Genomic DNA, 280,950 nt, shown 5'->3' with positions numbered 1-280,950 from the left:
GCCAGCAGGAAGTTCCTGACCCTTTGATTACCAATGCTATATCCTGGTGGACTCCTGCACCCCATCCCCTATGCCTCTGTCCAAATCAAAGGTGACAACAATGTTAACGCATTCGCATTAACACCCCAGAGAAGAGTAGAGTTGATGGAAAAATCACTTTATGGGGTCTGCCTCATTCCTTGGCCCTCTCCCCAGCCAGAGGGCTTACTGAGAAGGCGGGCAAGGGACAGGGGAGGGCAGCCCAAGTTGGCGTTGGGAGACTGCATCCCTCAGCCTCCCATCAGAGAGATGGTGTCTCCCCCAGAATTGGCCAGTGTGGCTGTGTGTGCAAGGGGTGGGAGTGGGGGAGCAGAGGAGATTGGAGGTATGCACCTGCAGTTGTCATGGCAACCTGACTTGGATCCCAAGGGGGTGTCCTCTCCCCCAAAGCCCTATGAAGCCTGGAACACAAGAATGGAGACACACAGGCACACAGATACAACACACACACACACACACACACACACACACACACACGCACTTCTGGGTTTTGCAGAACTCTACTCCTGGGAGAGTGCTGCCAGCTTCCCCCCTCTTCTCTCTACTTCCTTGGGTGATGTTAAGGCCAGGGAGGGAGCCGAGAGAGGAGGATGTGACAAGGTAGGGGGAGGGGGCGGCCCTCCATAAGGAGGGTGCAGCTGTGTTTACCTCCCAAGTGGGTGGGTGGTATGGGATTTTGTGCGCAGTGTGGCCGGAGTGATGTCCCAGTATGCTTAGAGCACAGGTGACTCAGCTGACCCACCCCCACCCTGCAGCCTGACCACACCACAGGAGAGGAGTTTGGGAGGGAGAGGATTATTAACAAAGACAATAGTAATCACAGTTAATCTTAATTGAGCGCTTATTAAATTCCAGCTATGTGGTGAGCATTTTACAGGCAGTGTCTCATGTGATCCTCACAACAAAGGTACAAAGTAGAATTATTAGTCCCATTTACAGATGAGAAAACTGTGGTTCAAAGAGGTTAGGCAACTCGCTCCAGGTCATGGAGCTGCTAGTGACAGGACAGGGCTCTGCAGGAGCGGAGGAGGCAGAGGACAGGGTGCCAGCCCCTCGGGTCACTAGTCCTGTCCCCAGGCCCCAAGGGTCACTTGCGCCCATGGTACGCGAGTGCTCGGACAAGCCGGGCTGGGCTGGGGCCACACCACGAGGCAGGGCCTGGGCGCCTCGGTCCCTGCTGCCTGGCCGGGCCGGGCTGGGCCCGGGGGCGGCGAGGGCACCTGTGAGGGTGTGGGGTCTGCCGAGCAGCAGGCATCGTGATTGGCACGAGCCAGGGGAGCAGCCTTGTTCCTGGTAAACACGAGGAGAGGTTACTTCACAAGGAAACAGTAATTAACTTTAATTAGCACCTTGCATCTTGGAATATTATTAACATCTCAATTTCTCTAATCAAGGCAGCAGGAGAGGGGCGGCATCTGCCTTGCTGACTCCTTCCCAGCTTGGCTGGGTTCCTGCCCCAGGCCCCCCCACCCCATGGTGTCCTGGAGCACCTCCCCAGGTGCGGGGTGCCAAGGAGAGCCCGGAAGTGAGGGGAGCCTGCAGAACTCTACTCCTGGGCAGAGAGAGCAGGTGCCAACCGGAGAGGCCTGGGGGTCAGTCATGGGGCCATGGGGAAGGAAGGCGGGGTGGGGGGGGGGGGGGGTGGGGGGGGTGGGGGGGGGTGGGGGGGGGACAGGGCTCAGTATGTGGTCACCGGATGTTTCTGGGTAGACTTTAAGCACCATAAACAGGGTCAGACCTGTGTTCCCTAATCCCGAGAACCACCAGGGCAGCCTTGCTCTTTCCCCTTCCTCTCTTCCTCCCTCCCCTCCTTTCCTTTCTTCCTTCTCTTCACTCCTCTCCCGCCCTTTTCATTGAACTAGATTGTTCTCTGTCTCTCGTATGTCTTTCTCTCCCTTCTCTCTTCTCTTTTTTTCCATCTCCCCTCTCCTCCTCACCCTTATTCTTGACTTTAACAGTCATTCATTAAGCATCCCCTACAGGACAGGGACGCTGCTTCCACCGCAGGGGACAAAATCTGCCCTTGGAGAGTTTTGAATCCCACAGGGAGATAAGTTTCAAGTAGAAAGAGCTCCAATTTGGGCTCTGTACTGACAGGCGTCATAATGGAAATGCAAATAAAGGGTGGCAGAGGGTCCTAGGAGGGAGGCTGGGATGGAGGAAGCCCAGGCAAAGACCAGGGGCGGGCGGACGGTACCTCGAGGGCAGGAGGCCCCTCAGGCAGGAGAGCACCTGCTGATGTTTGGCTCTCTCAGCCAGAAGTCCCCGAGGGCACAGGAGGTGACTCTTTTTTCATGACACCCACCCTCAATGCGTGTTAACCCTGTCACGCGTCTGATATTAATAACTGACTGCCCTCCTTGGTCTAATTACAGGCAGCCTGCTGCTTGCGCAGTTTATTTATTTGGCAGTGTCCTTGTGGCAGTCCATCCAATTTGTATTTATTGAGCACCTACTATGTCTCAAGGCTGGGTCTGCTCTGGAACAGGAGACCCTCTCTGCAGTGACCTGGGCCAGGGGGTGGGGGTTTGGGGGTGGAGATGGGAGCGGGGCAGAGTGCAGGGTGATGGTGGTGGTCATGGTAGAGCTGCCCAATAACCCGGGCATTTCAGCAGAAACAGCCGTGTCAGCACAGGGTGCCCCATAAGGAAGATGCTTGTTCCGCATTGGCCTTGTCAGCACCCCTCGCCTGCTCCTGTATTGTGCAAAACAGTATTTGTGTCCCCACTCCCTTCTCTATTTTTATATTACCCAGAGCAGCGTGTAAGGAGACTAAGGTTCAACTGTAAATTCTTGTCCAACATTAACCCAAAGGGCAGGTTAAATGTTAAGTGGAGACACCAATGCTCAAACTCACCTAGTTTGGGTGGGCACACTGATTTTTTTATTTATCTGGTTCAGGAAACTGATCCTCACATGATGTGGCAAGGTACAAAGCCAGGCTGGTTATATATCTGCCTACCCTGCTAATGAGGGCCAGGAAACAGGGCTGGGTATTTGCTTTTCCTTTGCCATCAGTACTTACATTCGTCTTTTATTGAGGCCTACAGGATCTCATTTAATTTTCACAATAACCTGAAGAGACAGGGATTATTTTGCCTATCTTATAGACGCAGAGATAAGACAAAGGGTTGGTCCAGTTACACAGCTGTTAACTAGGGGGAGAAATGGATCTAATGTAAACTATGGACCATAGTTTATAGGATTTTTAAAATAATCTTTCATCAGTTGTAACAAAGGTATCGCACTAATACAAAGTGCCAGTAATAGGGGGGTATATGGGAACACTATTTTTTACATGATCTACAATTTCTCTAACCAAAAAAAATTTTTTTTAAATAATAGGACATTTCACAGGCCTGTGTATTGGGTGTTTTAAATGAGGTGATCCATGTGAATTGCTTCACCCAGGGCCTAGAACACAGAATCTCTCAATAATTGCTGGCTATGACTGTTAAAATAAAATAGTACAATTAGAAAAAAAAGTGCTATCGCCAATTGTAACGGACGTCCCACATCAATGCAAGGCGGTGGTGGTGGGGTGGTGTACAGGAATCCGAGATTTTATGCATGATTGTTCTGTCAACCCACAACTTCTCTAACAAACACATTTTAAAGAAAAGAAAAGAAAGGGGCAGCAGGGCAGGGCTAAGAACCCCTGTGGGCTAGACTCGGGGTCACGGTCTCGCCCCGGCCTCCCTCTATCGTGCGCCGCCTGCAGGAGCCGCGGGCAGAGGGGGTCCTGCGGGGGCCCGGCCGTCAGGGGGAACCGAGGCGCCGCCACCCGCCTCTCGGCAAACCCGAGCTCCCGGGACCTCCGGAGCGCTCCCTCTCCCCCTCCTCCCGCCCCTCCTCCACCCCCCACCCCCGCCCCCGCTTCCCGAGGGCCGGGGCTGAGGCTCTGTAATTGCAGAGTAGCCCTCCCGGGGCGGGGAAGAATTTGACGTTTCCAAAGGCTTTTTTGATGTTGATGATTATGGCGATGACGAGGCTGTCCGTCTCCCACCCAGACTCAGGGTCTTCCTTTGTTTCCCTCTCGAGCGGGGTCCCTCTTCCTGTCTGCCCTGAGGACTGGGCCTGTCAGCCCAGCCTTCGCTCCAGTCTTGGGGAGGAGGGGGACCGCCGGGGCCGCGGCGCGCGCGACCCGGGGACCGGCCCAGCCTCCACCTTCCAGGAGCTGGGCGCGGGCGCGCGCCGCGGCGCTCATTAGCATAGTATTTGCATGAGGAACAAACGAGGAGATTGGAGTTGCGCCTTGGAGGAAACACCTGCAAGGAACTGTGAATGAAAGCCTCTCGGCCCCCCGCCCTGAGACCCCTCCCGCCCCCCACCCGAGAATCCCCGGAGGCAGCGTCGGGAACTCAGCGTGACTAATGATGACGATGGCGAGCACAATGGTAATTCACCGAGTGCCTACTAAGTGCTCCCCAATGTGGGGTACGTTTTGTGACTCCCATTTTTCACAAGAGAAAGCTGATGCTCAACTCCCCTGAAATCACATAGGTTATGTTAGTGACAGAGCCGAGCTTTGGCTTCAGCCTGTCCCGGGGGATCGGGGGTGGGGGTGGGGTGGGGTGGGATGGGGGTGCTCTGAACTCATCTCAGGCGCCAATCTCCAATCCCATGGCCCGGGGGATCCTGGGAGGCTTGGAATAAAATCTCGAAGACTGGCGCCTCCACCCATACGTACACGCTCGCGCACACACGTGCACAGCCCCTCCCCCCCTCCCCCGCCGGTGCTTCTGAGGCCGAGGAGCTGGGCTGACTTGGTCCATAACCAGGTTAGCCAAGATCCAATTAACTAGTTAGCACAGGCAGAGCTGGGGTAGGCAGGCTGCGCAGGAGAGCGGGACGGATGGGTCGGGTAATGTGCAGAGACAGCCAGAGACAGCGGCTCGGCTCTAACCTGATAAGCAGCTCCCAACATCTAGGGGGCCGAGGGGCTTTAATCCCCTGGCGGCTGGTGGGGGGTGCAGGCAGCCCTCTGACCCCCACCTTCTGGCCAGCCCACCCCCCACTCCGGCTGCCTGGGCAGCACCCATTGTTCTCCCCACAGCAGCACTGACTCCTGCTCTGCCCCCTCTAAGGACTGTGGGGTGGGTGGCTTCCGGAAGATACATTTTCATCCAAATGAAGCTAGAGTAGAAAGCTGGGAATACCTGTCATGCAAGGAAGGACTAGGTGAGCTGACCACCCCATGATGGCAGTTAGTGAGCAGGGGGATGACAATAACAATAACCAGCATTTATGGAGCTCACCTCGCACCAGGCACTGTGCACTATCGAATTTAATACACAACCTTTTGCTGTGGGAACTATTACAATCCTCCTTTTGCAGATGAGGTTTGGAGAGGTTAAGAAACTTGTCCACAACCGCACACCTATCAGGATGTTTCAGGCTCAAAGCCATCACATTTTATACTACCCTTGAACGAGGTCTTGATCTAACAGTGACATTATGGCTAACGGTGTGTCTTGCTCTTGTATATCACTTTAGAGTGGACAAAGACTTCTCAGATTTATGCTGAGAGCAAGCCCACCTGCGGAGGCTTGGAGGGGTAACAGGGCTGGCCAGAAAGAAGCCTCCCAGCTGGTGAGTAAGAGGCAGAACTTGAACCCGGTTTGTCTGATTCTTCCTCCAGTGCTCTTGAGGAGACAATGGAAAAGAAAAAGCCCTTCCATCCTTACTCGAAAGGGGGGCCCTTCATCTATTTATATATCACATGCTTATTGGAAGTCAAGTGCGGGCAAGACGCTGTGCAGGGATGCTGACTCAGTAGTGGGCAAAGCGAGTGGCCTCCTGCCCGCATGGCACAGGTGGAAGAGGAAGCCCCCGAGGTCCAGTGTCTGGGGATTTGGGGCTGACCTGGTCAGGGACTCCAGAGAATGAAGGGCCATGAGATGTCTCTTCTTAGAGCACCAGGCCATCTTCTGGTCTGATTTCCTCAGAGGCTGCATCTGGGGCCCAGAGAGTTAAGCCACTCCCCGAGGTCATACGGGGGCGGGAATGCAAACCAGGTCTCCCGACTTTAAGGTTACCTCCTTTACCCTGGGCCCTGGGCCCCCCATTCAATGCAGGATGGAGATTTCCTCGCCCTACAACTCTAGGTTCTGTGTGACGTCCCCTCGCCCCCCACTAGTGAAGGAACTGACGCTTTGCCATCTATCCCTAGTAGAAGGGATTTCCTGTACTCTGTTTTCTAGGAGAGAAGAAAATCAGTTGAATTCTTGCTATTTCAGTCCATTTAGGGCTTTGGAATGGATGCAGGTATGAGCACGTCGAGCAGGACAGGACAAGAGAAATGCCCGAACCTGTGTGGACGCAGCCTTTGGGCCACACTTGCCAGAACCTGTGTGCCCATCTGTGCTGCTCTCCACTTCTCCACTTAATCCGATGCCAGCACCAGAAGGGTTAAGCCGTCCCCAGCTCAGGGGATGGAGGAGTTGTGTGTGCAGGAAACTGCTCTCCCAGTCCCAAAGGCCTCCGGGGAGCGGGGGAGGGGGCGATCTTCCCAGTCTCTTTCCCAGGCTTCTCAGCCTCCCCGGGGACCGGCTACATGCCTGAGAGGTAACCCTTGACCCATCCCCTTCCACACGCCCTCACCAGCCTGATCAAGTCTCGGAGCCCTGCTCAGGGCGCTGGGAGTGTGGGGTCTTCCCCCCCACACACACTTTCTCACCTTGTTTTTCCCCACCATCTCACTTGCTCTTTAGTGCCTAACCCCACTCATGCCCCATAACCAGACTCCCTCATCTTCCCCAACCCCAGGCCTCTTTTCCCGGCCCCTGCATTTGTAATCTTCTAAAAATAAAAGCCTGTGCTTCCAGTAGGCAGCTCCGGAAATATACAATCCGGCTCAGGCATCCGCAGGGTGGGGGACAAGGAAGGACCTGTGTACAGAGAGATGCCCTGACGCAGCAGCCCCCTACCCGAGGCAAACAGGTGACCTGAGCTGAGAGGTAAACAGTCTGCTCCTGAGGAGAAAGCAAGCAGCGAAGGGTGAGGGCAGGCGGGGCAATGGGGCGGGGGTGGGGAGGCCCTCTGCTAGTGGGGCTCTTGAGCTAGGGTCTTAGTCCTCTAACAGAGAGAATCTGGGGTCTCCCCATGGTCGCCTCTGTCTGCCATCATGGACAACTGCGTCTCTCCTAATTTCTCAGCATTACTTGGAGAAGTGCTGCCTAAGCCAGCCAAGACTGCCCAGAGTCAGGACAGAAATCCAGGGAGATTCTTGCAGGTTGTGTCCCTATGCAAACTACCCCACACACACACACACATGCACACACGCAGAGCATCCTGTTTCTGCTCCCCAGGAATAGGCAGGAGGACCACTTTGGGCAAAGCTGTTCAGAGACATCTCTTCCCATCCTCTCCTTCCTCCTAGACTCTGACCAGGACAGAGGCCAAATTGGGCCCAGGAACAGTATCGGCTTCTCCTTGCCCTTTCCAGTTGGGTGGTCACGTGGCCGTGGGAAATGGAGGCTCTGCAGGAGCCCCTCTGTGGCCGGGCTGGGGCACATCTTCAGGGTGGCAGAAGGACCAGGACTGAAACGTGCTGGACTTTGGTGAGATTCAGAGACATCTGGAGCCAGATGTCCGAGGAGCCCTCTCACACCGGGCCTTAAGGACTTCCTGGCTGGAATTTGTGTGACTCCTCGGTCACAGTATGTTTTTTGGGGACCTTATGAACAATAGTCATGATTAATTAGAGAAAAATAGCTAGCATTTGTCAAGCACTTACCATTTGCTGGACCTGGGCTAAATACCACACAAGTGTTGTTCTCACTTAATCCAATGAGAAGCCCCTTTTTCCCATCCCTAATTTACAGGTGAGAAAACCTGGGCACAGATTGCTTGCATAGCTGGCCCCAGGCCATACTAGTCAATAGCAAAGCTGGGACTTATACTCATGTCCGCTGACTCCACAGCCTCTTCCTCTTAGCTTCTGCTCTGCTCTGGGGATGTCTTGGCAGGGAGTGCGCTCAATGCTCAGGTGGGCAGCACTCATGTCCCAGGGGTGGCAGCGTGCTGGGGGCTGGCATCTCTTCCTGCGGTGGCCTGGGCTTCCTCTCTGCACCGCATGGGCAGAGACAGTGGCCACCACACCCATGGTCAGGTGCTCCCTGGCTCCTTCCACTCCTGGTAGAGGGCCGGAGGCAGAGAGTTTGGGAAGCCGCCCATCAGTCTCCCTAGCTCCCCGTCCCTAGCTGACTGGTGTCCCGACTGCCAGCCCGTGGACCTGGCTGCCCCTGCTGCCCCAACCTGGCCAGCCTTCTGCAGCAGCTTTACAGGAATCAACAGAAGTCTCCTTTTCCTTCCCATCTCCTTCAGCAGGGCCTCACCCACAGCAAGATGGCAAAGGAGACAAAGGCCGAGAGAGAGGACTTGCCCCTCTCTCTTGTCAGTGTCTTTGGGTGCTTTCCCAGTCTCTGTTCTGTGTGCTGTTTCCCACATCTGGATTTTACATCCTAGGGAAGGGTAAACATAAACAATCCCTACCCAAGTGCAGGCATGCCGTGATTGCAGCCTTTCGGGTTTAGACAGAGTTAATCTGTCCCATGGGAATTAGATGGCACACTTGGAAGACTCCACCACTAGGGTTGACACAGTAAATGATTAGCCTGGTGCCTGGCATGCAGATATGTGATGAGTGTGTTAGCGGGGTCGCTCATGGGGTCCCTTGGACCTGTCACCTATGATGTTAGCGACGCTAACACTACCAGCTACCATGTTTTATCACCCACAAGCCCCACACTGTGCTGAGCGCTTTACATGCATTCTAGTGAATCTTTCCAAGGACCCTGACAAGTGCTAGTCATTCTCATTTTACAGATGAGAAAACTGAGGCCCATCTCCCAGTTGTAAGTGGATGAACTGCGATTGATTTGAATCTAGGCCTGTAGATAATGGGGTTTTCTTGGGGTCACTTGGCTCCTGGCTAAATGGCCCTTGCTCATGTCCCACAAATGCTCATGCCTATCAGATAAAGTGGGCTGCATTTCCTGAAATTCTAAAACTGCTCCAGGCCATTCTGATGGGATAGATATTACTTGCAACCCGGGTCAGGTCTGGCTTTAAAAAGCCTCCAATTGGCAGCTGGCCAGCACCCATCTTCTTATGCCAACCTCTTCTAATCAATAACTAGTAGATGCTTTCACGCTCATGTGGCACCATAAGTCCCTCTCGTTATAGCAATTCTCAATAGCTCCCCAACCCCAAAGAATCCCTTTGCTCCTTTAGTATTTGTCAGCTGAGCTAGTAATGTATATATACCTTTTGTCCTTTTCTTTTACATCCTACCCGATCCTCCCTCCAGCTGTGACCTTGGGGTCCAGGGTAAATTCCATTCCAACTGCCCCACTCCGTTCCGTGGTCAAAGGGTTTAACTGTAATCTCTCTGACCATGCACCCTGTTATCTCTCTCTAGGTATTTCTCTGGTTGCATCACTCCTGCTCCTCCTCTGACCATAGCTGGTATCTGTATCACTGCCTCCCTCCCCTGAGCCAGTGCCACAAAACTGACCAACATGTGTAAGTGTGACTGCCTGGAAAATGTAACTTTCAAGGAGCCTGAGGTTGAGTGACAGTAAACAGAACCTTGGAGACCCAGACATAATCTATGATTTACATGGACTCAGCAGCGGGAACTTGGAAACGAGGCACGATGGGAGAGAGGAAAGGATGGGGATGATCAAAAGAATGAGCTGGAGGGGGAAATGGGAAACAGAGAAAGTGATATTGATTCAACCAGGTCAAAAGAATCCTTGACTGTCAGTGCTGGAAGGTCCCTTAGAGATCAGCCAGTCCAGGAGCAGCAAAGAAGTTTCAAGTCATGAGTTAATACTGAGTGATGAGTAGCAGCTGCCTGGAGTGCACCCTGAGAAGAGAGTGCTGTTGATTAGTAATGTCTGCCATGAGTGCAGGATAAGATGTGATGGCATGTGTACCAGAATTTACAATTCTGTCTGGTTTCAACCTCTTCATGGTAGAGTACTGAGGAGCCCAGAAGGGAAGGGACTTGTCAGGGTTTGCACAGTGAGTTGGAGGCCAGATCTCAGGATGCTGCTGTTTCCTAAAACCCAGTAGATATTTGAAAACTAGATGTAGGCAAGGGAGAGTGATGAGCTTAAGAAGTCTTGAGTTTCAGCAAAGGAGGAGCCACCTTCAAGCTGCATCACATCCCTATTGATGGACATTAAGGTTGTTTCTGATGTTTTACTATTGCAGACAGTGCCCCAGAGAATACTGTATGGGTGCTCAGTTCTGAGTGATTGGGTGACTGGATCTGCCCAGCAACTGGGTTGTACCTCCTCTAACCGCTTCAGTCCTTGTCCTCCCAGGGAAAACAAGGAGCAGGAGCAGAGGCCTTTGCTCTCTCTAGACAAAGAGTGGAGAATCCGGTCAGAGGGAGAGAGGAGGAGAGGGAAATGGGCCTGGGCTAGGGATGACTCCACAGGGCTAAAGGCACTGACTGTGAAGTGGTAGAAAAGGCCCTAAAAGAAGGCAGCAATTAAGAGGAATTGAAAACCTGGGCAGGAGGCTAGCACTGAGTCACCTTAGTGACTCAGTGACAATGTACGGCTGGCATGTGGACCAGAGAAGAAAGAACCTCCAGGTGATAAGCACTGGAGCGTGGGGACGGTGATGCTCTGACGACATTATGGGGGCTTGGAGCCCAGCTACACCTGCTCACCACTCATGGGCTGGAGAACATGGGAGGGATGGGAAAGCAGCCTCAGGGTGGCTCAGGACCAGGGCAACCTTTCGGATTTTCTCATGAGCTTCTGTCTCCCTCCCTTTTTCTGTCTCAGTTGCTCTTCCCTTCCGTTCCCATCCCACCTCTTACTTTCTTACTCTCTCCTCTCTCTCTCTCTCTTTTGTATGCTATATGGTAGGGATCACATTTCATTCTTTTTTCATGTGACAATCCTATTATTGCATTGCAGCACCATTTGTTACATTTTTTTGCTGGGGGCAAATTGCAGGAATCGAACCCTGGTCTCCCGCATGGCAGGCGAAAATTCTACCACTGAATTACCCTTGAGCCCCTTCTTACTTTCTACTTTCTCCTTCCCTAGCTCCATTCTATACCATAGAGCCTCCACTGGAAGTAAAAAATGGGGAAAGGAGTAGTGCTAATGGTGTTGACGTAGTAAGACCTGGGATCTGCTTTACTCTGGATCATCATCTCAAGACTGAAAAGAAACAAGGCTGAGAGAGTGTCTTAAGAGCAGAGTTGGGTCTGAAAAACACACAGTTATTGTTTTTTGTTTCATTAGAGAACTTGTGGGTTTACAAAACAATCATGCACAAAATACAGGATCCCATATATCATCCAGTTATTAACTTGCATTGATGTGGAACATTTGCTACAATTGATGAGAGCGCATTTTTATATTTGTACTATGAACTATAGTCCATGGTTTAACTTAGGGATTTTTTTGTTTGTTGTTTGTTTGTTTTTGTTTTTTAATTTTTTTATTAATTTTTAAATTTTTAAAAAATATATGAAAAGAAACACAAATATTCTTAACATATGATCATTCCGTTCTACATATATAATCAATAATTCACAATATCATCACATAGTTGCATATTCATCGTCATGATCATTTCTTAGAACATTTGCATCAATTCAGAAAAAGAAATAAAAAGACAACAGGAAAAGAAATAAAATGAAAACAGAAAAAAAAATTATACATACCATACCCCTTACCCCTCCCTTTCATTGATCACTAGCATTTCAAACTAAATCTATTTTAACATTTGTTCCCCCTATTATTTATTTTTATTCCATATGTTCTACTCATCTGTTGATAAGGTAGATAAAAGGAGCATAAGACACAAGGTTTTCACAATCACAGTCACAATGTGAAAGCTATATCATTATACAATCATCAAGAAACATGACTACTGGAACACAGCTCTACATTTTCAGGCAGTTCCCTCCAGCCTCTCCATTACATCTTGAATAATAAGGTGATATCTACTGAATGCGTAAGAATAACCTCTAGGATAATCTCTGGACTCTGTTTGGAATCTCTCAGCCATTGACACTTTGTCTCATTTCACTCTTCCCCCTTTTGGTTGAGAAGGTTTTCTCAATCCCTTGATGCTGAGTCCCAGCTCATTCTAGGATTTCTGTCCCATGTTGCCAGGAGGGTCCACACTCCTGGGAGTCATTTCCCACATAGACAGGGGGAAGCACTCAAATTTTAACGTAAGCAAACTGGGATCTAGAGAGGGGAAGACCTCCCCGAAGTCCGACAGTTGCATTGTTTGTCATCTCATCCTCCTGCCTTCCTTCTGCCAGCGAGCACACCCGGAGTCTTCCTAGGGCACCACGCTTTCCCTAGCTCTGCCCATGTGGTTTTGTGTTTTTGTAAGCTTTCTATTAGGAAAGAATTTCAAACTTACAGGAAAGTTACAAAAATAATACAAACCCATGCAGAGAACTCCATGTACCCCCATCCAGATACCCACCACATAGGCCACATTTGCCATATTATTCTGTCCATCTATTTATTTATCTATACCTACCTACCTACCTACATATCTCTGTCTATCTATCATCTATATTTATCTCTGTTTTTGAAACATTTGAGAATAAGTTGCATACACTATGCTCCTTGAACATTTAATACTTCCATGTGCATTTCCTAAGAACAAGGATATCCACACGTGTGACCACCTGAAGTGCGGTTATCAAGCTCAAGAAGTTTAACATTGCTATAAAGCTTATAGCCTATATTCCCTTTTTTTACCCCCATATATTTCAATAATGTTCTTTTGGTTTTTTTTCTCCTTTATTAGATCCTGTCCAGGGTCATGTATTACATGTAATTACCATTGTCTCTTTAGTCACTCTTTTTATTTTTATTTTTTTTTAATTTTGGAAACATACATTACAACTTAAACTTTGCCACCTCAACCACTCCCAAGTATACCATTCAGTGTGTTTAATTCATTCACGAGGTTGTGCTACCCCACCACTGTCTATTACCCAAATTTTCCCATCACCCCAAGCAGAACTCCTGCACCCAGGTGGCATTAACTCCCCCTCCCCCTCCTTCCACTCTACCACTGTCACTTGTACTCGACTTTCTGTCTCTATGGATTTGCATAGTGTAGCTATTTCATGTACGTGAAATCAAATAATATCTGTCCCTTTGTTTCTGACTTCCTTCACCCAACATGTTGTCTTCAAGGTTCATCCATGTAGTGTCATGCATTGGAAGGTCATTCCTTTTCTAAGGCTGAGTAACATTCCACTTTGTTTATATATCACATTTTGTTTACCCATTCATCTGCTGATGGGCGTTTAGATTGCTTACACCTTTTGGCCATTGTGAATAGTGTTACTGTGAATCTTTTGGCGGGAGGGGGGTTTGAACTCAATGTCTGTGCCTTTCTTTTTTTTGTATGCTCTATGGCGGGGTCACATTTCATTATTTTTCCATGTGAGCATCCGGTTATTGCAGCGCCATTTGTTGAATTTTTGTTTGTTTGTTTGTTTGCTTCTTTGCTTGTTTGTTTGTTTCGGGAAGTACATGGACCCGGAATCAAAGCCGGGTCTCCCACGTGGCAGGCGAGAATTCTACCACTGAGCTACTCTTGCACACCCAGTGTACTTTTTTTAAAATGCAATTTTTTTGAGATATATTCACACAGCGTACAATCCATCCAAAGTATACAGTCAAAGGCTCACAGTATCACCACATAGTTCATCACCACATTCAATTCTTTTTACCATCACATAGTTGTGTATCATCACCACGATCATTTTTAGAACATCTGCGTCACTTCATAAAAATAAAAAAAAGAAAAAAATTCATATTCCCCATTCCATTTACCCTTCCCTCTCACTGACCATTACTATTACAATCTACCCAATTTTTTTAACCTGTTATTCCCCCCCATTATTTAATTAATTTTGTCCTTATTTTTTTACTCATCTTCCATACCCTGGATAAAGGGAGCATCAGCCACAAAGTTTTCACAATCACGTGGTCACGTATATAGTTATACAATCATCTTCAAGAATCAAGGCTGCTAACTCGCCAGGTGAACTCACAGCCCTCCCCTCTACGTGGGACATGATTCCCAAGGATGAGGTAGGACCAGGCATCATGGGATTGAGAAAGCCTTCTTGACCAAAAAGGGGGGGAGAAAGAAATAAGACAAAATAAAGTTTTAATGGCTGATAGATTTCCAACACAGTTGAGGGTTTATCCTAGAGGTTTTTCTTATGCATTATACATATATCCCTTTTCAGTTTATGGTGTATTGGAGCGACTAGAGGGCAGTACCTGAAACTTTGAACTGTGTTCCAGTAGTGTTGATTCTTGCCCAAATTACTCTAGGATGTATCACAGCATCACACTAACCTGTACAAACCAACAAGATCTCACTCCCTAGTCAAGATACCACGTACTCATGGTGTTTGAATAAACTGGCCATACAAGTTAAATTAGATAATGTGCTACCAAAAATATACATTTTGCACCAAATAAACATTTCTTCCTTTGGTTTCACACAAAAGTTGAAGTTTTAAAATAGAGACCATATCATCCTTTACCCTGTATTCTGATATACCTTAGTCTTATCAAGATCAGCTTCATTCATATCTCTAGTTGAAATCTGATCACTGTTTCAACTTTTAAAATAGTTGTTGTGTGGGGTAATGCTGACTTTCGTAACTTCAGAACTCTAACTCTGAATCTCTGGCTTCACACAAATACCTAAAGTTCCAGGGCATGACCAGATTGTACACAAACAGCTCAGCATTTCAGACTTTAGAAATAAGAGTACCACTTGGAAATAGATGTGGCTGCTGTAAGACTTACAATCTAGGAACCTTTACAAGGGCCCCACCCTAATAGTGCATGCTCTTGACTTTGCTTCTCTGAGTTTGTATATTGTAGTTAGTCCATATGAGTGAGGCATGATAATATTTATCTTTTCTTTTGTGACTTATTTCATTCATCATACTGTCCTCAAGGTTCATTCCCCTAGTTGCATGATTCACAACTTCTTTCTTTCTTACAGCTGCTCAATAGTCCATTGTATGCATGCACCAGAGATCCCCTTCCGTTCCTCAATCGATGTACTATGAACATTGGTGTACAAATATCTGTCCAAACTGTCCATGTGATTTTGAAATGGTTGACCTTACCCCAAGATCCCCAGGGTATCTGACTTGGCCAACCTGTGCCTTCCACTCCTGTGCCACAATGATTTGATAAAAGTTGATCTGATAAGATCAACATTGGATCTTTTGCTGAACAACTAAGAAAGGAGTGCTTTCCTTCCACCGATTTTGCTGAACTAGTAAGTTAAAGCCTGCAGCTGCTTAAACCTCTTGGAAAGTGTCTACCAAAAAGCAAAACCAACACAGAGAAGAGCGACCTCAAGAGATGGAGAGAAGACAGAAGGAAACACCAGAATGATGTTGTGTGAGTTCCTTGGCTTTTCATTTATGTGAGCAAAAAAGCTTAAGCCGGTCTAAGTTGAATTTCCATCATTTGCATCCAAGAGACTCTAAGTCAGATTGGAAGAATAGAAGGAAAGAAAGACAAGCCAGAAGGAGGTGTGGAGGAGTGGTTCCTTGGGCTCACGGAACTGACATTCAACAGTGAAGCAGGAACACCAGCTTTATGGAAAGGACACACAGCCAAAGATGATTCCTCTGGGGTGGGGCAAAAGCTCTTTACTGCTGTATAGACTGTCTATCTAAGTCATGATAGCGGTTCCTCTGAGCTCCCAGTCTGCCCGAGGGTGGGGATCTACCCAGGGTGGGTAATGAGGCAAGATCCCTTGGCATTTCTTTGAGCAGTCGGCACCCATTTGCAACGGATGTCCCTATGAACAGTTTTTATGGTGTAGATCTTATTCCAAGATTGGTCTTTAAAGACAGATGAAAAAAATCCAACGAACCCTTGCTTGTTACATGTGCTAGGCGTCTCCCACCCCTTTCCTTATCAGATGCCCCCACCATACATGTGATTTACAGGATGCCAAAGCTTATGACAAACAAGAGAGGCAGGAGGAGGAACTAAATCACAAGCTCTCTCCTCCAGGTCGCACAGCTCTGCCATGTCACGAGATGGAGCTCAGAGCAGGTGACCCCACCTCTCCTCCTCACCCTGTAATGACATGATGTGTGCAAGTCCCACTGGTTTTAAGCTATTGAGATGACCTGCTGGTGGCACCAACCCGGTTCCTAGTCAGTGGCTGCTTGCAGGAGGTGCCAGGTGGAGAGGGAAGTCCTGCCCAGCCCTGACAGAGGTCTGTTTTGTTCCCATGTCCTGGGCCCCCTGTGATGTCTGCACCAGGAATCCTCATGGCCTTGAAGAAAGACAGAGAGAACAGAGGGGCTGGTGCCTGGAGGGGGGGGTGTCATTATTTCTTTCTTTGCCCTTGTTCACTTTCCTCCCTTCCTTTCACTGGGAAATAATAGATACCTTAAAAAAAACTGCATAGATGCAATACATATACATATAATGTATAGATATGTAAAATGTATGTAAGTATATAAATATTCTCAGTACAATTACTTTTCCCCTTAACTCTCTAGTTTATAGAGTTTGCCACTTAAGTCAACACAGTTAAGATCTAGCTCACCACTTCTAACAGCTACATGGTAATTCGTTTTATTTATCCACCCCCTACTGATGGACATTTAGTTTTTATCTGATTTTTTTATTATTGCAAACAGCACTCCAGTGAACATCTAATGCACTCATCCTTGTGCACATGTATGAGTGTTTCTTGAGGATTAATTCCTAAAAGAGAAATTGTTGGCTCAAAATGCGTATGCATTTTTTCGTTTTGAGGGGCACAACCAGATTGGAATGGAGACCTTTTTCCTGTGAAGGGTCCCTCCCTGGGACCGAACCTGAGATGAAAGGCACACAGAGGTGAGAAAATCATGAACTTTCAAATCAGACAAATTCAAGTTCAAATCCCAGTTCCACCACTTTCTCTCTTTGTGTCCTTGACAAGACTTGTAGCCTCTCTGAGCTTCTGATTCCTTAACTGTAAAATGGGGATCATAATAGCTGTCTCCCAGGGGTGTTGCGAGGATCAAATGGTGCCTTGTAGGTCAAGCCTCTAGCATAGGGTTGGCACGCAGTAGGCTTTTCACCAATGTTAACTCCCTGTTCCTGCCTGACTCCCTTCTATAACCATCGTGGGGGTCCAACTCTGGGGAGAGTTGGGGGATGGTGATTTATTAGTGAATGTCCCACAGAAGTCAGAACTCCAAGGTGGCTCCTTCTAAAGGCCACATGGGCAACTCTTGGAGGTGGGGACATTTCAAATAAAGCAAAGGATCTGCCTTTGAGAACAAGCCTGGGGAGGCTGTTCCACCCCCCCGCCCCCACCCAGATGACCCTTCACTAAACCCCAGTCACTGCAAAGGAGGAAGGGAATCCCGCCACAAGACAAACAGTGGGCTGGCTGGTTTTTATTATAGGGAGTGGCCGGACTGTTCTCCCCATAGAGAAGGAGAAAATGCACAGCAGAAAAGACCGAGCCTGGACAGCACCGAGAGACCTCAGTCTTGCAAAGCCAACATGTACGGAGTGAGGAAAGCTGCAGGGCTGCCCGGCTGGAGATCCCAGCCAAGGATCTGCGGATGGGTCTGGAAAGCTGGCAGGATGGTCCTTCTTTGGGCGCCCTGGCAGGTTGTGTTCTTCCCGGTGAGATGCTCAGCGATGCTGAGAGCACCTTGGCTGTAGGTCACTGTCTCCAGGCAACCCTGGTCTTCAGGGTATAGTTTCTTCCCCCTGGAGACTATAGACCGTGAGAATCCCAGACTAGGCTGCCATTCCTGGAAGAGGATGAGGGTATAAGCCCAGGAGGCTGCTGTGATGGGAATCAGGATGGTGACATTGGAGAAAGTGGTAGAGTTAAACAGGCATGACAGCAGTGGTGAGAAGGATTCCAGCAGATGTGGTCATGATGAGTGATGGCTCGACTGGGGAGGCTGTGAGGACCAGGCAAGAATGAGCTCTGTAACTGGAATCTGGACATTCGGTTTTCATTCCTGACTCCATCTATTATGCTGTGTAGTCTTAGGAAAACTTTCTTAAGTTGAAATCAGTTCATCAGTAAAATGAAGACGCTAACACCACAAGGCCTATCTTTCATAACATTTCCATCAGCAGGTGTCTAAAATGCCAGAGGGCAAAGGTGAATTCAGGTGGGGTTCCTGGTTAAAATCAGCCTCAATTAGGGAAGAAATGACCAGGCAGAACTGGTTGCATGATTCCCAGAACAGTTTTCTGCGTCCCCTGGCAACTCCTGTTGCTCTGACTATGTTTCCTGGTTCCCAATTCCTGGACTCTGGACTTGCTGAGAGCTTTTGGCTCACGTCTTATTTACCATCTCACAGTGATGGCCTGGCTTCCCGCCCAAGTCCCACTCACTGGCTCTGGTGCTGACCCGGCAGGCCCCGGCTCCCTCCCTGCCCAGCCTCAGTGAGGTCCAAGCTTGTTGGAAGGAACCAACAGGAAACTTGCATGAAAGTCAGGTATATTTAACAAATCTGATCATGGGGGCCGAGGAACTGGATCTGAGCAAGCTCACCCAGGGCACACTTCTCAGGGATTGGGAGAGTTTCGGCTCTGTGCCTAAGTATGGTTCTAGGCTCAGTGGGAGGGGAAAGCAAAGGCAGGGTGAGGATGGCGAACTGATGGCCCTTAACCCATAATGGAAGTGGGCCCTCTAGTGAGTAGTGTCCCAGCCTTTGAGCCAAGAACAAAGTGGGAGACAACCCAGGAGAAGCAGCTACAGGTTGAGACTGGAATTGAATGCCCCTCGGACACCCCTGCCCTCTCCCCCCACTGCAAAAAGAAGAAAAGAAGGGAATGGGATTGACCAGTGCTCACAAGTAGATGGGAGCACTGACCCCCAATGGGGAAGTGATAGGATAGCAGCTATTATTTATTGGGCGGGCACCTAGGATAAGCAAGATGCCACACATCTCATCCCATCCTCATGGCCACCCCAGGAGGCGGGTGCTGTCTTCCTAGCCCCATTGAGCAGAGGAGACTAAGACTCTAAGGGTTTAGTCACGCTGCTAGGAAGCGGCGAAACTGGACTCTAATCCCAGGACTGCCCACCTGCCTGCCGAATTGGTGCTTGTGCTCCGCACCTCCTGTCCCAGGGCGCCGGGCTGTGCATCCCTCTGCACATCCACCCCTCTGAGGCTCGGCCCGTGCCCCCAGCCTCCCTCCAACTGCTTTATCTCCCGAGAGCTCCTTGAATCTCCTCACTCATCCTGCTTCCTCTCTGGAAGCCAGCCACAGGCTTTTTTCTTCCATCTGAAGGAGAGAAAATGGTCACGTTCCCCGCCCCCAGGCCTCAGGCCTTTCCATCTTCACATCCATCCAAACCTAAGCATCTCCCTTCTCCCCTCTCCCTCTCCTCCCCCTCTTGCTCTCCCCCTCTCTCTCTCTTCTGTTTATCCATCACTAGAATCCACACCCCCCCTTCCCTCTTCCCTGTAGGTTCTGTGGCTATAATCAAATCATAACTTTTATTAAATTTAAGATTACTTTTTAATGGAATCAATTTCTTGTGTGGTGCTTCTCTGCCTGCCCTCGGGCTTCGCCAGTTCTGAGCTCAGCATCCCCACCCGCACAATTGTCTCTGCCGCTGGCATTTCTGGCTAAACTGTTGCGGAAGAAGGGGCGGGTCTGCCGTCCCTAAACACACATACACACACACACACACACACACACAAGCACACACACACACACACACACACCCCAAGGCGCATCTTCCTGCAAAGCCCCAGACACAAACCATGGAGCTTCAGATGCCCACGCTGAGTGGGGGTAGAGGTGAGGGAGCCAGGGAGTGAGGTGACAGGGGCAGGAGGGAGCTGCAGAGAGAAAGACTGAGGGCACAAAAACAAACCCAGAGCCGGGTAGACATTTCTCAGCCTGTTAATTTCCTTTAGTTCTGTTTTCCAGCCTCAGAAACAAGCTGGTTTCTGCCAGTCCACCCACCTCCCCCTGATTGCAGTGAGCAGCTGGTGAGCAGGGAGAACTTGCAGGGAGTAGGAGGGTGGGGTCCAGAGGAGCAGTGAGGCGACTTGGGTCTTCATTTGCTTTATAAAAGCACAGGCAAGATGCAGAGATGCATCTGAAGCTGTGACCCCAAGAAGCCCAACTGGGCATTTGCAGTCTGGGTCAATCTAACCCTACTGGTCTGGGGCTGCAGGAGAAAGAGGGTGTGACAGGGAACATTCTAGAGGTAGGAGGGGGTGACAGGGAAGAGAGGGGTTGGAGGGTCACTTTGGGAAGGGGCAGGGGCTGGGGAGAGGTATTGGGAGAGTGCTAACAGTGGGCTCGTGAAGGGACTTCTGCAGATAGGGGGTTGCTGACTCAACAGAGACTTGGCCTCTTCCCTGATTTATCTGCCAGCTTAAGCTCTGTTTCAGCTTTCTTGGGAGGCTTCCTGGACAGTCTCAGATCAGATCATTGGTGGACAGGTGGGCCTGAGGTCTGTGGGTGACCTTCCCCTTTTCTTACCATCCTTAGCCCACCTTGTTTACCGAGTGTCAGGCAGGGGGACCTCATGCCCATCCAAGTGGGCACAGCTTTTGGAATCAAGGTGGTCTGTGAATCTAGACTCTCATGTTTTCTAACTGTGTGACTTTGAACAAGTGACCTAACCTCTCTGAGCCTGCTCTTCATTTGATAATGAGGATTCAGTGAGATGATGCCTGTGGAACATCTAACATAAAGCCCAGCTCTTATTAAGAGGTTCAATAAGTGGATGTTAATATTTGTCTTATGCCTTCTAAGCACCACCCAAATGCATCCACACAAACATGCATCTCTCAATCCACAGTGCCTAGGTGGATTGGGACCTGAGCCAACAGCAGGCAGAAATGGCACGGCAGGCCTCAGCTCCGGGGCAAAAATCCTACTGAGGCCTTTAGACATCAATGTAAGTGACAGCTCCTAGGACTGGAAATCAGGGCATGAAGGGTGAATGGCTGACGCTGGGGGAGCACCACATCAGTAGAGGTGAGGGTCTGTCTAAGGCTCCTGGATGCTGAAAGCCAAGCCCATCCCCACCCCTGACTTTCAGGGACCAATGAGCCTGAAGCTGGGGCTCCCCTTGGGGCCAGAGGAGGGGAGAGCTTCCAGCAACCAGTTCCTCCCCTGCAGCCTCAGGCAGCCGCCTGTTGGTTCTGGAGGCATTAGAAGGCTCTGATTCCTTAAGCAAGGCCCAAACAAGGAAAGTCTATTAAAGATTTAATTAGGCACTGACCACGGATGATCTTTGCTTCTCATTCCTGCCCTCCAGCCCTAGGGGAAGGGAGAGACTGGAAGGTGAGAACTGGAAGGTGAGAACTGGAAGAAGCTGGCTCTGTTAGTGAAATCCAGTGTGCACTCAGCTTGGGACCAGATGCCCGCATGGCTACATTCACAGTAGACCCTGAATCTGTAGCTCAGCCCCATCAGGACTGCACTTGGGGGACTGGCAGCTTCCTCGGTGTGAGGGGCAGCTGGAGCCCCCTCCCCGAGGCAGGAGATCATCACTCATCTTTCCATCACCCTAAAAGGCTGGTCCAACCAGCTCAGCATCTCCCTCTGTTTGACCCCTGGTACAGGAATGTCTGCTGCACCTCCACCGGGACCTACAGACCTGTAGGGTCTTGTCTGGGCCTGGATGTTCCCACAGGGCCAAGTGTCAGCCGCACACACAGAGCGTCACTGCTCAAGAGGACCTTTGAGATCTGAATATCATTTGTGCCGCTTTGAAAGTCTTATGTACCCCCAGAAAAGCCAGGTTTTAATCCTGATTCAATCCTGTGGAGGGAGCCGTTTCTTTTAATCCTGACTCAACATTGTATGTGGAGCCTTTCGATTAGACTATCTCCGTGGAAATGTCACACACCCAATTATGAATGTGGCCTTTTGATTAGAGGGAGACGTGACTCCATCCATTCCAGGTGAGTCTTGATTAGTTTACTGGAATCCTTTGAAAAAAGGAAACATTTTGGAGAGAGTTAGAAATGACAGAAGGGACAGAAACAACAGAGCCAACAGGAATTTCAGAACAGAGCTGACACAGACATCGACGTTTGGAGAACAGAGACACAAATGTTTGGCGATGCCCAGAGCCTAGCTGATACTGCCATGAGATGTTAAACAAGCCAGAACCTGGAGAGAGCCAAGGGAAGCCAAGCGATGAAAGTCAGCCCCGGAGAAGCACAGTGAGGAGCCCCCACAGGAACAGAGACTGAAAGCAATGGAGCCCAGGAGCAAGGGACCAGCAGATGCCAGCCACGTGACTACCCAGCTGACAGAGGTGCTCCTGATGCATCTGCCTTTCTTGAATTAAGGTGTCTTTTCCTGGATGCCTTAGTTTGGACATTTTCATAGGCTTAGAACTGTAAACATGTAACTTATTAAATTTGCTTTATAAAAGCTGCTCCATTTATGATATATTGCAATTCTGGCAGCTTTTACAAACTAAAACAACCATTTATTCCAACTTTCCCATTTTGTTCACAAGGCAACCAAGAAGGAGGGAGTCAAATAGAGTGAGTGGTAGAGCCTGAACAAGCGCTCCTGAATCTAACCAGCTGTGCTTGCTGTGCTTGGCGGACCTCCCTCTGGATGAAGCTGTAGCTCCCATCTACCCCTATGGAGCACATCCTCACACGGTGCCTCACACATGAGCCAGACATTTACATGAATTCAAAGCAACCCTAGGAGACAGATACTACCATGATCCCCATTTTGCAGGTGGGAGCTAGTAAGTGGTGTAGCTGGAATTTGAAACCAGAATATCTGGCCCCTGAAACTGGGCTCTTAACCACTCTGCTGTGCGGCTTCTCTTCACCTGGAGCCTCACCTGCACCTGCCCACATTTATCCTCTCCTTTCACCGTTACTGTTACCATCACCACCACCTCCACAATCCATCACTTTCCTATTTCAGTCTAAGCCAGGTAATCGCCCCGGACACAAGGGCAGGCTCAGCATCATATCGCACTCCCCTTTCCCCTTTATTATCTTTGCTGTCATCATCTTCAACATCATTACGCTCACTTTCATCATCTACTTCGCCATTTATAAAATCTCCAATTGCAAGTGACTCTGTACGTACAGACCAAATGCAGACCTATCTCCTGCCTTGGAAAGGAGAGGAGGGGCGTACAGTTTGAGACACACCAGTGAAGAGTACAAAGGCTAGAATGAGGAAAGGCCACCTCCCCTCTTGAACGCTTTTCTGGAAAGAGGGGTGGGAGAAGTTGTAAACAGCCAAAGAGTATCTGTTAATGGAAATTAATCAATGGCCAAGGAGATTGCTTGTCATCTTTAGATACCTCTAGAAATAACAAGTCTCCAGGGAGGGGGGCTGGAGCTCTGAGGGTAAAAATGATCAGAGGATAAGCTGCCCGGCTTGTACCAATAACGAGCTAGGGGGAAAAGATGGAACCATAGGCAGCTTCCGCCCACTTTGAGTGTTGGCCAATATCCCATCTTCCCGAGCCACGGTAGCTCTCACAGTCCCTGGAAGCCAGCAATAACGCTGCCCAGTTTTAAAAATTGATTATTCTTTGAGTCCAAAAAGACCTCCCACCTCCCACCCCAAAATCCCTGCTGGGTGGCTCTCCGTGAGTGTTGGCTGCTGGTGGTGCCACCATCCTGCACAGGAGCAAGGGGCAGGGGCAGTGGCTTCCGGACCAAAGCCTCCACCCAGAATTCTAGCCAGGGACCCAGTGCTCCCAGGACCTGGGAGGATTTTTTTCCCCCTGGTTGTGTTTGGAATTGGCTGGTTTTCTGGGCACCAGGCCCAGCTCAGTTTAATTTTTGTTTATTTTTATGTACAGATTCTCTTCTGTTTGGGGAAGAGCTTTGTGTAAATTATTATTATTTATATGATAAGGAATAAATCACACCAAATAAAAAAACCCACAATCTCTTTTTTTTCAATAGAATTACTAAATTAGGGGCTGGAAGGAACAGCCGATAGATATGCTGGGGCTTGGTTTCAGGAAGCCGTTGGACATGAGCTCTCCCAAAATCTCCTAGTAAATGGGCTGCCTTATCCTGATGTGATGCTCTCAGCCACCCAAGGTTTACAGGGCCTCCGGGAGGAGTGAAGTGCTTCAGACCTAAGGGTTCTGGCTTCCCGGTCCTCCACACATCCCATCCCTCGGGAGAGGAGTGGGGCCTTTTTAAGTGATTCGCTAACTCAGAATGGGGAAGTAGGGGGAAATGGAGGAATTGGGGATTCTTGCCAGAACCATGATCAAATACCCGGGATGGGGTGGGGGTGGGGGACATAGGAGTTACTTGAATAGTGGCATTATTACATCAGGAGAAAACGAGCCAATCATTTCTTTGCCTATTCACTAAATTTGCATGCTATGAATCTATTGGTCAGAATGTAATGAGTCAGGAGGCAGGGATGCAGGTGGGCAGAGGACCAGCTTGGTCTGGAGAGTGTCCCCAAGTGGCCCCCATCCCCAGCCAGGGTAGGGGCAAGACGGCCCGCTCCCCCCTTACCCCACCCCCACAGGATTTAAAGTTCGGTTTGGAGACTGAAACGGGACATGCCTAGGACAGAGAATCTCTCCTGGGGCTAATAGCCTAAAGGCCAGAGGTAGGAAAAGTTGACAGGTGGGGGTTTGGGGAGGGTTGTGTTTTTTGCAAATCTACCAGTCAGAGCTGGCAGCACTGCATACCGGCTTTTGCTGAAGCTGTGGCTGCTTCTTGGACCAGACTTTTCCCGTCTGCCCATCCAAGTCCTACGTTTACTTTCTGCCACTATAAACGCCATTGCGGTTAAGAGCAGAGGCTCTGGAGTCTCTTCTTAACTCCTGTTTGAAAACCCACTCTGCCTCTTAATACATGTTGAAAATTTAGGCAAGTGGCTCAGCCGTCCTGAGTCAGGCTTAGTCTTCCCATCTGTAAATGGGATGATAATAGCAATCACACACAGAGACATGGGGAAGATTGAGTGAGAAAACCCATTGAAAAAGTGCCTAACATATAGTAAATGCTCATTGTGGTTGTTATTTTTAACACTATTCCAATAAGCTGACCCAGATCTCCTGAACAGGGAATTAATCCCCCACCCCCACACCCAACCTATACTCTGGAATCAGGCTTCTATCTCTAAGGTTTTCACCTAAAGCATTTTTCACCATCTGCCCTGAATCAGTTATGTATGAGTCTGGCAGTCCCTGGTCATGCCTCACACTTAGTAGGTATTCAGTAAATCAATAAATATTTGTTTAAAAGTTGCCCAACCAAATTCCTAAATTTAGTGGTAAAATACCACTAAATTCTAATCTCTCTGCTGTGACTCCCAGATAATGCCTGCTTCAGATTCTCCCCGTAGACCATGGGAGGTGAGTGGGTGGGGGTCCTGGGAGTGGGGGGAGGTGGGAAGCAGATGGAGCCTCTGAGGGGCTTTGCTGCTTCCAGGTCACATGAATCGATCTCTTTAGGTTGCCCCTCCCATAGGGCACTAAAAAGTCCACCCTCAACTTTGATTAACCAACAGCTGACCTCAGACATATCTGCTTGTCCAGGTCCTCATCCAGCCGGAGGAAATCGGAACTGTTAGCTGGACTGGCACAAGGAACTGACAGTCCATGGCTCTGGACGGTCTAGGAGGCCCCTCAAAAGTTGGTGTATGTAGGCAGGGAGGTCTCATACATGCACTTACCCATTAATATATATGTTTTTGTGGAAATGCTGGTCCTTTTATCTTGGCATACATTCAGCAATTCATTCATGTGTTCGTTTATTGAGGACTTACTATGTGCTAGTAATAAGCCAAATCCTATGAGGCAGTAATGACCAAGGAAGACAGACAATATTCCTGCCCAAACAGAACTTCTTCTCTAGTGGAGGAGAGCGCAACGGTAAACACACAAATAAATGAATAATTTAATTTCAGATTGTGAAAGTGATATAAAAAAACACCACCACCACAAAAATCCTTCCTACAGGAATATTGGAGTAGGGGGTGATAGCAGATGTAGAAAGAGCTCTTTCAGGCCGGCTGGTTTGGTCAAAGACCTGAAACGGATGAGAATAAACCAGCCTCAGAAAAAAGTGCAAGGGCTCAGAGGAACTGCACTGGGACCAGGAACTCTAGGGATCTGTGCCTTTTTGGGGCAAATGTCAACATGCCATTATTGCCCTTATGCATTTGTGTCTTTCCCTGAATAAAACGAGCACCCTCCTGTCACAGGACCTTTGCACAGTCTGTCCTCTTAGCCTAAAGTATTCTTCCTCCATCTTCTCTAGTTAAATCCAACTCCCTTTAGCTCTCAGGGAAGCCTAGGGTGGGCCACCCCCTCCCCTTCACACCAGATCATTTTCCTTTGTTAGATGCTTTCAAATTATCAAGTTCCTTTAGGCAGATCCCTTATCTCATTTAGTAATTATGCATTAATTCCTTTGTTTATTTGATTAACATCTGACTTCCCCACCAGAACACAAGCCTCCGGAAAGCTGGGATTTTGTCTGTATCCCTCCCTCTCAGCACAGTTCCTGGTACCAACAAATAAATACTTGTTGAATATCGCTGTGGGTGCTGGAGTTAGCTCTGGGCCCAATGGCTCAGCACCCCCAATCCCACATTGGGTAGCATGGAAGGGATAAGGTGGGGAAGGGACTCAAACCACTGGCTAGTGGGGCCTGGGAGAAGAGTTTGGGATGTCCAGCCCAGGAGAAAGGCTTCAGGGGATGATAGTCTTCCAGGGGGCCTGACCTGTGCCAGAGGAAGGACCAGCGGACCTGGAGGCAGGAGACCGGGCTGGTCACAGGGAGGCAGGGAGCCTCCTTCTGGGTAAGATCTTCTAATAATGAGAACTTTGAGGGATGGAGCACGTGCCTCATGAAGTCTGAGCTGCCCGTCCTTGGAGGTCTGTCAGAAGAGACCGCGGGGCCCCTGGAAATCTTGGTTCCAGGGCTGAGGTATTGTGATTAGGGGGTCCCCAAGAGGATCAGGACCCCAGGCCCACCTCAGGTCAGTCTTCTCAGATGTATAATGGGGCCCCAGGCTCCCAAGGGCAACTGCAGGGCAGGATCCAATCTGGACTCTCGGTGGCCACTCCTCCCCCTCCTCCTAGCCTTTCCCTGCAAGGGCTGGGGAAGGAGGGGAGGGGGGGAGAGGAGGAGGGGAGGCTCTTGTGTACTACTTAAGTGGCTCCCCAGCTGGAGCAAACTGTGCATATTTTAAGCTGAGTTTACAGACAATGGATCTTTCTAGGACTTGCAGGGGAAGGAAGCTGAAATTCAGGACCATTCTGTGAATTCCCAAGTTCTTTGTGTCCATTGTGTGGGGAACAATGCTGTTTGTTCAGCACAAGCACTCAAGGTGGGGGCTGGGGGGGGTGAGAGTCTTGGAGTCTTGGAGTCTCGCGGCTGCTCAGGGATGGGAGACCTTTTCAGGAGAGGCAGGAAGCTGGAGAGGCTGAGAGTAGAACACTGGGAAGAGGGAAAGCCGCAAGTCTGGTTGCGTGAGGCCACCCTGAGGAAAGGATCTCTTTCCCTCCACCCCTCCCCACCTTTCCCTGGGGATTCTAAGCCTCAGAAGCTTTTGACCTTGACTTGTCATCCAAAGCCTGCATATTATGGGAGGCGGAACAGAGCTGTCCCATCCACCACAAAGGTAACCTTGGACCAGTCGCTTCCTGCTGAGACCTTGCTTCTTGCTGGCCTAAGATGGTCTCTCACAGCTTGGATCTCTGTCAGCTTGGGTGTGGCTTGGTCCAAAGCTGGTCCCCCCTCCCCTACCTCACCCCCAGTCTCACCAAACCTTAGCCCCTCCCTCCCTGATCCCCAGCCTCTGTCCCAGAGAGATGCACCGTCCTGGTCACTGGTGGAGGCTGTGAATCCACAGAGTGAAGGCAGAATGAGAGATGTGGCCCCAGCTTAGGTCTTAGAACTTCAAGAATTTCCCCACTTACTGAGGACCTAAGCAACTGCTGAACTCTGTGCATATATTCTCCCATATTGCCTGGATACAAAGCCCTGCTTTCCCACTAGCTGAGTCTTCTTAACCCCTCTGAGCCTCAGTTTCCCTTTTGTAGAAGAGATGTGACAGTAATATCTACCTCCATGGGCTATTATGAGGCTTAAATTCGACCTCTAAAGCAATGTCTGGGAGGGGCCTAGGACTCAATATATAATTCATTTCTTGATTTTTCACTAAGGAAATTGAGACTCAGAGATAGTAGGTATTTTACCTAGCATCACAGAGAATAATTTAGGGTATTAGAGTTCAAACTCGGGCTGACTGATTCTGGACATGAGCAGCTGACCCTCACTCTGGCCGCCTGCAGAGTTCGGACTGATGCCCACCCCCAGCCCCTCCTGACTTCCCAACAGCTCCTGTCAACTCCCACTCCTCGCCGAGCTTCCTTCCTTCCGAGTGGGGTCGCCTGCTCGCCCAGGGCCCGGGGCCGACACTCTCCTGTAGCCCTTGTCACAATCCTGCTGTATATCGGAGGCCTGTCCCTACAGCTGCCCAGGCAAGGCAGATAGCACTTTCTATGTAGGGGGCGTCAGGGTCAGCGCCACCCTAGTGCTCGGGGTGGAGTTCCCAGGCAGAGCCGCTGCGCCTGGCCTCTGAGCCGCAGCTTGGCTGGTGCTGGGGAGAGAACCTGAACCTGGAGGCCCTGTTGTGCTTTGGAGCTGGCGGCCCCTCTGGGAGCCTATTTGACCCTTAAATCTTCAGAGATGGAGCTGGGAGAGACACAGGTCCGTAAGCCCAGGCAAAACCAGGAAGGAGGCAGCAGAGGCCTGGGCTGGGGTGGGGGCTGGGGGGTGCGGGAGGCTGTTGCCCACAGGATGAGAGGAGGGGCACTGAGTCATGGCTCCTTCCCATCCCTGCCTCACTCCTCCCTTCACCCTGGTCCAGCCTCATCCACCCCCACGCTTCCCACCCATCTCTCTCTCTGGTCCTTGGATCTCTACTGAACAAGAAAAGGGAGAAAGAGGATGGGGGAGAGAGAGAAAGAACTGGGGTGCAGGGGCGTCCACTCTGTTTGGCGCTAAACATTTCTTGCTCTATGAATGAAGGTGGTGTGGGTTTAAGGTGGAGGAGGCAGGGAAGGAGGAAGCACTGGGTAGGGCAGCCTGCGATGGGGTTGCCATGGGAACAGCAGCCTGTCAGGAGCCCTGTCTTCAAAGCCGAGGTGCGCGTGTTACAGGTTCCTGGGGGAGGCGGGTGGTGTGTGTGCATCTGGGGTGGGAGAGCAGTTCTGATGGGAGCCCCCTGGGACTTCAGCTCCTGGATTCCAGATCAAAACCCCAACCTGAGAGGGAAGCAGCATCGTGGGATGCTTCCTGGCAGACTCCCCTCGGCCTCAAACCCTCCCTAGCTGAGTGTAAAGCGGGGGTGGGGGAGGCTGCGATGGAAATCCTCTGCCAACACTAACCTCTTACATTCAAGTGGGGCCAGAGGGAAAAGCGCCCTTACTGGGTGGGGAAGGCTTGAGGGAATAGGGGGTTTGCTCCCTCCCTTAGGCCTGGATTAGGGTCGGGTCCGGCACTGACACGGTCTCCGAGGCCTCCCCAGGTGTGCCGCGGAGCCTGGGAATGCGGCTCTCGGAGACAAGCCCGGTGGGCCAGGAGAGAGACCTCCCCTGCACCGTCACTCCCCCTGCCCGGACCGTGACACCCAGGCCCTCTGGCCACTAGGGGGGGGCCGGGGCCCAGCATCCAAGGTGGCCCCGTGCGAGGTGAGGCTGGGGTGGGGCCTCACTGGCACTTAGCTTGTGTGGGGTCAGTTCAGCTCACTCGGGTCCCAGCTAAGTCCGAGGGCTTTTGGAAAACACACCCCCGATGGGGCACTCAGCACGCGGGCGCTGCCAGTTCAGGCTCAGACTTCTTGGGCTCAATGCCCGGATGCACGGATCAGGCCAGGGAACCCCAACCAGAGACCACCGACCAATTCAAAGCAGCTCCTAAGCCCCCACCTCTGGCCAACACTGTGCTGGGCACTGCAAGCGATTCTGAATCGGGGGGGGGGGGGGGGGGGGGGGGTGCTTCCGCAGAGCGCGGAGGCAGTTAGAAACCCGGGCACTGGATTGTGAAAACCTGGGTCTGAATCCTCATTTTGCTATTTCTAACTGGGTGACCTTGGGTAAGATGCTTCGTTCAAGCCTCAGTTTCCACATCTGCAGAATGGTGATGATAATATTAGTAGCCAGCTCATGGAGTTATGGGGAGGAGTAAATGCAAAAAGGCGCCTAAAGCTTTTAGTGCAGCGTCTGGCTGTGTAGTGACTATTGTTATTAGGGAGAGCCGTGATAAGTGCTGGTATGGAGGTAAGAACAAAGTCACAAGGGATTATGGAGGAAAGGAAAAAAAAAACAACAATCTGACTCAGAGAATCAGGAGGGCTTCTTGGATGCCGTGCATCAAGAAACAATATGATGTCTCTGGCTGGAGAAGACGCAAAAGGGTATACCAGGTAGAAGAAATTTCAGGGAAGAAAGGCGTTTAGGGCCCTTGCTTTATTTTTTATCTAATCCTCACAGCATAAATTGTCAGCCCAGGCCCTCTCTTTCTTACATCCTTATTTCCAGAGGCTCTCCCACCCACCAGAAATCCTGCTCTAGGCTCTCTCCTCCCACTCCTCCTCTTCCTTTTTCTCCCATCCCCACTTCTTTCCTGATCCTGCTGTCCCTTCCTCCTTCCCTGTAAGGAAGCCAGCCCAGAGAGAGCAAGAGACACCAATGGTGACCGCTGCCCGGGGAAGGCTTGGGCAGTGGTTCTCAGTACCCCCTCACCTCCCCACTATGGGACATTGGGCAATGTCTGAAAACATTTTTGGTGGTCACAACTTGGTGTGGTGGTAGGGAGCTTCTAATAGATGGAGGGGTCAGTGATGCTGCTAAACATGCTATGATGCACAGGACAGACCTCCACAACAATTATCTGGTCCAGAATGTCGTTACTGCTGAGACTGAGTAACCCTGGCTTAGATGGAGAACTGCAGTTAGGGAGAAACTCATTCCCCTGTCAGGCTCTGCTGCCCTACCTCCAAATCCTGAGCTCAAGAGTCTCTGATCCCCCTCCCGGTCTCTGCCCATCTCCTAGTGCAGTCCTCAGTGTCCCCTGGCCTCGCACCGCTTGCACTGCCCTCCCCACGCCCCTTCCCAGGTCTGGTCCCCCTCTTTATCCTCGGCCTGGGCAGGGGCTGCAGGCGGGAGTCAGCCTGCAGGCTGCACGAGGCTTCCGAGACCCAGCTGCCTGCTGCACTCGGTGCTTTCTGCCCACTGATTGGCCGAGGCTGCTGTTTCCATGGTGATCCTGGCAAAGCCCAGGCCCCCCCCACTCCCAACCCCACCAGAGGCCCTATTCAGTGGCGAGAGCAGCGACAGGCAGGTTAATAAAACAGGAGCCAGCCGCGTGAGGAGCCAGGCTGTGGGCTGAGGTCCCAGCGTGGTGGCCCACTCAGAGGAGAGAGGGAGGGATGGAGGAGCAAAGAGCCAGGTGCTTCTTTGCTGCCCAGCCAGCGCCCTCCCCACTCCAGCCAACAGCGGGAGCTCGCTGCGGGACCTGGGGCTGCCCCAGCCCAGGGGGATCTGGGGGTTCAACTCTCAAGTGCACCTTCACACGGTGGTCTCTGTGGGGAATGTCCCCTCCCCCATCAGGGCCACTGGACTCTGGAGCTGGAATGAGAGGAGTCCCGGCATTGGCGATCGGAGGGAATAGAGATGGGGTAAAGGAGAGAAATGGAAAAATGAGAGATTGGTGTGGGAATCAGGAGACTGAGGTGAGATGGGGGTGAAGGGTGAGTGGGTTCGAGGTTGGGCATGGAGGAAAAGATGAAGAGAGAGAAGGAATGAGTTCGATGAGATGGATGATGGGGTGGGTCTGGGGGTCCCTGGGATGGATGATAGGGAGGGGCTGGTGGAGCGTGCAAGGCAGAGATAGGGATGAGGTTGAAGATGGAAGGTGAAGGTGAGAAATTAGGATGGAAGCTGAGATTGAGATGAGAAAGAGTCGTCGGGTGGGAGGGGAGATGGTGAGGCAGTGAGGAAGAGTGAGATTGGGTGTCTCTAGTAGATAGTCATGGCCTCTAACCTGCCCACCACTTATCCTCAGCACAGGACCTGGCTCAGTTAGGTGTTCAGTTATGAGGCGCTTGTCACATAGTAGGTGCTCAATACATGCTTGTGAAATGAATGAATGGGGTGGAAACCGGTGGGTGGCGGATGCTGGGAACAAGCTCACTCTAGTATCAATTAACACAGCAACACCAATGCCTCACCCCAGCCCCATATGAACACTGAGTGCTTATTGTGTGCTCTGTGCCAAGCTCTTGCATGGATTGTTTCATTCAGGTCTCCCAACAATCCTTTGCAATGGGTGCTGCTACCATTTGACAAGAGGTTCAGAGAGGTTGAGTAACTAGTCCAAAGTCACACAGCTCTGAATCCTGCCTCAGATATAGTGGACACAGGGTCAGCTTCTCTTTGTGGAGTATTTGGGACCAGAGACCTGAATTATGCAGATTGGCAGCAAGGGAGGGCAGAGAGTTCTGTGCACAGCGACTCAAGAGTCTGGCTGTGATGCTGAGCTGGGGGTCAGGCCCCTGGATTGCTCATTCACTTAGTCCATGACTCAGTTTTCCCAGCTGGTAGAGATGCTGGTTTGCTGTGGCCTGGCACCACGTTGCAGTCATAGCCCCACGTGGTGGACACAAACCCTATAGCAGTTCCCACAGCATGATCCCTGACGTCACCTAACTAGCTGTTTGAGACAAATGGGGGAGCCCCCGAACTGGCACCCCAGGATCTGGAGTTGAAAAGGCTTTGGAATAAAATGGATTAACTTGGCTCTGCCACCTGCGTTATGGCCTTGAACAGATGACTTAACTTCCCCGAGCCTCAGTTTCCCCATCTATGAAATGGAGAAAGCAATACCTCCTAGGGTGGTGATGTGGATTAAAATGAGACGACAGCTGTGAAATGCCTGGCACAGGGTGAGTTCTCAGTAAAAGCCTGCCTTCTCCGTGTCTGTATTGTCATCGCTTCCAGAGAATTCAGTGTGAGAGTGGAAATTGAATTTCATAGGCCTGGAAAAAGAGGTGGCATGGGTAAGCAGCACCTGGTGAGGACAGACAGGGAGTCGATGGAGCCAGGCTAAAGGAATGAGGGGGAATTCCACCCCATCGCACCCACACGCACTCCACGGCCTTCTCCCCATCCCGAGCGAGGGAAGGCCACAGAGAGAGAGGCTGAGCCTTGGAACAAGAGCGCCGAGCCTGGCAGGCCCACCGCCCCGGCCTGCTGCCCCTCCAACCTGTCTGCGGCCACTTGCCTCTGGGAGGGCACAGCCGCTAGGAGCCCAGGCCTGGGAGGGCAGAGGTGGCTGCAGCAACCTGAGAACTCGATAAACCATTAATTCTTAATACACGACAGGCTGTGCATTATTTAACAATAATGATACTTTCTGTTCCATTATAGATTAAAACACCGGCCTCTTCTTATTAATCCCACATTTCAAAAGCTTGTAAATCCTGCACAGCCAGAGGAGATAAAAGCCGGCTCATCCGCATCCCAGGGCTGACATGCTCACACTGACATGCCAGCTCAGCGGCCAGGTCTGTGTGTGCACACGCATGTGACCACTGGCCCACCTAGAGCCTGGTTTCACAGACAGGAGTGCAGCTGCAGGTGTGGGGCTGCCCTACCTCTGCCCGCCCACTTGCCTGTCTCTGAATCTCCTCTCCATCTCTCATTTTTGTTTCTCTCTTTCAGCGTTTTTTTGCCTGATTTTTTTGTTTTTCCATTCCTTTCTGTTTATCTGGGCTTTTTTCTGTCTGTCTTACTCCTTCTACTGTCTTTATATCTCCCTATCTCTGCTGCTTCTGTCTCATCTCTCTCCTTTCTCACCGTGTACTCTCTCTTTCACACACGCACACACACACACACCACCCTGCCTCTCCTTCTTTTGCCTTCCCACCACTCAGCTAAACAGACCCACAATACACACAGCCTCTAATCCCTAAGTGGTCTCTGCCTAAGGAGGAGCACAGAAAACAAGCATGGGGGCGGCAAGCCGGGGCTTCTGAGCCAGCCCTCTGGATATACTCCAAGAGCTGTGCAGGAGGCATCCAGTGCATGGTCCGCTGATGCTCAGAGCTCCTCTGTGTCACCTCCAGGATCTGTCTACATAACCCCCAGGGACGGGGAACTCACTATCTTTGAAGGCAGCCTCTCTCATCACTGCAGAGAGCTTCTCAGTATTCAAGAGCTGCTTCGGTGGAGCCCGTGTTCCTTTCCAGACTCCTTCTGGCATGTGGCAGGTCTTTGGGAATCTGAGGGTTGCCATTCCAGGCCCTGAGGCCCCTGGTCTCACCAGCTGAACACCCCTGTCCTCCCCTGAGGTCTCAGGTGTCGTGCATTGAGTCCTTTTTCCATCCGGGTTCCCCTGGTCTATGCCACCAGGGGATGTCAGGAAACTAGTAAGGTGGTTCCGAAGCTGTGATGCCTTCCTGCGGTGTGGCCAGAGCAGAAGTTAGCTTCACCTTCGGGATCAGAAACTATAGCTGAAGGTTTGGAAAGAAAATTCACTCTGACCTTGAATGGCCCTCCCAAGGTCATTGAAAAAAATAATGTAATGGCAGAATCTGTCATCATTTACTGAACTTTTACTACATGCCAGGCAACCTGTTAGACTCTTTACATCCATTTTCTAGTTCAATCCTATGAGATTTATTCCATTATTATACCCATTTTACAGATGAGGAGACAGATTTGGAGTGATTGTGTCGACTTGGCCAAGACCACACAGCTAACTCGGTGGGTGAACTCGGCACCGCCTGACTCCGGAACCCTCGCTGCTGACCTCAGGACGCTCTCCCTGCCATTTAGCACTGAAGTGTCTTTCTGGCCAACTGGGTCCGAAAAGTCAGAGGGACTAGTGTCCCTGAAGCTAAACGCTCTCTCCGGGATAGAATTAAAGATGCCCCCCCGGGTAGGATCTCCAGGCCACGGGGCAGACCAGATGGAGGCTCTGGCAGCTCAGTTGCCCTCACTGGACGTTTCTTTAGGTCAGGGAGGAGGCGGTGCCTGACATTTGCTGGGCCTGCCCACCTGCCGGGCTGGTGTCCCCTTCCAGCCTCACCATGACCCTGGCCAGTGGGGTCAGTGCGTTCGCCCCATTTTAAAGAGGGGCAAACTGGGGCTCAGAGCCTGACCATGATGCTTCTCAGGAGGGGTGAGTGAGTGAGTGTGTGTGTGTGTGTGTGTGTGTGTGTGTGTGTGTGTGTGTGTGTGTAGGGAGTAAATGGCAGAGAAAGAAACCAGACTTGGGGAGGGGAGGGAAGCAGCTTTATTCTCTTTTGAAATGCACGGATGGGAAATTTAACTTGATCCCTTGTGGCTTCTGGGCCAATCCCCGTGTGAAGTTGGATCACTTTTGTAAAGGAAAATTTTATCCATTTTCTGGTTTTTATGGGGCTTCCTCAATGAGCAAAACCTCTCCTGTTGGTGCTTAGAGAGGATTTCTCTGCGTGGCCCGCAGTGATGCCGTGTAATCTCCCAAAAAATATGGTACTAATATTCGCCGGGTTAGGGTTAGTTATTTTTATGTCTTTGTCATTTTGTTTCTTGGCAGCTCTTTCTGCTGCCTGGAAAGGACGCGGTGGACACTCTATTTCCAGAGCCATATTTTTTAATTTGATCAAAGCAAATTTCACTCGTTCTCTGTATAAATTATTTAACTCATTTCTTTTAGGTTAAATGCCTCAATAGGAAGATAGAAAGTCTTTCCATCACATTTTCTTCCAGGATTTTAATCAGCTCCTCTAGATGGTATGAGCTTCATTCGCAGTCTTCCATCCTTCTCTGTCCTGAAGTCTCTCTCCTCTCCCTCTCTCCCCATCTGCTCTTCTCCATCTTCTAGCCGCCCCCCCCTCTGAGGTCCTATAGCCCCGTCCCAGCTTCCATTCCCCAATGCCTCTGGGTGGGAAGGGGCTGGGGGGAACGGGGGCTGAACTTGCAGGGCCCTGCTAGCATGCCCTGAACCTGTCCAGGTAGAAGAAGACACCAAAAGCCGTCCTGCCTTCCTTCCACTATGGCTCACGGTTTGGCCAGCAGAGTGGGGGCTAAATTCCAGGTCCTGCTTGCCCCCCTCGGCCTGGTCTCTTTGTAACATGTCCATAAGTTGCTGCTCCAGCCTCTTGTAAGACCGTGTCCTCCTCACCCTCCTCTCCCTCCAGGGCTGCCATCTCTTGCTGGATTTCAATGTAAGAGTCCCTCTTCCCAAATTCCGCAGCTATGTCTCCTAGGGAACACCTCCTGTCCTACTCAATCCATTGCCCCCCATCCTGAGCCAGCTCCCTCGGTGCCTTAGTTCACTCCTGCAGTCCCCTCCCCTCGGGTCAGAGGCCCCTACTCTGATAATGGTGCAGGGCTGGGGGAAACTGAGGCAGAGGTGTGGGGGCTGAGAAGTGGTGCTGCAGAGAAGCCCCCCTCCAAGAGGCTCTGCCAGGGTCCCAGGCCCCCTGGCTGCAGCCCCATCCCCGGCCCCAGGCACTGCCAAGAGGAGCAGCTTCTAGCGGAACAAGCTCATGACCCCGTGAACACGCTTGCTTCCCTCACATCACATTGTTTCAGCCAAGAACAAGTCTCCAGTGGGAATTCCCTTTCCTCTTACTTTTAAAATATACAGTAATTAACAAACTAATGCTATTAACTGCGACAACGAGGAAATTACAATAAAATCGCTGCAGAGTGCGCGAGCGGTGGGGCTGGGGCCGGTGGGTCTCGGCTCAGTCTGGGAGGGTGGGACCTGGTCCGGGCCCAGCTGTCCCCATCTCAGCCGCTGTGGGGTCTTCTCAGGCAGGGAGACTTCTGCAGGGGCTCGTGAATCCTCAGCAGGTCAAGCCGGAGCTCAGGCACAGCTGCTCCATTTCCTGCGCAGGAAGAGTCAAGATCCCGGCCATTCTTCCAGCCCCGGAGCTTTGCTCAAAAGAGCTCCTTGAATAATAGGGCTGTGGCTTGCTGCTGACCTGGGCACGTCTGCAAGGACAGGGCCCCTGCCCCAGAGTGGGCCCAATGGCTTCCCTTCAGGGTTACCAAGACTTCCAAGGGATGGAGCTCAAAGAAAGCCTGGGGGGTGGGCTGCTGCCTTCTCTCCCTGAGACTTCTGTACCGTGACCTCCTGGTCTGGCCATGCGGAAGCTTGTCCTTCTGTCTGTCTTCCTTCCAACACAGTCAGGCCAAGAGTTTCCTCTCAAGAGAGATTTTGCTCAGAAAAGATTCCAGGAAGGAGTGAGTTTGTTGTTGTCTTATTGTCTGGAAGTCTGTTTCCAGTCTAACTTGAGTCCTTCATGCTGCAGCCCAGTGTAATTGCCTCTGGTAAGTTCCCAGCAAGCCCTGCCCAGCCCCACCTTCCCTTCCCAGTTTTTACAACCTGCCCGCATGAGCATGAGGCAACCACAGTCACCAGACATAGCAACATGTTCTCATTCTCCCTCTCTAGACCTTGTCTCCCAGAGACCACTCATCCCCTTGCATACCAAGAAAATGTCTGCTCAGAATTTTTAGAAATTCTATTAAGAAACCCGCAAAGAAGTGTATGCATTTCTCCATTTCATAGATGTGGAAACCGAAGCCCAGAGAGGTTAGCCGACTTGTTTGAGATCACACAGCAAGAAGCAGCATCAGGACTTGAACTCTGGGCTATGTTTTACCATGTCTCTACCTTCCTTGTGTTTTCTTGACTCTTAAGGGAGTGGATATTTGCAGGGAGAAGAGATAAATCCAAGTTCCCTCTCTCTCCAGTTCTTTGTCAGCATACCTCCTGAGAAGGTAAATCTACAAACAAAGAAGATGACATCTCAATTTTTCTTTTGCAAGAGCATTATGAATTGGGAGCTATCATTGTGCAGATACTACACACGGGGAAACCAAGGCTTGGAGAAGCGCGGGGACTATGCCCAGGTCACATGGCTGGTGGTGACAGAGCCAGAACTTAAGCCCAGTTCAGTCTGGCGTGAGAGCTCATACCTGCCCTTAGCACCTGCCTGAAGAGTGAGATACAGTCTGACTTGAAGTCGGCAGCAGTGAGTCCAGCCAGGGTGGGTGGCGAGTCCTAGAGCCTCATTAGGAGAGAAGCTGCCACATGTGTCAAAAACCCCAACCGCCCTGCCAGCCCCACTTGCGCTTCCAGCGCAGCGTAAACAACTCACTAATTCACCAAACTCGATCACGTTACGGTGATGGATTTCCCATCATTACTCCTGAGTGAGTGACAACCTGCTCAGACACTTGCCTTCCCCGCTGCCTGTGGAGAGTTTCGGAAATCAGAATGCTTTGCTCCCCAGGTTGATTTCAACTTGTCCTAAAGTCATTTTAATTGGTGAAGTGTCGGATGCCATTTCGGTGAATTTCCGAGGACCATTCCGCCAGCACTGGGCTGGGGGTGGGTGGAGGGCGTGGGCTCGATTGCCACCCTGGCCCTCGGGTGGCACCTTCCCCTCCCCTGATTGGTCAGGAGCCTGCACTCCGCGCTCTATTTTCGTGCTTCTTGCTGAGGTTCCTACCGCTGGTTCCTGAGGATAACAAGATTCATTTTCTCAATGGCTCTGACAGATAGGATTGTTATTGTTATTACACTCATATACCACCTTTCCTCCAAGGAGCTTAAGGCGCTTTACAAATTTGAAAATTATCTAATAATCTTCCAGCAACCCTGAGAGAGGGGGAGAAGCGGCAGTTAGAGGCTGTGCAGTACAGCCCGAGAACCCCGCACCTGCACCCCCGCAGTCAGGGAGGGGGGCACCCGGGGCTGGAGGCCTCCCTGGGGTCCGGCTCACCCTGTGGAAGGGGGAAGGGGAAGATGCCTGCGTGGGGGGAGGGCGAGAGAGGAAGGGAAGAAGGAAGGAAGAGAGGGAGGGAGACCCAGCTCCAAAGGACAAAATCCAATGGGAGGGAGCTGAGGCAAGGAAAGTTTTCTTTAAAGACACAAGAAATGAGAGGAAGCAGGAGGCTCCCGGGGGCTTGCTGGTAAGAGAGCTGAAGTTCAAAATGGAAATCTACCAAAGCAGCAGTGAGGCCGGTTGCAAAGGACATGGCTCAGGCTGGGAAATAGTGTGAGAACATGGGCGCACGTATAAAGAGAGCTCAAACCGCAGATGTAGGTGCTTCTTTTATCTAGGTGGGGGTGGGAAGCCTCTGTGGACCTCTCTTTTTTTTTTCACCTGTGAGCTGAGAGGTAAGGCACGGGGTCTTTGTCAGCCTGACATCCTATGATTCCGTCTTCCTTTAAATTTCATCTTGCCACTGGTGGCCACAGTAACAGCAGCACCTTTACTAAGCGTGAAGGGAAAGCTACTATCAAAACGACAAAAGGGCTCGACGGCATCGCCCTTATTTTCTTGAGAAGGCAGCGGGCAGACCCCACCTTTCTGGGGGCTGCCTTTGGGGACTGGGTTCATGACGGCTCCAGCAGGAGCCTTTTGGGGACCAAGTAGAGCGTTGTGGTTAAGAGGCAGGCTCTGAGAGCAGGCAGACGTGGTGACCTTGGGCAGCTCCGAGCCTCGGTTTCCTCATCTGGGATAACGATAGTGGCCATGCTTGGTGGATGCTGGGAGGCTGAACCAAGATGCAGTGGGTAAAGTTCCCGCACAGTCAGCCACCAAAATGGTAAGATGAGCCAGGCTCGTGGCATGGCTACCCTTCCCTTGAGCTTCTTCTCAACTCCCATGCTCCCTCCAGGGCTGGGAAAGGCCAGGCCAGAGAGCAGGCTGGGGATTGGGGTGGGAAGGGTGCGGCAGGGTCTGGAGACCAGACAGGATGGGTCTTTGACACATCTACTCTCCATCCTTTTCCCTGCCAGACCCTGGCTCCTACCCTAACCCCCTTCACTGCTCTTTCTCCACTGCCCTTCTTGTCCCCTGCAGCCTTAACTGGTGCTGGAGCTGCGGGCGGCTGCATTCCCCTCCTGCCCCCCAGCCGGGACCTCTCCTAGCATCTCCACCGGGGTTCTGATGAAGGCTGCCCCATCTGGGTCCAGCTCTGGCTGCTGGGTGAACCCAGCCTGGAGAGCCCAAAGGAGGGCATTGGGAGGCGGAAGGGATGCGGCAGGGCAGAGTCTGAGGAGGTTGGGCCAGACGGTCCCATCAGCAGGGTGAGCTGGAGAGAGGGCAGAGAAGCCCATGAGGATCGAGAGAGAAGCAGGTCCAGGCTCCCCCTATTGAAATGAGGCATAGAACATGCTCACTAGATGGGAGCTATTGCTAATAGATATTTTTAAATAACCGAGAAACTCTCAAACACCCAGCCGTCCATGATGCTATGCAGAGTAGAAGCACCTACTCTGTGCCAGGCCCTATGCGAGGGCTTGAGGTACAACAAATAGCAACAACAACAAAGAGACCTGGTCCTGCCCTCATGGAGCTTAGAGTTTAATAAGTGAGACAGACATTCGATAGGTAAACACAAATGAAGAGATGATTCTCAATGCAATTTATTTCACCGTGCAGTTAACATCTGGGAGAGAGAAACCGAGAGAGCCAACTCTGGATGGCTGGGCAGGGAAGAGTGCTTTGTGAAAGTGCTGGTTAAGATGCCATCTAAAGGCCTAGTGGGAACCAGCCAGGGGCAGGTTGTGCTGAGAGGACAGAGAGTTCAGTGGGAGTGGGCGTCCCGAGGTGGGAAAGGAGCCAGAGGCTGGTGTGGCTGAAGGACGGTCATTGAGGCTGGGGGCTGGCCAAAGGAAAAGCCAACAAGAGAAAAGCAGGCCATGCAGGGCCTTGGAAGGAGGTGGGATTTGTAACGCCTAGATGCAGTGGGACGCAATTGAAGGGGAGTGATGTAACAAGTTTTTAATGATCCCTCTGGCTGCTGAGTGAAGAGTGGGTGGGCTGGGAGACAGCGGTGGAAGTCTTAGGACCATCGAAGAGGCCTTTCAGGAGCTAATGGGGTAAGGGGCTGGGTGTCCCTTCCACCGTCCACCCGTTTAGGGTCTAGAATACAGCGGCTGAACATTAGAATCGATCTTGGCTCATCCTTGTCTGACGGTAGAATCCCCTGATGTACCCTAGATCAATTAAATCAGAATCTCCTGGAGGTGCGACCCAGGCGTTGGTACTTTCTAAAGTTCCCTAGTGATTCCAATGCACACTTTCCAATCTCCAAGAGGATGGGGAGGAAATTCACATTTATTGAGCACCTACTATGTGCCTCTGGCTATGCAGTTTAGTTTGCTTACAAATTAAACTCATTTAATCTTCATGACAAGGGTGCACAGGTGGTTCAGTGGTAGAATGCTCGCCTTCAATGCAGGAGAACCGGGTTCAATTCCTGGACCATGCACCCCGCCCCTACCCCCGCAAAATCTGAATCTTCATAACAACAGTGAGAGATGGGTATTATTGTACCTGCTTTACAGAAGAGAGAACTGAGGTTCAGAAAAATGAAAATTATTTGCTTCCTTACCTCCTAGCCTTGGGCAAGTCACTTAAACCTCTTTGAGGCTCAGTTTCTTCATATATAAATCAGGGATAATATCTACTTCGTAAAATTGGCAAGAGAATTAAATGAGGCAGGTTTGCCCACATCTGAAACACCACAGGAGCTCCATGTGTGAGAACCATTACTAGCAGAGTTCAAGGCCCCAGAGTGACAGAGGCAGGAGCTGACCCACTGGACTGCAGCGTCTCCCCAGGCTCAAGGGCTCACTCCATGGAAAGAGGCTAGGGTTCTCACTGCAGGTGGCCAGAGCCCCAGGCCCAGGCTGAGCCCCAGCACCCATGCCTGAGCTCCAGCCAGACTGTGCACGCATACCCAGGGTCTCCATACAGCCTCCCTGCTTCCCTCTGAAAGGAGAGGGGTGGAAGTCTTCAGCTCCTTTCACAAGTTGGGAAGGGGGACTTGCCCAAAGGCATTACATAAGTTAGAGATGGAGCTAGGAATGACTCCAGCTCCAGGTCTCTCTCCTAAGGCATTTCCCTCTCCCCCAAGGGAATGGAGCCAGTGATGAGGCTTGATTCGGTACAGGGCTAGCTGCTAAGAGCTAGGGCTGGGGCACCAAGCAGGGTGGGTGGTCAGAGGGCAAAGACTGGGGTCAACCAGCCAACTCCTCAACCCATGCTCAGGGGGGGTCCAGGTCGCTGAGGGCCCCACTGTTGTCCCTTGTATCTCTGAGAGTCCCAGGTGGACTTCAGAGGTCTGTGCCTGGGTTATCTCTGCCCATGCCGGGTACCCTGTTGAGCTGGATGTTTCCCCCATCCAACTCAACAGAGCAGAGCCGCTACGAACAAGGCTCTGAAGTCAGGCAGATTTCAATTTAAATCCCAACCTGGCCTCTTGCAAGCTGTAATACCTTGGGCAAGTTTCTTCACTTCTCTAGGCCCCAGCTTCCTCTTCTGTAAGATGGAGATATGTGAAAAATAATGCATATCAAATTGACTGATAAGGAAGGAGCTTTGGAATATATTGTTTATTACAAATGAAACAAAATCAAGATGCAGAACCGTATATATAATATATGTATATATAATATATGTATATATAATATACACCAAGCTGAATTAAAAAAAATCTTTTTATTGCAATACCTTCATGCATTATACAGTTCATCCAGGATATACAATCAGTGGCTCACAATATCATCACATAGTTGTGGATTCATCACCAGGATCATTTTTTAGAACATGTGCATCGCTCCAGAAAAAAAGAAATAAAAAGAGAAAAGCAAAAACCCTTACATCCCATACCCTCTCCCCTTCCCTTTCATCGACCACTAGTATTTCAATCTACCCAATTTTATTTTTTACCCCTTATTATTTATTTATTTATTGTCTTTATTATTTTACTCATCTATCCATATCCTGGATAAAGGGAGCTTCAGCCACAAGGTTTTCATAATCACATGGTTACGTTGTAAAAGTTATATAGTTACAGAATCATCTTCAAGAATCAAGGCTACTCAAATACAGCTCGACAGTTTCAGTGTTTCCCTCTGGCCATTCCAAAACACCATAAACTAAAAAGAGATATCTATATACTGCATGAGACAAACTTCCAGGATAACCTCCTGCCTCTATTTGAAATCTCTCAGCCACTGAGACTTTATTTCATCTCATTTCTCTCTTCCCTGTTTTGGTCAAGAAAGCTTTCTCAATCCCGTGATGCGACATCCTGGCTCATCCCCAAAAGTCATGTCCCACATTGCCAGGGAGATTTACACCCCTGGGAGTCACATCCCACATAGGCAGGAGGGCAGTGAATTGTGGCTGAGAGAGAGAGAGACAAACCACATCTGAGCAACAAAAGAGGCTCTGTGGGGTTGACTCTTAGTCATAATTCTAAGTAGACTTAGCTTCTCCTTTGCTGAAACACATTTCATAGGGGTGAGCCCCAAGATTGAGGGTTAACTCTATTAAATAGGATGCCCCCACTGCTTGCAAGAATATCAGGAACTCCCCACATGGGGAAGTCTAATATTTCTTCCTCTCACCCCAGTCTCACAAGGGGACATTGCAAATACTTTTTTATTCTCTGCCTAGATTACACTAGGATGTATCGGGGCATCACACTAACCTGTACGAACCAACAAGATCCCTCTCTCTATTCAAGATTCCGTGTAATCATGGCATTTGAATAAACTGACCATACAAGTTAATTTATATAATGCACTACCGAAACTATAAATTTTGCACCAAATAAACATCCCTTCCTTTGGTCTCACACAGAAGATGAAGTTTGAAAATATAGACCGTGTCATCTTTTACCCTGTGTTCTGATTTACCGTAGTCCTTTCCAGATCGGCTTCATTCACATCTCTATGGTGATCAGTTGAAATGTGATCACCGAGCTGAATCTCTAAACAGGATACCGCAGATGGATGTGGCTATATGTGCAAAGACTATATCAGAAAGTCCACAAAAGGACTAAAGCGATGCGTGCTCTCTATGGAGCAGGACTGGGGCCAGGCCGGTACGAAGAGTTACTTTTGTTTGAATATGATCCGGTGCTATTTGAATTTCTTACCTTGTGCAGGTTTTATTTTTTCCAATTAAAATACCTAATTTTTTGAAATGGGGTTAATAATAATTGTAGGGTTGACTCAAGGATTAGATTAATGAATGCATGTAAAGTGCTTAGCACAAAGCTTAGCACAGAACAAGCACTCAATTCAAGCACTCAACAAATATTGATTTAGCATGTGGTAGGATCACCTGGGTCCAATTGTTCATTTCCCTGTGATAGTATTTTACTAATTACTTCAGCCAAGAAGGTGCGTTCATGGTTGGTCTTGCTTCTTTACGCTTCCTTCTTTTGCCACGAGAAGAATGCGCCTCAAGTCACTGCTGGTCCAAGGAGGACGAGAGATGTGTGGAGAAACACCTATAGCTTAGAGCTGAGCCCAGCCTCACCCAGTCCAGATCAGCCAAATCCAATCAACCTGCAGGAAATAATACTTGTTGTATGTCCCTGATTTCGGGGGGAGGGGGTAATTTGTTATGCAACATAATAATGGCAAAAGCTGACTAATACAGAGCACCTGCCATACACCAGGTCCTATGCTAAATAATAGGGATATGTGGTGAGCAAAACAAGACATTGTCTCTGCACCCATGAGTTTATATTCTAATGATGGGGCCAAGAGAACATTTAATGGCAAAGGAATGGAGAGGGTTTGATCTAGGGTAGGGTCCCTAAGGAAGTAACACTTGACTTGAGACCAGAAAGTTCAGTAGGAATTAACTAGGTACTCTTCTGGACAGAGGAACAGAATGTGCAAAGGCCCTGAGGTTAGAAGGGAATATGGCACCCACAAGTAGCAGGATACTGGCTGGATAACAGAGGGAGAAGAGTGAGATGAGGAGGTGAGGGTGAGGAGGTGGCAAGAGTGAAGATCATACAGGGTTTGTTTTCGATTTTAAAAGCAATGGAAAACTACAGAAGGGTTTGAGATGGAAGGAAGGTGGGAAGATGATCAAATTTACTTTGGAAGCGGTCATTTGGACTCAAATTATAATCCTAGAAGCTATATTAGTTGAGGTAACATCAGCAGAACTATGACGACCTCTGTGCCTGTCTCTGTGTCCCTGCCACATCCGTATCTTGATCCATTCTCTGTGTCCTTCTTCCCTGAGACTATAGGGCTCACAGATCCTTCCTAGATTATTAGGGTCCTTGAAAAGTTAGGGCCCTCTTCGTCCTCACCACATGTGTATACCTTGTGCATTTCCAAGACTCTTGCACAGCTGCTAGGGCATCATGGGGCTCTCCAAGGTGGAGTGACCTGGCCCCAGGCTGGTGTCTGTGGGTGGGAGAAGCTGAAGGCTGTGTCCAGGGCTCCTGAGATGAGGGTGGTGGCCCTTCCCAGGTGAGGGAGGGCAGGCAACGACAAAGGCTCTGGCTTCTACAAACTTCACATCAGTGCAAATCAATGCAAGATTAAAATTCATGATGGTTCTGGGGCACAACTGCAAACAATTTGTTCAGTAAACTTTGCTCTAATTGGCATTCGTAGAATTTCCTGTTAATCAGGCCCCGTGGGCTCCGTGGGGCTGGGATGCTCCCTCTCCCCATGACAGGACAGAGAGCCTGTGCCGGTGGGTGTGAGAGGAAGAGGGAGGAGGTGTGCTCCAGTGTGGGTATCGGTCATTACGTGCCTGACATGTCTTGGTGGGTGCACTCAAGTGCCTTTGCCCAGGGGGACCTCTGTGCCACTCCCGGTGAGTCTCTGCATTGTGGGGGTACAGTATGGATTTGCCTGAGTCAGTGTTCGTAGGTCAGCCTGTTGGGGAGTGTGTCTGGGGAGGTGTGTGCCTGTGGTTGGGGTGTGTGTCCAGGTGGGGAGGGTGTTCATCCATCGCATGTGTGTTGGTGTACATCCATCCATTTGCTTGTGTTGGTGCCTGCGTATCTCTCCAGGCATGGTGTGCGTCTGTGGGTCAGTGAAGTGTTGTGGGTCTGGTCTCAGATGGAAGCTTCTGAGCCAACGGGCCTTATGTTGCTTTCTCTCTGGCTCCAGAGATACTAATGGACACCCAGAGTTGGGTCCCAGACTCACGGGGGAATCCTGCCCATGAGTCTCTGGCCCATCTCTGCTGGCCGTCACCAAAGTGGGGCTGGTCTCCCCATGGCAACTCCACCCCCAGCCCATGTCCCCCACCCCTTTTCCCAGGGCCACTGTTATCCATCACACACATGAGGCCCAGGACCCACGGCCAAAAGGCTTTTGAGTATTCAGTTAAATAATATCAGTGACCTCACAATATGCAGAGAACAAATATGAAGAGATCACAAGTATTAGATGCTTAATTAAATGCCTATAAAATGCAACATTGCATCAACTGCAAAGCTGCTTTACTCCTGTGGTTAGGTACAAATCATATGCACGTAGGGTCCGGATGTGACTTCTTATGTCTGGTATTGTGTGAGGTGTAGCTTCCAGGAGTGAGAGGACCCAAGGAGATCAAAGATACCTTGGTCCCTGGCCAGTCCTTGAGCTCTGGGCAGGCGTCCCCAGTCCCCTCCCCTCCCCCCACTCCGGTCCTCAAGTCTCCGCTCACCCCCACGTGGTGAGTCCTCTATCCTCGCCCAGCCAGGGGTGGGGGGAGCATGACAGTAACACACATAAAGACTCAAAAGGCATAGCTGTGTGTGCGTGTGTGTGCGTGCACGTGTGTGTGGGTGTGTGTGTGCGTGTATATCAAGGCTCTGGGTGCCAAGATTGCCTGCAGCTTGTTTCTCTAAATGGTTTATACTTGAACACAGAAAGCGACGGCAGTGCTTGTATAGCTGTGTGTAAAGGACTGTGTCTTCAGCCCAGATGGTTATGCTGCGTCCTGCTCTCAGGGCGTGCATGCCCAAACAGATAACTTGCCTGTGTGTGAGGCCGTTTGAGGGGGGAGGGGCCGGCTTGGGGGTTGTGCGGGTGGCCCCCAGATCCAGCATCCCTCACAATCATTATCTCAGCAGGAGGAGATCTTGCCCCAGGGCGTGCCCTCGCTGTTTCATGCAGCTGCTGCTTTTCCCCAAATTAACCCCTCTGCTCCAGCTTCTCATTTTCCTGCCAGGGGGTTGCGGGCTGGCTGGGGAGGGGGCTGCAGAGGACAGAGCCCCCAGCAGGCAGGCTGATCTTGCACAGACCCCCAGCTTCCGTCCCCTATCCGCAGGGCTGCTCTCTCTTCTTGAGTCCTGTGGCTATGAGCAACAGGGACTGTGTGACTGGGCATCAGAGTATTAGTTCTGTGTGACCATGTGGGAGGGAGGAGGAGAGGGAAGGGGAGGCTGGGTCTGGAGTGGGAATGGTTCAGAAGCTCGCACGGGGTCCTGGCGGCCTGAGAGGAGAAGCTACTCTACTCTCCTGGTCCCAGCAAGGGGGTCCTGGGTCCCACTTGCAACGAGGAAGGGGCATGAGAGCCTGACATTTCAAGTGGCAGGGACATGGCTTTGCCCAGCTAGGGAAGTCATGAGCTCACCCTATGTTTTCCAGGGCCACCCAGGGAGACTCGCCAAGGGGGAGGGTACACAGCCCCCCTACCTACCCATAGGGCCAAATCCAGCTGAGGGAGACCCAGCAGTTTCTGAGGAGAAGGGGAAGGAGGGAGCCAGATGAAAGAAAGGAGACGGGAGGAAAGAGTTAATCCCAGAGGACCCTTATCTGAACTGCCCTGTCTGCCACCTCCCTGGGGCTGTGGAGGAAGGAATGTCTCCAGAGAGTCTAGGTGAAACCCAGCGAAGGGGCAGATAAAGGTGCCCGGGGGCGGGGAGGGGGTGGGGATAGGATAGATAACTATTTCCAAGCTGGGCTCTCTGAGCATTTGTGGCTGCAAGGAAAGACCCTCTGCCACAATGCAAATCTGCAGCCCATGCGATGGGGACAGGTGCATCGGCCACCAGCACCTTGGCGCTGACCCAACACTCCACGCAGACATTTCTGTCCTACCCTGTGCCCCTGGTGCATACAACCATGAGCAAGAGCCTGGCCAGCGTTGGACAGGCAGCCTGTGGGGGAAGCAGGGGCGCTACCTGGGCTGGGATTTGGGAAAACGCATGACCCAGCCTAGGGATTAGGAAAGCTTCTTGGAGGAGGCCACTTCTCAGCTGAGACATGAATGATTGTGATAATAACACAAATTGTTATTTGCAATAATAACAACAAACGACAACAATACCAGTATCTACCAGGGGCTAGATAGGTTATCTCATTTGACCGCCTGTGAGTTAGGTATTATCCCCACTTTACAGATGAAGAAATCAAGGCTCAGGAAGGTGAAGTACTTTGTCCAAGAACACATAGCTAGTAAGTGACAGAGCCGGGATTTTTTGGTATGCTGTATGGCAGGGGTCACATTTCATTCTTTTTCCATGTGAGTATCCATTATTGTAATGTATTACAATAATGTAATGTAGCACATTATTGTAATGTATCCATTATGTGTTGAAGTTTTTGTTTGTTTTTGTTGATTTCTTTGTTTGCTTGGGAAGTGCACCGGCTGGGAATCGAACCTGGGTGTCCTGCATGGCAGGCGAGAATCCTACCACCAAACTACCTTTGCACCCCCTCGGAGCCGGGATTTTAAGTCCACCAAAATTGGGACATAGTCTCCTGTGGTCCTGAGTCACCTTTCCTAATTTCAGCAGCAGGGGAGCAGCCTCCCTACGACCTGTGGCCCCGGAGGCTTCCGGCAGGAGACTGGGCGGCAGGGCGCCCGCAGCCCAGAGCCGGCGGAGACTGGCATCTACCTGGCCCTATTTTCATTTGCTTCTTAGTAGAGAAGGGAAAAGGCCCACGTTTTTATGACACCAGTTTGTGATTCTATTTTCTGTTTAAATTCCGGGTGAGGGAAAACTAAGAGACATCAGAGAAACCTTCAGAATCTCATTTTGAGAGTCTGAGCTGCAGATAAATGAGCCTCCTGCAGAAATGCTACATCAAAGCGAATTTTCTCAGCTATATTTTCTTTCTTTTAATAGGGCCATTTACTACATTAATATTCCAGGGAGTCATTTTAATTTTGTGTTTATCATGCATTGGGAAAGTTAAACAGGATCAATATGTAACCAGTGGTGAATTTGGGGGTCTTGGGAGAGAGGGCTGTGTTTGGGGGGGTATGATGATTCAACAATGGGGAGTCCTTAGGAGGGGAGGGGCTGGGGGAGGGAAAGAGATGGAAGGGAGTGGGGGAGGGGGAGGGGAAGTGGGGGGATTGTCTGAACATGCAGTGGATGATTATTGAACACCTACTGGTATCAGGCATTGTTTATGTCCTGTGTCCCTTAATCTTCACAACAACCCATGAAATAGGTAACCTATTCCCATCCTTACATATAGAGAAATCGAGGCTCAGAAACTCTGCACATGCCCAACATCTTACAAGAGAACTCTGATTCATTGTTGGATCATTCCTTTAATAAATATGTGTTAAGCACCTGCTCTGTGCCAGGCACTTACCTAGCAAGCTGGAGGATTTCGGGCAATAAAAGTCAATTCACCAAAAGCTTGAAGCTCCTCGTCAGATCCACTAAATGTCACTTCTGGTGAACCGCCTGCTTCTGGGGAAACAGGAAACCCTGTCCTGGTGGAGGTTACAGTCCAGTGTGGAAAGAGGCTTTCATCAAACACCACTGGAGGCAAGGTGAATCGCCCTGTGGTGGAGGCCCAGGGCTATGTGGGCCTAGAATCCGGGGTTTTGTCTAGACGTCAGGTCAGGGAAGGCTTCCTGGGGATGGTGGCACTGCCACGGAGACCTGAGGCCAGCAAGGAGGCAGCCGGGTGTGGGGGGCGGGCAGCGCCGGGGAGTAAGCGAAGGGAGCGCTGAAGTCGGGAGCAGGAGGCCTGGGTGGGGGGCACGGGGGCTGCTAAGGAAGACCCCACACTGTGAAGGGACCTCCTGAGCTGGGGTAAGGATCTGGGGGGTCCCAGAAGACCAGGAGGTAGATTTAGGCTCTGGGTCATGATCTGTTGAGCTGGCAAAGCCCTGGCAGTGGGGGCAGGAGGAGGTGAGCAGCAGAGGAGCTGGTATCTGATGACCCTGTGGGCTAAGGGTTATCTCGGAGGGCTTGAGAGGAGGTCGAGGAGGATAGAACTGTGCCTTCAAAAGAGGGGAAGGGTTTTTTGGGAATTAAAAGCTGAGGAAGGCAAAACCCTTGGAATCATCCTTAAGGCCCCTCTTTGTCTCACATTCCCCATAGTTGATCTGTCAGCCCATCCAGTTGGCTTTATCTTCAAAATACAGCCAGAATTAACCTGGTATCACCTTCTCCATCACTACCTCCCCGCACGAAGCCACCTTCTACTCTCGCCTGGATTATTGCAGTGCCCTCCTCACCCTTCTCTCTGCTTCTGCCCTTGACGGTCTACAGTCTATTCTCAACACCAGCGTTGGAGTGATGCCTTTAAAGCATAAATCAGGTCATGCCTAAACCCCTCTGGTGGATTCTTGTTTCATTCAGATGAAAGCTCTACTCCTCACGAAGGCGAGGCCCCTCATTACTTCCTGACTTCAATCCCCACTACTCTTCCTTTGCTAACCCGGCTCTTCTGGCCTCCTTGCCAGTCAAGAAGCAGCCCAGGCGTGGTCCCACCTCGGCGCCTTTGTACTTGCTGCTCCTCTCTCCGGATTGCCCCAAGTACTAACTAACCCAGTCCCTCCCTCGCTTCCTTCAGGTCTTTGCCCCCAGATCACTTTCTCGGTGAGACCCTCTCTGCCCACCCTGTCCTAACGTGACCCTCCCCACAGCACTCCTTCTCTCCCTCTCCTGCTTCGTTCTGCTCTACTGCATCTGTCATTTCTAACACACATTGCAATTTACTCATTTGTCTTGTTGGTGGCATGCCCACTAAATGTAAGCTCCTCAAGGACAGGGTTTGTGTCAGCTGTGTTCACTGTTAGACCCCAGTGCCTAGGACAGTGCCTACATGTCACCTGCTCCATCGGTGTCTGTGGAATGAAAGAATGAGTGAAGGGCACCCCCTGGAACCTTCTCATTATATTCTGTGTTTATGGCCGAACTCGAACTTATCCCCACACCAGCCCCAGCCGTTCTACCAGATAAGACAGGGCACCTCCCCTTCTGGGGAGGCAGGGAGCAAGGCTCTAAAGGGAATATTATTTCAGTGCTAAATTTTTTAGCAAAAAATTTTTGCTTTCTTATTTGATATTTTTTTCATGGCACATTTGGGTTTCTTTCAGGAACGCAAGGTGGCTTAACATTAAAAACTTAATCCATATAAAAACAAATCCTTTTAATTTATAAAATTAATAGAATAAAAGAGAATGATTATATGATGATCTCAATACATGTGTAGAAATGATTTGAGAAAATGCAATATCTTTTCATGATAGTTTGAAACATTAAAAAATTTTAACAATTATCAATTTATATCAATTTGCAAAAATAGTACAGAGAGGTCTCATTTCCCTCTCATGCAGTTTTTCCCAATGGTTATATTTTACATCACTGTAGTGTAATCTCAAAAACTTGAATTTTATTTGATTTTTCATTTTTTATTCCATTGCTTCTAATAGTATCCTTCATTATCATTGGCCTCATGTTATAGACGAGGCAGCTGAAGCTCAGGGAGGGAGTGAAGGAAGGCAGTCGAGCTGGGCACCTCTCAAGAGCACAGGTATTGGCACCAGGCTGCCTGGGCCGAAGCACCAGCACCTTCATGATTGGCTGTGCAGCCCTGGGCAAACTTCTATCCTCTCTGTGCCTCAGTGTCTTCATCTGTAGAATGGGAATGATCATAGTACCTACCTCCAGGGGCTATTGGGAGAGTTAAATAGGACAACACATGTACATTCTTCCTCCGGGGCTTCCTAAGAATGCGCTCAGCAAAGTTAGCTCCTATCACTGGAGCTGCCTTCTATTGCCCAGGGCCTCTGGGCCACTCCCCAGCCAGGGGTCTCAAGCCCATCTCCACAGGGGACATGGGTCAGCCCCAGGGCTCTGCCTCTAAATGGCAGCGCCCAGGCTTGTCCAGTCCCATTTGTTTAGGCAGAATTTAATTTCTCCATAAGCAGAGAGTCTTCTGCCCCGCCTGCCCTCTCTCTTGCTCTCATCAGCGGGAAAATGAGCTCCAGGAGGTTTCCCCCGGTCCAGGAATCCAAGGTGAAGAATTTCATTAACAATCAAGAGGACATAATCAACATTCTAATAATTCCAGATCCACACTCCCCCTTTTGCGGCTCCCCCAAAGCTCCCCCATCCTCCCACGCCCCCCTGCTCCCAGCTCTCCCAGACACTCTCACCTTGAGAAAGAAATCTCATTTCCTCTCCAGCCAAATCTGCTTTGCTATTAAATTCAGTACTTTACCTTCTGCCCTGGTGAGGACGGAGAGTGCCTCCGACTTCGCGGACTTCTGCTTCTGAAAGAAACGTGATGGGGACAAGGGCGTCCGGAGGGATACACTTCTGTTAGGCCCCCTGGGGTTCCGGGGTTGGGTAACACACTTTTCCCCTCGGGACTCAGGAGCCCCTGCCTGCGGCCAGAGAACTCCTCCTGGGGTGGGGGCGAGGAGGTGTCCTGGTCATCTAGATCCGGAGCTCATGGATGGACTTTCTGCATTTCATTTGAATTTTAGACCGTGCAAGGGCCCCCGCCTCAGGCACCCTGCATGTCAGCCCTTCAGAAGATCTGGCCTGCACCACTTGCTGGGCAGCTGAGCTTGAGTAAATGAATCTTTCTGAGTTCTCAGTTTCCTTATCTGTAAAATGGGGGTGATTCCGACACTACCGGTCAAGGCCGTTGAGGGGATGAAGTAATATTTAGTACTGGGCCTGGCATGGCAAGGACACCCACTCGATAAGAGCTGCCATTGTCATCAATACAAGTTGTAGTAGCAGTCACAATGTCCTTTGGTACTTGAATCGTGCCATCCTGTCTTTCTCCAACCTCCTTCATTCCTTTGACCACATGGACCACACTTATTGAGTTCTTATCGATACAGTAAAGCGAGGGAGATGAAGATGCTGTTACAGTACAGTGTGGTCAGCGCTGTGACAGGTGATGTTTTGAGGGGCTTGGGGAGCCTAAAGGGGGTGCCTGTATGGTGGCCACCAGCTTTAGGGAGGAGCTGAGACCTGAGCTGTGGGGGGCGGGATCTTCCAGGAGACGATGAGTGATGGGGACCCCGAGTGTGGCCACGGTAGATGCCGAGGCTGGGAGCTGACACAGGGCAACGCAGTTTCCAGGACCCGAAGAACTCTGGCCTGGCTGGAGAGGACATTCCCACGCAGTGGTGGCCAAGGCCCCGTGGGCAGCTAGGCCCTGTAAGCTGTGATGGAGAGCTCAGGTTCATCCTCGGGGCGCTCCAGGACCCCAAGGAGAGTAGTGGCCCGAGTGAATTTTCTTAGAGGAACCTCCGTCTGGCTACAGTGTAGGGGCTGAGTGGGAGAGGGGCAAGGGGGGGCGGGTACTGAGGGCGATGAGCGAGAAGCATGCTGCATTTGGCCACACGGGACATGACGGAGCCTGGGCCGTGAGCGCCGTGGAGATGGAGAGAAGGGGAAAGGCCAGGGGCGCTCATGGCTGGGCTGGCTGCATCCAAGGGTCAGAGACAGTGACCGGCTGCAGTCCGGCCGGGGTCCCCCACCCTGCAGGAGAGCTGAGTGCTGTGGGCTTCCAGGCCCGGCAGAGAGGCTGCGGCAGGAAGTTTCAACTTTCTAACTTCTGAACCCTCTGGAAATCCCTTCTGAGCCTCGAGCAGCCCTTGGGTGCACCTCTGACACCCTCCTATGTGCTGTTGTGTCCCCCACAGCGTTCCAGGCGCCACGGTGGGCCCCGAGGGAGGGTGATAGCCAAGGCCTGGGAACCCCCCCCCCCCCACAGTGGTCTGATGGGTCCAGGTAGGGTGGTGGGAGGGAAGCAGGGACCTTTAGGGAGTCAAGAAAGAGGAGGAGGAGGAAGACCTTGGAGGACCTTGGAGGCTCTGGGTTGTTACATTCCCAGCTCCTAAGGCTCACACAGAGATTAACCCCTTGGGGGAGGGGACAGCGCTGGGTCCGGGGAGGTGGCGCTACCTCTCCCTCCTGCAGCTGCTGCTGGGCATCGAGCCTCAAGACCACTTCCCTTCTAGCGCTCCTAAGCATGTTTGGCTCTGTGCATGTGCACGCAGACTGTGGGAAAAGAGAAGAGGGAGAAGGAAAGTGTCGGGGTGGGGGCTGTTCCCACAGTCCTTACGTCTGGGGAAGAAGTGGGGGCGATGAGACAGGTGGTTGGGAGTTCACTCGGAGGTCTCCCACCCTCACCCCTGGCCTCCATCCTGCCTCCATATCGCCTACCCACCCTCCCGCCCCCAGCCTTTTCGACAGTCTCCAGTGCCCTCAGAAATGAAGCCCACATTCCCCAACCTGACTTATGAGGCCTCTGTCTGCCCCTTCAGCCTCCACCCTGACACCTCTCCCTTGAAGGCCCCCAGGCCTCTTCCCGTGAGCTGTTCCCTCTGGATGTGGAGAGTCCAGCTGCTCCCTCCTTCCTGGGGCCACCTCCTCCTCATTCTTTAGGTCTCAGATCACCCCTCCACATTACATCAGGCTCATCTTTTGGGTACCCCAGTGACATCCGGTCTTCCCTCACTATCTCCAATGCTTCCCCTACATCAGCCCTGATGGGTCCGGGTTGTAACTGCCTGGCTTCTTGTCTCCCTCTCCGGATTGAGCTCTGTGAGGGCAGGAACTTGCCTTGACAGGCTCCTCCGTGCCTCACACCAGGCCTAGCATGCCTTCGACATTTGTGGAAGAAAAACCCCCAGGAGTTACCAAAACTGTCTTCACTTCCTGCTAGAACTGCGTGGTAATCACCGACTATCAAAAATAGTCCATCACCTATTTCTCAGGCCCAGGTGGTGGACGGGACTTGCCAGTGAGGGGGTTTCTGGCCCAGGAAAAAACCCAGGAGTCCTAACCGGTGGCAGCTCCAGGCTAGAAGTGGAGTCCTCTGGCAGGAGGTGCCCAAGGACACATGGCAGAGGGTCAGTCTGAGGACCCACAGCAGCAGGGCTGTGATGAGCATGTATAGGCACAGGGGTGCTGCCCCTGACTGGCTGGGGCCCCTCCAGGGTGCTCTTGGGTGCCCCATGGGGAAGTGACCCAGCTCCCTGCAGAGACACCTGCCCAGTGGGGGTGCTGGGGAGCCTACCTGACCAGGCCCTCAGATCGGAGATTTATGTCATTTTAAGTCATCTCAAAGCCCTGCAGGAGCTGAAAGGGATACCCAGGGGACGAGGCAGGCGCTGGGGATGCAATCACAGGCTAATAGCCTCCCAGTCTGAGAAGCAATTAGGGGCAAATTCCCGGTGGGTGCAGAGGCAGCAGGAAGGGCAGTTCACTGTCAGGAGTGGGGAGTGGGGAGTGGGGGCCCCATCTCTGAGGTCCTGGCTCAGGGTCAGAGAGGCTGGGGTGAGGGTCTGGGCAGGGTAAGGGCATCCTGAAAGAAGGAGGGGCAGGGGCATGGTGGGCGGTGAGGCAGAGAGGAGCACTGGGCATGGAGGTGGAGCACCAGGTGAGGAGGTGGAGCACCAGACGTGGAGGTGGAGCACCAAACGCGGAGGTAGAGCACCGAACGCGGAGGTGGAGCACCGAACGCGGAGGTGGAGCACTAGACGCGGAGGTGGAGCACTAGACGCAGGGGTGGAGCACTAGACGCAGGGGTGGAGCACTAGACGCAGAGGTGGAGCATAATAGTGAGCACAAAGGGGCAGGCACGCTCCCAGGCCCCACGTGTGGCAGTGGAAGGAGCCAGGCAGCCCTGTACTTCCCAGCTGGTGTGATTTTGGGTCCTTGGGCTTTCTGGTCCTTGGTAGTTTCCTTCCCTACCAGAAGGGAATAACAACAACAGCACCTTCGCAGAGGGCCGGTGCGAAGGTGAGACGACAGAATGCAGGGAGGGTGCTAAGGTCAGAACCTGGCCCTTGCCAGTGCTCAGCAACCCTTGGGGTGACGTGGTGACGGTGATGACTGCGGGAGGCGGTGACACACACTGTTTATTAGCGCGACTTTAGAATGGTGCAGACCTGCGTCCACTTCCCAGCCCAGGACTTCAGGCCAGTGACTCAGCCTCAGGCTTGTCGTCTGTAAGCAGAGCTGATAAGGGCTCTTACCTCAGCCAGAGGTGGTGAGGATTAAGGGGGGGCACCTCTCTGGGACTCAGGTTCTCCATATATGGTAGCTCCCCGGGGTAGAGCAGTGCCACCACCAGGCCCTATCTTCTCCAAGGTCATCTGCTCCCGAAGCCACAAGGCAGGAAGGTCACAAGCCCGCCCTGACTGCAGCGGCCTGACCTCGGGCTTCCAGAAAGGGCCCGGCCACCCACCAGTTCAGGACACCTGGAGCCTGGAGAGGGGCTGACAGGGCTGATGGGTACATGGGACTGGGGCTTGGATGGTGGGTTCTGTTCAGAAGCTGCCACCAGACACATCGCAGCTCTGAACTCACTGGACAAGTTCAGTCATTCTGGAACTGCAGCCCTAGGCTCAGCGTCAGCTGGGAGGCAAGAGGAGGGGAGGGGAGGGGCAGGGCATGACGCTCAGCCTAACCGGCTTTTACCCAGCAATTGATTGACATCATCCCGTATTATCCTTTCAACAACCTGTGAAGAGAGTACAGGAGCCGTCTCTATTTTACAAATGGGGAAGCTGAGGTCAGAGAAATTACGTGGCTGGCTCAAGGCTGCCCAACTAGTAACTGGCAGCTCAAAGATTCAAACTCAGGACTGTCCCAGAGCCCAGGCTGTGAACTGTTAGGACAGCAGTTGATGGGGCAGGGACCAGGCTGTGAGAAATGCTGGGAGAAGATCGGGCCTGGCGATGGCACTGCTCTCCCCTGGGGGGCCACCACGTATGGAGAACCTGGGGCCCAGAAAGGTGCCATCCCCCTAACCCTCCCCACCTCTGGCTGAGGTAAGTACTGCCTGAGGCTCAGTCATTGGCCTGAAGTCCTGGGGCTGGGACGCGGAGAAGCCAGGTCGAACCCCGGTCTGTGCCATTCTAAATTCTGAGTTACTAAGCAGTGTGTGTCAGTGCCTCCCTGAATCCGCTGCTGCAGGCCACTGGGGAAAGGTAGGCTGACAGCAGGCTGACAGCAGGTGCTCAGGACCAGTGTCTAGGGTACAAGGTCATCGACCGGGGCAGAGGTTTGGGTGTCCTAAGGGGAGGGGATTGTCCCTGTGCTCCAGCCTCCACGGTCCCTCCTTCCTTGTCTGCTCACCCAGAGGAGAAGCCCAGGTGCTTTGGGATAAAGAGGAAGTACAGCCCTGGTCTGCTGGGGTGGCTGCTTCTGGACAACTATAAACCTGGATTTCCTGGGCAGTGGATGACTCAGTGCTGCTGGGCCCAAGGATTTCCCTCCTTGTTTGGCAGGAAGGTCGAAGTCGGTGGGGCTCAACGTCCTAGAGGCTGACTTTCCGTGAAGAGGCTTTGGAAGAGAAGGCAACACCCCATCCCCAGGCTGCACCTGGATCAGAGCTATAGCCTTGCAGCAGTAAGAGCCCGGGCTGCCACAGCCCTGGGTTTAAGTTCTGCTGCTTAAAGCCTGATGACTCTCAGTCGCCCGAGTCCCTGTTTGCTTGTCTGTCAAATGGGGAGAATAGTATCGACCTCTGCAAAGATTTATGGAGAACATTTATGAGAAAAGCACAGATATTCTGCAAATGTTTATTTCCTTTCCTGCCCACCCCTCAGTCCCCAAGCCTCTCTGGCAACTGTAATCCACCATTAGCAGCAGAGCCATTCCCAGACTCCTCTTTAAAAATGCACAAAGCCAGGCAGAGAGGGACAGTTATTAAGTCCACCTGAGATGAAGCACGGGCAAAGCTCTTATGTGGTCTCTGTTATTGAGTCACTGATACCTGAGAAAAGCAGGACTCCCAGGGCCTTAGAAAGCAGATTCTGGCCTCACTCCTTTATTTTAAAAGGGGGAAACCAGAGAGGAGGGAGTTGCTAGCTCAAGGTCACCCAGAGTCAGAGATTGGTCGGGTCAGGACTTGAATCCAGTTTGCCTGTGATTTTGCTGCTTTGGTGTGAGGATAGGTAGGTCCTGGGAGAGGGGCCCAGGCTGCGCCAGAGGGGAGAGGCCCTGACAAGGGGGCCCCTAGGATAGTGCCTGGCATGAATGAGGTGGCAGGAAGACAGTGGCGTCCTTCCACGATGGGAGGTTGCCCCGGGGAGCGCAAGGTCACCTTGACAAGGGCCCTCATGTGCACAGGTCCACCTCGTGTCCTCAGGCCCTACTGACAGCTATGGGGCTGAGGGGGGAGCTCAGCCTGGGAGACAGACCCACCTGCAGCCAGGGGGATGGATGACAGCTGGCAGGTGGGCTCTGTGAAGGAGGGAGGGAGGGACAGGAGCTGGGTGGCTCCCATTGGAGCGCTGTTAGGCTGGAGTGGTGCTTTGGGTGGGGGGGAGGGGGCTCCCGTGAGAGTGGTGGATGTATGGGCAGGGTATGGTGTGGTGTCCTGAATCACGTGTCTTCAGAGCCTGGGACACCTGGGGGTGCTCTGTGGGCAAAGGCCACCTCTGCTCCTCGGAGAGCTCAGCTCTGGCTGCTCAGGAGCCTGTTGCCATGGAGATGCAGAAGTCTCCACTGAGAGCATGTGAGACGCAGGGCGTGGCCTGCCCTCAGCAAGCCAGGAGCCGGGGTGGGGGCACAGTCAGACCTGTAAGGGGGCTTGGCAGGACCCTGTCAGGCACAACACCTACCAACACGCCAACATGGCAGGCGCTGGCTTGATTTTCAGGCTGAGCCTGAAATCCCAATTACGTAGCTGGTGGCCTTGGATGGGGGACATCCCATCTCCGAGCCTCGGTACCAACCTGTAAAATGGGATCGATAATATCCTTCATTGTCAATTCATTGTGATATTCACACGAGCTTCTGTATGGAAAGCCGAGGGCTGGGTGCTCAGTGAAGACCCAGGCAACGGGAGCGGTTATTTCTGTAGCTGCTGTCAGGATCGGGGCTCTACGGGAGTCCGCCCCAATGGCGGCAGCTCTCTGCCCTCGGCCTGCACCGGGGGTTCCTGGCCGTGGCTGCACGGAGGGGCCTGGCTCACTCTCCGCGGACAGAGGCGATCAGGAGTCGGGAGTTATGTCATCCTTTGAACATGGGCCTGGAGGCTGTGCCGCAGGCGCATCTGAAAAATAAATAATAACAACGTGAATAATTCACAGAATCCGTGTGAATAATTCACCGCGGCCTCCCAAGCAGTAGCCGATTAGTCACCGCAGACCCAAGCTCCAGGCCTTTCTGCCTCTGGCCATCCCACCGGCCCTGGGGAGGCCGTCCTGACTTCAGGGACACTAGGAGGGGCCTTCCAGGGGCCGTGGGGTCCTGGGGGCGGGGAGACGGCAGCTGGGGCGGGGATGTAGAGCTGATGGTCCCTCTGGGTTCTTTCCCAGAAAGTGGAGTCCTTGCTGGGCATCTCAAGTCACTTCCTCGCGCTGGGCTGCATTTTGGAGGTCTTAGAAGAAGAGTTCCTTCCTATGATATTTCAGTGGCCAGCCCTGGCTGCTCCGATGTAGCCCCGTGTCCCCAGGGACCCCAGGCTGGGGGGTTTCTTAGCCCCGAAATGCATCCTGAGAAGCCTACGCAGCTCTCTCTTGTTTCTCTTGGGTGGGAGGACAAGGTGGGGATTAAATGGCTCAGCTCAGGACTCAGACAGGCCCCAGTTCGAACCCCGTACTTACTGTGCAACTTGACTAAATGGCTGAAACCTTCCAGGTCTCTATTTCCTTGTCTGTAAAATGGGGATTAAAAACACTTACCTCATGGGTAGCACAGGTGGTTCGGTGGTAGAATGCTCACCTTCCATGCAGGAGACCCGGGTGTGGTTCCCGGACCATGCACCTCCTCCTCCCCCCAAAAAAACCACCTGCCAGGCAATGCTATTATTGTTCTGTGGATAAAGCGGTGTAATGAGCATAAATTGCTTAGTGCAATACCTGGCACATAGTAAGTGCCAAAATACAGTTGCTGTTATAGATATTTATTATCTTTCTAAAAGACGGTGTATTGGGGACTCGAGGTAGAGAAAGCATTGTTCAGGGGTTGCAGGTATTCATATGAAATACGATCTGCAGGCCCAAGACATGGGCATAGACTGCTGGTCGACCCGGAAGGAAGACTGGCTATTAAAGCTTGGGGGGTGGGGAGGCTCCGAGATCTTCCGCGTAGATAGCCCACTCAAACCACTGATTATCCTGGTTATTTCCTCTTGAGCACTTGCCAAAATTTGAAATTATTGTGTTAATTATCATTTACTTTATGATTTTCTGCCTTCCCCATCAGACTGTGAGCTCCATGAAGACAGAGGCCTCCTCTGTCTTGTTCACCGCTGTGTCCTAATCCCTAGAATACTGCCTGGCACATAGTAGGTGCTCAGTAAATATTTGCCAATTGACAGAATGGATTCATCAACGGGGCAAGGCTTTAGAAAGCCTGAGTTCATGACGACCTGCTGGTACAGAGCCCCCGTTGTGGGTGGAGCAGAGGAGTTCTGGGGACAGTCAATGGAGGTCAGCTCAATGGGGGGCAAGAGCTTCTGGGGCAGCTCCTGCCCAACTGGCTGTAGGTGACACTGTACGACGACGCCAGGCCCATGTCCCCCTCTCTCCCCCACCTCCCAGGTAAGCCGTCCTGCGACCAGTGGCGCAAGGGAGTCTTGATGGTGGCACAGGCTTGCTGTGCCTTCCCCAGTAATGATTTAATCGCTTGTTTAGAATTTCCTGCGGCATTAATGATTATCCCCCAGAACAGGGGGAATAATTGTCAGGTTTCTTGCGGTGAGTGAGCTCCCTGTTAGCTAGAAACTAAGCCTGTTCTTCTGTAATCTTCTCCTCTCACCTGCCTGCCACTCACACGCAGGGTGATGGAGACGGATGAGCTCATGGCGCAGGCGAGCTGAGAAGCCACCTGGAGGCTGCAGGGCCTGGCTCGGGCTCGGAGGCTACAGGGGGTGGGAAGTGACAGCGAGCGCCAGCCACAGAAATGCTGGCACCGATGGAGAGAGTCCGAGAGTCAGAGAGAGAGAGAGAACGATACTGGGGCTCTGTATTCTTAGCCCGAGTAATCCCCAGACTCAGCTCTTAGCGTTCCTTCTCCCGAGTCACCTCACCCCTCTTGCTGTTTTGCCAAGGCCCGGGAGCAGGGATGCGCATCCTCCTGCCCGTGCATATGTGGCCAGAGCCATCGGGACCGGCAGGATCGCCACCCCCTGGGCGTTTGCTTGAAATGCACATTCTCAGGCCCGACCCCAGACCTGCTGAATCAGAAACCCTGGGGGTGAAGGCCAGCGCTCTAGTTTAATAAGCTTTCTAGGGGCTGCTGATGTGCTGAGGCTTGGGAAGCCCTGCTGTGATGCGTACCGCGTGCGGAGAGGCGAGGTGGAGGCAGGGGCTGTGTGGGGAGGTCCGTGCAGGGTGGCTGGGTGCGCACGTGAACCCCCACCCCCAGCCAGGAAGCTGCTGCACCAGAGACCAAGCGCGGCCCGGGCAGAAATCAGGCCCCACAGAGGGCCCCCGCGCTGGCTGCTGGCTGGGGAGAGGGGCTCATGCCCGACGGTTGACTCACCGCCCTAGCCACCCACCCTGGGCGGAGGGCCTGAGGGGCTAGAAGGGGCTGCTGCTCCTGTCAGGGCCTCCCTAAGGAAGCCTGGGGGGCAGGAGCTGCTGGGAGCTGCTGGCCTCAGGCCTCGACACCCCCCAGGGCTCAAAGGGGGATGGAATCCGGCCCTGCTAAGAACAGGGCCTTGGGGTCCTAGGGTCCTCTCCCCACTTTCCCTAGGCTGCTGCTGTTGGGCCTTGAGGAAATGAATTTTCAGGAATTAAGCAATTTAGGGAGCGCTGTGCAGGGGGAAAATGAATAATCAGCTGTGAGTGCTCAGCACCCACCAAACGGAGATGCAGCACAAGCTGGGTTTATGGATTATAGCTCAGGGAATCTGAGGCCGGGCAGGCTGGGGAGGGGCAGCCCTTGAGGCTCAGAGGGGGCACGGGCTGCGGGCTGCGCAGGTGCTGCAGGAGGAGGGGACATGGGGGGAGGGTAAAGGATGGGGGTGGGGGGAAGGAACCTGGGAAGGAGCAGGAGGAAGAGGAAGACATTGTGGAAGCAGAGGGGGGAGGAAGCCATGGGGGGGGGGGGCAGCCCGAGAGAAGGAGGGTAGATGTGGGGGCGGTGGGCGTGGGGCACGGAGCTGGCAGCAGAGAAGGGAGACGCTCTGGCTTGGGGAGAGGTGCTGAGGCGAGGCGAGGAGATCAAGACCAGCAGAATGAGGGTGATGTTCCCCAAAGCGTCTGGCTGGTTGGATGGAAGCCACCGGAGAGTGCCCGATGCCCAGGGAGGAGGGGCGCAGGCCTCACCCACCCCGGGCTCTCCTGAGGGGAAGGATACGGGCATAAAATTCACAATGAATCTGCAACAGGTGAGAAAGGGAGCTGCTTGTTGAGTTCTGTATTTAACAAGACAAACAAATGGAAGGAGTAATTAGAAAGTAATGAAGACCTTGCAAAAATAGTTTTTCTTAAAAAAAAAAAAAAGGTAGCAAAGATAAAACTCAGAAATACAGAACATATGCGAACTGCCCATCATGGGCAGGTGAGTGAGTCGGGAAGCCAAGAGGCCCGGCCCCTAACCGCTCCTGGGCCTGGGGAGGGGGAGGGGGAACTGCCCAGGCAGCCAGGCCACGCGTGCGCGGGGTGGGCTGTGGGCTGAGATCGCGCACCTTCCCTTGTGTCCCAGCCCTGGCTCTGTGCGGGGGCATCCGGGACCCATTTGGGGGAGAGCACGGAAGTCCCCAGCTGTGACGCTGACCTCAAATGTTGAGGCCCAAACCCCCAGCCTCTCTCACTTCCTTTAATTACCACCGGGGACCCGTCATCCATTAATTTTGTGCAACCCTTTCTGAACTCCTTTCTATTTTCAGCTTGTGAGGACCCCTTGGGGGTAACAAATTCCAGAAGTTGGACAGCAGCTGTGCAAAGCAGGACTTCCCTTTGGAATTCCTAAATTAAATAACGGTGGCTTTAGAGGGGGCGCTGTGGGTCTGGGCTGACGCTTCCAGATCAGTAACGTGGGAGGTGTGGGTCAGCGCCCCCCACCCCAGCCCCGGTGTTCCCAGTGGCCCCTTTGTCCCCTTATTCCAATTTTTCTGATTTTGGGGGTCAGAGAGATTGAGGTCTAAAGATGCTCCACCACTTCCTGGCTGTGTGACCTTGAGCTAGTCGCTCATCTTTCTGGTCCTCAGTGTTTCTTCTGAGAAATGAGAAATAATTACCTGGCCTATTTCAAAGACTGTTGGGAAAATTGATGAACTGATGCATGTAAAGCATGTCAGGTAGTTCTCTGCGCATCGTAAGTCGCTGTCCTGTTGCACACCTACTGTGGGCGAGGTGCTGATGGTACAGCAGTGAGCCAGGCAGAGAGGTGGCCGCCCTCAGAGAGCGCACATTCCAGGGGGTGGGGAGGTGACCAGAAGCCAGTAAGCACAGCAATAAAATAATTCCAGAGAGTGATAAGTGCAGTAATGTAATGGCAATAAAAAAGATGGCAGGAAGGAAGAGGAGGGGCTAAATGACTGATAAGGGAAGGCCTTTCCCTTGAAGTTTGGGCTGAGAAGAGCCAGAGAGAAGTGTGGATCTGGGCTATGGTGGGGTGGGTTTTTGGTTCTTAGTCTCAGGGTTTGTAAGCAGTTCCGGCTCACATTTTCTGTATCTGCATGGTGTCATAGAATTTGGCTCCTGTCTCTCCCCGCCCCCGACCTCACTCTTTCTCAGGTTTCCCCTTGTGGCGAGTACATCCCCTTCTGGTCAGTTAATGGGCTCCAGGCCTGAGAAATTGGCTGAGCAATGGGTTGGGCTGGCCTCAGTCTCCCCCTTCCCGTGTCCCTCACCCCCTTGCTCCCACGCTGCCCCTCGGGGTTCTCTCCCACCGATGGACGCCTCCTTCCCAGGGCTGAGTCATGTGCGGCCTCTTACAAGCTCTGGGCAATGTCTCTGCCATCGGCTGCATTCCCCGCTCCACACCCGGTCCAGGGGGAGGCAGATTTATAGGGGGATTCCTTTGGGACCACATGAATATTCTGCTTTAGTGTGGCTCTGAGGCTGCAGGAGAAGAGGCCTCAGAGACACGTTCTGCAATGCACACACGAGGGAACTGAGGCCCAGAAGGGAGAAGGGACCTCCTAAGGTTGTGTCTCCCGGCAGTGGCTGAGCAGGGGCCTGATGCCAGATCTCTGGACTCTGTGTTCAGTGCTCTTTCTCCTAGCACACGTGAGTGCCTGCCTACATTTAGGGTCTTGTCGGGGTCTTACCTTCTCAAGTTCCAGAGCTGGGTCTGTGCGGGTCCCTCCTAGCAGCCCTAGCCCAGTGCTCTGTGAACTGGTCGTGACTGCTTAGCTCACATGTGGGAAAGCTTCTGATGCTGAATCAGAAGTACTGTTATCGCTTGGTGGTTCTCAAACCAGTGTGCGTCAAGAGGCTTGTTAAAACACAGATTGCTGGGCTCTACCCCCAGCGTTTTTGTGCTCAAGGGGTCTGGAGTGGAGCCTGGTAATTGGCAATTCTATCAAACTTCTAGATGGTGCTGACGCTGATTGTCTGAAGATCACTCTTTGAGAAGCACTGCTGTCGTAGATTAGGGCTGTCTGCTGTGGGTATGAGAATGGGGACTTAGGGCAAGTATGGCATCTATTTGTCATACATCTTCTGGTAGGACTGCTGAGTATTTTTGTCAGAAATTGCCAATCCTTTTTCACAGAGCAGCCAGAGTAATCTTTGCAAATCTGGTCATGTGATTTAAAACACTTGGAAGATCTCCCATATAAAGAGAAAATGCCATGATGGGACCTGCAAGGTCCTGTACCTTGTGGCCACCGCCCACCTCTCCAGCCTCATCTCATATCACATGGCTGCCTATATCTCCCTTCAGTCCCTCTCATTGGCTAGCATCCCTCCTGCCACAGGATATTTGCACATGCAATTCTCACTGCTGGGAATGTTCCTACTGCCAGCTGGGTTCCTTGCCTAATAAACTCCAACTCATCTTTCAGCTCTCAGGTCAGTCATTGTTTCCTCAGGGAAGGTGTCCCCAACCTCCCGGACCTGGTCAACCCCCCACCCCCACACCATCATTGCTCTCACAGCCAGGTAACATTCATGTTACATGCATGTGAGTATTTGCTTAACACCTGTCTCAGGCAACAGAGCTCCGGGAAGGCAGGGGCCATACAAGTTTTAACTTATCATTGGTTCTCTAGAGCCCAGCACGATGCTTGTCACAGACTTGGGGCTCAGTAAATATTTGTAGAAAGAGAGCAAGAGAAGACATTCTGAATTTCCATAGAGCTTCTCTTTAAGGTACTATAGAGGGAGAAGGGGCGGGGCATGTCAGCCCAGCCATCGGAATTGATGGAGCTCCTGAAGAGAGACCTGGGCCTCGGCGCGCCCTCAGACATTCGGCTTTGGACGAGAACAGTCAGTGGAAAGGGGGAAGAGAAATTTTCTGAACCCCCATCATGAGTCGGCCATTGCTTTCGCGTATGCTGTCTCCCAGCATTCTCAGAATAGGTCAGCGTTATTATTCCCATTTCCCATATGAAGGAACAGAGGCTCAGGGAGGCCAACCGAGTTGTGTGTGAGGCCTGTGGATGCGCCCGCCTCTTCTTTCAAATGTCGGAAAAGTCTGCAGAGTGGGGCGGCCCAATAAGGGAGAGCACTGACATCGGGTGGCCGAGAGGAGGGACTCTGCATTCTGGTCGGGCGATCAGACCTGTTCATTCAGCCATCCCACCGACCTCGGTGCAGGAGCTGCTGGTGCTGCAGCAATGGAAAGACCAAGTCCCTGCCCTTGTGGTGCTAACATTCTAGTCACAGCAGGCAGAACACGTAAACGACTGAACGCGATGTTGTCACACAGCTCTCTATGCTGTGAAGGAAATAGAGCAGGGCAATGGGCCAGAGTATGGGTATGGGGGGGGGGGATATTTTAAATGGGGTGATCAAGGAAGGCATTTTGGAGGAGGTGACATCTGAATTCAGACCTAAATTACCAGAAGGCTCCACACAAGGCTGACTTATGCAATCAGGACAGTAGCCCACTGCCTGGGGCCTGTGAAAGTTGCAATGCGACTTTAGCTCCAACCAGGAAAAAAACCACTGCAAGAGCATTCCAGGCAGAGGGAATGGCAAGTGCAAAGGTCCTGGGGTGGGAATGAGAAGGGCACGTTTGAGGAGCAGAAAGATGACCCAGCCGCTGACGCGAGGTTGGAAGACTGGAGAGAGTGACGGGAGATGAGGTTGCAGGGTCAGCTCATTAAAGGCCTGTGTGTTGAGAGAGGTTAAGTCAGGGTCTGGAGGTGAGCTGATAACTGCTCTTAAGAGCAAGGGGTGGGAGACTGCTTTTCAGAGTCGGAGGGGCTGGAGCCATCCCCAGGCTTGGGGCCCAAGGCTACACCCTTATGGGAGGGTCTGAATGAAACTCCTCTGTTGCATCCTTCCAGCCAAGGTGCAGGCCCCAGAGCGAGCCTGATGACTCACAGTCCCTTAAAGCAATTTTCTGGACCCCCTCGCCAAGAGAAGTGGGCTGTGCCTCTCAGGTACAGTGATGCACAGGTGTTGCTTGGCAGGTGTTTCCGTGACTGGAGGATGTTTCTGAGATGGGTGGGGAGGGCTGGGTCCCTCCGTCTTGGCCTCATTTCTGGGACCCACACAGCCCCTCCCTGGGGCAGCCAGACTTGGCAGGGGGGCGGGGATGGGGCTTCGGTAAGTGAGATACAGCGAGGAGCTATTTAAAGCTGCCGGCAGCTCGCCCCTTCTGTTCGCGGCTCCGCCGGGTGGGAGCTGCCGTCGTCACGCACCCACCGGCGCCACAGGAACACAGCAGCCCAGCGCACCCACACAGGGACACGTGGGGCGGGTCTCCACGCGCCGGCACAGGCTGCCGTGGGGTCCTGCCGCTCGGAGGGCAGGCCTGACAAGGCAGGGGAGGGCGCTGGACCAACCTCACCTGCATCTCAGGCTCCCCTCCACCGCCCAGGGAAACGGACCTCAATTTAGGTCACTCCCTCCCCCGCTGGCTACAAGTGTGAGCAGTTAGCAGCTTTCTGAGGGTGTTGGTGGAGGCAGGGGGCTCTTCAGGCCCACGTGGAAGTGGAAGTACTTCCCGGACGCTGGAAGGCTGTCCCGGCCGCAGGGGAGGAGCCCGGAGCCCCCCGCTAGGAGCTACAGCCCCTAGTGAACACCCTCTGGAATGCGCTGGCCCCACCCCTGGCTCCATCACTTACACCTCCCAGGGGCCCACCGCGGGGAGCTGTCCGCTGTGGGAGCTGCGCAGTGTCTGCGGGGTTAAAAGCACAAGCTACACAGGCAAATGAGGTTGGGTATAAATCCAGGCAGGTGACTTAACCTCTCTGACCCTCAGTTTCCTTCTCTGTAATGGGAGGATAAAAATAATGCCCACATCATAGAGAGTTGGGAAGATTTTATTTGATTTTTAAAACGCACACAGCTTCCCTACAGCCTAGCACAGGGTAAGTACCCAATAAGTGGTAGCTCCTGCCGCTACTATTATACTTACCATGATATATTATGAAATTGATCTTCTCTCCCCCAGACCTAAAGGTCCTAATTGCTCCTTCCAGGCCCATTTGGGTACAGACGCACCGAGGCTTCTTGGGAAGGGGAAGCAGCAGGCAGGTGTGGCCTCACGTGGCCTGGAGGCACCATCTGTGGCCTGGACGCACCCCGGCCCCTGGGTACCTACTGGGATTCCCTGTTAAGTCATCGGCTAGCAATACCGCCTGCTGGAGAGCCCCTCCGTGCTCTGACCTCACCAGCAGAGCCCCAGCGCACAGAGCCCCAGTTCAGGACCTACCACGGGCCCCTGACAACCGCTGGTTCAGCCAGGCTGGCGTAAGTGGAAAGTTGGGTCTGTCTTTCTAGACCAGATGGACAGACAGACCTCTGCAGGGGCAATGCTGCAATACGCCTGCCAGCGGCAGGGTCAGATCACAGCGATGAGGGTAACCATAAGGGGGTGTCCTAGACGGAGGAGTGGGGAGCTCTAGCACTTCTTTGCACAGGTGAGAGGAGAGATGGGGAAGCCGAGGTGTGGGCCGGTAGCAGCGAAATGAGGAACAGAAGCAGAGAGGGCTGGCATGAGGCACGGGCTGGGGAGAGACAGGAGGGGACCGGCACAGGGAGGACCCCACAAGCCCCGTCTAATGGCCCTTCACCACATGCACATCTCTTTGCGTCACTGAATGCCTCCTTCTCACCCAGCCTGTACCCCCTTTCCTCCCATCCACAACCCTTTGAACCCTCACCCAGGGTCCTGTCACTCCCACCTGGGGGCCCGTCACCCCATCCGGACCGAGCCATTGCATCCAGTGGCGCCGTGACCCACACCCTCCCTCTCCAGACCCCCCCAGGTCTTCTGCCAAAGTCCCAGGACTCTCCTTTCGGCCCCGCTGCTTTCTCCCCGGGTCCCCGTCACCCCCCTTCCATCATCCATGTTCCGTGGCGGCCGCCAGGAAGCTGAATCGGAGCCAGGAGCTAACATTTTGCACACACGTCTCTCCAGATGACAAGCAAGCTGGGCCTTCTGCCCTCGGCCCACACACGCCCGTGCGCAGGAAGTGCCGCGCGCCAGGGCTGCACTCCACGGCAGGGTGGGGGCGCCCCTCCTGCATGACTGGCCTGGCCTTGGTCCCTCTGGCTGCACTCAAGGCTGGACTCACCTTTCAGAGAGCAGAAAAGTTGCAATGTGAGATGGAAAAGGCAGGGGCCGGGAGAGGGGGGCAGCGAGAGAGCTCCCATCTGAAACAGCAACAGGGCAGAAGCAAACGTGACAGGAAAACAGGGAAGGAGAGGCAGGGAGAGAGACTGACTTGGGACAGAGATCAGAGACAGGGACACACGGCGGGGGGCCCAAACTCCTAAAGGGACTGCAACCCAGAAAAAGAAGCAGAGATGAGCAAAAGGAAGATGAGATGATGAGGCACTTGCGAGAGTGAGGGAGGGAGAAGAAAAGGACCCTGAGCGGGAACAGGCTCCCCTCCAGCCCAGGGGAGCCACCGGCAGGCGGGTCCGGAGAGGCCATGAGTCCCACTCAGCTCTGTCCGGGCACACCCGGCTCCAGGGCCCCTGCTCAGGAGGGTAGGCTGGTCCCCGCGAGGCCTCCTGACCGGAACCCCGGGGCTCTGGCTGCTTGACTCTGCCTCCCGCCCAGTCATATTCATAAGAGCCACTGGTCATTTGAGCACCTGCCATGCACCAGGTACTTCCATCCGTCATCTCTGCTAATCCTCTCACACAAAGTGCTGCGAGGCCAACGCTGTTGTTATCCCCATTTTACAGATGAGGAAACTGAGGCTCAGAACATGAAGGCCCTTGCCTAGATCTGTGTAAGTCGGTCATGTTATCTACGACCCTACGCCTCTCTCTGAACCTCTGTTTTCTGGCAGTACAATGAATTTCCACCTCGGCTCCAACATTTTGCAATTCCGCAGCTTCCCCCTCACCAACAATACGCATGGGGGTGGGCCTCAGGAGCCGCGCGCACACGCAGGTGTTCCCAGAGGAGCCAAGGCATCTGTCCGTGAGCTGCCCCAAGTCTTCCCTGCCGCCCCCAGCCCAGCTCGTCTGGCTTCCCCACCCCAGTCTCTCAGCTCACCTCCCTCCAGCTCAGCAGCGAAGCACGAGGATGACGTCATCCCTTTTATTTAAAGAAAAGGGCTGAGCTGGAGCTCAGGGATGGGGTCCATGGGGGAGCAGGAGCCAAGGGGCTGGCATCCCCATCTCCCAGGTAGCCCCTTCTGTCACCCATCTGCCATCTGCTGAGCTGCGCATGACCCCCGCGCCACCCCCTGGGAGACCCCTGCTCGGTGTGGGAGCAGTGTGGACAGACCAGTGAGTCCAGGAAGCAAGGGGCAGTGTCCGGGAGGGTGCGCCTGGCTTTGTTACGGCCCTCTGTGGGACCCCCTCCCACAGACCCAAGGAACGTACTTTGGTCAAAGCCAGACTTCAGGGGAAAGCGAGGCTCCGGAAGTCACTCCAGGTGGTGGCTGCCTGTGTGGCATTCCAGTAGAGGGGTGGCGGGGAAGGAGGATCAAATGGGTAACTTACTCGCAGCATCGCTGGATCTAAGTTCTTTCTCTTTCATCCTCTAGCAGTCTGAGTCTAAGCACCTGTACCTCTCTGGAGCATCTGAGAAAGGGCATCAGCGAGGAGGGAGCCCCGGGCCCAGGGGTGGGATCTGCTCCGTGTCCCCTGGGCTCCAGTTTCCTCCTGTGTCCTGCCCTCCCATTCATCCACGCCAGGGTCCCCCGCGACATCGCTAACACTCTCTGGCCTCTGCCTCACCCTCTTCTGGGTGGAAGTGGGGGAGTGGGGTTCCTATCTTCTGAGGCGGTGTGGTACATTTACTAACTCATTTAAATCTAAGAACATCACTAAGAGGTTGGTGGTACTATTATCACCCCCATTTTACAGATAAGGCAACTGAGACTTGGAAAGGCCAAGCAACCTGCCCATGTCTAGTGTCTAGTCATGTCCCAAAGCCACTACCCTCTGCTTCTCACTGTTCTGCAGGACTGTCCCTCAAGAACCCCCCCCAGCTTCCCCATGTACCCCAACTCTCTAACAAGCCTGAGCAATCTATTAGGTGTCCACAAGTCACTGTTCTGTGTGACCCGAGAGGTTGCAGGAAGAGGCTCCTGTCTGGGGACGGGCACCCTCACCTCTGTTCCCTGAACGCTCAACCCAAGCAGCCTTCAGAAGCAGATGCAGGCAGAGATGCTCTCTGTGTGTTTTCTTTCCATATTTTATTTAGCCATTAATTGCCTGCATTTAAACACGTCACAGTGCCACGGCCGTCCCCTGCTTCATGTCCTGGTGCGTGTTTCTGCATGAAGGGACACTGGGGCAGGGGAACGAGTGGAGGAGGGGCCACGGTCTCCCCAACGACAGCTTTAAAAGCCTGACCCCAGTGCTGAGTGCTGGAGGATGTCAGGTTGTCACCCTGAGAAGCGAGAGGGGGCAGTAGGGTCTGGGGCCTCTGCAGAAGGGAGGAGAGCGGTCAGGGCCCCGGCAGGGCCAGGAAGGAGGGGGTCACTCCGTGTCCGCCCCCTCCCCTAGGATGAGGCTGCAGCTGAGGAGCCCTACCCAGAATGCCTTGGCTCCAGCCTCACTCCTGAGCCTGGAGGATGCGGCAAAGTAGCAGCTGCCTAGAAAAGGACACAGCACAGGCCTTGGAGAGCCACATCTGTTGTGATCAGTCAGGAGACAACATTTGCTGTCTTGGCTTTGCCCGAGAGCAAGTGATGGCTGTCAAGGGAGATGGGAGTAAGTGTGGGAAGGTGGAGGTATGTAGATGAGATGTGGTGGGTGGCAAGTAACTTTTGAGGTGGCCCCAGTATTCCCGCTTTGGGTTTCTACCTGCTCGGAAAGTGGACACCCCTTCCCACACTGCCCAGTCACCTCCAGTTCTAACCCCGAGCCAAACTGTAACCTCATTCTGACCCCAACCTTCACGCCAACAGCAAACATATAATCTAGCCACAACTCATGCCAGCACTGACCTCAGCCCATCTCTAACCTTAAATCCAATCCTCGCCTCAACTACAACTTCAAATCTAATCTTTTCCCTAAAATCAAAATCAACCCGAAGCCCACCCTGAATTGTAACCCTAATAGCAATAATAATCCCAACCCATTTCCAGCTCCAACCCTAACTCTAGCATCAGCAGTACCTTCTCTCTAATTTTAACCTCTCCTCAACACAGTCCTCACTCTAGTATCCACCCCAGATGGAAACCCATCCCCAGTCCTTATTTCTCACCCTACCCTACCCTCTCTCCAAACTTGATTTGACCTAACTGCAACCGATGCCAGTCCCTCACCCTGGCATTGGTCCAGCCCAGCCCCTAGTTTGGTCTCGTGGCACCTAAATGCTGGTTAGGGTGCTGCTGTCTTGAGCCACACCACCAAGCCATCGGAACTTTGGGGTGGCATGTCCCACTGCTCAGCGTGCACAAGGCCTCAGCTCAGTGCGTAGGAGCCTGGGTACCTCCTGCGGAGTTCAGCTCCTGGCAACTGGCCCCGGTGACTCCAGGACATGGGTACAGGCTTGACAGGCCCCCGGCAGCAGGACAGAGCTGTGGAACCATGCTCTTTGGGGGCACGGTAGGATACTGGCACTCTGCTGGGGCAGCGCTGCCAGCACTCACACCTCGCTGGGTAAATTCTACACGGCCACAGGCTGAGCCTAATGGGCCGCCTGCTTCCAGCCCGGTGGACAATCGGGGAGCACAGCTTTCAGGGTGTCCCACAGACTGAGGGTCTCTGTGCTCTGCTAAAAGGATGACATTTACATTCGTCAGGAGAGAAGGGCACTCTGAAAGCTTGGAATCCTGCAGCCACTGGGAAAGAACGACCACGTGCCTAAGAAGCAGGAGAACTTGCTCTATGGGGCAGGCATAGAAGTCATCATCCCTGTTAGTGGCTTCAGTGCCAAGGAGCCACTGTCTGAGCTCAGCAAATGTTGAGTGATTAAGCTTCCAGTGTGCAAAGGCTCCCAAATGGCTCCTCCAGGAACAACTCTGTGTTCTCGCGCCCTGTTCCCAGGGCCCACAGCCGTCCACCCTCGAGCCACCCGGTGACGAACACCGACCGTCTCCACCGCATGGGCTGGCACCTTCCCCCAGCCCACTATCGGCATTGCCTCTCTTCCTGGGGTCTGTCTGTCTGTCTGCTCAGATGGGGAGCTGGGTGGCCGGGCTGGCCGCCAATTCTGCATTTCCTGCTGAGCCCAGTGCGCTGTGGTTGTTCACCAAACACTAGCTGAACAGTCTGAACTTTCTCCAGCTTCATTTCCCAGCAACCTCTACTTCCCAGGAGGATGAAATGGCGACATCCATTTCACCCTGCAGGAGAGGTAACATGGCCTAGGGACTAGGAGGATCAGAACCTAGAATCAAACAGATGTACCTGAGCCCCAACCATACCTCCAGCCCTACCATTTGCAAGCTGTGTGACCTTGGGCAACTGTCTTCACTTCTCTGAACCTCAGCTTTCTGGTCTGCAAAATCAAAATAACATGGTAACTGCCTCAGAGTTGTTTTGAGAATGTAATGAGGCAGCACACAATAAATATATGTGTGTAAATGTTGACATGGTGCCTGATACGTGGTTGGTCCTAAGTAAATACAATCTGGGATGAGGATGTGGCTACAGATAGTGAGAGCTTAACTTCAAGATAGGGTCCCAAAAGAAAAGGTCAACTTGGGTCCTCTCTCCTGGGGGAGGCCCCAAACTTGATAAATTTACAGTTCTGTCTAAATCACCCTCTCCCCTTTCTCTTCATCCCACCATTGTCTCTTCTGTCTCCCCCACGGTAGGCCAGGGAATCCAATCACTTATTCATTCACTCATTCATGCCTTCATCTAACAATTGACTAGAGAGTGACCACTCTGGGCCAGGGGCTGGTTGAGGTCCCCACCCTCCCCGAGCTCAGGCTGACGGGGAAAGGGGCTGGGTGTTTTGTCAGTGCTGGGGTGGGGGGTGCCAGGAGGGCCACCTGGTCCAAAGGGGAGGCTCCCTGGAGGTGCGATTGCCCAAGTGACATCTGGAAGACAGGTGGGAGTTAGGTGGGTGAGAGGGAGAGTTTTCCAGGAAGAGGAAACAGTCTGGAGAAAGGCCTAGGTGGGGGGAAAAAGGCAGATTTAGGGCTTCAAGTGTGTTCAGAGCTGCTGGGGAGTGGTAGGAGTTGAACAGTTCCTCAGAGCTCTTCCTTCATGGACGGGGTCTGCTCTTTCCTCTCTTCCCTCAGAGCCTCGTATCCCAACAGAGAGACCTGTCCTGAGCCCCTGCCTGGTTGTTGGGGAAGGAGGAGAGGTGGGGTGAGCCCAGGGTTGGGGGGCCTGGGGTGGAAAGGAACCAGGAGAGGTAACTCTTCAGCTGGAGATCATTTCCACAATTACCAGCACTGCCAAAGCAGTAACCCTGTTTTCTTGCTCACGATTCAGAACAACCCTACAAATAGACAGCCTTATAAATACCATTTAATAAATGAGGAAACCGAAGCACAGATTCTCAGTAATGAGTCCAAGGTCTCACACCTATAGAATGGGGCCCAGAGCTGGTGCTCTCAGCGCCCACCGCCCTGGACATGGGGTGACACCGGGGAAGAAGACCAGGGGACAGGAACAGAGGGAACGGAGCCTTCTTAAAGGTGACCTGCCTTGGCCTCTCGACCAGCCAGTCTCCCAGAGGCAGCCCCAGGGAGCAAACGCTGCCATTGCCTGGAGGGACAAAGCCCCCCATTCAGTGCTCTGACGATCTCCGCTCCCAGCTGCTCAGCTCCTTGCAAAGCATTTTCCCTTAATAGCCTCCCGTTCAGCCCGCATCTGTGGAAACCAGGCCATGGCGTCTCCTCCCACCAGGCCGGCAAGTCTGCCACGGCCACAGTCACTGCATCTCAAACTTCGCCTTTCCCCTCAAAGTCAGGAATTTTCCAAGCGCCTTCCATTCCGCCCACTACTTCCACAACTCAGCCCATAGTGGAGGGACAGAGCTGAGGGCCTTTGTGTCGGGCCCACCTGTCTCTAATGTTTTTCCACAAAATACGTCTAAGGGGTAGGGCTGGAGAGCAAGAACAAAAGAAGAGCTCCCAGTTCTAATTCCACCTCCACCTGCCGACTTCCTGTGTGACCTTGGGAAAGTCACTTCACATCTCTGGGCCTTCTGTTTCCTCAGCAGTTGAATGAGGAGGTAGCCCAGCGGCAGATTGACTCAGATTCAGACTGCTCAGGTTTGGACCCTGTATCTGCCACCACTTAGATGTGTGACCATCTCTCTGGAGCTCAGTTTTCCTCATTCGCACAAATGAGCTCACCTACCCCAACAGCTGTTGAGAGAATTAACAGAGATAATGCATATGAAGTGCTTAGCACAGTGCCTGGCTCACGGTAAACAATTAATAAATGTTAGCTTTAATTTTTATCATCATCATAATTGGTATCTTTAAAACCTTTTAGCTGTAGAATTTTTTTTTCTTTTCATATACAACTTTAAGTAGCATCCTGATACTTTACATAAAAAGTGAAGCGAGGTGCTTATCCACCCAACTCCAGTTCTTCCCAGCTCTGACCCTCAGGGGCCTCTGGTTTGGGCCCGTAAGTCCCAGACCCGGCTGACTATCAGACCCTCCTGGGGGTGTTTTACAACCAGTTTCCCAGGCCCGACCCTTGAGATTCTCCTGCGGGAGGGCTGGGCTGGGCCCACGAGCGTTGATTTGTAGAGTCATCCCAGGGCGTCAGAATGATATTCCGGGGGCGGGGGGGGGCTCTACAAGCCAGGACCCCCCTGGCGGCCCTTTCTGGCTCTGACCGGGACTTGGGGAATAGGGACCCCCATCCCCATTGCTCACCCTCAGGCCAAGAACACCCCAAGCACACCCAGATGGGTCCTGCCATTCTCACACTCTCTCCCAGCTTCCAGCCCGGTTCCCGCACCCATCAGGGCTGCCTTCTGCGATCTCTTTCTCTTGGGGTGCTGAGCAAGAGAGGACCGGAGGGGAAGGGCTCCCTTACCCCCTCTAAGCCCAGCCCGCAGTCCCCATGCTTCTGCCCCTCCTTTCCGCATCTGCCTCCTTTGGTAAGTGTCTTAACAGTTACTGAGGGGTCTACCACGGGCCAGGCAGAGCTCCTTCCACGTGTCATCTTGTTAGAGCCTCACAGAGCCCCGTGAAGTGTGAATTATTATCCCCACCTGACGGATGAGGAGACCAAGGCTTCGAGAGGGCAGGCGACCCGATCAAAGTCACACTGCTGCGACCAGTCGAGGAGAAATTCTACCCTAGGTCCATCTGACCCCGTAACTTCTGCTCTTAATCTCTCTTCTGATGTCCTCCCCACAGCGCCCCCCACTGCCAACCCTTCTCTATCAAGCTTGGCTCTCTGCCTCCCACAGCCCCAGGGACCTGTTGGCACTCCTCCCAGAAATGTGGTTTCTGGCCACAGCCCCAAAAGCCAGCAAGAAGCACCACAGCCGGGGCTGCTCTATGATGACTGAGGATGCCTCCGGGTCCTGATTTGGGAAGAGGAGGCCAGGCCCTCCCTTGGGAGAACTCAGATGAACGGGTGAATCCAGTCACCCGGCCAGTCCCTGCTAGGCGGGTCCCCACTGGACCCTCCATCTGCCACGTGGCTGTCACCCATCCATCCATTACCAACCCTGATCACCTGTCAGCCTTCCTTCTGACATCAGGGGCCACCAGAGGCTCCCAGCTGGCCTCTTCGTTCATCAATCGATCAGTCCCTGTCTGCAGACCGAGGTCCTGGATTTGTGAGTCTCCGGGGTGGAGCTCCCTGACTTGGTCAGTGACAGCAGACCTAGCCACTGTCCTCACGGGGCTTCGGACCGTACACCCTCAGGACCGGCATTCACTCAGCATCCCCTTAGGTCATGAGGCTGAGCAGGGTGTCCCTTCCTGCCTCCCCTCACCACCTCAGACCCCTCCCCCGGGCCCAGCTGCCCCCACTGTTAGGGGGCCTTTCCCTTTATGACCTGCCTTGGTAATTTGGAAGGTGATTAACAGCAATCACGCTGGAGTTTGACATCCAGGCACTGCCGCTAAATTGAGGCTCACAAAGCCTCCTTGACATCCAATATGTTATATGCTTTTCCCCTTAATTAGGAGCTAAAGTGGATAAATATGAAGTTGCCATGGCAACAGCCTCCCAGGTTGGTGGAGGGATGCGGCTCCGCTTCTGTAGACTGGTTGGCTGACGTGTTGGCTGCTGGACCACGCTGGCTCCTGGGAGGGGTGAGAGGGGGCCCCCTCCTACGCTCCTGGGAACCTGACCCCCAAACTCCAGTTCTGATTGTTCCCTCTGCCACTGATCATCCGACTCTACGGAGCCTCAGAGTGCCCCGGCTGGACCATAGACTCGGTCCAACCCCCTCCTGGGGAAACTGAGAAGGGTAGCTGTCCAGGGAGTGAGGGTTAGATCACACACCCAGATTCCCGGCTTCCAGACCAGAGTCTGCAGTGGCTCTTAACTATTTCAGGGTCCTAGGGCTCGCAGAAAATCTGCTGAAAGCTATAGATCCACTTTCAGGGGGTCTGTGGATCCCTGAAGCTGCACTGTGTATTCTACCCAGCTATTCCTTAAAAGTTTTTACCGCTCGCAGAAAATCTTGCAGAATGTAGTAGATGCACGCTGACTCTTCACTCTTTCATTTCTGCCTTCTCCCCTTCCCCGTCATTCTCTCAGATGCCCCTCCACCTGCTCTCCCTTACCTAACCCTTGACAAGTTTGCTGCGGTCATTTCTTCACCACAGTGCTGGGTATGTGGCTGGCTGGCGCTGGGGGTGGGGAGCAGGTAGGCAGGGGTGGAATGATGGGCTGGGAGCCCTCAGGCAGGTGGGAAGGTACCGGTTACTGGAGGGAACAGCTTTCCAACTCTGGAGGTAAAAGGTCAGCTACTCATTTGCTCTTTGTCTGGAAGTCAGAGGCCTGGGGCATTGGGGGGGCAATAGTGGGGGCAGGCAAGGGCACTCAGATTTGAAGGGAATCCCTGCAACATGGGCCTGGGATCAGCCACACAGTCCTTCAGGCGCAGAACTGGGCTGAATCAGCTTTTTAAATTTTATTAACTAACAGAAGAGAACTTAACTGCGTGCATTTTTCTCACATTCTCATTAAACCTCAGTAATCCAATAGGGGCAGGTACAGTGATATCCCCATTTTACAGATGAGGAAAAAGAGGTTCAGAGAGGTCTAGCCACTTCCTCAATGTCACATAGCTAGCAGGAAGAGGAGTCAGGATTTGAACCCAAGTCTGATTCCAGAGTCTAAGCTCTAACCCTACACTCTGCTGCCACCTTAACTGCCATTCCCTGAACCACAAGTAATGACTTAGCTGTGAGGTTTCAGCCAGAGCCAGGGAGTCCTGCTCCTGCCTCTGGTGGCCAGAAAATTGGATTAGCTGCTTTACTGGGGCAGTGGGGACACTAAAAAACTCCTTCCTGCCTGCATCCAGCCTTGCTGTTGCAGTGGGTGGAGAGAGGCTGCTGGCCCCTACCTCCTGCAAGGTGCCTGCCCTGCCAACACAGGTCCTGGTGTCTACGCTTTGAAGAGGCAATGGGGGCTCCACTCAAAGAGCCCACCTCAGAGCTACCAAGGCCCCATTTTCAGGAGCTGGGTCTCTCTCCTCTACTTTCTTCTTCTCTGCCACGGCACAGCCACAGCCGTGTGCTCAGGAAGGGGAAGGAGGCGTCCGGGCACTCCCTCCCCACCACCAGCCCGGAGCATGTCCCACACTCTGAGACCCCACAGGCCCAGCGTCTGGGCTGGTGGGCGGGAGGGGACGACGACCCATCTCCCTGAGGAGCTGGGACTCGGGGCTCCTCTAGCACCCCCGCCCCATGTGGCGTGGGTGCCGACAGCGGGAGCCGGGGCTGGTGGCTTGGCCCCCGAACTTCCTTTCCTTCCAGTTCCAACTAAAAATAGAGATGGCAAGTACGCAGCTCATTCTGTCAGACAGGGTGTGGGGGGACGCCTGTGCAGACGTGCCCCCCCCCCCCCTTTTAGGCACGTGAGGCCCAGCTCCCAGTTTTCCCCACACACACTCCCTGCCTCCCACACAGCCTTCCTTTTCTGGGCGACCACTGCCCCAGGAGCCGGGTTTGGGTGGGGGTGGGGATCTGCCACTTCCCCAAAGTCTCAATGAACATTCTCATTGGCCTCTGTTTGGGGAGGGGCCTGTGTCAAGGCTGCAGTGCAGAAGAGTGGAAGACCTGTCCCCTCTCCTCTCCATGTAGGATGGGTGGGACTAGGCTATCAGGACGGGGGCCCTTTATACTTTTCAATACTGGAAAAATGCCAGAGCACAAGCAGCCGAGTGGAGCGGCTGGGGGCAGGGGTGTGGGTACGGTGGGGTGGGCCTGTGTTCTAAGGATACTTGCCCATCCCAGGGGAGAGGTGGAAAAGATGGCTTTCCAGATGCTGAGTCCTTCCTGCTTCTTGAGCTTCCTGCAGATCCCTTTCCCAGGTGATGGAGAGAAACCATTGTCCCAGCCCCGCCCATCAGAGAGGCCCAGGAGGGGTCTGGCATCTTCTGCTGTTTCCTCATTACTACTGCATGGCAGCTGACCCCAACCCCTGCAGCTTCGCTCAGGGAGAAAGCAGTCTCCGCACAGCCTCCTCCTTGAGACTGGCTCACACACACACACACACACACACAGCTTCCTGAACGCGGCATGAGTTTGCACGTGCACAGTAGGTCCTAAGGGCAGGAAAAGCTGGGGGAATAGGAGAAGGTGAGGGGCCTGGAAGGGAAAACCAAGGAAGCTGGTGCTGGGCTAAGGACAGGCACAGAAAAGATCACTGTACTAGAGTGTTTCCTTCTGGGGGCAGGGACTGAGCCCGAGATCTCTTCTGACCCATGCCCCCCACGCTACCCCCTCACCCTGCCCCAATGCAATCTAGGCACACAAGAAGCCTTGGACATCTACCGGTCTAATTGCATCTTGCATGTGGGTGAGAAGTGGAGGAGAGGAAGCAAGCGGTGTGCTGTTATATCTCCCCAGTGCCTGAAACAGTCCCTGGCACACAGTAGGTGTTTAGAAATATCTGTGGAAAGAGTGAATAAATGAATGAATGGGATGCAGTCACAACCCAAGTCAGGAAGGGAATCATTAAAGCTCCATTTTGCAACAGAGCTGGACTGAAAAAATTAGAAGGCCAAGGACAGGCTAATAATTTGGTGCCTCTTCAAACAAGCACTCTTTCAATATTTGTTCAATATTTATTTGAAGGAGAAGCTGCTCAGGGCCTGGGGAGGATGGGGGCAGTGGTAGGCGGCAGCCCTCAGCCTCTCCTCCACCAGCCGGCACAATTCAGTCCTGGCCCTTAATCTGTAGCCCCCAAGAACTGGTTCTTCAGGACCCTCCCCTCAGAGGGGAGTCTAATGAACAATTGTTGAAGCCTGAGCATGCCCGCCGGGAGCTCACCTGTGCGCAGCTTACAGAAGTGTTCCTGCCAACCCCCCACGGCTTGTGCCTGGTAAATATTTTTTTCTCCAACTTGTTAAGTGACCAGTGAAGCTTTGGCGCCCCTTAGAGATGGGTGCCCTGGGCAGCTGCCTGGTGGGTCACCCCCAAATTGGGTCTCTTCCCCAGGTGACCAGTGCAGGAGAGAGCCATGGAGGCGAATCAACTCCACGCACCACCCCACCCACCCACCCCCCTCGCCCCGCAACTCCCACCCCCACGCGGGCGCAACCTCAGCTGTCACAAGCCCCTCCCCCCTCCCCAGGTGCCACCGCTGCCAGCTCTGAGCAGGTGAGAGGAGAATAAGGAGCAGCCAGTAGAAAATAACTGCTAGCCAGAAGGGGGTCCACACTCCCTCCCAGTGAGCTCCGGGGTCAGACCAGCTGCTCAGCCCCCCCAGTCTGCACCGTGGCGTCCTGAGCCCCGGGAGCGAGCCAGCCAGGGGTGGATGGCATTAGAGCCGCTGAAGTAATGTTGTCTGACTTCCAATCCCTGGGGACGCCTAGGAAAACCAGATGTCTGGCCAATGAGGCGATCACTGGAGCAAAATCTTTAAGTAAATACACAAGCATCCACTTCCGTTTCCTCTGCTCCGCTTGCCCCACCCTCCCCCGCTTTCAGCATCCAGCCCCCACCTCCCGCTTCCTGCCCCCAGCAGCTGCCTCCCCCGCACCCACCCCCACTACCGGCTTCTCCATCCCCTCCCCCTCACCTGAGCAGGTGCAGATGAATAACTAATAACAATATTCACATTTCCGAGTGCCTCCTGCGTGCTGAGTTGCGTGTCTCACTCCTCACCGCGAGCCTGCGATACGGGCCCCACGCTTCATTCAGGGCGAGGTGCTGGGGTCAGAGCCCCATCCTGGGCACTTACCCGCTGTGTGACCACAGGAAAATCACTCAGTCTCTCTGAGCCCCTGTTTCCTCGCCTGCTAAATGGGGAGATTCAGTGTCTACCTTATAGGGTTGGGTGAAGATATATAAAAAAAGAATTCAGTGCTTAGCAGAGCTTGGCTCATGCTGGCCATTTTCATTATTATCATCCCCTTTAAAGATGAGGAAACCGGTCACGTGCCGGGTGGAGTCAGGAGTCTAATGGAGGCCTCCCCAGGCCTGTCTGAGGGGCTGGGACAGGGGTAGGGGTAGGGGCAGGGGCCGGGGCGGGTATTCCCCACCCCACCCCACCCGTCTTCCTCCTTGCCTGTGGAGAGGATATAAAGGAGCCGAATGAACTGGGCTAGCCTCCGCCTCCCTAGTAACAGCCCAGGTCCCCTAATGCTCGGGAATGTGCGCAAACGCCCACCTGCTGGGCCGGGAGGAATCCAGGCTTCACCTCTGAGACGTAATTCAATCCCACGGCGCTGGGTGCTGGCGAGGGCAACACAGACCCATTTTCAGAGGGCCCAACCCCCAGGTGCAGAGCCGAGGGCACACGCTCGCCCCACGCACGGACAGCCCCCGCCCACCCCGGCTGTAAGCACACGCTCCGCACCACCCGGGGTCGGACGCTCACCCACCCTTCACATGCCCACCCGTGGTCTCCCAAACCCTCTCTGGCCTTCCCAACTTTCCATCCTTTCTCCAGCGCCCCAGATCCAGGCTCCCCACGGTTCCACCTTCCCTGCCCCTGGCCCTCCCTCCCGTGCCCCAGGGCCGGGGCCACCTCTCATCTGGGTGGACACTCGTCCCCTGTGTATCCTCCTTCACCCCTAACCTCCACTCCTTTTACTACCTCTGTTTCTCTCCACCCATTGGCCCAGCTTAGCCCTGAGCTCCTGCCAGCTGCCCAGCTCTTGGGGCTGGGGCAGGAAGAAGCTTGGAGCAGTTCAGAACTCCTGCTTAATTAATAATGAGTAATAAGTCAACGTGTAATTAGAGAATGAGGGCCTGTGGCTGTCCTCCGTGGGCCCCACCCTGGGGGAGCAGACTGGAGCCGGGCCACGCATGCTCTGGCCATACCCACTGCCCAGGCCCGTCGGCGACCCCAGGCACCCAGGACCCGCCAAGCCCCCGCTAACTTCCTCCTCCATTCCTCACCCTCCCAGATTCCCACTGGGTCCCGCAGCCCCCAACTCAGCCGTCAGGGCCGTCCCCACTCAGTTCTGTCCAGCTTTGCCCCTAGCTTTCCTACTGGGCAGAAGGAGCCCATTTCTGGCAGTCATGGGGATCCCCAACTCACAGTCTCCCAAGGGACCAGGTGAGCACCCCACCTCCACCTGGCCTTGAGTACTTACAAGAAGTCAGCCCCCCAAAGAAATCCATAGCAAGTCAAGCCCCACACCCCTCCTGCCTCCCCTATTTTTGGCTTCTACAGTGTGTCCTCAAGGCTCCTTGGACATCCTCCCCATTCTCCCCACCTGCCCAGCAGGCGGCCAGCGATGCCCCTCCAGGGTCCTTCTCCATCCCAGCCACTCCCCTGTCCTCTTCTCCCCTCCACCTCCGAGGAGAGGCCCTTGGGTGATGGGAGGGCAGCGTCGCCTCCCACCACCACCCCCGCCACACCCCCACTGTCCTCGGGAGGGAGCAGGTTGCCCCCCAGTGGCTGTGGCTGACAGCCGGCTAAGGAAAGAGTGTCCAGGCTCCTTGGATGCCACAGGCTCAGTCTTGGGAGCAGGAGCTGGGGAGGGGAGCCTTGCCCCCACGGCCACACCAACCCACCTCTGTAAGGCCAGGCGCCACCCACATTCCCCAGCAGCCTATTTAGCTCTTATCAACTTTATTCCTGCCCTGGGGGCCTGCGTGATCAGACAGACCCCACCTGTCCCCCCCCAACTATATTTTAGTACTTCCACAAACTCTTCAGATCCAGCACAGTCTGCACACACATCCCCAGGCAGCGCACAGCCTGGCACAAGGTGCCAATGAATTACACAAATGGCAATAAACGTGATAGGCCCCACACCGGCATTGGCCCAGTCGGTCCGCAGGGGTCAGTCCGCGGGGGTCAGTCCGCAGGGGTCAGTCCGCAGGGGTCAGTCCGCGGGGGTCAGTTCCACTTTGCAGACGAGGAAATGGAATCTCTGAGAAGTCAGGTAATTTCCGGGCATGCCCAGCCGACAGGGGCCCTGCTGCTCGGTGGTGGAGGGCAGCCAGGAGGGGAGAAGGGCCGAGGCTGGGGGCGGGGTGGGGGGGCGCCCCTGGCAGAGGAGTGGAGTGGAAGGTGGGGGCGTGGCAGGCACAGACGAGGATCCCATGAACTGAGGCGAGATGAGGTGTGCCGCGTGGGGAAGGGGTGAGAAGTGCAGGCGGGAGAGTGTGTGAGGGGGTGACGGGGGCGAGTCATGAGAGGTGTGAGCGCTGAGGAGGAGTGAAGGGGTGAGGTGTGAGGAGTGGAACTGGAGGTAAGGGGAGTGTCAGGCATGTGAGAGGGGTATAAGGCGGAGTGGGGTGGAGGTGTGGGGGTTATGAGGAGGTGAGAGGTGAAAGGGTGGTCTGCGGATGAAGTAGGTGGGGGGAGTGTCAGGTGTGTGTGGGCGTGGGAGGGGGTGGAGAGGGTGGGGGGAAGTCACGCGAGAGGGGTGAGGGGGTGAGGGGTGAAGAGGGCCTGAGGACGAAGTTAGAGGTGGGGGGGATGTAACAAGTATGCTTAGGGGGTGTAGGAGGGCACCCAGTGGTTAGGAGAGAGAGTGAGAAGGGCGTGAAAAGGTGTGAGGACTGCCTGCGTCCCTGAGTATCTGGGGGACCTGAGCTGGGGGGAGGGGTGGAGGAGGGGTGTGGGTGCTATGGAGAGAGGTGGGTAGGTCTGAGGGGCTTCAAGAGATTGGCATTTGTCCTTGTCCACATCCCCAGCTGCCACAGCCCCCCACCCCACCCCCAAACCCCCAGGCTTGGCCCTCACTGCCAGGCTCATTTCAGGGATGGGTGGAAATTTCCATTTCAGCAAAATCCATTTGTAAAGCCCTGGAGCTTTGAGCCTCATTCTGCTTTGCGTGCCTGGCTCTGCCCTGCCCAGCGAGCTCCACTCTCCACCCCAGACTTCCCTCTGCTCCTTCTCTCCAGCAGGCCCAGGCCTGTCCTCCCCCAGACCCCACTCCCACCCCAGCACTACGGTCTACAGAGGACCCCCACCTCTGACAAGCATCTTTGACATCCTGGGATGCCCAAGGATGCAGCAGGTGTGGGGGATTTGGCCACTGCCTTGTCTTCACCTAAGATGCCAGGACACAGCTTAAAACACTGACCCCTTTCCCAGGGCTGAGGGGGATGGTGGCATCACAGGATAGCAGAAGGGGCCAGGCTCTTCAAGATTGTACTGATGGGAAAATGGAGGCCCCAAGGCGAAAGATACTGATGGGCTTAGGGCCATGCAGCTGGTTGGTGTGCAAAGTTGGAACGGTTGACTGCCTGGAGGAGGAAGTGTAGGAAAAGAGGCAAGGAAACTTAAGTTCAAATCCTGGCTCTGTTAAAGAGATATGCATTAAATAAGTGATTTTACTTTTCTGTACCTCAACTTGCTCATCTGCCCAATGGTGCTCATCTCAATTCCCCCAGGCTGATGTGAACGTGGTGAACTGACCACAGCCAAGAGGCTGGGCCCTTGGGCTCATGGGAGAGGCAAGAGCAGACAGCAGTTCTAGATTCTGGCCACAGATATCCAGTCCGCTTTGCCTGCTTCTGCTCCACAGTTTCCCAAGAACCATAGTAACTGGAGGAATCTGCAGGGACAGCATGGCCAGGGGTTGAGACTCTAGGTGGGAAGATGAGCTGTGGTCTCCCAGGGTAGAAGATGCAGGGACAGTTTGGACCTGCTCACCCAGGCCTCAAGGCTTTCCTCCCGCAGTCCACAGGGAGAGGTCGTTCTGGCCTCAAGGCAGAGGGGTGGGTTTTATGGACCCAAGCCACAGTGCTACACTGGGATGAAAGACTGAGCTCTCCAAGGTCAGGGGCAAGGTGTTTGATGCTCACCTCTGAATCCTCAATGCCTGGTGTAACACCTGGCACAGGAGTGCACACTTCAGGCCCTGCCACAGCTGGAGGCAGCTCGGGACAGATCTTAGTAGTTGGTACAAGAAAACCACTCAGGGCCACCTGACTCGGCTTGCTTTCTGACCAAGCCCCATACCCTAGGCACACGCTGCGGCACATGCCCAGGCACATGTTAGCTCAAGCACATGCCCCATTATATATCCTCCAACTGCTGGCCTCCTCTCACCCCAGCCCCCATAGGAATCCCAGACCCCATCTGCTCCACTTCTCTACATTTCCCCTGAACATCTGGATTGCTCCTGAAATCTGGCTCCTGGCTTAGTCCAGGAGGAGCTGCTGGAAGGGAGACAAGACTCCTGGGTCCCATTAGTCCTGAGCTGAGGCCAAGGAAGGCCCTGCCTGACCCCCCACTCTCAGCCTGCAGCTGCCAGAATGGATAGGCCCAACAGGACCCTGGTCCCTATCTCCCACTCCTCCTACCCTTGGGGTACACACTTGCCTGAAAGGTTACAACTACCCTTCTCACGCACACACAACACATCCTACCCAGTGTCCCCAATATCTGCCCAAGGGTCATGCCGTTCCCTCAAAGGAAAACAACTTTGCTCATGTGCTTAGCTTTCTGTTCTATATGCAAAGGTTTGGACAGCTTCCTAGCAGGGCATGTGCTGCAGAACTGCACACACCCCATAGGGCAGGCAGCTTCTCCCTCTTCCCACTCCTTGGTGGTGGCAGTGGAGGGAGAGGACCAAAGGCTTATTTGGTCCAGGTGCAAAAATTCGGAGTCCCCAGTTCCGAGACACCCAGCCGAGAAGGGCCTGACCCTCACCTGCACCCTCCCCTCCCCTTCCACCTCACCTGCTCCCTTACCCTCTAAAGGGGATCCAACAGTTCGTTTGGTTTGTTTTGTTCTCTTCTGGAATGGGGCCTCGCCTCTGCAGGATGCTCTCCATGGTCCTGAATCTGCAGGCCTGGGGCAGAATTACTTTTCCTAACCTTGAGGTCTGGTCGGTCACTCCCGGGCCAATGTCTCCGAGGTACACTGACCCAGGTAAGGCAGGGCGTGACAGGGGGAGAGAAGTAGTAAAGGAACACACAACAGAGATAGACAGCGTGTGTGTGACACATACAGACACAGAGAGAAAGGGGCCAAACATGAGACGGCCTGAGAGAAAAAAACAATAATTTTGTTTTTCTTTCCAAGAAAGGCAGTCCTCCCTCGGGAAACTTGAGTGCCGGTCAAGGCCCCTCCCCCACCCTGTGCATCTGTCAGCTCCTGTTTACACCTGCAGCCCTCTAGCTGTTCTCTCTCCCTGCTCCTTCTCTCACTCTGTCTCCTAATCCTGCTGGACTTGGGGTCCTCCTGTGTTGGGGATACTCCCAGCCCTGACCCCAGAGGCTCAGCTGCCACTGCTGCCTGCGCCTGAGAAGCCGTCGTAGGAGACCTCTCCAGACTTCCTCATCCGGTGCTCCCTCCACCAGCAGGTGGGGAGCACAGAGGCACCTGCCCACTGGGTCACCCTAAGAGCAGCCTATCACCCCCTCGGCCCTGGTCGTCTCTTGAGTCGAGGGTCCCCTACGGCGCTAGGGGGAAGCAGGAGGGCACTAGAGATGACCCAACTCGGGGGCCCCGGGACTGCCCCTGGAAAGAAGGAGCTGAGGAACCAGAAAGAAGAGTGGCAAGCGGTTTCCCGCTCGATTATGGATGTTATTATTTATTTAGTCATGTATTTTTTATTAAGGAGGAGATGTCTGCCTAATGAGCGGCCCGGAGGGGCGGAGCAGGGGGTGTCTGCCGCCACGCGGGAACCTCTGGGCCGCTCCCAGCCCTCGGGTCCCCTCGGAGGCCGTTCCCGGCGCCCAGCCCCGTGCCTCTGCTGGTGCCTGAAGGTCCCCCAACACACGCTGGACGTTCCTCTCTCATCCCCACCCCTAGGGGGTTCTACCCACACGGGAGCCTGAGCTGCAGCGGTGCCTCTGCTTCTCGGCGGAGAGCCCCTTGCGTCCAGTCCCGTGATCCCCACACCCGCCACACACACACACACCCCATCTCCTTGAGTGCAGAGCCCGCTCCCAGCTCTTACCAGGTAGGAGACTAGCCCAGCCTTGCCCCTGCTGGGGACTAGATTTAACCTCAGCTTCAGCTTTCCATCAGAGCAAGCTTCAGGTCTTCAAGCCCAGCTCTTAGCAGGAGGCTGGCCTCAGACCTGGCCTCCATCCTGGGGCCCTGGACGTGGAGACAGATGCAGCCTGGCCCCGGCTCCCAGGCTCTGGGAAGCTGGCCTCAGACCCAGCTCTAGAAACAGTTTGAAAAAGCACAGGACTGGGCAGCACAGACAGCGAGCCCTGTTGTAAATGATGGATTATACTTAATAGTACAATTATACAGATGTTCTTTTGTGAATCATCACAAATGCACTACACTAATGCAAGGGGTTAGCAGTAGGGTGGAATATGGGAACTCTGCATTTTATGCATGATTTTCTGTAAACCTAACAAGTTCTTTAATGAAAGAAAGATAAGAAGGAAGGAAGGAAGGGAGAACCGGTTCCTATAGTAGAGATCATCTTAATCCCAATCCGTGTTGTGGGATAAAGTCAGATCTGACCTCTAGCCCCTGACCCAGCCACCAAGTTTAGGGTAGTGCAGGAGGAGGAAGCTTTAGGAAGCCAATGCCGAAAACAGCTGGGGTTGGCTGGGACTGTGTGGCCTAGGCGGGTAGTGGGGGTGGTGGGGGGAGCTTGCTGATCCCTCTACTCAGACCTCTGCATCTTCACTCCACTGGCTGAGGATCGCTTTCTGCTCGTTCTAAGGCCCGAGCTGAGGGCATGCGCTGGAGGGTCATGGAGGAGAAGGGCGGCCTCCGAGGTGGGCTTGTGCCCGTGTGCGCACAAGGCCATAATTTCCATCACGCTTCCCTAGATGTCCAACAAAGGCTGAACCAAAGGAAGCGATTGTTCAGCAAACATCAACAGAACCTGGCTTTGTGCCAGGAGCAATGGAGGGGAGGGGGAGGGGGGACAGGGGCGTGGGGAGGCATTCCTAATAAACCAGCTTTGCCCTAATGGTGGGTAGGGGTGAACAGCACAAACATTTTAGCAGCACCTAACTATTGAGCACGTATGTATGTCAGACCTTGTGCTTCACAGAATGATCTCATTTCATCATTACAGCCTTACAAGGTACACACTGTTAGTGTTCTCATTTTATTTATTAAATAGCCTTTTATTATTGCAGAAGCAATACATGTGTGTTGTGGACAATTTAAAAATGCAGAAAGCAAAAAATAAAAACATCATATTCCCACAACCTACTATTAGTACTTTAATGTATATCACTCTAGATCTTTGTTTTACATTTAAGTATCTTTTTACCAAAACAAGACTGTGTTGTACAAATTGCTTTATGTCCTCCTTTTTGTCAGTTAACAATCTCTACCTTTCCATTTCAGCAAATTTTCATCCCTTCTAATACCATAACCATATTCAAATTTCCCCAGTTGATTCCCCAAAAGTCCTTTTACAGTTGGTTTGTCAGAATCCAATATGGGGCCATGCATGGCATCGGATCATTATGTGCATTAGACTGCTTAATATAATACATTCCCCCATTTTTTCTGACCCATTGAAATGTCCACATCAGTTTTCCTATAGATTATCCCTCCTTCCAGATGTGTCTGGCTAACCCCTTGTGATGTTAGCTTTTGACACTATTCCCATGTTTCCTATAAACAGGAAGTTAAATCTAAAGGAAAGAATGATTCAAGTTAAACATTTTTGGCCGGCACACGTGCTCAGAGTTGTGATATTCTCCGCATCGACCACATCAGAAGGCGCAGTACATCCCATTTGCCCACCACTCGAAACGCTCAAAAGGACTCTGGGAGATGGTAGTTACGATTCCCCCACCCCGCCCCACTTCTAGGATACATGGTTGGTGGGTTACTCCAATACCAAACAAATGTCCATTTCCCCACCAGCCTTTTGCTGAATGGTTTTTAATACTGATCCATAGTCCTTGCCTGATTATTCCCATTTTTAAAGATGAGAAAACTAAGACTCAAGGAGGGGACCAGAGTTGTTCAAGTTCACCCAATCAGCAAATTGGGACTCTGAGATGAAGTCAAGTTTTCTTCATCTTTTCCATCATCCCTAATTCACACCGGGTGCCTGGTGCACAGGTAAATGCATGGAGACCTGCAGGGGGTGGGGTGGAGACTGCTCCTCTATGGATCAGGTTGACCAGAGATGGAAAAGGTTCCTGGTGAGGCCCAACCTGCCTCCTGGATCTGAGCACTGACGCCACTGATACCGGCCCCCTTGTAAGCGATTTGATTAAGTACCCGTTATGTGGCAGTCCTGCGCTAAGTGCTTTACAAATATTAACTTCTTTAATTTTACTAACAAATCAGCATTACTGCCCTCCATTCTGCAGAGGAGGACAATGAAGCTTAGAGGTATGAAGTGTCTTGCTTAAGGTCAAGTAGCTAGTTAGTGATCAAAGAAGCCCGGATTAGATCTAACTTTGAAATCCAGGCACTTTACCACCAATCCTGAAACTGAAGAGTAAACTGATCAAGAGGGGTTTAGTGCCTCCTTGTCTGAGCTGTTTCCTACACTGCCACAGCATCTGTCAGCATCAGCCAGTTCTCTCTGCTGCTTTCTCCCCATCAGGCAGCTTTCTCCAATCTGTGAAATTGCCAGGGTCTGACTTGGTGTCTCCAGCTTCTGTATCCCATTAATCCCTTCAAATACAACCCCCCCCCCATATACCCCAGGGCCTAATGCCCCTACCAGAGACCCTCATCATTACACAACTCACACCTCATAAGACACTTCCCTTTTCTTGCATTTATCAGAGATTCACAACTACCCTTTGTAGGAGGCAGGGATTATGGGTCTCCAGCTTACAGATGCACACCGAGGCTTCGTGAGGAAAGCTCTGAGCCCAGAGCTGCCTCGCAATTCCCTGACCAATGTTTTCAACGTAGGACCTTGGCCCCTCAGCCAGTTCTAGACCAACCTCAAAAGACGGTGTTCTGCTGCTATTTGGTATGTGACACTTGTCCCGGGAAGGGGCCTGTGGCCTGAGCCTGTGTGGAGCAGAGACCACAGGGTCAGCCACTGCCAGGGCTCCAGTCTCTACGGGGAGCAAGTCTCTGAAATGCCACCAGCACTCAGGCATCCTGGGAAATGGCAACCAATGCTGATTTGGGTCACTTGGCAGAGGGTGGAGCCAGCCTTTCTCCGCAGTGTCCTCCCTCCACTGTCTTCCTTTTCCCAACAGCAGAAGGAATAGAAGCCAATGAGCCCTTAGAGTTTGTCAAGTCCAACCCCACCATTTTATAGATGGGGGAATGGAGACCAGCAGCTCACAGAGCCAGCCAGCTATTTCTGCTCTGGGAACACTGAGGATTACTAGAGTGATAGATCTCCACCTGCCCACCCTCTCCACACTCCCTACCACCTCCTACCTTCCTCTAAGTCCAGACACCCTTGAGTGACGACCCTGATTCACAGCAGCCAGGGGGCAGGGGGAGGGCCTGAGGAGCCAGCTCAGGGCTGCGGGCCCCGCCTTAGAGGACACAGTAAGGAGACCAGGTTGAGCCACTGCCACATGGCCTCTGCGGTCCCACCCCCTCAAGGGACCAACACCTGCACCAGCCTCTACCTGCCACCTCCAGAATGGAGAAAAAGGGTGTGCTGAATGACAGGGCACAGGCTGAGGCTGAGACTCGGCAGCCTCCACGTGCTCTGGGGGCCTCACCGCCCTCTCCATGCCTTGCACAGCTGCTGGTCCTGCCTCTGCCTCTTGCCTCCTCTCTGTGGGAGCCCCTTGTCACCTTGTCCCCAGTGCCCTCACCAGGGAAGGCTGCTTGCCCCGGCTGTTCCAAAATGCAAAGGAACCTCTGGGACTCTTCCCCAAGGCCCTGGGGAGTCGGGACCCCCTGTTCTCTGCCGGAGCCCCCATCCTTCTCTCTCCTGGCCATGCTATCCTTAGAGTATGTAGCAAAGGCTCAGAGTCCTCTCTGGGCTCGCCTGTCTGTCCATTTTTATTGACAGTAGGAGCCGGGTCGGAGGAGGGCCTGAGGTGGTTCCAGGCTTGTCCTCCACGTCCCTGCACAATAAATACTCAATGAGTGAGTAAGTACTGGGGTCCCAGATCAGGCCACACCTGCACCTAAAATGTTTTTACCTTGTCCTGGAAGTACTTCAGGGTTGTTCTTCCCCTCGGGTAAGCTTCCTGAGGCCAGGGAACAGGCCTTTTTTATTCAGCTCCGCATCCTTCCTGATTAACCCAGTATCTGGCCCACAGTGAGTGCCTAATATGTGAATGAATGAATGGATGCACAGGCAAATGAATGAATGAATGATCTAGGCAGGCAAGGATTTTTATAAGGAAATGAGGCTCAGAAAGAAATCTGGCAGAGGCTTCCCAGATGTTATATGGTAGAGTCAGGATTTCAGTGCAGGGAGAGCTGGCCAGGAGGCTTAGTGCTACTGACCAGGGAAGGGGGAGGGTGGCACTGGGTGGGTAGCCTCAGGCCTGAGGCCCAGGAAGATGGACCCTCTGCCCAAGAGGAAGGACTGTCTCGGAATTATCCTGCCTCCAGCTGGAGAAACAGGGAAGCCTAATTGGTCTCTTTTCAGCTTCTGGAGCCAGGTCCATAAATCACAGCTCCGTTTAAGACATGGGTGCCTCCTCTCTAGAGACCCGGGTGCCGCTTGATGTGCATTCCTGGTGACATGGAAAGGTTTGCAGCCTGCACGTGCAGGTGTCCGTGCCACCCCTGCTTAGAATAGACGGCTGCAGTGCGTGAGGTGTGTGTGCCCGGGGGCGAAGCAGGGGAGGGAAGGGGCTCAGGAATGGCAGCCGAGCCCAGGGAGGGAGAGCTAGAGAGTGGCGACAGTCCAAATAGCCTTCCTTTGGTGAATTCATCCCATTTACCGTGTAACGGAGTGCCCAGCTTGTGCCATTCGCTGCGCGGGCACTGGGAACCCTGGACCAGCTCAGATGTGGGAGGGAGAGAGGGAGAGGCAGCTACAGAGACAGCAATCCCAACACCAGTGATACGTGCTTGAGAGGATGTACAAAGTGCTCTGGGAGCTCAGAGCCCCTAGTCAGAGCACCAGGCCATTTGTTCTTCTCCTGGAAGTGAAGAGGGTTTGAAGCCTTCACTGAGGAGGAGGTGTTTCAGCTGGGTTTGGGCAGCTCCAGGGTCGGAAGGGAGAGGGCAGGGCACTCCAGGCAGAGGTGGGCATGTGCAAAGGCAGGGAGGGAGGAGAGAGGAACCAGGAAACTTCTGTAGGGCTGGAGCCGAGGGGGAGGCAGAAGGCGACACTGGACAGGGAGCCTCAAGTCAGACTTTGAAAGGCCATGAATGATCCTACTAGAGAACTTGGGCTCGATCCAGCCGTGGGTAAAAGGGAGCCATTGAAGAATTTTAAGCAGGGGTGTGACAGGACCAGGTTTGTGTTTTAGAAAGACTTCTCTGGGGGAGATAGCATGAGCCAGGACTGCGGCCAAGGCGCAGAGAGGAGAGAATGGATCTTGGGGACACTTTGGAGGAAAAATAAACAGGACTTCTCCTTCCCAAGTAATTCTTTTGGGCTTCCTTGCCTTTCTATCCAGGCCATGAGGCTCCCGGGCCTGGGAGCTGTTCTCCTTCCCGTGTGCCTGGTGCAGGCTTCTGCATTCGCGCGGCTGAGACCGTGGAGCCTACTGCAGACGAGAACAGGGTAACAGAGCCGACGCCCGCTGGCCAAGGAGCCTTGCTCCAAGGGGGAGCTGGACTTCTCACTGACTCGTCTGTAAGCCCCAGAGTGCGGCAAGGCCTAGCCCAGGCCTCTGGAGAAGGCCCAGGAGGGCCTCCCCTCTCTCCCTTCCCCCTGCTCCCTCTCTTCCCTCCTCCTCCTCCTCCCCAGAGCCCGAGCTTTCTTGCTGGAAGGCTTTCAGAGCCAGCAGAGCTGGGGATGAAATGGTTCGGTGGCTCCAGCCCAGCTGCTGCCATGGCAACCAGGCTGCCTGCCAGACCCACAGCGAGGAGCAGGCCCGGCCCTCCTGCTCCAGAACTACCGTTCCCAGGATGCAAACTACCCGGAGCTAAGAGAGAAACCTCCTCCTACTGGGTGTCCAGCCGGAGCCCTCCAGACTGGGCCAGGGCACACACCCAGGGCCCCTCAGAGAACATGGAGCAGAAGGAGGGCACTTATGGGGGGTCAGGGGGTAAGGAGCATTTTGGGGGGACGCCTGGGTATGCCTCCTTATGATGGCCCAGACTGAGGGCCCGCGGCTCGGGAGGGGTACTAGCCCTGTTTCTGCCACCAACCTGTGGTGGTGCTTGAACGTTTTCTCTCAGAGCCTGCCCACTCCTCTTGATCTCTACCACCACCGTCAGGGCCCAACCTGAGGTGGCTGCAGTGGAGTGCTCATGATCGGTCTCCACTCGAAGCCCTCCCTCTCTTCTTAACACTGAAACTTGCATGGCCCTTTCAAAATGCAATTCTGATCATATCTCTGCCTTGTTTGCCCATATCCCTGCTGTTTAAACTCTCCCGTCTAAATGCTTTGCTCATAGATGGAGAAACAGATTCCTTATCTCAGCTGACAAGGCCCCGCACCGTCTGACCTCTGCCTGCTTTGCAGCCATCCTGCTCTCCTCACACATCCCAACCCTCCTGGGCTTTCAGAAGCTCCCTCCTGCCCCAGGGCATTTGCTCACACTGTCCTCTCTCCCTGGAACGCTCTCTCCTCCATATACACGTCTCCATCTCAGAGAAGAAAATCTTCCAAGGAAACCTTCCCTGGCCTCTCTGACTTGACCAAATCTCCCTTTTATGTACTCATGTTGGCAGCATGAACTCCGCTTTTGTGTGTGTGTGAACGCTACTTCTACTAGCCCCTGTCACAGTTGGGATCTTACATCAATTTGTATAATTATTGGACAACTATCCATCTGCCCCCCGTACACACACACAGATGGCGGCCTCTGTGAGAGGTGGGAGAGTGCCTTTTTGCCTGCCACTGTATCCTCGGGGTCTAGTACCTTGCCTGACATATTGCAGATGCTCCAGAACCATTTGTTGAAACAAATGAACATGTCTAAGCCTCAGTCTTCCCATATGAGCATCCACCATGTGCCAGGCACCGTGGTTAGTGGTGCTAGGGCCTATGCAGTAGGCAAGCAGGCAGATGCGGGGGAAGCCAAACACTGCATTTGTAATGACGAGTGCTACTGCAAGAGGTAAAGGATGTGGAGCTCTGGGAGCACAGAGTCAGGGGTCTGGAAAGGCCTGCCGAGGAAGAGTTATCTGCCAGCGTAAGAGTTATCAGGTAAAAAGGGTGGAACAGTGTTGGAATGCATTGCAGGCAATGGGAACAGCATGGACGAGGAGAAACTACTGAGGCAGAAGAGAGCATGGAGTGTTTGAGGGATAAAGGAAGGCCAGAGTAGCTGGGGGATACAATGAGCAGGAGGTGATGTGAGCTCTGTTTAATTATCTGGACAGAGGTGGGATGGGGCGAGCTGTCTTTTTCAACAGGCTGGCCCTTGTCTTCTGTAGCCCCCTTATTCTCAGACCCAGGCTGGGGTCCAACATGGAGCACCCCAGCCGTCCCCTGCTCAGGCACACTGTGGCCCACCACTGTAATTCACATGTCCTACGGGGCCTCTGCCTATATGTGGTATGGTGTCTGTTGTGTGTGTGTGAGAGAGAGAGAGAGAGAGAATAAATGCTGGGTAGCAGCCAATCCTGGAGCATGCATTGCTGACAAATCTGGGGGAGGTCTCCTGAAGAGCGAGAGAGCTTGGCCTGGAGCTTGGGGGTGGGTGCACAGCTTGCCTGAGAAATGAGGCATGACTTACCAGCTGCAGAGACTTCAGTGGATAAGGGGAGCAGAGCCCCTGGGCACAGGGCAGGGAGGACCCCCCCCATCTGTGGCTGCCTTCCTCTTCCTCGGGGGTCTTGGGAAGGACGGGAGTGGGGACTACCCCAGCCGGTGGAGTCCTTCCTCGGAACTTGGGGGCTCCTCAACAAGTCGTTCCTTCGCGGTGTTTGTAGAATGAATGGCACCTGGGTGGAAATAGCAACCGTTAGCTTCCTCATGCCACTCCGTAGTGGTATTCAAATCACTAACGGTCCCCCCCACTCACACGCTCACACAGGCAGCCCCAACCCCTGGTTCTGCTGAGGTCTTCTTGGGGCAGAAGTCCCAGTTTTCCCTTTTCACAGAATAGTGCTCCTCACAGTGTGAGCTTTACACCAACTGCACCCGAATCACTCGGAGTGCTTGTGAAAATGTAGGTTCCCGAGGGACTCTGAGGCAGGTGGTTCACAGACCACATTTTGAGAAGCTTTGTTCTGGGGGATGCCTAATTCTCTCTAGGAAACTACTCAAGCATCCTCTTCCCCAAAAGTGTCACCCCAGATACAGCCAGTGACGGTGTCTCTGGTGAGCCAACCCTGGGCCTCCCACGCGGCAGACCTCTGCCAGGCAAGCCGGCCCTGCCCTCTAGACCCTTCCAAATCTCCACTTCCTCATCCATTCAGTCAACACTTCCCAAGTGTGTGACATGTGCTGGATGCTGGGCCCTGCGGGGAGGGGCCGTCGTGACCCCGGCTCTCAGGAATGAAGACAAATTCATCGAGGCAAACAAATAAATAAACACGATAATTACTGTAAGTCCTCCGAAGAAGATAAAGGAGAATTGTCTGAGAAACGCCTGGGGGACTGGCTTAATCTGGGGTTTCAGGAAAGGAGGTTACTTTGCTGCCTGTGGAGCCCAAGTTCTGGAACTGAAAGGAAAAACCCTTCCTCTCCCTTTGCTGCTTGTTTCTCTTCTTTTGTTTCTGTACCTCAGCTCGGCTCTCTGTTTCTCTGTTTCAACTCCCTCTTTGTCTGGTTCCTTCTCTCTCCTGTTTCCCTCCCTCCGTTTCCCACTGGCTCCCTCTTCCTTCTCCCCAGCCTTTCTCCCTCACTTCTCTTCCCTCCAGAGAAACTGCAGAAACCAGATCCCTCTCAGGCTAGCCCATTCTAATTGAGCTGTGGGCTCGCGCAGCAGCTGGGCTTGAGCATAGGGCTCGCCAGAGGGGAACCGGGAGGAGACGGAAGCAGGGAGGAGGGGAAGGGGAAGGGGGAGGGGGAGGGGAGGGGAGGGGGAGGGGAGGGGAGGGGGAGGGGACTCGGAGGGGCTGGGGGTGGCTGCTGAGCCAGCTAATCTAATCAGGGGTGGGTCATAAAGATCACTCACTCCCGTGCACAGGAGCGGCCTAGGAAATCACATTAATTTGGAGAGGGTGTAAAATCCACGGAGAATTCCCCTCTCTCCACCACCACACATGAAGATAAACTGTCTTCAGCCTCCAATATGATCTTACCACAGCTTGTCAGTGACAAAACAGCCTCAAATCCTCCCATTTATCAAATGGCCAATCCTGTTAGCAGCTTAAAAGAGACATAATTACCTGCAGCCTTTTGTGTGATTCTTTATACTAATGCCGCTTCCTTCTTCCTGGCGGCATTCCAGAGCATGAGCTCAGAATTCATTCCTGGTAACTGGGGTGATTCTCACAGATGTTAAAGTTGGGGGGCAAAAGGAATGGTTGAGATGAGAACCATGTTCTGAACCGTGGGCATCTCAGGCCAAGATACAGATTGGACCACGGACAGGGCCAGGAGCTGAGGGAGCCTGGGGGTGGCCCCGCGGCTCGTGGGCGAAGGGGGAGCTGAGCCCACCCCCTACCAGTGGAGCCCCGAGGGCTGGCAGGGACCTGGCCGGCATCTCCAGGACGAGGCTCCGAGTCTCCGTGCCTTTGCAGAGAAGGTCGTGGAAGCCTCAGCCCTTGGCGCAGTAGCACCGGCGGTGGGGGGCAGCGCCTAGAACCCAGCTTGGCCGGTAGATGGAAAGTTTGGGTGGAGTTCTTCACCCGCAGAGCCAGGAGTCCCTCTTCTTGACTCCAGAATGACTGACACATTTTTTGTTTTCATTCCTATGGAGCCTCCTCGTTTTATTTAAAAGATAAATTGCAAATGGAAGTCCTCCCATGTTGAGCACAGATATAGAAGTCCTGACATGTAATGCTTTTGGATTGCTCATTACGGTGGATTGCTCACTTCCATTGAATTTATGTTGTGAGTTTTTCATTCGGCATGTCATCAGACAAGCCACTAAGGGCTTGCCTATGAAGGTGACATTCTTACGGGTTCTTTCCTGTGTAAGTTTTCTTTCTTTTTTTTTTTCTGACACATTTTCATATCTAGTTGTTTTTTGGGGGTAGGGTGGGGTGGGGAGGGAGTACATGGTCCAGGAATGGAACCTGGGTCTCCCGCATGGAAGGCGAGCATTCTACCACTGAACCACCCATGCATCCCTATTTCTGACACATTTTTAAATCTCCTGATTTCAGAACTTGCTATGCTGCTACCAGGGAGAGCAATAATGTTCTGGCTAACATTTACTGGAGTGCTTGTTATGGACCAGGCAATAAGCACTTAATTACTATAAACCTCATGCAATCCTATTATATCATCCCATTTTATAGATCATGAATCAGGAGATGAGTGAGGCTTAGTCACACGTCCAAGGTCACCGAGAGCTGATTCAGACACGTGTTCTATGAGCGTCACTGTCTCCAGGGCAGCATCTGGCCATGAGGAGAGATCGGTGCTCTGGTTCTGGGTTGGCCTCTCTCCCCCTCCACACTGCTTTCTATTCCTCAGGGAGCCCACTGAGGCAGGTCTCTGCTCTCACTGCCACGCAGGAGAGATGGGAGAACCACATGGCAATGACCTTTCTCTCCAGGAGGAATAACATTCCCTGGAAACAGGTTTCGCTCTGGCCTGCCAAACTCACGTCTGCATTTCCTAAGCCCCTATCCCTCTCCCTGCTGGTCCTGGGTCCTTGCTGCAATCTCACCTCCATCTGTTTCAGGAGACCCCTCTCCCCTCTCATCCTGCTTCCTACTGCTAAGCCCCTACCTGCTACCAGCTTTCCCCACACTTCTTTCCATTTTTGGGGGGGGGGGGGGAGCCCAAGGGAACCCTCTCCTGGGAGGAAACCATTGGAGTCAATTGGCAAGACAGATGAAGATGCAGACAATGAGACAGACAGCAAGAGCCAGACCAGAGAGAGATCGAAAGGGAGTTTGAAGTGTTGTTGAGTTAATGATTGTGGTCAAATCCTGTTGAGAGACAAGACCAGGATTAGCTATCCAGGGGTATATCACAGAATTTCTAGGACTTAGCTTTGACGGCCGCAGCCTCCCTCTACCTACCAGCCCTCCATCCTCTCCTTTCCCCTTGTCTGGGCTGCCTCCTTCTCCCCACCTCACCCAGCCTTAGGCATTCATCACTTGGTTAGTGATTTATCAAAGGCTCCGACAGTCACTGGCAAAAATCAATCTGTGAAGAATGGGACCAGCCCAGGACCCCCTGTTCTCCTGAGCCCCCACCATCAATCTGTCCCCAAACAGTTCCATGGTTATGACGTCAGCACTGCCCCACACCCACCTCAGCCTTGGCTGGGAGGGCCTGGCTACTCTGAGTCTCTGAATCCCTTCCCTATCTTAGAGAGAAGGGAGACAAGAGGAGGGGGGAGAGGAGAGCCTGGGAGAGGGAGGGAGGGGAGGAGGGAAGGAAGGAGAGAGAGATGGAGGTGGGGGGAGAGAGAGACAGACATCTTTTAGATGTTTATTTTGTTGTTTTTAAGTGAGAAAGTTCCAGCTCTATTAAATGCAATCAATACTTGGCCCAAGAGAATCTTCCCTTCTCTGAGACATTTGAAATCTGGTCAAATCATTTTGCCCCAATACAAAGTAATTTATCAATTTCAAAACCCTTCTAATCAGTGGAGGCGGTAGAGTCCTGATTCCTGCCATCTTCTGCTCTTCGGCTGAAAGACACACACACACACACACACACACACACACACACACACACACACACACACACACACACTATGAAACTGGACAAACTTCTCTATTCTCTCCGCAAAGCCCTCTTCCTCCCTCCCACGTCCCAGGGCCTGCAGAGTGTTTTCCCCTCAGCTCACCCGCCAGCCTACGTGTCATCCTCAGACTCTCCAGCTCATCCCGTGAGCTCCTGGCCCACCAAGGCTGTAGGCACCTTCGGGTCTGCAGCGCCGAGCCCTGGGGAGCAGGAGGTGGGCAAGAGCCCAGCCCCAGCGTGCTGCCGCGTGTGATGTACCCTCCTCTTCAGCTGGTGGAGAAACAGCCGTGTGGGAGGAATCCCTATTAATAGGCAGGCCCAGAACTGGGAACAGGAGGCTGAAAGGGGCCTGGGGCTACCAAAGTCCTCTCCTAGGACCTTGGCCCAAGTCTCCAAGGGATAGGTAGGGATCATCTGGCTGGAGCTCATTTTGCCAGCTGAACCTGGGATGATGTCACAACCCTCTCCCGCCTCTGAAGCTACTATTTTTGCCCTCGAGGACAGACTGTGTCCAAAGGGAGATTGCAATGGCACCGAAATCACCTTGCAACTCACCCTCCCGCTCCCAGAGAGGCTTGAGCCTTTACCTCTTGCATTAGATTGGATTCTCTGCAGGTCTTTTGTGGCCGCCAGCTGGGGTGGCCTGATAGGCCACTGATGTTTGGGGAGAGGCCACCCACTGAATAGGTGATTCAAATGCTCTCCCTACAATGGGCTGTGCATGCTCAGCCCTTGAGGGAAGTGACTCAGGGAGCCAAGACCTGCTGCACAGGGAAACCTAAGAGCAGATAGAGCACATGAACTTCCTGAGGCGTCCGCCCACGAAACAATCAATCCAAGGGCCTTAGTGGGGTCCTCGTGGCCTTTCCATCCTCTCCAATAGATCTTTCATGCCTGGTGCTTGGAAGGCACTCCATAAATATGTGTGCAATCAATGAACGGATGGAACTCTGTGTAGTTCTGCCCCCTGCTTTGTGCATTCTCTCCCCAAATCTATCACAGCTCTGTAGCATCAAGGACTTAGCATATCTTTGAAGCCCTCATAGTTCCTTGCCCAGGGCTTTGCACAATGTAATATTAAACTAGAGTGAACACAGAGCCCTATGGTTTATGAGGCATTTTAATATTAGCTGTCTAATTTAATTCAACGGTAATGCTGTAGGGTGAGTATTATCCTATTTTATACTGGGAGACCCCAACACTGAGAGGTGAAGTCACTTGCGCAAAATCACACAGGGAGTGACAGGTTTCCCTATCCAAATTCTCTGAAACCAAATACTAAAATTTTTCTGCATTCATTCATTCATTTATTCATCATATAAATATTGAGTACCCTCTTCATGCCAAACATTAAGCTTCCCTCATGGCAATCTAAAACAAGATGACATTTCCCTTGTCTATAGATTGGGAAACAGAGACTTCATGGTAAAATGACTTGCCCAAGGTAGCACAGCAAATAAGAGGCAAAAGCAGATTAAACCCAGGTCTTCTGATCTCAACTTGGGAGTCTTTCCCACTATACCACATATAATTTTTGCAGTAACATTCATGGGGAGGTGGGGGGTGGGAGGATTGCTATGTGCCCACTTAATCTTTACAACATCTGACCTGGGTCCTACTGTCACTCCCTTTTTACAGATGGAGTAATCAAAACTTTGAGAAGCCCAGTATCTAGTGGCCAAGCCTAGGATTTGAATTCTTTCTTGGATTCTAAAATCTGATTGCTAGGTTCTACTGGCTTACTGGTGATAATAATAATAAACACTTATTATACATCAAAATAATCAATGTCGATTGAGTGAATGACTGGTCACTGTACATATGAGGGTCATAGCACGGCTGGGAACAAAAGCTGTATGTTCTGGGCTTCCAAGCTGGAAGCTGGCTCTTGGCCCATATCATCTATGGCTCACAAACCCCTTTAATAATAACTGCCCCATTTCCTGAGCACTCACTTCATGCCAAGTGCTGCGCCAGCCTTCTGCATGCACTCTCTTTGCATCCTCATACAACCCTATGTCATAAGCATTATTTGCCCCATTTGGAAGATGTGGAAGCTAGAGAGGTTCAATGATTTCTTCCTGCTACCCAGCATATCAAAGACATATCAAAGTAAAAGGGCCAAAGTAAAAGGGTTTGCAGGGCTAAGCTGTCTCCTCAGCCCTGCAAACCACCTCAGGATGCCTGCTCAAGTCCCAGCTTCCCACGAGGATTGTGGCCATGAGGAGGGACTGTGAACACTATTCCCCTGGGGGGGTTTGGGAAGAGAGTAGGGGCCTGGCACCCAAGGGCTACAGCGGCTGGAGGCAGTCCCCCATGCCAATTAGAAAGGCGGTAGATAGGGTTAAACCCAGCTTGGGGAAATCGGGAGTTTTGAGGAATGGTTAGAAGGTTGACTGACTTCTACGACTGCAGTGCTTGGATCCCCTCAACCCCACCCTTCCAGATCTGAGAGCTCCCCAAGCCTCCAGGAGGTGACACTCCTTACAAAGAGTGGCTGCCGCGCCAATCAGCTCCGGACGCGCTCCGATTGCACCCCAAATTGCTGGTTGGATGCGCCTCTGCACACTGGAAAAATAACTACCATGCTGTTACTGGACCCTGCTGCCTGTGGGTGAAGGGAACTCTTCTGGGTTAACCCAAGAACTGGGAGGAGTCAATCCCCTGAGTAACAACCCAAAGCAGCTTTGGGGAGGGGCTCCCAGCCTAGTAAGGATGGATTTACATTTCCTACAGAGTATTCTCAGTGTCACCTCTCATCACCATAATATTTACATCAAATACAAAAGGTCTCCTTGGAATAGAACCCTGAGGTTGTAAATGCCAAATCCAAGAATGTCAGCAAAAGGAAAAGATCAGGCTCTTCGAGGAGTGAATTCCCCTCCCCCCTCCCACCCAGCAATGCCTGCTGCAGCCCCGGGGGCCGAAAGGGGAGGCTGCAGAGCTGCCGCGGAACCAAACCCCGGTCTGGGAAAGGATGCAAGCCCTAGGTTTCCTATCTCTCTGGTGCAGGGACACCAGGGAGCCTTGTCCCTTCCACCAGGCTTCATGCTAAGTCTGAGGAAATGTGCTTCCACACACTCTCTGTGCAGGAAGGGCCGCCAGGCCACCTCACTGACAGACAGACAAGCAGACTGGCAGATAGGTGGACTCTTCTATGAATCCCAGAGCCTTGGCGATCAGGTCCGCGGTGTTCTGTAACTGGTGGCCGAACTCTCCCGCCACTGTGCTCCTCCTTCGTATCTGCCTGCGGGGGACCCAGCGGGCCTTTTCTGAGGTCACTCATTCATCTAACACTCATCCATCCCTTATGAGCACCTGAGCACACAATGGTGACCAGAGAATCATAGTTTCTACCTGAAGGAGCTTATTTTCTAGCAGACAGAAAGACAATGAACATATTAACAAGTAAAACTTATTTCAGACTTTAAGTGCTATGAAGAAAAGAAATTGGAATGGAGAGAGAGAGAGTGGGGGGAGGGGGGCTGCTATTGCCCGAGTAGTCAGGGAAGGCCTCCCGGAGGAGGTGGCATTTGACCTGAAGAATAGAAAGAGCTGACCCATGGAGATTCAGAGAAAGTGCCAAGTGCAGGAGCTCTGAGGAGAGAATGAGTTCATGTGTCAAAGGAACATCAATAACAAAGGCCAGGCGGCTGGGGCAGAGTCAGGGAGGGGTGTGGGGAGAGATGAGCTTAGGGAAGTGAAGGTGAGGGTCTCGCCAGCTGTGGAATGAAAACAATCCATGCTGACTGCACTGAGAAGCCATGGCTATGATGTGGGCAGGGCGCCACGATCTGATTTTTATTTTTAAATTTTATTCAGATAATAAAAATTTTGGTCTGGTTGTGGTCCCACTCTTCACTGTGTAACCTTGGGCCAGTTCCTGCACTTTCCTAAACCTCAGTTTCATTAAGCATTTCTTGGGGTGTTGGGAGAATGACAGGAGTTAACATGTATACTGGGTCTTGCTCAGGACCTGGTATCAGTAGGTGCATGATAACCATCACGTCTCTCTCTCTCACCTTGTCATTCCCCTGAGCCCCAGCCCAGGCCCCATGCCTCCTCAGATGTCATACCCTGGCCACATCCACGGGCCTAGATGGGGTCCCAGAGCAGAGGGAGGGGACTTGTCCGCTGGCATCAGGCCCTGTGTCCCCTTACCCAGTGCCCCAGCGTTTGCCCCTTGGGTCATGAGCAATTCGACCTTGCACAGGGACTTCCCAGGGGTCGGCTGCGGCCAGTGAGGTGGCCAGGATGCCAGGGCATGTTTGCATGCAGACACACTGCATTTTCATGTCATCTGCTCCACCCACAGGGCAGGCGCAGCATCCAGGGAAAAGGTTATTGTTGCAGCTAAGGTTGTGCTCCTCCACGCTCATCAGCATTCCTTCCCCAAGTCCTCGGTGCCCTAGCTTCGACCCCAGAAGTTACCTGGAGGAGATCTGGAAGAAAAAGGTGGAAGCAACTGGAGAGTCCATGTGAGATAGAAAAGCCTTTGTCAGGGGGTTGGAGAGGAAGCCAGGGCTGGGGGCACACAGCGTGTGCCTCCCGTGGCTCCTGCTTCTCCTCTGAGCTGGGCTCACAAAGCAGCCAGCTCCAAGGTAAGGAGGGGTGGCTGCTCTGAGAGAGGACCCACCCCCACCCCCACCCCCTCCCCCAGCAGCCACCAGAGTAGCCACACATCCACTTGACTGTCCTCAGGGGACAGGGCACTTCTCATCACCCCCCACCCCTTGCTGCTGCCCTGGGCTCTGCAGAAAGGATGTGATGAGGTTAATTGTTTGTAAAAAGTTCTTTGGAAGGAAGAGAAGGTGCTAGAGAGCCAGCACACCCAGGAGCCAGGGGGTCTCCTAAGCAGAGCCAGGAGTGAAGTCCTACCCAAGGGAGGACAGAGGGCAGGGTGGGAGGCTGTGAAGGGGCTCGGGCAGGCAGGGGGAAGAGAGTGCAGCCACACAGGAAAGGGACACGGCAGAGGCCTCAGAGCTCACGGCCTCAGGGAAAGCCCCAGCCCTGGAATGCATTGTTGGGGGCTCACAGGAGGAAGGAAGTTTGGTTGAGCAGGGGTAGCAAGGCTCAGCTTGGCTCAGCCCAGGGCCTGAGGAGAAACATAACCCACTCCTCAGTCACTTCTTTCCCCTGTTCCCCTCTCTAGGTTGCACATCTCCCTCCTCCCACTGGCTAAGATTGCAAGCTCTGGGAGCTCCCCCCTCTTGCATCCAACCTCCCCCCAGTCTTGGGGGATCCTCCTCCCTCATTCTATTGGGGTGCAGCACCCCACCTTATCCATTAGGCTTGCTTCTCCCCAACCAGGTTCTCAGAAACTCCTGAAGAGTTCTCCCGACGATATCCAGATCATTACATGTGGGTCCACAACACTCAGCATCTCCTCCCGCCACCCCCAACCCAGAGGTATTAACCCGGAGAGGGCAGGCTGGAAAATGGAGAGACCAGTGCTGTGGAATGCGTTGGGGTACTGACCAAGGTTCTGAAAGCCCCATTTCCTTCTCCAGAAGGACCTCCACAATTCCTTCTGGGCACCTCTCACCTTCAAGGTTTCAGCCTGGATGTGAACCATCTAAGGCTTGGCTAGTCAGGGAGGGTGGCTGACCTGGCTACCTGGCTGGCTCTTCCAAGTCACAAGTTAGCCCTCCTCATCAAAGCAGCAGCTTCTGCCCCTTTCTCCCTGTCCTTAACACTAGCTCCATCTGTGCTACCAGCTCTGTCAAGGACAGCACCCTGCAATCTGACCACGGCAGCAGCTGGCAATGCCTGGGGCTGCACTTGACATCCTGATCCAACCATATTCTCGGAGACAGAGCAGGTTGGAAGTTCCGCATGCTTGCACACACCTGCCCGTACCATGCACACACTCATACCCCCCGGTTCAGCCTAGACCAGAGAAATGGTTCTTAGATTTCCCTGGGTCATAAACCCTCTGACCACAATGGAAGCCAAGCACCCTCTCCCCAGAAAAATTCACATACACAACCTTTTGCACTTTCCACCAGGAGAGCCTGGGATAGGGGTGGCACTTCTGCTGACTCCTGTCCTCAGCAGGAACCTCGGTCCAGGGATTGGGGTTCTCTCAACAAGATGCCTTTTAGGCAGTGAGTATTTGGACAAACACAAAGTGCCCCTTAGTGGGCTGTGTTGGGGACTCCTCAGGAACAGTGCCAAAAGGGCTGGGCTGACGGGCAAGAGGAATCTGGACCACCTTCGAGGTTGCCTTCAGTTCTCAAACTCGAGGACTCAGAAATTCTGTCCTACACATGCCTCTTGCTAATGAATATAGTCAGGAGAGCCTCCTCTCTGCCTTTGTCTTATTAGGCAGGACAGATGAGCACCCACTGTGCAGACAACTTCCTGTGATCAGGCATGAACACTTGGTTTTGGTTCAGTGCACAAAACTGCAGACCCTCTAATATACATGCACTCACATGCAAAGCATGCAAAGCAAGGAGACACACCATGCCAGAACATGCAGCAACACTCAAATCACAAAAGCATTATGAAACATGCAAAACTCCAAAAAGTGCACGCAAGAATACATGAACTATTTGCACACACACAATCGCAGTCATGCAAACCATGTATACACACACATTGGCTGTACACGTAACCCCCCATACCCATCTCCTAGGCAACACTCCAGCCATATTGAACCTTCCATTTCTATCTGCCCATGTGTACTCTTCAAACCTTTGTGGAGTCTGTTTCCTCTGGCTGAACCACTCTTCCCTCCTTTTCCTCACCTGGTAGATTCCTAGAAAGCCTCTAAGTCTTGGCCAAATTGTTACTTCCTTCACGAGTGCTTCCCTGACCTGTCCCTCCAGACTAACTAATGTAAGTGCCCCTGTCGTGTGCTCCCCCATCATGGCTCTCAGCTCCCGTTATTGTTATTGCTTCTCTGGCAATCTCTCTTCTTAGCTCTGAGACTGGGACAATCTATTTCTCCCTCACCACTGCATCCCCAGCACCTGGCACAGTGCCCAGCTTGTGACAGAGTCTCAGTAAATGCTTGCTGAATGAATTAAACCATTTATACACATGGTAAAAATATGAATCATATTCATATGCATGAACACAAACTCTACATACATGCAGAAACATGTAAATCAGGCCTACACACAGACGTGTGCAAACTGCATGTGCAGGCAAATGCCAGGCCCCGAGCACAGTCCAGCAGATTCCAATTAGCCAACCAATAATGGCTGCATTCTCCAAAAATCCAACCCTTCTCTAAATGCACAGGGAGAGGCAAAAAGAAGTCACCTATGGTCTCCTGTCTTCAAGGGGCTGATGGGCTAATTAGAAAAACAAGACTAATGCACGATAAGAGATACTATAGAATTTAGTGCTATATTGTGAACTATGAGGGCTTAGAGGAAAGAATATTTATTCTGGGCTGTAGTAATCAAGGGAGGCTTCCTGCAGGAGGTGAGGGTTGAGATGGCTCTTTCTGGGCAGGTAGGATTTAGACAGAGTGGGGAGGGGAAAGAAGAGGAAATGGCATGTGTAAAGGGCCAGAGGCCTGCTCATGGGTCTGAACAAGGCCCCGCCCAAGGGGAAGAGCTCATGCTGGTATTTGGGATAGGAAGAAGGGATCCAGGAGCTGGAGGCGCCTGGTGCCAGGCTGAAGAGCTCCAGCTTGTGGTGGCTACTGAGTGGTCTAACTTCTTCCTGCCAGGTTCAAGGACTAATTTCTGCAGAGTCCCGTGACCCAGGCCGCATGGGGCTCGGAGCAGGCAGGGATGTGCTAACTGTGCATCTCAAGCTGTGGGCAGTCCCTGGCAGGGTTCCTCTCCTCTTTGGGTAGCCCCAGGAGGCAGCAACACCTGTCAGAAGGACAGGGTTAAGCCCAATGACTGAATCCTCCACCCACTCCTTCCCTGGCAGAGATGAGTGACAATTGGCCAAAAGCTGAGTGATGCTTTTGTTGGCCAAACAGTCCCTGTTAGCCAATGACGGGGTGGGAGTGGGTGGTCAATGGGGAGAAAGAAAACCTCTCAAACTGTTTCCCAACCCCTTCATTTCACCCCATAATGCCCTCCACTGTAGGAAACCCCCAAGAGGGGAAGGAGTCAGCCCTCAAAGCACTGACACCAGAAGGTCCCTAGAGCAGAGCTGGCTTCCCATGAGCCCTAGCTCTCTGGCCTCAGAACCCCAGCAGGGGCTGTGTGCAGCTGTGGCAGAGGGGATGGGCTTAGGGAGGTGCTAGGTTTCTTTGCTGTGAAGGTTTGTACAAGACGTAAAAGCTGGAGTTCAGGAGCTAGACAGATTTGGGTTCAAATCCTGGCTCCATCCCTTTTTTGCTGTGTACCCTTGGAAGAATACTTAACCTCTCTGAGCCCCCATTTCCTCCCTTGTAAAACGAGGTAATTGTAATAGCTCTCTCCAACAAGGTTGTGTGGCCTGAAGGCGTGAGTGACTCTCACTAAGTACTCAAGCAACGTGAGCTGTTTGCGTTGGTCTAAATGTTCCCGTTCCATCTGCATTAACATTAGAGACGGATGGCTGGCCAGTGTCCAGGAGACCTGACTTCAGCCCAAGTAGCAGGCGGAAAGCCATGCAGGCCAACCAGGCTGCGGAAGAGTACCTCAGCTGACAGACAGGTCACCCAAGTCCCTTTCTCAGCTCCTGCAGCAAAGTACAGTGATGCCCCCACCCCACCCCACACCCACACCACCCAGGGGCCTAGGTGAAAGCTGACCCCTTGTCACGCCCATGCTCACAGCAGGTCCTGGCCTGCCCTGCCTGGGCTGAGCCTGAGCTTTGTCCCCGCTGAGGGGCATCCTTGGGCTTCAGCCTGAGTTCAGATACGGCCAAGCAGGAGCAAAGAGAGGCTTAGCAAGAGGGGGCAGCCGTGCCGTCCCTCACCAGGGAGGGTGGAGAAAAGGCGAGCTCATTTTTTCAACAGAGAGAGAGATGATCGTTTGGCCTCTCAGTTGAGGTATCATCCTTCAGGGACAGAGAAGGGCAGCATTTGGGGCTTGGGAAGTAGAAGTAAGGTCTCTATCACCCTTCAGGCCTCCTCCCTAACCTTGAAATTGTCCATTTCCTAGGGATGTGGGGCAAAGAAGAAATTGTTGCCACGGGAGTTAAGAGAAGCCCCCAAGGAGAGAGTGGAGACTGTAAGAAAGAGAAGAGCAGCTTGGGGTTCAAGGAGGAGAAATTTTGTCTGAGCATTTTCCTGCTGTAGATTCCCCCTCCCCCTCCTTTCATGCCCTGCTCAGAAAGGCTTCCAGTGGTGGGGAGAGGAGAGCAGGGCAAGCGCTGCTTTTGGAAGGTGAAGGAATTTTCGTGAACCTGCACTCAGAGGGTTCTGGGAAGCCTTTCCCCCGGGGGCGTGTGGGAGTCGCTGCAGAGCAGCTGGGCAAGCAGGTGGAGCCGGAGCCAGGTGGCAGGGAAGGAACGTACACGCAGCCGGCTCTCCGGCTCTCCGGCATCCTCTCTGGCTGCTCTGCAAATGACACCGAGGCAGCCCTCCCGTGGGCAGCAGGAATGTTGGGCGGTCCAGCCCAAGTGAGGACTGGAGATGGGAGAATGGATTTTCACCCCCGCCGGAGGTCCAGGGCCCAGGGGGCTCGATGAAGAGAGAAAGGCAAAAGGGAGCCCCAGGCTGGACAAAAAGAGAAGATTGCAGGGCTCTGGGCGGGTGGGCATGACACAGGGGACCAAAGGGCAAGGGAGGGGGGCTTGGGGGCAGGCAGAAGGGAGAGAGCTCAGGCGAGCTGACGCCATCCTCCACAGGGACTTGGGGATGCCCACGGGGAGCCCAAAACCAGCTCACAAGGGGGCGACCTGATGGTGGCAGTCCTCTGCCCAGCCCCTCACAAAGACCTAGTCTTCTAACCCGATGGCATGTGCTCGAGTTTCCCCGCCCTCACCCACAGCTCACGAGTGACCAGGGAACCCGAGGGCAATTTTCTGGGCTCGCATTATGGCAGAGTGGAGCACTCACAGTCCTAGACAGCTGAGCTCCAGAACCCTACATGCCCAGAAATGCCACAACCCACGCCCCCCTTTCCTCCTCTCTCAAGATTCAGGCTCCCAACCCACAGCCCAGACGTGGAAGCTGCAGGGGAAGAGGCGGAGGCCGCTGCAGATGTGCCTTTCTCTCCTCCTCCACTTTGCCCAGCCCCAGGCGGCCCTGCCCTCCAGCGTGCTGGGCCCCGGGAACCTCTGTGAACCCCCTCTTCCTCTCTCCTCAGTGACACTGTCCCTCCCCTTGGACTGTCTGACTTCTGTCCCTCATCCTTTAGTATTTGGAGACCAGAACCTCTAGGCACCGGGACCACCGAAGCCTGCTGCAGTCCCAGCAGCTCGGAGCAGGCAGCAGTGCTAATTGGCATTAACAGAGAGCAGGACAGCAGCTCCCAGAGGATGCTCTCTTCCTGACCACGGCCTTGCCGGGGGCCCAGCCAGCCGCCTGCTTCTGGGGTCTAGCAGTGGGGAGAGGGGGTCCCGGAGGTTGGAGAGGGGGAGGCAAAGCCAAGACTTAAGTGGGGTGTTCTCACCTGAGGCTCAAATACAGGCTGCAAGAGGCTGACCCCCTTTCTGTCCATCACACAACCCCTCGGGAGGCACAAAGCCCACTGAGCGCTTTGTCCCCTTGAACCCTGGCCGCAGTGCTCATTTCAATCTAATCTCATCTGGCAAAAAAAGCTCTGAAATCAGTCTGCCTGGGATGATAACCTGAGTCTCACTGATAGTATGTGCGACTGTGGACAAAGAATGGTGCCTCTGTTTTCTTGGATGGGAAAAGGGGATGACAGTGCCTATCTCCCTGGGTGGCTGTGAGCATTGAATGCTACCCACAAAATGTTCCTAAGTGGGTAGGTAGTCAGCACTCACTCAGTAAATGCTAATTGCAGTCAAGTGATTGTAATTACTGTTTCCTCCACTCAGTTCCCTTATTTGTAGGAGTTTTCTATCCCAATGCTTTACCACTGAACATAGGGAATGGAATAAGGCAGATGCCCTATGGAAGTTTGTTGAATAAATGGAAAGAAGGGAGGGAGGTAGAGGCGGAAAATGAAAGTGGATAGATACATGCGTACATATAAACACATATCCACTCGTAGGGCTGTAAAAACAGTAAACAGGGATGACTCTCCCCCTCCCATATCCACCGCTCCATCCAGTAGGCTGGCTGTCATGGCCTAGAATTTCACTTGCTCATCTCTTTGAGTAAAGTATCCCCTCTCCCCATTGGTCCCCATTAAGATGCAAGCCATCACACTTTAGTTTGAATGAGTTATAGGATTGACTGGTGAGGTGAGGCAGCTTGAAAGCACTAGAGACTCCGTGGGGAGGACGGAGACTTTGACATGCAAAGTGCTAAAGGAATCCGTGCAATTTTGCAGGAGGCTGGCTCGAAGAAAATTGAGTGCAGGACACTGCAATTTCCCTGAGTAACAGTTCAGATGTGACTGAACCTCATATTCAAAAATGTCTTCTCAGTCTCTGTCCCGAATCTCTCATGCTGCGGATTATAGGCCAAATGATCATTCATTTCTCCATGTTATGGGCCCAGCCCAGAATGTATGGCTGCGTTTGCTCCTGCAGATTTTCTTTTTCCTTGTAGTAGAAACGATCCATATGCAATCTCAATCCTGAAGTGATTTTCATCTGCTGGGGAAATTTGAAGACTATCTCTTGCGAGGCTGAGGTTAAACACAGAGGGAAATCTCAATGCAATTTTCCCTTTTGAGAAGCAGTTATAATATTTATAAGCAATTGAAGCTTCCAAATTTCAAATTCAACATGCAGTTAGGCCGCAACCATAAGAACGACGGATTCTGCAAAGTTTACCAAATAGTGAAATTTCTTAGTGGCTTTTCCCCAAGTGCTGAGCCTCTGAGGGCTTCAGAAATGGAGATGTTCTGGGAGATTTGGTGCCGTTTTATTGGTGTTCGGCTTTTGGCTGGGGCCTTTTAAAATAAATGTTACACAGGAAAAAAGTGAGAAGAAAGATGTTATAACAAAGTGTCAGAGCAATAATACACTTTTAATACCATTATTTATCAACATTTATTGGCGTTTGGAGCTAACAAACACTCGGGTCCATCCCCAATGAACGTTTGCAGTAAATTTAAAGGACTTGTCTTGCCTTTGGCACAGTTAAGATGACCCAACCAAGATCCTTGTCTCATTCTGCAGAGACAACCACAGGCAGAAATAGACTGTTGGAGGCCAAGGCAGAGAGTGCAGTTCCAATAGCTTGTTTGCCTTTATCCTAGTCCATTCCCCAGAGTGGGAGAACCCGATCTGCTCCATGAGTCCTCCAGAGGCCCCTTCATGAGCTTCACCCACTGCAGCAAGCTGACAAGGGACTCCCAAAACACGGCATCCACGTTGCCTGCCCTGCCCACCGTGGCCACCAAAGAGGCGAGTGCAAGTGACCCATCTCCATAGCCACTGCCATTGGACCATTACCGGGCCCCTGACTCTAAGGCGGATGATCACAGGCCTGGAACCCTCGCTGTGGCCTGGCAGGAGAATAAAGGTAAGTTGGGTCAGTCAAACTGTCTTTTCAGGGAACTAACTAGGCAAGCTGAAGGTGAATGAGAAGTTAATAGGGTACAATGGAAATGGGCTGCTTTTCCTGACCAGAACTTATTTCACATTTTTCTGGTTGCTAGCACCCCAGTGTTGCTTGGGGAGCTACTCCTTTCCATCTCTCAGTCTCTAGAATTTAGAAGAGCTGTTTCCTCCTGCAGATACAGGGATAGATCCCCAGACCCAGGCCTGGCCAGTCAGCAGATTTCATCCCCTGACGCAGTGATGAATACCGAAGTGGGGAGTGAATTAATTAAGGCATTGGTTTAGCTACTGTAACAGAGACAACTAAACAGCAGTGGCTTAAAAAAGATAAAAGTTTCTTTCTCATATAAAAGCCCAAATGGTTACAACAGCCCTGTTCCTTGAAAGTTCTTGGGAGCCCAACTTCTCTATTGTCACTCTGCCCCCTTTGGGGTTACCTTTATCATCACCGTGACCACATTCCAGCCAGCCAGGGGACAGAAGAAAGGAAGGGGAAGCCTGATCTTGTCCTTTCCCTTTAAGGAAACAGCCCTAAAGTTGCACACATCATTTTCACTCACATCTCATTAGCCAGAACTAAGTCCCAAACCACATTTAGTTGCAAGGGAGGTCCTATCGCCAGCTAAAAACACTTTCACGTTGGAAGAAGAAGAGAAGGGCAATTGGGAGACAACCAAGGGCCTCTGAGATAGCAATGACAGCAGAGTCTGCCCAGAGATGAGTCAACGTGGAGGAAAGAATAGACGAGAGAGGGCAAGGGCCGCCGACGCCCACAGAGCCAGCACTGCTGAAAACTGCTGTGCCGTAGGTTTTCAGTCATGTGCGCTAACAAATTCCTTTTTTTTTTTTTGGCCTAAACTAGTTTGATTTGGATTTTGACATCTGAACCCAAAGAGTTCTGGCCAATTCATGCAGGAATAGAAGGTGAAAAGGTCATAAGGTAAAAAGGAGGCAAAGATACTATGAAGGGGAAGCCAAAGCCATAAGGAAACAGGAACAAGGCAGAGAAAATCAGAAGCCACAGGACATAGAAAAGGTACAGAGACTCGGATGGTGATGAGAAAGGAAAAGGCGGACTTACAGAGAGGCTAAGCTACCTCTGGGGTGTATTCCACCACCGCCTGCAAAGGTCCCTCTTGCCAAGCCACTTGGAGGTTCCAGTAACCTTTCAAGTCAATTAAAATGTGTGGCAGGTTATGTGATTTTCCAAAATATGTGCTGCCCGCCCTGGGCGGCCCCTTTTGGATGGAGGATTCTACTTCCCCAGCACCCTGGTGTCAGGTGTGGCCATGTGATTTGCTTTGGCTACTTAAGTGTGGGGGGCGCTCTAAGAACCAGTGAGCTCCTCCGTCAGCTGGGGTTCCTGGGTGAAAAGCACATGGAGCAGAGCTTCAGCTGTCTCATGACAGACAGGTAATAAAGGAGAGAGAAATATTTGTCATAGGCCTCTGAGATTTCGAGATTGTTACTGCAGCATAACTTTACTTAAGCTGACTGATAAATGGTGTCATTAAGGCCTGTATTACAGCTCATCTTGAAGCCCGGTTGTTTATCTTTTCCTGAATTTTTTTTTTTAATTAATTAAAAAAAAAATTAACAAAACATTTAGAAATCATTCCATTCTACATGTACAATCAGTAATTCTTAATATCATCACATAGTTGCATATTCATCATTTCTTAGTACATTTGCATCGATTTAGAAAAAGAAATAAAAAGACAACAGAATAAGAATTAAAACGATATTAGAGAGAAAAAAAAACCTATACCTCACATGCAGCTTCATTCAATGTTTTAACATAATTGCATTACAATTAGGTAGTATTGTGCTGTCCATTTCTCAGTTTTTATATCCAGTCCTGTTGCACAGTCTGTATCCCTTCAGCTCCAATTACCTCTTCTCTCTCTTTTTTTTTTTTTAATTAACGGAAAAAATGAAATTAACCCAACCTTTAGAAATCATACCATTCTACATATGCAATCAGTAATTCTTAACATCATCACATAGATGCATGATCATCGTTTCTTAGTACATTTGCATCGGTTTAGAAGAACTAGCAACACAACCGAAAAAGATATAGAATGTTAATATAGAGAAAAAAATAAAAGTAATAATAGTAAAAACAAAACAAAACAAAACAAAACAAAACAAAAACCTATAGCTCAGATGCAGCTTCATTCAGTGTTTTAACATGATTACTTTACAATTAGGTATTATTGTGCTGTCCATTTTTGAGTTTTTGTATCTAGTCCTGTTGCACAGTCTGTATCCCTTCAGCTCCAATTGCCCATCATCTTACCCTGTTTCTACCTCCTGCTGGACTCTGTTACCAATGACATATTCCAAATTTATTCTTGAATGTCCGTTCACATCAGTGGGACCATACAGTATTTGTCCTTTAGTTTTTGGCTAGACTCACTCAGCATAATGTTCTCTAGGTCCATCCATGTTATTACATGCTTCATAAGTTTATCCTGTCTTAAAGCTGCATAATATTCCATCGTATGTATATACCACAGTTTGTTTAGCCACTCTTCTGTTGATGGAGATTTTGGTTGTTTCCATCTCTTTGCAATTGTAAATAACGCTGCTATAAACATTGGTGTGCATATGTCCGTTTGTGTCTTTGCCCTTAAGTCCTTTGAGTAGATACCCAGCAATGGTATTGCTGGGTCGTATGGCAATTCTATATTCAGCTTTTTGAGGAACCGCCAAACTGCCTTCCACAGTGGTTGCACCATTTGACATTCCCACCAACAGTGGATAAGTGTGCCTCTTTCTTCTTTTCCTGAATTTTTAATCACATATTTCCTTATAGTACCCTTCACCTCTCCTTAGAACTCATAAGGAATGAACCCTGAACAATCACACCCTAATATATGATAACTTCGGATAGAGGGGCTCTATCCATTCAGGCAGCAATGCCAGGCCTGTTGTTTTCATTATCAAGTAACTCCTATCACCAAGTCCCTTTCCCATGCTCACGCTCTAATACTTCCTGTGACCCCCAAGAGGTCATGGAATAATCTATTATAATTGCAGGTAATTGCCTGATTTGAAGTTATTTCATTTTACAAAATGTCATGTTGGTTCATTTTACAGAATTCCTATAAAACAAAGTCAGAAGTGGTTCGTTTTACAGCTGTTGACTTCTAAAACTTAAGGATGCGCTAGGTTACAGTATATGCGACACAAGTGATGAGAATGACGGTGTCATAAAATTTGTGCAGCACTTCCATGTTTCTGAAGCGTGTCACATATTTGCTTGTTTAAGCTCACAACAGCCCTACAGATATTATCATCCCCATTTTACACCCAGGGAGTCTGGGGATGAGAAAATTTAGGTGACTTTACATGGCAGACCTGGAACTGTCTCCCCCCCCCACCCCACTAGCTGCCTACATTAGTTGTAGCAGGCACTCATGGTAAAGGGAAACACCTGCCTCTATGACAGGAGGGGCCAGAGAGGCCTCTGATTTAAATAAATAATGGCATGCATGAATAAATGGCTAAATGAATGGGTGGATGAATGGATGGAGGGCTGGATGATGTATAAATGGATAAGTGGATTGATGGATAAATGGATGGGTGGGTGGATGGCTGAATGGATGAGATTTCTGTGGTCTGAGGGGAAAAGGCCTGTTCTCTGAGAGCCTGGAGACTGTGCCCAAACTCAAAACACACTACCACCAGAATGCCTTTTACTTGGCCAATATCCTAACGCTGCCTGCCCACAGGATTTTATTTCTCCTTACCCCCAAGAAAATAGAATGTGCTTTACTCACTGTTCTATTTCTATCCTTCAACTTGTGAGCCATGTTCACTTCCCCTCTCCATGCCTCAATTTCTTCATCTGTAAAATGGAGATGAAAATAGTAGCTTGTTTATAGGATTGTTGCGTAAATGCTTGCATCATTTGATAGAGTGCCTAACGTACCATAAGTTCTCGATAAATAATAACAATCATTATTACTATTCCCTGAAGTTCAGATGGCCCCCTGCAGAAGTCAAGGCAAGTCCCCATTAAGCAAGGCGTATGGTGATTGTGGTCTTTAGCCCTTTTTCATTGGTAGTGGAATCTGTAATAATACAATAACCTTTATTTTATTATACAGCCTTTGGAAATTGAGGGTTTCATCCATGTCAATTAATTCCTTCACAGCCCACGTCGGCAGTGACAATCAGAATGTCAAAATGTCTCTGAGGAGTCCTAGGAAATCTGAGGCACATCAGGATGAGCCTGCCCTCGGCGAGAGACCAGCCGGAGTGAACTGTTAATGCACTCCGCGGGGCGGGAAGGGGAACCCTTCCGAAATGCTAATGTCATCAACCTGAAAGGCCAAGTTCACGCTTCCTGCCTAGCAACGGGACGGGACGGGACGGAGAGGCACTCCCAGCACCGGGGCACCGCCCACTACAGGGACCAGAGGCCCAGCTCCCTCACCCAGGGGGGCAGCAGTTGCACCCCAGCAAACTGACGCTCCCGCTGTGCAGACCCAGCAGGAACTTCTTGCAGCCGGCACCCTGCACCCAGGTCTGCTCCACGGAAACAGCAGATTTCTGGAGAAGTCTTAGCCAAAGAACCCCTGTGGGAGGAAAAAGGAGGTGTCTGGATGAATGAGGACATGCCTAACTCCTTGACTTTGGGACCCAGTTTGAAGTGTCCCCCAGGGCCAGGCTGCACCACTTCCTAGCTGTGTGGCCTGGAGCACATTACTTAACCCTCCCAACACCCGCCCACAGCATGCCTTAATTTTCTCATTTGTAAAGTGCAGATAATAACAACATCTACCTCCTAGGGTTGTGTGAGGATTTAATGATTTAATAAATGTAAAGCACTTAGAATAATGCCTGGTGCATAGAAAGCACCATGTAGATGTTACCTACTGCTATTCATTCTTTCTTATGTTCCTTCATTCATTCCTTAATTCTTCCAACCATCTGCTCATTCCGGTACTCATGCATGTGTGCATGCATCCAACCTTCCTATCTGAGCCCTTATTGACAGATGAGATCATGTTAAAAATGAATAATAATGCGAATTACTGATTATGTATATGTAGAACGGAATGATCATATGTTAAGAATGTTTGTGTTTCTTTGTTGTCATATTAAAAAAAAATTTTAATTAATTAAAAAAATTTTTAAAAAGAAGATAAAAATATGATAATAAATATCAAGATTAGCTTCGAGAGACAGAGAGCTCCCAAGGGTAGTCACAGAAAAACACCCTAAACTCCCACACCGTGCAGGCCAACATTCTAGAAAATCTCCAACCTCAGGCCTTTGCTCATGTGGTTTTCTCTCCTTGGATGCTTCTTTCTCTCTTTCCTTCCCTGGAAAACTCTTACTCATCCTTCAAGGCCCAGTTCAAGTGTCACCTCCTCAGTGAAATTTTCTAACTCCCAGGCATAACAATTCACCACCTCCTCTATAAATATCTGTTCTAATGAGTAAATGAATGGATTAAGGCTCCCCAAGTTCTTTGCTCGTATTAACATTATACCCTGAATCACCTCCTATTATAATTAGTTGCTTTTGCTCTTCCTCAGCCTCGAACGTTCTTCCCCCCTTTAGTAGACATTCGTAATTATCACTCAGATCTTGATTTAGAACACACTTCTTCCAGGAAGCCTTCATTGACTTGGGTCTCTCCTCCAAGCCCCCAGAGCCCCTGCCCTCTCCCATCACCACACAGGCAGCAGAATGACGTAGCTCCTGCTTCACTTGACTGTCCCCGCTACTGGATTGCATCTTCTGAGAACTCAGACACCAGGCCCGCCTCGCGCACCGCCTGTTCCCACCACTCACAGTGGGTGTCAGTTCCAGCTGTCTGCGGTGTGAATGGCGTCCCCAAGGGTTGTGTGGTGCGCACCTGTGTGCAGCCATCCTGCACTGCACAGGTACGGTACCTGCCGCCCAGTGTGCTCGGCTTCCCTTCAAACACACCGAATGGCTAGAGGCATTACCAAGAGAGAACTATCTTAAACCAGGCCACGGTGCGGCTGCTGAGCCGAGTGCCCTCTGACCCGAGGACGTGGTAGCTAGCCTAGAACCCAGGCTCATCAGTCCCGAGGACTTTGGGAATCTTCAGGGCTTTTCCCTCCTAGCAAATAAATCCTGAGTTATTTGCAGAGGTGGCATCAGGTGTGCTTACCCTTCCACGTTTTTCTCTTAAAGAGATCCTTGAGTTCTCATGGTCTTGCTTGGTGGAACTATTGAATCTAAACTGCTCAGAAATCCCAAGGTCTCTATGCCTGATGTCCCTCCATTGCTGCTCCAGGCCCCTCCAGGATGGGATGAGATATTGCAGGCTCTCTCCCTCCTCCTTCTTCAGGAAGTATTCTGTGTCTGGAGAGCTCTGGGAGGGTGTGGAGGTAAGTGGGATGCCGATAATGAATGGAGTGAAATGGGATGGGATAGAATGAGGATGGTGCCCTGAGCCAGAGAGTGAGCATGGCGCTGCTCTCACCTCGATAACAGAAAACACTGAGCACTTCCTGGAGATAATAGAGCCCCCTCGTCTTCCTCCAGCTCTACCAGAGGGTGCCTGAAGCCCCCCTCCCCACTTCTCAAAACATTTAAGTATCACAGGCCTGCTACCACACCGAAGGCAGAATGGGGCGTGATGAAGAGCGAGCCACGTTTCAAATTCCAGCCTCACCTCTATTACTGGGCCACTTTGGGTAGGTTCCTCAGCCTCTCTGAGCTTCCCTTCCTCATCTGGTCAAGGGTAATACTTCACAGGGAGGTGTGAGGGTTAAATGAAATGACATACGGGATAGCCTGGCCCAGAGTAAATACGTCATAAATGTTCACTATTAGTACTTTTTTATTTTTATTAATCATCTCATCAGAGTCAGATGGGAGCACAGAACAGATATGTCATGTGGCGTGGCTCCATCCCCACCTCAATCCAGCCCCCTTACTTAGGCCCAGAGGAGAATGGGGATCTGTCAGAACCATAATCTGGCATCAGAGCCAGAATCTTCTAACACTTCGCCACAATGTTCTTTCCATTGCCTCGTCAGTAAGATGTCACTGTTGAATGACAACTTACCTTGCTCCTTTCCTCGGCAACTGAGGCTACACATAGCACGCAGGCTTGCAAGCCCCGACTCTGGAGTGAAATTCTGGCTCAGCTGTGTGACCTCAGGTGAGATGCTTAGCTTCTCTGAGATAGTCTCCTCATTTATAAGACGAAAATAATCATAACAGTTTCTGCCGTAATGTAAAGAATCGATAAAATAATCAGGCAATGGCAGGGAGAGCACATAGTACACTGCCTGATTCAGAGGGCCAGAATGATGACTGTTCATTAGTATATTTTATCAGCAAGTCTCAGGGTATATGGCTGTTAAAGGAGGAAGAAATTTAAGCTGTATTCTAGACGGAGGCTTTTATTATTCCTGGAAGTCCAGGCTCCACGCTCCTAACACGGACCCAGCCCCATCTCAGGCCTGGGGACCCCCCTCCCCTCATCTCTCCCTCTCAGGCTAAACTGTGGTTTGCCTCTCCTTCCCTGTGCCCCACCCAGCCGGCCTGGCGCACCACGAACAGGTCCTCTCCCGCAGTCTGGGGACTGTGACATGGAATTCTTGCCCAGATGCAGAAGGGCCAGGCTCCCCCAGGATGCTGGCTGGCTGCGCAGGCGCTGTCTCCTGCAGGAGACCTATTCCTTGTTGGGTGGCAACATGCTGCGGGGCAGCTTCTGTGACTTTGCTCCACCTGTCTGCAGCCAGAGCCCGTGGGGGTCCTCGGGGGTGCCCGACTGGACTGCGTTTTGTTCCCATACTGGTATCACCCGCCCTCACTCCCGTGTCATCCAAGACATTCTTTGTCCCTCTGGGTCCCAGAGCAGCCTCTGTGTGTGTGTGTGTGTGGGGGGGTCCCTCTACTCCTGTCATACCTGGGAGAAGGCAGCCTGGAGGAGTGGTCTGGGGGGTTACTGAGGAAATCCCCTCCTGGCTCTCACCCCTCCCACTAGCCTCTCTTCCAGGAGCTGATGTGGGAGCCCCCTCTGCCCAGCGCCCAGAGGCCTGAGGAGTTGTCGGAACCGCTGAACCTGACAAGTGTAACTGCGGGAGACGCCAGCCATCTCCTCCAGATGCGGTCTAAAAATACAGAGGAGCGAGGGCCCTGGGTAATGGAGACTTTAAGAGCCTGTGACATGCGGCAATGGCTGTGCGGCCGCTAATGAGCTCCGAGCCGGTCGATGCCGGTGCCCTGAGTGAGTGCGTGGGCCGGGAGCAGGGACGGGGATGTCACTCGGCATTTGTCTATCCCGGCTCAGAATTCTGGAATGTTGGTGTGGGCCAGGAGCTTTGGGGCCAGCTCGAGTGAACCCCCTGATGTCCAGATGGGGAGACTGAGGCAGGAAGACACCAATCCAAGAGAGGTGGAAGCCTCAATACACTCCAGCACAGCACCTGGCAGAGGAGGCGCTGGCACATGGGTGATCACCGACTGACCAAACGACGGAACAAATGAATGAATGGATATCTTCCTTGCTGCAATGCGAGCTTCCCAATGATGGGGACTGTAACTTAGTCATCCTGTCACGCCCGCAGAGTGCCCGGCACAGCGAAGGCACACGGAAACAGCTTGCGTTGAATGAAAGAATGAAGCCCTAATCTGTTTCTCATCTGCCCCTTCCTGAGTATGAAGGCAAGGAAGCCTCTGAAAATTGTGCCTGAGATCTCTAGGTCACTTTTCCTTGGTCCTAACCACTCAGAAAGAGCCACGGTGTAGGGTCCCACCTACTAGAGAGGATAATAATTACAATAATAACAAAATAAAGGTGGCACTTTATTAAACACTTGGCAGGCGGAGTACCAAGAACTTCGTACAAATGATCTCATCTAATCTTCACGTCAATCTTACGAGTTAAGTTCAGTTTTTAGACCCATTTTTCAAAAGTGGAGGCTGAAGAAGCTCGTGACTTGCCCTGGGTCACACCTCCAGGATGAGGTGAGGCCAAGATTCAAACCCAGGCTAGCCTGACCCCACTGTACTGTCCCCCCTCCCCCTACAGTACAGCGGGCAAGAAGCCCAGGCCAGAGGAAGCCGCGTGGAGTGGAGGCAAAAAATACCTCCAGGGACCACAGAGTGTTTGATACATTCCAGGGGAAGAATGGGAAAAAATAATGAGCGTTTGTCAGAGCCTTTCATAGCGTGGAAGACACTTTTTCCTGCATGCTTTCATTTGATCTTCTCCACAGGCCTGGAAGGAAGGTATTATCATTATGTACATTTTATCGGGGAGGAAAGTGAGATTCGCACACCTCCCAGCTGGGTGAGTGAGTAATGGTGGTGGCGGTAATGGGGTCTGGCTTCTCATCTTCCTGGGGATATCTGAACCCATCCCTAAACTGTCCATTGGCTTAAATCCAGGCTGAGGTGCACATGGCATTTCTGAGCTCCCTATAACTACCAGGAAAAGGCTGGCAGGGATATAGGCCAGACCCAATGCCACCTCCTCCAAGAAGCCTACCAGGACTGCCCACCCTCAGCAATCTCCCTCTTCTCTGAGCCCTCCTTCTCTTACACTCCTTTGGCAGCTGCTCCCAAGGAGAGCAGAGCTTGTCTCTTCATTGTCTCCAAAGGTATTAGCCAACAACTAGTTACCTTCAGCAGTGGGAGAGCGAACCCTAGGGGGAACGGTTTGCTCATGCATTGGTTGTTGCGATGCTTCAAGGACAGACCCAGTGTGTGGAATGAGACCAGACTCAGGTTCTCAGACCCCTCTGACTTGCCACCTCCTTGCGTTCAGAGCATGTGGCTAAGGTTGGGCACAAAGTGGGTATGACAACACCCTCTCCTAATGCTCCCCGCAAGAACCACACATTCAGACGTAACATGACCAGGGACGGCAGTCCTAGGAAGTGACTGCATGTAATTGTTTGGCACTTTCTTAATTCAATAGAAGGTCAGTTTTATACAGTATATATTTTACCATCTTTACTTTACGAGCCTATTCACCTGGATGGATTAATATTGTTTCTCACTAACGCTACCCAAAAAAAGAACCCAAATTTTATGTGATTGAATTTTTTAGACGGCAGTTATTGCATACAGTGGGGTTTTACAGTCCTTGTGATTGAAAAGGGGGGGCCAGAGCAGGAATGTGCTTCAGTAGGATTCATGTTGGCCCTCAACAAACATATGTGGGCCCCTGCTATGTGCCAGACAGTGTGCTTGGCATGAGGACTCACCAGTGACCAGGCAGGCAGTGCCTGTCTCCACAGGTGGTAGGTGCTTGCAAGGGGCAGGGAGTGGTTGGTAAGCCCAGAGGAAGCACCCAGGGAAGGGGGGGCCTCCCGGACGAGGTGGCACCTGGGCTGAGTCCCATGGGATGCATAGGAGGCGGATGCCTGGTGGTTAGAGCTCCACATCTGGTGTCCGGCAGCCTGAGCTAGAGCCCACGCTCTGCCACTTGTAGCTGGGGACCTCAGGCACGTTACCTGACCTCTCCAGGCCTTGGTTTCCTCATGTGTAAAATAGGGTAATAACAGTAACTTCCCTCGCAGGGTTGTGAGGATTAAACAAGATAATGTTTCTGAAGTACCTAGCCTAGAGTTAAGCGTGCAATAAACGTAAGCTGCTAGGAGTGTTATTAAGTAGGCATTTGCCATTACTAGCCAGGTGGGTGGGAGGGGTGAGGGAGCCAAGGCAGAGGGGATAGCATATGCAAAGGCCTGGAGGCCAGAGAGTGCCTGGTGCATTTGGCAAACTCTAGAAGTTCAATTAGGCTGGCGCATAGCCTGGGTGCCAGGAGTGGTGCAGGATGGGGCTTTAGAAGTGGAGGCCGGGGATAGGTCTGGAGGCGCAGGGAGTAATGAGCCTTCCTCGCCACACAGGCAGCTCAGTGGAGAGTGTCTGAGCCGAACACCTGCCTAGGTTGGGGGAGGGGGCTCCTCTGCCCTCCCCCATCCCCACCCATCCCTGCCCAGCCACTCTGCCTGGAGCTGCAGCTGTCAATTAGGCAGCCTCTGTGCAAGAGGCTTTCTTTCCTCATGCGATACATGTCACATCCGGAACGATCAAAACAGCTTTGCTTTGGCAAAACGTCTTGTGCTGCGTGTTTGTTCTTTGGTATCTGAGTGTAACTCCTGTTGTTCCCGAGACACCTGTGATTTGTTGGTCTCTGACAGCCGTTACCTGCTCAGAGTCTCAGCCCGCCACACAACCCACCTGGTGGCACCTCCATTTCTGCCTCTGCCATCCCCAGGGCAGTAAATGCCTCTCCAGGCCCCAGGGACTGGGGGAGTACTGAATAGGTACATCTGGCAAGGACGGCCTTTTCAAATAATACCCTTCACCATTTGGGGAACACCTACTGTGACCTGGGGGCTTTCAATACCTTGTTTTAATCTGCCCAACAACCCCATAGTCAGGCCTTATTATCTTCATTTACCTGAGGCACGGTAAGGCTAAGGAACTGGCCCAAGTTTACCTTCGTACTGGTGAGCCAAAGACAGGATTTGAACCCAGGTCTCTAGGTCGCCACCATGCCAGGCTCACCAGGCCGCTCTCCAGCTCACTCTCTCCACAGCTGGCTGATCCTGTCTGGACGGGCTTTGGGATGACTGAGATTTGACCTAGGCAGCGGGGTCAACAGACAGGGAGTCGGCACACCTGCTCTCACAGCCCACGATCCCCGATTAGAGGCCCCCTCAGAGGTACAAGGCCCACCACACCCGTCTCCAGAGCTCAGGTCCTCATGTGTCTCTTCCAGATTGAATTGTTGCAGGCCAGACCCTCCAAGACCCTCCTTATGGTGATCCCTTGACCTTCATCCACCCATCTTGTCTCTGCTTTGAGTTCTTATTGCCAAGCATTCAATTTGAGTTGACTGTTATTAATATTATTATTAATTATCGGGGCAAACCAAGACTTCTGCAAGTCCTGAGGGCACTCCCCTGCCCCCCATACCCCCCTTCTCCAGTCTTGGGGTGCTCTGAGAGGGCAGGAGCCAGATGAGACACAGGTCCTCCATTCTGTGATAAGCTCCTGCCCTGTCTGTCTTCATCACCCTTGTCTCCCCAGGGACCTGAACCACAGTAAGTGCTCAGAAAATGTTTTTTTGAATAATGTCCACAGCTTCTGTTATTGATTGAGCTGCCCTGTGCACGTCACAGACCTGATCCCATTTAGCTGGGACAGTGACCACATAAAAGTAGGTGAGGAAACAGAAGCTCCGAAGGATCAAGTGACGTGCCACCACCGCGGCCGGGAGCCAGTGGAGCCGGGATTCAGCACTCAGGGCTTCTGACCTCCCGGCCTGTGCAGCCCCCCCTAGTGAATGGATGCACGTGTCCCACAGCCCCTGCCGCATCAGCTGGCCCTGGCCTGAGCCCTCCCCACCATCTCTTAGAATGCCGGAGCCCTCTGCCCATCCTGCCGCCGTCCCCCGGCCGACGGGCACAGTGCAAAGCCTCTTTCTCAGAAAGGCTTATTATTTCTAATCTTAGAAAGGAACCTTGGATCAAAGGCATTTTCAATTCCATTCAAGTCAAGGAACAGTTCTCACCTCGCCTCTCTGACCCCCCTACCACCTCCACCTTCTCCTCCAACTGGCACCAATAACACAAGATAAATCTTTCCTCAGAAATATAATACTTGTTCTTCCTCTTTCCGTTGAAGCCTCTGCCAGGTAATTAGCATACGCTGACACCTTGATAGACGAAAAGGAAGGCATGAGATAATTCCCTTTTTCTTTAACCATTATGGTATGAGGCAACCTTTCAATTTGCCAGTTATCCAATCCAGCATTCCCGCGCGCAGCCCACCGTGTGACATGTTATTCTAGCTGATCCTACCGAGGCTGGTATTCATCACCAACTCCGGGTCACACTCGATGGAACAAATTCTCCCTCTTCCCATTGACACTTTCCTGGCAGGAGGGGCGGCCGGAGTTCAGGACATCTGCAAATGCTGGGGATGGTGTGGGCCTCTCAGCTGGCGCCCCCCGCTGGCAGCCTGAGGCCTGGCGAGCGCCTGCTGACCTCCGGGGCTCACTTTGCCGGCTCCCCAACACATGGGGGTCCCTGCATTTAGTGCGACGGGAAGCTCAGCTTTCGGCTGGGGGTCTCCTCTTCTCTCACAGGCACGCACATGCACGCACGCTCACACCCGCTCTGGGCCCCGGGTCTGGCACCTGGGGGCCAGCCCCTACCTCTTTGGAGGGACAGACTCTCCTTGGCCGGATGTGGGCCCACGGGTTTGATTTTCTCCTTGTCCTTCTTGGGGGGGTGAGTGATGGGGGAAGAAAAAACTTAATTCCTTCATGTTACAAATAATTTATTATGTGCCTATCATACGTCAGGCACTTGCGTAGGCATCGAAGATACAGAGAAAACAAGATGGTCAGAGTGTCCAGCCTCGTGGGGCCTAACGTCCAGTCAGAGGAAGCAAAGAATTAATAAACCTGGTAAAATCCCAGGTGATGATATTTTTTAGGGAAACAACAACAAAATCAATGAGGTTGTAGGGAGGGGGTGGGGAGCACTAGCTTAAGACTGGGAGGCCAGAGATGGCCTGGGATCTGATAAATGGAGGAAGGCAGATGAGCCGGCCGCTGGGAAGTGAGGGAAACGTTACTGGAAGTGGAAGCAGCACGTGCAGGAGCTTTGCAAACACACACACTCTCTAGGTTTTGAGGGCTGGCTGGCCTGTGGCTGGACCCAGTTTCTTTGGAGGGGACTGTTCCACCCTGACATGCTTTGACTTCCCTAGTGTAAACGGAGGGTGAGATAGGGTGGGGCAAGCAGCTTCCTCATCCATTTGGTGAGGGTGGAGTCATAGCTGCCTGGGTCTCCCAGCCAGCCAGGACACCTGGAAGGGTGGAGACAAGGCTTTCCACATCCAAGGCGAAATCGGGTCAACCTGTCATTCTCCCAACAGCTGCCCAAAGAACTAGCCAGCTTTGCATCCCTTAACCCCTTCAACAAAGGACAGGTCCACTCCAGCCAGAAAGCCTGGCTGCCCCGACCTCTCCCCTCTCTGGCTGGCCCATCTTCTCCATCTCCTCGCTAGCACTGGCTCCTGACACCCTCTCATGGGCCTGGGGATGGGGGAAGGGAGTGGGAAGCTGCCAGCAAGCTTCCACCAGCACTTCTCAGCTCAGCTAAGAAAAGATAATAAATTTTTAAAAAGGAAACCCTTTTAACAAATAGAAGGAAGAACAAAAGGGAAATGAAAAAAGAAAGAAAACTGCAGAAGCTGGGAAAGGAGTGTCCAGATTGCTGAGGCTCCTAACTCTAAATCCATTCAAGAGTGGCCACAAGCCCAGTTCATGGGGACTTAAGGGTCTACCACTCCCCACCTCCTCAGCCCAGTGCTGGGGCTGGAGAAGGTCTCTATGGGGTGGCCCAGGACAACACTCAGGTTGAAAGCTGGGGGCTTACAGCTGTGCTTGCAAAGGCCTCTACATAAGAGCAAGATATGACCATGTTAAGGAATACAGGCTGAGGCGCTGGGGGGGAGTGGGATGCTGCTGGTGGAAAATGTGCTTAGGGGAAAAGCCCCCACCCCAAGTCTTCCCTTGGTACAACTACTGGCTCCAACCCTGTCTCCTTGGAGGCATATTTGGGTTGATCCCACTTCTGATGTGTGTGGGAGTCTCAGGTACCCCAGAATTTCCCTTCTTCTCTTCCTTCTATGAAGTTATTACTCCGGCCTGACCTATGACTTTGTTTATTCATTTATTTTGCAATGTTGAGCAAGTTCTATATATCCGGCACTGTACCAAATGCTTTCCATTTATTGTTTCACTTGAAACCTCATCATAATCTTATTATGATCCCTATCTTCTATAGGAGGGAGCTGAGGCCCAGGGTTGTTAGAGACCTGAGCAAGGCCACCCAGCTGCTTGATGAAGAAGCCAGGATTGCAACACAAAGCCCTGCTCACCTCTGCTCCGGGTGGGGAATGCCCTTCCTGATGAGAGGCCCCAGATTCCTGCCCCAGGCCCCAGATGGGGCTGGAGGCCTCTCTGGCTCTGGCCCCTGGAGCCCCATTCTCCTCCCTGAAAAGCTGCTCTGTCTTCTACTCCTCCCTAAAGTGAAGAGGCAAGCTGGTAGCTTAAGTTGAGACCACCCGGTACCCGCTCCTATTCTATGGATGTGGGGGTGAGGGGTGTGCATGTGCTCAGAGTCCGACTGAGTCACAGCTGGCCACCCTGCCCCAGCCTCCCCGCGGGTCCTGTCTGCACGTCCAGCTGCCTCACCATCCGAGCTGGTCAGCCTGCCCTCCCCCCACTGCCCCCTCCCCGCCCCTTCAATCCTTTCTCCACACACAGAAACCCAGAGTGACATTTTAGCAATTACCTATGAGTCAGATTATGTCATTTATGGTTAAAAACATCCACTGAATAAATGTTATGATGGGAAAAAAAAAAAAAGAAAGGCCTGTATACGTGTTGTGAAATTCAGCGTGTATCACCCAGCAGAGGGGTTGGCACCCAGGTGCTGGAGATGCCGTCGGCCCACAGCTTCCAGGTCTCGGCCTCTCCAGGGGTGGCCTCGACTGCAGAGAACCGCCCTCCGAGGCTGCTCCAAGTCCAGTGACTGACCCGTGCAGGAACATGGAGGAGGCCCCATCTCCACAACTCCCCATAAGTGCCTAGGGAAGGGCACTCCTAGCTCTAGAGCTCCCCATGTGCTCAGCTAGAGCTGTGGCTGAGTCTGCCTCTCACCTGACTTCTCTCTCTGCCCCTTCCTGTTTCCTTCCCCTCCCTTCCGCAGGCGGAGATCCCAAGGGAACACTTTAATAAAATCCTACACATAAAAACAAAAACAAATTCCACTGATCTCCCATAGCATCTTGAATAATATATAAATATATATATATATTTTTTGTACAATGCCAGCAAAATCTTGCATGCCCTGACTCCTGCCTGCCTTTCTCTTCTCTGTCAATGAGGCCTTCTATGACCATTTTAAAATTGAAAATTTTTAAAATTTCCACTTCATATCCTTTTATTTCTTTCTCCTCAGCATTTATCACTGTCATACTACCTATATGTATCTTTAATTAATTTATCCTTATTTTCTGTCTTTCTTCTAGAACATACACTCTATGAGGGCAGAGACTTTTGATTTTTGGTTTTTTTTTGTATGCTGCATGTTGGGGGTCACATTTCATTCTTTTTCCGTGTGATTATTCCATTATCGCAGCACCATTTGTTAAGTTTTTTTTGGGGGGGTGGGGTAACGTTCACAGACAGGGAATTGAACCCAGGTCTCTCATGGCAGGTGAGAATTCTACCACCGAACTACCCTTTGCACCCCTTTTGTCTGTTTTTGTTCCTATTATATCCCCAGAGCTTAGCACAGTGCCTGGCACATAGTAGGTGCTCAACAAATAGTTGTTGAGTGAATTAATAAATGCATCTTACTTATGCTATCTCATGCAGTAGCTGGAACATAGTAGGTACCAAATGTACCAACACACCGACTCAGAGAATGAATGAATGAAGCCATGTTCACCAGTGAGACTCCCTCTAAGACCCTGTTTTTGCTGTAAGGGGCTCCTTTCATTCCTCCCACTTTCCTGATTTCTCTCTGATGACCTCTTCAAGGTCACAGGGATCTGGTCACAGAACTGTACATGCCTGAAGCCTCTAAACCACAGACTCTCTGGCCTCGGGCAGGGTGACCAGTGGTTCCTGGCTAGGGCTCAGGAGTCAAAGTGCCGGGTTCAAATCCTGGCTTAACCACCTACCAACAGGGCGTGTGTAACAGCTGTGAGTCTCCCATCTGTAACATGGGGAAGGCGACAGCCCCTACCTACCTCGTGGGGTTTGTACCTATTGAATGTGTGTCTCCCCACTGATCCTGAACTCTCGGAGGGCAGAGACCAAGTCTGCAAATTCACAGTAGACTCCTCAACACTTAGTAGGTGCCTGATGAATACTGGTGAGTGAATTTTGGTATTTCTCAGTGTGCCTGACACCCTGAGAAATGTATATGAGCAAAACTCGTTGGGTGGCATGGCAGAGGCAGACCCCAGCTGGCCACACCCTGAGGGCTTCTCCCCAGGATTTGCCTTGTCTTCCCAGACTGAAGGTTCCCAGTAATCTCTCATTTGGCAGGTGGGAGGTGGGGAGGAGGTGGGGAGGAGGCAGGGAGGGAGAAATCATCATCGTGCAACCTCTGCCTGGGGGCCCCTGCTTACCCCTAGATGGCCAAGCTGCTCTGTGTCCCTTCTGCTCATAGTCCCAATTAACCCCCAATGTTTGCTCAGGTCCTCCCTGCTCCCTACTCTAGGATCCAGCCGAGTTCCCCTTCACACAGCCATCGTCAGCTCAGGCCACAATGTTCTCTCCCTTTCCTGACCACCCACTGCATTTATCGACTGAATTGTGCTTTCTGTCATTTGCTTCCACCCGGGCTGGGGTTGGATTAGATTGTGACGCAGGTTCTCGTCTCAGCTGCCTGTCAGATCTCCCCAAGCCCACTGCCATAATGATAACGCTGCTCCCTCACATCTGGGAACCCACTAGGCATTTGTACAAAGGGCTTCTAGATCCTTTATCTCTCTCCGTCTCCACAACCACACCAGCAAGTGGGCAGGGCAGGAGTCAGCCACCCCACCCTATAGATAAGGTAGCCGGGCACAGAGGCTCATGTCAATAACCCCTCACCCTGCCTATTCCGCATTCACCTCCGTAAGCAGCACCACCACCTACCAAGAAAATCAAGCTAGAAACTTCCTTCACTTTGTCCTTTCTTCACAGCCGGATAGATAGTCCCCAAACCCTACAGTTGACACGTCCTAAATCTCTCTCCAGACCTCTTGCTTCTCTCTGGCTGTAGCACCCCAGCCCCTGTGAAAGTGCCATCACCCTCCCCTGGACGGCCACAAAGGTCCCCCTCCCTGCCTCCACTATTGCCTACCTCACCCCATCCATTTTGTACCTTGTAACCAGAGTGACCTTTCTCTAGTGAATGGTCCATTCATTGCTTATTCATTCAACAAATGGCTACTGAGACCCTCCTGTGTGGGGGACACTGTTCCAGATGCTGGAGGTGCAGCAGTGAACAAAGCAAGGCCCTCGCCCTCATGGAGTTTATATTCCAATGGGAAGGTAGGGGAATTGATAATAAATAATCAAGTAAACATATAGTATCTAGATGGTGATAATTTCCATGGAGAGGGGAATAAAAAGAAGAGAAGGGAAACAGGGGATGCTCATACAAGATGGGGGTCTGGTATTTTATAGGGTAGGGAGAGAAGCCCTCATTGAGCAGATATCTGAAAGAACTGAGAGAGTGAGCCTCACTGATACCTGGGGTTGCTCCAGGCAGATGGAGAAGCAAGTGCAAAATCCGGAGGTGGGACTGTGCTTGGCAAGTTCAAGTTTGAGAAATTGCAGAGACCAGCATGGCTAAAGGAGTAAGTGGAAGGAGAAAGGATTAGGAGATGAGGTGAGAGATTCGGTGGGCAGATGCACCCTGCAGGGTTTCTAGGCCATTATAAAGATTTTGGCTTTGACTCTGATTGAGACGGGGAGCCATCAGAGGTTTGAGCAGAGAAGAAGTGACATGATCTGACTTTCAGTTTAACAGGGTCCCTCTGGCTGCTGTGTGGAGAATAGACTGTAGAGGGACAAGGGTAGAAGCAGGGAGACCAGTTAGGGGGTCACTGCAGTAATGCAGGGGAGAGCTGATGATGGCTTGGACCAGGGTGGTGGTGGTGGAAGTGGTGAGAAGTGATCAGATGCCAGGTGCCTTGTGGAGTTAGAAGTGACAGTACTTATTGGTGCATTGGACGTAAGGCACGAAAGAGAGGAGTCAAGAATAACACTAAGGGTGATTGCGGACTTGATCCCATCACTCCACTACTTGCCCCTTGCGCTTAGGTTTAAGTTCAACCCCTTAATGTGAATTATAAAATCCTTCATGATCTGACCCTCCCACTCACCTCTCACTCTCCCCATCCTGCGGTTTAATCGTCAGCAACAGTGAATAATGACACTATTTAACAGTTATTGAATGTTTGCCTCATGCCAGACCTGGGCTAAGCACTTGACATATGTCATCTCATTCATTCCCCACAACGATCCAAAGATATGGGTACTAAATTAAGCCCCTATTATTCCTATACCCATTTTACAGAAGACCCACAGAGTGGTTAAGTAACTTGAACAAGGTCACATAGCGAGTAAGTGGCAGACCCAAGATTCGACCCCAGACATCTGCGTCCAAAACTGTTTCTTTAATTACCATGGGAGATTGAAATTTCAGTTGCACAACAGGCCATGTGCTCACTCTCTTAACCTCTGTGCCCTCCATGTGCCTGGAACATTCTCCCTCCCATCACTCACACACTCCTCATCATTACCCTCCAGGCTTTCGTCTGGCTAAACTGCCTTCCTCGGGGAAGCCTGCCCTCGACCCCCGTTCTGGTGAGGCACCGCTTCCCTGTGCTCCACGGCCGCCTGTGGGCTCCGTTACAGCTCTGCCCACACAGCCAAGTAAGGGCCGGTTATGGACCCTCCCCGCACTAGTCGTAAACATTCTGTGGACAGAGACCAGGTCCACCTATTTCACAGCTGTAGTCACTGAGCTGAGAGCAGTGCCTGGCACACAGGCACTCAAGAATTATCTGTTGATAATGAATGAATGAGGCAGAGCTCAGAATCATTCTACTCCTAAAAGGAATGTGCTCTCCATAGATCCTCCTATGTCAGGGCCCCACAACTCTGCCTACTCAGGGCCCCTGCATCGTAGATAACAATAGCAGGCATTTATAGATTGCTGACTGTGTGCCAGGCACGTGCTAAGCACTTTGTATGCATGATCTCATTTAATCCTCCTGGCACATCTATAAAACAGAGGTGATTATTAGCTCCAATTCACAGAAGAGGAAACTGAGGTTCTTTGGGGTCACTGAATTCCCCAGGGTCAAAATATGGGACTGGAGTATTAGATAAACAATTGATGAATTGAACTGATGACACTGGCATCAATTAACCGGTGCCTCTTTTCTCCGTGTCCACAGCTCTCAACACAAAGCCTAGCACAGAGTGGGCATCCACTCAACAAGTGAGCAACCCCCTACGGTGAAGCCTTCGGTCCAGGAGAAGGGGCCTCCTGCCCCTCTCCCTGCCAGCTCCCTCTCTCATTCATCTCCCCTTCACACCCCTAAGAAAAGTCCTGGGATTGACCGATTGAAGGGTGTGATTTCCCCGGAGAGAGCAGCATCATTTACAGGGGAACATTCAAACAGGAACTGAATTCTTCCGCGAGGGCACAGGCTTCAGAAGACGGCTGAGGCTGCAGAGTTGTTGTTGGGTAGAGTGGAGCGGGTGGGGAGTGCCGAGTGATGGGGAGTGCTCCTTTTTTTAAAAAATTTATTTCCCTCTGGGAGACTTCACCTTTCATTAAAACAGCCTACGGGTGTAGGTGCAATCAAACATTCATTAGACAAGCAAGGAACATTTAAAAAACTAACAACGCCCAAGCACGCGCGCACATACACACACACACACACACACACACGCGCGCGCGCGCGCGCGCGCAGCCATAATCAATCCATGAAATGAAACCGGTCCTTCAGGCAAGAAAGGCAGGTTGCTTTCCTCCACCCCGTACTCCCCGGGCCCTGCATTCCCGGCCCCTCGTGACCGTGACTCCCGCCCAGGTCCCTGAGCGGACTACCCGGGAGCTGTGACCCCCGGCCGGGCACCTGCTCGCGGCCGGGCCTGAGCGGCGGCATGAGCGCCATCAGCCTTGGTCCCCGCAGTCGGTCAGCCGAGCCTGACACCTGGGGGTCCTTCCACTCCCGCGAGGGCGCCCGGGGGCGGTGCCCTCCCACTCCGCGCCCCGGCAGGGTGCGCCCGCGGCTCTGAAGCGCACCGCGTCCTGGCTCGCGTCTGTTCGCAAGTCCTGGCTCGGGACTCGGAGCTTGGCGCCGGGGCCCGGCTGCACCGGGCAGCAGGCGTTTCTCCGGGTCCGGGTGGCTGGGGGAGAGGCTGGGTGGGTGGCAAGCGGGTTCCTGGTGACGTTAGCTGTCTCCCTACCCTCAATCAAGACTGGCTTCCTGGAGGAAGGGACGGCGGCGAAGTCGGGAATGGGGGCAAGAAGTGGCTCGACAGATGGGGAGTGGGAGGCTCTTCCCAGCATATGGGGCCGCGTGGGCGGAAGGAGTCTGGGCCGGGTTGGGGGAGGGGGGCACCGGGCTGCGGAGACGGTCCCCCGGCTGCAGGAACGCGCGCCGGGGTGGGAGTGGGTGTGTGAACGGGACCGAAAGGGGAGGAGGTAACTCCCCAAAGGTGGGGGCTGAGGAATGGGGGTGGCCCTGGACGCATTCACTCGGCAGCCAGCGGAGGGCACAGCGCGCGGAGCGACTTGCACAAGGGCGCCCCCTCTTGGAGGCTCACGAGTCAGACACGGCTTCTATTTTCTAAAATCAATTTATTGTAATCCTTGATGGAGTGCTTCCTAGGAGCCCGGCACTGAGCGGAGATCTTTGGAGGATACTACAGAGCACATTTTACGGCTAAGAGAAGGGAAGGTCCTGTGAGTAGACGTGGCAAGAGCCAGGATTCCAACCCATGCATTTACTTGACAATTATTAAGTGCCTACTGGTATGCTGGACGCTGGACATGGTGCAGCACACAAAGATGGACAGGCCCCTGGCCTCGTGGGGCTTCTAGACTAGGTGAGGAGAGAGAACGCACACACGTAAACAAATAAGTGAGCAAAATGATCTCAGTGCTGTGAAGGAAATAAGCCAGGGTCTGGAGCTAGGCAGCAAATGTGCTCTTCCCTTCTCCCAGCCTGCCGCCCGCTGGCTGCTCCTTGGGGGGCTGGGATCTGTCAGCCTTGGCTTCAAGGCAGAAACCAAAGGAAGGTGGATCTGGGGGTGGAACCAAAGTGGGGAGTACAGATTTCCAAAGCCGGGAGCCATTCCTGTCGCTGATACCCCCTGACATGTGCCACCACCAGCACCTGCAGCCCCAGGCTCTCTCACTGTGGCTAGCCATCTGAATTATTTCCTCATCTCTATCCGATGAGTTTTTAATCTGTCATCATACAGCAACCCAGATGTCTGTGCTGGGGTCTTACTGAGTTCTCTGCATATCTATCCTGCCTCCCTTGGCCATCTGACTGAGTGAGGCTCTGAGATGCTGGCAGGTGGGGTGCCCACTTTGCAAAGATTTAAGGGCTCACCTGAGGAAGGGGTATGACGTGAGGGGGAAAAGCTTATAATCTGAGCTCAAGAGATAGAGCTGTTCCCGCAATATCAGGCTACTGTCTGTTTGGGCAGCTCTGCCGTTCTAAGGGGAGAGATGGAAAGGAGGGAGGAGGGGCTGAGATGCCCCTTGAGAGGGACAGGAAATCAAGAGGACAGGGTTCTGATTCCAAATCAGCTATTTACAAACTGTGTGCCATTGGGTAATTTAGCCTCTCCTTATCTGTAAAGTGGGGGCAGTTACTGAGGATATTTAATGAGGTAGTATATGCATGGAGTCTTCATATAGAAAACACTCAATAACGTCAGCTATTGTTATTATTATCAGTATCTGTAAAATGGGAATAGGATTCCTGGCTCAGCTTCGTGGACAGATCTCTTGCAAAACTCAAATGAATAGAGGCGCCAGGCCCGTGTGAGGGACTCTGGCTGTTGACCCACTGCCAGCTCCCCAACACTAATAGAGTTGAGGAGGCGGGAGGCAGAATCACAACCAGTCACTCTTTCATTCGGGCGGTGGCAGACCCATGCGGCCTCAGGCAGCCTCTGCATACCCTTCCCAGACTTCAGACCAGGCCTGATAGCGGGCGAGTGTGGACATAGGCTTGCACATCTGCCCACACTGTCAACAGAAACTTGAGAGTGGGGTTCCCCTGCCACCTTTTTCTGCAACCAGAGAGACGTTTCAAGCGTGCAAATCTGAATTTCTTGCTTGTTGCCGTTGGAAAGCTCCAAGCACCCTGGCGAGGCCTGGGACTGTCTCCCACCTCAGGGCTGCCTCTCACCTTCCCTGGCCCTTGCACTCTGAGCTCCCTATGGCTCCAATGATACACTTGAACACTTTAGGCTCTGCCTTTGTACATGCAGTTCCTTCTTTCCGGGATACTTTCCCCTTCTAAACCTTAATCTCTTGAGAACAGGGAATTTGTCTATTTGTTCATTAATAGCAGATGATCATAAAGATTTGTTGAATTGAATTGCATCCACCCCCACTCCAGCTGACTCCTTCTGGCTTCAACACAAACCTCACTTCTCAGAAAAGGCCTTCTCTGCTACTGAGGCTGGGCAGAGCCTCTTGTTTCCCCTTCTACTGCCTCCTGAACTTCCCCTTTGAAATGTGCATGTTTGGTGTCTGTCTCCTTTGCTAGATACTAAGCTCCACAAGGGCACAGGATGCTCTTTCTTGTTCACTGGTCTGTCTTTAGTACCCAACCTGTAGTAGATGCTCAAGAAATAATTTCAACTGAGTCCCTCCTTCTGGCTCTACTTCCCCCAGTCTTCAGAGGAATAACGTCTGCTGTCCTAGGACCAGCTCTTTGCTCCTCCACCCCTCTTCCTTCCACCTCCTCCACAGCCATCCACTCCCAGGCCATGCCTCTGCCTGGGCCCCCGAGTGCCATGGGCCCCTCTCCTTTCCATCTTCCAAAGAACACAGCTCTGGGTCTGCAAACACAGGGAGGCTGGGCACCCCCTTTCCCCCACCAGTGACGGGTCTAGCAAATGCCGAGTCATTGCCTGCCGCTGCCTGTCTCCAGCTCCTCCAGCCTGAGAAGTTGCTGGGAGCAAACCCAGAAGAGCTGCCCCTGGCAGCATCTGAAGCACTTCACACCTGAAGCCAAGGAGTTTCTGCTTCCCTTTCCTGCAGACTCCCAGCTCAACAAGGGTGGTTGGAGGTCCTAAAACTGGGAATCAGGGCAGGGATGCAATCACCAATGCTGTGCCAGCTCGGTGACCCCTGTCCACCCCTCTCTCCACTGCCAAGGCAACCCTGCCCAGGGAACCACATGCTGAGGACCACGGCCTCAGTTTCTCCTTGGGCTCTTCCTGCTAAGTGTCTACTAAGGGAATATTTGCAGGACTGCACAAAGCTGCAGGGCCTGAGAGTGCTGACTAATAATTAAGCCCCTACAAACTGCCAGTAAGATAATCATAATCCCTTGCATTATGCAGTCCTGAACACATCTCAAAGCGTTTTCACATATTATCTCATATGGTTTCCCACAATAATCCTGCTGGGAAGATACTGGTAAAGGAATTAATGTCCTTATTTTGCAGAGAAGAAAACAAAGACTCAGAGAGGGAAGAATCTTGCCGGACCTCACACAGACTGTTGGGGCCAGAGCTGGGCTCAGGACCCAGGTCCCTGACAATCCAGGGCTCTTCATTGTTCCCTTGCCAGGCCCTGAGTCTCAGGTCTCAAGTAGCCCGCACAGCATCACCCCCTTCTAGCTTTTCTGTCCATTCCCATTTCTTAACAACAGTAGCAACAATAACACACAGGAACTTGAATTTTGTTTTCTCATTTTACTCCCAATATGACCTTATGAGGTGGGCAGTATCATCAGCCCTCATGTTATAGATGAGGTAGCCAAATTCGGAGAAATTAACCTGTCTAGGGTCACACAAACTGTTAAGGAGCAGATCCAGGGCTCAATCCTGGCCTGTTGAACAACCTCAGATTTAAACCCAATGCTAGGCTTTTCCTGCTTTAATTGAGGCCCCTTCTCAGACCACAAACCTCTCGGACCTCTTCACTGGAGGCTGGAATCATTAAAGATGTTCTCTTTTTTGTGGCTCTGTGCATTGATAGTACTTTCATTCATTCACACATCCATGTGACAACCGGCCATGCATTGGGAATACTGCAGCGGGCAGTGACCTAATCTCCTGATCTAGAGGGGCTATTCCAGGCTGGGGAAATCTGGGAAAGCTTCCCGGAGGAAAGAACAGCTGAAATGAATCTTAAAGGTTGAGTAGAGGCGAGGCAACAGAGAGAAAGGAGGAAGAATGTTCTTCAGAGGGGAAGAGAGCAAGAGAAGTTAAGTTCCTGTTGAGGGACCCTATAAGTAGGGAGCTTGGCTGGAGTATAAACCACACTGGGGAGGAAAGAAGAGAAGTGGGACTTGTACCGTGTTGGGGAGGGACTGAATCAGTCGGATCTGTATTAAGGATGTTGTGGAAACCTGGGTGGAAGATGGGGGCTTTGGGGGGTGCTGTCCACTCTGACACAAGATCTTTCCTAGTCACCTCTATTCCTCAACCCTAGCTGCCAGCCTCCCAGACTCTCAGGATGGGGGCGGGGGTGGCTTACCAGCACACCCTTGATGCCGCGTGCTCATTGGCTCTGCTTTGGAAGTCTCTGGAGGGCCTCGGGGTGTAGTGGTTGGGTGAAGGTGTAAGAATTAAAACTCCCCCCAGCCGTCCCCAGTGACTGCGGAACATTTGAAAGTCTGTAGGGTGAGAAGAGCATCTGCAACAGCCCAGAAGCAAAAGAGACCAGTTGGGGAGCGAGAGCACTCCTATACGGCTAGAGCCGGAGTCTGGCGGGGTGGAGCGACTGCAGCATAAGACGAGTGAACTCAGGCCTTAATGATTAAGATGCCAAGGAATGTGCAGCCGATACACCTGGGTTCAAATCTCAGCTCTTATGAGCTATGTGGCCCTTGACAAGTTACTTAATCTCTCCGGTTCTCACTTTTCTCATCTGTCAAATGGGATTGTCATGAGCTTAAACAAAAGAATACACAAAGCGCTTAACATCTAATACATGTTCAATAAATGCCCCCAATGTTATGTATCACTATTATTAATATTATCATTATTAAGATTCCTTCACTGGAAAATCTAATGTGAGTACAATTTCCTAGGGGAGGAATCTCATTTTAAAAAATAAAAACAAGTTGCAACATGTGCTTATCTGTAATCTCCACCTTCGCAGATACGTGTGAAATTTCATCTGCAACTGTTTTTGCCGAGTGTCATCCCAGCCCAGATGCAGCGACGGATGCTGGATATTGCAGGAATGATTGTAGGAATTACAGCAACTGGCAGCAGGCGTGAGGCTGGGAGCGGGCCCAGGGAAGGGAGCCTCTTTCAGCCCGGGGAGGGCTGATGAACCCCGTGTTCCTGAGCTGAATCCATGTTGGGGGCCCTTTGGGGACTGAGAGCAGCTCCTCCTGCCCCAGTTCAGATGAGAGATGGAAACAGCCGAGCCCCTCTGGAGTAAGTGCTATGAGCAAGGAACAACCCAGCCCCTGCTTCTAGAAGTTTACAATCGTCTGGAGTTATGAATTAATCTCTTAGATTCTGAATTACATAAACTTGGAAATTCAAATTTTCAGGTGTTAAGCATGAGATACAGACCAACGTGGCAAGAAGTCGTACCAACCTGGTTTGGATCCTACTTCTATTCACACGGCAGTGAGCCTCAGACAAACGATTTCTCTGGGGCTTGGTTTCGTCACCCATAAAACCGAATATTCATTACACCTACCTCAGTTATGTGGCGTGTCAATGAAATAATGCACATAGCGTGACAGTGACTTGCATGTGATCACGATGTCCCACCCAGACTGTTCTCTCAGACAATGGAAGGTGGGGGTCGGAGTCCAGATCACTGGGCCTGGGAGAGCACAGGGACCCCTGACTGCAACTGGAGGGCAAATTGGGCCTTAACCTTGGCTGCGAGAACAGGGAAGGAGGTCAATCAGCTACGGGGCTGGCTGGCGACAAGGAACCATTGGCCCTGTGCTGCCCCACCCAGCACACAGGGTCTGGGGAAGCAGAGCTCAGGGCAGGGAGAGGTCTGGGTGGGGAGTTCTGACGAGGTGACATGGGAGAGGCAGGGAGCAAGACCAATCATTTTCCAGGCCTTCTGAAATTCAGAAACGTGAAGATTTTTGTTAAAAAGCAGCACACACACAAAGAAGTATTTCTTGCAGCTGTTTTGGCATTTGGGGAGTAATTTACCAACTTTGAGTTCAACTTAATGAAGTTGGGGGTAGGCAGTTTCCATGGGAGTTCTGCTTCTAGCACGCTTCCATCACCCCAGCCGGCAGAGAGCACCGCACAGGGCTCGGTGGGGAGCACTCACAGAACACGCTGTGCATTTGTCATCAGAATGGAGCCCCCGGGCACAGGGGTAGTGCCAACAGCCGCTCAATGGTATATCTGTCATGTGGCTACTGACACAATCAATTGACCCCCTCACACACCGGTGTTTATTAGCCATTGTATAAATATTTCACCCCTCCCTCCTGACACATAATCTCTTCTTTGCTGCCTCTGACAAATGAACATTTCTCTGTAGACTCTTAAATGAGTATGTGTCACAGCTATGTCACTGATTAATTTTTTTTACCACCACGAACAACGATGCATAGAAATGTAACTTAGATTCATTTCCCGGCCTGAGCCCAGCTGTCTACAAAATTCCACCAGCAGCTACGACTGACAGACAGCTATCCCAGCACTTGGGCGTGCTGACATGTGGTTGTGTGAGCGCCAGCTTGTTAATTAGGACTTTCTCTTCCGGCCTGGCTGAGTTGTAACCAGCCACAAGGAACTTCAGCACCGTTCAGGAGGCTCCAGGGGCCAGCTTCCCGCTCCAGTCCAACCACACAAGTTATTTCCTCCCAGCATTAGGCCCTGGTTTGGGGACATCTTTGCAGTCACACCAGTCACCCTTCGTCACCACCTTAAACTCTTCACCCACTGATTTGCAGATCCAGGCAGGCAGGGTCTGGGTCTTGTTTGCTCAGCGTTGGGTGATGCTCGAGAAATATTTGCCGCTATTCAATCAGCCAAGGTGCAATTATGGAATATGCCAGCCACTTGTCATGTATCATTCATTTCATCCTCTCAGTGGGTCTTCATGGGGCACCTATTCTGTGCTAGGTGCTTAGCCGAGGAGCAGGACAGATGCAGCTGTTGACCTGGACCTAGAGGAAGAGATGACCAGCCCTTGGAGAGAAAAAACCCATCTCTGGGCTGGAGTGGGATCTGGAATGGTCCTGGAGCAGGACCTTTTAGCCCAACAGCAAATAAGGACCTTGTAAGAGGTCACTGGGCAGCCAGATAGGAAGTGGAGCCAGGCCAGAGTGAAGTTTAGGTTCTAGTGGTGCAGGGCTAGAGGTTCTAGGGGTGGGTGCCATTTGCACACTGTTTGCAACTGTGGAAATGAAAAGACAGTTTCTTGCCATCAGCTACATGTTAGTGGGAGAACCGGGAGAAGAGCTTCCACTAGGGGACCCCAGAGCTTGTTCTCAGAACCATCCTCTAGCAACGCAGAGCTTGTTCTCAGAACCATCCTCTAGCAACGGCCGGCTCCCACTGTCCTTTCTCAGCTGCCTCAGTTTCTCCCTCACTGCAGCGCGCCTACCCACCTTCCCTTTTTCTCCTTCTCACTGTCCTCTCCTGGACAGGTTCTTGAGTCACCTTGGGCTTCCGAGCCGACTCAGCATTCCTGCCCATCCACCCCCGCCCCCTGTCCATCTGCCGCTTTCCCCTCCCCCCCACTGGCACTGAATTGAGCCTTCAGCAGGTGTTTAGGCTGCCCTCATCCCATCCCCCACCTCCATGCACCTGCGTCCTGTGCACTGTGTCCCTTCCCAGACATCACAGAACTGCTGGCTGGGAGCCAAGCGTGTGACACCTGGGGACGCTTCCGGTAGATTAGCTCACCCCAGCTCCATCATCAGGAGACAGACCCAAGAAATTGACTCTTCCCTGCCAAGGCTCAAGCAGTCTTGGTCAGGGAACTAATACTCCCTGAAGCCATCTCCGTTGAGCCCACATGAATCAGTCAAAAACACTGATGTACACGGTCAGGTAAAAAGAGCACAGTATGGGACTCAACTGGAATCCCAGTTTCTCAATTTATTCACCATGTGTCCATGGGCAAGTTACTCCTCAGTCTCTTCATCTGTCCACAAGGGATCCTGGTACCTATTCTACAAGGATGTGATGAGCAAGAAAAGAGCTCACAGGGAGGAGCGCCCAGCACAGTGCCCGGCACACAGTAGGGGCACAGTGAGCATCTGTGTTCCTCTTTTCCTCTTGGCCTCTTTGAGGCTCTGACCCATCTTGAGCCATCAGCTCCCAGAGAAGAAAAGCTGGTTGGACCCCATCTCCTGAGACTCACATGTGCCTATTGATGTCCCAGCCTGCACCAACCTGGGAGGGACCCTGTGAGACCCCAAGTACCAGGTAGCATCACCCCCTCTTCTTCTCTCCAGGCCTGAGAGGGGCAGGCGGGACGGGCAGCACCAGGGGCTGAGGTAAAACCACTGGGCATGGGGCTGCCCAGAGGTCCTGTTTGTGCCTTTCCTAAGATTATCCAAAATTATGGCTACCTATGAGCGTTCAGTATTACATGGCACTGAGGAGGCGCATGTTTCTGTGCATTATCTCATTGAAAGAAAATCACAAAAACCCTCTGAGTTAGGTATTGTTGGCCCCATTCTACCAATAAAGAAATTGAGGCCCAAAGAGGTTAAGGAAACTGCAAAAGGTCAAACACAGAGGCAGAGTCGGGACTTAGGCCTGGGGCTACCTCATTCCCAACACAGGGTTCTTAAACACTTCCCTCAGACCCTGGCCCCACCGCACCCACGGAAACCCCAGGGCCCTCTCTGTGATGCCAGGGCCCTCAGTGGGCCTGCTGGGTCTCAGTGGGGCCGAAGTTAGGACCAGAGGAAAGGGGAAGCCTTGATGCCATGGAGCTGGGGTGGGGGCCAGGCCAGTGGAAGGGCTGGGACGGGGGGGGGGGGCCATGCAACTGCCCTGGGCAGAGCCGCCAGGAAGGGGTCCACACCACTGGCTTGTCTCTGGGCAGCTTGGCTGTTCCAACCCCCATGCGTTTCCTTGTTCGAGATGGAGCGTGGAGCCCCGGAAATCAGGACAAAAGCACCACCCACAGCTCTGATCTCGATGACTCAGATTCCACCTCCCACAGCCTCCTCCTGGGTGTGTGTTTCTGAATGTGTGTACCCGCGTGCGCCCTGCCAGTGCATGAGGCTGTCAGCTGTGTGTGTGTGTGTGTGTGTGTGTGTGTGTGTGCATGTGCACATGCTTGTGCAGGGATGAGGACATATGTGCGCTCATGTCCAATCCTGCACATCTGCATAACTGTTCGAGCCCACAGCCTAAGATCACACAGTGGGTCAATGCTAATCATAGCATTAATAACATACCACGCTTCTTGTGTTCAAAGGCCCCGTGCTAAGCCCTTTGCATGCAGTGCCACATGGAATCTTCACAGCCGGCTTATGGGGTGAGGGCTATCATTATTCCCATTCTACTGATGACAAAACAGGCGCAGAGACGTTAACTTACTTTCCTAAGGCCACACAGCAGGATCTGGTGAAATGGGGACACAAACCCAGGCTTTTCAGACGCCAAAGTCTGTGCCCAGTAAGATGCTCTTTCCTCCCTGCTCCCTCTAGGGAGATTGGAGAGAAGACCCTAAGTGTCCTTTGTAACTAGCAGCCAGTGTGGGGAGCCCTGAAGGACAGGGGGCCAGAAGCCAGAGCCTGGAAGGAGGGAAAGGGGAGCAAATAGCAGAGAGACGCCTCAGCAGGAGGGGGCAGGGCAGCTGTCTCTCAGAACAGGTGTCAGAGAAGCTGTGACAGCCACTTAGAACCACAGTGGCAAGCCTCCTTTACATGGCGATTTGCATCTATTTGCATGTATTTGCATCACGGAATCTTTGGAATCGGCCCTAATGGACCCTTCCTCTGGAAGACGGGCAGAAGCTGAGAGGGTGCGAGTGACAGGGAGGGCCTGGGGAATTCGGGAAGGGCGCGGAGGGAAGAAGCAGTGCTGTGGAGGCCCTGGGAGGCGCTGGGCGCTGCTCAAGAAACACCTTCTAGGGGAGAGAAGGAACAATCTCCTCCAAGTGCCTTGGGAAGACCCCCGGGCCCCAGCCCATCCCCGGAGGACAGCAGGGGAGTGTGGAGAAGGAAGACTGGGGACCTGGTGGGGGTGCTGGACGAGTCCCTCGCACAGGTGTGGCGCCCCCAGCCCCGGGTCCCAGGCAGGCGGGACCGAAGCGAGCGGACGCCCTCGCCCTGCGTCTCGGCTCTGGAGGGCCGCCCGCTGGGTCGCCAGGGCCCAGTGGCTCGGTGTTGGGGCGCCATCTAGTGGGGATACGCGGGTAACACCGCGCTTCTCTCCCGCCCGGCCGCCCACACCAGACCCGGGGCTCACGCCCACGCGGGGGTGCTCCTCCTGCCGCCTGCGCTCCTGGCCGCCGTGGGAGGGGACCTCGGAACCTGGGTTTTTTTTCTGGGTATTGTGGGCAGGGAGCTTGCCACAGGACTCAGGCCAGGCCGAGGTGGATGGGCTAACACAGCTTGGTGGTGAAGCGCCATGAAGCCAAGTCAGAAAAACGTGGCTGGGCCAGTTACCAACTAGCAGTGTGACCCTGGTGAATTAACTTCTTTAAATCAACTTCTGGGAAACAAGGGTAATGCTGTCTCCTCGTGAGTATGAAGTGATTGGATATATGTGAAGAACTTTTAGCAGGACCAGGACGAGGTGCAAGATTTAAGGAGTAGGGGACCCTTCTCTTTGCTGGGCCCTGATTACTGAAGCGCACTGGGGGAGCACTCAGGCAGGAGCTGCTGTTGTTTTTGTTGTTGTGTTGTCATCGCTGTGAGCCTGTTAAGGCCTTGGGAGGCAGCCCCTGACCCCCAGGGCCCAGAAGAAGATAGCTCCCCAGCCCCCACCTGGCCTGGTCTGGCAAGAGTGTGCAGTGAGGTCAGAGGTCGGAGGGGTGAAAGGTCACTTTCCAATAATCACAGGCCAGTGGGAGCAAAGGGGGGATAATGGATAATGGGTCACAAACCATGTGTGGCTTCACAGATTCCCTACAGCCTCCTGACATATAAGGAAAGGACTCAGGCCCCGTTCACAGATGGTCGCTGGGGTGTGTCGGTGCGAGTTGGAAGTGGACTGCTGCCCCACTGAGGCCCTCTCGGGGTGGTCCTGAAGGACAGAGGGGAAGAGAACCCCCCGTGTGCAGAGTTCGTCATCAGGGACCCTGCAGTGTGGATGTTCCCTGACTCCTGGGCAGTGGTGACTGGCTTGGCTGGCTGGGCAGGAGCCTGGGAGGAATGAGACAGGATGATCCAGGACCAGGTGGATGGTGGATCTCTGGGAGTGAGCAACAAGTACGCAAACTTTCCTGCCTCAAGTGAACACCCAGCTGGGCGCCCACTGTGCAGAGGCTCTCGGCAAGGCAGCAAAGGGCACCTCATGTGGTGAGTGAATCTCTCTCCCTGGTCACCACGAGTGGCTGCACAATGAGCCTGTGAACAGAACGGAGCGGTCATCCAACAGAGTGGAAGGAGGCTGGCCATGGGCGCCCTCTCGCCGAGGATGACCGAGCTCTGCCACAGCGTGTGCTCGGCCAGCCCGCAGCAGAGACCAGCCCCGAGCTCTTAGCAGGACTCTTTCTCGGGACATCAGCCAACCGCCTGGTCCATTACACTGAGCTCCCTCAACCTTGGAGGGGACTTGTCCTTACGGATATGGGCTACAGATTTGAGTTTGTTTTCCTTGTCTACTGTGCCTCCTTTAAGGAATTGTATATAGTTTTAGCTCTTACATTTAGGTCTCTAATTCCTTTACCTATATGGTGGGAGGTAAAATATCGGGATCGGTGGGTTCATTGGTCGCGCTTTGTACCCCATCACCCGCAGCAGTGGGCCTGGCGGAGCCGTGGGGTGACCTGTTGAATGCTGAGCAGGGGCACAAAGCTTGTGGGTTTGGAACCTGAGATCCTTGATGTGCTATTTATTTTGAACAGTATTGTGTCCCTTGCACCCAGAAATTACAGGTCCTAGGATCAAACGGGGACATGGAAATGGCTCATCTCACTCTCACACTTGCAGAAGTTTGGCTTCCTGTCCCCCCCAATTTGGGGCTCTGCCACTTAAAGGTCCTAGGTCCCAGGGAGGGAAAACTTACACCAGGGAACACAGTAAAGTTTCCACTAAACTGGATGGAGCTGTGACTGCCACCTGGCCGCCCTAAACTCAGGCCAGTGGACAGTAGACAAAGAAGGGCATTATTTTATTGGCCAGGGTCGTCGATCCCCACTATGGCCAGGAACCAGTGCACAGATATGGTGAGGGCAGAGAGGGCGGCTTCCGGAGCCCAGCCAGAGTATCCACGGGGGTGGCCTTAGATTGGCACCCAGTGGTCATTGTCATTGGACATCTTCAATGACAATCCCAAAAGGGTGGGACAGCCAAGGGATCAGAACCCCCAGGATGAAAGCTGGTGATCCTATCAGGCAGGTCATCCGTACCTTCAGACTGCTAGTGGAGGGCAAGGCAAGGAGGGAGATAAGAATTATGGACTCAGGACCAGCTACAGCAGTGGGGGCTGTAGCTTGTTTCATTAACGTTCTTGCCTTTAGCTTCCTTGAGGTCATATCTGGCCCCTGTCTGGAAAGGAACTGTGTTACATGGTCTTGTACCTCCCTGTTGAGGAAAAAGTGATGACAACTTTGTTTCCATTGGAAAAAATACGGAGGCCCCATATTGTTGTATGGAAGTCAGATATAAAGGCAGGGCATGAGTGGGTCTGAGTGGCATGAGGAGTGGATTGTATTGAGACACAAACCTTTGCTCTCAATCCCCCTTAACACCTGCTTGTTCTCTCTGAGGTTACCTCTCCACCTCCAGGCTTAGATGAAGCAGGATACTAGGCTGCATGGGATCCGACTTCCACATGAGCACAGTGGCCAGAAAACAGAACCCAGAAGCAGGGGGTGTGAACTCTGGGGGCTGAATCTTGACCCATGGAGAACAGGTCATGGATGGGAGCTGTGGCCTTCTCCAAGGTGGGGCTCCTCCTTAGCCCTTCTGGAGAAATCCCATCTGCTACGCAAGCACACCTGCAGCGTCTCTTCCTGGTCCATTGGAAGCAGTGGTCAGGACAGAAAAGCATTGCACCTTCGCTTGTCAGGTTTCCCCTTTCCTCACCCTCAGCACCCTGGGCTTTCACCAGAGCCCTTGCCACAGGCTCCGCCTAAGACGAAGGGTCTGCTGAGCACTGTCTCCTCGGCCACCGAGTCCTGCAGTCTGGGAACTTCCGCCTGAGTCTGACCATGCCAGCATCTCTGCTGAAGCCCAAGAAACAAGGATTCTTGGGGGGAGGGAGAGCAGGACTCTCCTTCTCTCCACTGCTTGGGGGAGAAAGGGAGAGGACATCTGAGAGAGAGGGAGGAGGAGGCAGGAAGGAGCAGGAAAGAGGGAGAAGGGATCAGAGGGTAGAAAGTTAAGTGCCAGAGAAAGTTACCCCTGTAGGTGGGTTTGTGCAGGGAATTCTCTTGGGGGTGGGGATTGGGCCCTGGAGGTGAGAAGGGAAGGCAATATCCCCTCCCTACTAGGAGGGGACACAGCATCCATGCAGGGTTGGAGGCTGGTTCCCCTGAACCCCACTGTGCTCCGTGGTCCTGCGTGGGGGCTGTCTGGCCAGTGAAAACATCAGGAATGAGTGGCTGGTGCTGGGGGCAGGAGGAGGCAGCATGGGCAGATGGAACAAAGAGCAGAGCAGTGACCTTGCCCTCTCCCAGGGCAGGAAGGCCACGAGGGGCGGCAACAGGGGTGAAGGAGCTTCCTTCAGTCCTAGGACTCCCACCCTCTGGCAACTCCCAGCCCCCAGTTCATAATCACTGTAGGCGGAGGGCACAACCCCATCTCCAGAGCACAGCCTCATACTCCCAGTGGAGTTTGTGCCTCAGAGAGGGGCTGGTCCAGCCCACGGGCTCACCGGCCTGTGGTGAGACAGTACAGGCAGAGACCAAGGAGGGAGACTGAAAGTCCCTGATATCACCCCTGCACCGACCCCACCTTTCTTGGGATGTGCTGGTCCCTGAGGCCATCCTGGTCAATCTTCTGTCTCCAGGCAGAAACGGGGGAAGGAGGAGAAAAAGGTCCCCAGTCCCAGGGAGTCTGCCTTGTCTGCCTGAGATACATAAATAGGACTGGGGCAGGAATGGTAGGCTTTGAAAGTTGCATGCACAGGCCTTTTTCCAGGGAGGGGCCATAGCTGTCATCAGATTCTCAAAAGAGGTTTGCACTCTACCTGTGCTGTCCAATATAATAACCATTAGCCGCCTATGGCTACTTAAATTTAGGTAAATTAAAATGAAACAGAGTTTAAAATTCAGTTCCTCTGGCACACCAGTCACATTTCACACGTTCAGTGGCCACTTGTGCCTTGTGGCTACCATTTTGAACAGCACAGGTAGAGAGCATGTCCATCACTGCAGGTTATTGGGCAGTGCCACCCATTAACTTCTTAAAACCGAGACCCAAGAGGGGTGACTGGCCCAAGGCTCTGTGGGGAGTCAGCGATGGTGGCAGGACTAGATGCCTTTCATTGATTGCCTTGCAGAAAAATTGTCTTAAAATAGTTTTCTATTAGTACAGCTCAAGTCAGCCTGGGGTGGAAGGGTACCGGGTCGGGGGGGGGGGGGGGGGGGGAACTGAAGCTCTGAAGGGGGGGCAGGGGGCGGGGTTCTGGGTTTGTTCTCCCCTCCCCCACCCCAGGACTGCTCCAGCCCTGGAAGATAAAGGCCTGGCACACTCCCCTCCTCCCCCACGGTGACCTCATGCTCACAAGAATGTGTTAAACACTGAGTGGGGAGGGCAGGGGGGAGGAGCTGAGTGGAGGGTTTCTCTGGAGCCTGGGAAAATGGCACGGCCCTAACGCCAGAGGAATTGAGAATGGAAAAGGAGTTAGGCTAATCCTAACCAGTCTCTGTGTAGCCTCTCAGGCCCCCTCCAATCCCTTTGCCCCACTGTATCATAGCTGCAGTCATCTTTATAAAACTCAAATCTGAACCCATCTTTATAAAACTGAATCGTCCCATGGCTACACCCTTCCCTGGCTCGCCATGGCTCTTAGAATGGAGACCAATTCCCAACCCAGGACTACAAGGGTTTGCAAGGCCTGGCCAGTGCAGACGGGCTCAGCTGGCCTCAACCTCCCCCTCTTCTCCGCTCTGTCCCTGGTACTCACCAGGCTTGCTCCTGCCTCAGGGCCTCTGCACCTGTGTTTCTCTGCCTAGAACCTGCTCTCTCCCACCCTCAGTCAACTCCTGCCCATCTTCCTGATCTCAGCTGGAGCGTAGCTCCTTGGAGAAGCCTTCCCTGACTCCCTGGCCAGGTCAGCTTGTTCTGTGTTCATCGAGTGCTTTCTGTCAAAACATTCACCTCTGCCTGTATTTAGACATTTACGTTGGGGTTCTTTGATACTTGCCTCACTCTCCTAGGAGATCATGCTCTCCGTGCTCTGTTTATGCTGATTGCTGTATCTCCAAACTCTTGAGCGGCGGTAGGTCCAGAAGAGATAGTCAATAAAAATATGAGAAATAAATGACATGATTGAATAACAGTGCACTCCTTGGCACTGACAGCAATCAACAACACCTTCCTACCCAAAAGAGGGAAAAGAAATGTGGCTAAGAGAGTTCAGGTAGAGTCGAGAGGCTATTCTGGCAGCTGCTCAGAGTGCTTTTGCTAATTACCAGAGTTTGCCAAACCCCAACCAAAACCATTCTTGTCAACCCTAAAGAACACCTAGGGCTTTATTTGAGATTCTACAAAAGTTCCATTCAGTATGATTACTCTCCAGAAGCCTACAACCTCCAGATGGGTTCCTAGGCCAGGTAAGCCCCAAAACGCAGAGGGGCCAGCCTCTCCAGAACATCAACTAGTTCCATCCCCCTATCCCATATTATCAAAACCCCTTTCCAGCATGAGAAAGTTAGAATGGGCATACCCTAAATACTCCAAAAGATTGGGAGAAGGATCAAAGGAGGAGGAGTTATAACAGAGATGTTAGGATTTAACAAATGAGTGTGACTGCTGAATCATTATACTGATATTTCTTTCCATTTCCAGTGTCTTGGAGCAGCTAGAAGGAAAAATCTAAAATTGTGGAACAGTTAATCCATATCAAATTCTGTAATCTGTTCCATAACTACTTGTTACAATGTACTTTGAAATATATTGTTTCTTTATATATATATATATATATATATATGTTCTATTTCACAATAAAAAATGTGAGAAAGAAAGAAGAGACATGCTCCTAGAGACTCCCCAACCCCACTGATGGCCCATCTCATCAGGACCAAATGTGGGTGCTGGGTGTGCCCTCATCAGATGAAGGATGGGAGGCCGAGAAGGGGTTAGGACCTGGTAACAGGAAGTTGAATGATGGGGTAACAAAGTGTTGGGACTGATAAAATGACAACTGGGGACCTTGGGAGATGGCCAGAATAAAACAAGGGGTGCAATGTGGTCTAATTTGGCAAAAGGATGTCATGGCCTTTGATTAAAGCAAGATAATGGCATGCTCCAGGATGATGAGGTAACAGGCAAGCTGATTGTATTACAGAGTCACTGTGGAAGTGACTGGTAAAAATAATCAAAAGGAAGAGAAAGCATTTATTGAGCACTTACTGTGTGCCAGGCCCTTTCCACGTATTATCCACATATTGCCATGTATTAATCTTTATAGCAACCCTGTGAGATGGGCACTATTATCATCTCTAGCAGAAAACGAAACATAAAGGCACAGAGGTGTTAAGTAACTTGCTCAGGTTACATAGCTGATAGAGGGGGAGTCAGGATTTGAATCCAGGTCTATTTCACTTCAGAGCCTTTGTACATATTTACTACATCTTTCCATCTTTTTTTGGCTTCCAAAGTGATTGTGGCTAGTCTATGTTGACATGAAAGGGGATGCTAGAAAATTCCCTTCTATATCCCCCCCGTTGCTTGTTTTTGGCTCTTCCTCTGCTCATTAGTTCCCCTTTTTATGGTGTGTCAGAAGTTAAGATTTACTAATGTGACTTTCCTTCTTTCTCCTCCCTCCCTGCCAAATGTCAGAAAAGCTAAATCAAGCTGCATGGTAAAGAGCATGTGGGAGAGAAAGACTGACCTAGTTACGGGGACGACGTAGGAAAGGTGGGGTACTGAGGACTGAGAAGTCCCAAATAATTGAGGTTTGTGAGCAACATGTAAGTGTTAGCATAGGTTATAAGGTCTTCTGAAAGATGAAGTCTTGGAGAACCTGCTCATTCATTTTGGCTTCTGGACTGTACCTCATTGTTATTATTATTATTATTTTGTATATCCTACTTAATCAATATTTTTTTTCTTTTTTAAGAATTTAATTTATTTTGTATTATCAAAGCAGAACAACATACAAACATGAACATTCTTAACATACATTCTATGTATGGTGTATAGTCAATGGCTCATGATATCATCACATAGTTGTACATTCATCACCATTATCATTTTTTAGAATATTTGCATCACTCCAGAAAAAGAAATAAAAAGAAAAAAGTCACACATATCCCTTACCCCTCCCTCTCATTGACCACTAGTATTTCCATCTACTCAATACATTTTAACCTTCATTCCCCCTATTTTTTTCTATACCCCTTACCACTCCCTTTCACTGTTCACTAGCATTTCAATCTACTAAATTTATTTTAGCATTTGTTCCCCCTATTATGTATTTTTAATCCTTATTTTTTACTCATCTGTCAATATCATAGATAAAAGGAGCATCAGACACAAGATTTTCACCATCACACAGTCACATTGTGAAGGCTATATCATTATACAATCATCTTCAAGAAACATGGCTACTGGAACACAGCTCTGCAGTTTCAGGTATTTCCCTCTAGCCTCTCTAATACATCTTAAACTAAAAAGGGGATATCTGTAAAATGCGAAGAATAACCTTGAGGATAACCTCTTGACTCTGTTTGGAATCTCTCAGCCATTGACACTAGTCTCATTTCTCTCTTCTCCCTTTTGGTCGAGAAGGTTTTCTCAATCCCTTGGTGCTGAGTCCCAGCTCATTCTAGGATTTCTGTCCCATGTTGCCAGGGAGGTCCACACCGCTGGGAGTCATGTCCCACACAGAGAGGGGGAGGGCAGTGAGTTTGCTTGTCCTGTTGGCTGAGAGAGAGAGACCACATCTGAGCAACAAAGGAGTTTCTCTGGGGGTAATTCTTAGGCCTAATTTTAAGTAGGCTTGACCTATCCTTTGTGGGGATAAGTTTCATGTGAACAAATCCCAAGGCCGAGGGCTCAACCTATTGATTTGGTTGTCCCCACTGCTTGTGAGAGTATCAGGGACTTTCCAAACGGGGAAGTTGAATTACCCCCCTTTCTTGCCATTCCCCCAAGGGGACTTTGCAAATACTTCTTTATTCACTGTTCAGATCACTCTGGGATGCCCTATTCAAGGTTCCAATGTACCTTATTTTTAAACGGTGGCCTCCTGCATGTCCTGGGCCATGTGAGCCCCCAGCGTATACTTGGCTTACACCAGAGGAGACAGATCAGCTGATACGGTCAGTAATACAGTCTCTAGCCAGGGTGAACCGGGCCTGCGAGGTTCCAGGGTTGGAGTTTTGAAGTGTCCCTTCCTAGTCCCCTGTGTCCACCAGGACCTGAAGAAGCCACGAAGACACCCCACAAGGAGAAGGCAGCTTGTGCTTTCCCCAGAGTAGAGCGCGCCCTCGCCGAGCCTGCACTGCTGGTCTTGCTGGAAGGAGGTTCCTTGGACAGCAAGAACGAGAGAGGCCTGGGGAAAGGGTGGGGACTCAAGATGACCTTCCAGAGAAGAAGCCGCCGCAAGGGCCACCCGGCACCCACTCGGCCTTTAGCCTCCTTCCTGGGACCAGGCACACATCGTGTACCATCAACCCCTTTTCCTGCGATGCCTTCTAGCTCTAACAGGACATTCGGTGACCGCTCTCCTTCCCCAGTTTCCCAGGCCAATGACAACCCCTTCCTGCCCACCCAAATCATCCTGGGGGGGCATACCCCCCCCCACAAGGGAACACTTGACCTGGTGCCCTGTCCCATTCTTAAATATTCAGAGAAAAGCTCAAGCCTCCTAAATCCATGCTCCCTTCCTTGAGCTCCTGACCTTCCTTCTGCCCATGCATCATACAATCTGCTGCAGGCTTCCTCTGCATCAGGCTCATAAGTACCTGTGCTCAGTTCCGCTCCCAACCCCCTGCCCTCCCCCCCCCCCCCCACCGACCCACCCACCTCCCACCCTCCCAAGGCACGGAGAGAAAGAGGAAAGCCTCAGCTCCTGGGTTTCTGGACCGCAGCTCCAGAGAGTAGAGTTTGGGGAAAGATTCCACTATATCCAAGTTCAAGATCACAGAGGTTCTTACTTTTGTCTGCCAGAACCTGGGGTGCCTTTGTCCTAACTCAATTGTCTTAACCTGTGTCTGCCGTGAAGCAGCAGCATGAAAGGGGGAGTGAAGAAGAAAACATCTACGCTTCCCAGGCCAAGTCTGGGGCCCAGGGGCACCACCCCTTCCCGCTGCCAGTGACCCTAGACTCAAGGGGTTATTGCAGCCCAACTATGCCCAGGCTACAGGGATCCCCTTGACTCTGTCCCATCCCACAGACAGATTGTGGGTACACGAGACAGACACAGAGATACAGAGACAGGCAGAGAGAGAGACAAACCACAGAGAGATTCGGAGTGAAGAAAAGATACACACAGAGGAGAACAGAAAGCAAGGTAAAAAAAAAAAAAAGACAGAAATAGGAAGACAGACAGAAATAGAGCCCCAGAGAAAGAAAGAGAAACAGAGACAGACAGAGGAGAAACTGAAAAGAGAGATGGAAGGTGCACCCAAGGGACAGAGGCCTCCATCCACCCCAGATGGCTGAGCCGCAGAGGGGAAGCGGGGTCTGCGGGAGGAAGCCAGGGCCCCTCTCCGTGGCTCTGCCCTGACCTCTGGCCCTGGTATCTTTAACCTGAGGCCCATGAAGTGGGATGGGAAAAAACAAATTACGCTAGTTTCACTAACTTCTAGCTGAAATTTAGCATTTTTTAAAATTATGATTGTAGCAACAAACAAGTCATATTAACTATAATTATGGTGTTGTCACCAATAGAAATCACGTGTATTTTCATAACATATTACAGTACAGTGCTGCAGCTACTTTAAACATCATTCACACTCATCACTACTTCAAAATTATGTGAGGTATCAACCTACCATTAGATCTTGTTATTTAAAGCATTAATAAAGAAGCACATATAAAGCATTTTATAGCTGTAATACTGTAAAATGGGTTTCCTTTGTAATTCTATATATTTTATTTTAAGCATTTTAAAACATTAGTCTGCACCATGGGATGGACAATGCCTTCCTGACCAAAAGGGGAAAAGAAATGTAACAAATAAGGCATCAGTGGCTGAGAGAGTTCAAATAGAGTCCAGAGGCTATACTGGAGGCCACTCTTACTCTAGCTTCAGCTAGATATTGCTAATTTCCATGGTTTGCCACACCCGAGCCAAAACCATTCCGGTCAACCCTAAAGAACACCGAGGGCTTTATCTGAGATGTTACAAAAAGTTTCATGCACTGTAATTACTTTCCAGAAACCTACAACCTCCAGATGGGTTCCTAGGCCAGCTAAGTCCTGAAACCCAGAGGGGCCAGCCTCTCCAGGATATCAGCGAATCCCATCCCTCTATCCTATATTATCGACAGCCCTTTTCAACGTGAGAAAGTTAGAAAGGGCAAAGCCCAAATATCCCTAAGGTTTGGGAGAAGTATCAAAGGAGAAGGTGGAGTTATAACAGAGAAGACAGGATTTAACAAATGAGTATGACTGCAGAATCATTATACTGATATGTCTTTTAGTCTCCAGTGTTTTGGAGCAGCTAGAAGGAAAAACCTAAAATTAGGGAACAGTGGCCCATATTCTGAAATCAGTTCTACAGCTATGTGTTACAATGTACTTTGAAATTTATTGCTTTTTTGTATTTATGTTATATTTCACAATAAAAAGTTGTAACACACGTTACTCTGAAAAGAAAGGCTCATCTATTAGAGAAGACACGTGAGGCTTTGAGTACCTACTTGTGTCTAGCTCACGGGTGGCAGAAGACACAGGTGATGGCGAAGTTTAATTCACTCCACAAATTAGGAGCCAGGAAAGCAGGAAGCTGAAACTTAGGGGGCATACATAATGATGTGCAAAGAAGCTTACAACCCCACTCTGAGAAAACCAGATATCTCTCATTAGCCACTGAATAGGCTGTCTTTCCTTCCACATTTTACTTTGAAAAATTTTCAAGCCTCAGACAAGTTCAAATAATAAAATGAACATGTATATATCATAACCTGGAGCCACCGATTAACATTTTGCTACATGGTATTTTTCTCACTCGTGTGTTATGTGTGGGAGGGTGTATGTGTATACACACACACACACACACACAGACACACTTGTCACCAAAGACATGTTAAGACAGTCGCATTTGCAAAGCATTGCAGGATATAGTCCATGAATTAAAAATGAGCATAACTGTTGTAGTAACAGCAAATTAAGTCATGAAAAGGTGTTCAACCTCACCAGCAGACAGGGAAATGCAGTCGTTTAAATTTTTTTGTCTTTTTCATTTTTCTAGTTTGTTTCAGTATAACATCCCAAACTGATGAGAGCCAGGGAGAAATAGGTGATCTTATACACTGCTGATGGTAATGAAAATTGCTGGTGGGAGTATAAATTAATTTGGGGGGAAGCAGTCTAGCAGAATCTATTAGAATTAAAAATGTATATTCCACGATTCAGCAATCCTTCTTGGAATTCTATCTTACAGAAATAAGAGCATTTATTATTTTTACAGTATAAAAACAAAGCAAAACAAATTATCTTGTGATGGAATCAATTGCCAAAGGGGAATATGACACACAAAATGTTAAAAACACCCGAGTCTGGCCTCTGGCCAGCAGTCCCACAGCACCCATCTCCGTGACCACTCTGCACCCTGTACAGTCCCTTACTACTGTCCTCTATTGCTTCCTTAGCTTGGGTCCTCCAAGAAGCAGATACTCAGGCGGAATCAAATGTGCTAGGATTTTATGAGGGGAAATGTCCCTGAGAGGAAACGAGGTGGGAGCTGGGGCTGGCCGAGTCTTCAGACGGCAATGCAGGTCTGACCCCTACAGAAGAAGAGAGAGAAGGGATGCAGAGGAGTTGTGTCCAGACTTCCAGGCAGTGGACGGAAAGTTCAGCCAGGCCTGGGGGGACTTCTTGAGCTAAAGTCAGCTGTCAGGGGCGTCGCCTACCTCCCAGGAGCCGATCTGCCTTAGGATCTTGGCTCTCCTTAGAGCAGAGCTGACGGATTTCAGAGAGGAGCAGCAGGGGCTCTTGGTCCACTTCTCTCTTAGAGCTGAAGATTGTGAGGAGGATTCTTATGGCCAGCTCCATGGAGAGCTTGAGTCAAGAGTGTGGGCTTGGGGAATTGGCTACTTACTAGCGGCTGAGCCTTGGGTAAGTTACTTACGGCTCTGAGTTTCATCTGTAAAATAAGATTCCCTATCTTTTTTTTTTTTTTTTTAACTTTTTAAATTGTATAACATATCTACAAAGCCAAGAAAGAAAAACAAGAAATAATTCTTTGCTCTGTAGATATGTTATACAATTTAAAAAGTTAATAATTTTCAAAGGATTCTTCGACAAGTAGTTACAAAACAGATCCCAGATTTTGCCATGGGCTACCATACCACCATCTCAGATTTTTTTCCTTCTAGCTGTTCCAGAACACTGGAGGCTAGAGAGAATATATATGCATATATATATTTAATCAAGATTCCCTGTTTGAGAATTAATTGTTGTAAGGATTAATTGTAGTTTACAAAGTGATGTTTGCACAGGACCGGGAACATAGTCAGCTCTCAAAAACTGGTAGCCATTATTATGGCCATTTTTATTATTATCAGTCTCTCAAAAGGAAGGCCCTGGGGAAATGGGCTCCAGGAGGCTGGAGATGACAGTTCCACCCCCAGCTGGGGCAGTTGGGAGAGATGGGAACCACTTCCCCACCCTCCCCTCTCCTTCCCCAGTGGAAGGGGTCTTCCCCTAGTTACTGACAGTTCCTGCCTCTGCTGACTCACAGCCAACTTCCTCTCATACAAACAGGAAAACACAGGCGGCCAGCGACCCCCTCCCCCAACACCACTGAGCTCAGCCCCAGCCCAGCTTAGAGAGGGAAATGCCTCAGGCCCTGGGGGACGGGGCTCCAGGGCTGGAACTCCCGCTGGCAACACGGAGGGGCAGAGGTAGAGGAGCTGTTTCTCCCGTCCTGCCTCTGCTCCCATCCCACCCACCCTCCACTCTTTGCAGTTTTAGGTTTAGGGAGAAAGAATGAAATGGTCGCTTGCTTAGTCACCGTATCCCCAGAAAGGCACCCCAAACCCTGATTTGGGGAAGGGGTGATGCCTTGTTGACCTTCAACCTTAGGAAGAAACCTAGGCGGGATGCTGGGGAGGGAGAAGCAGCTAGAGGCTTCTTTTTCCCCAGCCCAAAACACTGAGCTCCTGAGAGAGGCTCCCCAGCTTGGAAAGCCGTGGCTGTCCATGACTTCCGACCCCCCCAGCTTCTGTCCTCCATTAAACCGAGTGCGAGCATCCAGCCACCCTGCTGGGCGTGAAAGAGGTGCCCATGGGGCTTAGGCTCCCACCTCCATTTGGCAGAACTGGGAGCGTGTGGGCGCCGCAGAGGGATGCGCTCTCGCGTTTTAGGTTTCTGCTGGGGTCCCGCCCCCGCCCGCGTCTGGGCTCTCTCCGTCCTGGTCACTGCCGGGGAGTGTCTGCCCCCAGCCGTGTTCCGGCCCTTCTCTGGATCCCCGAGCAGGCAGAGCGGGGCAGGGCCGGAGATAAGCGCGACGGTTGGGTAAGGAGCGCAGACCTTCCGAAGGCCGCCGCTTGCACAAGGAGTAGCCGGGGCCCCGCGGACGGAACCCGGCGGGCGGGGCGGGGCGGGGCGGGGGAGCGCTGGGCGGAGGCGGGGCCGGCGCGGACCCACACTGAGCCTCGGACCGCGCCGCGGGCACCCGGGAGCGGACGGCGGCCGCACAGTGAGGTGAGGTCCCCCGCGCCCCCCGGGCCCCTACTTCCCAGACTCCTCCCCGTCACCTCTCCCAAGGCCTTCGAGGGATCCCAGGCCCCCAGTGTGCCCGCGGTACTTCCCCCTCGCCCTCCCCGCCGCGGCCCGCCCTCCCTCCTGTCGCCCGGCCTCTGCCCCCTCCCCCCTCGCCCCCTCCCTCGCGCCCGCCGCCCGCGCTGCCCCGCGCCGCCCGGCTCGTCCACGCACTCCGGCAGCCGCGCACCTCCTGCTCCCCGGTCGCGTGCCCTCGGCCGGGCCTGAGTCACCGGGAAACTGGACCCTGAGTCAGGGGATGGGGCCGGGGCTGATGCTGCGACGGAGGGGAGCCTCGGCGAGCGACCGAGTGTGAGCAAAACCGGAGAACCCTGCAGGCAGAGACACTCAGAGTCGGATGGAGCTGAGAAGAAGGGGTTGGATGGAGAAGCCAGAGACACTGATTCAACTAAAGATCTAGTAGGAATTGGAGACTGAGGCAAGACAGGCTTAATGACAGAGAGCAAAACGGAGTGGGACAGGGAGAGGGACAAAGATGGATTTGGAGATAAAGACAGAAACTTGGAGATAAAGAGCGAGACGGAGACGGAGTGGAGTAGAGACAGTCCCAGGGCAGAGATAAAAGTCAGGGAAGACAGAGTCAAACATTGTTCCAGGGAGTAGAGCGGGGTCAGGCTGGCAGAATGGACCAGAGCTGAGCGTAGGGGCGTGGGCAGACAAAAAGACGGTTCAGAAAAGGAAAGCTTGGGGAAGGCAGAGGCATGGGGATGTCATTTCACACTGCTGTGCTCACGTGTGTGCGCGCATGCTTATGCGTGTGCGCGCATGCTTATGCGTGTGCTTGTTGCGGATGGGCCTAGAGTGGAGAAAACCCCCCAAACCCTGGAGCACCCCTGGTCTCTGGTGCCTCATCTCCCTGACCCAGTTCTCCACCCCATTCTCCCCGGGTGCCCTCTGACCAGGGCTGGGACCCCACACGTTGCGACTGCTTAGGGCTCTCTGGACAGCCTGACCAGGGCAGGCAGGATGTGGGGGCGGCCAGGGCTGGAGGCACAGGAAGGAAGTCTGAGCAGAGACAATAGGTGGAAGGGGAGGAGGGACTGGGAATGACCAGGATAAGGATGGCCCAGCATGTAGGGCAATTCTGGAAACCGGTGGGAGTGGAGTCTCCCTCCGTCCTCCTGCCCAGCCTGCAAAACCTATGCCACCATCATATCAGGCCCCATCAGTGGCCCTGTCCTCTCCACCAGCCCACCCATCTCCCTCCTCTTCCCTTGGGACTCAAGCCTCTTGTCCTCTGCCATGCAGGGGTAGAATTTTGACCTAGTTCTAGAGTGGGTCAGGAGCCTGGGGCCAACACTGCGGCCACGTGCTGCGAGCCTGGGGCAAGCCTCTCTCTGGGCCTCAGTTTCCTCACCTGCCAATGAAGGGCTTCTCCTGGTGTTCTAGGATGGCTGTGCCTCCAGATCTCAGACCTTTGGGCGTTTTTCTTTGGATGGAAACTGGGGTCTGGTACCCCTTGCCCAGGCCTCATAGATTTTGGGGCAGGGAGGGGGAACCTCAGCCTAAGCCCTCCCTTCACCCTGCCCCTCCCCCCAGCAATGGCCTGAGCCCCCATGGCTGCTCCTCAGGACCTGGACATCGCTGTGTGGCTGGCCACGGTGCACCTGGAGCAGTATGCAGACACGTTCCGGCGACACGGTCTGGCTACAGCGGGTGCAGCCCGGGGCCTGGGCCATGAGGAGCTGAGGCAGTTGGGCATCAGCGCCACCGGGCACCGGAAACGCATCCTGCGCCTGCTTCAGGTGGACGCTGCAGGGCGCCTCCAGGTTCCCCAATCACACAGTGCCATGGAGCCATTCCCCACCCCAGCCCCCAAGGCCCAGCCCTCCAAGCCTGTGCCCAAGCCCAGAACAGTGTTTGGCGGGATGAGTGGCCCTGCCACCACCCAGAGGTCTGGGCTGAGCCCAGCTCTTCAGCAGCCAGAGGTGTCCAGGAGCCCGGAGTCCAGCCCGAGAACCCCTCTTTCCCCCACCTCCTCCTCTGAGCAGCCTGCAGCCTTGGACACTGTGGAGATGATGCCTAATGCCATCTACTTCGGCCTGGACTTACGAGGAGGGTCACAGGCAGCTCAGGACACGTGAGTGGGGTTGGGATCCAACGCGGGATCCAGTGCGGGCGTGGGAGCGGGCGGGGGGGGGGGGACAGTGGGCCATGAGGGCTTGTCCTTCCTCCCCTCTCTCTTAATAACCAACAGGCCCTTCCCTCAGGGCCCCAGACAGCTCCCCGGCTGCTGCCCCCACCCCTTCCCTCAGGCCCACAACAGGCACAGGTAGGCAGGCCCTATCATGGGTTATGGGGAAAGGGACAGTGCCCTCTGAGACCTCAGACGCTCCTACCTGACTCCTTTCTTCTCTCTGCTCCCCACTCCCCTCCTGCCAGTGCACATCATGGACCCTGGTTGCCTGTACTATGGAGTCCAGCCTGTGGGGACTCCGGGGCCCCCCGACAGAAGAGAGGGCCGAGGAGTTTGTCAGGACAGGGTTGAACAGAGGTGAGTGCCGAGTAGGGTGGTGATGGGAGGAGGCGGGGAAGCTGAGGGGCAGGTGAGCTGGTGGCGGCCAAGTGTCAGGTCATTCTAGCATGTGCACGTGCGTCCGCTGTGTGCCAGCCGGGCACTGAGGGTTCAGGATGAATGGAACTGATGTGGTCCTCTCCTCGGAGAGCTTGTGGCTCAGAGGGGCAGGCAGGAAATAAAACAAGTAGACAGACAAAGGGAAATATGATTAAAAATTGGGAGACATCCCTTGTGTTCTTTTATTCAAGAATTATTAATGGAGCACCTATAGCATGCCAGATGTTGTAGATGTGGGGAATAGAGTAGTGAGTAAGTTTCCCTGCCCTTCTGAGGAGATGGTCAATGAATAATAAACATGGTAAGTGAGTTACACGGAATGTTCAGAGGTGTTAAGTGCCGTGGAAGGAAATAGATAAGGGAAGGAGCAGGGGTGAATGCCGAGGCGAGGGACTACAGTTTCTCATGAGAGTTGTCAGAATGTTCAGAAAATGACATTTGAGCAAAAATGTGAAGAAGGGGAGAGAGTTAGTCATGAAGCTATCTGGGGGAAGAATGTTCCAGGCAGGGGGGAATGGCCACAAGAGAGACTTCAAGGAGGTATGCCTGGAGGGTGGGGGGAGAAGTGCGGCTGGGGCCGTGTGGGGACAGGGGTTGGGGGGAGAAGACGGTGTCAGAGGTAAAAGGGGTAGGTCCTACGGTGTCAGAGGTAAAAGGGGTAGGTCGGTAGGACCTACCGCTAGGGCTTGCACCTTTACTCTGAGTGAAATGGGAAGCCGTTGGGGGTGTGTGTGTGGGGGTTGACTTAACATTTTTAAAGGACCCCTCTGGCTGCTGTGTTGGGAATAGGCTACAGAGGGCAAAAGCAGAAGCAGAGAGACCAGTGCAGGAGGCTATGGCAGTAATCCAGGTGAGAAACGTCAGATGAGGTTGATGGTAGTGGAGGTGGTGAAAAGTGGTTGGATTTGAGTTATACGTTGAAGGCAAACTGTCAAATTGAATGTGGGATGTGAGAGGAAGAGCCGCCAAGGATGGCTTCGAGGGTTTCAGTCTGAGCCTGCGCTGTCCAATACGTAGTGACTAGCCACGTGTAATACCGAGTGCCTGAGGTAGGGCTGATCTGAATTGAGATGTGCTGTTAGTGTAAGCACGTGCCAGATTTCAGATTCCTAGTTCCCCCAAAAACATGTACACTATCTTAATAATCTGTATATTGATTACATACTAAAATGTTGATGTTTTGGATATATTGGGTTAAATAAAAGACATTATTAAAATTAACTTTACCTGTTTCTTTTTATTTATTTTTCACGTGGCTACTAGAACATTTAAAATTACATATGTGGCTTGCATTGACTTCTTTTGGACAGTACTGGTGTGAGCAACTGAAAGTTCCCGGAGTTGCTGAATTTGAAGTGGGTATTATACGTTCAAGAAGAGGTGACAAATAGGCTATTGGATATACTTTTAGAGGTCTGAGTTTTAGATCTAAATTAGGGAGTTGTCAGCGTACAGATGCGTATGTATAGCTGTGAGCGAATATATAGAGAGTGGAAGACTGAGAGTGGAGCTCTGTTGTCCTCCAGTATCGTTAGTTACGATTCATGAGAGAGCATGTTTGTAATTGTACCATTTACTATATAGTCCATCACTCACAGAGGGGTCAGTGTGTTGTACAGTCCTATGGTTTTTTTTATAATTTGTATTCTAGTAACATATATACAACCTATAATTTCCCCTTTTAACATCCAAATATATAATTCAGTGCCACTAATTGCATTCACAGTGTTGTGCTCCCTCCACTGCCATTCACTCCCAAAACTTTTCCATCGGCCCAAATAGAATAGACGATGTTTTTATTTTTGATTAAAAAAAAAAATTCATCACCATAATCATTTTTAGAACATTTGCATCACTCCAGAAAAATAAAGAGAAAAAAGAAAAAAAACATGCATCCCACAGCCCCTATCCCTCTCTCTCCTTGACCGCAAGTATTGCAGGCTACCCGATTTAGACAATGTTTTGAGGAGTTTCTCTGTGAAGGAGAGCAGAGGATTGGAGTGATGGTTGAGAATAGAAATGATAGGATGGGGTGTTACCGATGTGTGTAGGCAAACAGGAGTGATCCCAGAGAGGGGGAAAATTAGCTGATGTAGGAGAGAGAGGGGAGAGGTTCTGGAGCCGTGCCCAGTGTGGGTTCAAGGGGGTAGGATCAAGTGCATGAGCGGAGGGGCTGGCTTTGGGTAGGAGTGTGTATAGTGACAGGAGGGAGGCAGCGTCTGCAGGTGAAATTGGGCAGTCTGGGGATTCTCTTCTGATGGCTTGAATTTTCTCAGCGAGGTGGGAAACATCTAGGACAGAGCCGAGGTTCTCAGCTTTAGCTGCACTTTGAAAAACACAGATGCCTGGGCCCCATCACAGAGATTAAAATGTAAATGGTCTAAAATGAGGTCCATGTAGTACTATCTGTTAAAGTTGCTCCTGTGATTCTGTGCTGCCAGGCTTGAGAACCGCTGCATGGTGATCGAGGACACTAGAGGCAGCTGTCAGGATGGCTATGGAATGCGTTTTTGAGAAAATGACATAAGCCAAGACCCAAAGGATGAGAGAAGGCAGCCCAGGGAAGCGTGTTCTAGGTAGAGAACAGCATGTTTTGTGGCTGGAGAGAGGATGTGTCTGGACTGTGTAAGCCAGGGCAGGGCGGCCTGAGATGAGGCCGGGGGAGTGGCCGTCGGTCTCGCTGTGCGTGGCCTTGCAGGCCATGGTAAGAAACTGGATGCATTTTAAGTGCAAACTGGAAACTATAGAAGGATTTAGAGTGGCGGGTAAAATGACTGGGAGGGAGGGCAGGGCTGGAAGCTGGTGACCAGTTAGGCAGTTTTCATCAGCCCAGTGAGAGCTGATAAGGACTTGGTGCAGGAAGAGGAGATCAAGCCATTTTGGGAAAAAAAGATCAATAAGATCAATAAGACCTTATCCACTAGGTATGGCAGCCTCAGCAGGGTCCGGCCCGTCCCCACGGAGCCTTCCCCAGCTTCCCACCCAAGCCGCACTAATGGCAGAGGAGAGGAACTGAAATTTTCCCCATAAAAAACTCGAGGCGCCCAGGGAAGAAGCTCCGTGCTTATCTTTTGGGTTCCCAGCCTCCGTGTGTGAAAAGCAGACCCGTAACCTGCCAGGCATTCATGTCAGTGCACGGGGCGGGTCAAGTTACCAAGAGGGTGTCAGGGCACTGAGGTTGTCTCATGTCAGTTCCTCCCTCTCTTGGCCCCCACAAGGCTCAGCCGACAGGATCTGGAGGCGCGGGAGGACCCCGGCTATGCCAGCCTCGAGCTGCCTGGGGACTCTACCCCCTCGCTGGCCGCCCTGGACACGGAGGAGACGAGTGACGACCTCATTTCGCCCTACGCCAGCTTCTCCTCCATGGCAGACCGTCCCACGCCCCTGCTCAGTGGCTGGCTAGACAAGCTGTCCCCTCAGGGGTGGGGCTGCGGGGAAGGGCAGGGAGGGGAGGGAAGCTGGGAGGCAGAGGTGGGTCGAGGGCCAGGAGCGCACAGAACCCCTGGCCCACCCGGGGATGCAACCCCAACACTCCCTGACCTCGGCCCCTCCCTTCCCCAGAAACTACGTCTTCCAGAGACGCTTTGTGCAGTTCAACGGGAGGAGTCTGATGTACTTTGGCAGTGACAAGGTGGGGTCAGGGAAATGGCCCATGGAGGCTGGGGAGAGGGAGGTTGAGCGAGGCTCCGGATGGGGATGAGGGGAACCATGGTGAGGCTGGCGGTGCCACACGCTTGAGGTCCGTGTTTAAAGTAGCTCCGTTTGCTGGCTGTCCCCACTGCTTGAGTGCTGATCTCATGGAAGTTGGTGCTGGACCCCAGGGCTAGTGCACCCTCTCACCATGGGTCACTGGGCTCTCCCTCCAGGACCCCTTCTCCAAGGGTGTAATCCCCCTGACCGCCATCGAGATGACCCGCAGCAACAAGGACAACAAGTTCCAGGTCATCACTGGCCAGAGGGTGTTCGTGTTCCGCGCAGAGAGCGAGGGTGAGGCCCAGGGTCCCCCGGGCTCGGGGCAGGGTTGGTGGGAACACAAAGCCCACTGACCTGCCTGCTCCCTGCCACCCACCAGCCCAGCGCAACACCTGGTGCTCCACACTGCAATCCTGCCTGAAGGAGCAGCGCCTCCTGGGCCACCCCCGGCCTCCCCAGCCACCGCGACCCCTCCGCACGGGCATGCTGGAGCTGCGTGGACACAAGGCCAAGGTGTTTGCTGCCTTGAGCCCTGGAGAGCTGGCACTGTATAAGAGTGAGCAGGTGAGGAGGGCCGGGCCAGGGCGGGGGCCTGGCACAGCCTAGCCTGCTCCTCACTGTGCCTGCCCCCACCAGGCCTTCTCTCTGGGCATCGGGATCTGCTTCATCGATCTGCAGGGCTGCAGCGTCCGGGAGACCAAGAGTCGCAGCTTCGACCTGCTCACGCCCCACCACTGCTTCAGGTAGGGCCCAGGCTGGTGGGGGTGGAGGTGCAGCTGGGAGATAGGAGTTGGGGGGAGGTACGGGGGTGCAGAGGGCTGGAGGCCCCCTCGGCAAAACGTTAGCAGAGTGCACTGATGGGACCTGAGCGGGTAGGGGCAGGAGAGACTAGAGGGCCTGGCTGGCCAAGATGTGGCCTGTGGTGGCTCCTACAGGAATGGCCAGTGGGATGGGACAGGTTGGGGGTGGGGGACCACGCCCACGGACTGGCTGTCCACCCCTCAGCTTCACAGCCGAATCTGGGGGGGCTCGGCAGAGCTGGGCGGCCGCCCTGCAGGAAGCAGTAACCGAGACCCTGTCTGACTACGAGGTGGCTGAGAAGATCTGGTCCAATCGGGCCAACCGGCACTGTGCGGACTGTGGGGCCTCCCGGCCGGACTGGGCCGCTGTCAACCTGGGGGTGGTCATCTGCAAGCAGTGTGCAGGTGAGGGTTGGCTTTCAAATGGAAATGGGGTGGGGAGCAAGGGGTGCTGGGCAGGGGGGCTCAGGGTCTGCCCATGCCCCGTGCCCTTACACCCTGGTAGGACAGCACCGGGCCCTGGGTTCCGGAATCTCCAAGGTGCAGAGCCTGAAGCTGGACACCAGCGTCTGGAGTAACGAGATCGTGCAGGTAAGGCGGCTGGAGAACGAGCAGGTGGGAGGGGTGGGAGGGGAGCGTTCGAGGAAAGGCCTTGGGCCCAGCCTGAGGCCAGGGCAGTAGGTTGTCTGGGGACTCTTGAGTTCCCGTCACTCACCTTTGCCCCTTGTCATCCTGCAGTTGTTCATTGTCCTGGGCAACGATCGTGCCAACCGCTTCTGGGCAGGGGCGCTACCCCCAGGTGAGGGGCTGCATCCAGATGCGCCCCCCGGCCCCCGGGGAGAGTTCATCTCCCGAAAGTACCGGCTGGGTCTCTTCCGGAAGCCCCACCCTCAGTACCCAGATCATGGCCAGCTTCTCCAGGTAGGGGGTGCCGGCACTGGGCGGCTGGGGGCTGTTTTGGTGACTGGATGACTGTCCCCTGGGCCCTCAGGTGGGGCGGGGGCTGACAGAGGCCCTTCCTGCTGCAGGCTCTGTGCATCGCTGTGGCAGGGCCCAGCCTGCTGAAGCACATGACCCAGCTCCTCTGTGCGGAGGCGTCCGAGGGGGAGGAGGAGTCCTGGTCCCCCTCTGCACTGGATGGCAGCTTCCCAGGCCTCGTGTCCCCAGGTCAGCCCCCAGGTACCTCCTGTCTCTCCCCCCAGGAATTCTCAGCTCTGACTTGTACCTTGGTTCTTCTAGGGTGGGGATGGGCACTCATGTTACAATGTCCCACCCTGGGCTGTTCTTCAACCCCTGAGATCCTCCAGGGCCTGTTTCCTTCCACAAGATGACTGAGGATGCCCCCACCTGGGGGTGGGGATGGATGATCCAGGTGTCAGCTGGTCACCCCTTAGACCAGGTCTTAGAGTCAGGCTGATCTCATAGACCCAGGCAGCTTGGCGGTGCTGGTGTCTAGGGCTCGGGCCAGGAGGTGCTGAGGTACTTACAGGATGGCCTATGCTCTCGTCCCCCCGGCTCTGCTTGCCCATGCTGCCAGGGGACTTGGGTCCCACCGTCTTCCTCCATTCGCTCCTTGTCCCTAAGGGGGTCAGGGCACCCCCTTGCACTGGCTTGATCTGACCACTTTTATTTTCCGATGCAGATCCCTCCCCTGGGGTGTACAACGAGGTAGTGGTACCTGCCACGTATAGCGGCTTTCTCTACTGTGGTCCCATCAGCAACAAAGCTGGACTCCCACCCCCTCGCCGGGGCCGGGATGGTGAGTAGGAAGGCGAGGGCTGGGAGGAGACAGGGGCAGAAACGGGGGTGGGTGTGAGTGTGCCGCAGAGGGGCAGGGAGGGGAGGGCTGGGGCGGGAAAGTGGGGCCACGTCCTGGAGTGGGCTGGGGTGCTGAGGGCGAGAAGGGGCCACACCAGGTGACAGCACTGGGTGATCATTAAGAGGCTATGCTTTAAAGTCAGACTGGGTCAAATCCCAGCAACACTACTTCCTACTTGTCTTCATTAGCCAGAGTTGCTGTAGCAGACTGGCTGGCTTAAACAACACAAATGTACTGTCTCCCATTTTTGGAGGCTAGCAACCCAAAATGAAGGTGTCAGCAGGACTACGCTTTCTCCAAAATCTGCAGTGTTCTGGTGGTGGCTTCCAGCAACCCATAACTCAATCTCTGCCTCTATTTTAGATTGCTGAGGCTGCTGGAATGCAATATACCTGAGATGGATTGGCTTTTATAAAGGGGTTTGCTTAGTTACAAATTTACTGATTTGGGAAGGCACACAGTGACTTCTGCTGGGCTTCTCTCCTGGCTTCTGGGTTCAAATAGCTTCCCTCGGGGCAGTTCTTTTCTGCATCTCCAAATGTCTGAGTCTGAGCGCTCTGAGTTCTGAGCTGCATTGTGCTGAGCTGAGCTTCTCTCTTCTGACTCCTCCTCCAGCTGATCAAATTAAAACATCACTCATTGCGGAAGGCACTCCCCGTAGCCAACCACAGATGTAATCAGACACAGATGAATTTCCTACATGAGGGTGATTTAAGTCCACAGCAACATAACAACTGGACACCATCACTTGGCCAACTTGACACTTGAACCTGACTATTATAGAGTCTATCCCTTGTCAAGTTGGCAACTATACACATCACCTTGTGCCATACTTACTCTCCAAATAGGAAACAATAACAGGCATATTTTTCCACCTAACAATGCTCATTTGTTCTACATACAATGTACTAAATCTTTCCATATACAAAATACATCCATTTCATCACAATATCACAAAAGCCTTAAATCGTTTCAGTAACAACACAAATACAGTTACATCATGGTCTATCTTAAAATTCTTCTCTGGCTGTGGACCTGTAAACTTAAAGCATGTTATCTGCTTCTCATATCGAAGAAGGAACAGTCATAAGATAAACAATCCCATTGCCATAGGGAGAAATTTTAAAGAAAACAGGGGTCACTGGACCTAAACAATTCTGAAAACCTGCAGGACAAACTACATTAGATTTCAAAGCCTCAGGGCTTTAGAAAGTGGCAGCCCCACCCTTTCCAAGGGCCTATGCAATAGCCCTGTTCGCTCCAAACACTGGGATGAGGGTTGCAACATTGGGGAGACCCCCTTTTTCTTAGTCCCACCCTCCTCAAACATCTGGGTGTCCCCCAGATTCTCAGCCATCTCTGGGGTACATGCTCTACCCCTGTAAAACAATGGGGTGGTAGCCAGGCTCCCTCCAATCCCTGGGGATATGCTCTACCCTCTCCAAGGCTTGGGACACCAGAGCACACCAGAGCTCTTCCTGAAATCGGGGTGGAAGGCCCACCCCCTACCTCCAGGGCAAATTCACCGCCTTCCACGTGCACAGGTAGATCTGCTCTTATGGCCCAAGGTCTTTTAGCTTCAGACCTTAACTTCCATGGCTCTGTCTCTGAGGCCATTCTTCCTTTAATTTGTCCCTTTTCTGTCCCTTTTAGTTCACACTGGCTGTGGTTCCATTCATACAGGTCTCACAAAAAATTTGCTGATTTGGTATGCTGCACACAGGGATTGAAGCCATCAGACAATAAGACCTCCATAAATCCTTTCTGGATAACTCCATCTCCAATCCTTGCTTGTCTTGTAATGACTGACTGTTTCCGTATATGGTTAAATCCTCATGTAGGGCACAGTTCTCTGGGGTATCACTTTCTGGAAGCCTAGAATTTTCCAGACCATGAATTTCTGGTTTCTTTGCACCCAAGATTCAGTCCTCAGCCTGTCCCTTTCTTGTTGCATTTTACTGTAAGCTACAAGGAGAAACCAGACTGCATCCTCCACATTTAACTTGGAAATTTCCTCAGCCAATTATCCAACATCATCACATTTAAATTCTCCCTTCCATCCAGCACCAGGATTCAATTTTGCCAAACTCTGCCACTTCAAAACGAGGGTCACCCACCTTCCAATCTGCAATGGAAGTGTCTTTAGAATCTATATTTCTACCGATAGTCTCGTCAGAGCAATCTAGGCTTTCTCTATCAAGCGCCTCACAATTCTTCTAAAATCCTCTCCTTATCTATGTAAAAATCATTGCAACATATTTGGTATTTGCAAAGGCAGCAGCACTCCACTTCTGGTTCTGAAATGTTTTCATTTGCTAAGGTTTCTGGAATGCAATACACCTGAGATGGATTGGCTTTTGTAAAGGGGATTTATTTTGTTACAAATTTACTGATTTGGGAAGGTACACAACAACTTCTCCTGGGCTTCTGGGTTCAAATGGCTTTCCCTGGGGCAGTTCCTTTCCAAAAGTCTGGATCTGAGGTTCTCTGAGTTGCATGGTGCTGGGCTGAGCGCCTTCTCTTTCTTTTGACTCCCTTTTAAACCTCCAGCTGATCAAATTAAAATTTGACACATTGTGGAAGGCACTCCCCCTTAGCTGGCACAGATGTAATCAGCCATAGAAGAATTTCACATGTTAATGATTTAATCCACAGCAACAGAACAACTGGGCACCATCACCTGGCCAAGTTGACACCTGAACCTAACTACCACAGCCTACATTGTGTGGATGGACTCCAGTCCTATTGGATTAAGCCCATTCTGACTCAGTTTGACCTCACCTTAACTAATACCATCCTCAAAATCCTGTTTACCAATGGATTCACACCCAAGGACTGGGGTTAGGGCTTGAACATTGTCTTTTTGAGGGACATGATTCAAACCATAACATTATCTGTGCAACTTGGGCAGTACTCAAACTCTGAGCCTCAGTTTCCCCATCTGTGAAATAGGGCTGATAATAAATACCTACCTCATAGCGTTGTTACAAAGATGACTTGGAAGCATACGTAGGCAGAGGGCTTGTTACAGAATAAATATCTGATAAATGGAAACTGTGACAGTGGAGGCAGTCGTCTGCTGTCCCCAACTGCCTGTCTCCCTCCTAGCTCCCCACCGACTCTGGTGCGTGCTGGGAGCGGCTCTGGAAATGTTTGCATCAGAATGCAGCTCCGAACCCCTCAGCCTCATCCAGCCCCAGGATGTTGTCTGTCTGGGTGTGAGCCCCCCACCCTCTGATCCAAGTGACCTCGACAGGTAACAGCCCCTCATGCTCACTAACACCGAGCTCCCTTTTCCCCCTTCCCCATCCCCAACCTGACAACCCCTCTTGGGTCCCCGTTTTCCTTCCTGACCTCACCTCTCCAGGTTCCCCTTTTCCTTTGAGCTCATCCTCACTGGGGGGAGGATCCAGCATTTTGCGACAGATGGAGCTGACAGTCTGGAGGCCTGGACCAGTGCCGTGGGCAAGGTGAGCTAGCTGAGACCCTTCCCCATCAGCACTTGGCTTCTCTGACCCCGTCTGTCCCATCCTGTCCGCTCTCGTTGCTGCAGCTGCTCCACCACTTCCACTAACAGCTAAGGCTGATTGAGTGCTTATTCTGTGCCAGGTCCTGTATTAAGCACTGTCCACTCAATATCCCATTTAATTTTCACAATGACCCTCAGAAGTAAGGGTTATTAACGTCTTACGTGTAAGGAGACTGAGGCTCTGAGGTTATGCAGTCACTTGTCAAGGTCACAGAGGTGGAAGGCAGCAGAACACAGGACCAAAAATCAGGCCTCCAAGGCTCAAGGCCCAAATTGTGCTCTCTGTGGTGGCCTCTTCCCACGAGCAGCTGCCTCTGTCTCCATCCCCCACTCCCTCCCTGGTTCTCCAGCAGGCTCAGAGCAACGCTGCCTTCACGTGTTCCAGCTTCTCCAGTCCCAAATAATCCAATCTCTCCGTGCTATACCCTCTTCCTGGAATTAAAAGTTCAGGCCCTGTAGTCAGACTCCAGATTTGGCTTTGAGTCTTAAGATGTTTAGCCTCGTGGGCTTTTCCACCTTCAGCTCATCACCCTGGCGCCCTTCTTCTCCTCCTGACAATTTCTCAGAAATTGGTATACCCTGGCAGCCACAGTTCCTCCTTAACCCTTTGCAGCTACCTTCTTTGTCTATATTCTCCCAAGGCCACTTCCCTACAGGTCACCAGGGACTTCTCTTTTCCCAAATCTGAGAGCCATATTCTGACCTCACCAGGTCATCTCTGCAGTATCTGGGCACCCCCTGTTGGAAATGCTCAATATCTCTGGCCTCTGTTTCCCTCTCTGGTTCTCCTTCAAGGACTTTGCTGTTGCCTCCAGCCAGGTCTAAGTCTCCTCTTATTATCTACACTTGGAAAAATCTATCCCATCCTTTAAGGCAGTACCACTCAGGGTGTGGGCTGAAGACTGTGCCATGATGCTGATCCATGGATTGTTATATTCTCGTGACAGGATAATTCCAGAACTTGCGAGTAAGAGTTTAGAATCCTTTATAGCATTGGTCAGCATGATTTTATGTGATGAATCTTGTATTTTGTGTGTCTTTGTTTTTGCATTTCACTTTTCTAGTAATTTATGTATTATATTTTAAACTTTTTTTCAAAAGTATTGGTCAGTGACATTTTGGAATAAAAATTTTTTAAAAGAAAACCTAGTCTACCACAGACACTGGGGAAGCTGCTTTAAAGCCCACCTCGAATGGTTCCCTCCTCCATGAAGCCTCTCCAAGCCCCAGGAGGGTGGTTGAGTTTCCCAGGGTGGGATTTCATGGTTCCTCGTTTATAGTTTTTAGGCCGCCTGCTCTTTCTTAACCCCATACCGAAGTTAAAGGCGCAGGCATCTCATCTGTATTGGCTGGAGCAAATGGAATTGAATCAAATCTCTTTCCTCCTCTATCTCCTCATGTCTCCTTCTTGAGTCTCTCCTTTGCTCTGTCCCCATCACTCGTCATTCATTTTTACTGTGTTCTCTTCATACGTTTCTCTGCCTCTCCCTAGACAAATGAGAGTTCATTTGTCTCCCAACCCTGTCTCATCCGGCCTCCTTCTCTCTCCCTACAGTGGTTCTCCCCACTGAGCTGTCACCAGCTGCTGGGGCCTGGGCTGCAGCGGCTAGGTCGGCTCTGGCTGCGATCCCCCTCCCATACAGCCCTGGCCTCTGGCCTCTGGCTGGCTGGGTTTGGCCTCCTCCGTGGTGACCACCTCTTCCTGTGTCCAGCACCGGGCCCTGGCCCCCCAGCCCCCGAGGACATGGTGCACCTGCGGCGGCTGCAGGAGATCAGTGAGCAGGGGCAGGGCCAGGGAAAAGGGGTGTCAGTGGGAGGAGGTGAACCTTCTGTGTGGGGGTCCTCATGGGAAACAGCTGAACAGAGTGGTTTCAAGCACAGGCTCTAGAGTTAAACTGCCAGGGTTTAGATCCCACCTTGGTCACTTCCTAGCTGTGTGTCCTTGGACAGGTTAGTTAACCTCTCTGTGCCTTAGTTTCCTTATCTGTAAAATGGGCACAATTATAAGCCCTTCCTTAGATGGTTGAAGTTCAAATGAGGCAATGTGTGTAAAACACTTGGCAGGAGGCATGTTGTGTAAGTGCTTAAAAAATATGTTATAAATATTATTGTTATGATTGTTACTTGGGGTCAGTTGCTGGTTGGGGACTGGCACTCTCAATGGTCGCTTTCCTCCCAAAAGAGAGACAGTGCTGAATGACATTTTAGGGCATTGGAGACAAGGGACCTGGGTTTGAGCCAGCTTTGCCATTTTATAGCAAATAACCTGAAGTGAGTTACTTAATCTCTCTGAGCTTCAGTGTGTTTCCTGTGCAGTAGTGATAGTAATACCTAACTCACAGGATTTAATGCAACCTTGTTTGCAAGGCTACTAGTCTGGCCCTGCATACCTTAAGCACTTAATAATTAGCAGTCATTGTGATTACAGGGATGATAACGTCCCATGATTTCCTCCCAGGTGTGGTCTCTGCAGCCGACACCCCAGACAAGAAGGAACATTTGGTCCTGGTAGAGACAGGAAGGTAAGTGCTGGCCCTCCCATGGGATCGCTACCACACCTTCCACCCGGCCTGCTAGGCCCCTGCCCCCTTCCTCATAGTAGCTTCCCTCAGTTCAGGGGCCCTGTCTGCGTTGGGTGTTGCTGCCCCCTCCTGGTGGCTCCGGGAAGTCTGGTCCCTGGGATTCTGGGCCTCAGTCAGCGAACCCTGTGCAGTTGGCTCTGACCCAGATCTCTTGGGTCTCAGGACCCTGTATCTGCAGGGGGAGGGCCGGCTGGACTTCTCAGCGTGGAACGCGGCCATTGGGGGGGCGGCCGGAGGGGGTGGCACAGGACTGCAGGAGCAGCAGATGAGCCGGGGTGACATCCCCATCATTGTGGATGCCTGCATCAGTTTTGTCACCCAGCATGGTGAGTGAGTCTGGGCCCTTCCTGAGCCGTGGGGGTGGAGAACTTGGGCACAGCCAGGGTTGTGGTCAACTTGGGAGAGCTTTGCCTCCAGACACTGCAGCCTGACACCAGCTACGCCTTGGCAGGCTGCTTCACCTTTCTGAGCCTCAGTTCCCTTACCTGTATAATGGGGATACTAACAGTTCTAATTTTCCAGTATAGTTGTGGGGCTTAAATCAATAGCACATATAGGGTATTTGGTGCAGAGCCTGGCAGGTAGCAAGTACTTGGTGGTGGCTGTTACTGGGGCATGGGCATGGAGGGTGAGTATGACACTGAGAATGTGACTGGAGATGCAAAGCCATGGAGAACAAGGAAGAGGCAGCTATGAGGCAAGAGCCCAGCTGTGCAGCAAATCCCTGAAGGTTCGAGCAGAAATTTTTCTGAGTGGGAGATTTTCCAGGCCAAAGGGTCAGCTCTGCAACTGTTCCCAGAATTCTTGAGTTTTTGGTCTCTGCTTTATTCTCCAGCTTAAGTAAGGACCAAATAGAATCTAGGTCCCCTGCCAGCCCTCTTTAGAAGGCTGCACTCATTGGAAGGAAAATTCACAGAAAACTAAGGAGGGCAGTAAAAAGAAAAAAAAAAAAAGAGTACATCCATGAACCCACAAATTGTCATGCTTGCCAGCCACGGACAAGGAATAGTGCAGTGGCTAAGGACAGTCTCCACACCTGTGTGGGCATCTCATTCGGTGACTGCCGCCCCCACCCCCACCCCAGACCCCTGCCCTCTTCTCAGCCTCTCTGAGGAGGGATTAGGGCTGGGGCTTAGTGAAAAAGCTCTGGAGAGAGAGTGTAGGGTTCATATTCACCCCTCATGGTTCCTGTAGCTCCATTCTGCATTCATTCGGCAAGCATTTATTGAGCAGCTACCATGTGCCAGATACTAGGGATACAGCAGTGAACAAGGGAAGGTTTCATGAAGCTTATAGACTATGGGAGAGATGAGTGATAAATAAGAAAACAAATAAAATGTGATTTCACACAGTGCTATTTAAAATAGAATTAGCGAGGAGAAAGAGTGCTATATGTGATCCTGAGGTCAGGGTGGGCCTCTCTGAGGATGTGAGCTGGGCAGGACCTGAGCAGCAGCACCACCAAGGCACAGACTTCTGCCCCTCTGCCCCTCTGCCCCGCTGCCCCTAGCAACCACACAGCATGCTGGGGGGGGAGGGTCACAGATGGATGTGCAGGGTGTGGGCTGGGAGATGGGTGGTCTTTGGACGGTGGCAAGCAGAGATGCTGGCTATTCCCAGGGCTCCGGCTGGAGGGGGTATACCGGAAAGGGGGAGCCCGTGCGCGCAGCCTGCGGCTCCTGGCTGAGTTCCGGCGGGATGCCCGGTCCGTGAAGCTGCGACCAGGGGAGCATTTTGTGGAGGACGTCACCGACACGCTCAAGCGCTTCTTTCGGGAGCTCGACGACCCTGTGACCTCGGCCCGGTTGCTGCCTCGCTGGAGGGAGGCTGCCGGTACGCCTTAGGCCTTAGGTTCCTCAGAACTCCGCATGGGCAACCGAGGCTCACCCCAGCCCCCCCCCCCCAATCCCTGCGCGATGGGGCAGTCCCCACCACCAGCATTCCCCCCTCAGGAGGATCATCCCGGGACTTGGCTTAGAGCAAGGGGGGCGGGGAGGGCAGAGACACAATCTTCCCAAAGAAATTCCCACCGCAGCCTCCACTCTCCCAGCCTTCCTCTGTCTCATCCCCAGAGCTGCCCCAGAAGAATCAGCGCCTGGAGAAGTACAGAGAAGTGATCGGCTGCCTGCCCCGGGTCAACCGCCGCACGCTGGCCACCCTCATCGGGCATCTCTATCGGTCAGTACGGCCAGACCCCCGCAGGCCCCTCACTCACCTTTGTCCGACCCCTGGTCACCTTCCCTCATTCCACAGAGGGCTGTTAAGCGAGGTTGTCCTAGCAGAAATGTTCAGAGCATGGCCTGCCAGCCATCCTCATTTTCCAAGGTAGTCATGAGGCTCAGGTGAGGGCAATGCACATAAAGCATTTAGCACAGAGCTAAATTTATTCTCTTTGGGCCTCAGTTTCCTCATTTGTAAAGGGAAAGTGATGTAATGAATGGTTTCAATCTCCTAGGTGATGTGAGAGTTAAATGAGATGGTCTTTGTAAAATTCTTAGTACAGCACCTGGCATGTAGTAAGCCTTCAGAGATGGCTAGCAATCAATATTATTTTGTTTTATTATTCTGTGACCAGTAAAAGGTCAGATGTAGGAGACACGAAGAGAAGTAAGGTGCAGATTTACCTTTACCAGTCTAACGGGGGGAGACAGACCCTTACATGGTTCTGTGTACTGATGACACCATCATGCAGGGATTGCCAAACTGGGGTCTGTGGGTCCAGTCAGCCATTGCCTGTTTTTGTAAATAAAGTGGAACGCCACACCCATTCATTTATGTATTATCTATGGCTTCTTTTGCACTGCAATGGCAGAGTTGAGGAGTTGTAACAGCCTGTATGGCCTGCAAGCCTAAAATATTTACATAAAGAGTTTGCTGACCTCTACTGTATTTATAATCATCCATTTCCTTGCCTGTCTGTCCCCTAGACTGGGAGCCCAGTACTGACTGGGCCGGTATTGCATCTTGCTTACTGCTGCATCGCAGTACTTAGCTCAGGGCATACAGGAGGGGCTGAGTCTGTGTTTGCTGAACGGATAGATGCATGGATGAGTGCAGGCTGCCTTCCTCATGACTGTAATGCCCCTCTGCAGGGTACAGAAGTGTGCAGCTCTAAACCAGATGTGCACACGGAACCTAGCCCTGCTGTTTGCACCCAGTGTGTTCCAGACAGACGGGCGGGGGGAGCATGAGGTGCGAGTGCTGCAGGAGCTCATTGATGGCTACGTCTCTGTCTTTGATGTAAGGTTCTCCCAATCCCTGACCTGCAACCCCACTTTCCCTTCCCCTGCAGGACCCTGAGCCTTTAGTCCTGCTCAGCTCACAAGCCCCCAGGCCCAGCTCTCTGAAGGCCCTCTGCAGAACCTGAGCCTCTTTCTCCCGTAACCTCGTCCCCAATATCCTTGCCCCATTGGTTCTTAAGTCTTCTGGCCTCTAACTCTCTCATACAGGTCCTTTTTGGTCTTGCAGATCTCTCCCTGCTTCCTTCTTTTCCCAGCAGCCCCCACACCCCCTTTTGGCTCTTCCACAGATCGACTCTGACCAAGTAGCTCAGATTGACTTGGAGGTCAGTCTTATCACCACCTGGAAGGATGTGCAGGTAACTTCTTTCAGCCGTTCAGTGGGGTAGGAGGGGACATCAAGATAGGAAGCTGACCTTCTGCCCAGTTGAGGAAGTTTCCTTTTCAGCCTGTCCTTTTGGACTGCAGCTCTCTGGGACACTGGGGGAAACTCAAGGAGGGGGAGTGCTTTGGTTAAGGTTTAGGTTAGGATTCATTCCATTCATTCCATCAGCAGGATTCTTCATTACAAAATGATGGCGGCAGCACCTCGCCTCCAAGTGCAAGAGATGCAAGGAGGAGTCAGTTGGGTGAAGGAATGAGAATGATAATTAATAACAAATAACAATTAATAACAAATTAAAAGAAAACAAATTAGCTGAGGCCATCTTACATTCTAAGCACCTCTTATCTCATTTTAGCATCCCACAACTCTATGAAGTATACATTCACTTTTAAAATAAAGACACTGAGGCTCAGGGGTCCCTCATTCGAGGTCACATTGTAGTGAGTGGCAGGGTTAGAACCCTGGCAGTCTGACTCCAAATCTGTCCTCCCACTCCTAATGGCATAAGTGGATGCAGCCTGAGAACATGGCTCCTCCATCTCTGGGGTTTTCCCTATTAAGGGTCTGAGTGATGTCCGGAGCGGGGGGGACAAGAGGAGACCTTGGTTGAGGGATGCTTATGAGGCAACACGAGGAAGCCTCTCATCTTGACCGTTTGCATGCTCTGTGTCCTGACTTCTTTCGTCCTGCCCGCAGCTGTCCCAGGCTGGAGACCTCATCATGGAGGTTTATATCGAGCAGCAACTCCCAGACAGCTGTGTTACCCTGAAGGTCAGTCCTAAGGGGACTGGTGGGAGATAAGAGGATGGTAGTGGGCAGGGGCAGTGGCCCATGTGGGGTCCTCTGCTCTTGCCCTGCCCCTAGGTGTCCCCAACACTGACTGCTGAGGAGCTGACCAACCAGGTACTGGAGATGCGGGGGACGGCAGCTGGGACAGACTTATGGGTGACATTTGAGATTCGTGAGCACGGGGAGCTTCGTGAGTATGACCATGTGTGTGCATGTGCGCGTGTATGTGCATGTGTGTGTGTGTGCTCAGAGTCACCAGGGACTCCCATTTTGTCAAATCCAGCGGAGACTGTCCTCATCCATGTGAGTGGGTGGACACGCAACCCAGCTGGCACACTGCCTCCTCTTCAGTGTTCTCCAATACTCTCTTATCGCTTGGCTTTACTGAACCTCTACAAACCTCACAGAGGCTTCTCCTCCTTTTCCTAGATTCTAGATGTTGGAGGGACCCAGGGTTAAATCCTGGGTCCTTTCCCCTTCTCTGTGTTTCCATCCATTCCCATGGCTTTAAATAATGATAATCAACCAACACTCATATTTTTATCACATTTTTAACCTGAGCTTCAGACTGAAATATCTAATTGCCCACCTGACACCTCCACTTTTACACATCATAAGCATCTCAAATTTAAAACATTTAAGACAAAACTCGGTTCCAAGCCTCCTCCCTTTACCAAAAACCCCAGGCCATTTCCAGTTTTTCCCAGCTCAGTGAACAGTACTACCACTCACCTCGTTACCGAGGCCAGCATCTGGGAATCTTCTGGGACCCCTCCCTTTCCTTCATCTTCACAGCCAGTCCATCGACTGTTCAAATCTGTCACTTCTCTCCATCTCCAATCCTAGCAACCACCTTACCTGAAGTCCCTGGTATTTTTCTGTCCCACAACATTAACCACTGACATGTACAGTCCCAGAAAGTGACTAGCTAGGCAGTATTCCATTCTTGCCTCCCTACAATCCATTTTCTGCACAGCAGCCAAAGAACAGTTCAGGCATAAATCAGATCATGCCATTCCCTGGTTAAAACCCTCCAGTGGCTTCACGTTGAACTTAAAATTACCATGGCTAAAGGCCCTGCCTGTCCAGCCCTGCTTAACTCTCAGGCTTCCTCTAAACATCACTCTTTCTCCTGTGGCCTTTTCCTTCAGCCACACAGGCTGCTTAGTAGTTCCTCAAGCATCGTTCCCAACTCAGTGCCTTCGTTCTTGCTTTTTTGTCATAGCTGAAATCTCCTTCTCCTGATCATGGCATGGTTTGTTCTTCCTAATCCTTGAGGTCTCTGGATCTCATCTTCACATGCTACCTCTGAGAGGCCTTCCCGGATCGCCCTATCTCAGTAACTGCCCCGTTACTCTCTCTCCTCTCAACTTATTGTGTCATCCAAAGCAGTTATTTGTCTGCAGCTATTTTGTTTGCTTAGCTGTTTATTATCTGCTCCTTCACTAGGCTGTGGGCTCTGTGAGGGCCAGAATCATGTGTCCTGTGTTCACCAGGGGATAGAGAGTCAGCACCGTGCCTGGCAGAGACCTAGTGCTAAAATCAGTGTCTATGGCTGGATGCTTGAATGGATGAATGAATGCGGGGCTGGTGGGAGATGGGTAGGGGGTTCCAGGCTGTGGTTGATACCTACCCCACCTTGCCCCTTAGAGCGGCCGCTGCACCCCAAGGAAAGGGTCCTAGAGCAGGCCCTGCAATGGTGTCAGCTCCCAGAGCCCTGCTCGGCCTCCCTCCTCTTGCAAAAAGTCTCCCTGGCCCAGGCTGGCTGCCTCTTCACAGGTGAGCCTCCGTCCTCAGCCCAGCGTCTCCCAGGCCTCTCCCTGAGCCCCTCCACCCAGCATAGTCCATCTGTGCAAAGGTGTTCGGCGTGAGAGCCCACGAGTGGGTCTGTTACGGTGCCGTGAGGAGCCGCCCCGCTTGCTGGGAAGTCGTTTCCAGGAGAGGTTCTTTCTGCTGCGCGACCGCTGCCTGCTGCTACTCAAGGAGAAGAGGGTGAGGCCCTGGGGCTGGGGCTGGGCAGTGCTGGATGACCGTGTGGGAGAAGCCGTGACTGCACTGACCCTCTGACTCCACAGTCCCTGATCCCTTCAGTTTCATTGCTTCCCTGACCCCTTGACCTCTCTGATCTGTGTTCACATAACCCAAGATCCCACAAGCCCCGAAGCTTCCATGACTTCTTGACCTCATTAACCACGCTCCTTCTCTTACTTCTCAACCTCACCGGCTCCATTCATGTTCTCAGAGCTCTAAACCGGAACGTGAATGGCCTCTGGAAGGTGCCAAGGTCTACCTGGGAATCCGCAAGAAGTTAAAGCCTCCAACACCGTGAGTTTTCTTCAAGTTCACATTTCTAGGGCCTCCCTGCCATCACCCTCTGGTCTCCCCATCACTGTTCTCCTTGGCCTTCTAGGTGGGGATTTACCCTGATGCTGGAGAAGTTGCACCTGTGAGTACCCCAACCCGGTTTCTCCTTTGGTCTAACTCTGTACCTTGACCTTCATCTCCTTTCTCTTTCTCTCCTCCATCCCTGTAGCTGTGCCCCTTTCCCTCCCTCTGATAACCCTCTGACCACCCCCAGCTACCTGTCCTGTACTGACGAGGACGAGATGTGGGACTGGACCACCAGCATCCTCAAAGCCCAGGTGAGAGGAAGGAGGAGGCCAAGGGCTTGGTCTGTGGTCCCCCTGGGGCTCAGCTGTACCCCTCAGCACCTGCCATGCCCACCTGTGCCAACCACTCACCTTCTCCCCAGCACGATGACCAGCAGCCAGTTATCTTACGGCGCCGCTCTTCCTCTGACTTTGCCCGTCAGAAGTTTGGCACGATGCCCTTGTTGCCAATCCGTGGGGATGACAGTGGGGCCACCCTCCTCTCTGCCAATCAGACCCTGGTGAGACCCCCAGTCTGCCGCAACCCCCTTCGGCTCCCTGCCCTCGCCCTTGCCACACTGCAGAGAGGAGTGGTGTGCCTGCCAGCCTGCTGTCCCCAAGGCACCACTCGCCACCGTGCCTCCTGTTGCTAGGCCTCACTGTGTCTCTGTGTTTCTCCCTCCCTCCATCCTCACCCCACCTGTGCCCAGCGACGGCTACACAACCGGAGGACCCTTTCCATGTTCTTTGTGAGTACTGTGCCTGTTCTAGCTGTGTATCAGCTGTGTCCCTCTATGCTGCCTGGCCCCCATGTGTGCTCCATGCATTTGTCCTGATTCAGGCCTAGGCAGATTCTGCAATGTGTGTGTGTGTTGTATGTATGTATGTGAGAGAAAGAGAGAGAGAGGGAAAGAGGGAGAGGGTTGGGGCCAGTAGGATATGGTAAGAAAAGGGGAAAGGGGTCATGGGATCTGAAAAATAGGAGAGTGGTTAGTGCATTTTTGGAGTTTCCCCTGGATTCAGTCATTTACTACCATTTACTCACTCTCTGATCTTGGATAGCTTAACCCCTCTGAGCCTCAGTTCACGCATCTGAAGTATAACCCATTACATAGGGCTTTCTTTAGATCATGCAAAATATTTTACAAAATATTTATTGAGGAAGAGCTCAATAAATGTGAGTGACTAATAATTCCGTAACTCTAACTCTGTGCCCACCCCCTGCCCCCACCCCTGTCCCCATGCAGCCAATGAAGTCACCCCAGGGGTCTGTGGAGGAGCAGGAGGACCTGGAGGAGCCTGTGTATGAAGAGCCAGTCTACGAGGAAGTGGGGGCCTTCCCCGAGCTGACCAAGGACACTGCCACCTCCCCCTCTACCACGCAGGAGTGGGCAGCCAAACCAGAGACCTCCCTTCCCAGCCAGAGGTCCCCTGATCAACCCCTTTTCTCCAAGGCAGGAACCTTGGATGGGGAGGAGAGGCTGTCGGAGCCCCCTCTGGGCCCCACTTCAAAGAGCAGCCCCCAGGCAGGTAGGTCCTTGGAGGAGCAGCTACTCCAGGAGCTCAACAGCCTCATCCTGAGGAAGGGAGAGAGCACTGCAGGCCTCAGCAGTTCTTCCCAGCCCTCCAGCCCCCAGACCCCTAGCCCCACTGGCCTCCCGACACAGACATCCTGCTTCCCCACCCAGCCCACCTGTACTTCCAGTCCACCCTCCAGCCAGCCCCTCACATGACCCGAGGATCAGCATCCGAGGATCAGTACCTGAGAGGACAGGTACCCAGGGGGCAGGAGATGCACGCTGTCACCACGGCAGACATTGCTGGGAGCTTCCTCTGCCTTGGTTGGAAAGATTCTAGAAACCAGCATAGTGCTGTGGAAGGAGCACTGGATTGAGGGTCCAGGAGGCTCTGTGTCCCAGAGCAGGTCTTGACCCCTTTCTGGACTTCAGCTCACTTCTCTGTACTGTGAGGTAGTTGAGATGAGGAGAGCAGTGAATGTCAAAGGGTGTTTCTCAGAGCTGCAAGCTCGACATATTTGCTCTCAGTTAGGGCAGCTACTGCTTTATATACTTGATATGTAGGAGTTCTGGGAGAGATTTGAGGCTTTAAAAGAATGGTCTGTATGATCTCCAAGTCCGAGTCTCCTACGTTTTGGGACAACACTGTAGCCCTGGCGTAGGGCTGGGATTGGGGTCAGCGGCTGGGGCAAAGAGGAGCCAAAAAAGGATGGGTCACTGTTAATAAATTTTGGAACCAAAAGTCTACCATTCTTGGTTCTTTCAACAAATATGTTTGGGGAACACTTTATTGTTGCCAGGTTCTGGGGTTATGGTGCGAGTGAAACAGATGGGGTCCCTGGTCCATTGGAGCCGCCTCTGTAGAGGGGAAACAGAAAATAGAAAATGCCCACATAAACAAATGTATGGACAAATGAATTCAGTGCCATGAAGAAACTAAACCAAAGTGACATGTCTGAGAGTGACGGCGGAGGTAGTTGTCAGCCTGGGTGGATGGGGAAGGCCTCTCTCTGTGAAGAGGTGAGAATCCAAAAATATGAAGCGCTGAGGAAAGAAGCTTCCAGAAACAGAAAGCAGCAAGTAAAGGCTCTGCAATGGGAGGGGTCTTGGCCTGTGGGAGGAGCACCAGGAGGCTGGAGTGGTTGGAGCCCTGTGAGTGGGGAGGGTGAGAATCTGGGCTGAAGTGGGAAAGCCCGGCAAGGCTCTGGTCACCGAGAACCTCGAGGGCCATGCTGGGTAGGGAATTTGGGTTTTATGCCGAGTGCACTGGGGAGCAATTGAGGTTTTAAGCGAGAGGGTGTGAGTGATGACATAGATCTTATTTTCTGTTTTAAGAAAAAAAGATCACTGGCTGCTGTTTGGACAGTTTGAGTGGTAGGGGGACAAGGGTGGAAGCAAGAAGACCAGCTGTTAACACCAGGAGACTGATAAGGGAGACCTGGGCTAGGGTGGGGGGCTTGGGTAGTGAGGGAAGTAGGTCGATAGGAGCTATTTTCTTTTGTTGTTGGAAATAGAACCTACAGGACTTGCTGATGGAGGGAGAGGACACTGGGCACCACGAAAGCTGAAGTTTCTGACTTCCCTAACCGGATAGAGGGTGCTGCATTTAATATGATACCTGGGGAAGGAGCAGGTTGAAGGAGCTGCTTTAAAAGTTTGAAGTGCCTGTTAGATACACAAGTGGAGGTGTCAGTGGGCAGTTGGATATTCGAATATGGACTCTGGGACAGGGCCTGAACCAGGGGAGTGTGGGTGAGGGGACTGGGGAGAGGGGGCATGAAACTTCAGAGCGGCAGACCCTAAAGGTGACAGAGACTTTCTAGGCGAAACTCCTGCGTCTCCCAGTTCACGCCCACTTGCTGGCGTCCTTAGTTTCCACTGAGGCCGGGATGTATTTGTCTTCTCCTCTGGGCCTAGTTCCTTTCCGCCTCCAAGGCGTCTTTCGCACCCAGCTCACCCTGGCTTTTCCAGTTCAGCGAGAATTGGGAAAAGGCCCTGGAACAGCCCTGTTTGCCTCTGCCAGCCGCATCTTCGTCCAGGCGTCCAGTGATTCAGTTTCCCCGGCCACACATTTGAGTTCCTGGCCATTCCTCAGCCTTCGCGCCGGGGTCGGTGATCTGCATATGTAAATGTCCGATTAGAAATAATTAGGGGCTGAGTCAGCGGCTCCACTAGAAATAGAAGCCAGGCGTCTTGACTCGGAAGCCCAGGTTTCCCCCACCACTCAGCGGACGCTGCGTCCGCCCGGAGGCCCCGACCCTTCCGGGGTATTTGCAGCAGTGAGGGAGGTTTAGTTCCTCTGCGGCCCCCCGGCGCTTCGGCGCCCGGCGCGGAGCCGGACCAGGCGTGGGCGGGGCAAGGGCGGGGAGAGGGCGGAGCCGGAGCGGGTCCGGGGCGGGGCATCTGCGTGGGCGGGGCTTCCTTGAGTTCCGGAGTCGAGGCGCCGCCTGGGCCGGAGCGGAGATGCAGCCGCCGCCTCGAAAAGTGAGCTTGTCCCGGGGACAGGGGGTTCTGTTGGCCGGGGGGAGCGGAGGGGGCTAACAGGGCACCCGGCCCGTGGTGGGGGATGGGGAGTGGGGAGGGGTCAGGGCCCAACCCTGAAGTAACCGAGGAAACAACTCAGCCCCTCCTCGGCCCCGCCCCCTCGCCGCTCCTTGAGCCGAGTGTTCTTTAGGGTCCCCTCGCCGGGCCCTTCACCCTCCTCATACCCCTACAGGTGAAGCCGGCCCAGGAGGTGAAACTTCGCTTCCTAGAGCAGCTGAGCAACTTTCAGACCCGGCAGCAGAAGGAGGCTGATCTGCTGGAGGACATCAGGTAGCCGTCGACCCCACACGTCCCCTCCCCGCCGCGTCCCCAACATCAGCCTGCTGGGGGACCAGGAGGAAGAGCCCTCCAACCTGCCCACTCCCGGCCCCCACCCGAGGCCTGCCTCTCCAGACACTGAATAGGAACTCTCCCCCACCCCCACCCCACATCAGCGCACAGGGACCCTCCCTCAAACCTCTTGACCCCATGCCACCCTCTCCGCCCCCACCGTCCAGTTTAGGGCAGAATCCCCCTTCCCTCTTCCAGACCTGTTGGCAGGCTGTTGGACGCCGTCCTCAGCCCCCATCGGCCCTCACTTCCAAGCCCACAAATGGTCTTCCAGGGCTGGGGAGGATTCTGCTGGGGCTCTGAGCTAGGAGGTGAGGTTGTCCAGTTTGTGGCTTCCCGAGGTGATCTCAAGGACTCTGTCTCTTCAGCCCCCTTCTCTCCGGGTGTAGTCACACTCTAGGCTTGGCTCCCCTCTTCCTCCTGTCCGGGCTGAGGAGAGGATCAAGGGTGGGAGAACAGGACCAAGCAGTAATCTGTACCTCTCCCTCCCCACGCCAATATCCACAGATCCTACAGCAAGCAGAGGGCAGCCATTGAACGGGAGTATGGGCAGGTACGGGACTTCTTTCTCTGAACCTTCCCTTTTTTCCAGCCTCCTTTATACCACCAGCAACGTCCCTCCACACATACCTCTATTCTGGGCAAGTGCACATTGTAGTCAGGCAGGTTTGGTGTCAAATCCCTGCTGTGCTACCTATTAGCTGTGTGGCCTTGGACAGGTTACTTAACTACTTGGCCTCAGTTTCGTTTTCTGTAAAATGGGAGTAATAATAATGATACTGTACCTTCTGGTAGGGTTGTCGGTAAGGATTAAATAAGTTAATTAATGCAAGGCATTTATTGGAGTGACACCTAATATGTATTCAGTGCATAAATTGTTATGTTCGAATCCCCTTTTCTCCCAGTTGGGGAGGGCCTTTGAAAGGGAGCTGGGTCTGTGATGGTTTTTCCACCAGGCACTCCAGAAACTGGCGGGACCATTCCTGAAGCGGGAAGGTCACCGGAGTGGGGAAATGGACAGCAGGTGGGTGCCATGAAGGAAGAGTCAAAGGAGCTAAGAAGGGATGGGGAACTCAGCCCCAGGAACCTGTAGGGGTGCAGCCCAGTGAGGGGAGAGGGCACGTGAGCTGCAGGTAGAGCTGACACAGCAGCGGGAGTGGAGCTGACCCAGCAAGGACATTGTGGGTGGGGGTGGAGGGCATGAGTGAGCCTTGTGGCTGAGCTAATGGGCTGATCGATTGATGGGCTCCCAGACAGGGGGTGGGGATGGGGAAGCACTCTTCTCCCATAGTGTTGGGGGAGGGGGTCTCATGAAGCTTTGGAGTGGCCCCCTCTTCAAAACAGACCTTCTCTGGGGAGGAATAGGACAGTATTTGGTGCCTGGCGCTGCCTGCTGGATGCCACCGTGGCTGGGGGCCAAGCCCGGCTCCAGGCGTCCGACCGATACCGTGATCTGGCAGGAGGCACAGGGCGGAGCGCCAAGGACCAGATGCTTAGAAAGGTATGCTCGGTGAATGGGGTGAAGGAAGGGCTGGCTTGGGGCTCGAGGTGGTCTGGGGTCAGGTCTTTGGATGTCATGTCCCCAGGGAGCAGAAAACCTCCAGAGGGCGCAGGCTGAGGTGCTGCAGTCTGTCCGGGAGCTGAGCCGAAGTCGGAAGCTGTATGGGCAGCGAGAACGTGTGTGGGCCTTGGCACAGGAGAAGGCAGCCGACGTCCAGGCTAGGTGGGAGCATGGGGAATTAGGGGGCATGGCTAGGAAGTGGTGAAGCTAAAGCACCATGGCTGGGCCTGATTCTGACTCCTCTTTCTCACCAACTCAGGCTGAACCGAAGTGACCACGGGCTGTTCCATACTCGGACCAGTCTCCAGAAACTTAGCACCAAGGTTTGGGGGATGAGGGTGTGGTAGGGGGCAGGGTTGTCTAGTGGTTCAGAGCCCAGGAGCATAGGTCTGAGAGACTAGGTTTGAGTCTAGGCTCCCCTACCTCCTAGGGGCGACCTTGGTGAAATGATTTGATCTCTTTGGGCCTCATTTTCTTCATCCACAACATGGAAATAATACCTTTCTTATGCATACCTTTAACCTGAGGTTATGGAGGGCCTCTTCTGTACTAGGCACTGTTCTGAACACTGAGGATGCTGTGTAGTTACCTGCCCTTAGGAAGCTCACAGCCTGTTTGGGGGAGACAAGCAGTAAATAAATAATCAAATTAAGATGAAACTAAGACAAGAGGCTGTCATGAAAGGTAACAGGGAGTAATTTAGAGGGAAAGTCCCTCTGAATAGGTGGCTTGAGTGTCAAGCAGATCTAGGGAAAGAACATTCCAGACAGAGGGAACAGTGAATGCAAAGACCCTGAGGTGGCAATAACGTTGTAGGCTCAAGGAACCGAGAGAAGGCCAGTGTATAAGCAAGGGGACAAGCACTGTGAAAAGAGAACAGAAAGTTTGCAGGGACCAGTTCATGTAGGACCTAGGAGATATGATAAAGAGCAATTTGGATGTTATTTTAAATATGTGCAGAAGCTACTAGAGGATTTTGAGCAGGGGCTGTGAGTCCTGGGGTCCAGGACTCCCTGCCAACACCTGTTTCTCCCTTCCAGCTGTCTGTCCAGTCAGCCCACTATTCCCAACAGCTGAGGGCAGCCCGCAACGAGTACCTGCTCAACTTGGTGGCCACCAATGCCCACCTTGACCACTACTACCAGGAGGAACTGCCTACCCTGCTCAAGGCCAGTCCCAGCCCAGATACCCATGCCCCTCAATGCGCAAGACCTCACCCTGCTTCCTGCTCCCCATGCTGGATGGTGCCTGTTGTAGTTTGCTAGCTGCTGGAATGCAATATACCAGAAACAGAGTGGCTTTTAAAAAGGGGAATTTAATGAGTTGCTAGTTTATAGTTCTAAGGCCGAGAAAATGTCCCAATTAAAACAGGTCTATAGAAATGTTGAATCTAAGGCATCCAGGGAAAGACACCTTGGTTCAAGAAGGTTCATGAGACACCTTGGTTCAAGAAGGTCGAAGAAATTCAGGGTTTCTCTCTCAAGAGAGAAGGCACAGGGCGAACACGGTCAGGGTTTCTCTCTCAGCTGTAAGGGCACGTGGTGAACACGGCGTCATCTGCTAGCTTTCTGGCTTCCTGTTTCATGAAGCTCCCCAGGGGGCATTTTCCTTCATCTCCAAAGGCCGTTGGCTGGTGGACTCTGCTTCTCGTGGGTGCATCATTCTGCTCTCTCAGAATCTCCTTTTTCTCCGAAATGTTTCCTCTTTTATAGGCTTCCAGTAAACTAATCAAGACCCATCCCCACCCAGTTTAACAACCACTCTTGATTGAATTACATCTCCAGGGAGATAATCTAATTATAGTTTCAAGCAAACAGTGCTGAATAGGGATTAGAAGAAATGGCTGCCTTTACAAAATGGGATTAGGATTAAAACATGGCTTTTCTAGGGTACACACATCCTTTCAAACTGGCACAGTGCCAGGGACCTAGCCTGCTTGGAGTGGCTAGAAGATATATATCTGGGTTCTGGTTTTGCTTCTAGCTGAGACTTGACATTGTGCAAGGTTCTTGACCCTTCTGAGCCCCAGTTTACTTATCAGGGATAACCCCTGCTCTGCCTACCTCATAGGACTGTAATGGGGCTCAAAAGAGTAATGTGAAAGTGTTTTTTAAATTGTTAAGTGCTGTACCCACGTGAGATTCTATTATCAGAAGCAATCTTAATGCTTCACTCCTTCCCTTCTCCCATACCCTATGCCCATCATCCTTCCTAGTCTGGACAGAGTCAGCTTTGCAACACAGGCCTGTGGGAAAGGTGACTTCAATGTCTTGGGGTTCTCTCCAGGCCCTGGTTAGTGAGCTGTCAGAGCACTTGAGGGACCCTCTGGCCTTACTGAGCCACACGGAACTGGAAGCCGCAGAGATTGCCGTGGAGCACGCCCGCCGTGGGGGACAGGCAGCTTCCCAGGTGAGGGCTGTGCCCTGTAAGAACTCACCCTGATATGTTTACCCTTTGTTAATTTAGACCAACCTAATGCATTTCTACCCCTTTCCTTCTCACCTGGTCCTCTTCCAAGAGGGGACAGGGTTAGAGGGATAACCAATGAAGGACTGTCCTTTTCCAATCCTTAGATAAGCTGGGAGCATGATCTGAAGCTTCTTCAGGAGCCCGGAGTATTTTCCCCCATGCCACCTCAACAGTTTCAACCAGCAGGGACTGATCAGGTGAGACCTCGCTGCCTGTTGGATCCAGGCCAAATGTGGTTTAGGCCTCCTCTGCCATTACCCTTGTCTGGTACTGACTTCGCCACTGTTAAAACCTTGGCTGGGGGTGTCAGAGCTCCAGTACACTCCCCCCAACCGGGAGCACAGACTAGCACACCTCATCTCAACCTTTCAGTCACTTCGCTGCTCCTCTCCTCTTTATTCCACTTCTGTCCCTCAACCTGCTCCCAATTTCTGGGACTGTCTGTTGCCACACGGATGCACTCTTATGTCAGTGGACATAGACATGTGTCCCCACCTCTTTGTCCCTGTCCCTGGAGGACAGGACAGAGAGAAGAAAGAGAAGGGAACTGGAGAGAAGGGGAGTCGAGAGGGAGTGGCATCTGGTCTTCTCACAGCCCTGCACCCCCTTTCCATTCAGGTGTGTGTTCTGGAGCTGGAGGGGGGAGCAGGAGGCGTGGCTGGGGAGAGTGGCCTGGAGAAAGAGGTTCAGCGCTGGACAAGCCGAGCTGCCCGCGATTACAAGATCCAGAACCACGGGCAGCGGGTGAGGAGGGGGACGCAGGTGTTGGGGGTGGGCAGGAAGAGCTGGGGGACAGGGATCCTGGAGTTACTGGAGGTATCAGGGAGCTGTAAGCAGGAAGGGAGCAGAAAGGTACTTTAAGCCAACAGTGTGGCACAGTGGTTAAGAGCATAGCTTTTGGAGCTAAACTGACCTGGGTTCAAATCCTGCTCTTTTACTTCCTACTTATATAAACCTGGGTGAGGGAGTGACTTCACCTCTCTGGACCTCAGTTTCCTCATCACTAATGTGAGGCTAATAATGACACCCATCTCATAGGGAGAGCAAATTGACATAATACACATGAAGCAACCAGCACAGTGCCAGGTTTCCCCACCCACCCCTGTCCTCTGCCTCCCAACCAGGTACTGCAGCGGCTGGAGCAGAGGCGGCAGCAGGCCCCAGAGCGGGAGGCTGCAGTCATAGAACAGCGGCTACAGGAAGTGAGGGAGAGCATCCGACGGGCACAGGTAAGACCCAGCCTCTGGGGCCTAGCCCTCCTGCTCAGGCAACTTTGCCAATCTACTGCCCCAGCCCCTGCCCTCCATTCCTCTGTCTGATGATGGGGTGGAGGGGAGCAGGGGGCCAAGGGTAGACCCAGCTGGCAGGCTTCCACTCACTCCCAGAGGCAAGCCCAGGCAGGCCGTAGCCTTGACTAATGCTTCTTCCCCATGCCAGGTAAGCCAGGTGAAGGGGGCTGCCCGCCTGGCCCTGCTGCAGGGGGCTGGCCTGGATGTACAGCACTGGCTGAAGCCAGCCATGACCCAGGCCCAGGACGAGGTAGAACAGGAGCGACGGCTCAGTGAGGCCCGGCTGTCCCAGAAGGACTTCTCTCCCACTGTGAGTCCCCTCCTCTCCCTACCCATACACACCCATGGAAGGTAGGCGTCATAAAAGGGAGATTCCAATAGTACCTGCTCAAGGGGTTGCTGTGGGGCTTAAATGAAATCATTTAAGTACAATACTTTGCAGTTTCTGGCACAGAGGATTCTTAATAAATTTTTATTTTGAATGTAGTATGGTGGCTAAGAACTGATGTTCTGGGGGCGGGCTGTGAGTGGCTCCACGAGCACACAGCTAGCTGCTCCACTGATCAGCTGTGTGATCTTGGAAATTGATTTAACCTTTCTGAACCTCAATTTCCTCATTGGTAAAATGTGGGTGATAGTTGTGCAAATACAGCGAGTTATCATGAATGTTGAACTAGACAATATAGGTCAGCTGTATGTGGCATTGTGCCTGGCGCCTAGTAAGCAGTCAGCAACTGTAACTCGTTGTCACTAGTATTGTCCTGCTATGGTAGTCTTGCTTGTGATTCATAGTGAATGGCTGGGTGGATCCATACCTTGGAGGCAGATCCACCGTGTCTTTCAGGAGTAGGATGGAGTGGGAGGTACAGCTGGTGCGGAGTGGGACTCCCGTGATGTCTGTTCTCTCCCCCCCACCCCCAGGCTGAGGATGCTGAACTCTCCGACTTCGAGGAATGTGAGGAGGGGGGGGAGCTCTTTGAGGAGACTGTCCCCCCAGCCATGACCACCAGGCCCCTCCCCTGCCCCGCACACGTGGTGTTTGGCTATCAGGTGTGAAAGGGGGTGGGGCCTCAGCTGGGTAGGGATGGGGGACCGCCAAGTCCTGAGTCTTCCTTGTGGGGCCCAGGCTGGGCGCGAGGACGAGCTGACCATCACAGAGGGCGAGTGGCTGGAGGTCATAGAGGAGGGAGATGCTGACGAATGGGTCAAGGTGGGTAGGGGACCCTGACTCTGACCTTGCGGGGTGGGCAGTGGGAGGGACTTCTCCGTGGTCCCTAAGGACCCAGCCAGGCAAAGCCGGAAGCCTGAGCAGAGGAGGGCCAGGGCCACGGGCTGCCAAGGCAAGTCTGATTTCTGTTCACATCGCTGGGCAAGCAGGCTCGGAACCAGCGTGGCGAGGTAGGCTTCATCCCTGAGCGGTATCTCAACTTCTCGGACCTCTCCCTCCCTGAGAGGGGCCACGACAGCGACAACCTCTCGGGGGCAGAACCCACAGGTAAGGAAGGAAATTCAGGGTCCGGGGACCCAGGGTGGTTATGACCCTGGGGTGTCGTGGTCCTGGGGCACCCCTGCCACCTACCCCCTTCACCATCTCTCCCGGGCTTCTGCAGCGTTCCTGGCCCGTGCCCTGTATGGCTACACAGCACAGAGCGCAGAGGAGCTGAGCTTCCCCGAGGGGGCGCTCATCCGCTTGCTGCCCCGGGCCCAGGACGGAGTGGACGATGGCTTCTGGAGGGGAGAACTTGGGGGCCATGTTGGTGTTTTCCCCTCCCTGCTGGTGGAGGAGCTGCTTGGTCCCCCAGGGCTCCCTGACCCCTCAGACCTTGAACAGGTGAGGCATCCTCCTCTCTGGGTCCCCAGGCATCTCTGGTTTCACCCTTTACCCCAGTAGGCCCATATTGTCTTAATGCTTCTCCCCTCCTTGGGTTCACATCCTATGGTGGCTTGAGCCTCCCCATCTCCTTTGGGCCGAAAAAAAGGGAAAAACCAAGGCACTGTGACATGGCAGTTCAGAGCTCCAGCTTTAATGTGGATGTATCCGAGCTCAGATTCCTATTGTGTGAGCTTAGAAAAGTGATTTAGCCTCTCTGACATCTTCACGTAGAAACTTCAATGGGATCCCTTCAATAGAGATAATTTCTACTCCAGCAGGCTCAATGTCATGATTAGAGAGAATGGAGATAAAGCCCTTAGCACGGTGGCACACGGGAGGTGCTTTATATAGGATACCTGTTATGATAATATAGCAGGAAGAACACAGGCATGGCCGTCAGGAGCCCCAGGTTCTAGCCAGGACTCTACCACTGCCTGGCTCTGTGATCTTGGCAAATGGCTTAACCTCTCTGAGCTCCATCTCTAAATTAGGAATCACAAAAACTCCTACTACATAGATTTGTTGGTGAGGATTGACTGGATTGGTGCATGTGATGTGCTAACAGAATGCCTGGCATATAGTAAGTGCTCAGTACAATTTTAGTTATCGAAATAGGTATCAGCTACAACCCCTGCCCAGGTACAAGCATTTGGCCACTCCCCATATTAGGGAGTGATGGGATAGGAATTGAAGGTTGAATAAGAGAAAAAGCTGGCGAAATCTTCCCACATCCCAGGAATAACTCTATGCCCCACCCTCACCCCCAGACACTGCCATCCCCTTCTCCTCCGAGCTTCTCCCCTCCTGTACCCACCTCTGCCTTGGATGGGCCCCCTGCACCTGTCCTGCTTGGGGGTGAGTAGAGGGAATGGGGGCCCTGGGAAGGGTGAGAGATGGGATGAAAGAGACTTGGGACTCTTCTCCGGGGCCATACTCCATTCCTTTGCCTACCTTCAGGCACCTCCACAGGACAGGCTCATTGCCTCATGGTGGTGAGAAGTGCTTGGGCTTGGGAGCCAGGCTGACTGGTTCAAACCCTATTCTGTCACCTCCTGGTGTGTGATTTGGGGTGGAATGTTCAACCTGTAGAGGCCTCAGTTTATTCCCTTTACAAAGTGAGAGTAGGAAAGTCACCTATCTCACTGAGCTGTTGTGAGGGTTAAAAAAGATGTCTACAGAGTACAGGACATTGTCCCTGGCACATAGTAAGTATGCAAGTCGTAGCTGTTTATCATCATCATCATCATTAATTTTTTTTTTGGGGGGGTGCATGGTCCGGGAATCGAACCCAGGTCTCCTACATGAAAGGTGGGCATTCTAACCACTAAAGTACCCTTGCACCCATCATCATTATTGTTTAATTACCTAACTTCTCTCACAGTCTCCCAGTGTTCTCCTAATACACATTCTCTGTTCTTAGTGTCCTAGAATCCTGCAAACACCTTGATTTGTGTTATCATTTTTCCCCTTCGAATGCCCACACTTTCTAAAACCTCCTGGTACTTCCACTTTCTCCTCAGAGCCTCCCTTCCCTGACCCTCAGGAACCCCATACACATTTTTTGCCTTACCTTCTCCAGTACCCCTAGTTCACTTTAAATGATATCGCCCCCAGTCATTTGTTGTGTTTGCTGACATTTCATGTACTAGGTTCCTGATAGCTGCTGTGGATGGGAGTGCTGTATCCCACCTCCCCTGCTCTAGAACCTTGAGCGGGGGTGATTATACAACAGGTGCCTGATGAGTATTTGTTGAGCATAGATGGAGTGATGGATTTTATGGCCAAAATTGGTGACTATTCTACAGTATTTGTAGAGTGCCGTTGACCTAAGTGCTGGGGATACAGCAGTGAACAAAACAAAATCTGAAAACTGACTTGTGGTTCTATATCCAGATCAATCCCTGGACTGCGCTGGACCCCTGGACCTGATGGCACCTCGACTCAGGCCGGTAAGGACCCCTGCCTTGGAGAAGATTGTGTGACGAGAGGTTATTCCATCTCTTCGTTTTGTCAGCAGAGCTGAGGGAATGGATGGGACTGTGTGTTCCTTACAGATGCGCCCACCACCTCCCCCACCAGCCAAAGCCCCGGATCCTGGCCACCCGGAGCCCCTCACCTGAGGACCAGGGTGTTCACTGCCCCCCAGTGATGCTGCTGTCAACCCCACGCTGTCAGAGACCACTCCCTCAATGATCCTGAACAACACAGCCAAAAGCTGGAATCTACCCCCATTTCTACTCTCATCCCAGGGATAGAAACTTTTCTTCTCACCCATTTCTGGGGCTGGAACCCATTCTCCTTCTGCCATCTCTATAGATAGCTGCCCCTTCCTCTTCCACCACTACCCCATCTCTAGGGCTGGAATCCCCTCTACCCCATCCTGAAAGCTCTGGGGCTGGAACCCACCTCTCCAAAGTCTTGAGTGGCTCTGACCCATCTGCATCTCCATCCCAGCTCTTTGCCCCACTGCACCCTGGATACCTGGGGCTGGGGCCAGGACAGGGGCAGGCTTTGGGAGTCAGAAGGAGCTAGAGCCAGGAGGCAAAAGCAGCTGTAATGGTCTGAGCGGATTTATTGACAGTGAATAAAGGGCAAGAAGCCCAAGCTGGGACCTCTTGTGCCAAGAGGGCAGGGGGCCTAAGTTACTATTGCTTTAGGGGCCCACCAAGGGCAGGGGTCTGCTCCCATCTGCCAGTGCTAGAGCATATGGAGCCAGAGGTATTGGGGAAGGTGGGTCAGATGGCCTGTTGGCAGGCAGGGGAAGGTAAAGAAACTGGGAGGTGAGGTGGGAGGGACTTCTCCCAAGGTCCCCAGCCTGAGACCGTGCAAATCCAGGTGGAAGTAGGGCTGGTCCTTCAGCTGGGGGCAGTGCTGTCCAGTGGAGGGGAGGCACTTCATGCCCACCCCCTGTCGCTGGCTCTGCCAGCTGGTAGTCCGTGCAGCGCAGTGAAGAATGAGGCTTGGAGGAGAAAGAGGGTAACAGTGTTGCCTCCTATTCAGGCTCTATCCCAGCCTTTCCCAAGTGGTTGTAGGACCCTCCCTCATTTCCAGGTTCTAGAATATACCCCCTAGAAGCAGGCCCACTCCCCACCACTAAAGCAAGGAATATATAGCAAAAGCTAAAACCATAGCTGTTTACCCTGGGGGCTTGGGGAGCAGAAAGGCTTGAGTAGGGAGTGGGAGGATGAGGTTCCCTGCTTCAGGGTCTAGGAAGACTTACCTCATACACCGCCTGCTCCCCGTGGTGGGGACACCTGAGAGAAAGTGAGAGGGACCATATCAGCATCCCCCAGAGTAGCGAGCAATAATCTCAGCCCACCACGTCCCTCCACAGCCTTGGCCATCTTCATACCTGGTGATCTGAGGCGTTCGGTTTTGTGGGCTGTCCATTTGCTTCTCGACTGGGCAGCTCTGGGCCTGGGCCCCTCTCTCCAGCCCCCAGCACCGACTCTGCAGAGGCTCCACATTTCCCCTCAAGTGCACGAGGGACTACACTGCTGTCCCTGAGTCCTCCATTCTGCACTCGGGGGCTGGCGAGGGCCTGGGGCTGTAGCCCCTCAGGGGGCAGCCTCTCACTGGCAAGCATCCCTGCCCTGGGCTGCCCTCCCCCAGATCCCTGACTGCCCACCGGGTCCTGCCCCCCACCAGAGCCCCAGCTTCTGTCTGTAGGGGAGCCATCACGATGCTCATGCAGCCCATAGCGCTTCTCAATGTGTGTCACCCGGAACCTGGGAGGGGAGGGAACACTGGGGCTTAGGATCACAACTCAGACACTGCTTGGCCCTCCCCTCCAACCAGGGACATCCACTTCCCTCCAGCCTAAGGCATGGGAGGCCCCCTCAGACTGGGGGGCACATTGTGCCATCTGATTATTGCTACAACTCCCAGCCCAAGAGGAAGGAGCCAGCGCCTTAGTGGGTCCTGCATGGAACCCCACCAGGCCCACCTTTGGAATGAGATGCCTGATCTTTAGGGCCCCCACCTCTCTCCCTTTCCCTGGGGCACTCTATCCCCACCTGCCTACAGAGAACACAGTGGTCTCCCCAGGCCGGGGGCGGCTCTTTCCTTCCTTGGAGCGGCCCTGACGGACAAGTGGGGGCCTCTTGCTGCGGCTGCAGTGGATGCAGGGGGCTGCAGAGCCCAGGTGCACTGTGTGATGGTGGGAGGGGGCTCCGTCCTGTAGGCTGGAGGTGGCATCCACGCTGGACAGTAGGGATGAAGGGAGCAGGGATGACATTCCCACCTCCTTTCCTGTTCCATGTTTTCCTGTTCTTTCAGCATGCTCCTTAAACTCCCAGATGCCCCATTTTCCCTGAGCCACTACATTTGTTTTGTTGTCTTTGTCTAATAAAATCAATATTAAGATATTAGTGACCATGTGCTCTCCCTATCGGGACTGTTTGCTAAAAAGAGGGCTTGCTTAATCCAAAGGAGTGGCACTAGAGATGAATGGTAGGTTTGATGATATCCAGGTGGGAGATAATGGTTTGAAGCATTGATATTTCTACAAAACTTCCTATGGGTGAGTTAGATCTCCCCCCACCCCACGCCACCCCAACCAGCATGCAGAGAGACTGAGAGATTGTGCTGGAGGAGAGGTTATTCTCTAAAGCAAGCTAATCCATCATGGCCCATGTTCCCAGCTCACCTGGACATCTGCACTGTCCCTTCTCCTTCACTGTCCCCCAACATCTCCTTCAAGGCCTCAGCATTGGCTGAGGGGAGAAGGGAAAGATGGAGTCAACACAGGTAGAGGACAGTGCAAGAGTAAGTGGGGAGAGGTTGTAGGAACGCTGTCTTCAGGATGCCACACAGGTTAGCCCACCTTCATTTTGGATGATGCAGCGAACAATCCTCTCTACTGTGTCTTCATTCATGTCATCCTCCTCAGCTGAAGGATGAAAGGGGTTGGCAAAGAAGGGAGAAATGAATCAGCTTTGGGAGGACATTTAACTAGTGGCCCCCATGGCTTATTGGTTCAAATCATACCCCCCATCCCCCTGACCTATCTGCCATCATTCTGGACTTTAGTATTTCAGGGGTCAGGGCAGGAAAGATGGGGAAGTTAATGGGAACCCAAGGTTCTCATCTGTGGGAGATTCCCACCCACGCTGCCTCCTATGGTCTTGCTTGAGGGTGGTTCTGCAGACTCAAGGAAGCCCCACTATGCCTCTTGCAGGCTTGGGGACGATTGGACCTGGATATGTTGGCCTGGGAGGCAGAAAGCGTTGTGGGGAGATGGTAAGGGAGAAAGGAAACTGAACCAGGGATCCTGACTTCTCACTCACGGGGTTGGAGCTGGGTGTCATCTGGCTCTGAGCCCCTGGAGGTGCGGCAGCGGTAGCCCTTCTTCTTGAGCACGTGGCAGATCATGAAGCCTACCAGCCCCATGAGGAAGAAGACCAACACAAGCAGGAAGAGCATGTACAGCCCATGCTGGGGCGGCTCCAGGTCAGGCTGTGGTTCCGCCATGAGGCCCTAGGGGTTGAGCACGGGCCAGGGCGCCTTCTGGGGCAGATGGGGCTCAGCTAGGGATGGGGAGTGGGGAGGGTAGGAATGCCATCTTCAGGATCCCAAACAGGCAAGCCTCTGAGGTCCAGCCCCACCCCCTACCCAACCCGGGACCTGTCCAAGGGCGCGGGTTCGCCGAGACCCGCCCAGGCCGGGTCTGCGCAAGCCCTCTTTCCCGACCCTTGTCCCGCTTCCCCGACGCCCGGAGCTTTTCTTTTTCCATCTTGTCCCCGCTCTTCCGTCCCTCCCAAGGACACTGCAGCGCGAGATGGGACGCAATTCTCAGGCAGCGGCAGAGAAGTAGCGCCGGAGTCAGTGGCCGCACCACCTCTGCGCCGGCCTGGACCGGGCCTCTGCCTCCCCCTCCCCTGCTTGTGCTCCCGCCATCCTCCCATCTCCGTTTAAGATTCCTCCCACCCTGACCACCTGGCCCACCCGGTACCGGTGGTTCAGTTCCGGCTCCGGCTCCGGCTCGGGCTCGGGCTCCGGCTCCGGTCCCGGCTCCAGGGGCGTCCTAGTCCGGCTCAAGGCCCCCGACGCCCTCCCGGCTCTCATCCCTCGCTTCCTCCCCCTCCCCCCTTCTCCGCCTCACCGGCTCCGGGCTGCGGCTGCGGATACCGGTACCGCGGCAGGCGGGGGGAGGGAAGGATGGAGAGGGATGCCGGCTAGTTGGGAGCGTGGCACACCGGCCCTGGGAAGGGGAGCAATGGGGTGGGGGCGGGGGTGAGAGGGCGCCGCTGCGCGGGGTCTCCCAAATGCCTTCACCCGCCGGCGGTCCGGGACCTAGGGGCGGAGCGCAGGTGTGCGGGGCGGGGAGCGTGAGCTGTGTGCGCGTGTGAGCCCAAGTGTGGTGCGCGCGTGACTGCGCCGGGCCCCCGGGGGAGTGTGCGGCGCCGAGTCTGAGTCCCAGTCCCAGACAGGTGGTCCGACGGGGCTGCGCTCCCCGGGTTGATCCCGCACGCCTGGCGCGGCTCCTGCCCTCCGGTGCCTCTACCAGAAGAATGGCCAGGAATCTCCCCAGCGGGCTGGAGAAAGCAGGCTTTCTGCATCCGAGAGGGGCGGCGTGCCGGTTCTCCGGGGCTTCCTAGCGCGGTGGGCGCGGAGAGCACGGCCTGCGCCCCCTTTTGGACAGGCGGCTAGAAGGGATGAGCTCAGCTTCTAGAGGATTTGAACCCCGCCCGAAAGGAAATGGCCCTCGCATCCTAGGACCTACGTAAGGGTCCCAGGGCCAAGCCCGGATTCTCCAGCTCTACAGCTCAGATGGTTGAAGCGAGCCAAGAGGCGGGATTCCCGCAGGGGGCGTGGCATAGGCGTGGTCTCGGGAGGCGGGGCCTGTGATTTTCTCCGCAGAGGCGGGCTGCGTGTTTACGTAGCACGCACGGTCAGGGGTGGGGCTGGCGGGCCGGCGGGCGGTGGAGGCGCGGGCCCTGGTGCTGTAGTCACCATGGCCAAGACCGTGGCCTATTTCTACGACCCCGACGTGGGCAACTTCCACTATGGTGAGGCAACAGGGCTGTGCGCGAGGGGTTTCGGGACGCGGAGGTTTCGAGGCTGGGGCTGTAACTTCAGAGGTAGGAGCTGACAAACTCTCCTCTCACCCGCAGGTGCTGGGCACCCTATGAAGCCCCATCGCCTGGCATTGACCCATAGCCTCGTCCTGCACTACGGTCTCTATAAGAAGATGATCGTAAGTCCCACTGTCTCAGCCACGGTTCGGGGTGGGGTCGAGCTGTGTCCTTAGGCATAGGTGGGCTGCACTGGATGCACCAAGTGCGGCTCGCACCCCTACTGGAGGGGCTGATTAGAAAGCACTAAGAGCCCCTCGCTGTCTCCATAGTGTTAAGGGTGGCCTCCTCTGATTTAATGGGAATTACTTCTTCAAGTTAACCAGTCCTTGGCTAGGAGTAGGTGGGGTGGGACTGGTTTGAAGACATTTTGCATTTTTCGGTAGTGCTGTTGCCTCAGGGATGGGGGAGAGGCTGGACTCTCGTTTATCCTCAGTTCCACTCCACCTGTCGCCTCTCTCTCCATCTCCAAGGAGCTAGAGCTCTGGAAGGAGCATTCAGCAGTCATAAATGTAAATGTATTTGTGTGTGTAGGACTCAGGAGATGTCTTGAATGTCCCCTTTCCAACCTAGAACATCCATACATGGTTCTACTTCACCACTATCCAATCCTTCATCTCCCACATATACCCATGCTACCCCCAAGCTTGGAATTTATAGCTGCAATATGGAATTATAACCATTAGGCCCAACCGTTATACATTGTGAAGGGAATTAATGAATGTGATTTAATGTCCACTACTTATGTGGAGGCACAGATGAGTAGATTGGTCATAGAACAGGTTGAGGTGACATCAGTGCATGTATCTGTGAAATCCCTAGAATCATTTGTCATTTGGCTTTATGTACATGTGTGCATTTACTGGGGAGAGAAAAGCTCCTGTGTTCTTGCCCAATTTCCAACAGGATGTGTGAATCCCCAAAAGGATACTAAATATCTAGTTTAGCCCCTTGGTTCTCATACCCCATAGTATTTGATTCCAGAATGAAGAAGAACCCAGCGGGCAGAGCAGATAGAAGAAGAGCCCAGGAGTAGGAGACCCACAGAACAGGACAGGAATCAGGGTTCAAGATTGAGAAGGCAGACGAGACTGGGCTAGAGGTGGGAAGGAGGAAGCAAGCCCAGTGATCTTCAGGGGGCATGACTGTAGTAAACCACCTGGCTAATTGTAGCCTCTTCCATCTCAGACTGAACTTTTGCATCATAGAGTGACAGGGATCAAGATCGGAGAGGGTGGGGGGAGGACTGCTATATGTGGTTTTGGACAATCCCCAGGGCTTGGCTCAGTGTGAGTGGTTTCAGTTCATGAATGGGGCTGACCCCGCCTGCTGTCATCTTGTGTCTCCATCCCAAGGTCTTCAAGCCATACCAGGCTTCCCAGCATGACATGTGCCGCTTCCACTCTGAGGACTACATTGACTTCCTACAGAGAGTCAGCCCCACCAATATGCAAGGCTTCACCAAGAGCCTTAATGCCTTCAACGTGGGCGATGACTGGTGAGGGCGGTCTGGGACTTTGGATGCCAGGCACCTTGAAGGAGGGGGATACTTGAGTGAGGTTTTGTGGCAGCAGTGGGAGGTGATGAAAGGGGCTTGCTTATCAGTGGTTCATCCTCTCTTTGTTTATTTGACAAATATTTATTGATAATTTACTGTAAGCCGGGCCCTGTGCTAAGTGCTGAGAATGAAATGATGAACAATCAAATAAAAAAGTGGGGAGAAAGAGAAGGATGGGAAGCCCATCATGGAGTGTACAATGTAGTGTGAAGGCAATCATAATCGACAAATAAATGTAAGGTTGTAGTTGTGCTAAGTCCTACAAAGGAGAGGTACATGACAGACTATGAGACTATATAGCTGGAAAAATAATCTAATTTGGGGGCAGGCTGGTTAGGGGAGGCTTCCTGGAGGGAATAATGATGACTGAATTGAGATCTGAAGGAAGAGTTGAAGGTGAAAGAAGGTTGGGTGGATGGAGGGTGAGGGGAAGCATGTAGTGGGCAGTGGGGGTCTGTGCTAAGGGTCTGTGGTAGGACTGAGTATGACTCATTTGAGGAACAGAGAAAGGCCAAGTACATAATATAAAGAGAATGATCTGAATCAAGTCTAAAGAGTTAGGTGGGGCCCAACTTCTTAAGCAGCCCTGTTATGAATCGGAGTTTCTACCCTCAGAGGAGAGGGAAGCCACCAAAGTGTTTTAAAAAATAAGGAGGGTGACTTGACCAAGTTTACATCGAGTTTGTATCATAGTCAGGGCTTGTAGAAGACTCAGGCCTAGGTACTGTGGGAAAGAGGGCAGAGAACAAAGCTAAGCCATGATCCTTCCTTACTGTTCTGGTATACAACCATGAAAAAATCATAACTGTAACAGCTGCCTTTACTCAATTTTATTTATTTTCATTTTTAAGCTTTTATTAGGGAAAATTTCAAATGTTTCTAAAAGTAGAATTATACAGTGACTTCCCATTTCTCTACTATGCAGCTTCTACAATTATGAGCATGTGGCCAATTCTATTTTATCTGTACCCCCTCAGGTTAGATTGTTTTTAAGTGAATTCCAGATGTTGCATTCTTTCTATTCTTAAAGACTTTATTTATGTATTTTCAAATGATATGCTTAAAAAATATGTAACCACATCATCATAACAACTAAAAATTAACAATAATTTCTTAATATCAAATATGCAGTGTTCACATTTCCCCAGATGTCTCATAACGTTTTTTTTTTTTGCAGTTGGTTGTTCTAAACAAATTCTGCCCAGGCTTTTTTTTTTTGTTCTTCTAATCATTTCTTTTTTTTTAGTTTTTAAAATTTTTATAAATAAAACCAATCAGCATACAATATGAACATTCTTTTTTTTCCCATCACATAGTTGTATATTCACATCATGATCATTTCTTAGAACATTTGCATCAATTCAGAAAAAGAAATAAAAAGAAAACAGAAAAAAATTCATAATACCATACCCCTTACCCCTCCCTTTCATTGATCACTAGCATTTCAGTCTACTAAATTTATTTTAACATTTGTTCCCCATATTATTTATTTATTTTTAATCCAGATGTTTTACTCATCTGTCCATAAGGTAGATAAAAGAAGCATCAGACAAGATTTTCACAATCACACAGTCACATTGCGAAAGCTATATCATTATACAATCATCTTCAAGAAACATGGCTACTGGAACACAGCTCTGCATTTTCAGGCACTTCCTTTCAGCCTCTCTGTTATGTCTTAACTAAAAAGGTGATATCTATTTAATGCATAAGAATAACCTCCAGGATAACCTCTTGACTCTGTTTGGAGATCTCTCAGCCATTGACACTTTAATTTGTCTCATTTCTCTCTTCCCCCATTCGGTCGAGAAGGTTTTCTCAATCCCTTAGTACTGAGTTCCAGCTCTTTCTAGGATTTCTGTCCCACATTGCTAGGAAGGTCCACACCCCTGGTAGTCATGTCCCACGTAGACAGGGGGAGGGCAGTGAGTTTGCTTGTTGAGTTGGCTGAGAGAGAGACTGCCCATTGCTTTTGATTGATATGTCTTGTAAGATTTTTAATCTGTGGCTTCTTCCCTCTTTCCCTCTCCTTGAAGTTATTTCTTGAAACTAGGTTGTTAGATCCTGAAGAGAGTCCTACAACAGCTACTATTTATTGAGTACTTACTCTGCTTAGGTTACTGGCCCCTCCATTTAATTCTCACACCAACCCTGAGATGTAATATTCCTTTTCTCGATGTTATGCATAAGTAAGCAGAGGTTAGGGGAGATTTTGGTAATTTGCCTAGAGTTACTAACTATTCAGTGCAGGTGCAGGATTCAGATCCAGAGCCCATGTTTTTTTAACCTCTGTGCTAGTCTGTTCCCCTGAAAGATCCTTACCAACAGAAGCAGTCTGCACTGGAGGGTAGAGCTGACCCTTTGGACTGGCTTTGAGCACCTTTGCAACCTTACCCCCACACTCCTACTGCGCGGGATGCTTTTCCTGGAATGTCTTTGGTTCTCTATTCAGCCTCTCCGAGGTCTTTCCAGACTTTATGCCACCTCCACGAAGCTTTTTGACCACATCAGCCCACAAGGCTCTGTCCTTCCAACTCTGCATTTGGAGTTCAGTCACATGCTATCTTGGGAGGCTTCTTATTTTTTTGTTATTGTTGCTACTGCTATTTCTCAGTTCATTTTTTAGGTCCAGGAATGCAGAGTCAGCCCTTGGCCACAGCTGGGCCCCTGTAGATGGTCTTTGTGCGGTTAGGGAATACTACCACTTGGTGATTTTTGCTGCATCCATTGGATTGTTACACTTGGGCTACAGTTGTGCTTATATGTATTTCAGATAAGACTCTGGGTTTTCTTCCCTTTTTTTTTTTCTTTGACTAATTTCTGATTGTTTTCAAAGTAACCTAATATAAGAGGCCAAGTTGTATACTACAAGGCTTTTAATGAGGAAGAGCAGCCTGGACCCATCCCTCTCCGCCCATAAATCCCTTCCCCATTGGCAGCCACTTTCAGCTCCTTTAGCTATTTCTTCTGGTATTTATCTTCAGATTTCAAAATAATACTGCTAACCTGTTGCGGTGACTACTAGTCTGTAATACTTAGGTAATGCCTTACGTGCTCAGTACTATTCCAAATGCTTATACTATTAGCTTACTCTCAACACCCTAAGAAGCAGATTCTATCATTATCTCCTTTTTACAGATGAAGTAACTTAGGCACAGAAAAGCTAAAGAACTTGCCCAACCTCACGATAATTAGTAGTTGTTCAAGTGTCAAGATTTGAACCTAAGTAGTCTGGCTCCAGAATCTAAGCCCTTAATCATACTATCATACTATACTGCCTCTCCTAATATGCTCACATTGCTGTTTCTTTGTTTATCAATTTTAGGCTGTGTCTATTAAGCAGTTAGTATATGTGTGTGTGGGGGTGTGAGCATTTAGTCTTCTTATACTATCGCCTTGGCTTCTCCTCCCCTCCCAGCTTTACAAGATAATTATATCACAAGTTTTTATTAAATCTGTGTTCAACCTTTATATTATAAAGGTTGCAAAACTCATTTACTTTGAGCAAAATATTGTATATATGATTTAATGAATTTTCTTGTACAACTTTTTATTTTTCCTGGAGTGGAGCTTTTTCATTTGCTTTCATTTCTAGATACCAATCACTAATTCTTCCCAAATTTGGAGACCTAAAACTAGAGATTTTTTAAGCCTTTCTTTTTTTAAAAGTCAGGTTTATTAAGGTATAATTCGCATACAGTAAAATTCAGCCTTTTTACGTGTACAGTTCTGTTAGTTTTGACAGAATGTATCAAGATATAGAATATTTTTGTTACCCTACATAGGTTCCTCATGCCCTTTTTAAAATTTTTTTTTTATTGTATAATATAACATATATACAAAGCAAAGAAAGAAAAAAGCAATAGTTTTCAAAGCACTCTTCAACAAGTTGTTACAGAACAGATCCCAGAGTTTGTCATGGGCTACCATACCATCATCTCAGATTTTTCCTTCTAGCTGCTCGAGAACATTGGAGGCTAGAAGGAATAAATATTTTTTATCATTACAATCAACTTTTTATGTGTGTGTGTGTGAAAAATAACATATATACAAAAAAAGAAATACATTCAAAGGACAGCACAACAATTAGTTGTAGAACAGATTTCAGAGTTTGGTATGGGTTACAATTCCACAATTTTAGGTTTTTACTTCTAAGTTACTGGAGACTAAAAGAAATATCGATACAGTGATTCAGCAGTCATACTTGTTTGTTAAACCCTACTTTCTCTGTTTAGCTCCACCATCATCTTTGATTTTTCTATCCCACTCTTTAGGGGTATTTGGGCTATGCCCATTCTAACTTCTTCATGTTGGAAGGGGCTGTCAGTAATATGGGGTAGGGAGATGAAACTAGCTGATCTTCTGGAGAGGCTGGTCCCTCTAGGTTTCAGGACTTATCTGGTCCAGGGACCCATCTGGAGGTTGTAGGTTTCTGGAAAGTTACTCTAGTATACAGAACCTTTGTAGAATCTTATATAACACGCTAGGTGTTCTTTTGGAATGGCTGGAACGGTTTTGGTTGGGGTTTGGCCAGTTATGATAGGTAGCAAAGTCTAACTGAAGCTTGCATAAGAACGACTTCTGGAATAGCCTCTCACCTCATGCCATTTTATAGCCAATCTCTTCTTTCCACCTTGGCTCCAGACAACTACTGTTCTGATATTTGTCCCTATATTTTGTGTTTATTAAGGGCCTATCAGGTGCCACACACTATGCTAAAGTCTTTCTGTGGATTGTCTTATCATTATTACTGTTTCACATATTTTTAAAATGTATAACCATAAAGATTATTATTGAACATTGTGTTAAAAGGTGATACATATAGAAGAATATTAAAAAAACAAAAACAAAAACTCTAGGCCCTTTCAACTTATTTAAAATACCTAGAAGCTATTTGCTTCTCTCCCCAGCTAGGGTACAAATGCCCTGACAAAGACTTAAATGCTTCTTCATGTCCCTTCCAGTACCTTGCACAGGGCTAGGTGCATGGTTTAGCCCAAAATATTTGTTGAACAAATTTGCAAGTAACTAGGTGTGTAGGAGGGATAGAGAAGGTTGTGAAGAATGGAGATGGGAGGGGTATGGGGAGGGGAAAGACATGTAAAAAGGGACTAGACAGAGGCAAGAGAATTCCAACTGGCTCCTCTCCCCTGCAGCCCAGTGTTTCCCGGGCTCTTTGAGTTCTGTTCCCGTTACACAGGCGCATCTCTGCAAGGAGCAACCCAGCTGAACAACAAGGTGACCAGAGCCCCAAGTCCTGTCTCCCCTTTCCTGTGGGTCCCTGGACTCAGGACCTTAGCCCTGACCCCAGCTCCCAGCTTTAGGGGTGTGCAGGAGAAGGACTGTGAGTTGGGTGTTTATCTTTCAGATCTGTGATATCGCCATTAATTGGGCTGGTGGTCTGCACCATGCCAAGAAGTTTGAGGTGAGCGAGGTGATGGGGAAGGGTGGGACAAAGGCCACCTGGGACAGGTGGTCAGGATGACAGAGCGGGGCAGCTGGGTGGAAGAATTGTTCCTTTCTTTGTAAGACCACTCTCTCTTGCCATAGGCCTCGGGCTTCTGCTATGTCAATGACATTGTAATCGGCATCCTGGAGCTGCTCAAGTAAGTAGCCTATGAGGAGACAGGATCTCATGAAACCCGGGGCTAAGGAGGTCCCTCAGACTCTGCTTGTCCTGACCTAACCTCCCCTCCATACTTGCTTCTCCCAAATTCTTGATACTTTTCTCAGGCTGCCTCTTCCTCTGCTCTATTGTATATTCCCTGTCTCTGCTCACCTTTAAGCCTTCTTTGCACATCTCTCTCCTGTCCCTACTTCTAGCCTCCAGACTGGAGCTCCAGGACGGTCCTTAGGGAACTGCTGGTATTAGGTTTCAGGTGACTTGGGCAGAAGCAGACTCTTCATAAATTCAGACCCTAAGTTTGGGAGGAGTGGGTTGGGGTTTATCTCTTTGGGATTCACTTCTGCCTCAGACCCTAGCTTCACCTCCATCCAGGTACCACCCTCGGGTGCTCTACATTGATATCGACATCCACCATGGTGATGGGGTTCAGGAAGCCTTCTACCTCACTGACCGGGTCATGACAGTGTCCTTCCACAAATACGGAAATTACTTCTTTCCTGGCACAGGTATGGGAATAAGAAGTACTCTCCCTTTCGTTCCCTTACTGCTTTACCGTGCAGTCATGCGGCCTCCTTGTCAGCCCTCAGGTCTCAGCCCAGATGTCACCTTCTCAAAGAAGCTGCCCCTGACTACCCCAAATAAAATAAAAATCTCCTCCTTTCCCATTCCGTCAGAGCACTCACTGCTATTTGTACTTAATTGTGGTTTTGTTTTGCTTTGGTTTGTCTGCCATCTCCCTCTTCATTCCTGCCCACTGTGTATATAAGCTTGGTGGGATTTCATTACTTCTATTAGTTCTGCTCACTGCTGTGTCCCCAATACCTGAAACAAAGTTTGGCTCCTCATAGGCATTAAAAAAATATTTATTGAGTAACTGAAAGCTGTGAGAGACTTGGAGGCTCTAATCAGTCTGTGGAATTATATAGATATGTGGAGAAGTCCTCAGTGAGAGTTGGGTTGTATGTGCCCCTCGTGCGTGGCTCCCACTGCCATTATCTCCCCTTCCCTATAGGTGACATGTATGAAGTTGGAGCAGAAAGTGGCCGCTACTATTGTCTCAATGTGCCCCTGCGGGATGGCATCGATGACCAGAGTAAGTACTGTGGTCTTCTCTCTGTTCACTGTGCCTCTTCTTTCTCTCCTTCAACCACACTCTTCTGCCTTGTATTTTCTATTCTTGGGCCAGATGTCCTTCAGGGTGAATGGCCTTCAGAGGGACCATGAACCCCAGAAATTGTATGCAATGTATTGTATATATGTGCATTTTTCTGGGAAAAAGGTCACTAGCTTTCATCAATTACTCAAAGGGGTCTGGAACCCTCACCAGAAGATCAGAACCAATGGTTTGGTTCTTTGGGTTGCTCCTTTCCTGGGCTACATGCTCTCTCAACCCCCTTTTTCCTTTTATTCCCTGTCTCCCCATCCCCTTGGGGTGCCAGGTGCCCATCTTTGGCCCTCTCCCAGGTTACAAGCACCTTTTCCAGCCGGTTATCAACCAAGTGGTGGACTTCTACCAACCCACATGCATTGTGCTACAGGTAATACTGCCAGTGCCTTCTCGGGAGAGCTCCATCTGGGCTTGGTGGAAGAGAGCAGGGAAGAGGAGATTCTTTAGATTAGAGGGGGAAGGGAAATGAATGATATCCATGATGTTCTGATCAGTTTTACACTGCAGCTGCCTGGGGTTTTGCTTTTTGTAGTGTGGTGCTGACTCTCTGGGTTGTGATCGATTGGGCTGCTTCAACCTCAGCATCCGAGGACATGGGTAAGATTCACCCTCCTTCCATTCTTCCAGGTTCTCAAGTGACCTGAGGACCCCAACACATTGAGTGGGGGTGGTAGGAGAATGGACCTCATCTTTGGGAATCAAAAATAGTGTGAATTATACTTGAACCAAAAATGTCACCTTGAGCAGGGTTTTCCAGCTGGCTATGCATTCACAGTAGGTTTTTATCAAGCACCTATTATGTTCCAGGCATTGGAATATAGGAGATAGGGATACAGGGAATCAGACAAGGTCTCTCCTCCCATGAATTTTACAGTTTAGTGTAGGAAACATAGAAGAAGTAAGTAAGCTAACAAAGTATTTAGATTGTTATAAATCCTATGAAGGAAAACAGTGAGAGCTAAGACATAGGATAACAGTAGGGAACCCACTTTAGGTACTCTGATGTGGAGAAGATTTTCTTAGTAGGTGAAATCTGAGTTGAGATTTGGAAGCTAAGAAGGAGCAAGCCAGAAGAGGCTGTCCCAGGCAGAGACTAGCCAAGTATCTGAAGCAGGGAAGAACTGTATAGTGGAGGAGATGAAGCAAAACTAATGAGGCTAGAACACAGTGAACAAGCTGAAGGACATTTCAGGTGAGGTCTGAGAAGTTAGCAGTGGCGAGATTATGCAGGGCCTTTAGACCTTGGTACATAGCATGAATTATATTCCAAATATGATGGGAAACCATTGAAGGATTTTAAAGAGGGAAGTGACAACTATCCACCTTGTGTTTTACTCCTTTTTTTTTTTTCCCACATGGGCAGGCACCGGGAATCGAACCTGGGTCCTCTGGCATGGCAGGCAGGCATTCTTGCCTGCTGAGCCACCATGACCCGCTCTCCACCTTGTGTTTTAAAGTGACTGTGCTGGCTGCTGAGTGGAGAAAGGTGGAGGGAACAGGAATGAAAGTGGGCAGACCAGTTAGGAAGCTGTTGGCATTGGTTGGGTGGGAGTTGTGGTGTCTGGGCTAAGGTGGGGGTGATAGAGATGGAGAGAAGTAGATGTTTTGGGTCATATTTTGGAAGCTAGAATTGACAGAACTTGCTGGTGCGTTAATGAGAAGGTAGATTAATAGGTGAGTTGCCAGGGAGGGTATTGAACAGAACAGAGGTGGGGGCTACAATTTATTTATTTTTAAATTTTTATTGAAATATACCATATATACAATAAAGTACACAAATCTTCAATGAAATTCAATGAATTTCACCACCCAGCAAACATTTCTTATTCCCCAGAAGGGAGAGCTCCCTTGTGTCCCTTTCCAGGCAATACTTAGGGGCATATACTTTGGCTTTCGAGAACTTCCTCCACCCATTCCCCTGGTTTCTTTTAACAGGGAGTGTGTCGAATACGTCAAGAGCTTCAATATCCCTCTCCTGGTGCTAGGTGGAGGTGGTTATACTGTCCGGAATGTGGCCCGCTGCTGGTGAGCCCCTCACTGATTTTTCTTCTGCTCCTTTCTCTTGTGTGAACTGGGGACTCCCTGAGAGATGGACATTTGGGCCCTTCAGCCCACCTGCTCAACCTGCCCCAATCTGCTGGTTGGTTTTAGGACTTATGAGACATCACTGCTGGTAGAAGAGGCCATTAGCGAGGAGCTTCCTTATAGTGGTAAGGATCACCCCAGGACACCTCCACAACAGGAAGCCCATTCTCACAAGACCCCCAGAATGGCCTCGTTTGAAGGCAGATGAGATATTTGACACTTTTAGAATTCTGAGACTAAACCCCTGGGCTCAGAGCATGGGAAAGATGGAGCAGCTGTTATGTAATGGGTCTAGGTGGGAAGGAAAGCGATTGGGAAGTCTCAAGACCTGCCTGAACCTTTATTCTCTCAGTCTGAGCCATATTACCCTCTCTTCATAACCTCCCTGTCTCCCTCTCCCCTGAAAAGAATACTTCGAATACTTTGCCCCAGACTTCACACTCCATCCAGATGTCAGCACCCGCATCGAGAATCAGAACTCACGCCAGGTCAGCAGCTCGGAGAAACTGAGTACAGTGGTGGGGGAACCTAGGAGGGGTCCAGGATGTGGGAAGTAAGAGAAATCAAAAAAGAAAAGGCAGTTCTAAGTTATCACTATCACTTCTCAGTAGGAGGCTGCTCAGGTTAAAGTAGAGGCAATCAGGGCTGGAGGGAAGGACAGTTACCAGTTGGTGGACCTGAACTAGAAATACTCTCTGGGATTAAAATTAGGACAGTAGGGGTGAAAGGCAGTTAGAAGGGTTGATGCCCTGAGAATCACTGGGAGCTTCTCACTCCCTATTCCTCATTTCCAAACAGTATCTGGACCAGATCCGCCAAACAATCTTTGAGAACTTGAAGATGCTGAACCATGCGCCTAGTGTCCAGATTCATGATGTGCCCTCAGACCTCTTGACCTATGACAGGACCGACGAGGCTGATGCAGAGGAGAGAGGTCCCGAGGAGAACTACAGCAGGTCTGGGGTCAGGGCCTCGACGGCAGGGATTCCAGCAGGCTTGGCGGGGAGGATTAAGAGGGATAAAGTAACATTGGAGGATATGCTTTATTGTTTCTGGCTTGCCTCTTTTAGTACACCTATTCCTCAGCCTGTTACAATTCCCCTACTCTTTCCCCCCTAACCCATTTCTGTTCTTAATTACAAAAGTAGTACATATTCATTGTAAAAATTTCAAACAGCACCAAAATACATTGTCTGCTTTCACACAGTCCCAAACCCCATTCCAAAGAAGTAACTACGTTAATAGTTTGATTTGTTCCTTTTCAGACAGACCTTTTTTTTTCGGGTAACAAAAGTACTGTTCCACATATAAACACACATACTCAGAGTTAGTGGTTTGTGCTTTAAAAAAAAAAAAAATACAAGTAAGATCATTCTATCCATGTTGCTCTAGAACTCACGCCTGACTTTTTTTTTCCCTAACAAACAGTTCCTCTTTCCATCAATATATGTAGATCTGCTTCATTATTTTATCAGCTATGTAATATTCCATAGTGTGGATATAGTTTAATTTAACCAGTTAGCATGGATGGATAGATTATTTTCCATTTTATCATTACCCAAAAATGCGGCAAACAACCCCTTACACATATACCTGCTTGTTTGAGTAACTCAGTGGGTTAAATTTCTCTGCTGAGAATTGTCACTGCTAGTTCAATTTTAGTGCTGTGCTCACTAAAATTTTTTATATTTGCAGCCAAATTGCCTTCCAGAAAATCTGCAGCAATTTATGTTCTTGCCAGCATTTTACTCACTCCTTCCAAGTCACTGCCCATATGCCCTTTGTTCTCTTAAGTTTTTCAGAGTGATAATGGTGTTGTGGTTATGTTTTTTAATGAAGCCTTTATCTTTCTGAGATACAAGCTAAAATATAGATGCAGTGAATTGTGGATAAAAATAAAAGTATAGAATTCTTTTAAAAAAAAATCCCAACCTATTCTGAAAAACAAAGGAAAAAGATAAAAGAATCCAGAAGTACAGAAACAGATGTACCTATCAGAGAACAGGTTTCCTTACGTGACTGAGAGATAACCATAACAGTGGCAGAGCTTTGAGCTGGCCCTGTTGGAGAATCTAACAAGCTTTTCAGTTTCTTCCAGAATCTACTTCTCTGTCTTAGAGTTCAGGCCTCCAGAGCTCTCCTCTGGGCCTGGGCTTACCGCTCTGACCCTTGGAACTCCTACAGCACCCCACCTGAGTACTCCTTTATCCCATTCCTAGAGGAAGCATCTAGACATCCGGCCCCAGGCCTTCCCTTTTTGACCTATCATGTCTTTTTCAGCTTCTCCAGGTCACTGCGACTTGACTTCTGGAAATTGGTTTTCACTGTTTGGTTTGGTTTGGTAAAGTCTGTTATTACAGCTGGTTCTTCCTTTTGACAAAATTTGACTTTTTCATTTATAGTTCTGACTGGCATCTGAACCTAGTATCTGCATTTTACTGTCCACTGCAGAAGCCTCGGGCTACTTCCTTAGCCCTAACACACTGTTGGACCACTTACTCAGTTCCTGTTCTTCTTTGAGAGATGCCTTTCGCTCCAGTAATAATAATGAGTTACCATTTTTTTGTGGGTTTGTTAAGCAACAGACTCAATGCTAAGTGCATTATAAACAACATACATATCTTTGGGTCATCATCCTATCATCATCAGACAGCCCTAAGAGGTGATTATTATTCTCAATTGCCAGAGGACGAATCCAAGGCTCAGAGAGATTAAGTAACTTTCCTTAGATCACACAATATTGGGCCCAATATTGTTTTCATAGTCATTCTGTCACTACAGATTTATAACATCATGTCATTCCACTGCTTAAAACCTTCCTTTTCATTGCACCTAGAAGAAAATCCAAATTTCTGACCATGGCTTAATAAGGCCCTGCACACTGGCTCTTACCTATATCCCTCATCTCATCTCTAACTACTCCCTTCCATGCAAACTATTCCTAGCCATACTCGCCTTCTTGCTCTTACTGGAATACATAAGTCTACCACATGACCTCTGTACTTGATTTTCTTACAGCTTGGAATAGTCTTCCTGAGATCTTTGCTTGGCCAGCTCCTTCTCAGACTTCAGGTCTTAAATTCCTACAAAAATTTCCCTAATCATCTTGTCTGAAATTTACCCTTTTCCTCCCATCACATTCAGTCATGTCACTATTTCATTTTATTCATAGCACTTTCCACCATCTGAAATAATCGTGTTTTTTTATTCTTTGAGGGGAGGAGGAGGGGTGCCTGGTCTGGGAATCGTACCCATGTCTCCCGCATGGAAGGCAAACATTCTCCCACTGAACCACCCATGAACCCTGCTTTTATATTTTTTAGGTTATTGTCAGTTTCATTGTGTAAGCCCTTAGAAGGTAGAAACATTATCTGGCTTCTTTACTGTATTGCTGAAGTCTGTGACAGTGCTTTAGCAATACAGTCCCTCAGTAAATGTTTATTGAATACATAAATGGATGAATGATAGCAATCTTTCTCTATCAGTAGGAGGAAAGGAGTGGTTCCCTGACAGAGGGGGTCTGAGAAGTAGTTCCAGAGAGGGGAACTTGGAGACTGGAGTCCTGATCTCCTTCCCGTTGCTTTGCAGGCCAGAGGCACCCAATGAGTTCTATGATGGAGACCACGACAATGACAAGGAAAGTGACGTGGAGATTTAAGAGTGGCTTGGGGATGCTATGTCCCAAGGACTTCCTTTTCACCTCTTGATTGGGCAGGAGGGAGAAGACGTGACTTCTCTATTCCTGGATATATCACAACCAGGGAAGGGTTCGGAGACCACATCTGGTTCTAGAACCAACTTCCCCTTTTCCTCTGCCTCCCCAGGCCTGACAGTGGTACCTGTTGGGAGGGGAAGGAAGCAAAGACAGCTGTCTCTGGGTTACCTTGGGCAGTGGGCCCTAGGAGCCAGACCCCAGCCCCTCTACCTCCCTTATTCCTTCCATGCTTCCCTCCAACCCAGAGACTTCAGCCTAAAAGGGTAGGCAGGACTGAGGTTGCCTCTGATTCCTTCATGCCTGGGTGTTCTGCTGTAGGCTGTGCTTCCAGGACAGGTGAAATATGAGAGGTTTCAGGGGCCTCTGACTCACTAAAACCTTAATCTCAGATAATCTGACGTATGGTTTTGAGTCAGGGGAAGATGTGAAAATGTCATGTTCTAACTTTTTTTGGCTTCATGTCCATTTTACCACTGTTTTTATCCAATAAATCAAGTTGGTATTTTTTGTACCTTTTGCCTTTCTGGGAGTGTTCTTAATTCCTGTTAGTGTTATCTGCCCATGTGTGAAGGGAAGAAGAAAAGGGGTAATCATGCTTATAATAAGAATCATCATTAACATTCATTCAGCACATTATTTTATGTTAGGACCTATTATATATTCTATATGGATTATTTTACTTCAACTCAGGGAGTTAAGCATTCTGGTTGAGTTAAACAAACCTGGATAGATTACTAGTTTAAGAGAAGAAATAGAAGACAACTTCAGGGTTTTGAACCTGGGTTTTGGAATAACAATGCTAGTTGCTGACTATAAATTACAATAAAACATGTCAAGTGCTTAGCACCGTGCCTGACAAAAGTAGTTATTAGTCTCATTATCTTATCTTTGTGTAAGGAACAAAGCTAGCTACCATAGTAGCCACAAAACATGGACCCTTCTCTGGAGTGGTTCACAATCCAGTAAGGGAAAGAGTTACAAGTTCACATGGATTGTAATAAATGTTATAGTACATACAGACAGTGGTACAAGAAAGAGGAGTAGTAGATGAGCCACTCTTTCCATCCTTTGATCCTATTTGTTTCTCAGCACTCCAGCTTAGTAAGCAGTTTTTGAACTCTTGAAAAAGTTGAGTTTGAAGTGTGGGTTGGACAGCTTGATACAACTTTCTTTCAGGCAATTAGAGGGTCTGGAGCACCAGAGAAATGAATACCAGATTAGGAGCTAGCCAGTTTGACACAGTCTCTGCAATATACCAGCTCTTGGACAGGGGTACCAGAGTGAGTACGCTGACCTTCAGGAATGCACACTTGAAATCTTTTGTCACCAGTGATCAAGGCAATTCATGCTGTGGGGTCATACTGAATATCTACTTTTCATACAAGGGACAGGTGCCAAGGGAGAACGTCACACTAGAAGAGCAAAGAACATGCTCTTGGAGAACATCCCTTCTTTTCACTCATGTTCAGTTTATGTCAGTGGAGAGTCCTGCTTAAAAACAGGGCTTGCCAGTCAGACTAACCAGTGTTTCTTTTTTTTTTTTTTCTTTTCTATCAAATTTGTGTTCTTAGGCAAGTCACTTCAACTCTCACAACCCTAATATCCTATCTGTAAAATTGGAAGACTAGTAGAATCTATCATGTGGTCTAATGAGTGAGATGATACATGTGTGCTTTGCACAGTGCCTAGCACAGAGCAAATGCTCAGTAAATGGAACTATTAATACTGTCTAGGCCAATGTTTGGAGTAACTAGTTTGTCCAAATTAGAACTACAACTAGAAAGTAGCTGACCTGAGATTCGAAACTAGGCACTCTAACTGCGGAGCTAGTCTGGTTCAGGGTTTAGCATGGACCATGCTCTATTCTTGGTATTTAGCTGTCAATAAATGGCAGCTGTCACTTTCAATGTAATCTACGTGTATTTCACATGTAAGAACTGCACTATCCCGGAAAATCCGGCACTAAATTTTCTGTCAGGGTAACGGTACCTCTGATTCGAATTTTGGCTCAGATTATAATATCCCGGTCTGAGTGAGAGTAGGTTCAGGTTTGACAGACACGTGGAAGCTGAGTGGGAACAAGGAGACCTGGTCTTCGCCGCTCGTACAGCCAGGGAGCGCTGTTGCCAGTCGCGGCCTAATCGAGCTGTACCGCCCACTCGTCATCCCCCACGTGGGCCGAATGGTTAGGTCCGCGGGCAGGTAGTGTGCTTCCGCGACTCCCCTCCACCCCTTTTCCTTCCCCCATTGGTAGGGGCTGCGCGTCCGGGCGGAAGTGGGGCAGGCGGGCGGGAGCGAGGCGTCACCGTTGTATATTCATGAGGCGCGCGCAGCCCGGCATGCTAATGAGGCGGGGCGCGGCGGCTGGCTAAGGAGCTGCTAGGCGGGCGGTGGCGGCGGCGGCGGGCGCGGTGCGACCCGTCGGGAGCGACGTAGGCGCGGGGGTCGCCAGCCAGCGCGAACCGGGGCATGGAGCCGCCGGGTGGGGGCCTGGGGCCCGGCCGCGGGACCCGGGATAAGAAGAAGGGCAAGAGCCCGGACGAGTTGCCTGTGGCGGGCGGCGACGGCGGCAAATCCAAGAAATTTGTGAGTGTCCCTCCCACCTGGTTTCCTCTGCCCGTCCCCACAACCGGCTCGGGACCCGGGAAACCCCAGCAGCCGGGCCTAGGGGCTCCCGCCTATCTCTCGGGAGCCGCCCCCGCGCCTACCTTCCTTGACTAGCTGGGTCCTTGGCTCCTCAGCCCGACATCCTCCTCCTCTTCCCGGACCTCGGGAAGCCCCGGAGTCTCACCCGGTTCTTGCCCCGGTAGCCGCGGGGCTTCTTTCACTCTCCAGCCGGCAAGCTCTGCCCTCCGTCCTCACAGCCCCGGCCAGCTCTCTGCCCGGTCTCTCTCCTCCCAGCCCCACTTCCTTTCTTTCTCTGTTACCCGCTCACGGCTTCTCTATCTTGATCTCCTATGCTTTCCTGGGTCCATTTACCTCCCCCCCTCTTTTTTTTTGTAATCTCTTATTTCCTTATCCAAAAGGTCACTTCCTTCCCCATGATTGATCCTTTTCACCTGCTAACTTTCCTCCCTGCCCCGTCCCCACTCTGGGCCCTCAGCCCGGTGTCGCTTGATAATCCTTCCGCTCAGGAATGTTACCTGATTTGGACCATGTGATACAGGAATAGGTTCCTGCTTAGGTCCTCTGGTCATTCGGCCTTGGACGTTAATTATTTGCTTCCCAATATTTCTCTTTCCAAAAAACCTGTTTCTTTGCCCTGTTGCTTAACACTTTTCAGGGGTTTAGAACTTCTCCCAGGATTATGCCCTTCTCCACCTAGGATGGGAATAAACCTCCCCCATGGGGAGGAAGTTAGTAAGTTCAAGAAGTTTGTGAGTAATTGAATTTTTTTATACATTTTCCGTGATAACCATCTCCTCAACTCCTCTTCTGCCACCTCCTGTGCCTCAAAGCTGCTCACTTCCCTTTTCCTACCTGTCGAAGAGTATGGATTTCCTCAGGTGCCAGTTACTTCCAACCTTAGTCTGGAGAAATAATTGCTATTCATGTAATCCTACCGTATTTCATTACCTTTTGCCCACACTAAATCTTTTTTTCCTTACTCCTCTCTGCAGGGAGCTACTTGTCTACTTTTTATCATAAAAACAGAAAGATTTGGGGCACTGTCCAAGAGAGGGAAAAGTCTTTGATCTTAATAATCGCTTGTTAGTTGTAACTGTGTTTTAGTCTTTCCCTCTAGATGGTACAGCGTCTCCCTCCCCTTCTACTGACCAAATGGTTTATAGCTCTTCTTTCTGTTTTCTCTTGTCCCCAGCATTCTGACCCAACTCCACAAGTTTGGGAAATAGTGGTGGAAACAGGAAGAAAATATTGTGAGGTTGAGATGTGGAGAGTACTAGTACAAAATAAAACAGTGACTCATCTCTTTTCTACCTGTTTCTAAGACCAGGTGCTCCTGGACTCTCCTTTCCAGTGATTTACAGGCTGTCGGTAACTGCCTGTTTTTATCTGGTGAATATCTTTTTGTCTATAAGTGTAGGATTAACAGGAGTGTCGTCCCCCTCTCCCCCAAACCTTTGATGATTAAAGCAGCATTTTCCTATGTTTCTTTAGGCTAAGAATTGACCCTCTGGTTTGAAAGTTTCCCTTCTAAGACTTAAGTTCTAGGGCCCATACTCCTTCTGGTTTCTGTATCTTTTTGTTTTGATTTTGTTTCCATGGGTATTGTTTGACCTTCCTAACCTGAATTCCCACTGCTGATTTATAATAACTTTTGTGACTTGTAAATATTTTTTCAAATCTTAGTGGAATTTTCTGTGTGTTTTTGTTTTATCTAATATGGGTGTGTTTCGTGAATTTGTGAATCATTCATGTGTGATGCTGTAAGGTGAGAGCACCTGTTTTGGGAATGTCACTGAGTCTTCTTTGCTGAATGAATTTGTCTCAGAATAGTTGGTATTTGCTTTAGAGAGGGTGGAGCCGAACCAAGTTCTCTTTTTCTTTCTGAGGTGTTGGTCTTAACCCTTAACCAGTTGAAGTTTTAAAAATATGTAGTATAGGCAGTGAAGAGATTTGCTTTAGTAGCTAGGGGATTGGAAGGTTCCCAGGAAAGTAGTGCAGCTTAACTCCTTTATTGCCAGGTATGACCTGCCTCAAGTCATCAGAATATTCTGTTTGAATTCTGTGGAAATGGAAGACTAGGCACATTGCAATGCACTTCTCTCTGTGTCAGTGTGTGTGTGTAAGTGTGGGCGGGCGGTGTGGGCAGGATTGCTGCAGTGCTTTTGTTACCCATGGCTTGGTTTTCTTAAACTGCAGGTTAAAACGGAACTCAAAGCTGTTTCGCCTACTCCACGTTTTCTAGAGTGTGTGGCCTCTGGAACACCATTAAGAGTGTTTTTATAAAACTGCGCTGGTCTGGACAAAGTGTGCCTGGAGGTTGTTTGCATCTGAGGGGTAATATTAATCCCTTTAGCTGCTACATACCTTTCTGGGTTTATAGAGGTTCTGTGTACAGATCATCGAATGAGAAAACAGAGCTCTTACCCTCTGAGGCAATCTTGTGTGGAAAGGAGATAGAGAGTCTTAAATTTAAAAAGTGTTTGGACACCGTCTTTTAAAATATATGATTATTAGAGAGATGTTGACATGAGTGGCTGAAGCCAGGCGACCTGGTACTCCCCCTTGGTTTTTCATGTGTCTGTCTTCTCCCAGGCCCTGTGCATTTCCCTTCTCCAGGATCATTCCAGTTGTGTTTGGAAGTCCTTAAGATGAAGGAAATAAGAGAACTATAATTAAATGGAATGTGGAGTGTTTTCTGGACTCAACAGCAGTGGTAAATGTGGGTGTCAAATATACTGATTTCTGAAGTTTAAGGGGAGTAAGTACAACCAGGATGTTAGGAGGCTGAAGAATATTCCTGCATTTAATAGACTCCATTCCTTCTCATACAATCAAGAAATCGATACATTCTAAGAGAAGAACTTCCTGATTCAGAGTATAACTTTTTAAAACCTGAATTTTAGTGAGATTAGAAAAAAATCCAAGATATATAATTTTTTAAAATCTTGTGTGATTTTGGATGCGTATGCCGAATTATTACCATGTTACAGTTTCATGCCCTTCTGAAAGCAAAGATAGTGAGATTATACATGTTTAGTTGTGAACCTCTGTCCAAATGAGCGCAAAGGTGAAGGATGCCAGGCAGAATTTTAAGGAGGTGTTAGTTAAGGTATAAAATGTGAAAGATATGGAGCTTGTGTACAAGTCTGTTCATCTCATAAAGAAGGCAACTGTGATCCCAAAGGTCACAGGAAACCAAGGATTGTTCAGAGAGCTTTGAGCAGTCATATGTTTTTGAAAGATGACGGACATTTGGTATAATTTAATTTGGGAAGAGGGAAGAAAGCCTAGAGATCATGTCACTGATATGTTTGAAGTGACAGAATGATTGTTACTTTAGACATTTCTGCCCATCATCCTGCCTTGTCTCTTGAAGACAGCCAAAGGGTCCATTTGATGATGTCACATGTGCGTGTCCCAAAGGAAGTCCTCACAGGAGGTCAAACTGAGGGAATGCCTTAGATGTAAAATCTCTGCCTTGGGAGAGTTGCTGAATGTGGGGTACTTTTATAAAAAGAGGTGAAAATTTTATGACCTGTAAATTATGTTTCTTATAAAAGCTAAGAAAATAGTAATGAATGAGAAGTGATGTAACTTTATTGATGGGCACAAAGGTTCAGAATAAACAAATTTTATTTCTTGTATGAGAGAATAACCTTTTGTTATCCTCCAGGGTCCTCAGTGTATTTTGTAGATGGATTGCCAAGTTATTTTTGGAGAGTGCTGTATCTTCAGTGAAATGTAATGAAAGCTTAAAAGATAAGGTTATACCACATATGACTTAGAAGAACAGGTAAAATTATGTTTATTGACAAGAAATACTAGGTATTTTAGAGAAACAGAATTTGTAGATGCAGGTGTAATTTTCTCTGCTTTATATCTCAGTAGCTGATAACATTCTTGGCTAGGAAAGCCATCCCCATTTTGAAACAAGATTTGTTTTAATTAAGTTTGTTTCTTTATTATGTTGAATCCCCTGTTCTTCTTTAGCTTGAAAGCAGTAAGAAAAACTTCCCTCTTGTCAACCAGCACAGTGGCATTGGGTGTTCCCCTCGTTGGGGTTAGGTAAGGCAAGCTGACCCTCCTTGACCTGCTGCCTCTCATCCTCTCCCACTTTGTTTTTATTCCCTCCCTGCTTTCTGTAGGGACTGGCTAGAGACACGGCAACAGTCAGGCCTTTAGAGAACCAGGAAGAGGCGGATGATACGAAAACTGAAAAGTGAAGAATGTTTCATTTATACCTTTTACTTTATTTTCTCCCTGTCTTTCCTTCCAAACACAGTTTTGAGACTCAAGGAACTCTTTTAAGGAAATAAAAGAATTATTGAAGGAAAAAAGAAATATTGAAACCAATGTTTTAATGAATTTTATGACAGTTGACAGAATAACCCTGGTTGAATCATTGTTCTTTCAACTTGAGATTCTTACTTCCATTCATTATTAAAGCTTGCTATGAATGGTAGCCTTAAAACTTTAGAGTTGGAAGGAACTTTAAATGTCATCATGCCTGAACACCCACGCAGTGCCGAAGTCCCTACTTGCAGTGGTAGGTTGGAAACATCAGGGGGTTAAAAAGTGTATGTTACATCAATAAACGAAGGAGGAAGGGCAGAAATGTTGGATTCTGCATTTCCTTTAATAAATTTCAGGATCTTCGAATAGCTGAAATAGTATAAAGGGATTATACAAAAGGAACAGATGCACTAGAAGCTGGGAGACTAAGAGGGAAAAGATTGAAGAAACTGGCTGTCTCTTGCTTGGCTCTGTTACAGTTAGGGAGTGTCAATTTGCCCTTTAAATATTTGTTTAAGTTTCTTTCCTCCAAGACGGGACTGGAACAGATAAGAGCATACAAAGGAGAATAACTGTAACGGAACTGAATTTAGAGAAACACATTGGATTCTTATATGGAATATGGGAAAATTCCATTCTTGATGGGGTGGCAGTAACTGGTGTGCAGATCCTTAGGCAGCAGCTACTAGGGCATTTTGCTAGAGTAGCAGATACAGATAGAATTTATGGTGTCCTGGATTACTTTTCTGGATTTCTGATTTTGTGACTTATACCCTGTCCTATGAGTAGTACTGTATAAAGGAATAGGATTTGTATTTTCTTTTAAGGTTCAACATACTTTAAGGACCCAACAGAGGATGATTTTACAAACCATTCTTTGAGCTGAGAGGCCACAGAAAACCAGGATACCTTGGTAGTGAGCCTTCCATCTCAGTTGTCTCTGCCTTTTATTGTAAATGTCAGAATTTTAGGATCAAGTAAAAAAGTTGCCTGTCACCTTTTTTTTTTTTTTAAGATTTTTAAACTGTGAAATATAACATATATACAAAAAAAAGCAATAAATTTCAAAGTACATTGTAACAAGAAGTCATAGAACGGCTTTCAGAGTTTGGTATGTTATAGTTCCACAGTTTCAGGTTTTTTCCTTTTATCTGCTCCAAGACACTGGAGACTAAAAGAAATATCAATATAATGATTCACCAGTCAAACTCATTTGTTAAATCCTATCTTCTGTTATAACTCCTTCTTCTTTATCCTTCTCCCAATTTTTAGGGGTATTTGGGCTCTGCCCATTCTAACTTTTTCATGTTGGAAAGGGGTGTCGATAATAGGTGATGGGGGATGGAATTATTTGATATTCTTGGAGATACTGGTCCCCCTGGGTTTCAGAACTTAAATGGCCTAGGCTGGCCTAGGAACCATCTGGAGGTTGTAGGTTTCTGGAAAGTAGTCTTTGTGTGAAACTTTTGTAGAATCTCAGAGCCCTAGGTGTTCTTTATGGTTAACAAGAGTGGCTTTGTTTGGAATTTGGCAAACCAACCCCTCGCCTCCTTCTTTACAGCTTTATTGATGTACAATTAACATACAGTAAATTGCACATTTTTAAAGTGTATAGTTTGTGAATCCATTACCACAGTCAAGATAATGAACACATCCATCACCCTCAGAAGTGTCCTTGGGTCCCTTTGTAATCTTTCCCCTCACTCTTCCTCACGACCCCCACCTGATAACCACTGATTTGCTTTGCCTCACAATAGATTAATGTGTATTTTCTAGAATTGTAGGTAAAGGAGTCAAACAGCATGAACTCTTTGGTCTGGCTTCTTTAAGCATAAAATATGTTGCATATATTAATAATTTATTTCTTTTGATTGCTGAGTAGTAGTGTGTTATGTGGATCTGCCACACTTTGTTTATTCATTTGCCTGCCAATGGACATTTTTGTTATTTCCAGATTTGTTTGTTTGCTATGGACACTCATATACAGATTTTTCTGTAGACATATGTTTTCATTTCTCTTGGGTAAAAACTTAGGAGTACAATGGCTGGGTCATATGGTAGATGTATGTTTAATTTTTTAAAAAATTGCCAAACTCTTTTCCAGAGTGGTTATACCATTCTACGTTCTTACTGACATGGATAAGTATTCCAGTTCCTTGTTACCTCTTGGTTTGAGCTGTATTTAAAATTTTAGCCATTCTAGTGAGTGTTTAGTGATATCTCAGTGTGGCATCAGTTTGTATTTCCCTATTGACTAATGATATTGAGCATCTTTTCATATGCTTATTTGTTACCTAGATATCTTTTTTTTGGTGAAATATCTATTCAGATATTTTGTCCATTTAAAATTTATTCTTATTATAGTTGTTTTAGTTTGCTAGCTGCTGGAATGCAATATACCAGAAACAGAACAGCTTTTAAAAAGGGGAATTTAATAAGTTGCTAGTTTACAGCTGTAAGGCCAAGAAAATGTTCCAATTAAAACAATTCTATAGTAATGTCCAACCTAAGGCATCTAGGGAAAGGTACCTTGGTTCAAGAAGGGTGATGAAGTTCAGGGTTTCTCTCTCAAAGTGAGGAGGCACATAGCGAACATGGTCAGGGTTTTTCATCTGGAAGGGCATGTGGCAGACACGGAGTCATCTGCTAGCTTTCTCTCCTGGCTTCCTGTTTCATGAAGCTCCCTGGGAGACGTTTTCCTTCTTCATCTCCAACCACTCTTGATTGAGTCACATCTCCAGGGAGATAATCTAATTAAAGTCTCCAACATGCAGTACTGAATAGGGTTTAGAAGAAACGGCTGCCTTTACAAATGGAATTAGGATTAAAACATGGCTTTTCTAGGGTACATACATCCTTTCAAACCAGCACAATAGTCTTGATACAAGTCATTTAGAGATATAGTTTGGAAATATTTTCTTCCAGTCTGTGGCTTGTCTTTTCATTTTCATAACAGTGTTTTTTGAAGAGCAAAAATGTTTCATTTTAATCAAGCCCAAGTTTTTTCTCTTTTATTGTTCATGCTTTTTGTTGCATAAAAAAAAAAAAAACTTGTTAAAATCAAGGTCACTGAGACTTTATGGTTTTGTTTTAGAAGTTTTATAGTTTGAGCTCTTTAATTGTCTTTTTCACTGAGGGCTTGCAAGTTGTATTCCACACTTTCACTTTGGGGTATAAAATTTTCACCTGTGGTCAGGACAGAACATTTGTGATACTCAGGACTAGGCATCTTTGAGGTTCCGTTTATCCTGGAAGCATTTTCATCCTCTTATGCAACATTAGAAACCTTTTTTTTTTCCCTGTACTTGGTGTGCTACAGGTTGTATACTATCTATAAATATTAATGAATGTTTGGCAGCTTTATAAATAGAAAGATTAATTCATTCCAGAATGAAAGGACAGAGAGAATAACAGTGATGACAGCGATAACTAATAATAGCAACTATTTGTTGCATACACTGAACTGTAGTCATAGCACTGTGTTAAAGAGCTTTAGATCCATTATCTCATTAATCTTCACATCAATCTTAGGTACTATTGTTATTCCCATTTTATAGGTAATTAAACTGAAACTAAGTGAGATCAAGCAACTTGCTTAAGGACATAGCACTAGTAAGGGGCAGGGCCAGGATTCAGACCTACTTCTAGCTGATTCAGAAGCACTTTGTACTAACAATATACATGATTCCAGTTTTACACCTGCAGTTTAAAAGAGAGATTGACCTCAGAGTATTCACTGCTAGGAATTTCTTGGAAAATGTTGGTTGTATCCCTTTAGGGTCTTTTGGTTATCTGCAGTCTATTAAAACTGGACTCTAATAGAATTTATTTGATGGTAAAGAAGTACTGGGTCTGGATGTACAAAGTGCAATGGTTAAATGCATAACTGCTTTTTGAGTTTAGACTTTGAAACCACTGGAAGAATCTTAATTAAACCTTCCTTATCTTAGATGAACAAGTAGCTCCTTCAGTGCATGTGAACTTATTGGTTCATGGGTTATTAGGAAGCTGTCTAAATTCTTATTTTTTTAATGTAACCTTATTTCCCTTGCGAGTAGAACAACTCTACCAGCATCACCTGTCAGAAATTTTAGCTGTTTAAATTGCAAGTAGTAGTGACAAAGTGGGGGAGAGGAAGGTGTTGTAGACCATCTCTAGAGTTATCCTTTTTGTGTTTCAATGTTGACATATGGGGATATGATAATCTTAAAGACATCTCTTTATGGCCCCAAAACTGACCATATGGAGTCCAAATGGCCCATAACTCTAGGGACTTTGTGAGTCTAGGGATTGCAGAAGTTTGTCCTTCAGATCTAGCATTTATTTGTCTGTGGTTAATAATTAAAACTTTGTCGTAGAGATCCAAGTTCCCAGAACTAATTTTCTGTATGACTAGTAGTCAAGAATAGAGAATAGAGTTTCTTTGGATCTATATGGGTCTGGTTTAGTGCTACCAAGCTGAAGATCAAGGGTATCTTATTGCTTTTACCCCTTCTTTCTGAGAGTTTGCAATCTCAGCTGAGGCAGTAAGCCATGATTATATAAGAATGGGTAGGAAAAGCTCTCTGAGGTCATGACCATTCACTTTAAATGCTGTAGAAATTCAGAGCAGTGGGGGAGGTAATGGAAAGAGTATTGAACTGAGAAAATCTGTTTCAGAATCTTAGAATGGTAAAGTGAAAGGATACTAAAAGTTATCTAATTCAGTGCCTTTATTTTATGGATTAAGAAATGCCAGCCTAGAGAATTGATGCCCAAATTTATAGCTAGAGCTAGAACTTCCCTATCTCCACTCCCACTGCTGCTTAGTCCTTACTTTGCTACTAATTAGCCATGTGAACTCTGGGCAACTCACTTCACTTTTCCTGGTCTTTTCCTTTCTTCTAAATTTAGAGGTTTAGCCTAAATGATTTCCAGTGTCTTTGGTAATACCCCAAATTCTGTGAATGACCTAAGATATCACTGTGGAGCAGTGACAGTTGGCTTCATAGAAGATGAGGGGGGGTGGGGGTAGTGACTGACCCTTGAAAGAAATCCAGAGTTTGGCAGAGAAGAGAGAGAAGGAATTTCATGGAAATTTCTTAGGAAGCAGTGTGAACTGTTCAGAGGTACCAATATGTGGCTGAAGTAGAGAAATGGTCTAATTTCAGCAGGAAGGAAGAGCTGTGGGAGATATTTCATTTAAGAAAGATTACTTGTACCTAGCAAGGACTTTTAGGTTCCTTTCTCGAGAAACGTGCAGAAAGCCAGATTGAAAATTAGCATTTTTTAAAAATATCATCAGTCAGCTTTCAAAACTAGCCAGATCATGAGCTCAAGTGGACAGTGGCCTTTCTGGAAACTATCGGAGCCGATCTTTGGGCCCTATTGTTTCCTCTAAAAATTCTCTAATACAGAACAATACAGTATAACCTTTGATTGCATGCTTATTTGAAGTGTTTTTTAGTCTTTTTTGAATGCAAAGATATTTATTTCTTGTATGTGTGTGGGGGCTCTTATCTCCCATTTAGAGTGTAAGGTTCTTAAGAGCAGATTGTGTGGTAGTGTTTAACTCATGTTAGCAATATCCTTTCATGAATTTTGGTTTTAATTTAAGCCTTGGGAATCTTGAGATTATTTTCAAAGCTCTCCATTTCAGTGGTTTAATGTAAGAGATTGACCATTTTGAAACTGTTAGTCCTCTGCCACCAAGATGACTTTGGGACAGAGAGAACCTCTAATGAAGTTAGACTAAAAGACCAGAAGAATTCTATGTTGAGAAAAGATCATTATTTATCTCCGAAGATCATATCTTAAAGTTTTTACCTTGTGTTTAAGGAAGAAAAATGTCTGTAAGATTAAAAGTCTCTGCCTTATTTTACGTATGCAAGGCTGCCAACTTTTATTATAAATGAGAACGGTGTTTGACTCCGAGCTGTAAAGATTAACATATACTTAAAGTGAATTATTGCTAAGTTTCTATATTATTTATAGCTGTTAATATCATAGTCTTTCATGGCTAAAGAAAGGTTTACCCAGAATATTAAATAAAAAGGGCAAAGATGTGTCTTCAAATTCTCAGGATATATCTAGATTGCTGCAAAAATGCTGGTGGCAGTAGGAGTGTTTTTTTTCTGAAACACATATTCTCCCACCCATGGCTACAGAGTTCCTTCATTTCCATCATTTGTCCATAGAAGCAAAATAGTTGTGGAGTAATTTTAAATCATTTCATCATGTTTGCATGGGCCTACAGTTATATTTAGTTTTGTTAGTTATTGTGGGCATAGTTTTCCCAGGCATAGAGGTCTCTAGAGATTTCTTTTCTTTTCTTTATTAGAGAAATTGTGGGTTTACAGAAAAATAATATATAAATACAGGATTCCAATATACCACCTGTTATTAACATCTTGCATTGGTGTGGAATATTTGTTACAATTGATGAAAGCATTTTTTTTTTTTAACTCAATGATTTTGAAGACATCAAATTTGCTGATGGAGAAAAGGCATTTACTTGTTACAGAGCTTTCTGTACTGCTTACAATTTTTACGATGGGTGTGTATATATATATATATATATATTTAGCTTTTTTATTGTGAAAGCAATAAATTTCAAAGTACATTTTAACAAGTATTTATAGAAAAGATTTCAAAGTTTGGTTTGGGTACAGCTCCACAATTTCAGGTTTTTTCTTCAAGCTGTTCCAAGACGCACTGGAGACTAAAAGAAATATCAGTATAATCATTCAGTAAAAAAGTCATACTCATTTGTTAAATCTTATCTTCTCTTTTTTAACCCTTCCTTCTCCTCTGATCCTTTTCCCAATCTTTAGGGGTATTAGGGCTATGCCCATTCTAACTTTTTCGTGTTGAAAATATAGGCTGGGGGATAGAATTAATTGATGTTCTTGGAGAGGCTGGCCCCTCTGAAAGCACTTTTTTGTTTTGTTTTGTTTTGTTTATGAAACATATCCACATACAAACACAACATTTTTACCATATGATCATTCCATTCTTGTTATATAATCAGTAACTCACAGTATCATCACATAGTTTTATTTTCGTCATTTCTTAGAACATTTGCATCAATTTAGAAAAAGAAATAAAAAGAAAACAAAAAAATTCATACATACCATACCCCTTACTCCTCTCTTTCATTGTATTTTTTTAATTGATCACTAGTATTTCAATCTACTAAATTTATTTTAACATTTGTCCCCCCTATTATTTATTTATTTTTAATCCGTATATTTTACTCATCTGTTGATAAGGTAGATGAAAGAAGCATCAGACACAAGGTTTTCACAATCACACAGTCACATTGCAGAAGCCATATCATTGTACAATCATCTTCCAGAAACGTGGCTCCTGGAACACAGCTCTGTGTTTTCAGGCAGTTCCCTCCAGCCTCTCCATTACACCTTAACTAACAAGGTAATGATATTTGTTTAATGCATAACAATAACCTCCAGTATAACCTCTTGACTCTGTTTGGAATCTCTCAGCCATTGACACTTTATTTTGTCTCATTTTGGCTCTTCCCCCTTTTGGTGGAGAAGGTTTTCTCAATCCCTTGATGCTGAGTCCCAGCTCATTCTAGGATTTCTGTCCCATATTGCCAGGAAGGTCCACACCCCTGGGAGTCATGTCCCTTGTAGAGAGGGGGAGGGCAGTGAGTTTGCTTGTCATGTTGGCTGAGAGAGAGTCCACATCTGAGCAACAAAAGAGGTTCTCTTGGGGGTGATTCCTTTGCAGAGTTAAGTTTCGTATGAACAACCCCCAAGATTGGGGGCTCAGCCTATTGCTTTGGTTGTCCTCACTGTGAAAGCACTTTTTAATAACTGTACTATCAACAATAGTCCATGGTTTAACTTAGGGTTCACTGTGTAGTGCAGTTCATGTTTTTTCTTTTTTTTTAATTTTTATTCTGTTACCGTATATACAACCTAATATTTTCCCTTTTAACCACCATCAGGTATATATTTCAGTGTTGTTAATTACATTCATAATATTATGCTACCATCACCACCATCCATTACCAAAACATTTTCATCATTCCAAATAGGAACCCTTTCGTGATTTCTTGATTCTCATATTTTTAAATAGATGGGAGTTGGCCTTAGTTGGCAGCTCCTTACATCCGCCAGGGCTTGTTCGTTACTTACTTCTAGGCCCATGGGTGACGTCCGCTTCCTGTGATTGAAACCACAAGAAGAAGTGGTGAGGAGCCACTGCAAGATATGTGCTATCAGGCTAGCAGCAGGCATGGGGCTGCCCTCCAAAAGAATTGTAGCAAGTAAGCACCAAGTCTTTAATGCTCCCTTAAGAGACTCTAGAAATGATCTGAGCCAGCCTCATCTTAAAGAGGAAGACCCTGGTTCTAAAGGTATTAAGTTGCTCAAGGTCATGTGATTAGGGGAGCTAGCTTTTAGATTCCACTGATGATTCTAAATTTTACACATTGCTTTGTCACCCCTACATTTAGTAACTGTGCCGTCATAGTTTTCCTTAAGGAAAGTGCTATTGGAGAAGAGTAAATTCTGGTGGACATTTTGAATTTGGTATTGAATAATGTTGCTTTGCTTTTAGATACTGTCCTAATGATTGTTTTTTGAAATGACATACATATGTTTTCAAAATAACAGTATCTCAGAACTCCCAAGTGTTTATTTTTCATTTTTATTTCACATAGTAGTTGAATGTTTTAGTACCTCAATACACAGATGTTTTTACAACATTGCAAATGTAGTTTACATATATATTGTTTTCTGCTTTTAAAACAGTATATTATAAACACTTTCCAGGTTTTGAATCATTGAAAGTTGCTGTTTTTATTCAAAATGGGGGTATATTTTTTATTATAAAAGTGTTAATAGTTTTCTTCCATGAAGATACAGATGTGTATAAAAAATAGAGCAAAACAATTTTCTACCTTTGTTTACCAGATATTATGAAAATTATTTTTAAATAGAATCAAAGAAAAAGGTACAGTGGTACATGGAAGTCTCTGCAGCAGCAGTGCTTTGGGATGAAATTCTGTATGTGTTTAAGGGGTGTGATTGCTAGAAATATCAGAAAAACCTAATTTTAACTTTTACTTATATTTTAAGTGAAACAGGAGTAATGAGATTTCACCCCCATGCTCTCCCCTAACCCCAAACCTTTGAAAATTTCTCAAAATAAATGGATTTGTAAAAGGCCAGAAAATGTTCATGGTGATTTCATAAGATCAAGTCTGGCTTTTTGACTCATGGTATAATTTTTAAATTAGTTAAGCTCTCAGCAGTAGGCTAAATGATTATTTCTGAGTATTTGGGAATGGTTTGAGAATAGGAAAAAATGTATAACCATCATTTAGAAATGAATAGTGTTTGGGAATGGGATTTAAAATAAAATGTCCCCCTACTTTGTGACTGCATGTAGAAGCAATAGCAGCCGCAGTAGCTTCCTGTATGCTAGGCCTTGGGTGTGTCACACACGTGCCCACCCTTGAGGAAGGGTAGATGGTCCTGCAACTCACATCACAACATGGGAGGAGAAGACGGTTGCTACGGAGATTGGGAAACAGCATTCCTGAGTCACTGACTATTTCCAAATGAATGGACAACACCCCTTTTTTAAAGGAGCAAACATAGTCTACTCTAAGCTCAGTAAAGAAAGAGACCTACTTAGAAGTGAAGAATAAAATTTTCAGTTTTGGGAGCTTGAGAAATATGTTGAACTTTGGAAAAATAGGTTATATTTATTGTTTTCTAGACATGTATTCAGAAGTTTTATCAGAGCCTTTAATGTTTAAAAGGCAGGAAACCTTGCTTACTGTTATTTCACTGAATGACAGTATATTTGCAGGCTCTGCTTTCACCTCCCCGACAACAAAGGGGATGGGCATGTCTGGCACATCTTATAATACTTGAAAGGGAAGGGCTTCCAGAATTTGAGCACTTTCTCTGTTGGCAGCTTATTTCCCCAACCCATAAGTGCTTCATAGTGCAAGGGCCTAGTCGTCTCAAACCAGGTCTCCAGCATGGCAGGCAAGAACTCTGCCACTGAGCCACCGTTGTCCGTCCTGGTAGTTTGTTTTGATGAACTTGTAGGAGGAATGCAGTGTTCCCAGCCTGGTTCCCACCTGTTCTACTATGCTGAAATAGTGAAACCCGAGTGTACTTTTCCTTCTTCCCTCTAGACTATCAGCTATCGTGGATGTGGCTATGCCAGTCCCAGCGCTTCAAAATGAGCTGAGCTATAGGCAAAAAGCTCCTTTTTCCCAAGAGATTTGCCTTCTTGGACTATAAGAGGAGTAATGATTTTAGATCTGTTTGTTAAAGATTGAGTCCTTATATCAAAATACTTTCTCCCTCATTTTAATTACAATTTTGGAAATGTCGTTTATTGGAAAGTAGACCCTTACCGACACTTTTATACAGATGTTAAGGAAATGAAGTTTGTTGTTTTGAATTTATAAGTAAATTAAACAGAGAATGACCTACATGACATCTCTAACTTGTGCTTGATTGGGCCACTGCCTGGAATCTTTCTGGGCTCCATGGATAGTATCCTGAAAAAGATAATGATTTTGGAAGCCAGGGGTAGATTGAGAGAACTCTTTTAATTAGGAAAAAAGATCTTGGACCCTGTCCTCTACTGTGATCTCTTCGTTGGGTTTTTAATGAGTGCTAAGGAATTTAACTCTTCAATACTGAGTTTAGCTGGGGTCTACCAAGACAATGTGGAATCATATAGATGAGCTGCTAGAGTCTTACTTATTCCTTTAGCACTTTTTCCTTAGTGTTTGTGGAAAACTTGAATCTACCATCTCCAATTCTGGGGACTAGTAGATGATATTCACCTTTCCCTTAAACGCATTTAACTCTTTCTAGCTTTGTAGTTCCTTTTTTTCCATCTTAGTCATTTTGTACCTCTCTTTTAAATACTCTTCTTCTTATTTTTTTGATACAGGATCCTCTAACTCCACACAACTTCTGTTTAGGCTGTTGGCACCAATAAGTAATGTCAGATTCTAGATTGTTTCTCTGTAACTGGTAGATGAGATATTTGATATCATCCTTAGGCCATTCCCTTCAAAACAGTACGGAGAGTTCTCAACACTTGCAATTATCCCTTATTCCCTTCCTTCCAGTAGTAGTTGTCTTCTGTGTAAAAAGTGAAATTGAAGAAGTGAAACTAGCCATATTAGTTAGTTCCATCAACATATATTATTTAACTTTTATTTAGCACTTTGTAAAACAAAATGCTTTATGTCCATTTTATTATTTATCTTTCTCACTAGTCCTATGAGACAGCACAGTCCTAAAGATAGGAAGATTGAAACTGTAGTAGGTAAAAAAGCTCACCTTGCCTTTATTGTCCTTTAGTGGATAAGTGGTCAGTTTTGTGGCAGAGCTGAATTAGGATTTATTGGTAATTTAATTCAAATCCAGGTTGTAACCCTCTGTTGCCTTACTATCCTAATGAACTGAATGTAAATACTCTGATAGAATAAAGAAATGTATAAGAGCTGGATTCTGATCCCTGTTCTTTGTGATTCTAAATGACAGATACCTTGCCTAATCTTTCCTGGGTGGGTAGATTAGGATTTGAAAGTAAATTTTTCTGACTTTAGTGACACTTATTTTTATTTTTCTCTTACATAGTCTTTATCTGTATTTAGGCCTTTATTGCTTTTAAAAGGAGGTGGCAAACTCCCTAGGTGAAATACTGTTTCATATTGGATATTTCCCTGAAGGACATCTCACAAGCACCAGTCAGGTTCTCCTGACTGTCTCATCGATAGGAAAAGATGTTTATCTCGAAGGTTTGGTCTGATGGTGTACTGAATTGTCCTGTACAATCATACTGTACTGTCATTGACTTTGACTTGAAACTTTTCCTTGGTTTGCTGAATTTGAAGAAAGTAATGAATGAGTGAATGCATGAATGAATATTCTGTGTTTAGGATACTACTCCTAAACCCATAGTTAACTAGTTTTAATAACATAATTATTAAAAAAAAATTATTAAATATCAGGGCATATCAAATGAACTAAATGTGGTTCCTGCCTCCAGGCAATTTACATTCTGGTCCATAGAAGCAGATACATAAACATTCTGTTAAAGATCTGATATGAAATTATCACAGCCCTTTTGTTCCTTTTGTGACAGTGAAACGGTTATAAAATGATTGGCTGTAGCTGAGTGTATAATTTATAGATGTAGAATAGCTTTTTTCCTTATGCCATGTTGTTGGGGTATAATGTCAGTTTGTTCAGTCTTTATATGTGTATTTTACAAGAAGTCTTCCTGCAGTAATAATAACACAGTTACCTATAGCAGAATGTTCTCTCATTTCTCCATTTTATTATGATCTCCCAAGAGATATGTTTCTGGTTTTGTTTTCTTTGATGAATGGGGAACTGAATCATGAAGAATTAAAGTGATTTGCTCAAAATCATTTTTGCAGTTTCTTAGAAAACCAGAAATAAAAGTCAAGGCTTGTCTTTTTCCTTTAGTCAAAGTTCATGGCCATAAATTCTGTATTTTGGCAGTTTCCTTACTTTATTTGTTTCCTATTGCTTTGTAACAAATTTTCACAAACTTAACACTTAACACAAAACTCATTTATTAACTCACTTTTCTGTAAGTCAGAAGTCCTGTATGGGCAGTGTGGCTGGAGTTCTCTGCTCCAAGTATCGTGAGGCTGAAATGAAGGTGTTAGCTGGGCCAAGTTCTTGTCTATAAGGCTCTGAGGGAAAATGTGCTTCCAAGCTCCTTAAAATGTTGGCCGAATTCAGTTCTTTGCAGTTGTGGTACTGAAGTCTTTGTTAATTGCTAGCTGTCAGCTGGGGACTACTCTCATGTCTTTGAGACCGCCTGCGATCCTTGCCCTTTGGCCCCCTCTATGTTCAAACCAGAAACATTCACAGTCCTAGAGATTTTACAGGGTGTGTACTTCAGAGGGCGGGAATCTTGGGGACATCTTAGAATTCTATCTACCACGTTTAGCATTTTCCTCCTACAGAACAAGAGTGGCTTTCAGAAGAGAGGTAGGAGTTGAATATACTTAGGCAGTTAGTGAACTGTATTATAAGAAAACCTGGAGTTCTCAGGGATCCTGTTCCGGAGTCATCACAGATTGTGGGAGCCAACGACGTTCACCTGTGCTCTTTTGAGGGTTGTCCACTTAGTCAAGAGCTCAAATATGGCTGTCCTGTTACAAGTCGGTCTGAGCAAAACCTTTAGAAAGTACTGAGAAAAGGCTTGCAGTTGTAGGTGTACATTACCACTGTGCTAGCTACATATTCATATAGTTACTGTAGGTAATTAACTGTTCTTTTGAAGCACAGTGGTAGGAACTGGAAACATTTTTTTGCTATGTAATGTTCTCTGTGTTCAGAGTAACATTTAATCATATTCCCTTATTAGATCCTTTATCCAACCTCTCTGCTGCCGAGGACAGGCCAGTTGCCTTTTGCTGGGCTGCATGAGCATCCTGTGCTAAGAGACCAGGAAAACGGGTAGAGGTGAGCCAGCCCTTTGGGTGGATTTTCTTGTATTCTCGAGTTTATATTAGGTCTTGTTCGTTCTGTTACTAGGCAAACGGAATCTTTGTTCAAAAGCTTGCCAAGTTTAGGCTCATTGGCCCACTTTTTAGAAGCTGAAGTATTAATAGATTCAACCACCACCACAACCACCACCATGACATATCCAGTTATGCAAAAGAAGTTTTACAGTTCTTTCGTGTTTGTTAGGATAGTAATTGATCAGTGTGTGTTTCAAACCCATTAGGGTGTTTAGTTTAGCCTCACAGGGCATACCTTGGGGTCCTTTGATTTTCTTTAGTTTCTATAGCAATTAAACTGTAAAGTAGCTAGGGAGTTTATTTCCTGTTGATGGTAACCAAGAGACTTATCTTCCCACATATTACATTAGGATGTGGTGACTGAATCAGAGCCTTGAATTACTCTCTGGAAGAGACGGCTTTTCAGTTTTATGTTGATTGATGATCTTAGTGCAAAGCAATACTCATTCTAAGTATATTTATATGTGATGCTCTTACATTTGATGTATTATACTGTTGAGTGGTTATTTTGATTCAAGTAAAATTTGATGAAACTTGAGAATCACCCTGCCTTTTAGAGACTATCAATCTCCTTTTAATAAATGCAATTCTATTAAGCTATTTTCTTGTACTAGCTAATGGCCTCCAGAAATTTATTACTGATCTAATTTTAGTAAATTCTATTGAATAAAAATTTTCTATAGGATAAATGTTTTTCTGCCCCTTTTTCAATAAAATATTTTGTTTTTATCAATAATTTTTGCATATAAATGAAAGATTACTGTAAAAATTGAATAGCAAGCAAAACCTAGTATGTGTGTATTGATGGCAGTTTTGTCACCATTAGTTGAAGGCCCCCAGAGTCACAATCTGACTTTAGATTCTGTGTTTATGAGAGCCCTTCAGTGGGTTGAATAATAGACCCCCAAAAGATATGCCCACCTGGAGCCTCAGAACATACCCTTTTTTGGCATAAGGGTCTTCACAGATGCAGTTAAGTTGAGGATCTTGAGATGAAATCATTTTGTATTTCAGGTGGGCCCTAAATCCAAGACTGGTGTCATTATAAAGGAGAGGGAGATTTGACACACAGAGATGTCAAGGGGAAGTGATGCGAAGACAGAGGCAGAGTGGAGGGATGCATCTGTAAACCAAGGAATGCCAAGGATTGCCAGTAGCCCCAGAAGCTAGGAGAGAGGCATGGGAGGAGGTTTTCCCTCAGAGCCTCCCGAAGGAACCAGCTCTTCTGGCACCTTGATTTTGTACTTCTGGTCTCCAGAACTGTGGAAGAATAAATTTCTGTTGTTTTAAGCTACTGAATTTATGGTCATTTGTTATGTCAATCTCAAGAAACTAATACTTGGAGAAAGTCAGTGGGTCAGGCAGTGAGAGAAACATAGAGTTCATCGTAGTTGAGCATCTGGCAAGGTACCAAGTACTGGACATCCAACAGGCACATGATCAGGGGATTGCGCTGCTATGTAGGCAGAGGTTTCCATTTCAGTGATTGAACTGAGCTTGCTTTTTGGGTGTTCTTTTGGGTTCTGAAACAGAATTTTGCCTCTACTATGATTTGCTTTGATGGTTGTCACTGCCCTCTGTTGGACTAGTTAAGGCAGTGCAGCTTTTATCCTGCATGGATCACCTTTGCTGTTCTTAACCCAAATTGAACATCAAAATATGGATAATTTACTAAAAGGATCAAATCAGTTTTTCTTTCATCACATAGTTGCATATTCATCACCATAATCAAATCAGTTTTTAATAATGCTGCAGGAAAAGCAAGGGAAACGATTCTTCTTTCTTAGGAAAAGATATGTTTGCTTTTGTATCTAAAGGCAAGCATTAGTGGGCATTAAATGGGACCCAGGCAGAGAGGAATTTGAGGAATGCAAAGATTTTGGTCGTGGGAATCTGGAGACCTGAGTTCTGTGCCCAGTTCAGTCCCTACTCATGTACCTTGGTAAATTAAGCCACCTGTCTTGGCTTCATTTTCTTTACTGATACAATGAAAAGGTAGAATAGTCTGAGGGATTTTCTAAGAAATGGTATTTTAGGAAATCAGTAGCAGATATAGTATTTTTCCATAGGAGATAAAAATTGATTTAAGTGTCAGCCTCTGCTTTCAAGGAGCTTAATCTGAAAGAGGGTAGAGGAAGCAGAAAATCAAAAAACAATTATAATCTACATAAGTGCTGTGAGACAGGAAAGTACCCATTACTGTGGGAGCACAAGGAGAAGTACGCATCCAACCCTAGGGGATTAGTGGATGTGGTTCTTTGAGGAGGTATTGTCCTGCAAGGTGTGTTGGAGTTGTCCTCGGAAGGACAGTCCAGACTGAGAGAAGCAGGAGTGCGAAAGTCTGAAGTGGTGAGAGACAGCATGGTATGTCTGTGGACCTGCAACTAGTTCCTTATGGCCGGAAGATAGAGTTTGAAGTGAAGGATTTGTTGAGGGAAAAAACCAAGACAGTGATGTGCCAGTCTAAGGAATTAAGATTTTAACCTGAGGTGGTTAAAATGGGGGGTGGGGGTAAGGAATTGAAGATTGGGTTTTTTTTTAATATTGAGAAATTTTCACACACATACAGCCCATACATGGTGTACAGTCAGTGGTTTACAATATCATCACATCATTGTGTATTCATCAGCATGATCATTTTTAGAACATTTGCGTCACTCCAGAAAAAGAAAGAAAAAGAAAAAAATCCTACACCAAATACCCCTTACCCTTCCCTCTCATTTCAATCTACCCAATTTATTTTACTCCTTATCCCCCCCTATTATTTATTTATTTTGTATCCATATTTATTTTTTTATTCATCTGTCCATACCCTGGATAAAAGGAGCATCAGACACAAGGTTTTCACAATCACACAGTCACATTGTAAAAGCTATATAGTTATACAATTGTCTTCAAGAATCAAGGTTACTGTAACACAGCTCAACAGTTTTATATCACACAGTTGTATATTCTTCACCATGATCATTTTAGAACATTTGTATCATTCCAGAAAAAGAAATAAAAAGGAAAAAAGCCCTCATACATCCATACCCCTTACCCTGTTTGCTCAACAGTTTTAGGTACTTCCCTCCAGCCATTCCAATATACCATAAATTAAAAAGGGATATCTATACAATGTGTAAGAATAACCTCCAGGTTAACCTCTCAACTCTGAAATCTCTCAGCCCCGAGACTTAATTTTGTCTCTTTTCTCTCTGCCCCATTTTGGTCAAGAAGGCTTTCTCAATCCCATGATGCTGGGTCCTGATGAATCCTGGGAGTTCTGTCCCATGTTGCCAGAAAGATTTACACCCCTGGGAGCCATGTTCCCTGTAGGGGGGTCTCGTGTTTTTTTTTTTAATATTTTTTATTGAGAAATTTTCACACACATACAGTCCAGACATGGTGTACAATCAATGGCTCACAATATCATCACATATATTGAAGGGTTTTAAATAAGAAAGTAACATGCATAGTTTGGTATTTGAGAAAGATTACTTTGGGACATAATTTGGAGAATGGATTTGGTGAGGGGCAGATGGGACTGAAGGCAGGGAGATTAGTTAGTTGGTATGTAGGCAGTAGTAGTGGGGATAGATGGAAGACAAATGAGACAAGAATAGTCTGTAGGGAGAAAGAACAGGTTTCTGGTTTCCCTTTCTTTGACTTAAACTGTAGCTGTGAACAATTCAGCTGCCATTGATTCATTAGACCCAGATTCTCTTAGCTGCACTTACCTGCATCCCAGAGTTGTTTTGGATGTTGCTTGGTTTTGAGGAAACATTTTAAGTTTGGGGTACAAGGTTTTGGAAATAGTTGCTGTAAGAAGATATAGGTTTAACCTTGGTAATAGCAACCTAAATGAATACATTCATCCCATTTGTGGCTTGTTTCACATCTGTGTGTCAAGCCACTTAGAGTGGTAACAACAGGAGCTATTGTTAGTCACCTTGGGTGGTTAGTCTCTGCCTCTTCATCCTTCTGCCTTTGCTTCCCAGTAAGCTAGCACACACAAAGTAATTGTAAATCTCATTGAAGCTATGCAAGGTTCTTGTAGTTTCAGGTAGAGTGATTGGCACTTAGCCAGGGGAAGCTTGTTGATCTTTTCTTGACCTTGGAAGGCAAAGTTAAAATTCACAGTTCACACTGGTTAAAACTGAATTCTCTTGTGGTGAACGTGAAGGTAATGACATAGATTTTTCTTCCCCTGATGAAGTTTAGAAAACTAGCTTTGAAGCAGGGACAGAATGAGTTTTTCATTAGTTGAGGAAGATTAGTCAAGAGGCATTTGCAAAGCATTGGGGACCACCAATTTAAGGGCTGAGACCTCAGACTTGGAGCTTACTCCTATGAAACGTATTCTTGCAAAGGAGAAGCTAAGCCTACTTCTGACTGTGCCTAGGAGTCACCCCCAGAGAACTTACTTTGTTGCTCAGATGTGGCCTCACTCTCTAAGCCAACTTTGCAGGTGACCTCACTGCCCTCTCCCCTACGTGAGACATGACTCCCAGGGGTGAACTGGGACCCAGCATCATGGGATTGAGAAAACCTTCTCCACCAAAAGGGGGAAGAGAGAAATGAGACAAAATAAAGTGTCAGTGGCTGAGACTTCAAACAGTGGAGAGGTTATCCTGGAGGTTATTCTTACACATTAATATAGATATCCCTTTTTAGTGTATTGGTGTATTGGAGTGGCTGGAGGGAAGTACCTGAAACTGTTGAACTGTATTCCAGTAGCCTTGATTCTTGAAGATAATTATTTAACTATCTGGCTTTTACAGTGTGACTGTGTGATCATGAAAACTTTGTGGCTGATGCTCCCTTTATCCAGGGTATGGACAAATGAGTAAAAAAAACATAAGAACAAAATAAATAAATAATTGGGAGGTGGTGGATAAGGAGTAAAAAAAACAATTAGTAGATTGAAATACTAGTGGTCAGTGACAGGGAGGGTGATGTACATGTTCTAAAAATGATGTGTATTCATCACCATCATCATTTTTCTGGAGTGATGTACATGTTCTAAAAATTATCATAGTAATGAATACACAACTATGTGATGATATTGTGAGCCATTGATTGTATACTTTGGATGGACTGTATAGTGCATGAAGATATATCAATAAAAATATTTTTAAAAAAGAGGCATTTGCTATATGCTTCCAAGAATATTGACAAAAAAGAAAGTATGGTTTAGAATTAAATAAGAAGAAAATTTTCCAATTTTTTTTTTTAGCATGCATACCAAAAAGAACATAAAACATACAGTTTAAAGTATAGTTATAAACGGGACACCCATGTAATCACCATGCATGTCAAGAAATAGAATATTGTAAGCATTCCAGAAGCCCCCCCTTGTCCTCTTCCCCAGGCACAGTTCTTGCCCCCACTAAAGTAACCGACATTTATGGTAATCATTCTCTTTATATTTATATTCTGAATAATATAATTTAATTTTACCTGTTTTTTAAAAAAAGGAATTATGCTTTCATTGTTATATTTGTGAAATTCATTTATGATGTGTGGTAGCTATAAATTCATTCACTTTCTTTGCATAATTATTTCCTTTGTATCCATATACTTATTTATTTGTTCATTCTACTCTTGACGAGTATTTGGATTATTCTCTATTTTAGATATTATAGTGTCATTATGAACATTCTTGTTACACTCATCCTGCTACAATGGGGCAAGAGTTTCAGTAGGATAGATTTCTAGAAATTGATGGGTTGAGTTGTAGTGTATATACATATTTAACTCTACTAAAGAATGCCAAATTATTTTCAAAAGTGGCCAGAACAATTTACAGTACCATCAGTAGTGTGTGGGAATAGTATTCCTCTGTGACTAGACAGATATGAAAATATTTGCTGATCTTCAAAGTGCAAATTGGTCATTCTTTTTTAAAATTGTTTTTAATAAGGAGAGATTTTATTCAAAAGGATTATTGCAATAGGGAGAACCTCTGACCATAACATCTGTAAGTGTCTTAAGAGTTAGGGAAAAGGGGCTTTTGTTTTATAGGGTGGAGTGAACAAGGCTAGAGAGAAATGGGTATGAGAAAGTGGGATGAAAGGGTGGTATGATTGAATAATAGATCAGAGAATGTTTTACCATGGGGCCAGCCTGTTCTCAATTAAGGAGTGGTTGTCTGCTCTCTCGAACTGAGGTTGAACTTAAATTCAGGACCTAGGGGAAGGAGAAAAGCTTAACTGAAGTTTGCTTAACAAGCATTTTGCTCTTACTGATTCGAAGGGACAGGCAGTTCAGCTAATCATTTACGAGGCAGAGAATGGGAATTTGGAGGGATTGTATCTAGCCTTGTCATAGGCAAACAAGGGAGGCACTTGTTAGTCTTCTCTGTGTCACATGGAGGTTTTTCTTTGCAATAAGGCATTTCCTGGAGTACAAAAGGTGGGGGGATTTTTAAACTATCACTGTTTTTCAGGAGCACGGGGCTCAGGTAAAATTCAACATTGTAAGGATTCTAGACTTTATTGAGTGGGCAGTCGGGGGCCACTGAAGGTTTTGTCTGGACATAGTGGTGTGATCAGAGCCACATGCAGGGCTATTAACGTGACTGGTGTAAAAACCATAAAGGAATGGTCCGGGTGAGGGGCAAAGAGGATCTCCATGAGGACAGGCGTGGTGGGAATGGAGAGAGGGAAGGAATGTGAGCACTAGTGGTCACGGTGAGAGTCTCTGCCACTGAAGCTGAAGTGCTTCTTTAGGTTGGCAAGCGAACCAGAGCCCTGTTGTATCCTTCTCCATTTGAAGCTCAAATTTCAAGAGTTGCCTCTTCCTTGACACCTCAACAGAAAGTCAAGTGGAGGCGTTAGCTTCCTCTGAAGATGTAAATGGAATTGGAAGGATGATTGATGCTAAAGAGAGTTCTTATGGGCCCTTACAAAGGTCTAATCCTGGGTGTACTCCTCAGAAGTTCTTTGGAACTGGCAGCAGTATTCAGATGAGATAAAATTCTTCGGAGGCCCAGGAAAGTAACTGTTGTCTTTCTGGATGCTGTAGAATACTCCTCAGAGATTAAAGCAGCATCTGTGACCAAACCTTCATGAAAGATCTTAAGGCAGAATTCAAAGTGCTGATCAAATCCATGTTTATAATACTAGATTCTTTGAGCGGCTTGGGATGGGTGGGGTGGGATGCTGATGCATAAGAAAGCCAGTAATCAGTCTTCTCAAAGCATATTCACATCCTGACAATTTAAATGTTGATGTGAGCCTCAGAAGTGGTCTTTGCAGGACGCTGTGATGTGGAAAGATGAAGAAAGCCCTGGATGCGGGCAGAGGAAGCAGTGCATTGGCCCAGGTCAGCTGTGCGCTGTGCGGTGGTTTATTTTATCGGATGCCTATGAAACCTTTAAGATGGCCACAGTGTGGTCCTGCGGGTGTGGTGGTGGCCTCTGAGAGCCACCCTGTCCCAGCAGCACTCTCTGCATTGAAGTGATAGCTCCTGTCTCCTATTCAAGGTCTTTTTTGCACCTGTTCTTTCTTCACCCAGGATAGGTATAACAGCAAAAAATGATTGAGTGCTTAATATATATCTGTTTGTATTCTAATTAAAAAAAAGAGTTTCCATACAGTCCATACTAAGTGTACAGCCAATAGCTCTGGTATAATCACATAGTTATGTATTCACCACCTCTCTCTATGAGAACATTTCTATTTCTTCCAAAATGAAAAAAGAAAAAAAATCCAGTACCCCTCTCTTAGATCCCCTTATTATTGACATTTAGCTTTGGTATAATACTTTTGTTACAATTAATGAAAGAATATTACAATGTCACTGTTAATGTAGGCCTTAGTTTGCATTAATTGTGTTACTTCCCATATGCCCATTCCATTATTAACACCTTATAATAGTGATGTATTTCTTATATTTGTACAATTAACCAATGTTATCATCCACTTTCGGTTTCACTGAGCTATGGAATTCCCGTTTTTATCCTCTAGCTTTTCTTCTAGAGGAAGAAAAATGCCACCTCTTCTAGAGGTGGCATACCCTACCCTAGCTTTCCTCTTTCAACCATACTCACATTCGGCTTTGTACACTGTGCTTTCAGTATTGTGCTACCATCACACAGTATTGTGCTATTCCATTTCCAAACCTTTACAAACAACCTTATTAAATATCGTGTACTCCTTAAGCATCAGTTGCTCAACTCTACCTTCTTTCTATCTCCTGATTCTAATTTCTTTATATACCTTCGCTCATTCATGGTTCCCAACTATCCTGTGAAATATATTCTATTATTCCATTGTAAGAATGAGGAAGTTGAGGCACAGATGACTTATGTGACTTTTCCCAGTGTTACTGAGCTCTCACATGAGATTCAGAACCAAGCAGTCTGACTCTAGAGCACTATGTTTCCTCTCTGGAGCAGTTTCTATCCTGACACAGTCTTTTCTCTCTGACTCATGTTTTGATATCCAGTCTCTGACTTCTGACTGCTCATCTCTAGGTCTCTTTTGGTTTTAATGTCCTCTGTTACTTGGCCACTTCTGCCCTGGAAGACTGATGATTCTGCATTGGGAGATGACAGGGATGCTTTAGGACATAGCGCCAGGTCCAATCTGCTGGAGCCTCATCTTCCTCTTTTTTTTTTTCTTTTTCACTCATTTATTTATATATATATATGTATATATATATTTTAATTGAGAAATATCCACACACGTACAGTCTAACCATATTACACAATTAGTGGCTCGCAATATCATCACACAGTTGTATATTCTTCACCGTGATCATTTTAGAACATTTGTATCATTCCAGAAAAAGAAATAAAAAGGAAAAAAGCCCTCATACATCCATACCCCTTACCCTTCCCTCTCACTGACCCACAGTATTTCAATCTACTCAATCTTTGCCCTTTCTCTCCCCCTATTATTTATTTATTTTTGATCCTCATTATTATATTTATTTTTCCTCATCTGTCCATACCCTGGATAGAAGGAGCATCAGACACAGGATTTTCACAATCACACAGTCACACTGTAAAAGCTATATAGTTACACAGTCTTCTTCAAGAATCAAGGCTACTGGAACAGTTCAACAATTTAGGTACTTTCCTCTAGCCACTCCAATACACCATAAACTAAAAAGGGATATCGTATAATGTGTAAGAATAACCTCCAGGATAAGCCTCATCTTCCTTTGAGTTCGTTTTGTTTTTTTTATCCTAATTCTTTTGTTTGTTTGTTTTGGTTTTAATTTGCATTTCCTTATTTACTAATGAAATTGAGCACATTTTCATATGTTTATTGGTCATCTGAATTTAGCACCTGTTCAATTCTTTTTTTTGTCATATTAGTAACCTTAAAACTCTTCATGCCTCTTACCTGAGGAAATAACGAAGGGGTAGTTTGGCAGAAATCTTCTTTTAATTTGTGAAAAATAGCTTAGGTCCTTTCAATGCATTTTATCTTTTCTTTTTTCCCTAACCTTTCCAGTGTTTGGGATTTTCTTGGCATTTCACTGATCTCTCTCCTCTTTCTTCCTCCTTTTTTCCTGTTTCATAGACTCTGAAGAGGCTCATGGCAGATGAGGTAAGAACATTTTATTCAGCATGTGCATGTTCAAGCTTATTTCCTACACTGTAATACTTCCATTTACTAGTTGCTATAACCTTTGACTTTCTGTAACTTGCAGTGGTGATACAGTTCTACTCCCATAGTATCCCAAGGCTTTTCCTAACTCTTTGTTCTGTGTTTGACCCATTGCATGCATTTCCCTGGTACATTGATTAGCATCCAATATTAGGCATGCTGTTTAAACTCCAATCCGACTTGCAGTCTGGATGCTGCTATTATTACTTGAAGCCCTACAATGGTTGCAGATATTTACTGTTGTTTTCACACAAGTGGAGCTGGTAAGCTGCAGCTTGTTAGTGGTTCTTTTTTATTTTGGCATCTATACTTGGGGTTTGAGGACTGGTTCATGAACATTTGTTTGGCAGAGAGATGGCACATATATTCCTAAAGTACGGATTTGTACTTATTTGAAGAATATGTATTGAATTTTTGCTACCTCCATGACATAAGTGCTATGGAGTATACAAAAGAAAGAAAAATTTCCTGATTTTAAGACGTTTTCTTGTTTACCCTATTTGACTTTGGTCTATTAAAGTCGATGGTCATACTCACCTCTTGAAGAGAGGAATCCTCTGGGAGCCTGGCCACACATTGTTGGGTAGCTGGAGGGAAGCAGAAAAGGCATCTTACTGAAATAGCTCTGCACATGAGATGCTTTCACTTCTGTGCTGCTGCATGGCTTAGGTATGCCAGGGGATGTTTCAGGATAAAGTTCCCTCTTTTTAGTGAACTTTCAGATCTCAAAACTCCAGTCCTCTTATCTTTGGGTAAAGATGACAGTGCAGAGTCAATATGCTAAGTTAAGTTTGAGGAAGACTAATTTCACATTTTCATGCCAGAAGAATCTTAGCCCATGGACCAGAGGAACCATGCATGTGTATGAGGTTAAAGTGGTGACTATTTGATGTTTGGTTTGTTGTGTAATTGAAAGTGGATCACTGCTAATACTTTTTTCTCTTTCTTAGCTGGAGAGATTTACCAGCATGAGAATTAAGAAAGAGAAAGAAAAGCCCAATTCTGCTCATAGAAATTCTTCTGCATCATATGGAGATGATCCCACAGCACAGTCATTGCAAGATGTTTCAGATGAGCAAGTACTAGTTCTGTTTGAGCAGATGTTGGTAAGTTTTCCACTCCAAAACATTGCTTCTTCCTGAAAATGCATTTATGGGCATAGTGGGCCCATTGTTGTGCCTGTACCCCCCTTAACCAGACCTTTATTACAAAGAATTTCAGGCTTAACAGGGCAGTTCTTAGTAACAGTCCTCTTAACTAAGGGACTAAAGATTCAAGTACCTGTCCATGAAATTCTGTGAGTTAGGCTTGGAAATATCTGATCACTGGCCGCCATGTTAATGTCCTTCTGCCTAGCAGCACTTTAGCCACAAAGTCATAGGGAGAGTGGACCAGCTTGGATGGTAGCATGGAGACCATTCAGGGTAGGCCAAGTATTGAAACATTCTCAAGGAATTCTGTACGAAGAAGAAACTGAGAAATGGAAAAGCATAATTTGCCTAAGATCCTTTATTTAGTGATAAATCTGGAAACCTTTAAAGATAATAGCTGAAAACAGTTAAATAATGGAGTATACATGGATTTGACTCACTTTTTTGTCCTCACTGAGGAAGAGGACACACCTAATATTAAGTCTTGGAAATTTTTGAGCGTGTGCTTGTAAGAGACCAGGATATTTATTTTATGGCTCTATGGTCACAGACTCAAGTAGAAACTAGTGGCAGATCTAACTTAATTAAAAATGGGCTTTACAGGTAGTAGATCTGGGTTCAAATCTTAGCCCAGTCATTTTCAGCTTTGTGACATTAGGCAACCCTGTAAACCCTTCATGGAGGCTGGGAATGATACAGCTTACCTTATAAGGTAATATATGTAAAACCCTCAATCCATAGTAAACGCTCTCCTACTACTATTACTACTGCTACTTCCACCACTACCTACTGCTATTTTTTACTAAAGTTTTCAGTTCATCACTTAATACTCCAAGTGCATTAAGAGTCGAAGAATATTGTTTCTCAAGATAATCTTTTGATTTAGGATTGCAAATTATGTTGTCTTTTGAGCCAGGCAGGTAGCATAATAAGTTAAACAGGTGGAAAGTAGAGGGGCCTGTGCTAAATTTAAGAAAGTCTTTGGGGATTTTCCTTAGAAAGACCAGCCACAACTTATTTCCAGTAGGTTGTAGTATTCTAGTAGGGATGCTGGCCCAATAGTGCCAGATATTTCTGTTTTGTTTTTTTTTTCCCAAAAGAAGCCAGAAATCTGTTTTATTTTGTTTTTAATTTGAAGTCTCCCAAATTTAAAATGTTGAGCTAGGCAGGCAATGGTGGTGCAGTGGCAGAGTTCTCTCTTGCCATGCCAGAGACCCGGATTTGACTCCCAGTTTTTTGCCCATGCAAAAAAAAAAAAAAAAAAGGTTAAATGCTACTAAAAATAAAAAAAATAAATAAATGTTGAGCTAGTCAAATAAAGCATACTTTATCATTGAGTCCGATTAAACTGGAGAGTCATCATTGTATAAATTCTATATTCTGTTTATCTGCAAAAGGAAAAACACATCAAGAAGTTGTGTCAGAAAAACCTTAAATTATTACAGCTACTTGGAGACAATGATTCCTTCACTTCTCAAGAAGTAGAATACATCTATATATATCTTCCTCCACTTTTCTGATTTCAAATAATATTCTGGGCTTCTTAGGGTTAAACTTGTGCTCACTACAGCTCAGACAAATGGTTATACTTATAGGCTGAAGCAGTGCCTCTTCCCCAACAAAACACTCCTGGTTATATTGTGGAGGGGCCTCTGCTTTAATACATAGTTTCCAAATCTTTCTTCCTGGGAAAGAAGTTTATATAGGGACTGAGTTAACCAGAAGTAGTGGGTATTTAAGTCCTAGAGTTGGTGCACATTTTGTGGGTGTTTTGATGATGTTGGTTATCCAGTGGTTTTGTCTGAAGAGTTTCTTAAGTTCCATCCTTAGTGCAAAAACTATGTGTGAGGGCGGGCCACGGTGGCTCAGCAGGCAAGAATGCTCTCCATCCATGCTAGAGGACCCGGGTTCGATTCCTGGTGCCTGCCCGTGTAAAAAAAAAAAAAAGCTATGTGTGCTTTTCTTTCAATAATACAAAACACACCTTTCATCTATTTTGAGTCCGTTTTTGTTAGGAAAATAAGAGTGTATATGAATAAAAATGTCTGTAGGGATTTATTCTAAAATGCTAATAATCACAGTTATCCCTAAGGAATTTTCATTTGTAATAGGTTAAATTTCTAGGGATCAGGAAAATTTATTTGGTAAGTCTTTAATGTGCTCGAATCTACACTAATAATACTAAATATTAAACAATAAAAACTTGTAAGGCATTGAGGCAATTTTGTTTTTCTCCCTTTACTAGCTGGATATGAACCTGAATGAGGAGAAACAGCAACCTTTGAGGGAGAAGGACATTATCATTAAGAGGGAGATGGTGTCCCAATACCTACACACTTCCAAGGCTGTGAGTCCTGGGGCAGGTACCCATGACATGGGAGCTGTGCCCTTATCTTGAACCTGTTTGTTTTGTAGATTTTATATCATGTTTTATGTGTATACCAATTCTATTTCATTCCACTATATAAGACTACTCGTGTTTTACTCTCTTGAGTTACTATTATAGACTTGTTACCTGATTAATCTTCATTAAGAATTTTTAAAAAAGAATATATGGGTCATGGAATGGGAAATTCATTCTCACGTGGTTCAGTAGTATGTGTGATAGATATCTGCCTTCATGCTATTTTATTACATATATTGCATTTTATTACATTTATTACAACATTGCCTCTCAATTTATGACTGGGTCAATGTTTACTAATATCTATATCCCTCCCATTTAGGGCATGAACCAAAAGGAGAGCTCTAGGTCTGCCATGATGTATATTCAGGAATTGAGGTCAGGCTTGCGGGACATGCCTCTGCTTAGCTGCCTGGAGTCCCTTCGTGTCTCTCTCAATAACAACCCTGTCAGGTGAGGATTCTGAGCTGTTAATAGGAGTAGGAGCCCAAGATTTGGGTTCATTGGTGGGGATTGAAGATTGAAGGAGTCAGGGAAGCATGGGAATGGTCTGGTATTGGATAAAGAGTTGCCAATTAGTGAGTATTTATTGATTTGATTTGATATCACATTGTCCCTGTGTGTTCCTTACAGTTGGGTACAAACATTTGGTGCTGAAGGCCTGGCTTCCTTATTGGACATCCTTAAACGACTTCATGATGAAAAAGAAGAGGCTGCTGGGTGAGGACTTCCAAGGTTTCTAATTGAAGGGAAGTAGGGGTCTTGCCTGTTTACTCTGAAGAAGAAAATGGCAGTTAAATCTAAAGTTATGGCCAGAAGAATATGCTGTTAGATGAGAATGGGATTTATTGTGGAGTAACTAGAGGATGAATGACGATTATAGATTCAGGAAAGAGAGGAAGAGCTTAAGTTTCACTCAGAACGACACGGGATATATGCTACACACAAGATTGCTAGTTGTCATCACCAATTCTTAGTTCTTATCCAGTTTGGAAATAGGGTCTGATTTTGTAGAGATGCTCTGTGATCTGGTCTGGGTCATATTTTGATTTGGAATTCATATAATACATTTGATCATCTTGGGACTAGCTTTATGGAGCTTTCAGGGTTGGAGTAGTTGCTGAGATACCTTGGGCAGTCTTATGCTTCCTCAAAGCCAGCCTGAACTAAATTGATCTCCTGGGGACCTTTCTGAAAGAAACAATACGGGACCTGGACCTCTCGTATCTCTCTACCCTCTCATACTTGCAACTTTTGTGGTAGTGAGACAGGCAATAGTGGGATGAGATATTACCCTAATAGAATTTAGCACTTAGAAACCTAGAAAAAATTACAGGGAAGGTTTTACTGTAATATTAAGTTCTTAGATTATGAGATGATTAACCAAAGGTGTTTGATGGTGTGTATCCTTCTCCAGTTGTCTTATTTGTTGCTAGTGTATCAGGGCAAAGTGTACATGCCAGAATTTACTCAGCTACTAGTTGGGGTGATCCTAGGATCCTTGTTTGCAGGATTGGAAAGTCAAATGGGAAATGAGTATGAAATAAAGGGACTTCACTAATTCTGTCTTCTACATGCAGAAGCTATGATAGCCGTAACAAGCATGAGATCATTCGCTGCTTGAAAGCTTTTATGAACAACAAGGTAAGATTTTTCCTGTTTTCATTCCAACCCCTACTCCAACCCTCATTCATTCTTTTCTATTGGCAAACCCAAAAAAGAAAGTAGGAATATGAAGTTCAAAACTTCTAGCTTTCCTCTTGAGGGTGAGAACTGTTTTTCATGGCCACTTCTATATGCATCTACGGGCCTTAATTCCTCTTTTTTTCCAATTCTAACTTCTGTTTCCAAGAGTAGGCTCAATAATCTTCCTCTTTCCATACTTTCTCTTGCTAATTCTTGAATTTTTTGACTGGTAGTTACAGTTTTTAGGTTTTTTTCCATTTCCTATTTTTTGTTTGTTTGTTTGTTTTCCCCATTTCAGGCTGTTCTAACTTTAGGATCTTTTTATCTTTTTTTTTGTCTATTAAGTGTTTAAAGGACTTTCTCAATGAGCCCACAATTATTTTGCCTTGAGTACAAATCTAACTTCCTCTCTGTTTAATTCTGTTAATACTTTATTTTATTAGATTCCTTTTTGTTTTTTTGGGCATTGAAATGAAATATTTATAAGTCTATAATTTTTTTTCTTGGAAGCAATGGGATTCTGTTATGTCTACTAGAAAATTATTTTGCTATGGTCATCTCTGTTTAGCTATATAGGGAAAAGCGTTCTGCTCCTAAACTTATCCCTATTTAGAGGCTGTCATCTTAAAGCCTCCTCTCTCTGTTCTTATCTGACCAGTTTGGAATCAAAACGATGTTGGAGACAGAAGAGGGAATCCTGTTGCTGGTCAGAGCCATGGATCCTGCTGTCCCCAACATGATGATCGATGCAGCTAAGCTGCTGTCTGCTCTTTGTATCCTACCCCAGCCAGAGGACATGTATGTGACTGGAATTATTTCTTTTCTCCATTCTCTTTTTTTCACTGTATTCTCTAGTTTAGAGGTAAATCAAGTTGCTTGCATGTGTTTTTGGTCTTAAATTCTAGGTGAGATGGCATTTCTTCCTGGAAGTGAACACTGTGAATTTTAGTAGTTAAGAAAATTCCTAAGTGATAAAGGCTGTCCTGAGTCTACTACTGGCATAGCAGGATAGCTCCCACATCTCCATTAATGTCTGTGTTCTCTAGAACAAGGTTTTTTTTAAAAATTTTTTTTAAATTAAGTAATATATTATTTTTAAAATTTAAGCAATATAAAAGTATATAAAGCAAAATTTAACAACCTCATCCCTTCACCAAATCCTACTCTGCATGGGTAACCACTGCTAATGGCTTGGTATAGTCTCATACATCTTTTTGTAAGCACAGACAAATGTATTGCATTTCCTCAATTCTAAGACATTTTCTGCTACCCCAAAGGTGGAATCTTTTTTTTTTAAATATGGAACGCTTCACGAATTTGCGTGTCATCCTTGCCCAAGGGCCATGCTAATCTTCTCTGTATCATTCCAATTTTAGTATATGTGCTGCCGAAGCAAGCACAAGAAAGGTGCAGTCTTAGGATGAGGAAAGAATACTTATGCCTACACAACCAATAACATGCATGTATAGGATTTTTTTTTTTTTGTGGAGTGGTTTTAACCAAAGTTGAATGCTATACATTCTTTTTGTTTCTTTAAACATTTTTAATTTAATTTAACTCTTTTCTCTTTGTGGTCTTTTTTTGTGTGTGTGCTTGTTTTTAATGGTTTTGGGCATGCTTCCCTGTTTAATACTCCATAGTAGGTATGTCCTGTAATTTATTTAACAATTCCACTATTGCTAGACTTTTAAGTTGACTCTTCTTTTTTTTAAATGTTTTTTATTGTGAAATATAACATGTAAACAAAGAAATGAAAGAAAAAGCAATGATTTTCAAAGTACACTTCAATAAGTAGCTACAGAACAGATTCCGGAGTTTGTTAATTCCACTATTTCACATTTTTCCTTCCAGCTGCTCCAAAATACTGGAGGCTAGAAGAAATATCAGTATAGTGATTTAGCAGTCATACTCTTTGTTGAATTCTGTCGTCTCTGTTTTAACTCCTCCTTCTCTTTTACTCCTCCTCCCAATCTGTAGGGATCTTTAGGCAATGCCTGTTTTGACTTTTTCATCTTGAGAAGGAGAGTCTACACTAAAGGATAGGGGGGTGTAATTAGTTGATAAACTTGGAGAGGCTGGTCTCTCTGGGTTTCAGGATTTATTTGGCCTAGGGACCCTCTAGAAATTATAGGTCCCAAGAAAGCAAATTTAGTGTATGAAACTTTTGTATACTCTAGGTGTTCTTAAAAGTTAACAGGAGTGATGTTGGTTGGGGTTTAGCAAACCATGGCAATTGTTATTATCTAACTGAAGCTTGCATAAGAGTAGCCTCTGGAAGGTTGACTCTTAGTTAGACTCTTTTTCAGCAGATTCTGGCCCCTGCTCTAGGTGATGAAGGAATGTTTCACTATTACAAATAGTGCTATAATGAACGTCCTTGTACATATATTGTTTCACACTCAAGTATTTATGCTGGATAGACTTCTAGAAAGGGGCCAAATGTTATGTGTACATTAAAAAAGGATTGGTGCTGTTAAATGCCCTCTAAAACTACCAATTTGTATTTCCTAAAACAGAGGTCTTAAATTGGTGTCCATGGATAGGAATCTAGGGGTGAGTTTTAGGGAGTGCCTTTTTTTCTGAAGAGATGGTCCTTAGCTTTCAGCAGATTCTGACCCCCTGCTGTAGTGATGAGAAGAATAATGTGAGAAATCTGGAGCTGTGATAAACTGGTCTGTGCCCTGTGTATGCTACCTATCATACATGTCTGTCAGAATACTTGAGTAGTTCTCTCTTGTTCCTTTTTCCTGGGCAGGAATGAAAGGGTCTTGGAGGCGATGACAGAAAAAGCTGAGATGGATGAGGTAGAACGTTTCCAACCGCTGCTGGATGGATTAAAAAGTGGAACCTCTATTGCACTCAAGGCATGTATTTTCCCTGAAACTGGGCTGAAGAATAGAATTTCAAGATGGAAAGACAACTTCATTTCACCTTAGTAGAATACATGGAGTGGCTCCCAAATATGTATTTTATATTTCAGAATCCATTCTGAAGGGAAAATTACTATCCTTATTTCCAAGAAGGCAGAAAAAGAATTTTTTTTCATTTTCAGATGGGAAAAAAGCATATCTCTACAGGCAAGATAAACCAAGGCCTTTAACAAACTATACCTTAAAATCCTAGGGATCATGTAGACCTCTGAGCTCTCCAGATCTGTTCTCAAGCCAAGCATCAGTGCTCTAGTAGAAAGTCATGTTTGTAGTTTTTTTATTGTATATTTGGAGGCCTTAGAATGTATGTAAAGAGAATGGAATCTTGATCTCTAGGAGTTAACCTTGATATAGCTGCTAAATTTTCTTATTTTAGGTGGGATGCCTACAGCTGATCAATGCACTCATCACACCAGCTGAAGAACTTGACTTCCGAGTTCACATCCGAAGTGAATTGATGCGCTTGGGGCTGCATCAGGTGTTAAAGGTGAGATGCAATACTTTATTAGAAAGGCTGGGCTGATTCCTTGTTGCTGTTATAGCCCCAGTCATCCCTGGGATAACTGGTTTTCAACCTAAAAACCAGGTTGAAATGAAAGGCTTTGGTTTCTAGCCATATAGGAACTTCTGGTCCCCTGACTCTTCTACTTTCAACATTGACAGGACCTTCGAGAGATTGAAAATGATGATATGAGAGTGCAGTTAAATGTGTTTGATGAACAAGGGGAAGAAGATTCCTATGACCTGAAAGGACGACTGGATGACATTCGCATGGAGATGGAATATCCTTTTACTGACTGGGTTCAAGACAGAGGAGACATTTATTGCATTCAGTTGTAGGTTTCTGTATGAAACAGTGAAAGGTGATAACTTCATACAGGGCGTCAGGCTATGTGTCTTCTCAATCGGGAAAGCGGGTGCCTTTTTATTGCTGTGCACCTTATTTGCTTCAGCATGGACAAGGGAAGTCAGTAAAGTTTGTCTGAAGGTTGCTTAGCCTGAAAGAAGCGATCAAAATTAGTATAGACTTTCTATAACTTGATAGCTTCCTAACCTAATCAGCTTTACTAACCAATATAGAGTGGGGATTTTGGAGAACAACCACAATTTAGGGAGTGGGATTGAATTTTTTTATATGTGTCTCTGGGACCGATAGAGGGAGTAATTTGGTCACCTGTTGGTATTAACCACAAGTGACTTTGAAGCAGTTTTCTTTTTTTTAATGCAATTTTATTGAGATATATAGTCACATACCATATAATCATCCAAATTGTACAGACAGTTGGTCACAGTATCATCATATAGCTGTGCATTCATCATCACAATCAATTCTTAAACATTTTTGTTACTCCAAAAAAATAAAAATGAAAATAGGAATAAAAAGTAAAAGAGAACACCCAAAACATCCCATAACCCCCTTCTCCCTATTATTTATTTGTTTATTTTTGACTTTTTTTTTTCTTACTCATCTGTCCATACGCAAGGTTTTTACAGTCACACGGTCACACCTTAAAAGCTCTGTAGTAGTAGTGGGGACTACCAAAGCAATAGGCTGAACCCTCAGTCTTGGGGTTTGTTCATGTGAAACTTAACCCCACAAAGGATAGGTCAAGCCTACTTAAAATTAGGCCTAAGAGTCACCCCCAAGAGAACCTCTTTTGATGCTCAGATGTGCTCTCCAGCCAATACAACAGGCAAACTCACTGCCCACCCTCTGTCTATGTGGGACATGACTCTCAGGGGTATGGACCTTCCTGGCAGTGTGGGACAGAAATCCTGAATGAGCTGAGACTCAGCATCAAGGGATTGAGAAAACCTTCTCGACCAAACAGGAAGAGTGAAATGAGACAAAATAGAGTGTCAGTGGCTGAGAGATTCCAGAAAAGTCGAGAGGTTATCCTGGAAGTTATTCTTACGCATTAAATAGATATTACCTTGTTAGTTGAGACGTAATGGAGAGGCTGGAGGGAACCGCCTGAAAATGTAGAGCTGTGTTCCAGTAGCCATGTTTCTTGAAGATGATTGTATAATGATATAGCTTTCACAGTGTGACTGTGTGATTATGAAAACCTTGTGTCTGATGGTCCTTTTATCTACCTTATCAACAGATGAGTAAAACATATGGAATACAAATAAATAATAGGGGGAACAAATGTTAAAATAAATTTAGATTGAAATGCTAGTGATCAATGAAAGGGAGGGGTACGGAGTGTGATATGTATGAATTTTTTTCTGTTGTCTTTTTATTTCTTTTTCTGAATTGAGGCAAATGTTCTAAGAAATGATCATGATGATGAATTTGCAACTATGTGATGATATTGTGAATTACTGATTATATACATAGAACAGAATGATCATAAGTTAAGAATGTTTGTGTTTGTTGTTATATTTAAAAAAATTTTTTAAATTAAAAAAAAAGCTCTGTAATTACAAATTCATCTTCAGGAAGACTTTTGGATTATAGTTCAACAGTTTCAGGTATTTCCCTCTAACTAAAAGGTATATCTGTATACTGTGTAAGAATAACCTCCAGAATCACCTCTCAATTCTATTTGAAATCTCTCAGCCACTGAAACTATTTTGTTTCATTTCTCTCTCCTCTTTTGGTCAAGAAGGCTTTCTCAGTCCCACAGTACCAGGGCCAGGCTTGTCCATGGGGGTCATATACCACATTGCCAGGAAGATTTATACCCCTGGGTGTTATGTCCCATATCTGGGGAGGTAGGAAACAGTTATCTTTCAATTTCTGTTCTTTGCTTGATCTTCAAGCCAAGTACTAGGAATCTTCTATCTTTGTGTTTAGTACCACCCAATTCACTGATCCCTTGGCCAAAGGAAGTTTTTATAAAGCTTAAAGTTGGCAGTGATGTTTATAGATGGAATAGTTGTTAGAATAGAAGAGAAATTGTGCTACTTTTCCCTAGCTTCTCCAAGAGTTGGGCAAGCTACCTGTCAAACATAGTTTCTAAATATGTACTTTCCTTAGCCCTTTTCCGTTTTCACTGACTTCAGTGAAATCTTCCAGATTCTCTTAAATACAGTGAAAGACTCAAAGGCAGAGCCGCTTTTCCTGTCCATCCTGCAGCACCTACTATTAGTCCGGAATGACTACGAAGCCAGGTAAAATGGAATGCCTGGGGAGTTTTGAATTTTATGCATAAATAGAAAGAGCAAAATTCTTCAAAGATTGTGCTGTACCAGAGAAAAGAAAAGTCAGAGATCAAGGATTAGAGTTAATTTATAGTCATGGGTCCAAAAGGAGTTGTCAGTTGTCCCTTTAATCCAACTAAAAGGATTTTTATGTAAAAGGTCAGAAAGTATATAAGGTGAGATGGTTTTCCTTTTTTGCGATGGGGTGAAGATGATGGCAAAGGGAGATGGCAGTAGCTTGCTTGCCTGCCATGTGGGAGATAGGTTTGATTCCTGGCCCATGTACTTCCCAAAAAACAACCACCACAATAACAAAAAACTGGGGAGATAGCATTTTGAAAATTCTTCCTGGTTGCCTGGAAGTGGAGATGTAGCAACAGTGCTTGCTAGTCACCAGATGGATCAAATCTGCAGCTTTGGATGGGGAAGGAGTAAGTGACAGGAATTTTTTATTAGATGGAGTAGCTGGTGTGGAAGAGGGGGGTTTCTTAGCATGGCAGTGCCACTTCTGTTAACTTTACAAAGAGATATTTTCCAGAACACTTACCTTCAGGTCTCTCTCTTACTGTCAAGCAGTTTCTTGATCTTGAATACTTGAAAAAATTATATTTTGGTTTTCCTTTGATAACCCCATTTTATTTCTTCTGTAGACCGCAGTACTACAAGTTGATTGAAGAATGTATTTCCCAGATAGTTCTACACAAAAACGGAGCCGATCCTGACTTCAAGTGCCGGCACCTCCAGCTTGACATTGAGGGATTGATTGGTAAGCATCCGGATCCTCAAAACATTGCTTCTACCTTTCGTTTTGCATCTTTCTTCCAGCAAAAAGTTTGGAGAACATGTGTTTCCAGTCCCAAAGTAGTTCCATTTTTGCCCTTAACTGGGCATAGCCAACGTCTGTGCTAGGAATATACAGACTCTTAATTTATTCTTACATAAATCCATAAACTTGCCCATTCACAAATGCCACCTACCATTTGCAGAAATTTAAACTATTGTGTGTGACATCTGTTGATCTCAGAAAAGTCCCGAGTATCACTTATTGGCATTCTTGGAGCCATCCAGCCTGGGGGTCTTACTACCTAACCAGCGCCCAGGAATTATATGTTGAATATAATTAAAGTTCCGTGTCCTTGTCTAGTGCAGAACATTAAGAAGGATAATAGAAATAACTCAAAGGACACCTTTGACTCCTTTAGTTATATTGAAGGGCTTAGATAGTGAGAGGGAAATGCAGAGAGAGCTGGGACCTTTATTTTTTATTTTTTAATTTATTTATTAATTAAAAAAATAAGAAACAAAATAAAACAACATACATAATCAGTAATTCACAATATCATCACCTAGTTGCATATTCATCATTTCTTAAACATTTGCATTAATTCAGAAAAAGAAACAAAAAGACAATAGAAAAAGAAATAAAACAAACACAGGAAAGAAAAAAAAAAGATTATACATATCATACCCCTTACCCCTTGCTTTATTGATCACTAGCATTTCAAACTAAATTTATTTTAACATTTGTTCCCCCTATTGTTTATTTTTATTCCATATGTTCTACTCGTCTGTTGACAAGGTAGATAAAAGGAGCATCAGACACAAGGTTTTCACAGTCACACAGTCACATTGTTACAGCTGTATCATTATTCAATCATCCCCAAGAAACATGGCTACTGGAACACAGCTCTACATTTTCAGGCAGTTCCCTCCAGCCTCTCCATTACATCTTGAATAACAAGATGATATCTACTTGATGCATAAGAATAACCTCCAGGATAACCTCTTGACTCTGTTTGGAATCTCTCAGCCATTGACACTTTGTGGGAGCTTTATTTACTGACTTTTCTCATTCTCTTTAGATCAAATGATTGACAAAACAAAGGTCGAGAAATCTGAAGCTAAAGCTGCAGAGCTGGAAAAAAAGGTATGTCTGAGAGGTCAAAAAAGTTTGTTTTGGGTCTGTCTTCCTTTGAGGATTAGATTATGATCTTTTTAACATGTGAGATAGTTATCACTTATGGTATCTAGCACACAATAGTAGTTCGTAGGAGAAAACCCTTCTGGTATAGGTTACTCAGTGGAGGAGGAAATGTAGATTTGATTATGGTGGTGGGCCTGCACAGTTCTTGGGCCCCTGGACAGGACAGGAAAGACAGATGATACTCATATATGATAGTGATGCCACTCCTAGGTTTGCTTGGCAACACGGGCCTCTTATCCATAAAACAACAGAAACTGGAATATGTCTGAACTTTGTATTCATTTTTTCTTAGCTTTGTAAGGACTCCTACTGTGGTAATAGATTCTTGATCCTAAATTGTATTAGGACTGTACTACCATGGCTCTCCTTGTTAAATGTCTTAAAAACTAAGTTTTTTACTCTTGACTCCCAAAGTAGGAAGAGTATGGAAACGATCCCTCTTCTTTAACCTTGATTTTAAGGTAAAATCATGGTGCTCTTTTTCCCAGGCATTGCCTGAGGTATGGGTCAGGGAGCTCTAAAGATCAAGTATTGGCCCAGAACAGTAAATCGTAAGAATAAGACATACGTTTCCTACTGAGATGGCGAGCTTGCTGGGAATGTGATTCCTTTCTCCTTTAGCTGGACTCAGAGTTAACAGCCCGACATGAGCTGCAGGTAGAAATGAAAAAGATGGAAAGTGACTTTGAGCAGAAGCTCCAGGATCTTCTGGGAGAGAAGGAAACATTGGATACTGAAAAACAGCAAATTGCCACAGAGAAACAGGACCTGGAAGCAGAGGTGTCTCAGCTCACAGGAGAGGTAATGCCTTAATGGTGGAGGCAGTGAGCTGTGACTGCTCAGGGTGAGCATGTGTTGAAATAGGAGTCATTTATCCCGCTCTTAGGCAGGGTTCAGATACTAATATATAATTTGGTTAGATGTTTATATTTTAAAAATCATTTACTGTTTTTTGTTTTATTTGGGGGGTAATACATATGATAAAAAATTTGGAGAATAGTAAAATGTAAAGAACAAAATTGAGTCACAGTACCAGCAATAAAGATAATAGTCTTATAAGGTTAGGAGTAAAGAATAAATAAACCATTCAAAATTGACTGATTTTCTTTTATTTTAATAATCTCTGGACATATTTATACCCATGTACTTTCTCTGCATTTGTAAATACTTACATGATCTATGGTATCTGATTAACTTGATCACTTATGTGGTATATAATTTTCTATATAGCACATGTTAATTATGTGATGAGTTCATTTGATTTACTTGAAAAGGAGAAGTTTGACATAATGACTGAAGTTGTATTTTTTCTTCTTTAAACAGAACAGTTAGAAAAATAATACAAACCCCATACAAAGAACTCCAGTATACCCCCACCAGTTTTAACATTTTACATTTACTGTTTCTTTCCCCTCCCTTCCCCTCCCCTCCTCCTCCACTCCATTCTTTCTCTCCCTCCCTCCCCCCTCCCTTCAATTCCCTCCCTTCCATCTCTTCCTTCCTTGTCTTTCTATTTTTCTGAACATTTGCGAGCAGGTTGCATACATCATGCTCCTTGGATATGAAGTTGTCTTTTAATGCAAAGCAAGCTGAACTAAGACTTTGGCAATCTGAGTTACAGTTTTAGCTCTGCCACTAAATAACAGTGTGACTTTAGGTTGATCATCAGATCTGACTTCTCTCAGTCTCTTCATCTGTAAAATGAGAGATGTAGATAAAGTAACTTCCAGCCCCAGTAGTCCCTGAAATGGGCAAGTTCTCACTGATGTTCTTTCTTTCTGTAGGTTGCCAAGCTGTCAAAGGAACTAGAAGATGCCCAGAAAGAAATGGTTTCTCTTTCTGCTGCAGTTGCTGCTGTAGTTCCTCCTGTTACCGGCAGTGCTACTGTTCCTCCTGCCCCTCCTTTACCTGGTGACTCTGGCACAGTTATGCCACCACCACCACCTCCTTTACAAGGAGGGGTTAGCATACCACCCCCACCTCCTCTTCCTGGGGATAGTGCCATTCCTCCACCACCTCCTCCTCCTTTGCCTGGGGGTGTTTACATCCCCCCAGCCCCTACTTTGCCTGGGGGTGTTTGCATCCCCCCACCCCCTCCTTTGCCTGGGAGTGTTTGCATCCCCCCACCCCCTCCTTTGCCTGGAGTTGTTGGCATCCCCATACCTCCTCCTTTGCCTGGGGGTACTGGCATCCCCCCACCTCCTCCTTTGCCTGGGGGTACTGGCATCCCCCCACCTCCTCCTTTGCCTGGGGGTACTGGCATCCCCCCACCTCCTCCTTTGCCTGGGTTTACGGGCATCCCCCCACCTCCTCCTTTGTCTGGGAGTGCTGGCATCCCTCCACCTCCTCCTCCCTTGCCTGGAGGACCAGGAATGCCACCTCCCCCTCCCCCTCTTCCTGGTGGTCCTGGAATTCCTCCACCCCCTCCATTTCCTGGAGGCCCTGGTATTCCTCCACCTCCTCCTGGAGTGGGTATGCCTCCACCTCCCCCCTTTGGATTTGGAGTTCCTGCAGCCCCAGTTCTGCCATTTGGATTAACCCCAAAGAAGCTTTATAAGCCAGAGGTGCAACTCCGAAGGCCAAACTGGTCCAAGGTGAGAGTTTATATCCGTTTCCTCATTAGTAAATCTTGGAAACCACTTCAGTCTCCTATTTTGTATGTTGTGCATGAGTAGGCTTCCCTTCCTATGGCACATATCAGTCTGTCTTTAGATTCCATTCAGACTTATGAATAAATATCAGCAGATATTTATTGGGCATCTCTTATGTGCCAGACACATGGAGACATATTACTTAATGAGTGCAGAGTTTCTATTTGGATCAAGAAAAAGTCTTGGTAATGGAAGGTGGCAGAGTAGCATAACATTGTGATTACACTGACGTGTGTACTTTAAACGGTTGGCTGGTTGGTTATTAGCTATGTCATATAAGAATAAGGCTAGAATGCACCTCCTTCCTGGTGGTCCTGGAATATACACAGAACAGCTGTGCTCTTTGTAGTGGGATCAGGAAAAGATGCTTCCAGGTTGTTTATTGCTGATTATTCAAGAGCTGGGTAAGTTGTGCTACTTATCCTCCTCTAACCTCGAATTCCATTATTTCAGAAGCATTAAGGCTTTATTTTAAATCTTCACATTTTTCTCATCAGTTTGACTAACTGCCAAATAAACAAACCCCCAAGCTCCTTTAACTTGGTTTCTGGAAGCAGAATGTTGACTCAGAATCATGGGGGGCTCAGAAATATAATGGGAACAATAGCATACAAGCATGGCCTGTGTCTACTTCAGCATTTGGAGGGGAGGGTGATGATAACTTTTGGATTAGCACATTTATCAGTAACTTGCAGATTGGTGAAATGACTATGATCTTCAAACTGTGTATTACCGTTGTACTCATATACTCAGAGAAAAGGCAAAAAAAAAAACAAACCAAAAAACAAAAAACCCACCAAAAAACTGCGTACTAACTTAGTGATAAATTTAGGTTTTGTAGCAGAGTGCAGTGTTAACAGAACTCCCCATTTTCCCCTTCTCCTGACCCCTATAGCCTTTAACCAACTTAATGTGTCTGAATTTTTTTATTCTAAAAATGTAATGTAAGCGGAATTGCATAGTATTTATAGGTTCATCCATGTTGTAGCATGCATCAGAATTTTATTCCTTTTTGTGGCTGAAAAATGTTCCATTGGATGTATATACCACATTTTGTTTATCCATTTATAACTTGATGGACACTTGGGTAGCTTCTACCTTTTGGCTCTTGTGAATAATGCTGCTGTGAACATTAGTGTGCAAATATCTGTCTCAATCCCTGTTTTTAGTGCTTTTGGGTGTATACCTAGCAGTGGAATTGCTGGGTCATATGGTAATTCTATTTTTTTTACTTTTTGAAGAACCACCAAACTATTTTCCATGGTGACTGCACCATTTTACATTTCTACCAGCAGAGTATGAGGGTTCCAATGTATGCACATCCTCACCAACACCTATTTTCTGTTTTTTTAAAATAGTCATTCTTGTAAGTGTGAAGTGGTATCTCGTTGTGATTTTCATTTTCAGCTTAGTAACTCTTAACACCTTACCTATATCCACAGTTTGTTGCTGAGGACCTCTCCCAGGATTGCTTCTGGACAAAAGTAAAAGAGGATCGCTTTGAGAACAATGAACTTTTTGCCAAACTTACTCTTACCTTCTCTTCCCAGACCAAGAGTGAGTACCTTCCTCTTTCATGCAAGGGACTAGTCTCGAGCTTAGAATATCCTTTAACTAGGTTTCCTGTTCCCTTCCCTTCTCTGGATGAGGGTGGGAAGAAAATGTTGGGTGGACGAGAGGTGGGTTTTCCCATTAGGAAGAAAATGAGATGTTGTCATATTCTGGGGATACCAGGGTTGGGGAAATAAAACTGTTGCATCTAGGTATTTTGTATCAGATGAAGATGACAGAAGCTCAGACAGGGCCTATTTTGATCATGCTCTTAACTGAATTCCAGCACTACCATCAGTGCCCGTCTCCAGATCTAGGGACTTAATTAATAAGAGTTAAACAGAGTCTTAACAGGTCAGATGGCTGAATGAATGTCTACAATAACAGTGTGATTCCTTTTCTTTTGTTTTCATTTCTTTCCAATATCTGATGGTTTCTCCTTCCTGATGCTTTGTTCCTACAGCTTCCAAAGGTAAGAATACAAAAGAGCCTTTTAATTGTGTCCCCTGAATGTTAGAGAAAGAAATGAAACATGTAACTTCTCCTTAGAAAACAGACTGGAGATTGAAGGTTGATTTCTCTTTTGCTAGACTGTTTAAGGTTTCCAGAGACCAGTAGGACAGGTAAGTAGCTGTGGTGTTAAACTAACAGGGAAGAAAGTTATTTTAAGCTTAAACTGATGCTAATATATACTTCTTTATTTGGAAAGACATCTTAAGTAATAACACCATTATGTTATTATTTACATTTGTATTTTCAAATTGCTGTAACACATTCTATCCTATTGACCTGCAGAGCAGCCTCATGAGGGACACAGGATGTGTAGTCTCCATTCTGTGACATGCATAGACTCTGAGCAGTTCGGTCACTTGCCCATGGTTATATGCCTAGATCCAAGTGTTTTGACTGTGGTCCATGTTTTTTTACATAAATACTTGCCTTTCTTCTTCATATTTTCCCCCTTTATTTTAGAAGATCTGATCCATTTTGCCCTCTTCTTTCTTCAGTTCCTAAATCTTACGGTTTTGTGCTGCCTTGTTATGATGGGGTATTTGTAGTTATTTCCCCTAAGGGATACAGTATTTGAAAGATCTTGTCATGTACCTCATGACAGTTATAACCTAATAATTCAATATTTTCATCTTCTTCCAGCATCTTTGTTTTATCTATCTTTGTTATGACTCTAGCAATGAAAATTAGTTGCAATTTTGGAACATTATCTTTCCCCAACCCATTTTTAAAGGCAATTATATGCTTTTTTTTCTTTCCTTAACTGCTCTGATAGAACCAATCCATATTCTCTTGTAGTAAGAAGCTTAACAGGTTGCTGGGTGCCTCTGATGGCCCCTAGAAACTGTATCTGTGTATATCTAGGAGGATACCATCCATCCCCATAAAGTGTCACTTTCCAGCCCAGCCCCATGGTTAAAATTACTTAATATTACTGTTGTGTAGCAAAGAAGACTAATTGACGGTGACAAATTAATTCTTAATCTATAAGTTCACAGACTCTATCCCTGGGCTGGCCTCTCTCATAAGTCTTTTTCAGCTGCATGTTGCACTGAGTGCCACTACAAATATACACTGATTACGTCTTTTGTTTTCCTTCCTCTCACCACTTCGGTGTTTTTTCTTGTCCATTTGCATTCCTATCATTTTTAGTAATTTTCTGCAGTTTAGTGATCATCTTGCTATTATTTTCCCATTATGAATTGGTGTATAGTATTTAAAAAATACCCAAGCAAGACTCTATCTCTCTTTTGTTTTCAACAATGCAGTTACCAAGCTTTTTAATGCTCCCAAGCCAGGGTTCAGATTCTAGACTCTGTGAGATCAGAGTCCCTGCTCTAGCCTTCTGCTTCCCAGAAGTGTCTTTACTTGCCTAAGAACCTCTCAAAGCTTAGACTCAGATAAAAGCTGGAAGAAGGAGATACACTGACTGTATCAACCTTTTCATTCCATTCTAGCATAAATGTCCTTGAATTGGCAGTGACTCCTAGGAGTACAAAAAAAGGGAACAGTGGATTAGGGTAAATAAGTGAGATACTGGATATTCAGGATTGGAGAAGAAGAGGTGGGTGTGTGCTGAGTGTAGTATATCCAGCTGTAGCAAAATGAATCCAGTTGGATTAGAAGTTACTTCAGTAGAAGTCCTGCTTAAATTATTTCACCCAGTAGTTACCTTTCTTGATGAGGAAGTTATTTGGACACTGGGTTTTCATCATATTTCACTATTTCCTTTCTTGCTTGCTAAACACCACTCTCTGCTATTTGTTAAAATGCCTGTATCTCCGTATATTTTACTGACACTCCAAACCTCCCATATACCTAGTAACTCTTCCTGGAATGGGCATTGTAGAAAGTACCTGCCTTTTGTCGTCAAAGCTCTTCAGCCACAGCTTCATGAAGGTTCAGGAAGCTGTGTACCTCTTTATTGAGAGGAGCTAAGAGAAGAACTGGTCCTGAAATGTCTACTGCAGGTTCTCCTGCATGTTTTATTAGAGAACTTATGGATTTACCAAAAAATCATGCATAAAATCTGGGGTTCCCATATACCATCTTATTGTGAGTACCTTGCATTGGTGTTATATATTTGTTACCATTGATGAAAGCACATTTTAATAATCGAACTATTAATTATGGTCCATGTTTTAACTTAGGATTCACTTTGCTGTGCAGTTCCATGGATTTTTATAAAACTTTTATTCTAATAACATACATGCAACCTAATATTTCCAGCTTTTAACCACATTCAAATATATTATTAAAAAATATGAAACGCTTTACAAATTTGCATGTCTTACTTACTGAGGGGCCATGCTCATCTTCTCCATACTGTGCCAATTTTAGTATATGTGCTGCCAAAGCAAGCCCATCTCCTTCTGGTCTCTTATTTCAGAACCCTAGGTTCCCTGTAAATTCCTAATTAATTTATTCCCTAATGGGGGGGAATATTTTGTCAAACTGGTCTTGATCAGCAAGGAGTACTTGATCATGGGCTCTTTGTTAACAGTGCTTCTTGAACTCCGTGGGAATATGTCAATAGTTAAATTTCATTTTTTTCATCTTCCCCTTGAGAGCATTTTCATCACTGAGGTTGCCTCAGAGTATTACTTATATGTACAAGATAACTAGTTTTTCATTCTGCTTTCTTTCTCTTACTCTCTTTTATTGGTGACATTATCTCATTAAAAAATCACCTCTTGAAATAAGGTGTTGATTGATAACCAATGTCCTAATAAGTACAGCGACTTTTTTCTTTTTAGGTTCCTTCCTTCCTTCCGGAAACCTTTAGACTCATCAGATCCAAAAAATCCTTACTAGATGTGCAGTGGCAATATTAGAGGTGCCATATGGGAACTGTGTGCATCAGGACAGGTTTCTAAGTGGTTAATAGCAGTGATTTAGAAAGAACTCTGGCTTAAAAGTAAGGTCTCATCCAAGAGCTGAGAATTATGTATGTATATAAAAACAGGAATCTGGTTAGGATTTGACTGTGTGGGCCTGATCCCATGGTTTGTATCATTGTCCCAGAAGTCAGGACTTTGCTAATAACGGTTAGATTTACCTGTCCGCAGCTCCCACAAAACTTTAATTGAAGCTTCAGGAACCGATTGTGGGGGAGCAATTACCTTTCCCTAAAAGGATCTAAGGGTCTTTTTCCTTTACCAGGTGATCCTTTTTTGTCCACTAGGTGGCACTCACCAGTTGGATCTTTATTAGGAAATGTCCTATCGAATCTTTATAGCTTCTGCAACTTTAACCTTTAGAAACAAGACTTTGTAAGAATTCAGAATTCTCTGCCTTGTTCAGTGAATCTCTTGACAGCAAGATTTTTTCCCCCTTGGTTCCATCAGTTCCTCATTTTTCTTAAGTATATATGATAAGGACCAGAGGTGTTATTCCAGGGAATGTTTGTTGGGATTATGATGTTTTAATTACTAGTTTCTTTTGGATTTGGAATACAGTTAGACTATTAGTACAAAGTAGTTATGAAGTTCTGTAATATCAGATAGGACTATTGAGATTTAAAACATAAATCTACCCCTATCACCTGGGATTATGAAGAGTCCTGCAGATGAAATTAGTTTCACACATCTTCTGCGTTGTCATTTCCCATCATTAGGGGTAAAAAAAAAAAAAAAGCCCTAAAAACTACCTCCTTACATATATCTCTACATTCCAAACCTTGTCATCACTGTCTGCCTTGAATCTGCTGGAGCTAATATTACGCCGTTTGTCTTTGCTTATGTTACTCACCATAGGAAGCCCTCAACTCCCAGGTCACTCTGCAGCTCCCATACTCTAATCCCCACATATCTCTTATTCTGTCTCTTTCTCCCTCCCTCCCTAAGCTCCTGCCTGTCCACTGTGCTGTCTGGAGTTCATGGTCCATTATCAGCAAAATCTTCTACATACTCGTCCTTGTGCTAACAGAAAGCTGGCTTTTCCTTGATGAACTGCTTTCCCTCTTGCCCTCTCATGGAGTTGCTCTCCAGTGGGGTGTATGTCTTCTTTATTGTTGTTATTAGAGAAGTAGTGGGTTTCTCTTTGTTCTTTATTACCACTTTCAGATCATTCTATATTTCTCTGCCCTAAAAAACCCCAATTTCATGACATCAAATTATATGACTCAGCACCTGTCTTTGTGTTATCATCTCAAATTATTCTCCCTTATTTCTTGATTGTTACAGCTCCTAGCTTATGGCTACCCTATCCAGTACTATTGTTTGGCTATAAATTTTTTTTTTGGGGGGGGGGAGGTGGTACATGCTCTGGGAATTGAACCTGGGTTACCCACATGGAAGGCGAGCATTCTACCACTGAACCACCTCTGTACCTCCAATACTGTTGTTTTAATTCTAAGTAACTTCTGAACACACAGAGATTATCCTATTCTGACCTCACAGTTCCTTGACAATTTTTCCCCCAGTGATTGTGCCCTCTACCCTACCTCACCCACTCCCTACTGTGGTCAAAACCCCTTTTGACCACAGTATTACCCCTTCCATGATCTTAGTTTACTATCCACTTCCTATCTTTTTAACTCACTCTCTACCATGACTCCAACAACCTTTAACCCTATTTGGACCTCCAGTCCATTTAGCCTACCACCTTTTCACTGTCCTTCACCCCCTTAATGAATTTCTCTCTTCTTCAGATAAAATTCAATGGGTCAGTTATTATAATTGTAGCAGTCATTCCTTTGTTTTTATTTTTCCCTGTCTTCTCATTTCATATTTGATTGACAAAACCATAATCCTGGTTTATTCCATGTCTCTGTCAACCCTGTATTTTGTAGCTCTGAAGCTGAACTTTGATAGAGAAAAATACACCACCTGCCCTCTTTAATACACTTTCTTCAGCTGATTTCAGGGCAGCAAACTTTCTTACTTTCTTCTCCTGGCTCACTTTTTTTTTAATTTGACATGGGCAGACTAGGTGAATTGAACCCGGGTCTCCTGCATGGCAGGCGAGAATTCTACCACTGAGCCACCGTTGCCCGCCCTCTCCTGGCTCACTGGATATTGCCTGGCCCTGGATGCTGTCAGGCTCATTTTTGTGATGCTACCTGTCCTGGATGCTGCCATGCAATCATACCTTAAACATCTCTAGTCCATTCAGTTTTCTACACATCTACGTGATTATTTCACATTTTTTCCTCAAAGCCCAGCACCTCTTCCCTCATTCTCATTCTCACTTGAGGATGTTTTCTTCCTATTTCACTGAAAAAAATTGATCAGAAGAGAACTTCCATAGATGTCCTCATTCTCATTTAACCACTTTCTCTGTCGTCTTCCCTGTTACCATGGCCCTGTGTAAAGCCAGTTCTAGGACTACAGGGATGTGCTCATTTTAAAAAATGTATAGAAAACAATGAAAATATAGAGTCAAAAATATCTCCTCTGTCCCACCCCCTCTGAGTTACCATGGTTAACAATTTAAGGTATGTTTTTCCATCCCTTTGTATGCATATCTTATTCTAGTAAAGGAATTGGCAGATTCTTTTTTTCCCTTAATCCAGGTGAGAAAATGTGGGAAATTTTCTGCAGAGTCTTACTGAAAAATTAAAGGGCCGGTAGGGAAGTTAAAAGATAAAATTTTAGAAATTGAAGGGTATGCACACATTTTCTGATGCAGTCTGTATGATTCTATATGGCACTTGATTTTGCTTTTTCTTGGCATGTTTCAGCATCTCTCACTGTCCTTTTATATAGATCTACTTCAGTCTTTCTAGTGGATAATTTGTATTCTATTGTATGATAATTTAAATGTATGAAACTAATTCCTCACTGAGAATTTGTTCTGATTTTTTATTACAGGCAATTCTGCCAGGAAAATCCTTATACATTTATATCTATATACTTGTATTTTTGTACTATAAATTCTTAAAAATAAAATTTCTGGGTTCAAGTTGCTAAGTGTAGCATTTTACAAATTTATACTTTTATGAATAATAAGAAATTATTTAACATTTGATAGGGGAAAGTGATATCTTTATAAAATCTGACCTCTTATGAGATTACTTCAAGGGATTTTCTTTCATACCTTAATTCTTTCCTCATCTGTAGAATGAGATAGGTGAATCTGAAGATACATACTTTTCAGTTCTAAACTTCTGATTTTGTTCCCTTTTTCTTCTTTTTCTTTTTTCTAGCATAAGCTGTCTTTGAATTTATAAGTTATCTCAAGCTCTTCTTTGATTTGGACAGGTTTCTAAGTGCTTGTGTTGTTTTGCTTTGTTTTGATCTGAGTTTCATTCTCTTATTCCATGTATCAACGGTCAGGTATTAGGAGTTGCTGCTTGTTTACAACAGTGTTTGGAGTGCAAAACTTTAAAACTTATTTGCATGAAGGCTGCTGAAGTAGTTTCCTTGGAAGACTTATTGGTGGAGATTTCATCAGATAAAGATGATTAAACTTCACTTCTTTCTAAACTGGATTTTTGCTATATTTTTTCTGCAGCAGTATGTCCTTTTCACCACCAGATGGCACATGGATCTCTTCTATTTTAGATGTGTCATTGTTACGTTTGGTAGTGATGTAGTCACGTTAGAGAGAGGCAGCCTTCCTTGTTTCTCAATACAAACTTCTGGTGTGCTGCCCTCTACTGGTCAGAAAATGCATTTGGAGGACTGACCACCAATAAAACTAAAAGGGAGGAAGCTATAGCCTGTTCTCTTCAAAAGAATATTGTATAATTGCATCTGTGTGGCTAGTATTTTATAGGAGCATAACTGTGTTCTTTTGGGGGTCTCGAGAATGTTTTGTTTGTTTGTTTTGTCCAATAGTTTCATGGAAGTATAGCCTTCCTTTTAGAGAGCTTTAAGAAAAGGGTTATATTTTAATATAGTCTTACCAACCTGGTAGTTCATTATATACATATTTGCAATTCCATTGTATACACATTAATAACCCCATCTCTGTCTCTGCTTCTGCTAGAGTTGCTTCTAGCATTCACATGATAGAACCCACCCAGTAATTATAAACTGACATCTACCAAAAGATACTATACTAAATTTATTTCCTTCAGAGAATTCCTGTGACCTCCCTTGGATGGAATCTGCTGGCACAGAACAGTTTTTATAATCAACCCTCTGTGTCATTAATATTTAACTCCTTATGGCCCCAAGATGATCCCAGTTTTAAAGTCTAACTACCCAAACTTTATTGTGTCTGCATTTCTATTCTAGACATTCACAGATTGAAACCATGTTTTAAACCCATTGTCTGCAAGCTCTAGATTTGATTTTTGATGAAACATACCTTTAAATGTCATTGTCTGACACTTAGACCATCTAATAAGGGTGTCAGTATTGCTTAAACTTGTGTCATTTTGATGCAGTCAGTCCTTGTACTTAAATGTCTATTTCTAACAGTAGCTCTTAAACTTTAATGTGCATAAGAATTACATGAGCTGTTAAGGTGTAAATTCTTGGATTTCACATTCAGAAAGTCTTGAGTTACAAGGACTTCAGAAGAGTACATTTTTAACAAGCACCCCATGTAATTTTATTTTGGATATATTAACCTAGCTTGATCCATGGTTTAGTTTTTATTTCTTTTTCCATTTTCTGTTCTCTGACTTGCTACTCGCTACCTCAGTGTAGAAGCTTTCTGTTTTTTTTCTTGATAACATTGTGATGTCTCTGTCTGAGTAAGTATTTTACAAGTATTTTTCCTATTTTTGTGGAGCTCACGTGAAAGCCATTAAGAAACCATTTGACACTTTCTATTAAAACTGTTAACATTTTGGAAAATGTAGGTTAATTTGTAGGCCCTTGGTTTTACAAAATTATTTTCTTTTATATACTTGCCCTCTTCCCAGCCGGGACTCAGTATACATTTTAGAAGGACGTTTTGAAGAAGGATTTGAAGTTCTTTTTTTAAGTAGATGGAAACCATTTAGAGACTGACTTGGCTGGAGAGTATGGATGGAGGGCAGAGTTCTTAGAAGCTCTCAGGCTTGTACAACAAAAATGGAATTGTGAGAAACCAGAGGAAATCAGAGGTCAAGATGAGTGTTGCAGCTGTATAGACATAACCTTATTCAAGTTTGGTTGTTTTCTCAGCATGGAGACCTGGAAATGGCAGGGATCAGAAATGTATTTAGAAAGAAAGAGGACTAGTAGGATCTTTAGGAAATGCGGAAACAGAACTGGGCTTTGAGATAAGCAGGAGAGGGATCCCGTGTTCCTTGACTACATACCCAACTGCTGCCTCAAGGAAAAAGCCCTGTTGTGAGGATCCCTTGATCTTACACTCTGGAAATTGTTGAATCAAAGTGACTTTTCTGCTGAGGTTGTGTAAGTCTCCCTCCAAACATAAGGTTGTAGACAGGCTAGTTTGCAGGGCAATATGAGGGAATCTACACAGAGTGTTTCCACTGGGGCTTTTCTTTCTGCTGCTCTATCTATTTTTCAGATAGTTAATACAGGTAGTTCAGAAGTCAAGATGATATTTAAAAGTCTCATTGCCACCCTACTATTCATCCATCCCTTTCTTTCACCTCTCCCACCCTCTAGACGTAACCATTTTTTATGTTTCTTGATTATCATTTCAGAGTTGGTTTTTTTTTTTATAATGCAAGTATAAACAAATATTAGGATAGATTCTTATCTCCTCACTTCTTACCAAAAGGTAGCATACTATCATACTGTTCAATACCTTGCTTCTATGTCCTGGAGATCTTTACTGTCAGAACATAGAGATCTTCCTCATTAAAAAAAAATTCTAATGTTTCAATAAGCCTAGATAAGTTTTATGATGAACATGAGGAAGAAATGGAAAAATGCAGTGATGAAATAATCTGTCCTTTTTTGAAAAAACAGCCACAATAACCCATTTGATCTCGTTGCATCTTAGTTTACTATATATGTACTCTTGTTCTCCCTGAATACTTTTATGTAACGATGGACTGAAGAGTTAGTTATCCACACCATTTCTATAAATGTGCAGTGACTTAAATTAGAGCCTTACAGCTATTATGATTTGAGGAAGACAGAATTGAAAAGTCCTACTAGGAGGGGCTTTTAAACCTCTAGCTACTTCACTGGAGCATTGTACTCCTTGACAGGAGCAGAACTTTATATCACTAGCATAGGGCCACTAATCCATAAAGGGGTATGGTCTTCAAAGGAAAGGGATGGCATACCTCATTTTTTCTTGCTTCCATTGTAGTTTTTGTCCTGAGCATTGCTAAAACCTAGTGCCCTGTAACTGCTCCTGTTTTTAAAACTCTGGCCCATTGGCTTTGGAGCAACATGGAATAAACCATGGGAAGAACAGAGGGGCTAAAAAGGAAATTTGCCAATGTCCAGGATGCTTGGAGAAGGGGTTGCTAGAAGTACTTGGACCTAATATGTTAATATCTGCAAAGTTTAGTACTTTATCTGCAGAGCAGGTTATACATCCTGTGCTCCATTAACCTGCTTTAAGATTTGGTGTCTCTCTTTGAAAACTCAGATTAGATTATAAAAACTCTCTGTTCTTCTCTAAATTCCCTTGGGCAAGGGAACCCCATTATACAATAGAAGGTGATCGGTAACCCTATTTCTGCAAAATGTTATGAAACCATTCTTCTCTCCTGATCCTACAATAATTGGAATTCTTGTTCTAAACATCAGTGATTTCTTCTTTTGACTCTTACATTAGAAGATAAGGTACTCTCATCTGGGTGCATGTCTGTGTATTTAATTCCCCTTTGCAAGAGAAACTGCTGAAATCCTCCAAAGAAAAATGCCCCTCTTTTTTCCCATCCTGCTTGCATTTTTCTTTTTGGCCACGGAGTGAGCGCAGTTGAGCTGTTTTGGCTCTGGCTCCAGGTTGTGAGGTCAGAGACTAGAGATTGGAGGAGAGGATCAGGTGACTTGCAGTAACAGTGACGATGGTCTTGCCCTCGTCCCCACCCCTTTTCCCCCTCCCCTTCTCCACCCTTTCCTGGCTTCCACCTCAGGAACAAAGAAGGGAAAAAAACAGCAATATGACGAAAACCAGCAGCTGCATTGGCAGAATCGGGCTGGGGGCAGGGTATTGCTCCATCTGTTCTCTTTGTTGTGCTTTTACCCTGTTGCCTCCCCTCCTGACCCTGAATAAAATGGAGAATATTTCTAGGATCCTTTGTTACAGAGAATGACTTAGAAATCTTCAGGCTACTCAGTATTTAGGTGGTGTGCATGAGACTGAACAGATTAAAACTGCTCCAGGCACCTAGAGAAAGATGAAGGTACTTAACCTTCTCATCTCATCTTATTTATAAATATCTATTTAATGTTAGATATTGTGCTTATCACATATTTCTAATTATTAAAACAATGTTGCCTATTATATTTCAATTTATAACTGAGGAATTAATTTAACTGAGAATTAGTATGTCCTTGACTTATTAAAATATCATAGCAAGTAAATACAAAAGTCAGCATTTTGAGCCCAGATCTGTTCAGCTCAGAATTCAGCATTTGATGAAAAGGAGTCAAGAAGGCAGGCGTGTTCAAAAAAACCTGAGGTGTCTAATTTTATCTGTGTCCTGGCACTTGTGCCAGTGCCCCTTGCTTTTCACAGTCATCAGTGACCTGATTTCTTCCACAGATAATTTCAAGGGAAAAAATGAGATGGAGAGGAACATAAAGATTAATAGATAATTTTAAAATATGTCAGCCAGGTGCAGTGTGTACCTCATTTAGATCCTGATTCAAACCAATTGTATAAAACATTTGAGAGTTAAGATAACTGGAAATTGATGTGATAATGGATTGTGATTTTATTTTTTAAGTCTTTATCTTTTACAGATCTGTATTAAAATCATTGCAGATGATATATGATGTCTGGGATTTAGAAGTGGGTAAGACATAGGTGAAACAAATAGTCATGGGTTGATAATTGTTAGAGCTGGCTGATGGGATTCATAGAGATTCATTATCTGGGATTCTATTTTTGTATATATTTATTTTTTCCCTATAATAAAGCACTTTTTAAGAAGGGAAAAAGCTTTATTTCTAGTTTCTTAATTCTGTTGCTTTTTCTTTTACCCTCCAGCCTTATTGTTCCCTTGCAGATCCTACCCCTTTCCTGACATATCCCAGTCTTTGCTTGGGGCAAACAGTGCCTGTCCTTCCAGTTCCTGTTCACCCGCATCTGCAGTCAAGCTCTTTTTAGCACACCTTGCTGAGTCACCATCCTGGGTGTGCTGGGAATTATCTGTGAGAAACTCGATGACTGTACTGCCTGAATGATCAAATGTACCACCCAGATTTCTAATACTGCTTTTTGCCCCTCTTTCAAACTTCAGCCTTCCCCTTCCTTCCTAACTCTCAGCACTTGGTTCTTGGTACTTTGTTCCTTGTCTGACTTTGATCTTGTACTTCAGGTTTACCCATTTCTGCCAATTTGTCTCTTTCTTTAGTGCTTGCCCATCCATGCCATGCTAGTTCTGTGGTATTTAGCACATAAGGTGCTTTGTTCTGGCCAGAAGGTCAATGATGGGAATCTGGTTAACTTTGGACAGGAATAAATGCTGCTTAGTTTGCATGCTCTCTGTTTTTACCTCCTATGAAGGGCTTTGAGGTGCTGAATTCTTTCCTCATGTATATTACAGCTATAAAGAATATAAACTAGTATTCTCACATTAGCACATGGCAGGCCCATCTTGCCCTTTCGTTTTCCCAGAGTCAGTGGGTTTGTGTAGAGCTTAGTAGCCATGGCTCATTGTGTCCTAGTGGTCTTGATTCCATAGCTGTGTTTTTCTCACAGGAAGTTTGTTGTTAATTCTTAAGGGTCTTATTAAGTGTTCTTATCTTATGCTTGAGAGATCTAGGACTCTTAACACAAGACCCTTTTTTTTTTTCAGAGAGAACTGTAGTGGTACCAGAGTCATCATTTTTTTTGTGATTCTGTGCTCATGTGTGCATACTGCCATTATCTCCCATTAGGGTCTTAGAGAACTCCAGTTTTTGTGCTGCCTCATTTAAATAAGGGAACTAACTCATTAGGGGCTTAGACCCACAGGTTTTTAAAGATGTTTCTGTTTTTTTCACCTTTCCTATGTATTTTCTTTCAGTCATAAGGTACTTGACTTACTCAGGGAAAGGTAATATAAGATTATGGAGGGTGTTCCCTGCAGAAGAAATGCCACAGGTTTCATCTTGAAGGAGTAAAATAGCATTGTGGTCCTGAGTGAGAATTAAGCTTGGGTGGAGTTGCTTTATAGCTCAGCCTGAGTCTTTCAGCCCTGTGGATGTAACAGGCTTTTGAGCCAGTCTATGTACTCAACAGTATTTTCCAGAAGTCCTTTTCCCTACTCCACTTACTCACTCCCACCTGCAGTGCCTAAGAACTTAGTTTCCAGGATGTCAGGCAACTCTCCACTCCTCCATTTCCTGTTTGTGGACTTCATTGAGAGAAGCCTGCAACAGGAATTCCTGGGGAAGTGATGGTGGTGGCTGCTGGACCTCAGGGCCATTAGCTCATTGACTAAGTTGGGGAATACTGTGCTATAGAAGGGCCTCCCTTCCGCTGTTACTAATTATAATCAAGCACTCTCTAGGACTCAGGGCTGCTGACTCTTCTCTGTCTTCAGAGATTGGAAATTATTTTCCCTTCTTGTGCTTCAGTTTCTTCTCTTTGAATTTTAGAGTTCAACATATAGTATCAAGAACCATGACAAAATTAACCTGGACTCTGTAGGATTGATTCTTTTGACATACAGAAATAGTAAAGTAAGAAAAATAAGGTCCCTGCGTTGGACAGCAGGGGGTGCCCTTTCTCTTCGCTTTACTGCCTGACACTCCCTACTGCATTCAGCCATTTTAGACAAATTGTTTTTGCTTCCTAGCTAACTCCATTTTGTGTTTATGACGCAGGAAAAAAAGAGTTTGGCAAGGGAGGAGGAGTCGGATTGGGGGAGGGAGGGAGACAGGCCAAGGCGTGGCTGCAGACTCCTCTACTCAGCAGTTGCTCATCAGTGACATACCTTGCTGAAGGCTGCCTGCGCCCTGAGCAGCAAGTCCCTGCCCGCTGAGCACAAAAACAACGTGGTGTTTGGCTACTGGACACCTACTAATCTGTACTACTTTTGAGAAAGTAGGCAGAGCAACCCTTCTGCTTCCTCTAGACTCTCAGCTTGGGTTTAGGTCAGCTTTATTATATAGCAATACTTAGGATGGCATTCCAAATTACAGAATCAGCTAAGAATAAAAGTTACCCTTTTCCCTCAGTTGTCTGGAAGAATCAGATGTTCAAATGACTCCAGGCAAATAGTCTGACTTAAAAAATAAACAACTTTTATTAGGGAAAATGTAACAAAAAAACCAAGCATACACGTATGTAATATATACATATATATCTATTTAAGGAAATAGTATCATCAACTCTCATGTGTCCCCAATCCAGTTTAAAAATGTATCAACTGGCCCATTTTGTTTCATATACCTACTGCAGCCTCCTCCCTGCCACCTCGATTATTTTGAAGTACTTCCTAATTGGCATACTATTTAATCCTTAAGTAGATCAGAGTATATGTCAAAAAATAAGGGGATTTTAGAAAAAGATAGTCACGGAACCAATATCATATCTAAAACATTTTTTATTGCCATCAGATAGCTGATCAGTCAAGTATCCCAGAATTATCTCATGGTAGGTCTTTGGGTTTTTTTTTTTAATCAGCTTGTTTGGATCAAAGCCAAATAAAGGTCACACATGGCATTTGTTGATGTCTCATACATCTCTTTTAATCTCTAGATTCTCTCGCTAGCTTGTGCTATCTCTTTTATTTTTTAGCTTACAGTTTGTTTATAAATTTATTTTCTTCAGGAATGAGGTAGGATGTCTTAGATTGGAACTGGGAAGATGCAGAGCCAGACTTCAGCTCTTCGTTGAACATAGCCTGTCATCTAGGATTTCCCTCAGAGGTGACTGATGAGGAAACAAAAGAGCAGTGTTCTGGAATCTTCAGAGGGCTGGCAGAACATTTAAGGACTGTTCTCAATGGGCAGCGTTGTCATAGAATGCCCGTGCTATTTCCCAGGAATTAAAGGAGAACTTTCAAGCTTTAGGACATTGTATTTGCCTGCTGTGCAATAGCTGCATTCCTAGGGTGACCCCAGATCCTCAGCTTTATCTCCCAAATACTTTCTTTTTATTTCACTGGTAGCTTCTCTCCATCTAATGAGTTAGCAGTACTTAAAGGGCTGTTTTACAGAAAGAAAAATATATTATTGAGTTGAGGGGGAAGGGAGCATGGTGAAAGTCTTTCATTGCGTCAGAATTATAATATTTTCACTCCCCAGGACCTTTTTAGAGATAATCCCCAAACTAACTTAAATGCAGATGAAGAGATGAAAGCTCTTGCTCAGTGTTCTTCCTCTCCCCTCCAAAATGGGTCAGTGGCTTGGACTTCTTGGAACCACAGCAGTCCTGTTGTTCCCTTGATCTAGGGGAAAGCACAGGTTACAGATAGTAAGTTGAAGGGTCTGACTTCTTAGCAAGTCATGGTACTTAGAGAGTCTGGTCTTTGGAGTCCAGGTTGGCCACTTCCCTAGTTTGGAAGTTATAGTTCCCGTTAGCAAAGGGCTTAGAAATCTGTTAAAGAGATCAGAGTGGCAGTAGCTAGAAACATGGACCCTGGCATTGCTGTACTTGTTATCAGAGAGTCAGCTAGGCAATAAGGGTCTCTCTTTTCTATTGTTGTCTGCAAGGAGTCGCAGTTATTTTCAAAAAAGATTCTCCTCCTTCCCTATGTGTAGCTGTCTGTACCCAATTCTGTTTTTCGTGCTTACGAATTTCATATAATACTATACATTGAAATCGCTCAGCCCTTAATGTAATTTTTATTGAAGCGTGGCATGAGGTGTTTCTTCTGGCCTTCCCGTCCTTGCCTGGCAAAGATGGGGACTGGAGCCCAAGCATTGGTGGATGACTTGTGCTGTCACATCTGCATGCTGAATTAATCCACTATTCCTCTGCCAGGGCTGAGAAAACTAATGGGAACATCCTATAGGGCCTACATTTGGACTTTTTTTTTCACATATACTCCAACTGCTTGTTCCGAGGGGGGTCTTTCCCAGCCCACTGTCAAAGCTGAATCCAAGCCATGTCTGTCCTGTGTTTCCCACAGTTCTCTTGGGTTGGAAGTTTTAAAAATCTACACATAGCTGCGTTATGCCACTACATTAACACAGAACAGATCTGTGTTCCTTTTTAGTTTTTGTATGTAATGTGCACATAACATTTACATAGATGTAATCAGGGTTATGTGTGGACCTGTATATCTTAGTTTTTCCTTTTTTGTTTCATTTTGAAGTACACAAATATATGTATAGGTTAATGAATTTTCACAAAATGAAAAATGAAATTTACATCCATGTAATCAACACCCAAATTAAGAACAGAACAATACCAAGACCTGGGAGCTAAATGTTCGCCCTTCCATTACAGATATTCCCCTAATCCCCTCACCCTCAATCCAGGGTAACCATTATCCTGATTTCTAATACTATAGCTTCCTTTTTCTAATACTATACTGCCCATTATCCACAATATACTTACTTACTTGCTCACTCTTAAAATACATGTTAAGTACCTTCAGGATTTCTAATTCATACCAATGTGAAAAACAGATCTAACTAGAATTCAGTATTTGTTTACACCAAGCTAATTTGATTCTTTCTGTTACATATTTCTCATATCCATCTATTTTTGCGCATTGTCAGCTCTGCCATAACTTTAGACCATGTTTTCATCTCTCACTTGGAGTACTAAATCCCTTTTTTTTCTTTAATTTTTATCAATCTTACTGACAACCATTCTCTTTTGTATATTAATACATTAAATAATATGCTTTTGCCCTTTTTCCCCCTGATTTATAAATTGAAGATTTTATCTAGTTCCTCCCTGTAATGAAAGCAACAGTGTTATTCATACTATTGTCCCTCCTTTCCTTTCCTCTCTTCCAAATTATTATTTAATTATCATGTCTTCTTATAATGATTAAACTGTTAATATTGAGTATAAAACAATACAGAAAGCTAAAGACAGATGTGTAGTTGAGTAAGCTATTACAAGGGGAATATCTTTGTAAGTGCCACTTACTAGAAGATAGAAACCTGTCAGTAGACCCCTGAGGACCCCCCACGTGCCCTATCCCAATCACAGACCTGGCCTCCTTTAAGAGAAACCGGTATTCTGACTGGGGTGGGTTAATTGTTTTCTGATTTTTCTTTAAAGTTATATTACCCAAGTTTGTATCCCCAAACACTATAGTTTATTTTAGTTTTGCTCTTTTTTAAAAGTTTTATTGTGGTAACATATACAACACAAAATTTCCCTTTTTAACCACCATCAGGTGTACAATTCAGTGATATGAATTACATTCACAATAATATGCTACCAACACCGCCATCCATTACTAAAACATTTTCATCACCCGAAGGAGAACTCTAATAAAATTCCCCATTCCCAGCCCCTGGTAACTCACAGTCCACTTTCTGTCTCTTCCTTCTCTTTCTTTTCTTTGAAATTCATGTGTGGAAAAAAACAAAACAAAACATAATTTGTCTTGTGGAGTTTCCCATAATTTGGATTTTGCAGTGATATTCCCATAAATGTAGTTCATATGCTTCTGTCCCATGTATTTGCTGAAAATTGATCACTGGTTTTAGAGCCTCAATTAAAATCAGGCTTAAAAACAAGCCTGTTTTTACGTTTCTCTTCAGAAATCCCATAATATCTGGTTGTCCTTCTATGATGTTAGCAGCTATTGATTATTAGTGCATAAATCTTTTTTAGTTTATTAGCATTGCAAAATGGTGTATTCCAATTCTATCATTCCTTCACTTATTTGCTTGAATAATTCTGAAACAAGAAACTTGTACATATCTACTATTTAGTTATACATTGGTATTGTTTATATAGGAAAGGCAGACTAAATGTTTGGTCCTTTTCCTTTATTTACCAGTTTTCAAAATAGAGTTGATTTCCTAGCATTTTAAAAAAATGAGAAGTTTTGTTTTGTTTTGTTTTTTAAATGTTTTGATCTGTAGCCGTTATTATTCTTATTGATGCTCTAGTTGTATCATCTTTGGCTGGTTGGAGTCTCTTCAACTTGTCTCTCAGGTCCTTTTATTCAACCCTAGCTGTCTTTGATAGCTCCGTTATTATCTGGTATAGTAAAATGTTCCAGACACATTAATACATTACATGATTATTGATTTACTTCATACCATATTACATGTGAAACATTCCTCAGAATAATATTTTTAATTAATGGTACTAGTAATATGATTACTAAAGATGGTTGAAAAATATTTGCACATTCTCCACCCTCTTTTTTTTAGTTATGCTTTTAAAAATATTTCTATTGAGAGATCTTCATATGCCATAGAGTCCATCAAAAGGATACTATCAGTGGTTTACAGTATCATCACATAGTTGTATATTCATCACCATGATCATTTTTGAGACATTTGCATCACTCCAGAAAAAGAAATAAAAAGAAAAATCCCATAACCATATCCATCTCTCATTGACCACTCGTATTGTAATCTTGCCAATTTTTTTAACCCCTTATACCCCCCCCCATTATTTATATAATTTTTGGGCCTTATTTTTTACTCATCTGTCCATACCCTGGATAAAGGGAACATCAATCACAAGGTTTTCAAAATGACGTGGTCACACTGTAAAAGCTGTGTACTTATACAATTGTCCTTAAGAATCAAGGCTACTGGAACATAGTTCAGCGATTTCAGGTATTTCCCTTTAGCTACTCCAACACACCATAAACTGAAAAGGGATATCCGTATAATGCATAAGAATAACCTCCAGGATAACCTTTCAACTCTATATGAAAGCTCCTCCACTGAAACTTTATTTTGTCTAATCTCTCTCTTCCCACTTTGGTCAAGAAGTCTTTCTTAATCCCATGATGCCCGGTCCCAGTTTGTACCCAGAATCATGCCCCACATTTACCCCCTGGGAGTCCTGTCCATGTAGTGGGGAGGGAGTTCACCTCCCAAATTGGCTTTGAGAGAGAGGCCACTTCTGAGCAACAAAAGAGGTTTTCTGATGATGATTCTTAGGCGTAATTATAAATAGGCTTAGCTTCTCCTTGCAGGAATAAGTTTCTTAGGGGCAAACCCCAAGATCAAGCACTTGGCCTATTGAATTGGTTGTCCTAATGTTTGTGAAAATATCAGGAATTCCCCTGTTTTCTTCCTGTTTCCCTAGACTCTCAAGGGGGGACTTGGCAAATGTTTTTTATTCTCTGCCCATATTATTCTGGGATATATCAATGCATCACACTAAGCAGTGCAAACCGACAAGACCTCACGCCCTATTCAAGATTCCATGTAATTATGGTGTTCAGATGAACTGACCGTACAAGTTAAATTAGGTAATGTGCTACCTAAAATATAAATTTTGCACCAAATAAACATCTCTTTTCTTTGGTCTTTCACAGAAGTTGAACTTTTAAAATATAGACCATATCATCCTTTACCCTATTCTGATTTGCCTTAGTCCTATGCAGATCAGCTTCATTCACATCTCTAACTCAAAGTCTGATCACTTTTTCAACGTTTTTAACAGTTGCTATATAGGGTAAATGCTGACTTTCATAGCTTCAGAGCTCTAACTCTGAGTCTCAGGTGTCACACAAATACCTAAAGTTCCAGGAAATGGCCAGGTTATAAGCAAACAGTGGTATCTCAGAATTTAGAAATAACAGTTACAACTCAGGAATAGATGTGACTGCTGTAAGAACTTACAGTCTAGGAACCTTTACAGTAGGCCTTAACCTGAAAACCTATGCCCTCGATTTCAGTTCTCTGAGTTTGTATATTATAGTTAGTTCATATGAATGAGGTATGATGATATTTGTCTTTTTGTTTCTGACTTTTTTAGGTCCATTCACCTAGTTGCATGTCTCACAACTTCATTCCTTCTTGCAGCTGCTCAATAGACGGTTGTATGTTGTTCTAGTTTGCTAGCTGCTGGAATGCAATATACCAGAAATGGAATGGCCTTTAAAAAGGAAGAAGTTTATAGTTCTAAGGCCGAGAAAATGTCCCAATGTCCCAATTAAAACAAGTCTATAGACATGTCCAATCAAAGGCATCCAGGGAAAGATACTTTGGTTCAAGAAGGCCGATGAAGTTCAGGGTCTCTCTCTCAAGTGAGATGGCACATGGCGAACACAGTCAGGGCTTCTCTCTCGGCTGGAAGGGCACATGGCGAATACGGTGTCATCTGCTAGCTTTGTCTCCTGGCTTCCTGTTTCATGAAGCTCCCCTGGAGGCGTTTTCCTTCTTCATCTCCAAAGGTCGCTGGCTGGTGGACTCTCTGCTTCGTGGTGCTGCAGCATTCTCTGTTCTCTCTGAATCTCTCATTCTCCAAAATGTTTCCTCTTTTATAGGACTTCAGAAACTAATCAAGACCCACTCAGATGGGTGGAGACATGCCATCCCCTAATCCAGTTTAACAACCAGTCTTAACTAAATCACATCAACCAGGGAGATGATCTCATTACAGTTTCAAATATACAGTATTGAATAGGGATTATTCTACCTTTAAGAAATGAGATTTATATTAAAACATGACTTTTCTTAGGGGGCATACTTCCTTTCAAACCAGCACATATGTATACACTACAATTCCCCCTTCCCCCTCAGTCGATGTACCCTTAGGCCACCTCTATCCATTGCAAATTGGGAACTCTTCTGCCATAAACACCAGTGTGCAAATGCCCATTCATGTCACCACTCTTCAGTTCATCCAGGTATATACCTAGCAATGGGTTGCAGGATCATATGGCAACCCCACCCCTAGCCTCCTGTGGGACCACCACACTGCCTTCCGGAGGGGCTGTACCTCTAGGCTTCCCTACCAACCATGAATAGGCACATCTCTCTCTCCACATTCTCCAGCACTTGTATTTCTCTGTTCATTTTTTTAAATGTTTTTTTTTGTTGTTTAATATAACTTATATACAAAGCAAAGAAAGAAAAAAGCAAATCATGTCCCACACTGATTTTCAAAGCACACTTGAACAAGTAGTTACAGAACATATCCCAGAGTTTGTCATAGGCTACCATTCCATCATCTCAGATTTTTCCTTTGAGTTGCTCCAAAACACCGAAGGCTAGAAGGAATATTCATGTAGTTGATACAGCAGCCATACTTGTTTGTTAAATCCCATTTTCTCTGTTATACCCCTTCCTTTTCCTTTCATCCTTCTTCCAATCTATAGGGATCTTTGGGCAATGCCTGTTCTGACTTTTTTATGTTGAGAAGGGGTGGTCACACTGAAGAATAGGAGGATGTAATGAACCGGCAATCCTGGAGAGGTGGTCCCTCTGAGTTTCAGGATTTATCTGACCTAGGAACCCTCTGGGAGTTATATGTTCCAGGAAGGCAAACCTAGAACATGAACTCTTTATAGAGTCTCACTTGGAAACGTTGTTGTTCTTAAGAGTCAACAGGAGCAATGTTGATTGCGGTTTAGCAGACCATGGCAATTAGCACTGTCTAACTGAAGTTTGCATAAGAGTAGCCTCTAGATAATGGGTAATTGGAGCTGAAGGGATACAGACTGTGCAACAGGACTAGATACAAAAACTCAAAAATGGACAGCACAATAATACCTAAGTGTAAAGTAATCATGTTAAAACACTGAATGAAGCTGCATCTGAGCTATAGGTTTTTTTTGTTTTGTTTTGTTTTGTTTTGGTTTTTTTTTTTTTTTACTATTATTATTACTTTTATTTCTTTTCTCTATATTAACATTCTATATCTTTTTCTGTTGTGTTGCTAGTTCCTCTAAACCGATGCAAATGTACTAAGAAACGATGATCATGCATCTATGTGATGATGTTAAGAATTACTGATTGCATATGTAGAATGGTATGATTTCTAAATGTTGGGTTAATTTCTTTTTTTTCCGTTAATTAATAAAAAAAATAAATAAATAAGAGTAGCCTCTAGAATAGCCTCTTGACTCCATTTGATCTCTCTTGGCCTCTCATGCCTTATTTTATACACTTCTTTCCCCTCTTTTAGTCAGGAAAGTGTTGTAGATTCCATGGTGCCAGGACCAGACTCATCCCCGGGAGTCTCACGTCTCATGTTGTCAGGGAGATTTTCACCCCTGAATGGCTTGTACCACGTAGTGGGGAGGGCAACGATTTTCCTTGGGGAATTGAGCTCAGAGAGAGAGAAGCCACATCTGAACAACAAAGTGGCTTCCTGGAAGCAATTCTTCCTTGTTATGGGTAATCTTAGGTTCTCCCCTACAAAAATAAGTTTCATAAGGGCAAGCCTTAAAATCCAGAGCTTGGCCTATTTTACTGGGAGTTCCCAGTGGTTGAGAGGGTACCCAGTGTTTTCCTGATGGGAGAAATCGTTCCATCCTCAAGGACTCTACCAATGCTTTATTTATTTATTTATTTATTTATTTATTTATTTATTTATTTAATTTTTAAACTTTTTATTGTTTAATATAACATACATACAGAGCAAAGAAAGAAAAAAGCAATAACTTGCAGAACACTCTTCAACAAGTAGTTACAGGACAGATCCCAGAGTTTGTCACGGGCTACCAGATCATCATCTCAGATTTTTCCTTCTAGCTGCTCCAGAATATAGAAGGCTAGAAGAAATAAATATTTTTTTATCATCACAATCGATTTTTTTCTTTTTTGTGAAAAACAACATATATACAAAAAAGCAATAAGTTTCAAAGCACAGCACAATTAGTTGTAGAACAGTTTTCAG

General features: G+C 48.6%; 5 protein-coding genes, 1 long non-coding RNA gene and 2 other non-coding genes across 18 annotated transcripts; 5 read left to right on the top strand and 3 right to left on the bottom strand.

The window, feature by feature from the left end:
* The first annotated feature begins 24,280 nt into the window (after positions 1–24,280).
* On the top strand, positions 24,281–38,607 carry LOC143664482 (uncharacterized). Of its 2 annotated transcripts, none has more exons than XR_013166437.1 (5): positions 24,281–24,677; positions 34,796–34,854; positions 35,792–35,868; positions 37,273–37,416; positions 37,658–38,607. It is a non-coding gene; the product is annotated as an uncharacterized LOC143664482 (long non-coding RNA). The 2 variants fall into 2 exon arrangements; XR_013166438.1 differs by having other exon boundaries at positions 37,541–38,607.
* Positions 38,608–156,369: 117,762 nt separating this feature from the next.
* ARAP3 (ArfGAP with RhoGAP domain, ankyrin repeat and PH domain 3) lies at positions 156,370–180,849 on the top strand. Its single transcript, XM_077137262.1, has 33 exons — positions 156,370–156,430; positions 158,048–158,588; positions 158,719–158,780; positions 158,891–159,002; positions 162,302–162,505; positions 162,645–162,714; positions 162,950–163,070; positions 163,156–163,340; positions 163,413–163,519; positions 163,782–163,981; positions 164,082–164,167; positions 164,315–164,497; positions 164,605–164,743; positions 165,219–165,335; positions 168,504–168,651; positions 168,763–168,865; positions 170,480–170,699; positions 171,383–171,446; positions 171,669–171,832; positions 173,127–173,339; positions 173,579–173,684; positions 174,599–174,746; positions 175,036–175,104; positions 175,827–175,901; positions 175,995–176,109; positions 177,570–177,698; positions 177,778–177,911; positions 178,162–178,244; positions 178,330–178,365; positions 178,498–178,561; positions 178,672–178,809; positions 178,999–179,037; positions 179,536–180,849. Exons 2-33 carry the CDS (start codon positions 158,065–158,067, stop codon positions 180,019–180,021), a joined length of 4,644 nt encoding a protein of 1,547 aa, XP_076993377.1. The 5' UTR covers positions 156,370–156,430; positions 158,048–158,064; the 3' UTR covers positions 180,022–180,849.
* A 1,358-nt stretch (positions 180,850–182,207) lies between these two features.
* FCHSD1 (FCH and double SH3 domains 1) lies at positions 182,208–192,500 on the top strand. 7 transcript variants are annotated; one of them, XM_077137255.1, is made up of 20 exons: positions 182,208–182,289; positions 182,522–182,619; positions 183,187–183,232; positions 183,636–183,703; positions 184,045–184,180; positions 184,266–184,402; positions 184,500–184,563; positions 185,281–185,409; positions 186,527–186,649; positions 186,814–186,906; positions 187,328–187,453; positions 187,834–187,938; positions 188,147–188,308; positions 188,920–189,048; positions 189,125–189,208; positions 189,376–189,493; positions 189,609–189,829; positions 190,639–190,726; positions 191,765–191,820; positions 191,951–192,500. In XM_077137255.1, exons 1-20 carry the CDS (start codon positions 182,269–182,271, stop codon positions 192,062–192,064), a joined length of 2,118 nt encoding a protein of 705 aa, XP_076993370.1. In that variant the 5' UTR covers positions 182,208–182,268; the 3' UTR covers positions 192,065–192,500. The 7 variants fall into 7 exon arrangements, with proteins under 7 accessions (XP_076993370.1, XP_076993373.1, XP_076993369.1 ...); XM_077137258.1 differs by having other exon boundaries at positions 191,926–192,500; XM_077137254.1 differs by having other exon boundaries at positions 184,039–184,180.
* Positions 192,501–192,903: 403 nt separating this feature from the next.
* RELL2 (RELT like 2) lies at positions 192,904–196,691 on the bottom strand. Of its 2 annotated transcripts, none has more exons than XM_077137260.1 (7): positions 195,818–196,691; positions 195,160–195,399; positions 194,697–194,762; positions 194,520–194,586; positions 193,888–194,073; positions 193,224–193,599; positions 192,904–193,125 (listed from the first exon to the last, which is right to left on the bottom strand). In XM_077137260.1, the coding sequence occupies exons 2-7, from the start codon at positions 195,341–195,343 to the stop codon at positions 193,093–193,095; spliced, it is 912 nt and encodes a 303-aa protein (XP_076993375.1). In that variant the 5' UTR covers positions 195,344–195,399; positions 195,818–196,691; the 3' UTR covers positions 192,904–193,092. The 2 variants fall into 2 exon arrangements, with proteins under 2 accessions (XP_076993375.1, XP_076993376.1); XM_077137261.1 differs by having other exon boundaries at positions 195,825–196,691.
* A 76-nt stretch (positions 196,692–196,767) lies between these two features.
* HDAC3 (histone deacetylase 3) lies at positions 196,768–211,627 on the top strand. The gene is made up of 15 exons (XM_077137252.1): positions 196,768–196,881; positions 196,987–197,069; positions 198,303–198,445; positions 203,662–203,743; positions 203,874–203,930; positions 204,056–204,111; positions 204,504–204,637; positions 205,144–205,224; positions 205,596–205,669; positions 205,832–205,896; positions 207,235–207,324; positions 207,451–207,509; positions 207,793–207,872; positions 208,183–208,340; positions 210,973–211,627. The coding sequence occupies exons 1-15, from the start codon at positions 196,827–196,829 to the stop codon at positions 211,040–211,042; spliced, it is 1,287 nt and encodes a 428-aa protein (XP_076993367.1). The 5' UTR covers positions 196,768–196,826; the 3' UTR covers positions 211,043–211,627.
* A 1,821-nt stretch (positions 211,628–213,448) lies between these two features.
* On the top strand, positions 213,449–279,864 carry LOC143663895 (protein diaphanous homolog 1-like). Of its 3 annotated transcripts, none has more exons than XM_077137248.1 (18): positions 213,449–213,685; positions 241,094–241,120; positions 242,131–242,286; positions 244,577–244,678; positions 245,058–245,188; positions 245,369–245,455; positions 246,319–246,379; positions 247,080–247,219; positions 249,177–249,285; positions 249,728–249,838; positions 250,015–250,133; positions 252,355–252,471; positions 253,152–253,267; positions 254,364–254,428; positions 255,107–255,286; positions 256,270–257,079; positions 258,579–258,693; positions 259,151–279,864. In XM_077137248.1, the coding sequence occupies exons 1-18, from the start codon at positions 213,569–213,571 to the stop codon at positions 259,195–259,197; spliced, it is 2,610 nt and encodes an 869-aa protein (XP_076993363.1). In that variant the 5' UTR covers positions 213,449–213,568; the 3' UTR covers positions 259,198–279,864. The 3 variants fall into 3 exon arrangements, with proteins under 3 accessions (XP_076993363.1, XP_076993362.1, XP_076993364.1); XM_077137247.1 differs by having other exon boundaries at positions 213,450–213,685; positions 246,316–246,379; positions 259,151–279,863; XM_077137249.1 differs by lacking the exon at positions 241,094–241,120 and having other exon boundaries at positions 213,451–213,685; positions 246,316–246,379.
* On the bottom strand, positions 247,715–247,821 carry LOC143665086 (U6 spliceosomal RNA). The gene has a single exon (XR_013166759.1). It is a non-coding gene; the product is annotated as a U6 spliceosomal RNA (small nuclear RNA).
* Positions 261,455–261,557, bottom strand: LOC143665050 (U6 spliceosomal RNA). The gene has a single exon (XR_013166726.1). It is a non-coding gene; the product is annotated as a U6 spliceosomal RNA (small nuclear RNA).
* Positions 279,865–280,950: the final 1,086 nt, after the last annotated feature.

Source organism: Tamandua tetradactyla, chromosome 20 (assembly GCF_023851605.1).
Source record: "Tamandua tetradactyla isolate mTamTet1 chromosome 20, mTamTet1.pri, whole genome shotgun sequence".
NCBI classification, from domain to species: domain Eukaryota; kingdom Metazoa; phylum Chordata; class Mammalia; order Pilosa; family Myrmecophagidae; genus Tamandua; species Tamandua tetradactyla.
This window is presented reverse-complemented; position numbering and strand designations above follow the sequence as displayed.

Coding starts and splice junctions, on each gene's coding strand:
- FCHSD1 (XM_077137253.1), top strand. CDS start 182,269: ATGCAGCCGCCGCCTCGAAAA. Junction 186,907..187,327: donor AACCAGCAGGGACTGATCAG/GTGAGACCTCGC, acceptor CTTTCCATTCAG/GTGTGTGTTCTGGAGCTGGA. Junction 189,209..189,375: donor ATGCTGACGAATGGGTCAAG/GTGGGTAGGGGA, acceptor CTGGGCAAGCAG/GCTCGGAACCAGCGTGGCGA.
- LOC143663895 (XM_077137247.1), top strand. CDS start 213,569: ATGGAGCCGCCGGGTGGGGGCCTGGGGCCCGGCCGCGGGACCCGGGAT. Junction 244,679..245,057: donor ACCTACACACTTCCAAGGCT/GTGAGTCCTGGG, acceptor CCTCCCATTTAG/GGCATGAACCAAAAGGAGAG. Junction 258,694..259,150: donor CTTCTCTTCCCAGACCAAGA/GTGAGTACCTTC, acceptor TTGTTCCTACAG/CTTCCAAAGGTAAGAATACA.
- HDAC3 (XM_077137252.1), top strand. CDS start 196,827: ATGGCCAAGACCGTGGCCTATTTCTACGACCCCGACGTGGGCAACTTC. Junction 197,070..198,302: donor GTCTCTATAAGAAGATGATC/GTAAGTCCCACT, acceptor CTCCATCCCAAG/GTCTTCAAGCCATACCAGGC. Junction 198,446..203,661: donor TTCAACGTGGGCGATGACTG/GTGAGGGCGGTC, acceptor TCTCCCCTGCAG/CCCAGTGTTTCCCGGGCTCT.
- ARAP3 (XM_077137262.1), top strand. CDS start 158,065: ATGGCTGCTCCTCAGGACCTGGACATCGCTGTGTGGCTGGCCACGGTG. Junction 162,506..162,644: donor GACAAGCTGTCCCCTCAGGG/GTGGGGCTGCGG, acceptor TCCCTTCCCCAG/AAACTACGTCTTCCAGAGAC. Junction 163,982..164,081: donor CATCTGCAAGCAGTGTGCAG/GTGAGGGTTGGC, acceptor ACACCCTGGTAG/GACAGCACCGGGCCCTGGGT.
- RELL2 (XM_077137260.1), bottom strand. CDS start 195,343: ATGGCGGAACCACAGCCTGACCTGGAGCCGCCCCAGCATGGGCTGTAC. Junction 194,763..195,159: donor TGACACCCAGCTCCAACCCC/GTGAGTGAGAAG, acceptor TTCATCCTTCAG/CTGAGGAGGATGACATGAAT. Junction 194,587..194,696: donor CTGCATCATCCAAAATGAAG/GTGGGCTAACCT, acceptor TTCTCCCCTCAG/CCAATGCTGAGGCCTTGAAG.